Below are 288358 nucleotides of genomic sequence, written 5' to 3' on the forward strand. Positions count from 1 at the left end.
GCTTACTCAATGATGTATACTGCAAGGCAAAGTTGAGGACAATTAGAAGGCCTTTCAGGAGGCAAAGCCGAGGAAATGTCCTTGATGCCAGTAAAATACAAATGAGCTGCCAACAGCATGAGACCCTTCTGAAACATGTTTAGAGTATTTTCCCAGGACAAAAAAGGGATCTGGCTCAGCAAGACCAGCCTTTGTGTCCCTTCCTAGAGGTGAGCATGCAAAGGTAGAGGGACAAGCCAAGTATCCTGATCCAGGCCTTGGACATAAGCAGAACACCTACCAATCCCAAATAGTCCTCCATCCCAAACCTTGACCACCCTGTACCTACCCTGTGAGAAGCCTGATGTTTAGTATCAAGACCTCTTCAAGGGGCAGCGGGGGAGTGGAGGGAGGGGGGCTTACTGCATTTCTAAGTGCTCAAACGGAAAACACGTATTAACAGGAATCCATTTCTGAGGCTGCTTGTCAGCGGGTTCCCCTACAAGGTGGATGGTTAACTCTGCAGTTTTCATTTGAGGCTGGAATGTGGTTGGTTATCCGTGACGTGGTTGGCTTTATTTTATTAAAAAGTATTTATTTATTTCATAGAGAGCACATGAGAAATCACAAGCAGGGAGCACAGCAGAAGCAGAGGCAGAGGGAGAAGCAGGCTCTCTGCTGAGCATGGACCACAATGTGGGGCTGGATCCCAGGGGCCCAGGATCATGACCTGAGCTGAAGGCAGATGCTCAACAGACTAAGCCCCAAGGTGGGTCGAAAGCAGGCACCAGTGACAAAGGTGAAGAACCAGGGATGCCAGTAAAAAGAAACTAAGTACTGATGCATGCTACAACATGGCTGAATCCCAAAACATTCTGCTAAATCAAAAAAAGTTGGTCACAAAATCATACACACATTGTATGATTTCATTTATATGAAATGTCCAGAAGAGGCAAATCCATATTGGAAAAGTAGATTAGTGGTTGTCTACATCTGGGGGGGGGGGGGTGCAGGTGAGGAGGTGGGGTGATGGGATAACAGCAAAGATAAAACGTTTAAGAATGGACTGTGGTCGTTAGGTATGCACAAGTCTAAATGACCTAATAGCCACTGAACTGTATGGTTATATGAACTACAGCTAAGTCGTTAAAAAAATAAAGGCATTATTTAATATCACTTACTGAGAAAAAGTTGTTTAACACTGGTTTCTAAGATTTGTAGTTACGTCTGACATCTAAACAAATTTAAGCAAGGGGCAGACTTGTCTTGCTCAAGCTCGACATCTCCTTCCATAGAACTTCCAGGAGCCCTAAAGTTCAAATTTCCTATAATCAAGCAAACTAGGAGATAAGACTTGATCAAGGATTCTGTTATTATAGCAAGCCAACCTGCAGTAGCAGGCACTGGTGAGTGTTATGGCCTGTTATGGCATGGGGTGGCCTTGTGCCCAACAAGGTCAAATTCCACACCCTTCCTGGGACCTGTCTACACCAGTGCACTTCCTCACAAGTCCCACAGGGCATAGGAATGCTGGTTTCCCCTTGGACTAACACCAGGGTTTTAACTTTGTGCTATTTAACCAAACAACCAGGAATTTGTAAGTGTCTGTTCAGTACCAGCAACACGCTTGATAGTTTCTGAGGAGCAGAGAAATTACGATTCAAACCTGAGAGCCAACCTCAGCTCATATACAGGCTCTGTATTCAGACAGAAACAAAGAGTAAACAGAACAATACCATGTCCACTTATTAGGGAACAGGAGGTTACTGACTGTAAGCACAGAGAAGCTAAGCAGAGGAAGAGGTGGGACAGCTTCATGAAGATTTTGAAACCAGGATATGATATGATATGATTAACCTTAATATGAAAAGAATAGACCAAAAAAAAAAAAAAAAAAAAGAATAGACCAGGTATGAGAACCTATTATTGAACATGTTATTTCTCCCATAAGGAAATTAACAACTTCCCCCAACTTTTAATGGTTTTCTTTTTTGTTCTACTTTTTAACAACTATAGTCAACCCTTGAACACAGGTTTGAACTGTGTGATCTACTTACATGTAGATTTCTTACAGTACAGAACTGTAAATGTATTTTCTCATGATTTGGTAACATTTCTTCTCTAGCCTACTTTAAGAATATAATATAGAATACATACACAAAATATGTGTTGACTGTTACGTTACTGGTAAGGTTTCTCATCAATCAACAATGGGCTACTGGGCAACCTGAGTGGCTGAGCGGTTTGGCGCCGCCTTTAACGGGGGCCTGATCCTGGCTGGAGACCCAGGATCAAGTCCCACATCGGGGTCCCTATATGGAGCCTGCTTCTCCCTCTGCCTGTGTCTCTGCCCCCCCCACCCCCCGTGTCTCTGATGAATAAATAAATAAAATCTTTTAAAAAATAGGCTACTGATAATTAAGTTTTTGGGGAGTCAAAAGTTATACTTAAAAGAGTTTGGATGGCACAAGGGGTCAGTGACCCCAGCCTCCTTGTTCAAGGGTAAACTGCATTCAGCAAGTGAGCACGGGCATCTGTTGCTGTTGCTGAAGTCGTAGACGGCAGAGAGGTAGCAATTTCGCAGCACCCTTGAATGTGATGTTAAAACATAAAGCTGGTGTCAGTTATAGGAATGGATTTCATCCTGGTTGCTGGCTTTGAGAGCCACAGCAGTGGAGGATGAAGTAGGTATAGGAGGGATGACTGATGGTCCCAAGACAATTAGCCCTCCACCAGATTTTTATTCCTAGTCATCCACCAGCTCCAACAAATATCAAGTAGGAAAAGAAAAAACATACTCATTTGGTGGCCTAGGTATTTACTATTTTATTTCCACCTTAGAGAAATAACATGTTTCTAATATGAAGCACAAAGGAGCTTGTTTATTAACATTTATAATGTTGTGTGGCCACCCCTCTGCAATCCTGGAGGCTTGGCCAAGGCACTGATCATGGTGATGCGGCCCCACGTCGTCCAATGGGGATCATACCTGCCAGGTATCTGGAGGAAATCAATGGGGCACACGCCGAGGGTTTGGGCACAAAGGCCTTCCGATTACTAGGCCTAAATAATTATTTATGGTGCCAGTGTTAGAAAGGGCTACTTCAATTGTCCTATTAGATAGAAACATGCTATTTTATTTTTTGATTCAATTTAGACTTGAAAAAATAAAACCTTTTATCTTCCTTAAGGATCTATACTCTTGGCTTCAAGAACATGGTGATCAAGGGCTCACCTTGAACAAACATCCCCGTTACAGGAGATGGCAGGATATGGAGCCACTCTCTCTAGCCAAGGGTGGCACTGGGGATGGAGGTGTGCATCAAATAAGGAATCTTAAGGGAAGGAAACATTCTGAAGGATCAGAATATATTTGAAACTCATGCCACATAATAGAGGTGTCATTTTTATTTTATTTAAGGAGAAAGGGGGGAGGGGACAACAGTAATTTTCATAATACACAAAAGACAAGTTAAAGTTAGCACTGGGGGTTGGCGGGGGGAGGCCATGTATTTGCCACCAGTCTGCTTTGTAGCTCTAGGATTAGTAAATGTAATGCACTCTGTCATTTGTATTACTGTTTAGCAAATTTATAGTTGGCAAAATTAGGGATTATGAGTCACTGTAAATGGACTACCACTATGTTGAAAACCTAAATTACCCATAAAAAATCACTTTAAAAATAAACCATAAATATACGATGCACATTAGTGTCACAAAACCATTTTTGTAAACATTTTCTTCAACATAACATGTGCATGACGAAAAAAAACACTGCACTCAGTACAGTTACTCTGATTTAAATACAGAAAGGAATTACTTATTAAAGCTTTGACTACACCTACAGACATATCTGTATTTTGTTTTGAAGAGCAGTGCTAGATAGTCCAATGTTCCATATTTAATGGTATAATACTGTTTTCTTCTGTAATTTTGCCATTTTAGCACTTTTGTGAAGTCACTACCCTGTTAAAGGAAAAAAAAACCCCATCCCTTTTCTAGAAGAATGAAATTTCACCTGCTTATAATCTTTTCTGGAGAAACCTAACTGGGGACCTGTGTGAAGCTCCAGCAACAGAATCTGGTTTATGAGGTGCTGAGGCAAGAAGGCCACCCCACAAGGACAAATGGCTGTCTGACCTCAGTGACTTAAGCCCAGGGATGGATTTGATCACATTCAACGCAAACACCAAGAGTGGCTTCCTGGTGCTTCATGAGCAGGACAGGCACAATTCTGGCTTGAGCTCAGACCCCATCACCTCTGAGAGGAAATCCAGTTTTTGTCAAGTTCTAACTACTTAGTAATCCCAATGAAAAACCCTTTGAATTATCTGTGCACCTTGGCATAAAGACACTGAGCTCCAAGTCTGTGCATACGTAAAACCATGATGCCTGAGTCTTTTCTCTTTCTTCCTTATTGGTATCAGAAGCTTAAGCTTTTTTTCCAGACACCTGTTCAACTTTACCTCTCTGTGAAGTCATGGGAGAGGCTATAATCAACCCAGCCATCCAGTACATTCTCCTCTCGGTAGGCATACGTGTTCACCGTGGCACATTTCATCTTACTCCAAAAGCCGATAAATGCAGGAAATCACCAGCAGTGATCTGATTTTGACTGAAGTCCTGTGGTGATGGTGTCTGGCTCATCTCAAAAGTACCTTCCAAAGGTGGAATTAATTCTTCAATCTTCTCTATGTTAACTACAAGTTAGTAGGAAAGAACTAGTCCTTTCTGCTTTGGACATTAGCATCACTCCAAAGTCATAGAGATGGAAAATCCTTTTCCAATGCCTTGTCCTTTTCAAGAGGGCAAGGTTTTCTCAGCTTATCTTGTCTTTGTGTTAGGTACACCTGTGTCGTTTCTGCATCTGTGAGTTTATCTTTTTGCTAGGTTTTTGTAATTCCAGGACAGCCTTTAGCAAAGGTGCTGAATCAGGAGGAAGAGAATGAAAGGGGTCAAAGTGGATGCCAAATAGGATGAGAACACTGGGCAAAGCCTTGACAGGTAGGTGAAATGCCTATTACCTTTTGGGGAGAAAAATCTTCCTTTTTCATGTGTTAAAGAAACTTAACCACAAAGGAGGATTAAGCCTAGGAAACACCAAGTTCTGTTTGGCAAAGTTTAAAGCCACCATCACACATTATTCTCATTCAAAACTCAACAGGAGGAAAGTAAGCTGGCAGAGCCAGGACACCGAGCACTGCTCCTTTATCAGAGGAATTGAGTGACCATGAAGCCATAAAACAAATTATTACCCAAGACATTTATTACAAATGTCATGAACATATTCATAAAGTAAAATTGGTTTAAAAAACAGAGAGAGAACAAGAGAGCAAGTGAGAGGAGAAAAGCCAGGGCTTTGATATTACACCTAAAACACAGGAAGATGCCATCTTATGAATAAGCAGTATTAACTACATTCTTAAAATAGTTTTAGTGCATTGCATTTTTAGAAAAGGGAAACATCACCCCTCCCCCACCCCAAGAAAAAGTTCCTGCAACACTGAACAGTTTGTGTGACTATTCTAATATGACCACCCGTCTGCTACCAAACCCCAAATTGAGAACAATGAGGCCTCTTATGTTGTAGGCCATAGTTGCCCATCAACCACTAATGGTAAATCTGGTGAAAACGAAGCATTCTGCTCTCTGAACTTAGAAAACAGATTACATCTGTCAGCATGATGAAGCCATATGGCTATTTCCTATCTTCAGGGGTAATTTCTCTTGTGCCTACTGAGACCTGTGACAAAATAACAGTCAAACTTCAATCTGATAGTTTTGGTATTAAGATTAAATTAAACATTAATTTTTCCTCCAAAAACATATAAACTAAACCACCTCTTAATGCATTACAAACAATGAGGTAGGCAAAAAAATAAACATGTGGTTGAAAAAATTTCTTTTCCTCTGCAAGTGCAGACTGTGGGTAAAACTGTTGTCGCACTTCTAGGTTTAAACAAAAATTAAACCTTTAACTGAGGCAGTGCTAATACTGTCACACAACAAAGTTCTGGCCGTTATACAAACGCACACATTTTCTTTTTCCTTTTTTTTTTTTTTTTTAAAGAACCATTTGCACATGATTTAGGCAAAACCTGGTACACAGAAAAATGACTGAGTTTTTGGCCAAGCCAAAAAAAAAAAAAAAATCCAAATAAACAAAATGGGACCCCCCCTTAACCCACCCCACCCTGCCTCCCAAGCCCCACCCACAAAAAAAGTTATCCTAGTAACTGTGTCTTTCACATTTTATAAATATTAACTTCTTAAACCTGCACCTTCTTCTTTGACCACATATTGTCACATTACAAAAAAGAAATGTCAATTAAATACACTGTTAATGTTACTATATTAAATCTGCTCTCTGCTTCAGTAAGCTGCTCATTAGAGCACCATTTTACACCTCCGTGTGCCCATTTCCAGCAAAACCAATGGCATGTTCATGGTCTCCACTTTCGATACCCATAAGACAGAGTCACTCAGAGACAAGGAATTCTGGAGCTGAAGGAAAGGCATTTGCTTTCTGGTCTAATGCTCAATCCCAAACACTTATAGCACCTGATGGTAGAATGTGAACAGCACCAGCTGCATTGCAGCCTTGATTTATTTTTGAGTTGGGAAAAGAAAAGAAAAGAAGGGGGATAAACTGTAAGAGGTGCAGAAAGGAAACGAAACAAAACAAAACAAAACAAAACACCCCACACACGGTGTCTGCACACACAGCTGTCCTGGACTACATCGGTGCAGCTCTGAGCTCCAGTTGCAAGGAATTCCAAGTTCTCAGGATCTTGAAGACTCTGGGGGGCCAGCAAGCCTCATTCCACCACTTTTACCAGCTCAGAAGAGAAGTCCTGCCTAACGTCATGAAATAAACCTGGCTGCTGCCACCAGACCGAACAGAGGCAAAGAAGACCTGTGAAAACAAGAGAAAAAGAGAGAGAGATTTATTATGAAAATACAACCCAGTCTTCAGGGGCAATGCTTCCTATGGTTCCCAGGCTGATAACCTAGAGCCACTGATACCTCAATACTTCCAAATGTAGGAAGCTTAAAAGCCCAAAGTCCCTTTCCAAAAGAAGACTTGAGATGATATCAATTTATCATATATAATCAGTCATCATCTCTGTAGCCAATTTTTATTAGAACTAAGAAGGCTAACACTGCCATACTGAGTCTTTTCAAAAAGAAAAATAATGGCATTTCTGAAACTGAGCTATTTCTTTTTACCTCTACTGCTAATATCCTATAAAAGATAAATGTGTTTGGAAAATACAATAAGCAATGGAGGGGACTCCTGGGCAACCGGATTTTTCTCTTAAAAAATTAAGCTAAAACATATTATTTCATAGGACTCTATAGTCAAATGACTATGACAATTTACTTTTGGACCTTTTATTAATAAACTTTAAGTGATGCACATTATAAATAATATCTAAACGTCCCACATTCAAAGAATATTATAGTTATGGCTACATTAAATATACTCAGGAAAATATAAGCCAAAAAGCTGGCAAAATCCTAAACTGGGTCAGAGGTTGTATGGGTTTTCAAGGTAAACAATTTGGGAGATACTACTAGGAAAAAAATGTCAATCCCATTAGTAAATGAGCTACAGAGTACTGTAGGAAAGTGGGCTGGTGGTGATGCAGCTTATTTAATTTACATGTAGTTAGGCAGGAGAACTGGCTGCCAAGGGCAAATCTACAGCTCCTCTGACAAGTTGAATTTTTAAATTTAATCTGAGAAGTCAATCAGTGGGCCAGTGGCTAGTATTTTTAATATATTTCAATGTGAAGCAAGAAGTGGAAATGTTTGTAACAAATTCCTAAGGTTGCAAAAGGCTGCCTCAAGTGGTCAGAGGCTTTCCATCCAGGTGGAGGGAATGAGAAAGAAAATTGGGCTTGGTAAAGGTCAGGCCCACCAGGAGGCCCTTCTCAAAGCAAGTGGGATGGGTCAACACCCTGGGCCATCCAAAGTGCTCCACTCCAAGGCTGTAAGCCCAGGAAGAGATAAAGATGTGGCCAGTTTTGAAAAACAAGAGTTTTAAATGGGGCTTTGAGGCCTTAGGATCTCAGCTGCAGGAGGTCCTTATGCTTCTGCGTAAAATGAGGGATGCAGTTAGGTATTTCTGACATGTGAACTATGTAGTTATTTCATTACTTAGAAGCAGACAAGTGTTATCTTTCTGACGAATATCAAGAGAGAGGAAACTTTTACCCTATCCAAATTTGCAAGGTGGTTCCTTTCAAACACAAAAGACTCCTATTCATTTAAATTGGCAGCTCTAACCTTCCCTGTCCCTAAACTCAAACACAGCTCACACACATCACCTAACAAGTAAAAAAACCACCACCACAAACAGACCAACATATAATTACTTTGGCAGAGACAAGTTATCTCTTACCCCTTGTAAGCAAACACAAAATAAATATATCCCACCCCCCATATACAGGTCTAAAAAGTCAATTCTAAAATGTTGCTTGATGAATTTATTTCAGAATCTAAACACCAAGAAAAGGCTTCGCCAAACTCCATGGAAAATAAACCATTACTAAAACTAGTAGCAGCTAAAAGAAGTTGTAAGAAAACCATTACCTTGTCATTGCGTTCACATAGGAATTTTAGTCTTTGAGCCCTTTTGTGCATAAACACACCATCCAAATGACCAGTTTCCACAGATCGGATCTCTATGGCCTTTTCTCCCCAGCCCATCGTCTGGTTGGATCGAATATATGCTTTTTGAGGAGGGGGGGGGAAACATGTAATTGATAAAGATAAGGAAACATCCATGAAAAGATGCTGCTCATATACTACATACACACCTGAATGTCTAGTATTTAAGGATTGTTGTTGTTGTTGTTTTTAAAGATTTTATTTATTTGTTCCTGAGAGACACAGAGAGAGAGGGGGAGAGAGAGGCAGAGATACAGGCAGAGGGAGAAGCAGGCTCCATGCAGGGGACCTGATGTAGGACTTGATCCCGGGTCTCCAGGATCACGCCCTGGGCTGAAGGCTGTGCTAAACCGCTGAGCCACATGTGCTGCCCAAGGATTGTTGTTTTTAAGGAATTTTGCCTCTGCAACCTTTTAAAGTTAATCTTGGGAAGTGGACATTTGAATTTTTGAAATGGTTGATTGCTTATTGTGAGGAATGACCCACTGGATACAGAGTTTAGTGCTCATATTTTTATGAAAAGTCATAAAGAAGGCAGGAAAATGTGATAAAAAGAGATAGTGACTAATTGCAATAAAACCAGAACATGTCAGGGATATAAACTAAAAATTTCAGATAGCAGCCTTTCTGCCCCTTTTTTCTTGAACACACATCAGAAGATCGAGAGGCTGTGTTCATAGTTGTGGCTCTGCCACTCTAAGGAACAAGTCCCTTACCCATTTTTTCTGTCTCACCTTACTTTCCACAAATCAGTCAACATCTGTCCTATTCCCTGGATATCTTAAGGATTAAATGAAGGATTGTAAATGGTAGTCAATTTTTTTTTTAAGATTTTACTTATTTGAGAGAGTGAGAGAGATAGTGAGAGGTGAACACCAGTGAGGGCCGGGGTGGGGTGGGGGAGAAGAGCAGAGAGAGAGGGAGAAGCAAACTCCCTGCTGAGCAGGGAGCCTGATGCAGGGCTTGATCCCAGGACCCTGGGACCATGACCTGAGCTGAAGGCAAATGCTTAACCCAATGAGCCACTCAGGTGCTCCAACGACAGTTTTAGAAGTGTTCAATAATTACTTGGATTTTGTTTTAAAATAGATGATTGACCAGTCCTGTGGTCTACAGTCATCTCACTTTCCACTATCTATTGCCAACCATTCTGTTTTTTTTTCCCCTCAACCATTCTGCTAAATGACCAGAAGGTCTAAACAACACATAAAACTGGTGTGATAAATAATGCAGTTTTAGAGAAGGCTCCACTTTTACAAATGCTATCTCTTCCTGAGTGATACCTACCTACAGATGTTGGCATCTCTCCCCACTGCAGAACCACATCCTTGGTGATTCTTCCATAAGTATTCACATAAACCCCTTCATCTTCATAGCACACCAGAAGCTCCATGCCATCTGTGTTGGGGAGGATGATGATTGCATGGGGTTTGATGCTACACTGGATCTAGAGAAGAGGAACAAAGCATAGGGAAGTATGTTTGTGGTTATTTCTATCCCTGCAAAAGTGCTCAAAAAGGCTGTGTTGGTGAATGCACTGGTTAATATTCTTGGTGAATAAATACAGCAATTGAATAAAATTTTGGAAAACCCATGCAAAATATATCTCAAAAACTACCTTTTCCAAGTCACATACTCTACTAGTTCACATTTTCTGAGGCCCCTGGAACAAGTTTGGATTGTGGATTCCATTAAGAAATTTTGTTTCCCAAACCACCTCCAACCCAGCGATGTTCTGTACTGCCAGCAACTGCCCCCAAGTCCATCCCATGTTAGTCAAAGCCAAGGCTAAGAGGTTTTCAGGAGGGCTTCACAGAGCCAAGAGAATGGATTTCCATTTGTCTCAGAGCATGCAGCTATTGAAAATGGTACATTGTTTAAATACTCACCCCCATACCAAGGGGAAGTAAGGAATCCCTGCTTGTGTTAGTTCACTAAGCAGAGTAAAGAAAAAAGTCAAAACAAAATGAAGCCAGTCAACCAACCATAGAGTGTGGGTTCTTTCTTACATGTGTTGGTAGATAAATGTCATAGACTGATCCAGAATCCACATCAACAGCATGGAATCCAGCACAGGATCCATAGATCACTTTCAACCTCTGGCCTTCCTCCACAGTGAGATCCACCAGCAATGGCTTATGTACTAATTCCCCAAATGACTACAAAATAACAAAGAGAGAAACAGTAAGACAGAGTAGAACTTATTTCTGATAGATCAAATTAGAGAAACCAAACCCAAGGTACTTAGTTATTCATTTCACAGTTACCGAGCCAATCTGGCAACAACCAGAAGCAAAAATCCTCTAGAAAATAAGACTTTAATTTACTATGCTTTTGTCTGTCAATCAGCAGCTGGAAGACAACTCTTCCAGAAGCCATGCTGCAAATTCCGCCTACCTGACCCAAGAATTCCACTCTGCTGTTTGTCTTGGTGACAAATACATCTAAAGTGAAATAATCAGGACTTTCTGTAGCATATTATTCTACTATTCAAATGCATATAATGGAGAAAAAGGAGGTGTTGTAGGAGTCATATATTGAGAATGTTTAGCAAGGTTATCATAGTCACCATATATAGACTTCTACTTTCATTTCCTGACTAGGGTGATATGGTGATGAAAAGCTGTACTGGGATAGCCTAGATGACCCCATTTCTTCAATAGTATCAATACCTATAGCTCACAAGACAGATATAAACAATATATTTATAAAAGCAATTAGAATACACCTGGCACATGAAGAATATTAAGACCAGATCTCAGAAGATAACTGTAATTTTATAACCAATTACTTTTAGTCAATAATAAGTGGATTTATTTTTTAAACAAATATGGTAACCCCATTATCCAACTTTACTGGGGAATCAAACAACAAGCAGTCTAAATATGTCAAACACTTGAAGCTTACTCTTAATAATAAAATGTATCAAAAACTATTAAAAAAATAGAATCAGGGGATCCTTGGGTGGCTCAGCAGTTTAGTGCCTGCCCTTGGCCCAGGGCGTGATCCTGGAGACCTGGGATCCAGTCCCACATTGGGCTCCCTGCATGGAGCCTGCTTCTCCCTCTGCCTGTGTCTCTGCCTCTCTTTCTTTCTGTGTCATGAATAAATAAATAAAATCTTTAAAAAATAAAAATAGAACCATTTTGGATGAAAAATTCTTAATTGCTTGGTATGCACTAAGAGAGTCCCAGGGATATCCTTAAGATTTGGTGTCTCATATTAGAAATGATGTTATTAAATTATTTATAATATCTAATGTCATAGTAATATCATTTTAATTAACAATTTCCTAAGTTTGTATCTAATGTAAACTCTAGAATTATAAAAAATACTAAAAATATCCACAAAGAAAACTGCTAAGATTTTTCTAGTTTTTCCCTTAAACAAAAATGATGTATTACTCATGTTTTTAACTTCTATTTAAAGCATAATATATATTCCTCGTGTCATTAAGAATTTCTGTAGTTTAATTTTTAGTACTCTATTGAATAGATATACCTTCAAGCTGCCTATTGTTGGATACTTTTTTGCTATTTGAACATATCTAAATCTTTATATACATGCAAGACTTTAGGTAGAAGGTCAAGGTCTCCTTTTTAAATAGAGGCGGTGTTATTTTGTCCTTTCTTCTGTTACCATATTGACATATCAATCGAAGTGTCTGCCAAACATTTAGCTTTCTCCTTCTCATACTCTGAGGGCTCAGAAAGCAGACAGTAAGGCCTACTATTTTGGAAATGGCCTCTCTTATGATAAAGTTGTATACTGTGTTATTTCACAATTTTTAAAAATCATCAGTCTTAACTGTTCAGAGTTTCGAAATTTATTGCCTGGCTCTTGGTCACACATGCATGGCTGAGGCTACTTGCAAGTACACTTGATGCTGTTACCTTAAAGGCCATAAATTTGTGATATGGCTTGGGTGCCCACGCATAGACCTCCACAGAACTCTTCAAAGCAATTACCAGAAATTTGATTCTTTCATATTTTACTGAAAACAACAAACATAAAAACAAGAGAAGCACAGGTCAGAATAACATGGAAATCTAAATTCAGTTAGCTGTCTTTTGCAAACTTTTAAATAGGCCTTCTATTGAGTCATTCAGACCAATAGGAGAAAATTACTGAGTGATCAAATCTCAGAGTTTCCTTTCCTAATACTTTTATGTATGATTCAGGCTGTTCCCATCTTTCTTGATGATGTATAGAATTCAACTCTAATACTCTAATTACTATCAGTGAGTACTTTCACTAATGTTCCTAATCCTCTTAGATTGCAAGTATTTAATAATCAAGGACAATGCCAGCCATACAACTCTGAAGTCTTAGGGGCTTAGTATGACTTCAAAAGGATAATGATATGGTTAATCAGTTAAGTATCACTTCAAACCACTTCCTGATCTACAGAGGTAGTGACTACTTGAATTCTACCTAAAGTTGTGTATGAAAAGAGCAGTAGTAAAGGAAGTATAGTTGAAAATGCTTTTACAAAGCTATTTTGGTTCCCCTACAGCCAGGCACCTCTGCTTAGAAACAGATGCTCTCTGGGTGTTGTATGTAAGTGATGAATCACTGAATTCTACTCTAGAAACCAATACTGCACTATATGTTAACAAAATTTAGATAAATAAACAAACATGGTTACACCATTATAAACAAACAAACCCACCCAGATTCTCTGAGAGGCTGTGACTGCACATGCCACCCTACAGTTTCTTTATAAGCTATCTGATGTCATGCTACTACTACTTGATTCTTCCTTTGCACATGAGAGATGGCTTAACTTTATAAGCCTCCTTGTTAAATTCCATATACTGTCACTATTCAAATAAATCACTGCCACTAATATTAAGACACAAAGGATTATAAGAGGTTGTCCAAATTAATGCTGTTTAGAAGGATTTTCTGCAATGATGAAAAGGTTTTATATATGTACTGTTAATAAGATAGCCACTAGTTGTACGTGGCTTTCGGTACCTGGAATATACTACTGCCACTGAGGAACTACATTTTAAAGTTTATTTTGTATTAATTAAATACAAATTTAAGTTGCCCCTATTCTTGATGAAAACTATACTATACAGCACAGGTCTTGATAAATGGAATATAATTTCCTGGAAGTATAAAGATAATGAATGAATGGTACTGTACACTGTTATCTCAGAAAATGTTTGTGATTCATTCTGCAAGAATGACAGGTCTGAGGATTGTTGTTTTGTTCTGATGAAAAGCCCAGCAGCACAATCTAACATCTGCCTCTAGCTCCCCCTGTAGGATAATCTATTCATGTACATTTTATCTGTTTTGGTCTGTTTCATTAAGTTTAGATTTAGAGGATTGTAGTTACACCTCAACAATTCTTTCACATAAACACAACATAGAAAATTCTAATCCAAAAATTTAATCAAGGAGATAGTACTACTTTCTAGCAACACAGAATCATTCCAAGATTATTGGAATGACTGTGCTTGTAGTCATTATTAATCAATGAGCTGAGAGTTGTAGATAGATCATATAAATAAAGAGTAAAGGACCGTAATATCCTTGGAAGCAGAGGAATACAGTATATACTTTCATGAACTTAGAAAAAAAATTAGCAGAAATCAATATATAATAGGACACTTAGGGTTAGTCAGTCTTAGATTTCTAGAGACCATTTGTTGCTTTTCTCAAATTCCCATTTCAAATTCTATTACAGTATATCATCTCTCCCATAAAAGTTTAATTTGGCTAAACTCCATTATTTCCCCTTTATTTTCAACATTAGTACCAGTATTTTGATTTTTCTCATACATAAAAAATTTGTTTTACATTTTTTTCTTGTGAGTTATTTCATATGAACCACAGACTGTAAGCCAACAAGAAAAAAAGAAGACAGTTGCTATGAAACAATGGCTGACCAGCTAGATTCATTTAGTAGCTAAGAGCACAGTAGCTCTGCATAGTGCACTTCATTCAAAACGACAAGTTCTTTGGTCAAAGTCTCAAATGTTCTATCAGTAAGTAGCTGCCAAGGACCCAAAGTCCTCTAAATGGAGAATAGGCCTGAAGCACTAAGCAAGAATCCAAATTGGCTGGCTTTCCTTTGGCAAGGTTTCCTTAGAAAGCTTCTTGTGGCCACAGCTTACAGAGAAGAATGTGGACTGTAAAAGAGGAAGGTGAAAAGCCTCGCTTACAAGATGAACTGCGAGGATGAGACGGATGGAGGACAGAGTGAGCAGCAGGAATGAACAATGTTATGCTAAAATGTGCCCTGTGAGTCTAGATGACACTTCAGGATTAGAAGATGCCTTAGAAACATAATCGCAGAAATAAGCCAGAGGGATCAGAAACTAAACCGTGCAAAACAAAACCCTTATGACCCTCCAGGAGCTTACCAACTTTATAGTGTACACATCCTTCCAAATCTCCCACAGTTGTCCATCCCTGCTTCTTCTCAACTTCTGGATCATTGTGAAGTATTTTATTTCTTAACCAGGACAAATAGTAGACACGTAACTTATCCTTTTTGCCTAGTAAAACAAATATAAATATTTTATACACATATTCAAAGTAGATATCATTAGTAACAACAGTAGCTAAAGAAATGCCAACGAACAATAAATATTGTTCCAAGGGCACCAACTCTATGAGTTTTACTAGCATCTCAATTTAAGCTATTCAGATGGACTCTGAAACTCCTACAGAATCAATATCAGATATCAGGTATAGGCCTGAGTTAGAAGGAAAGACTTTGTTTATTAATTTATTTGAGAGAGAAAGAGAACAAGAGTGAGAGCAGAGGGGCAGAAGAGAGAGAACCTTAAATAGGCTCCACACTGAGCACAGAGCCTAACATGGGACTCGATCTCATAATCCTGAGACTGTGACAGGAGCTGAAATCAAGAGTAAGACGCTTAACCGAATGAGCTATTCACACACCCCAGAAGAAAAGATTTTAAAAGAATAAAGAACTTACACTTATATAAAGAGATAATATCCATAAACCACAAAGGAAGGGTGTTTCCACTTACCACTCCTAAAATGCTCTGTAATAGGACAAAGGAAATAAAAGGTATACAAACTGGGATAGAATAAATACAGCATTGTGTAGGTAGAAAATACCAAAGAACTGGTTACAAAACAAAACCTGTAACTAATAAGTGATTATAGTAAGGTTGCAAGTTACAAGGTTCATATATAGAAGTCAACTGCTTTCTTATATACTTGCAACAAACAATTGGAAATTTGAAATTAAAAACACAGCACCTCCTGTAGAAGCACTAAAAACTGGGGCGCCTGGGTGGATCAGTTGGTTGAGAGTCTAACTCTTGATTTTGGCTAAGGTCATGATCTCAGGGTCACAAGACTGAGTATCAGGCTCCATGTTCAGCAAGGAAACTGCTTGAGATTCTCTCCCTCTTCCCCGTCCCTCACTCTAAAAAACATATAAATCTTAAAAAAAAGGTACTAAAAACAAAAAAATATATAATTATAAAACTCTACTGCTAAAAAAAAAAAAACAACTCTACTGCTAAGACAGCAATTCTACTCAATTCCATCTATAGAATCAATGTAATCCCAATCAAAATCCTATCAAGTTATTTCATACATATTAATAAATTGATTCTATAAAGTTATAACAATCAATACAATGTGGGTTAGCAAAAAGGAAAAACAGACCCACACAAAGATAATGAACTAATCTTTGACAAAGGAACAAAGGCAACTGAGTGGAAAAAGGATGGTCTTTTCAACAATCATTGCTAAACTAACTGGATAACCACATACCAAAAAAATGATTTATAGACTTTGAACCTTTCACAAAGATCAACTCAAAATGGATCTTAGACCCACATATGAAATACAAAGTCATAAAGGTTCTAGAAGATAACATAGGAGAAAATCTAAGTACAATCTCCTTGGGTTTGGCAATGACTTTATCTAAAAAGTCATGATCCATGAAAGAAAAAATTGGAAAGTTAGACTTCATTAAAATTAAAAACATCTGTTCTGCAGAAGACACTGTTAAGAGAATGGGCTGACAAGCCACAAACTGGGGAAAAAAAATATCTGCAAAACTAAAGTACTTGCATCCAAAATATAAAGAACTCTTCAAACTCAAGAGTAGGAAAAACAAACAACCCAATTATTAAATAGACAAAAGACCTTAACAGATAGCTCACTAAAGATGACATATATAGGTGACAAATAAGCAGGTGAAAAGATACTCAACATCATGTCATCAGGGAATTAAAAATTAAAATAATGAAATACTACTACATGAATCCAAAACACCAACAATATCAAAGGCTGATGTGGATGTGGAGCAGAGGGACTCTTCATTTGTGGCCTGTAGGAATTCAAAATGATACAACCACTTTGGAAGACAGGCTATTTCTAACAGCTAAATGTAGTCTTCTTACCTTACATTCCAGCAGTCATGGTCCTAGGTGTTTAACTAAAAGCACATGAGCTGAAACCTGAGGTCTATACAAAAAGCTGTCCACAATATTTGTAGCAGCTTTATTCCTAACTGCTAAAAAATTGGAAGCAACCAAGAAGTCTTTCAATAAGTAAATGGACAAGCAAAATGGCACATCCACACAACAGATTAATCAGCAATAAAAAGAAATTAAAAAGACTATCAAGTCCAGAAAGACATGGAAGAAGTTTAAATACATATTGCTAATGTCAAGAAGCCAGTCTGAAAAGGCTACATACTATATGATTCCAACTATAACATTCTGGAGAAGGTCATATATAGAGCTATAAAAAAAATCAGTTGTTGCAAGGGACTTTAGGGGAGAGATGGATGAATAGGTGAAGCACAGGGGATTTTTAGGGCAGTGAAATTAGTCTGTAATGGTGGATAATTATGTATTCGTCAGAACCCACAGAACTGCACAACACAGAGAGTGAACCTCAATGTAAAACACTGACTGTAGTTAATAATGTGTTAATAATGGTTCACCAATTATAACAAATGTACTACACTAATGCAGATGATCATGAAAATTGGAGGTGGGGAGTGGGGGTAATATGGGAATTGTCTCTAATTTTTCGTTCAACTTTTCTGTAAATCTAAAGATGCTTTCAAAAAACACACAGCCAGATACAAAACAATGCCTTTTGTTTTACCATTTATATGAATTCAGTTCAATGAAAGTAAAACCAATTTAAAGTATTAAAGAACAGTGTTTCCCTCTGGAGACCAGGGCAGGCAGTGACTGGGAGACAGCAGAACAGGGACTGCAGGGGAGCTTCTGGGCTACTTGGGATTGCTGCATTTCTTCACCAGGGTAGGTGAATGAATTCTAGGTAGATGGATTCTAACTGTGACAATTCACTGAACTGTGTATTTATAATCTTTTATTGTATAGTTATAATCTATGCACTTTCTGTATTATATCATACTTCAATCTTTTTAAGTTTTGAAGACTTTACTGAATAATTTCCCACATTCAAAATGTTAAATGAAACAAAAACCATGTAGAGTTTTATGTATATAGTGTTCCACTGCCATATCGTGATAAATATGTATAGAAACGAGAAGGAAGAGAGGCATCTGGTGGCTCAGTCAGTTAAGCGTCTGCCTTTGGGGTCACATGATCCTGGGATTTTGAGATGGAACCCCACATGGGGCTCCCTGCTTGGTGAGGAGTCTGCTTCTCCCTCTCCCTCTGCTCTGCCTCCCCCCACCCCCGCCTCGTGTTTACTGTCTCATGCTCTCTGTCTCTCAAATAACTAAATAAAATCTTTTTTTTTTAATGAGGAAATATAAAAAAATGTCAACAAGAGTTGTCTCTGAGATAGGAAGAATAAAACAAAACGCTACCTTAAGTTTTTTTCTTAGGGTAAGAAAGCTTTTTGAAGCTTCCCACAATTAACATTATTACTTTCATGATTGTAAAAGCCATTAAAAACTATAAAAAGAGGAAAAGAATACAGAAAAGTAGACTGAAAAATTATTATTGGTGTCAACTGATTAGTGATTCCCATTAATCATCTTGTTCACTGGATCATAAAATGAAGTTTAAATCACTTTTAGCAGCAAATTTATTTTTCCTCCAATTTTAAAACCCGCTCCCCATCAATACTCAAGTTGCAAATAACTGTTTTCTCATTTAAAGTATGAGCTAGATGGCAAAATTTCTGCATTTCAACAAAGATCTTTTACTTACAACCAAAAACCTTTCTGAAAACTAAAATAACTCCAAGAAATGTTACATATAAAAAAATATAAGCTTGGGCTAGCAGATGATTAAATCAAAATTGCTGCTGGTTATTTTAAGGCCTATTTAAACTGTTTCAATTTTACATACTCTTGACACCAGCAATAAAACAAATTATTAGGATGTTATTATCTGTGCAACATGGATATGTATGCATAATGGTTAATTAAGCTACCAGACGTATGTGAAAAATGTTTGTGTGAGAGAGAAAAAAGGGATAAACTGAAAGACTTACAACAAAAGTAAATACATTTTAGAATATGTATCCAAAGAAACTCTATAGTCACATAAAATCAATGTCATGGAGGAATGTTTAATGGCACAGAAAGAGCAAGCTACATGATTTGGGCAAACAGAATGAATAGAATACACTCTCACTCCAGGACAGTGGTTACCATGGACAGCTGGACAGGGTGCTAACTGCACATACAAGAGTATATTTATACTTAACCTGTTAAAACTAGCTAATCAGTACATGGGTGTCATTATTATGTAATTATTCTCTATTATTTTCTGTATTTTTGAAATATAACCATTTTATGCAGATTCCTCCCTTTAGTGTGTATTGTGTGTATGCTTAAGATTAGAGTTAAAACTTGAAAAGTCAAACTTGAAAAGTGTCTCTGATTTTACATTTCATTTCTCTTACTTTTCTGCAGTATTTTATTTTCTACAACGAACACACATTACATAGTTTATATGAAAAAAATACTCCTTGCAGAAAGAAACATATTAGGTGTTAACTGATGTAAGAAAAAATATAATAAGGTACACTTTTACCATCATGGAAGGGCACAGTTCCTTCTGTGTGAAAGAGTCCTGTGGGTGGAAGTGGACACAAACCTCGAGTGCTCGAGAAGCCACATTAAACCCAACCAGCAATGAGGTGGAGAATCGTCATGTGGATCAGTGTCTACTAGAGAATGCATGTCCCTGTGCCTGTCAAAACTGCTCTTTAGAGGAGCCACAGGTTCAGTGCATACTTGTGGGTCACAGCTGAATACATTTTTTCTATCACCTTATTGTAAAACCATGCTATGGCTGTACCTCATTTAGCCATTACTTCAAAAAAATGAGCTAATGGAATTTAGTACTGGGAAGTAATCTTGCTTTACTAAATGAACACTTACCAGATATTGTCACCAAGACATTCAAGCCTTCAAGGACATCCATTTGCTGAAATCGTCTTCGGTTGATCAGGGGATATACCTTCCCTTGGCCACTTCTGTCCAGCAGCATCAGGCCACTCTCTGTACCCACTAGCAAATTCACTCCTGTTTTAAGGACACAGAAAGACCTGAATTTTATGCTTTCTGTGGCAAACAGTCTGGTTGTATGGAAAAGATAACACTATCTATCTGGAAAGTTTTCGTAACTCACCCACAAAAAGAAATGCTTGGAATAGTCAGAGGTTAAAGTGACCAATTACAACAAATCACCATAGAGGAGTGGCAATGAAATATTTCTATCTGAAAAAGGGTATGAGAGAAAACCACTTTTGGGATCTTGGGGAAGTTGGAAACCTGGAATTTACATAGGTGGTTATGGTACTGCCATTCAAACTTAAACAGGAACTTCACTAACAGAGTGCCAGGTTCACAACGATGAGTTACGAATTGCTAAAGCATTGAGGTTGGCCATTTTATAGTGACTACCTCCCTAACAATGTAGAACTATATTAGGACATTTTTCTTCATGTTTTCCCTCCATATCCCTAAGTGAGATTATTCTAATTAGCTTCACAGTTACTTGCAGCAGAAAAACAAGACATTAACTGATAGAGCTGCTGCCAGATAGAGTCCATTCTAAAAGTTCCATTTCAGGTAGTATTTCAGTTATCTTCCCAATCTTCAGTATAAAATGCAGCTGAAAAAAATCCATATTAAGAATCTGGTAATGGGGAACACCTGGGTGGCTCAGTGGTTGAGTGTCTGCCTTTGGCTCAGGATGTGATCCCAGAGTCCTGGGATCGAGTCCCACATGAGACTCCCCCACAGAGAGCCTGCTTCTCCCTCTGTCTATGTCTCTGTCTCTCTCCATGTGTCTCTCATGAATAAATAAATAAAATCTTAAAAAAAAAAAAAGCATCTGGTGATAACTACCCAAAGTGTGAGCCTTTGAAATCTTTCCATTATTTGTGGTTTCCAAAAATAAATAGCATCCAATTATCAGTCAAGATTTTACAGCAATGAATAAAGGAATAAAAGACAAAAAGCTGAAAAAGTCTTTTCATAAACACACAAAAAAGCATATATAGGCACTTACACTCTACCTTGTAATTCTCCATTATGTATTTCCAAGCACTGTGTAATTTTGTAAAGTACTATTAGTAGTCAAAGGAATATTGACAGTCACTGGAAAATAACCACCTTGAAATTATGGGCCTATGAAAAAATTAAGTTGCATGCTGCAATAACCTTTTATAAACATGATTTTTAAACCTTTTGACTGTTAAACATAATTAAACTTTAAATGCTAATTGCTCAAAGGTAAGCTGTACTAGGTACTGCAATTGTATTCATAGGAATCCAGTATTGGTTGATGGGAAAAATGGCTAAGAGCTCTATAACATGTGATTTAAAGTCTCCTTTAAATTCTATGATGATATTACAAGGCAAAGCTCTGTAGCAAACTGCAGACAGTTTACTATTAAGAATGGGAACAGGGGTACTGGCTCGATCAGTCAGTAGAGCATGTGACTCTTGATCTCAGGGTTGTAGGCTTGAGCACCATGCTGCGTGTAGACATTTTGTTTAAAAAAAAAAAAAGTGGAAATAATGATGTTCAAAATGTGTTAAAATAATCCTGGCTGCAAATGGAAAAGCTGTCTTAATACAAAAATATAATAAATATATAGCAACTTGCAAAACAAAAGTCATATAGTTATGTAACGTGATTAAAAAAGAATGCTTGAGGGCAGCCCGTGCGGCTCAGCAGTTAAGCACCACCGTCAGACCAGGGCATGATCCTGGAGACCCAGGATAGAGTCCCACGTCAGGCTCCCTGCATGGAGCTTGCTTCTCCCTCTGCCTGTGTCTCTGCCTCTCTCTCTCTTTCTGTGTCTCTCATGAATAAATAAAATCTTAAAAAAAAAAAAAAGAATGCTCGAGGCTAGCCTGTTCCAAGGAGGCACAAAAAACCCACTTAACCTATCTAACACTGATCAGCAGACCCTAAATGAGTTACCACTTAATAGTGCCCTCTGAATTTTCTCCCCTTGTCAGTTTAGCTCTTTCATAGTACATGTTTTAACTTTTCTGGGTCTAAGTCTTTAAAAGGCTCATTTTAAAACTTAACTTAAAAGGCTATTTTTTTATCTTACATTTTAGCTTAGCTATCAGAGGCAGTTTAAGGAAGCCCACCACCGATGTGCCCCAAGTCAAGGAACAACTCGAATATACCAATTTACAGAAACATTTCAATTTTAAGTCATCTGTTTATCCCTCCTTTCCACACACTGATAAAATAGAAAGTTCCACTGCAATTTTAAAAACACAAGCTCGAGATACTCTCTTTTCTCTGAGGTACTAAAGAGTTAATTAGGAAAAAAGAAGGATTTTAGTTACAAAATCAGTTAATGGCACAAAAATGGGTGTCCAGCACTTTGCAGGACAATAGAGGAATATAAAATCAGTGTAAGACTGCTACCAAGTGCAAACTTTCTGGATAAAAACTACTTTAGTAATTTTAAAATAACAACTTATTAACATAATTCCTACACTAAATATAATGTATGAATTTTGATGACATACAATCCCCCACAAAGGGCCTTCAGGAAGAAAAATGATGGAATTCAACCCTGTGATGAGATCACAACTGGCATTCACAGAGCAACACTTAACAGGACCATGGGTGACAATGCTGTGACAGCTGCCTTACAGGATTCCAGTAATCTCCTCAACGTGTCTACTATTACCTTTACCTATGGGGTTCGTACAAAAAAGGCTTTATGATCACTAAGGGACTTAAGATATTTGGTGGTGACAAGGACAGAAATCCAGGACTCAAAGAGTCAAAGAGAAAGTAGGCATGTCAGCAAAGGGGAGAAGACTCTCCTGAAATCCTTAAAAGAAGGCCGAACAGGAGCTTGGGAAAGGGGCAGGAGAGAAGTCAACAGACAGATAAAAGTGTAGGAGATGAACAAGGAGAACTTCTAACAAGTTACAGACCCCCTCTTTAACAACAGGAATGAGGAACATCGTGAAGTTCAGGAGGCAAGCAGCGAGGCCCTCAAGTCTTGGGTAAGGTTAGGGGGTGAGGGGTAGAGTGTGTGTGGACAGGAGGGTCGATTTGGTCACCCTGGAGGCCATCATGGACATTCCAACAAACCACACGCTGAGGCTGATGTGCAGTGCACTCAAACCAAAATGGATCACATGTCTTCTGTCCACTTACATTTGTGTTGTCAAGGAAGGAGCTGACCAGAAACAGGGTCCCTGCTAAAAACAGCTGATTTCGGGGTTTAGACAGGAGAAGAACAAGAACAAAGTGTGGGACTGGAAGACAAGGGAAGGCCAAGAGCAGGGTCTGTCTGCGGTAGTGGGGAAGGTGATGGCCCAGGAGCAACAGAGAGGCCAGCCTAAGAATGAGAGGGCAAGTCTTGCATGTGGCGGCCTCCCCAGGCACAATGTCTCATGGCATCTCAAGCTGTGAGAAGCTACATCAACACTGCGGAGATAGAACAGGGAAAGGCGGCACGGCACCACAGTGCCCTTCTGTACACTCTGGCCAGTGGCAAACTGCTTTTAAAAGCTTCATTTCCATGTTAGGCCCAAGTCATGAAGAGCAGGGAAAAAATGTCAAACTGAAGCATTTAAAAAGCAATCCAATAGGCTTCTTCATTTTCCCTATAAGTAAGGACCAAATCAAATGTCCTCATCTTTTCACTTTTTTTCTTTACATGAAGAAATAGGAGGGGAGTTTCCATTCCAATACCTGGTGGCTGAAAAGAGTGCAAGCACACACATATACCAGCATGATTCTGCAGGAGAAGGTAACAAGGGTTACGCATTACAGAAGTCTTCCAACTTATCTGTCAACAACTCTTTACAAAATCCCCCAACTGTCCAAAATACTATCTTCTCTAAAAGACCAGTCTACCCTAAGGAAAATTAAAAAATGCCATCACAGTGGCCGTTAGATACCTACCCCATAAGGCAGCACACAGAATCTCGGAGTTAAATCTCTTCTTATATTTACGAATCTCCGGGGTATCACTCTGTGGCCTAGTGTTGGTGGGATTCACATTGACCACTGAGCCCTTCCGGGTAGGATCTTGCCTTATGGCTTCTGGTCTCATTCCATCACAGGAAAATCCCACTAGAACAGAGTACAATTGAAATTATCTTCTGTACACACAAATGCTGCATCTGTCTCTCTCTCTCCCACCACATCTAAATATTCATATGCTATAATCAACTCTTTGTCAAGGAAAAGAAATTTGTAAGAAATGTATATGGAAAAGGGAAACTGACTATGCAGCTCATTGCAAGTAAGGCAATGCAAGCAAGATGGGTGTTTCTGTATCCGAGGTCTGTGCCTGCACACCACCACCACGCCATGCCTAAGCCATCAGAAAGAGCAACACAAAGTGACCGAGTCCTATTTGTCAGCTGCTTTCTTGTCGCTGGTTTACTTACCCACAGAAGTCACTGTTGTCCCACTAGATGGAGAAATCTGTAGTAATCTGGGGTCTATAAAAGGTGTAAAGGAGGAGGAAGATTTGTGTTTCTGGAGTGTGCTACTAGCGGACTGAGTCTGCAATGTAAATTTCAATTTTATTAATACAAATGACATTAAAAAGATGAACACAAAACATTTCAAGCCACTTGTCTACTGCACAGTTTCCCACTAGCAAGCCCTGTCCCTCCTGCATCATTCCCCCCAAAAGCTCTCTGGGGGAGGGGGGCTCTGCATGTGCACAATACACCCCACCAACAGGCTGTACAACCTGGAAGCACCAAAAGAGCTACATCTCTTTCCAGAAATACTGTTCATCTAAGACAGGAATGCTGCGAACTACCAACAAAATCTGTATTTCACGCTCCTAGGTTTTTTGTTTTTCTTTTTAAGTAAATAATTAAAATAAAAACTCCTAAAGGAGGTTTGAAATGTCTATCTTAATTCATCAATTTCTGAATTTACTCCTCTGTCTAAAAGAGGCCAATTAACCTATGTTGGAATATTGGCAAATCTTTACTTTGTATTATTTAACGTGAGCCTCTTGCCAGAAAGCTACAGAAGCTTTGGCTACCACCGTTTTAGGTGCATCATCAGTAAACCCATATTGAACAGGGGCTCATTAGTGAAAGGTGCAAACGACAATATATGGTACATACTTTAGCTCGTTTAGGAGCACTAGTGTTTTGGTTAATAGTGTAACTTAAGACAAAAAAAAAAAAACCACAAAGAAAGTGAAACAAATTGTTAAGTGGAAATGTAATGACAATTAAAAACAAAACAAACAGAAAAATAAACTTGCCAGTTTAGTGAGTTAAGTGTTATAGTAAATACTGTACATTAGAGCAAAATGGAGCCAAGTTTAAATATAAATATAAGGAGAAATGTTGAGTGTAGGTGGCATATATCACTGGAGAAAAAAAGAACACTTCCGATCAAGTGCTTTAGTCCTGAAATCTTTCGCCCTCCGTGGGCAGCTAGAAGTCACCGTGTGCTAGAGCCCAAGCCTGCCCAGGTTCCCAGGCTTTCTCCTTCCACTGGATATAGCCGCCTGCTGGCAAGCTTCCCACCCTGCCCTATGACCAATGGCTAGTCCATCCAATGGCCAGTCTTATGCAAGCCCACCTTACTTGCCCCTGGCTCCTCAGGGGGAAAGGATTATATTCTGATTCTTTCTAAAAAGGGAACCAACACAGGAGCAGGTAGATACAGGCTGGGAGTAAATGTTTACATTAACAAGACTGGCTGAAGCTACGTGCCACTTTCAACCTCGTTCAACTGTTAGACAAGTGCATTTCAACCAAACTTCCCAAGAAATCAAACTGCTTGTTTTAATTTAGTACAGGGTGCTCAAGGGGGACTCTCTCACTGCACTGGGGGCATAATCTTGTTCCAAAGAGCAAAGCATCACCCAACTAGTACCCAGACTGAGTGAGCACCACAGCCAAGCCTTCAAGCGAGCACACAGGATTTCCCACTCAAAATTTTATATTAAAAGCATGCTCAGATCTTTGCTCTTAACACCCTAATTTTCTAGATTTCCCTAAAAATCATTTGGCTTTTTCTTAAGCTCTGAGTGATTGCAAATTTCAAGGAAATAAGTCCTTTTTAACAGAGTGGGTGAAAACAAATGATTAACCAATCAACAATCTTCCCCCATCAAAAACAAAAAGCAACCCAGGCCTATTTGAAGGAGATTCCTATAGAGGATAACAAGCATGTCCAGATAGGTAAGGCCAAGTCAGCTTAATCAATTTTTTCTGTATTTTATTTTTCAGATAAAAAGAATCAAAAAAGCAGATTCCACAAAGGACTACAATAATTTCATGCCAAATAGATAATGGATCTGAGAACACAGCAATCATTTTATTTAGACTTTTATAAAATAAACTGAATAAAGAAGCCATGCAACTACACTTATCTAGAGAAAAGTAAACAGTGAACTGGCAAGTTGGAGGGACATTGATCTAGGGTTACGGGATTTGTATGCAGATCTGAGACATGTTACTTGGGGTTGGGGAGAAGGGTAGGTGACAGAAGAAAGCAGGTGGGGGGGGTGAGGGGCGTGGGAAAGGTCTCCTCTGCAAACTAACTACTAGGCAGTGCTGGTCAAACCCTAGGAAAGCAGCCAGCTGTGGTGCGAGACATACCTCATTAGTAGTGAGCTTGTCCTGGGGTGTCTGTGGGGACATGGTGGGTGTCGGCTGGCTGGAGGATGGGGAGGAGGAGGTGGAGGAAGTGGAGGAGGAATGGCTTTGCTGTAAGAGATCTGGCAAGAGGTGAATGCGACCGGCAAAGCCATTGCTCTCATGATGGCTGGCGCGCTTTTGGTCAACTGTACTCTGTAGAAAAAACAGGCACACTCGTCTCGCTCAAGCGCTGCTGAAATTCCCTATGACCCTACTGATAACTGACTTTAAGGTGCTGTGTGACTTTTCAAACTCTGTTATCAAGGAAAGACTGGAGAAAACTGGCCGGAATTGTTCACACTTCCTCGCCAAATGCCTTGCCTGAGCCAACAGAATTCAAAGTACCTCATCTGGTGGCCACGGGACTTGAGCAGTGACTGCCTAATCTGGTTTCTCTGCCGCACTAGCTATTGTTACCAAAACCACTCGCCTTTTTTTTTTCTTTAAAAATCTTCCTGTCTAAAACTCTAGAGAGTACCCTGTCGCTTCTTTGAATCCTGGTCTTTTCCACGTTCTTCTCACTGTCTCCGAATACATTGCCATTGCATGAAACACACTCAGGAAAAGTCCAAAACACTAGAAAGGCGCCTGTTTTATGTCACGGGAAGTGCATCAATTCTCCGTTTTCTAAGCTAAGAAATGAACAGACAGTTGTAAAGCTGAGTGATCTGAACCGAGCACATTGGGGTGGTACACATTTACTATTCAACGAGTGAGGAAACTAATGTTTTAGAACACGCAAGAGAGACCTCCCAACCCTTCTGTTCCACGAGGTCCTCCTGTGGCTGATGAGGCGCATCCACTCTTCAACTACTCCTGCCTAAGGGCTGCTCCTGCTGCAGCACTGCGGACACTCAGTGCTAGGAGCGCTTTGCAGAAGCTCTGTGGCTGCTCTGCTACAGACTGGGCCCTGCCTCCTCACTCTGCGAGCCTATGAAGGGACTCCCTGTGGCTTTTCTACTACTCAGACACAGACTGTGAGAATCAGCGTGGTGCTTGAATGAGGGCTGCCGCAAAACATGCAGAGGAGCAGCAATGTGGGGTGGAAGACTGCTAGCTACCTTCTTGGCATGCAGCACATACCTGCCTCCCTAGCCCCCAACACTACCCTCTGGGTCTTATTAACATGAAAACAGATGATGATGTAGAAACAGCATGAGTGAGTGAATGAGCAAGTGGGTTAATGACTACAGGAGAAGCTCTGCCTCTAACAACAAAGAGAAGACACAGGTACCTGGCGGACGATTAGAGTGCCCTCCTTGGATGGGGTCATGGCTGGTTCACTTTCTACATCGTCATGAACAATCATGGTTTTCACGGATTCTGTTTCACCATTGCTCAAATTCAGGGATGACCTATTGAGACAAAAATCAGAAATGAAGGGCTATCATCCCGCGAGTTGAGAATATCCTGTTTAGATCCTTCACATTCCCTAAGGCTTAAGACGAGATCAGGCTACAGATATAGTTTCCTCAAGGAAAACAAAAGCTTAGCTCTTCTCCTTCAACAAAGAACTTTCTCTCAGTATGATTTGTTTTTAAGCAAAAACATTTAGAATGAATTCTTATGGTTAATGTGGTTCAACCGAACTGAAACTTCCCTTTTGTCATATCCTCAAATTAAAAAGAAAACAATAAACTACCCACTAGGGTATTGGGGAACAGCACTAACACGCATGTGCACCCAAACAAGAAGGGAGAGGAACATAAAGGCTGCTGCTGCTGAATCCAGGAGAAGTAAATGTTAAGTGTTCACAGAGTCAGGAAAAGCTTGGGAAAAACTGGTTCTAAATGAAAAGTAAGCTCAGCAGAGACACTCTCAGCCTCTCTAAAATACACCAAGGACTGACGCTGCTCTGGTGTCCTCTGGTCCAGAGGTGGCTTCCTCAGCCCCTTCTTGTTCTACGTCATCGTCTTCCTCATCTGTTGTCCCGGACTCCTCACTGGATGAGGAGTAGTCTGTCACTTTGTGTGGTGGTCGTACATCTTCCACTGCTCGAAGCTCTTTGGCCAGTGCAGTCAAATCCTAATGCACAGGACAGAAATGAGAGTAAGGCAAAGGGGCGTGTGCAGGGTATAGTGGGAAGAAAACAACAAATTATGAGACATTCTTCATTTTAACGATTGATAAAATGGCCACAACATCCATTCTGTAAAACTATTTTGTATTTACTAGCATCACAGGAAAGTGAGCTCTTAAAGCTTTTGATAGGAAAGACCAAAAAATGTAAAAAGAGGGAAAAAAGAAAGCCAAAGATGTACACAGTTCAAATCTCCCAACAATAAAAAACATAATCTGCTTACAACAGGCCAACAGTGCTTTTTAAAAACTCTAACATAAAATTCTAGGGCAACAAATGTTGTGAAGGAAAATTCTTGGAGTTCTGCCTATGTAACATGGTCTTATTTCAAAGAAATTATCCAAAAAGCAAGATTATAGTTAAATGGAGCTGACTGAAAACTTTTCTTTAGTGAACCTATTTTTAACTCTACCTTTTAACAATTTCAAACCTACGAAAAGTGAAAAAGTGAGTATACTATTAATATCTTATTTCATGGAGTGTTAACAACTTGCCGCATTCCTAAGAATGTCCATGACACAGCAAGTGGGAAAGTGGAAGCAGCCTGTGCTGCTGTGGGCAGGGGATGAGGCCCTCCCCTGGCACCACCTGACCCACACTTTCCTGCAACACTGCCAACAACTATGAACATCACACAGAAAGGAAATCTACCTTAAAAGACATTATTCAAAAGGAGCTTCATTTCCCATTATTTTTCCATACTGAGACATTTTAATATTCAGTCAAGTATCCGCATATAATTTTCAAGTGTGATTATTATTTACACTTGACAATTTCATACAGAAGTCCAAAGTTTCTACTTGGGAATTATATTTGGAAGTAATGACTTTCTTGTTGTTGTTAGAAAAAGCAGGCTACATAGTCATTTTTCCTTTTTCTTTTTAGCAGTTCCAACTGAGTTTCCTTCACCACAGTTAAGAATATGTTGCCCTTCTCTGAGTTTGAGCCTCTGAAATAACAGTGTATTGGACCTTGAGTCTTACTGTCTCATGATTACAACTGTGGCTTTTTAAGAAGTTATTTTTAGAAGTTCTATTTAATAATAATAAATATATGCAGCAAATTCTGTGTTAAAAAGAGAAAGCAGAAGCTTAGCACTTTTGAATTCCAGAAAGAACAAAAAGGCAAGTTGAGGGAGGAAAGGAAATGTAGATGGACCGTAAGTTAAGTTTAAGAGGCAGTTGGAATGCTGCTCTGCTGCGGCATTTTTCAGAGATGGGGCTTACCACTTCGCCCTTCAGCGTAGGAGCAGTTGCATTGAGCCGGAGAAACCATCAGTGATGCAAAATGCACAGCACAAGGAAGCACGGGAGAAAGAAGGGGAGGAAGGGGAAGGACAGGAATCAATTCAAGCAAGAAATCAAAATTCCAAAAAGCTTATTACAATCCCAAAATGGGCAGAGTTACGTGGTCAGTTAATGCAACGAGAACTAAAGGCCAAGTATAAGGAAGTCACAACTGTCATTACCAGTACCAAAAGGCAGAATTTAAGTACAGTTGAAGAAGAAGGTGATATTAAAAAATTTACTCTAAAAGACAGTTTTGTAAATGCCCAGGTCATCAAAAATACATAAAGGTTATTGCTGAGCAAAGAGATAAAAATAAAAGGCTCTTCTTTCTTTTGTACTTAAAAAAAAATTACTACAGCAGTGAGGGGGGTATGTGTACAAATGTGTCTAAGGACATATTTCTTCTAATTCCTCCAATCTGTGAGAAGGGAGCCCACAGGAAGGACTGTAAGACTCTCAACTATATGTTTTTAATAGGAAGACCTCACTCAAGCTTAGAATAAGTAAAGTTGATTTTGTATAATTCTTACAGCAGGCTTGAGAGGTCTGAAAACTTCTTTCTTTTCTTCAGGTTTTTTCACTGCATTTTCTAGGCGCTGAGAAGGAGAGCCTTCAGATTTGGATGACGCTGTGAAATTCAAGACAGACAAGAAAGGAAGAAACAGATAAACACAGAGCACATATCTGACCCAGTCCACCTAGCCTTTGTCTCTCCCTCCCCTCCTGCCCACCTCTGTTAGCCCCACTCACAGCAGGTCACCACATGCAGACCCGACTCTGCCTAACCTGCATTTGCAATACCTTGTTACACTATGTCAATAATATAATAGAGGGATTTTTCATTAGCTTATTATTTCAAGGGTTGAAATAACAGTAACAATGACAGCATCAATGGAGTCTATAGTGAAAGAAGTGGGTTCAAATCCCAGCTCATCACCTTAGACAAGTTACTTAACCTCACTAAATTGTAGCTGCTTTAATCTATAAAATGGAGACAGTACATCTCTCTCTCTCTCTCTCTCTCTCATAGGTTTCTTCTAAGGATTAAATGAGATAGCGCATAAAGTACTCACTGTGCTAGGCATGTGTAAGCTCTCAAAAGTGAACTCTTTATTATTAAAATTATATCATCAATAACCTGCACCAAAACACTGTTCTGTGATATGCAGCTGTGAAAAACTCACAGGCCTTTTTACATGATTGAAAAGGATCTCCAATATATTGAGCCTATAGCCTGATATCATTAATGGGGAAAGGGATGAGCAAAGGTACCCTACATCTCACTCTGAAGCGCTCTCCAGAGCCACTCTGGGACCCAGGGTGGGACCCAGGCTGGGATCCGGAGTTGCTGGATCCGGAGGAGCTGCCACTGCCAGGCCTGGGCACCAGCTTCTCCACTCTCTCCCACAGCAGCCGGGGCTCAATACTGCTGTTAGGAAAAAGAGAGAACAGCTCCTGCATTATCCCAAGATGTAGTTATCAAATTATAAACATGTGCATGATGTGTCCATCAATGTCTCTGAAATGTAGGTATGATGAGAAAAAAAGGCCTATGAAAAGCATTTAACATTAAATTCATCAAAAGTTACAATGACATGATTCATGGATTTTATTGCATATCTTTTTTTCTTAAAAAAAGATTTTATTTACTTATTTGTGAGAGACACACAGAGAGGCAGAGACATAGGCAGAGGGAGAAGCAGGTTTCTTGTGGGGAGCCTGATGTGGGACTCAATCCCAGGACCTCAGGATCAAGCTACGAGCTGAATGCAGATGCTCAACCACTGAGCACCCCTGGAGTCCCTCAGATGTCCCCCCACCCTTTAAGATTTTATTTATTTATTCATGAGAGAGACACAGAGAGAGAAAGAGACATAGGCAGAGGGAGCAGCAGGCTCCATGTAGGGAGCCTGATGTGGGACTCAATCCTGGAACTCCAGGATCACGCCCTGAGCCAAAGACAGATGCTTAACTCCTGAGCCACCCAGGCATCCCTCCTTTTTAAAAAAATTGTAGTTGACACACAATGTTACGTTAGTTTTGGGTATATGAAATATCTCAGGTAAGTTTTTTTTTTTTAAGATTTTATTTATTCATGAGAGACAGAGAGACAGAGGGGGGGAGGGGTGCAGAGACACAGGCGGAGGGAGAAGCAAGCTCCACGCAGGGAGCCCGATGTGGGACTCGATCCCGGACCTCTAGGATCACACCCTGGGCTGAAGGCAGCACTAAACCACTGAGCCACCCAGGGATCCCCTCTCAGGTAAGTTTAAATAAAAAATGTTAAATGACAGGCTAGACACCAAATCTTTATCACTTCTGACAGGAAAAGTGTTACTATTCCTGTCACAGCTCCAAACTCAGTTTATTCTTATAAGAAATTCCACTTATACAATAATACACAAAATCATGCTGCTTCCAGGCTGCTGCTCTCACTTCTGTCAATGCCTTGAAGAGCCAACACTCACACAGCACACTGCTCTGTACGAGCTGTGTTAGAAATGCGACAGAGGGCAAGGGCTAGGACATTCCCCGGCCATGGATGTACCCAGAGCACAAGTTTGCTAGGTCACAATTAATACATAGGCTCTGTCACTGGAGAATCCCATAGTGCGCCATGCTCATTTAAGGACCAGAAAGGCTCTCCGTGGCTTTGGTCTGTCATCCATCTCAGTGTTCCACGTTCTTTCAGGGCTCCCCATGCAGAAGGCTAACTTCAGAGGTTCAGTGACAATCAAGTACAAAATGGCCAATATAGTGCTCTTTTCTTCCCCTAGGATGGCAAAGGCCAATGGAAGTCACTTGATAGGATGAAAATGTTCTAGAGCTGACTGGTGTAACATGGTAGCCATGGCTACATGTGGATATTAAGAAATGTGACTACTGTAGCTAAAGAAATTAAATTTAATTTTACTGAATTTTAATTAAGTAAAACTCAAATTTAAGTAGCTTCATGTAGCTAACAGCTACTGTAGTGTACACAGAACAGCACTACAACCTAAAAATATTATTTGGTTAATTCACTAGCTTACTACAGACTGTAAGCCAACCACTAACTTCCTTTAGTAGCCTATTTGTGAGTTCTATACCAATCCTAAGCACTTGGGACATCCTTTAGATGATAAGCCCCCTCAGATTCCAATTCTCATCTCTCTGCTGCCTTCCTTGCTATTCCTTCCACTTGCTCTTACAGAACTAAGGAGTTTTCCTTTTAAAAGTGCTGAAATACACAAACGGATTCAGACTTTTCACTAGAAACCAATGTGTTGTTATTCACAATAATGGATTTTTCTGGCAGTTTTTCTTTTATAAAGTGATCATCTCTTTACCTCAGATGTTCCATGATTACGAACATTTTCATGAAAATAAAGATGACACAATATGCTATGCAGTAAACCTATTCTTAAGCTTCCCTCTTCTCTTACCTAGTGGAGTTTCTTTGACCTGCTTGACTATTTTGCTGTCCACTGCCTTGCAGTGGGGAATCCCGACGGGACAGAACAGGGGAACGAGACGTTGTCCTCACAGGAACCTTTGGGTAGAAAAATATAGCAATTAAAGTATTGAAAATAGGAGGAGAAGAAAAAAATTTCCCTACCCAAATACATGTTTACAGCACTCCTACTTATGTGAGGATTAATCACTACCACCACCCACCACCCCACCCCATCCCTGATCCTTCTCTGCCCTCCACAGATACAATACATAGAGAAAATTTAGTCAAAGGCATCAAAGGAGCCAGGACAAACAGCTTTTCTATGTTTCTATAACATTCAAATGATGTTTGGACTAAAGCTTTGTGGCAGGGGACATACAAAGCATTTTGCTGAGATAATGTGAGGATCAGGAAAATCAGCTCAAAGAAACTAAACAATGGTCTACAAATGGATCAGCAGGAAACAAAGACTGGTAGGAAGCAAGAAAATATTCAGAGGAAGCAAATTCCAAGTGGAGGAAAAATAAACGAAATGAATATGTGCCTTTTGTTTGATTTCACCAGTAATTACTAAAACCAAACCAAAACAAAAAATTGAAAAACCAAAAATACCGCAATTTAAAAAGAAAAAAATCATTTTTAAAGAATTTTTATGTTAAATCTTTCTTAAAAGGCCTTTTCTGAAATTTTTGATATTCATTAATATTGCAAAATAATTTGATAAATGCTTTTGTCTAAGTACTTAAGACAACAGCTAGAATATATTTTGATTCTTTTTTGTTCTAGAAGGATAGTCTTTATCGACTTATTCATATATTATTCTGTTACTTTGTATTTAAGTATAGAGTTAGCAACAACCATTATAAGCTAACTGGCCACCGGCTGAATATAAGTGTGTTAACTACGGAACTTTCCCCACTGTAAAAAGTTCCTTTGAAGTTTCATTGCCCCTTCATTCTGGTGAAGTCACCATACCCTTAGTCAAAATAAATAATTAAAAGAAAAAATAACAAAAAGGAAAAAAGCAGCACACATCTGTCTTTCTGCTTCTTACCCTTGGAGGCACCTCGTCACTGTCTGATCTAGACCAAGCCTTTTGGGTGGGGTCAGGTACCTCCGACTTAGAGTCAGAACTCTGACTTAGCACCTCACTGCGGGAAGGTGGACATGGGTCCTGAGAGCGAAGATGGTGGTGTGCAAATTTGGGAGGAGAAGGGTCACTGAAGGAATGGGATCGCGAGACAGGGGAAACATTGTTCTTGAGAGATGCCAGGTGGGACCACTGTACCTTACAAGAAAACAAAACACAAAACATTCAATGCGTTCTGCATAAAACGCTTCTCTGGTCAATACCAAATCCAAACCAAGAAGTGAGGGAAGGCAAACTGGGGCAATACAGTCCTAGGGAAGCCAAGCAAAGGAACAGTTACACTTCTAAGTGATGAAGCAGTCTGGGGAATACGATATATAGAAAAAAGCAAATGTACATTTATAAAGAAAACTCTTTTAATATCTAGACTAACATTACAGATAGCAGTAAACATGAAGATTAATGAACAAAACTAAATCAAAACAACCCTCGTAGACCTCTGGTCCTGAAAGGGAGGACAACGTGCTTCATGCACATCCATGTCAAAGAGGAGGCAACAGGCAGAGAGAGAGAGAGGGAGGAAAGAAAAAAAAAAAATCACAAGACAGACACTGCCATACATGCAGACCTAGCGATCCATCCCCTCATGGCACCTGGCAGTGTCAGGTTTCAGACCCAATGACCACAGAACACATTTCATGAGCAAAGAGAAACCCCTTATGTGTTGGCAGACTGTTGTAATATAACTTAAAAATACCCGACTTTTCAAATACACCAACAACTTTGCTGCTTTCCTCTCCCAAGTCCTAAAACCTTCAAACCTCAGAGATCTCCATACATGTTCACAGTGGTTATGAAAAAAAGGAATTTGGTTTTCTTTAGGAATATTCAATACTATTGTTCCCTCCACTAACTGCTACAGGAGTATATATGCCTTCTACTTGACAACTGAAGAAGCAGGACAAATAATCTGTCACCTGAGTTAATCTGGTTGCTTTTAATTTGGTAGAACAATCTCTGATATAATCTGTATTTTCTTTATTGTATTTTATCATTTTAAAATAAGTGTTCAAGATTGTAATTTACATAATTCTAGCTACGCTATCCGTTATTCAATGCATTTAATGAAAACTAAATATACCACATCACAACCAGGTTAACCTGTCTGAATGCAAGATTCAGAGTAAGTCCCAAGTCATGATTTCTAGGACTTCTGGAAGAGTGACAAATTCCACTTATTGGTATAATCCCAGAGTGCTAAAATGTTTAAAACTTTCAGGGGGAAAAACACGAAACTGAAAGTATTATCTGTAACTATAATAAAAAATGCATTTTAAGACAGACTCCTATGTGAATAGTGTCTTCAAAGAATGTTTTAAGTATAGATTTCAGCCCAAAGCGACTTTAGGTAGAAGGAGGAAAAGGGAGACTATCTCTAGGCACTGCATTAGTTAATCATGAATATAAAAGTAGCCTACATAATTCAAGAACTCCTATTTTTTAAACTGTTAGTAGCCAAACAGATAAAAATTTTCTATTTGTGGTTAAGTTTAACTTTCGGAACAAAAATTTTAGTCCTGGACTCTTTATACAAGTGATGTCAAACCAACTCTACCAGTCTCTCTTCCCTTCTCTCTGTCCTGCTTTCCTCACTCTCTGGGCTTGTGGGTCAGTCAGCTCTTCTGTGACTCAAGGGACTGCTGACCCCATGTAAATATCTCCCTGCCTATAAAACCTCCCACCCCCACAAACATGCCCTTTGCTTAGGTCTGGTTCTTCTTTTTTCTTTCTTTTTCTTAAGAACTCCCTCCTCACTTGGATTTGTTTTTAAAAATACCGCAGCTATTTCTATTGCAAGAATATGAACTTTCATCCCCTAACACATGCAGCTTAAGAACTTGTTCCCAATATTCCAGATGACACGGCTTCAAGGAGCAAAATGTCTAAAGTCACTTATTTTCAGTAAGAGAATGGGGACCTGTGTTTCAAGGATCTTTCAGATCTCTGACATGGGTAATCCCTGTTGTTACCTTTCTTCTCTGGACAGTTCAGAGGGTTCTCTCTTAACCACATGGCCCCCAGTCCATGGGCTTCTCCTTCACCTAGACTATGCAGAATGGTATGGCCCGCCCAATGAGAGGTCATGACTTTCCCCCTGACCCACTACAGGGAAATGCATACTTAACGTTCTAGATCATACCTTCTTTTGGATCTTGAACTTTTTGAGAATCTAATAAAAGGCCCCTTTCCCAGAAAAATATGCACAGCTGGACAAACCAAGAAATTCTATATGCAATTTCAGGACAGACACTGGCTTTCTAAAGCCCACTCGTGGAACTGGCCAGGAGCCAAGGATCAAAGGTTAAGAAAAGGTTCTCCCTCTATATACTTTTGATACTAACTTTCCAAAACCTAAACTGAAAGTTTTTTGTATTAAGCACTTGTTTATGAACATTTGAGTTAGGGAAGACAGACTAAAAGAAGAAATCACTGAATCTAGATGTTCTTTAACAAGTACAATAAAAATCCTTTTAAAAAATCCTTCTTTTCTCTTTTCTGAGGGTATACTGCCTGTATGTTCATCTAAAATCACTCCTGCTAGTGTCTTTTCCTCGTAAGTATGGTAACAAACCAAACTGAAAACATTACAAGCAGGCCCATGGCTCAGTGAGCTACTGTATGAGTCTCCTCAGCCCACAGCCACCTGGCTGTTGCTACCTGTGGCTCAGCTGGTCTCTGCAGGGCAGGATGCACAGACTCGGAGTTGCCATTGGAAAAAGACTCTGATCTGGAAGGCACTGGTGGTTCCAATACTCTGCCTGTCTGCTTAGACTGGGCTTCAGGGGAGCTGTGGTTAGTTTTCCTAAATCTATCTTCCACCTGCATCAGAGAATTAGAAGACATAACTCAGTGTTAGTAGGGAAAAGCAGAGATGCTAAAGAAAGCCTGAAGGTGGAAGGGCCCTAGGGAGAAATTTCGTCTTTTCTCCAACTACGAGGAAAGAGAAAGGGGGGCTTTAAAAAAGAGGGAGCAAATAAAATAAGGTTAAAATGTGATTTGAGATAAAGAATACTTATGAAGATAAAAATTAAGCCTTTAAAATCTCCTGCTGGCAAGAATTTTTAGATTATTCATGATGATAAACTAGGGAAAAAAATTAATGTCACAACCAACTTAACCAACAGATTAAAAGATTATCATCAAGAATTCAAAACACATTTCATTCTACCAAGAACACTAGCATTCCAGAATAAGCAAAACACTTGTTCCTAGAATTTACTCTCTGGGAGGGTGAGACATGGTAGAAGGATGCCACCTATAGGCCAGGTTTAAATACATTCTAGAAGCCGCCCAGGTCCCCATATTCCTAATATCCTTAAACAGTTACTGCTTCCCCACATCCTTACAATAAGGCTCCGGGTAGTTCCGTAACAAATCATCTTTAAAAAGTTAGTAAACTGGGCTACAGGCACACTTTATTTTCATTGCAATTTTGGAGAAATAGCTAACCAAGCCACTATTCCCTTCATTTACATTAGAAGAAATGATTCTGCCATATAATCTTCTTTCTGTTTAGGTTAGTGTTCATCTGCAATTTGTTAACGGAGGCACTTTAATCATCCGTCTATGGATTTAAAAACCACTAACCAGGTAAGAGACCTTGGGCAAGTGTCCTTTCACTTCCCCCATCCACAATTTCTCAGCTAGGAAACCAAGAGAGTGGCTCATAACTGGTGCCCATTGTAGCCTTAATATTATACAGTTCCTAAGAGTCATTCTATTACTTTCCAGGGAATAATCAACACTGGATCAATGCTTAAGCAACAGAAGAAAGAAAATACCTCTCGAGCTCTGTCAGCAGGCTCATAGTGGGGCTTAGGCTCCGGAGCGTGATAGCTTGGCTTGCTCCTTTCCTGCTGCGGTGGCGGCTGCTGCTGCGGGTGCGGCCTCCTGTGGTCATGCTGTAGAGACAGGAGATATGCTTGTTCTTGTTGCAACTGCCTCTGGAGCCTCTCTGCCTGCCGGTGCTCCTCCATCTCCCGCCATCGGCACTCCTTGGAGAGGGAGAGGAGAACACTAAATCTATGGGACACTGCAGAGCTCGCCTCTTCTCTGGATTCATTCTCAACTTTTTAAAAAGACAATGAATGCCCTTCTCCCCCCTTGTTGGTAACAGAGCAAAATGACTGGGATTTTAAATAGCATATTACCTGTGGAAAAATCTGACAGCTTGTTGCTAACCATAATATCACTGGACAGAGAGAGAATTCAATTAAAAGCTGATTTCGGTGGTTTCAAAAGTAAGAAATACTTGACAAAAATCCTATGGCATGTGCTTTCAGCCCTTAACATTCTAGTTTGTTCACCGAATGCCAAGTTCTGTTCAAAACCTTGCTATCTACCAGAGAAAAGTTTAGCTTTTTCTTTAACAGGAAATTAAATAAATAAATAAATAAATAAATAAATAAATAAATACCACCTTGAAATGTGCCCAAAGTAGCATGACCACAGAGGACGTTTCCATTTGAGCCTGTCAGCCCACAGCACTAACCAAAATGGTCTGGTGATCACCACAGCTATGCCCAAAGCTCAGGGGAGGGATGGATCAGTGAGCCCTAATGCTACGGAACAAGACAGATACAGGGCGTTACCAGTAACATGGCCTGCTCCTGGAGCAGCTGCTGCTGAAGGATTTCCAAGTGCCGCTGCTCCTCTTCTAGCTGTCTCCTGATATACTCCTGTCACACAGAAATTACCCAGCAATCAATTTATCCAAAAGGAAAGTATCAGAACCACCTGAATGGAGCACCAAGAACCATTTGCCCCAATGGTCTTCAGTGGCAATACACTTAGTGAAGAATATATTATAAAGTGCATGCTGAAGGATTTTTCCTAAGATGTTCAAATTGGCCAAGACCTAAAGAGTCTAACAAATGATGATATACACTCCACTGATATATACAAAGGTATCTAAAAATTTTTGTTCAAACACAGCTGTTAAATACAAATGCAGGATTTCAAAGGACCATGATAATTCCTCTTAAGCATGGCAGACTCCAAAGAAACCAAGAGTTTAATTAGGTAAGAAACCAGAGGGGTTCACATTGCCCCAGAGGCTCTTATTAGTCATTATTTATAACTGGCATAGATTGCCAATTTTTTAAACCCCAGCCCAAAACCTGTTTAATATTAAAACAGAACAAACATGATTTGTGTTTTCTCTGATGATACAGAAGGTACCCAGAATGACTACATTCTGAAAGCCATGCTCTGTAGACACCAGACTCAGGTGATTTCTCACAAATAAACAGGTCCAGGCTCTTCATGATGAGACTGTGAGACAGTGTGTGTATTTCTAGGGCAGGTGAAGGGGTGGGGGTGGGGGGAGCCTATTTTTAAGGGGAGGAGAACAAGTCTCTGCAACAATGAAAACAGGCAAACACACTCAAAATATGTAAAGAGGAGAAATCCAGCCTTGAAGTTGCAAACATATTTAAGAGACTAGGAAATCAAGAGACCTGGACCCCTAGAAAGCCTTCTCATTTTCTCAGTCTCTTCATTTGACTCAAATGAGTATCAAGAATATTTTCTCAGAATTCTCAACATTTTTTTGTGAGGCTCAAATAGGCGATAGACATGAAACAACTTTGAAATACAAATGAAAGAAGTTTCCTTCCTTTTCAAAAGGGAAAAAAAAGCCAACTACTCCATAAGAGGAGTAGACTAAAGGCTATGAGGAGAAATTTTTTTCTGAAATTCAGATAATCGCTTTACCATGTCTAATGCTGACCACCCACTTGTACCATGGCACACACTTTAAAATAAAAATAGCCATATACCTGGGCTGGACAGAAGTTTTAGTTAACCAATAATTCTGGCAGAGTGAATGTTGGGTAACACAAATCATGACATATATATTTCCTTAGAAACCCTTATCTTACAAAATAAGTTTCCCCCCAAAAAGCCAATCTGATTCCAACCTGGACTCCAAGCCCCTCCATTGCACATGCTATGCCAAGCACTGCCCTTGCCTGCTATGTGGCGTTCCCCTGCAATAGCTGAGAAAGGAAATCTGAATTCCAACTCATCTCATTGAACTAGACAGAACCTGAATTGTAACTTAAAAGATCAAAGTGGCACAGTTGTTTGGTTTTTGCCTTCCAAAACACAAGAACAACCAGGAAATTCACATCTATCCAAATCATAAAGGTCCTAACAAATAGTGAGCACACAGAATTATACATGTACACAAACATGCACACACAATGCAGAAATGACACATTTCTCACAGCACTGTTAACACGGGGAATATTTTACAAATAAGGAAAGCAGAATGAAACTACTCTGATGCTATTATTTTTTTCAGGAAGAGGTAAAGAATACTTGCTGTACTCAAAAGCTAACGACTGCCATTAGAACATTAAAGATTAAGTATTACTCTCATACCCTCTTCTCACCATCTAATTACAAGATTTATTCCTAGGGTATTTAATTTTCAAAAGCTCACTTTTACTCCTCTTTGCAGTCCCCAAATAAAAATTAGAACGTGGAAAAAAAAACAAAAGAACTACGACAAAAACCCAAAATACATCACAGTCAATAATGTCAGTAAGGTAACAAATGAAAAGTATCACTTAAATTCCTAAGAACTGGAAAACATGGAGAGAAGCTTAAGCATATGATTAGTACTGAGGAAAACAGTGGAATAATCAACTTTGGAAATTAATACCGTTGTTGATAAGCATTTTAAGGATGAATTTCAAGTATTATTTAAATTGGCCCCATTCATATCTTTTTTCTTTTACTAAAACCTCATAACAAAGAATGATCAATTCAAAGACGGGAGAGGCTCTGAGGGGCTCACACTGACAGCACAGACACAAAAGTACAGTCAGGTTTTATTTGCATAGGTGGTTCAGGGAACAGAGACTTCTAAAGACAACTATAGCTGGCATCAATATACTTATTACCAAAACATGATGATCTTTTTTGGCTAAACAAAACCACAATGTTATTAGTTTTTTTGATCCACATCAGTATATACTGCATTATAAGCAACCATGTTTATCACAATATTCAGCCACTGGCTACTTCAAACATTTCTTGTGGTTGGTTTCTAATGTCATTAAAGAAAAGGCTAATCATCATCCAGATATCTGGGGTTCAAAGCATGTAAGCCAAAGCCCAGAAGACATATTCAAAAATTTTCTGGGTATCACACTGGAGACGACTCAACGGGTTTCAATGTTTGTAAATGTAAAGATTTAACCGCCCTTTTTTAAAGATGAGACTCAATGTATTGCTATGCTTCAAGTTGTGCTTCATCATTTTGAAACCTCTCAAGTCCTGAATGTGTTGTAAGTGCTCATACACATGCGTGTACTTTTTGCCCCAAATCCCTCAACTCTACTAAGCAGCAAACCTCACAAATTCATGGGTAGAACATTCTCTTGTGAACTAACCTGTTCTCTTTCAACTCTCCTCTTTTCTTCCTCTGCCCGCCTCCTCTCTTCTTCCTCTTTACGTCTTCTCTCCAGTTCCTCCAGACGCCTCTTCTCTTCTTGTTCTCTCCTTCGCTGTTCACGTTCTTGTTGCCTTCTAGCTTCCCGCTCTCTCCTTTGTTGCTAGGGGAGCAGAGATATGTAGTCAGTAGGAATCTTCCCCTTACAGCTTTCATGACAGTTTGCGGACCAGTTACAGGTAGGTGCTAATGAGGGGAGCTCACAGACCCTGGCTCTACTGCCCAGCTATTTCCACACTGCCCCTATGTACTAGCATCCTCATAAATACTGGTCAAAGGTGGTGTGTGTCTGCGAATCTTCACACAGTGTGGTTCCATTTTGGTGATAGACTATTCCCCATCCTTCACTGTATTATAGCAACCAAGGGACAGGAGATTCTTTATCCTTGCATATCACCAACAGAATTACTCAGGGCCCTTAAGTCAGAAGGAAAAGACGACAAAGGAATAAAAGAGAACAGAAGTAGAGCAAAGAAAGGTGAGGAATAACTTAAAAAGGAAAGGAAGCAAAAAACAAAAACAAAAAAGGAAAGGAAGCAAATATCATGAAAAAGAGAAACTGACATCAACAAGCATAAGAAATGCTGGTATTACTACTATGAATGTAAGAAACCACTCCTGCACACATGCTTACCACTAGTCTTGCATTGTGCCAAGTGTTTGACCTCCTTTATTCCATTTCTGTTATCTAATGTAATTCTCATAACATATCCAGGAAGTAGGTTATTTCACTCCTACTTTACAGATGAGAAAACATGTTCAGAAGAATTAAGTGAGGGACGTCTGGGTGGCTCAGTGGTTTGGTGCCTGCCTTCGGCCCAGGGTGTGATCCTGGAGTCCCAGGATCGAGTCCCACATCAGGCTCCCTGCGTGGAGCCTGCTTCTCCCTCTGCCTATGTCTCTGCCTCTTTCTCTGTGTGTCTCATGAATAAATACATAAATCTTTTAAAAAGTCTACAACATAAATATAGTTAAAAAAAAAAAAAGAAGAAGAGTTAAGGGACTTGCCCAGCGTCACCTAGCTAGCAAGCACCACCTGGAAGGGCCACTGCCTCTAACACCCTATAGTATTAAACAGACACAATTGTGCATCCCACCAATAGGGAGGTTGGTGCTACTAATCACCAGACTCACTCTGACAGCCTTTCCTAATCCAGGCTATCCCTTTTATTTTATAATGATTATTTATTTATTTATTCATGAGAGACACACAGTGAGGCAGGGACACAGGCAGAGGGAGAAGCAGGCTCCTAACAGGGAGCCCGATGTGGGACTCAATCTCCGCAATGGGATTAAGCCCTGAGCCAAAGGCAGATGCTCAACCACCGAGCCACCCAGGCATCCCTAATCCAGGTAATCCTATATAACCCCATAGAATAGAATATTGGCATACATTGGGCACCTGTCTGGACACTTGTCTCATTCAGCCCCAGACATCTGTCAATAAAGCACTTCCACAGTATGAAGTACAAAATTAAACCAATTCTTCCCATGAATATGAAAAATGTTAGCCTCTAGACTCTAGACTAGTACCATCCAACAGATTCTCTGGGATGATGAAAATGTTCTTTCTGTCTCAGCATTATTCTATGGAGTGGCCACTAGCCACATGTTGCTATTGAGTACCTGGAATGTGACTAGTAAAAATGAGGAACTTAGTCCTCAACTTTATTTCAATGAAGTTAATTTAAGTTTAAATAGCTACACGTGGCTAGTGGCTACTATGTTAGACTACACAGCTCTAAAGAATACACAGCCATGACATTTCTTAAGACACACACAAGAAGCTGATATTATTACCGCAAAGTCCAATGTAATACTGAGATTATTAAATAAGAAAGTTTGGCAACAAAAAAACAAACAAACAAAAAAAGTTTGGGATGAAGCTACTGGAGATATAAGATACAAATATTTATAATGGGTATAAAAGAAGGTATTTATTATAGTTTCAGTGTTCCTTCTGGGTTTCCCCCGACCCTGCCACTGCTGTAACAAGCATTCACTCTTGAAGGCAAACATTTAAAATAATTTCCTGAGAAATGTACAGAAATGTCTTACATGTGGAACCCCTGGATAGAGAGGATTACTTGGTACCTGGTCTCTCTCAGCTGAGTACTACATCACCACTATTCTCAATACAGTCCTGAGTCAGCTTTTTGGTTCACCTTCCTCTATTACATACATTTCATTTTTATTTCTTTTCCCTGCACTGCCTGCTCTTAGAATTCAATGCACAAAAATACAGGAGCTTCCCGTGGGTAGGGGTGGGGCCGTAAACAGAACTGAGTTCTTGTCTGTTTAGAAATTACAACTTTACTGGCCAAGGAATCTTTATTAAATTAGAACACCTATACTGCCCCGTACAATGCACTTGTTGCCTGTTATTTGCTAGCTTAATGCCTTTATACTTTTTTTTAAGATTAAAAAAAGAGAAAAAAAGAGGGCCCTATTCAAAATCAAATCTAGGGAGGACAACACAGAGTAACCACCTATGTGCCAAAGGACTCAGGAGCTAAGGCTTTCTGCACTGAGGCCTTTCTCTACTGCCATGGTGCTACTTGCTGTTCATGCCACCTGGCCCTGAGCATGGCCTTGCACCCCTGGGAGGGAGGTCTTTCTTTTTTAAAATTAGCTAACAGAAAATAAAACAAACAAAACCATTTCCTCCAGCCCCATGACTTCATGAGCAACATAACAGAAACTTGAGGTAAGAAATCTGAGAATCTCATCCAAGCAGTGTTACTAGAGCTTTCTACTTCAAAGGAAATTAAGTAAGATCTTTTATTGTGTATCTTTTGCCTTTTCTATTTAGAAGCAAAAAGAAGTGAGTGGTTTTTACTAGTATATCATTTACAACAAATATACAATAGCTAAGAACACAACCGTTTTTTAACACTGGTAACAAAAATCATTATATTTTGGCCAACTGGGAAACAGGTTTCTTTGCTTTAAATAGAAATTATTTAATTCCTTCAGTTATTCCTAGCTAGTCATGTTTTCCAAAGGAAAACATCCTCTGACTTTTCTATTGAATATAAAGACATTCAAAATAAAACAAAAAGCCTTCTGATAAACCTAAAACACAAAGAATCTCATTCAATCGGTTTTAAAAGCTTAAAATGGTATGTTTTCCTTCAAGAGGTGAACATGGAAGTTCTGTAGAACCTTCCATCTTGAGGAGTGAGAGTGGTTTTGTGTACTCTACTATTTTTACAGAGATACTCAGCACCGCTTAGTTCTGAAAACAGTCATGGGCAAGGTTGGCAACCATCAGGACACTTTCAGGTTTATAAAAAAGAAATGACTTGCTGGAATACATTGGGTTTAGCAAACACCTGGCAGGCCAGGTAAGAAGGGCCTCACCTCTGGATGAAATAAAAAGCCCACAATCACAAAAAATGTGGACAGAAAGCTATCCAATGAGGTATTATGTACATAATTTTCTTCCAAGTTAGATAAAAATGGGAGAACGAAGAAAAGGGAAACAAAAAGAAAGGGAAGCCATGTCTACACCCTTAAAATTCCCCCTCAGCTTCTGAGAATTTAGGTTCCAAGTAAATTAGATTAATATGAACAGGTCAAAAGTGGCAAAGAACCTTAAACTTCTATTTTACAACTTTTAGACAACAAAGAAGCCAAAATGGGTTCGAGGGATCCTTTGAGAAGTTATAATACACCACGGAAACCTAGAAAGACAAGTGAGATGACTCAAGGAATAGGGCTTGTGGTCCTGATTCTGCTTCCTGGGTCCAAACCACTTCCCCTCCCTGAGCCTGTTTCCTCACTTGTCAAAACAGAGGTGTGTGCAGTGGGGGTGGGAGGGAGGCAGTGTATATCACCAATTGTCATGGTGTGGAGTTTGCAATGGGGTGTTTTGTTTTGTTTTTTAAGTCAACAGTTGGTGAGAAAAAATTTTATAAAGATCTCGTAAGCAATTAACTGTAAGAGAATCATTCCTCTTCAAAAGATCTGGACTTTACCCTTCCTTGCCCACCACACTATCCTGGGGAGAGTGCCCTGGTATACCAAAATTAAAAGAGAGAAAGAGAGAAGTGAAGAACTAAGATGATAGGTCTCTACATCAGCATTCTCTAACAGTGAGCAAGATAATCAATGGAGGTCTAGGAAAAGAAAACAGTGAACTTTTATTTACTTGTATTTGTAGCTCACCCTTTTTAAGATAGCTCTTTTTGAATGTTTTATAATATACATACTTAGTGCAAGGGTATAGAAGTGGATCTATATCAGATTTACACCTTGGTTTTCTTTTATTGACAGGATGGATGCATGATTAAAAACCCTTACAGGCCATTGCATTGTTCTAAGCAATACCTCAGGACCACAGAGACACAGACCCACAACAGTCTTAGAGATGTGCTTACTGCCATTTCTTTATATACTATGCAGACTATTAAATATTCTTTGATTTTTAGATGATGTTGAAGGTCCCCATTTAAACCTGTGGGATCACAGTAGTAGAAAGAAAAGCCATGTGCTGCACTTGCTTTTTCCTCTCATTATTAAAAAAAAGTTTTTTCTTTAATTTGAAAGCAAAGCTGTCCCTATCTCTGCTGATGCTTTGGCTATTATCAGTAAGGGCTCCTCCAGAGAGCCAGGAAGGGAAATTACTTCAATAACAGTCCTAGATGGAAAGAAATGACAGGCCGCCTGCCACTCAACCACCACACAGCTGGCAGCCAGGTGCAGTCTAGCACCCAATTCATATCTGCCTCCAGATTCAAATTTCCTCTATGTCTTCAGAGAAGAAAAAGGGAAGGTGCGGAAGAGCAGCAGAGGAGTGAACCAGGATGAGAGCTGGCTTTCCACGTTAGCCCTCTCATCTGGATGCCTTCCCAATCCACTGAGCACAAGTGTAATCTTAGGCCGCCTACTCCCCAGACCCACTTCTCATCTCTCCTCTCCTGAGCTGTTGTCACTTAAAGCTTCAGAAAATGGCAGGACCTCAGGTCACATGGGGTCTAAGTGGAAGCACTCATTCTCCTCTGAGGCAGCAAAGTGGTAAGATAAGATGTGTACAATCCATTTTCTTGGTTGTTTCCAACTGCATTGAGGGCAGGGCTCCCAGTCCAGGAGGAAATCCTGACTACTTTCATCTAATTAAATGCTACTAAGAGACAAATTTTAAGTCATCTTACAAGTAGCTTTTTTCCACTTTATTTACATTTTGAAACTTTAAAAAAGGTTTACTTATTTGAGAGAGACAGAGACAGAGAGGGAAGGAACATGGGGGAGTGCAGAAGGAGAGGGAGAGAGAGAATCTCAAGCAGACTCCACATTCACTCAGGGCTTGATCTCACAATCCCGAGCCAAAATCAAGAGTCAAACACTTAACTGACTGAGCAACCTAAGCGTGCCTTGCATTTTAATTTTTTAATGTAAGTACTAAGCACTTTAAAAAGTCAAAAAGAATGTAAGAGGCTTATATCAAAAATAAGATGTCCCATTTCTCCTCACCCCCAATTCTTATTTCCAAGGTATAACCACTTCCAATGCTTTTAGCTTTACCCATAGTATTTACACAAGCTGATTTTTTTTCCTAAAGATTTTATTTATTTATTCATGAGAGACATATAGAGGGGGAGAAATAGGCAGAGGGAGAAGTGGGCTCCATGCAGTAAGCCCAATATGGGACTCGATCCCCAGACTCAGGATCACACCCTGAGCCAAAGGCTGAGCTACCCAGGCATCCCTAGAAGCTGGTTTTTAAATAACATGTTTGTAAGAGTTATTTAAAGTTTTTTTCCACTTTAGATACCATCTATTGATTTCTCCCAAAAAATATCCATGATACAAGCACCATCTTATGCTCCCAATCAAGTCCTGTGACAAGTTCTGGTTAAATGAAAACCATACTCAAGGCAAATTTGAGTTTTCTGAGGAGCTATTGATTGCTTTATTTTTGCTGTTTTTTTGTGTGTGTTTCACTGGCTTTCTGTGGGTCTATCATAGATCATATGTGAAGTCTCTTATACTACCACACACCTCCTTCCAGTGTGGTCAAAGTCAATCAGGTATTCTTTCTTTATTCTTAGAGATTGACTCTCATAGCCCTGTCCTCCCCCCATGCCAGCCAACACCACCTGCTCTTCAGATATTCCGCACTTGCCCACCAACTTACTAGGAGCCCTTCTGAGCTCTCTCCTATACAGGATTCCATTTCCTTGAGCCCTTGTTACCTTTTCTCTTCATTTGCTGAAACACATTCTCCAACAGCTTCTTGAGGAGGCTTGCAGACAAGGCAAAAGGTTTTAACAATTTTGCAGGCCAGGCCCCAGAATCTTTACCCTCACAATGTACATATAATTTTGACTGAGGGAAGGAATTTTTCCCTCTGATTTCCACAAGTATGCCTATGTCATTTTCTAGTTTCCAAAAGTGCTCTTGGAGAATCTCCAACCATTTAGACTCCTGATAGTACAAGACTCATGCACACCTCTCTAACCTGCTTCCCCCTGACTATGGCTTTCAGAATCATCTCTTCATCTTAGACATTTTTAAATATCAAAACAATGTATAGAACTCTGTCATCTACACTTCCTTCAAGGTCTTTTTTTCTATTTATATTGGAATCTCTTGTGTCAAAAACTTTTCTCAGTGCCCACAATCTTGGCTGTCCACTCACAGGTAAGACAGTAAAAAGTGAACCGTAAAGGCTGTGGAGAAGCACTTGGTAACTATTAAGCTTTAGAGTAAGGTGATGTAAGGCAGCCTAGTCATTTTATAGGGGTCTTATGTCCCTTGGGGATCCTCCCAATCCCCTCTCTGTGTTGGGCACCAAGTGGCATCTGTGATAAATGTGGCTGCCAGTACTATGGGAGCGGAAGTGCATGTGCTTGCAGGACCTCTCCTTCCATGTCCTCGTTGCACTGGGATTCTCCATGTTCTGAGGCTTTGCTGTTCACTGTTTCTAGAAGTCCGTATCTGCTCCTGCCAAGGACACCCAGCATAACAGCCTGGCTTTGGCTGCCTGGGGTGGGTGAGTCTGACTGTCCACATATACATGCTTCTAGCCCCACCTGTTGCTTCTCATTTCTTCCAGAATTTGCAGTACTAACTCTCTTACGGTCTTCCCTCTTCCATGCACTAATTTCCACAATTTGGTTTCCTTTCTTGTTCTCATTGTCCTTGTTGTTTATATTTCTGTTTGTTCAGTCACTTTACCAGGATTTCTCAATGAATGGAAGATAGGCATCATGCTTTTGTTCAACTGTTTTCCAAAGTCATTATAATGGTTATTATGTAATTATTTAACACAGTTAAAAATTATTATTAGTTTAATTCAAAATGTACACCATAAAATAACAGTAAGCAAACTTCTTACAAACAAGAACAGGCTATAACTGATGCTCTCAACTGTCAAATGAAAACCTCTGAGAGGCTCTTTCTTCTGTTTCCTATGAAAGTATTATACTCTTGGTTACTAGATGAACACACACACACACAAAACCACCACAAACTTCTTGAGAGCAGGAATCATGTTTTGCTCATCTTTTTCACTTTGTGGTAAATATCACAATACTTTGAGTTAAATTTAACCCTCACACTGAACACATGGCATCCGAGACAAAAATTACTGTGATTTTTATCTTCAACATTTAACATTTAAAGTAATAAAAGACTAAAGAATCTGTTCATATCTCTAGGTCCTAACAAGATCCAATCAAATCCTAAAGTCATCTTTTTGAGATCCCTTGGAAACCACATAATGGTTTAAACAATAATTATTACATTTGAATAGTGCCTCATACTTTATACAACACACCCTTTTACACTTCAAGATATTCTATAAGGTCCTTCAAAGTTCTTTCAGGTGTCTCTGAAACTCAAATTAGAGATCTCAAGCCTAAAGGTCCATTTAAGAATGGGCATACATTTCAAGAACAAGTCCTTTCTTTCCAGAGATGCACCTAGGACTACAGATGACTGATTCATCCACTAGAGAAATATTAAAACACCATAATGAGCACACAAAAATAAAGTAGACACAGCCCCTCCCCTTCAAGTCTCGTAAGTAACACAGCCACATGCTTTTTAAAAATCCACAAGACAATGTGAAAAGTGCTAAGTTTCCTAGGACTAGCCCACTAAGCAAGTTCTGGTTTGGTTTGCAAACCAACTGGTTGACAAGACTGATGGCTAAAGTGAAAAAACAAGGTAGTTACTGATTCCTCTTCCACATTATACTTTAACATTTGAAACTGTAAACTGGATCGAGAGCAACATTTTAAATTGTCAACCATAAAAACCACTACACTCAGAAGAGGCTCTCAATTTAAGGGAGGCGGGATACTTAAAAATAAAAAAAGCCCTTAGTAAACATATCTTAATAGATGATTAATGTGAAAAGCTGGCCTCTTACAATAGAACCTCAAAAGAAAGTAGCCAAAAATAAAACATATATGCCATCAACTAAGTAACATCAATTCATACTGGATTAACCTTATGCCTGTGATTTCAAATAACAAAACCTAGGAGACTCTAACAAACATGCCCTCTCAGGCTTTCCCCACTAAGAATGATTAACATGATATAATCCTGTGAAGCATTTGCAAACTGATGCCATCATTATTTTCTTAAATCACTCTTTGAAAACAAAATCAAACAAACTGAAAAACTGCATGATGCTGTAAAGTGACTTCCAAATCTTTAAAATTGTAAAGAGATTTCTTTATTTCTTAAAATTTCCCAAGCATGCCTGAGTAAATATGTACTTATCCAGCAATGCTTTAATTAGGTTCCCTTTCTAGTTTGGTATTTAAAAGTAATGCTTTCATCTCACAATTCTAAAAACTTTTCTAGGTCACACTGATAACAGTGAGGTCCATGTAAACACACTCTACTAGACTTACTGGCTTTAGTAGAAACTAACTGACTTTAATAAACCAGTCTGTTCTTCATGTTCAGCTAACTCCAAGCACTTCTGAGGTACTGCACAGACATATCAACAAACACTTAGGTTTTTTTCGTACAAGTTCTGATGAGGCCTTAGTAAAGAAAGTATTTGCTTCTTTCCAAAGACAACCCTTCCTCATCTTTAGGCAACAAGTTAACATTTGCTGAATTAAGCGAACTCTGACAAAATTTAAGTGTAAATATAACCAAACTCTAGACCAGGATGCCAAAAGAACACGTGAGAACTTATAAGGAGTTCAGAAAGACAAGACAGCTAGCTACCCGCTGTCAATAAATGGAGCCGCTGACTTCACAGAAAGCCAGGCCTGGGTTGGAGGGGTACTTGCACGCCCTAATGTATGTACCACAGCTGGAACTGTCAAAAAAAAAAAAAAAAAGATGCTAATATATACTCTTGATGTGAGACGATCATGTCTGCCCAAAGGCCTTTGTGTAGGCAGAGGGGTAAGGGAGTGGCTCCTGTTTCTTTGCAATACATGAAGACTCTGTTTGGAGGAAGGAGTCCACCACATCTTCCTTCCAAGATCTCACAGCTAACAAATCTATGGGGCAGTTTATTAATTTTTTTTTTCTTAGAAACTTTTATGTTTTCTGACTACTATAATTTAGATTCACTACTGATCTCGCTTCACACAGAGAAGTCATTTTTCTCTTGCTTTCCTTTGTTTTTAATTTTTTCCACTTCCACTCACCTCCCTAAAATTTTAATTGCTTTAGAATTTGTAGAAATGATAGAAATGAATATAAGCAAGCATGGGTACTCTTGATGAAAGAAAAAGCAAATAAACTGCTGGGGCTGATGCTAACTTTTACCCTGGACGTGGGGCAACCAAAATCACAAAGTAACAAATCCCAACTCTAGGGCTAAAAGAGATGACCATGTACCATGGTCATCTCCCCAAAGGGGAAAAGACTGGGAAGAGACAGAGAAATGGGGTATTTTAATTTTCTTTTTTTTATAAAGGAAAGGATAAATTCTAACCCTGAAATAAAAGTTTGGTTTTGACTCCTATATATACTAAAGAGATCATTTATACATGGTTTAAAAAAACCCAACCAGAATGTGCTATCATTATGACGGCACGAAAGGCCTTGCTCAAAACAACCCTTCCCTAAGAAATTTTCTTTTCTTGAAGTTTACTAAAGTAGCACACCAAACCACAGATAAACATATCTTGCTTTTAGTAATAATTTGGTAAACTTCCATGAGATCAAAATGAAGATGCATAAACCAGACAGGAAATTTAGTGAAATATGTAACAGGTTCAAAAATATAACCAAAGTATACCAACTAACATAGTAATCTTAACTTAGACTATTGAACAGGTTTGTTCTTAATATTTGTATTGAAACTGAACAAAGAATGAGAAAACATGCTAATCAAATATGTGGATGCCATGGGAGTAGGAAGAAATAGTTAACAGATATCAAATCAAGACTCAATGGAAAAAGAGCATAAACCATTAGGATAAAATGACAATACAATTAAGTATTCTTCATTTGTGCCTGCCTCTCAAAAAGGTAAAGAACGGAATGGGAGAAAAAGCTGGCCTGTGAACAACTTTTATGGGAAAAAAATTAGCTAGAGGCAACATTCTATTTGAGGCAGAGGTAGGACAATGCATCTAAATATGAAAGGTAATATTGTCATATTAACATTTTTGATGCAGGGGGTCATTACCACATGGGGTTCTGAATCTGGATGCAATACTTCGAGTAAGTGGAGAATACCCTAAACGGGTCCTAATGAGAAAACTGGGGAGCAGACGCAACCAATTGAGGAGCTGTGAGGTCCAGGAAAGGACTGGACTGAAGCTGCCAGTGTGAACTTGGCTGCCTGAGCTCAGCATTCTCCCCCTTTCAGGCTGGGACCATCCAAAAGCAAGAAGGAAAATGGAAAAAAGAAATAGAAACTTAATTTCCAGCAAAAGTGAGAGACAGCCTTGAAATTACCTGTGTTGACTTCTAAGACCTCCAGTTCAAACAGGAGCCAAGGAGGGGGAAATGGAGGAAAACAAAGGAGAGGGATCCTAGCAGCAGCACATCTCAAGGAGCAAAGAAGAGGGGAGTATAAAACACACATACTGATTTCTTAAATATACACCTCCATAGGTTAAGGACCTGTAATGGGCAAAACCACTCACCTGCAAAGAGGGTTGAGAATCAAGATGGTGGGGTGCCAAGGGTCCTTAGTCCCAATGAGCCTCATTTTGTGGCAGTTGCCAAGAAAGGAGAATTTGTACACAGTTTCCCTACAACCTCGACTTTTGGGCCATTTCTTTTTGCCAGTCACCGACAAATATTATTATCTTTCTTTTTTTTTTTTTTTAAGTAGTCTCTAAGCCGATGGTGGGGTTTGAATTCATGACTCTTTACATCAAGACTTGAGCTGAGATCAAGAATTGGACATTGAACCAACCAAGCCACTTAGGCACCCTTGTCCTTTCAGTTTTAATTGTCATCTATCTTATGACTGAGGCTGACTACCTCTACTTTGTTAATAACAAAGGGAATCTCTATTCCCCAAAGAGTTCTGATTGAAGCTTTAATGCCAATAAAGGGCTAAAAACCATTTATGGTTCAAATATCCCCAAATATTCCCAGAATTACCTTCTGGGACCTAGAGGGTAGACAATGCTTACTTACCCCGGGGTAGTAAAAAGGAGTGAGATCACCAAGAATCCAAATCAGTGGATTCTATTCATGCAAATGTTTTTTTTTTTTTTTTAAGATTTTATTTATTTATTCATGAGAGACACAGAGAGAAAGCAGGCACACAGTCAGAGGGAGAAGCAGACTCCATGTAGGGAGCCTGACGTGGGGCTCGATCCTGGGTCTCCAGGATCAGGCCCTGGGCTGAAGGTGGCGCTAAACCACTGAGCCACTCGGGCTGTCCTTGTTCCTGGTTTCACACCCAGCTCTGATCTTTCCTGGTTAAGAGGTGCCAAGAGGTGACTGTGAGTTTGAACTTTTACTGAGAAGCTGAAATTAAAGAGCTAATTGAAGCACGTAAAGTACAAAGTTCTCAGCATACATCCCTAATCCTCTAGTCTTTAACTAATAAAGCAAAAATGGCTGTCAAGCTTTAATCTCTCTCTCTGGCCAGTGCTGGCCTTTACTTTGCAATCCTCCTCTTCACAAGGCTGGATAGTGGACACTTGTCTCATTACCACTCGGCCTGAAAGTAACTTCCCTGGCATGTGTTACAAATGAGCTCAAGCTAAAGTTCTAACAACAAACTAACCTGTATCGTATCCTTAGTGAAAGTACAGCCCAAGATTTAAATGAACAGTGGAGAATATTGCATCAAGTACTATAAGTAGCCAGAGCCTCAATACTCAAGCATTCTCACATATGAAGTCCAAATGGTCAACATGCAACTTCAAAAACCCTGGACCCCTCCGGATTCCTGTTATGTTCAAAGAGGACCAAGAAGAGTCTTAAAAATACTACAGAAGAGTTTGCAGTTAAACTGCAAAAAGAGTTCTATAACCATCAATGTCCTTCCTACAGAGGCGGGTTAAGTCCTATGTTTTCTTCCACAAGCTTGTGCTGAATATTTCCAGTCTCCTTAGTTTGGACAGGCACTGGTTTTCTAAACTAGGAACAGAGTATAGTTTTCAGAATTCAGACTATAAGCAAATAAAACAAAGATTCCTCCAACCCCAAAATACTATACTATTAAATAATGGGTAAGATACCATGTGTTGTTATTTACATTAAAGTCCACTGTTTAGTATCAATACAAGGCTTTCTTGTTGTTTGGGTTCTTTTTCTGCCATAAGAAATAGGAGTCAACAAGGTGTATGAACTAAGGAGAAATGGAAACTACTATGAATGAGAAATTTGGAGCTGTGAAGTATGTACTAAAAAGAAAATAAAATCAAAAGTTTTTTTTGAGTCCCAAGTGAAAATAGAAATAACATTTCTATGAATTACAAATGAAAAAGCTGTGGGTAACCACAATACCAATGTTAACAGTATTAATGAATTAAATGAGCAGGTAGTACAAAAGGTATTTCCCCACTACAGGGTAGAACTAATCCCACTACATTAACAACTAGGTTACAGAACAGCAGGGTATATTACACCCAATGTAATTTTGTTCTCATCCCTTATATCTTTTTTTTTAAAGATTTTATTTTTAAATCATCTCTACAGCCAACATGGGGCTGGAACTTACAACCTGAGATTAAGAGTTGCAAGCTCTACCGACTGAGCCAGTCAGGTGCCCCTTTCATCCCTTACTCTTAAATGTACCTACAGGGGAGGTATTTATTTTAAAAAAACCTCCCAAAGTTAAGGCATTTATAGAAAAAAATGTTTTTCTTGTGAAGAAGTCTGAAGTTTCAGAAAAATATGTACACATGCACTTGGACCCAGAGGCCAAGAGAAGAAAAGAAATCAGGTCAAGCCTGAGCTCGCCAACTTAAACCACAAACAGAAACAGCCTTTGCAGAACTGGTATGATGCTGTCTCTGGGCCCCTGCTGTTCTGCATCTAAGCACGATATGATGATGAGTAACTGTGGGGCAGGGCCTGAAGCTTTTACAAGCAAGGAAAACATTTCAAAAACCACAAGGAAGGTGAGGCCTCCCAGTCCCAAAGCATAAGCTTTCCTTCTGAAGTGACCTGCGTAGTAAGGCCAGGGAAAGGTATCATGTCAGGAGGGCACAGAAAACATTCCTTCAAGTGTCTGGCTACAAATGTGAATAAAGGAGAAAACCAACTGGACAGTTCCCTTTTCCCAGTTTACCTCTTCTAGTCGCCGCCTCTGTTCTTTCTGCTGCTCGATGCGTTTCTGCCTCTCTGCCAGCAGCTGCCTTTTATACTCTTCCTGCTCCCGGAGCTGCTGCTCCTGCAGTAGCTGCTGCCTCCGAAGAGCCTCAGAACGTTCCTTGTTCTCCTGCTGCAGTCTCAAGAAATCCCGACGAAGTGTCGACTCACCAGGCACATTGACGATGGAGCTGGAGGAGGAGGCAGGACTTTCAGGGCTGTGCACAGATCACTCTGCCCCCCAGATGAGACCAGAGCCTCAGTGTGCTGCTCCACTTCTCATTCATCCTCTTGAATTCCTCCCACTCTGAGAATCAGCTAATAAACCCAGGGGACTAACTGTATCTACAAGTCTACAGTATGACATCTTTCATCTATTTCACAAATATCTCAAACTCCATTCTGGATGTTTATTCAACAAGACATCTCTACTTAGGATTCTCACATCAATCAGCTCAAACTCTGTAAAAAGAAAGTTGAAAATCCCTGTCTTTCACTTCCTCAGTTTCTCCTTGACCACCTTACTTTCCACCAGGTCTTTATCACGTATGCCCTCCCATTGCCTATTTCCAGAGTAAGCAGCTGAGCCCAAGAATGAGACACAGCACAGATGAACAGTACCACTGATAGCTGGGCTTGCAGCTGAGAGCCACTGCTCCACTTCTAATACCAAATAACATGGTACATCAATCTCCTTAAACTGCCTATTTCCTTGTATCATACTTCTATCCAAAACAATTACATTGCTCTTCAGTTCAAATTAAAGTATTTAATCTCAAATGGATTCAAATATTCTCCTATGTAAGAGAAAAAGGTATTATGGAGTTGTAGCAATAAATTTTCTTATCTCTTTCTATGCTCTCTTCAAACTCCCAATGCCTGTATATAGGTCCCCACAGGTCTTTGAACATATCCTATAGGTCTCCTTTTGTTCAGTGAGTCAAATTATGTATAGCTGAAATCATGAAGGACTGCCAGGTGAGACCATTATTAAAATTTTAAAATCCCCTATTCCCTGAATAATTTAGTTACTATAAGGTTCATACTACCAAACCTTCAACCTTCTGTTTCACTGTACCTTGGGAAGGCACAGATAACCAAAATATACACTATGAGTTGGATCAGGACAGAATACACACTAGTATAAGAAATGAAATGCTAGTAACCACACCTGTGGGGAGAGCAAAACAAAACAAAACATTTTGGGAAAGACTGCAGTGTTTTTCAATGGAGGTCCTACTCGCCCATGGGTAGGACAATTCTTTACTTGTAGGACTATTTTATACACTGTACAACATGTACCGTCCATGCCTCCTGGAGCAGAAAGTGCCAGTGGCAAGCTTCCTTCCCCCAGAATCAAACACAACCCTACACATCTCCCAAATAACTAGGGGAGGGGAAACAATGCAATCTTGGTAAAGCACCACGGGATAAGAGGAACCAGAGAGGGACAATGTTTATAAGAATCTTTCAAAGAATGAACAAGAATGAAGAAATTAAGGCACTTTCAAAGTACTTTAAAATTTCTTGAAATCCTGGCAAAAACATAGAACAATTTCTTCATAAAGCAGGGAGCTGAACAATGAGTGGCCTTGGCCACTCAATCATTACCTTGGCTCTCCTTCCTGTTCAGGCACTTCCTCCTCTTCTTCCTCACTCCCACTGTACTCATATTCGGTTTCATCTATAAAGAAAAGAGCATGATAAATGGGATAGTTACAAATCATGACACATGCAGGTACAGGCAAGCATCTCCAAGAGCATTACAGCAGAAAATAAACAGTATGTCCTTTAATGAAAAGGACAATGCACACAGAGAATCTGAGGGAAGGAAGGGTGTGACACCCAATTCCCACAGGCAATCCCCTGGGCTACCCTTCCTCCCAGGAGAAGAGTAGATTCCAAAGCATCAACACCGTCGCTGATGGGATGCACTGGTGAGGGGGTACAGGGCTGTGAGAGGGGCTTTCAAGCTCCTGACGTCTAAGAGAAGTCACCCCCCCAACGCATCAGCAAACTTGGAAAGTCCCACCAAAGCCAAAATGCAAAAGAGAGCTTCAACTGCCCAAACTAAGGCAACTAGGAGAAGTCCTAGTCCTAGAAGTCCTAGTCCTAGAAGTCGTTTGGTTATTGTTAGCACTCAGGGAGCTGCTTAGAGCACAGCAGAGGGAAGGGTCTGCAGGACTGGCAACAGGTGAAGCACAGGAGGTACTCAGGGCATAAAGACACAAAATCAAATGTTCCCACAAATTCATCTCACAAAGATGAAGCCAGGGAAAAACTGATGCAGTGACAATAGAGCAAAAGGAGACCAAAGTTGCTTCTCTTTCAGCAGATTAAGCACAAGTTTCAACACGAGCAACCTGTTTTCACTTCAACAGATTTTATGCTATTTTTCCCAAAAGTAACAGTCCATTTTATTGGACCTTGTATCTAATGTCAGCACTGCACTCCAGAGAGCAATTAAATCTAGAAAAGTTGAAGAGATTTATAAAACAAATCTATTCACAAGTAAAACTTATTTCCAGCTTTTTTCAGAGATACAGAAGTTGAAAATCAGTGTCCTGGTAAGAAAAACAAGTCTGAGAACTTAAAATGGGGTTCAGTCTATATTATATATAATTGTAGAAAAATATATCTACAAGTTCATCAGTCTCTATGACATTAGTTCTTTTCATTGCTAGACAATCCAAACTATGTAATTTTAAAGAACCTAAAAATAGGCTAGCTTCCAAAGGAAATTCCAACCTGAAGAATCTTTAGAATCCTTCAAATAGTACTCTGTTATGTTTAAAATTGTGTACTATGAACCATTCCTTACTGATGAGGGGCTGAGGGTATTTGAAAGGTAAATGAAGGCAAAGGAGGGGGGAAAAGGTCATTGTGACTTGGAAACTAAAAAATGAAGATAAGTGCTCCACTGTTCCCACCTGCAAATGTGCACAGGACTCCAGGCTGAGCACTTGGTAAATGCCTGGCACACAGCGAATGTTCTAGGACTTTGAGCTATTATTAAGAAAGTACATACTGGGAAAATAATCCAGTGTACAAATAACCTTTTCCCAAGGAAAAGCTTTGTTTTCAAACTTTAGTTCACTTGTTGCTAACTGCATAGCTTAACGTACAAAGCTTAATTACTTTTATAACTGAATATGCCAGAGGGCCTAAAAAGTTGCTGTGAGCATCACTGATGATTTAGCTCCGAAGACTGAAATGAACATGTAAAAATCTTGGTACAGACGTCCTAAGAGGACTGCGAACAACTCTTATCACCTTGAACTTAAACTTTTTAGTTTCTTCTTTGGCCTTGAAGTTTGAATATCAAGAAAAATTCTTTATCAAGATGCCAGTTATTCAAATGTTGTTCTGTCAAGTTATGGTAAGAATTCATAAAACAGAAAGATCAACGTGAGTGAGAGGCCTCAGGGAAGGCTGTGAAGACAGTGATGAAGCCTGACTGCACCTTGCTGGACAGAGGGAGACAGGGCACTCCAGAAAGGTGGACACAGAACATGGAAAGATATAAAACCAAGATACTGGGAATAGAAAGGAACCTTAAATAATTAGCATGAGGGCATGTTCATGCTGTGCCGTAAGGAGAAAAAAGTAGTCAGGCACATACGTGGCCCAGGTCTAACCACGCCACCTGCACAGAGTAAAGCAGTACGAAGTCCAGAAGGTTCTTGAGCAGGAGAGAAACAGGTGAACACACTGATGATGATGTTCACAGATGATGCTCAATAAACCCTGAGTGATGTATTCAGAACACAAATGCCCATAACGAAGTAAAAGGGGCAGCAAAGACATGCTCCTGTGGGGGAACAAGAGAAACATCCCTCTGTGATGACCAGACACAGTGCTGTCTGTCTGGGGTTTGCCTCGTGACCCACCATGCAGCTCCAGTCCACTCTACCCGAGCCACGGTGGACCTAGACTCATGATTGACCTGCAGAGCAGAGACCAGCAAATCCAGCACTGGCCAAGAGAGCATACACTCCTGGCTAGAAAAGGAGTGACCTATTCTAGTGGGCAAAACCCTAAAACATTATTTTTTAAAAATGAAAATAAAAACAAGTTAATACCTTTCTCTCCTCTCTTCTTTCTGGTCCGGTCTATATGGTCCTTAAGCTGGATTCTAACTTGCCTTTCGTTTGGCTGATCCCTTATAAAAGGATGTTTCAAAAGCTGCTCTGTGGAGGGTCGCTGCATGTAATTCTTCACCAGGCACCCTTCTATAAAACTAAAAAATTTCTTTGACCTATAAGAGGAAGTAAAAAAGGTCATCAAATTTCCACTACAAAGAGCAAAGCTCCAAAATATCAGTAAATGTTAGTCTGAAAACATACTAGAGCTACAGAATTCACCATGAACATTCTGCAAATGCACAGGAAAGTATTAGGAATTTGGGACCACTGTGGATAAAGAGCATCACTTAAGCACAGTTTAAGAATTACACATCACCGACAACATACCACAAACAGAGCTTTAAAGGAAGTCAGATTTTCATGAACTGGATTTAAATGTAATGTTGCTTATTAATCATTTAGTCACTGGAAAAGGCAAGGGGGTAATAGGGAGGTTTTTGTGAAAATAAAGGCAGGGGACAGCAGATGTCCGGAACCTGGAAGACAAGGACAGACATACAGATAAGGAGTCGGTAAGAGACCAAATGCTGGGGGCTCTTGAACCTGTTAATATGACAGTTCCATCAGAGTTTCCAACTGCTTTATCTGTCAATTCTCTATGCTTAATGTACAAAGGTAGAAATGCATAATAACTCTGAGGAGGGCAAGGACTCTGTAACCTCCATTTACCCTATCAGTCACTTTTACTTTTGCCTGTTTTTCCATGCCTGGCACATGTGACCCCCGATCCCAGGCTTGGCCGAGCCACTCACCCATCCTGGCTGTTGAGACTCAGGTAAGATTTTCCTGGCAACATTTCACTCCTACATCCCCAAAGTTAGGAGCCTTTCCTAACTTGTCTTGTTTGCATTTAATAGACTGTATACTTCATGTTTATGTTTCTGTCTCCTCTGCTGGGGTACAGGTCAGGAACCGTTACCTATTTTTCAATTTGTTGACAATGCCCAACACTGAGCGTGAGCAGACCACAAGAGGTATATAATAAATTTTTGTTGAATGAATGAGTTGTTCAGTCTTTAAAAATGTAATTTAGAAAATTAGTTCAGTTCTTTCCAATTATTTCACTGCTTTAAAGAATCATTTCCACTGTCTTGTATTTGCATTCAAACTTACCATTTTTTTTCAATTCAACAAATATTTATATATCAACAGTTTACATTTGTTTATGCTAGGCTAAGAAATACACATAGGAAATAAAGTGGGGGAAATCTATGTACACACAACAGTAGATGTGTAAATTAAACTTACAGAAGAAGAAAGATAAGAACTACTGCTATGGAAGGTTAGACATCAAGAAAAAGTAGGATAGTTAGTATTCTAGAGATGGGGGAGAGAAAGAGAACCCTCCATTCCAAAATGAACAAAGGCAGAAAAGTACCAGAGAATAAAGAATCATTTTCTGATGCTAGTATGAAAAATGGAAAAGAACAGAAAAACTGATCAGGGTCTGTTCAAGAGAAGGGCCCTCAAAATCACTCGGCAAAGTTGTGACTGTGGTTAATGAGAAACATGGAAGGTTCTACACAGTTGTAGTGCACCTTGTTCTAACATAGAGATTCCTAAATTCCACTGCCCACAATTTGAGGACTTTATCAAAAATACAAATACCTGGATCACTCCTCATACTTAACAAACCAGAAACACTTTGAGACTGGAAACCTAAATTAAAAGATTCCAAAGACTCCTAACTCTGGGAAATGAACAAGGGGTGGTGGAAAGGGAGGTGGGCAGGGGGTGGGGGTGACTAGGTGATGGGCACTGAGGGGGGCACTTGATGGGATGAGCACTGGGTGTTATATGTTGGCAAACTGAACTCCAATAAAAAAAAAAAAGATTCCAAGGGGATTCTAATGTAACATGTCTACAAATTAACATTTGGGAAATGATAGTCTATAATATATTCTTTAAAATCAATGGTCAAAGTTCTGCTGGAAGAGAGTTCACTGATCACTTCTCAAAGACCAGAAGGATAAATCTACATTGGTGGATAGGAAGACGGCAATCAGAAAAGAGGAAGAACAGTATGTTTGCAATCATCTCATTTTTTAGAATACTTGGGTAAAACAACAGCAGTGATATAAATGGATGAAAATTAATCTAATCAAGTTTAGAGAAAGTTTTGTGTAAGAACACAGGAAAAACTTGTCATCTAGATCTTCTCTTTACGTTGCTGTATTATACACAGAATGGTTAATCCCAAACTGCAAGTAACATATCAGAGTGGGGCTAGCTGACAAGACTTGTGAATTGGGAGATACCCTGAGACAGAGCATAAATTCCATTTTCTAAAAAAATAGCATTATTTCACTTAGCTGGATAGTGTTACCCCGGCTGCACAGCTTACTCCTTGATGACGCCCACTGTCCACATTTGGTTTCCTTAGGGTTGGCCACCATACATGTCCAGAGTTACCAAATTTCAATACAAAAGACCAACTGGGTCTAAAATCCTGGCAACTGTACAGTCTTGGAGAACTCTCTAAAAACTGGAAAGTACAACTAGGCAAGCTCAGCTATCTGGAGTTGAATATGGTTAAAGACAATACAAAAAGAATGAGAAAAATCCTGCCAGCAAATAAAGGGTAGGGAGAAACACTGAGGAACAGGAAGAAGTATGAAAGAAAGAGTAAAAATACGTGTGTGTGTGTGTGTGTGTGTGTGTGTGTGTGTAATGCCCACAGATGGGAAAAGAGAGCTACAGGACATCAGAAGATGAGCAACCAAGAAGAAAAGAGCTGACAGCAAGAGCTAAAAGACCAAATCCACAAGAAAAGAAGGCTTGATTGATATTGAAATCCTTTGCATATTTTACAACTAAAGTCAAGAACCCAAGAGGAGACACACTTACTGGAAAACCAGTGAGACTAGTTTCAGAAGGGGAAAAAAACCACCATGAGAGTAGGTGGGCACTAGGAAGATATGTACCCAGGAACACACAAACAGAAGAAGGGGAGAGGGCCCACATTCATGAAGAGCTTGAGTGGAGACAGAAGTGACAGGAAAGCACTCAGAAAAAAGTTCAAGAGGAAACAAGTGAGCAAACCTCTCAGGCAAAAACAAAACACTACCCTTTCCTCAAAGACTTTTAAAACTAAACCAAACTAACTATTGCCCACACCACTACAATTAAAGCTTTCACCAGGGAGGGTCACCATCATCTCCCTTCACTTTGATAAGGGATCTTTGTTGAGCAAACATGAGGGCTGCAGGGAGAAAGAAAGGTGGCAGCCCAAAGACAAGACAGGACCATTCCTTTCATTTCTGGAATGAAAAAAGATATACCTAATTGCAATGTTTTGCAACAATTACCATAAATGCCTTCATTAAAATTAAAATTCGAATCCTATTTCACCTGTGAAGCTGCAAAGTCAGTACAGCTTTCCTTTGGAATGTGAAAATGCTTATTAGCAAAGTAGTATACTTAAAAGTGGGCTTAAATGTTAAAATGAAACTTTTTCTTTAACCATGTTACAGTGTTTCCTATGGTCACTTGTTACTATTCTGTAATTAAAAGAGAATTTTTATCAAGGAAAAAACATTTTTAAAAATACACTTCTTTACTGGTGTTTCAGGGCACTGGCTCTTAGTCCTTTGGGAACTGGAATGGCTAGAATTTGGTCTTGGAGTGAAACTGAAAAGGAACAGTTTTTTGTGAAAAGGAAAGAGCAACAACAACAACAAACCATACATAGCTTACCATTTTTTTGACTTCAGCCTGGGAGGAGGGTTTCTGGGAATGAGAAACAGTGCTCTCATTGGATGCATGTCACAGAGAGCTGGGGAAAGGAGACGGTGGCGTCAGTATGGCACTTATTTTACTCATTCTTAATTTCTAGGCCTCACTCAAAATATCAAATGCGCTATCCCATCATCTGACTGACAATCTTTACATCAAGGCAGTCTAGACATCCAGCTATGAACCCTAGGGCATACCCTGAGTTCCCCCATTTAAACACAACAAAACATGAGGAGGTCAAGAGCAACAAGAATTTACAATTTCAAACTGACAGTGGAAAGTTTTTGTAAATCAAAAATAAATACAGATTCACAGTCTTAAAGGAATAAACAGCTTAAGTTTCTAAACCAAGTTTTTAAACTTTCTGTAAGATCGCAATGAAAATAATTATATTGTCACAGGGTCATTGTGAGGATTAAATCAGACCCTGTTTGTAAAGGCAGTCATACAGTGCCTAGACACAGTAAGCTCAATGAAGCCCTCCAGAAATGTTAACTGTTCATTTGCTGTAATATTAGGAAGGAGCAAAGATGAGAGAATACAACAAACTATTTCATTCCGTGCAAGTACTATTTGTGTTTCTATTACTTGCCCAATAAAGCTAAGTCAAGTGCACATGCACGCATTAACATGTTACAATAGGTAATGTGCATTTTCATATGTTTATTTACCTTCATGAGAATTTTACAAGGCAGCTGGGAAATGGGGGCCAAAGAAGACAATCTATTCCCACCGTGAGAGAAAACTGAAACAAAGGATCCAGGCAATTCGTCCCTGCCTCAATTCCTCACATGGAAACATGAGGAAACACATGGTAGTCAAGACTGACATCCATTTCTGTATTGCAAACTAATTTTTAGCTGTTGGAAATTTTTTTCATTCATTCAACAAATATTTATTCAGCAGAAACTCTGCAGCAGACAAGGATGCATCCTTTGTATACCCCTTTACCAGGGGGACCAGCAGATAATGCTGTTTTGTCTCTCTGTTCTCTACAATTCTACCTGTCTCTGCTCAAAATTCAAGTTTATGACACTGTCACTGATTTAATCCAAAGGAGAAACAAATTTCACAAGTAACCAAAAAGCAAAAAATAAAACAACCCCAGCCTTATTCTACAGATAAAAAATTATGCCTCTGTTTGTAAAGTCAAAACGTTAAGTATCACTAAAATTTCATGTGTTAGGATTTAGTTTCACTAAAGTTTAAATTGTAAAATGAAACACTATTGCCTATTATCTGATGTCAGCCAAACTTCAGGTTACACATCTGAATACAACTTAAATAAAAGATAAAATGTAACCCACAGACTTCAGGGATCTTTAAAAGGAATAGTGGGTGCCAAGAATCCTTTCACATCTCAAACTTCACTGTACTTATGCATCCTTCATCTGAATGTCCCACCAGGAACTGCTTTACTCCTGAAGCTGTTCTGTCTGAAAGCTTGAAACTAGGATTAAATCACATGTAACAACTGGGCTCAAAAGGAAAGAAGACTACTTACGGGGAGCACCTTCTGCCATTTCAATGGCTGTGATGCCACAAGACCAAAGATCACTCTGCAAAAATAAAACAGTGTGTTACAGGTACTGGATCAGATATGAAACCACTAATTTAACACTGCCGGCTACTCACACAAATGATATAAAGGCATTTTTCGGTATATAAACTGAAAAGAAGTTTGCCAAGAAATTAAAAGCAAACACATCTGTAACGAATACCTTCCAAATAAATGAATGAAAATATAAAGATAAAAACTGGTATGCTAATTAGAACCACTCACATCTAGGACTGAACTAGAGGTGGTCCATGGAAAAGCTTTTCTTTAACTGCCACCATGTGCTCTGTTCAGTATGTTTTCTCATTTCTTTACATTCAATACCTTAAGACTCTTGGCCCAGATTTATGTTTAATTTTGTATTTTATGTTACTATCTCAAATTTAATTAAGATGTTAAAGTTTTAAAGGCTAACTTAATGTAACACTGTATGTTAATTATACTTGAATTAATAAAATCTAGCATAGTTCAGTATTTTGAATCACACTGCTAAGCCTCTCCATTCTCCCCTCAAACTTACAATAAGGGGTGAGCAATAAGCTGCCTTTCTGTGCATGGAATCTCTTCCTTCTGAGTCCCCTGAAATATTCATCTTCAGATTGGAATTTTAACTGTATTCCCCACTCAGATACAAGTTCTGTGAGAGCAGGAACTTTTGTCTGTTTTATTCACCTTAGTATCCTCAGAATGGTGACTGGCATGTAGTAGGCACTCCATAAACATCGGCTGATGAATGAAGTTTTATCAGCCAATTTCTTAAAATCCAAACAAGATTTTTAAAAGCAAACAATGGGTAGTTATTGCCATTAACATTCTCTTGTTTATGTGCAATTCTAATGAAAGAATTACTTAAAGTTGCTTAGTTTAAGCGTTTTCTAAATAACCTATAATTATGTTACACAATTCAAACATGTTTGATTACAAGAAGGATAGGCCCAAAAATTTCTCCCTTATTTTTATGAGTTTTTTTCCTACTATAGCGCGCAAAGGAGGGGTTTCACCCAACTTGACCCAGTGACTAATCACTGGGTCGTGGGACATGCAGACATTCCATGCCACCTGGTGTGATGCAACACAAACCATACTCATTTCCTAAGGCAATTTTCCTTTCAGGTTTTTCTTGATACTAATTGAATTTCTCCAGTTTTTTTTTTTAATTTTTTAATTAATTAATTAATTAATTATTATTTATGATAGTCACACACAGAGAGAGAGAGAGAGAGGGGGGGGGGGGGCAGAGACACAGGCAGAGGGAGAAGCAGGCTCCATGCACCAGGAGCCCGATGCGGGACTCAATCCCGGGTCTCCAGGATCGCACCCTGGGCCAAAGGCAGGTGCCAAACTGCTGCGCCACCCAGGGATCCCGAATTTCTCCAGTTTATAAGAAACAAAGTAAATGCCTTATAAAGATTATAAAGTTAAAATTCAAAAATGGTAAAGCATATCTGAACTGTAGAATAGGCCTCTTCAACAAGTCAATGTCATGAAAAAAAGGAGAGGGAGTTGGTTAGCCTTGATTAAAAGATACTCTGTGGCCAAACTACCAAATACAATGTTTGTCCTATATTAAATACTCCTTCGGATAAATCAGATATAAACTAGTTGGGTCTAATTATAAATTCTGTATTAAGAAATTATTTTTCTTTAAAAAAAATTATTTATTCGAAAGAGCACAAGCGAAAGAAGGAGCAGAGAGAGAGGGATAAGCAGGCTCCCTCCTCGATGTGGGCTCAATCCCAGGATTCTGAGATCATGACCTGATGCTTAACCAACTGAGCCACCCAGGCACCCCAATAAATTATTTTAAATTTAATTTACTTAAGCATGACAATATTTTGGGTATACTAGAAGAGGTTTTCAAATTTTGGAGATAACAAAATGATGTATCCAAGAGAGGAAAGTCATACAGTCTATATAATCTATTTTAAAATACTCCAGCATGTGAAAACATAAAATAAAAATTCCTCCATACCATATGCTTAAAATGAGTTTCATTAATTGGGTATTTGTGTGAAAAAACAAACAAACAAACAAACAAAAAAACCTAAAATACACTGGAGAGTATAAAGATATGAACTCAACTTTGAATAACATTAACAGGTACATAAACACTCTGACTCATTTAATTATGGCAAAACAAATTTTTTTGTAATGATTTTTGTAAACATATTCAACCTGAATCTGATGATAAAACAAATATAGGTTTTACACTGGAATTGAAAAGTGTATTATTGATACAAGTCCCTAGAGGTCACTCTAATAATTTAAATATATTTGTGTACCAAATCAAGCTGTAAAGCTCTTTAACAATACTCTATAATTTCACATAGACGAAACTATTGCTATATATTCTGAAAATATTTTAGAACTATAATATCTGATTATAATATATTCTTCAAATTTAAAAGGACAACAAACAGGGCAAAGTATTTAATTTACTCATGACAAAAAGTTCTATGCACAAGACAGTGTCACGCTGCCATGAAAGCAGTGTACTCAGGAGAACCAAGGTGACAGAAAATGAACAACAATGAGACAGCATCTCAATACTGTGCTGGAAAATCTGCACCTGCAACAAGGTTCCTAAGTCATCCTCACTGCAACAGCAGGAAGGGATAAGGGGTGTGCAATTTGTAAGCAGAGCCCCTATCCCTCAGGAAGACTAGGGACCCAATGAGGCCAAGAAAGCAGGTGCCTCTTACTCTGTAATCATAGGTGGCATCTGGGTTCTCATCACAGGCAATAACCTCAGGAGCCATCCAGTAGGGGGTGCCTATGAACGTATTTCTCCTCCCAACGGTCCGGTCAAGCTGAGCACTCACGCCGAAATCAACTGTGGGAGGAAGAAGGGGTAGAACATAATTAACAAACCACAAGATGAAGAAATGTGAGGCGGAGGTATCTGCAGTATAAACTCAAGGAGTAATAAGACTTCATGGACGTGCAAACACCTTAAGGTCACCAGCATCAATAAGGAGAATGGTCTCTAGAGCAAAGCTGCCCAAATGACAAAATCTTCTACCAGTTTGCCAGCTCCTAGGAGGCCTGGATCCAGCCACTTCCCGGAGTTGCAATGACAGTGACCTCCAGAGGGACTTTTAGACTAATTAGGATATTCGGTGCTTGTAGGAAACATACCTGCCACAAATTAAGATCAAGTCATAGAAAGCTCCAAGTTCAGGAGAACTGACTAACACCCATGTGACTTGGCTTCTTAAGCAGCACTAACCACAAAAAGAGAAGAAACCCACAAAGGTTTTCTGGAAAGTACACAGTAATGAATTCAATAAAAAGAATCTAGCTAAATCACAAATATACTAAGACATTCTTCTCAAAGTACCTGGGACTTCTGATTTTTCAGAGTGACCCCCACATCCCACTCAGCTGAATGATGATGGTGGTCTAGAGGAAAGTTCAAGGATGGGAGACAGAGCTAGCAAGAAGATTATGGTCCCTAAAGGAATGTTTGCCCACGATATCACTATGCACACTGCTATTACCCGTAGGACTGCATGAGGGGAAGCTCCTGCCGAAGGGTCTATGGAGGGCTGAGATCACTCACAGGGGTTGGGTAACAGATTCAACTTCTGTAGGCAAAACATGCTCAGGAAACCACCTGACCAGGAGGTAGACTCACATGTTCTGACACAGACACACATGGGCCAGGCAGTACGTGCCATTTGTAGTAACTCAGACAGTAGTCACGAGTGATCACCAAGTGATTACGGAAGAATTATCACAGTCCTAGCACCAGGGGCCAGTGCAGGAAACACACACAGCTTACAGAGTCACCGAGAATGAGAACAATTCAAGTGCCTCCCATTTAAGCTTTGAGGGGATTTCCCAAATCAGTACACTCTTCCTCCACAGATGGCCAATAAATGGAGGTACTAGGCAAGAAGGCAATAATGAAGATTTTGTTTTTAAGGTTTAACTACTGCGCCTAGGATTTTTGAAAGATGGACTAGAGTCTCATAAGCGTAAAGAATTTTTTTTGTGTGATACCTTAGTGGAAGAAAACTTAAGGCTAATTGTTTAAAAATTTGACAGAAACATTATATAAAAGTGGGATTGAAAAAAGTTCAAATCCGGGTAAAGGAAACAGGAAATAGAGAAGATCCATTATAAAATCACCTCCAGGAAGATACCTTGGACTCCATCCATCTATGCATAAATTTACTGAGTATCTAAGTATATTTAAGGCACTAAGCTAGATGTCAGATAAGAATGCTCTTGTAAATAAAACATCATAAGTTGCTATACTTCCAGAACTTATATTCCAGTACGTAAGTCAGAAATATAAGTAAACAAATAGCTGTATAATTATAAACTGTGATCAGGATTAATGAGGAAACAAACAGCAGATCAGAGGGTCAGGGAAAGACTCTGAAAAGGAGGAAAAAATCGCAACTTCCAAACTGCCCCCCCAATGGGGAAATAGTATGTGCAAAGAACCGTGTGGGACATTGCAAGGAAATTAAAAAAAAAAAAAAATGAACTAGAGAAGAGAGAGGTGAGGATGGTCACAAAACAGAGCAAGAAAATAGTAGGGACTACGTCTTTTTATGGGCCATGGTAAAAAAAATGTATATTTTATTACAGTTGAAACAGGAAGCCACTAATGGTCTTTAAGGAAGAAAGTGCCGTGATCTGATTCAAACATTATTCAGTCTATTATATGGAGAGCAAAGCACGGGGAACAACCCTAGTAGAAAGGGAGGCTGGAGCCAGACAAAGCAATAAGCCTAATTCCCAGAACAGAAAGAGAAAATGTGGCATTTTAGCTAAATGCCAACAAGGTTGGGAGTGCTGCTGGTATGTACTAGGGGCAACTATTAGATCATGTGGCACATGCATCACATACCAAGCTTCACCTCTGCATTCTCGGTCAGCAACACATTCTGGCCCTTGATGTCTCGGTGAATCACGTGATGGATGTGAAGATGTGCCAGTCCCTGAAGAGGAGAGACAGATCTGAATTTTAGTTCCTTGTCGCAAATAAAGAGCCTAGAACACACTTTTGATAACAAAGTGGACATACAGAACTAAGGTTTAATGAACCCCATTTAGAACATACTACAATTCAATTTTAGTGCATTTTCAGGATGATATCACCGATAGTACCACACAGAAAGAAGTATCCACTCCCAGGTTCCAACAGGTTAGGTCCCCCGTGTGAGCAACATGACCAGTTTCTAGCCGCTCCTTGAAGACACACACTAGATTACCATCTGCAGTTTCTCTGCTGTAATTTGTGCTATTTGTGTACAGGGTGGTTCCTTTCCCACGCTACACGTCCATCTTTCAGTGGGTGACCCTGTGGGTATATGTGAACTAAACCCATCCCATGGGAAAAACAAAGAGCCAGAGTGGGGTTTCATTCAAGTCTGGCTCTTGAGCATTGCATAGTTTTCCCACCACATAGTGACAAATTGCTAACTGCTGATCAATCCCACCGCCACCCCAAGTGTAGAACAATTCTGCCATCGAAAGAGCTTTATGTTCAAATAAAATTTCTTTCTTTCCCAAGGAAATAAACCCTACTGGGCATACAGCACTTTCGGATGACCTTGTTTTGGGAAGAAGGCCCAAGAGCATGTCACTTATGAGAGGTGGTGGAAGAACAAAAACACATTTTGCATCCAACTATGAACTGAGACAAAAATGTGTCATTCTCACAACTCCTGTCCTTGTTCTGTCTTTAGTTAGAGGAGCCAAATGTATAGCTTGCCTCCTTAAGATACAAACAACCTATTTATTCTGAAATGTCTCAATTCAAAAAGGCTAGATCAGAAGTACAGGTTTATTTAATATTCCTGTTTGATTTTTTTGTGTGAGGTTTTATTGTTATCAATACTGTGTAGGATATGCATTAAATTTAACAGCTGCTCTAGAACACTAATTTTTCTAACACCGGGGGTATCTAAACAATAATTTACTAGTCTGCTTATAAAGCAGAATAGAGCTTACTTGATGGCTCTGTTTATTTTTCCACCACACAGGATGTGCCGTGTTACACCACAAAGCACCGACTAGGGGGAAAAAGCACTAAAAATATATGGTATGTTAGTGCTATAGTTAGGAAGAAAGTCTCTCCTTACAGCATGGCATAATTCTGAATAGCAAAGAATAAAGAACAACAAAAAAAAGTAGCTTTCCTAATTCTTTCATAATTCCTACTTTTACTACTTTAGTTCATTTTAACTCTCTTAACTTTCCCAAACTCCTTCTACACAGGACTGTCTTAGCAAACACTGTGGCCTGCATGCACTCTTGTTTCTCATGAGCAATAAATATAAGAAACATCATCCTGGTCCCATTGCTAAAGGGTTGCTATATCTCCAGGTGAAACCCCTCAAGGTGTGTCTAATAGCTTGTAGACAACACGAACTCGAGTTACAATTATTCTGAATGAGCTGTCTGAAAAGAAAGAATGTACATTCAACTACTCCCATGGCAAAAGTAAGCCACAATTATCCCTCCTTAGCAGAGACAGTCCAAATAGAAATACTACACTAAATACCAACCTAGAGCAAATGCATCAATGTTTCAAAGCTAAAAAACATTTTTCCTATAACTATCTCATTCATGGACATCCAGCAAAAGAATAGTCAAAAGCTGTCCCTCCAGTTCTGATTATGAAATACTGTAAGAACCCATACACACTATGAATATCAGTTTCTACTAAAATGCATCAAAAGCTGTATAGACTGTAAACATGGAAGCGGGTTGGAATGAATATGCACTGGCTTTGTTGGTAAACCTTTGGTCTCGGGGTTCCAGTGGGCAGGCCCAAGAGAACTTTCCTGCTTATGTCTGAGGCCTATAAGCTCATGACTCTCAGTCTTTTGAAGCTCTTAACATAATAACAACATGTGAATCTAACACCTACGAAAGAATGAGGACAAGTTTTGCCATTGCAAAAATAAGCTAACCCAGCAGTGTCTTTGAGAACCCAGGTTATCTGCTTGAGCTGGTTCCTTCTGTTCCCATGACAGCTCTTCTGTCTTCTTACCATACTGCTTTGTCTTTACCAAAGTGGATTCTCAGTGATTCCTGTGAAAAGCATTCACTAGCTTGTGACACACTGACTCTTCCAGAGGCTTGTTTTTAGTTCACTTAGACTTCTGTCATAGGAAAAACTCTCACTCTAGATGAAATGTAAATGAAGGAAATCTTTGTTTCAGGTGCCACCAAGGTGGAAAACATTTGATGTATCTCAAAACAATGTCCATGAAGCTATTATATATTCAGGTCAATCAGGGCCTCAAACAACCTGGGCATCTTTGAAATGATGCCTGAGATCAACGGAAGTAAAATAGCTAAATATACCTATTACATGATAGGTAAATAATGCCATATATATATATATATACATATATATATATATATACACACACACATACACACACACATACATGTAAAGTATCTTTGATGGCTGAAATACAGTTGATACTCGCCTAGGACATTTATACTAAAATCTAGTTCTCTGTTTGAGAAATCCCACACTGGAATTATATATAGAAAAGGTATGTGTAAATATGTGTTTAGAACAGGAAATAATGACAAAAATGAATATTTACTGACAATCAGTTATGTACTCAAATTTTACACTAAATGATTCATATACACCAACGCAATGAATTCTCGTAACAATGGTACTTCCCTCATAGGACTGGTATCAACATTTTATAGAAGAAGGTTAAGTCCTGAAAGAGAAGTAACTTCGCCAGGGGTGTGCAACAGGTAAGAAGCAAAGGCAGGACTCAAACCCATATCTGACTCACTCTATAGCCACTGTTCTCTCCCACCAACCATGCCAAGAGCTTTATTTGTGAACAAATACACCTGCCCACTTGCTGAGCTCCTTCATCCTAGTGCAAGGCAAGATGCTTAATTTTCCACTTTTAGACTCTGCCTCCTATAATAACCAAGAGAGATAGGACCCTCATGTTTTAATAATGAAATCTGAGAATGATTACAAAAAGAGGATTACATGCTCACCCCCCTACAACTAATTTTCTTCAGGGAATTGCTTATTTTTTCAAGGGCTTCATAAAATATCTAAATAAAAAGTAATTAAAACTCATCTCTGTGAATTCTAGCTGGCACTTTTTAGACCTACAGTCCTCTATGAAACTTAAATACAAAAGAAGGGTAAATTTGTCTCTAAGTAAAAAAGCAAAGTAACAGTTTTTTTTATTAGTGAGAGAAACATAAGAATTAGAATCCAGTTTAACTCCACAGTCTTTATTTTTTAAATGTGGTGGGTAAATAAAATCCAACCAAGTAATTTAAATGTGTAATTAAGGGGTAAAGCAGAGAGAAAAACTGGGACAGCTGGCCAGGGAAAAGAGGCCCAATGGTAACTCACTTTTCAAATGCAAAACATACAGACCCTTTGCCTGTAGTGTCAGCATAGTTCTACTACTAAAAGCAATCATTTAGAATCTGCTAAAATGGTAGTTTAGAAACTTTAACATAAACTGGCTTTCCAATTAGCTGTAAATAACATTAAACAGAACTTTTCCTTATAAATACTGCACCAGATTCCAATAGTTAACACCAAAGTCCACAAGATGATTTTGAAAGCCAGCGTTTGGCATCATTAATATGGATTCATAAGCTTACACAAAGAACTCCTGTAAAAACAATAGTTAGAGAATATTTCTCTTCACTCAGATTTTCTTTTTAACACCTGGAGGGTGAATTCAGGGAAATGCAGAAAACTATTTTTAAGTCTATTTTCTTTAGATACTTGTCACAATCAAAACAATGATGTAGCTTAAATAATCAAACCCAGCTAGTTACATAGAACTCTTGGCTGTCACGAAAAGAACAATCTGTACAGTTATAACTAATGCAAAGAAATACTTCAGGCTAGGAAAAGGAAAATGGAAACACAAAACCATGCGCAGGGTTATCATAGACATGCATTTCTCCTTACCCTCAGGATTTCTCTGGAGATGTAAGCTATCCAGTCTTCCTTGAGCGTGTTCCCTTTGGTGTTCTTCACAAGGTCTGTAATGGACCCAGCCCCACAGAACTCCATAACAAGCTACAGGGTAGACAAGACACATAGTGACTAGCACATCCCAGCAACCAGTGAGAGCACCACCAAGATTGGTACACACTGGAGATGAGTCGGGAAAGCAGAGTCCAACCCCTTCCACCTTTCTTAAAGATCTGGGTACATGATCATTTCAGAAGCATCCAAATGGCCGAGAGCTCATTTCACCATCCAATTTATTCACTGTGTAGGTTTGGTTCAGGAGATTAAGAGTTTCTGGTATTTTACAGTACATCCCTCAGTGCAGATTCTGAAGTATTCCTTCTCTCTCCTAAGCACATGGGTATGGGAGGACCATTTTGTCCTTAATCAGTGCCCAATTATCAGAAATCTGATAGAGATACTCTAGCATTTTTTCTCATTTGCAAGAGTCAAAGATATTCTATCATTTCACACATTATGATTCTCAAATTATTTTTATATTAAGAGAAATGCTATTTTAAGCAGTGACTAATTTTAAAAATACATTATTTACAATACCTAAATGTTTACACAATATCAGCACAAGTATGTTTTTTAAATACCTAGAAAATGAACTGAATTAAACTATCCTAAAATTTTAACTTTGACTGAATTTGGGAAATGAAGCTAAAGGTGAAAATTAAGACAAAATATTGCAAATTTTCTATAATGGCTTTAAAAAAATTATAAAAAGTATTTATCTTCCTGCTTTATTAGTCCAGTACCTTTGGCATAACTAATGTGGTAACCATAGCCCTGGCAGCATCTCAATGTCATCATCTTTAGTATAGATGTGGTTAATAAGAGGTAAGATTGAATGTATATCAATTCTAGAAGTTTCCCTAGAAATTTCTAGGCATTTACTGTTTTCAATGAACTGTGATCATTAATATTAATACTGACAGAACTCTGTTTTCTTGTGATTTGTCCCTTAATTTCAGGTGGCAAAGAAGATGCATTTATTTGAGCTTCCATATTAATTAATCTCCATAAACAAAGTTTTTATTGTATTGGGTTTTATTTTTCCAGGTCCTGATTTTCTTGCTATTGGTTACATTCCTTTTAAAACACACCATTTTATTCTTGAAACATAAAGTTAACTCATTTCCATGCAATGTGAAATTAATGTAAAAATAAATATTCAGTAGACCTTTAACCAAGAAGGCCAAGGAAGATAACAGGCACTACCCCCTTTGTCTTTGCTTTTCTCTCCCCTCCCTCTGGAAGGTCTTTCAAGTCCTTGTAGTACAACCAAAGAGGAAACCCCTCAAAATGCTTGGGAAACATTTGCCTACCCAGAGTTGGTCATCATGTCCTGGAGGGCTCTTTTTAATGAAAGCACCATAATATGTTGCAATATTTCTATGATGAGAATATTTCTTCAGCATATTTATCTCCAGTTTGATTTCTTCCTCTTCATCCTTAAGAAATAAAAAATAAAATGTGTGGCTTTTGAATGTCATGATTTTAACTTCCACAACCATGGGCAATAATACAAATTCCAAGTCCCTCTTGCATGGGAGGGAAAGACATTTGCTTTATCCTTGTGACAAGAATTGGGGACTTTGACAGGGCTCATCTTTCGAAATGTGGTCACAAGCTATGCAAGAAAGACAGAAGTATAAAAGTTACAGATATGTATAAGGAGTAGATGGAGTAGCTCTTCTACTAACTATGCCCTCTAAACTTCAATTTGCTTATCTGTAAAAATGGGAGGGAAAAAAGAGAACTTTTCGACTAATTACAAGGAAAGACTGTTTCTTTTCTAGAAAATGTTTGTGAATATAAATCATCTGGCACAGCTACAACAGAGAAGGTTCACCTGTAACAACCTTGCACACAAGTATTACCTTCTGCTGTGGCCACAGGCAAATTACAGAGTCCAGACCAGCCCTGCAGGCCCCGGATAGATGGCATGCTTAATGAGATCCTCTACCCCGAAAAGAGATTCAGGTGAGTCTGGCAAGTCACAGGAATAAAACATCATTCAATGACAGCAGGTTGTTTTAAACTTGGCTCATCCCCCAGCCTCTTGCTTTTATTTAAATAAGATGAGCAGGGGAAGAAATGCAGAGTTGTGTTGGAAGATCAGAAGGGAGATGAAGGAAACAGATGGTGACACAGGCCTGGAAAATAAAAATAAGTTGCCCTTGTGGATGGGGAGGGCTGCCAGTCTCTGCCTCTCTGTTTCCTACCCCCCTGGGGCAGAGCCTGCAACAGTATGGGCATTCCTCCCTTAACTGCAAACACAGAACAGACAGAGCTCTGCCCTACTACCTGCAGAGAGAATTACGATTTATGGATAGCATGAGAACGAAGGGGAAAGCAGAGTTAAAGTGAGAGAAAGTGGAGGAAAAGAGAAAACTAGCCCTGGCTAAAAAAGCCATGTTTGAGGGAAGATAAAGATCTTTACCAAAAATGTGATAATCAGATCTCTAGAATTCCCTTTACTACATATATTTCCAAAAGGAAATATACAATGTCCTCTATTCTCCGCACTGGTACACTCATGCCACTTCTAACTGATGTTCTCCTTTCTTCAGGGAAGACTCTGCACTCAAGGTGCATGCTTGTGTGTTCACACATGTAAGAGAAAAAGAGGAAGACCGTGCATGTGAAAATCAAGTGCATTGGTGTGGATACAAGGCTGAATAAACTTACTGTTGCAGTCTTGAATCTCTAAAAACCATTCATAAAGCCTCACAGACCTCAAGTTGTTAAAAGCTACAACACATCATTATTTACATATTAGTGATGAGACCAAATAAAAAAAGAAAATGTCTTCTTAAAATACAACTTTCAGCTGTGCACTATTGCTTTAGAAACCATATGTAACAAAACATGGAACCACCTTAGAAGAATGATTCATAAGATGGTGGCTACAAATATGGAGCAGTCACATGGCCAAATACAGTCTATATAACAGTCTGTGTACAAATTCTCATTCAAACCCTATATATATGAAAATATACCACATGTGTATCATTTCAATCTGATTTAAACATGGCCGTGTTTAAAGTAGCAATAAGGGCAGCCCGGGTGGCTCAGTGGTTTAGTGCCGCCTGCAACCCAGGGCATGATCCTGGAGACGGGGGATCGAGTCCCACATCGGGCTCTCTGCATGGTGCCTGCTTCTCCCTCTGCCTGTGTCTCTGCCTCTCTCTCTCTCTCTCTGAATTAAAAAAATAAATAAATAAGTAAATAAATAAAGTAGCAATGAAAACTGACATACGAATAACTAGGATAGCTATCTTAATCCTAAACAAAAGCAGAGTTCAACCTTGCCAGTATGAGAGAACACATTTTTCCCCCCAAAGATTTCATTCATTTATTCATGAGACACAGAGAGAGGCAGAGGCAGGCAGAGGGAGAAGCAGGCTCCATGCAGGGAGCCCGATGTGGGACTCGATCCTGGGACTCCAGGGTCACCCCCTGGATCGAAGACAGGCGCTAAACCCCTGAGCCACCCAGAGATCCCCAAGACTGATTGGTTCCTAACAAAAAGTAGCACATGACCATGGCCATAAATGTGCTCCTGGTAGGAAGCCAGGTGGTGTCACTCCTAGAAGAAGGCCTATGGTTAAACACGTTGGGCCCTGAAAAGTTAAACATCCCACTTTCCTTACACTGGACTAGAACTACATGATTAGAAAGTCATCTAAAGGTTTGATTTTTTTTTCCCCTTTTATCCAAAATTAGTCAATGTACAAAGATCTGGGGTATAAAGAATACAGAAAAGCAAAAAACACTGTTGAACTAAAATACAGGAAAATAAAATATTGCTTTTAATTTTGTATTTGCAGCCAATCATGCCATGCAGCATATGCATCTTATTGGGTTGCACGACTTTGCTTTATTGATTCACCCATAACTACTTCCCTCCACTCCCCATATTAGCTAAATTATTCTGAGGGTCATTATTCCGTATGATGCTCTGCCAGTACATTTCACTTCTTGACAGAAAGCAAATATTGCCTACAATTCTCCCACGAGAAGCTTCTTGAGCAATAATTAAGGATCACAATGTATTTTGATTAGTTTTGATTTTTTTTTCTTTAGCAACACAAACCAAAGTATTCTAGATCTGACTTGTTCACCACTCTTTTTACGGACAATTAAGAGCTTCCAGAGGACTCAATGTTTTCAGAGCCCATGGAGTTGAAAATCTTATGCATTATATACATTGAAAAATTCTCACAGGCTTCAATTCAGTGCTATCCATTGGTGTGAAAGACGCTAAATATGCATAATGGTAGATACTTTTGGCAGATTATCACAACACAATATATTTCCTTAAATCCAAGATGCCACTAGATAGTCACACTAAAGTATTTTATGTAATGAAACTATGATTCACCATCAACCATAAGCCATATACTGTAACATTTTTGAAATTAGGCCAAATAGTAGAAACATGAAATATGATATAAAAACAACTTAAATACAATCAAGTTTGGCAACAGCTTTTCCAATATGACTGAAACATCCAAGTATCATCCAGAAATAGGGTAATCAAATTAATACAACTTGCCAGAGTATTTCTGAGGTTCAAGTAGTCAAATCCTGGAAGCATATGAAATTGAACTACCAAAAATATTGAGAGGAAGGGAAACTGTCCTCTGAAATGAGTGTCTTAGGAAACAGTTTATACATACTTCGAACATTCCTTCTCTTCTAAGATTTTAAAAAAAGGCTATTATACATCTTACAAAATAAAAGGATGTCTCACACCACTCATTGTCATATACTAATTAAGAGTGCCCACCTTAGAGAAAAAGCTCCAGAAATGCAGAGTCTGCCAATGCCTATGAGCCAAAACTGGAATCCTAATTATGACTAACATATATAATACATGTTGTCTTTGGAGTAATAATGAACCAACCTCTGAATTCAAATTTCCTTTGTCATAAGTTAAAAACAAGTTCGGTGGTCTCATTCCAACATTTAAATATGTAACCAGGGCAGCATGCATGGCTCAGCAGTTTAGTGCGGGCTTCGGCCCAGGGTGTGATCCTGGAGTCCCACGTCAGGCTCCCTTCCCTGCATGGAGCCTGCTTCTCCCTCTGCCTGTGTCTCTGCCTGTGTGTGTGTGTCTCTCTCTCATGAATAAATAAACTATTTTATAAATAAGTAAGTAAGTAAGTAAGTAACCACCACTGCCGCCGCCACCACACACCCCATTTAGCCTGAGAAAATACAGTAGAAAACAGAGTCAGGACAGGCTAGAACTGAAATTTAACAATCACCACCCCATATATGAAAAAAGGTGGAATGGACAAACAACATGACCTAAGTTTACATATCCCATCTGTCTAGGCCAAATCCAAACAGCTTTGCCCTTCATTCTCCTCTTTAGGAGGCCACAATCATATACAGATCAAAACAAAACTAAACTAAAGGTAACTGGAGAGAGGAAAGAGGACGTTTTGGTGAGAACGGGAAGGCTCCCTCCTGGTTTTCTCCAATGATGAGGCAGCTGCTAGGCTCCACTCAGTGATTTAATGCAGCTGATGCCAATTAGCATTTTGGACTCCAACCAGGGGAGCCAACTCTCATAGAAAAGGTCTTTGTCTTCAACTGGAATAGGACTAGGCGAGTAGTTTCTGTTGCCTTTCCTTGGACGCTTAGAGGATGGAGGAGGGGAAAACATCTGAATAGTGGTAATTTTCAAAAGCAGCTATAAGTTTGTATATAAGACCTATGGCAAACCCTGCCCAATTCACCATGTGATCAGAGAGGAGTGCATATTATGAATGCATTTTTTAAAACTGACTCCTTAACATGCTTTTTAAGCCATTATCCAAATTCTCTTTCCTTCCACTGATGGCAATAACAATGTGAGGAGAGACAGGCAGACTTTGGATAAGTTAACTGGGAGGAACCCAGAGGATTGGGAAATATTCTGAGTAATCATCTTTCTTCCCAGCTTTACAAAATTAGATCTACCCATTAGCAGTTGGAACAAAAAAGGAAGGGCAATGCATTTATCACTCTATTTTTGCTAGTGGAGAGAGGGCTGATAAAACAAGATATGCAACTATCTGTCAAGTTTCATCATCAAAATGTATAAATGAATATATACTTAGAATGAAAATATCAATTTTTAAAGACCAGTTTAATCTATTTTTTGTCTTAGTAAACTCTTACCAAACCCTCCATTCTATGACTATGAACTAGCAGAAAATTGAGAACAGATTACTTTCTACCAGGCAAATTCCAATTACACCTGAGAGTATTACTCAGTACCACACTGGTTGAATTAATCAAGATTATTAATTTTTTAACTCAGACGCACAAAACGTTATACAGCTTAAATTCACTGATAATCCAACCAAACAAAAGTGAACAGGCTGATGTAGGAAAAATTCTGGAACAAATAAGATTACAGGATCTGGTTCTGTAGGTCAAGGGAAGGATTGGCATGTTCTTTAAAATTAATCAGCCCACTTTTCCCAAGGTCAATCCCAGAATAAAAATCCAACAGAAAACTTTCAAAATTAATATAACTTAAATGGAAACCAGACACTTGAGACATTTTACTCAAGAACGAACACTATTTAGGACCCATTTCAGACAAAAAGACATGCTCTCTAGTTTGCTACTGAATCAATTAACTTCTTCTGGGACTCCAAAGTCTAAGGGCAATGGCCCTGAGGCCCTTAACCTACTGTCTTCTATATCTACAGGTACCATTCAGAACTTTTACTAGACACAACAAAGTCCTCACAGAGCTCTCTAGCTCCTCTGTCTTCCATAGGCCACTTACTCACTATATTTCTATGAGATTCTATCACTCAACTGCAATCTAGAAAGTGTGTGGTAAAGAATGAAAGAATAGCACCATCTGCTTGGATGGACATGGGGAGGTGAGTGATGGGGGACAACTTGAGGTTGTAACAAGATGGTGCAGGATGGTATACACCTCATTCCATATTCCCTTCCCATCACACACTCATAAACAACCTTGGGAGACTGACGCTTCCATGACTGACACCAAGAACCACCAAGAGGCCAAAATACATCTCTGTGATAACTCCCTACCAAAAAGCTCAACGCAAAAACAAAAACAAAAACAAAAAACAAAAAACAAAAAAACCAAAAAAAAACAACAAAACAAAAACAAAAAGCTCAACGCAGCAAATGAACATGATGCTCTCAAACAATAAAGTCAAATAAGACAGATCACTATACCTCTAGGATCTAAATGAAACTATTACAACTTTCCAAAGTTTGCTGTCATCAATACAGAAGTCCTAACAGTTGGCATCAAGTCCCAATCTACAGTTTATAACAGTATGGGTACCAATGCCTTCAACAGTGTCACTTGAAACACCTCATGTTAGTACCCAATTTCAGAATCCATCCATTTTCTTCCTCCATGAGGGAATTAGCTATACACACACAGATAACACATACAACAGGAGTACCTGTTCTTGAGGATCCTAAAGTACAGCAACCTAAATCAAGACCTGAAACCTAGACGCTAACTGAAATGGAAAGCCAATCTGCCAGATAAGCCTCAGTTTGGCCAAAATAAAATCCCCTACCCAAACACCTGACTCTAACTGAAGGAAACCAGAATATGTCACCCCAAAATATGCTGTAACATAAGAGTTAAAGGCACTTGAAAAACAGCAGGTGTAAGAAGGGCATGCTAACCTCCCATTTTCTTCCTGGAAGCAAGAGATAAAACTCCCAAGTGAAAGATGTCTTTCCTATACCAAATGAGAAAAACATGCTTATCACCAAAGACAGGGAGTTGAGGCCAAGAGAATTCTGATATAAGCAAACTTTGTTAACATATCGTTTATCTTCCTTTGGCCTGCCCATATATTTTAGTTTTCCACTACTGCCTCTCTCTATTCAACCTAGTATAAAAGCATTTGGGTTTTGGCATTTCTTGAAGTCTTCATTTTTCTTGTGAAGCCCACTAATTTACATGAGATACACATTAATTAACTTCTGTTTTTCTCTAATTAATCTTTTGTTATAGGGGTCCTGGTCGAGAACCTGGAAAGCCAGAAGGAAAGATTTCTTCCTCCCCTATATAATCAAACTTGTGATTTTATTATGAGACCAAAAAGAGATCAGTAATCCCAAATGCTCAGGAGATAAAATATATTGTTTGTTTTTTTTTTAAGATTTTATTTATTTACTTGAGAGAGAGAGAGATAGAGACCGAGTCCGATGCAGGGCTTGATCCCAGGAGCCTGAGATCACGACCTGAGCCAAAGGCAGACACTTAACCAATTGAACTACCCAGGGGCCCTGATAAAATATATTCTTGGTATCAATATTTTGCCACTTACAAGTAAGTATATTCAGATAACTATATACATGTTTTAAGGAGCAGACACAAAGAAAAAAGAAATGTTATCAAAGATTATCTCTGGATTATAGATATTTTCTTCTTTAATTTACTTAATTTTCTATAACTGACATATACTGTTTTCCTAATTAGAAAAAGAAAATTTAAGAGAAGAGTTCAGGTTAAAGAAGACAGCTCCATAAGAATTCAAAATAAGTTTCTTTCTGGCAATTCACATGGTCTGGCTCCCTCTGTCTCCCTGAAATAAGTGTCTCGATCCCCACCATGCTGTTCTAGAGTCACTGCCAATCTCCCTGATTGGGTTGCTTCCACAATTATGATGGGAGCCTGAAGTACCAGAACCTTGCTAATTTGCCTTCTACTGGGTCAACTACAGCACAGAGGTCTGCCTTCACAGTCATTTCCTACTGTTTTCTATAACGGTACCAATCCTGACCCATAACTTCTTGAGATCAAGAATTTCCAAGCTTAAGTTTTTCCTAGAGCAAAGCAGAAGGTAAATGGAGTCCAGGGTCAACCATTATGCTATCTTCACCTTTCTGACCTGCCAGAGGGTCCCTTAAAGAAGACCTTGCCTCAGGCCATTCATACCCTTCCCTAAACTAGTGGTAAACTCCATGAAGCTTCCAACACTGCAAGCAAGAAAATACTGTGCACACTGAAGAAAGTCTTGCTTAAAACCCTATAAGAAAAAAAAGAAAAGAAAAAAAAACCCTAAAAGTATGCCCAATTAATGAAAGGCAACAAGGGGCGCAACTCTGAAGAAGGTATGGGTATGCTAAGTGGTACGTGTTTGTGCATTTCCTACTGGATCCATCCGTGTGTTCACAAGCACAAAGGCTCTTGCACCAAATCTGACATGATGAGTCAGATAAAGGCTGGGCTCTAAAAAATGTCTTCAGTTAAAAGGAATGATGGGCACTACTTCTCTTGGCCAAGATGGATTATCAAGGACCAGATTTACTCTCCCACCAGACAACTAGAATTAGACAAAACACAGAGAAAAAGTTTTAAGACACTGGACACCAGGGATTGCAGGGCAATTGACCCCTGGGAGATGGGAAACGCCAGAGAAGCTTTATAATTGCCCCAGCTTACTGCCTTGAGAGAGATTTCAAGCTCTCTCATAGGGAGAGGGAACCCAGTCAGAGCCCAGGCAATTCTCTTGAGTTGAGACACTAGGAAGATGAGGCAGCCGGAGTCAGGAGGACAAAGACCAGAGGAGAGCCAGCTAGCTGGCGGCACTGAGAGCACGATTAAGCTCTGGAGACTACCACAATAAGGAAATAAGCTTCAGTTTAAAGGTGTATCCATTTTGTTATTTACAAACAATTCATTTTGCTGTGGATAATCTGCATGTCTGGAAAGGGATTCATTCCCCTCTTTGTTCTGAAATGGTGGTTTATATCAAATACAACTGAGTGACTTCTGGCACACATTTCACATGCCTGGAGAAGTCTCTGGAAGATCCTTGTGGAAACCACGTATTTAGAACCATTCTCTTAGCTCTCAATATTCAAAGATGTTTGTCACAAAAGTGATTCAAGACGACGATGACTAAGTTTCACATATCTTCGGGCAAAACAGAAAATACAATCAAGATATTCTAATTGCTTACAGACATCCCCCCATTTAAGAGCTTTTAGGTGACAGAATTCAGGAAAGATCATTCATTTGGCAATATCGCACTGCATCTACTCCCATTCTGGGGATGATGGAACTTAACACATGCGGAGACCACTCCAACACTTCTCAAAACTTCTTAAAATCTGTGTGATCATTTCTCACTACTGTGGTGCAGAGGAAAGCTACAGAATGGCACCAGAAATAATGACTTCAATAGTTAAAACTCAAACCACCTATTTTTCAATTTCAACTAGGAAACCCACTTAAAATGGGTCTCCCTCAACTTTCCCTACTTTTTAGGAACACACCAAAATATGTGAAAAGAGAAAATGAGAATATGTAATCAGAAGCTTCAAAATTCCAAGTGAAAAATGACTATACTTGACCAGCTAGTGGGTATCTGATTCCACAGGGCCACCATCTGCACTAAATTAATATGCAAACTGACCCCACATCACTCAATAAAACCCAAAAGGGAAGTTCTGCTCTGAACCAAATACCAGTATACTCCGCACCAGCCACAGAAACTTATCAAAATATGTCCCCAAGCCTCCCAGCTGGAGAAAGCCCCTCTTCTCTAGAAGTTTCAGTCTAGTTATGCTCCATGCCAACTGCAAGTTTTAAGCTCCAGAAGAAACTAGAAAGGTAATGAAAACATTCAGTTACATAAAAATTACCGGCTCTGGAGACAGATTATTGCTTTTCACAGTACTCACTGCCCCACAATGATTAGTTTAAAAATGAATCTTCTCTATGAGAACATAAGCTCCAAAGACAGGGACTCTATCTTGTTCATCTCTGTACAGTGACAGTGCCTGTCACACTGAATGTGTAAGACAGATGACTTTTTTTTTAAATGAGAGAGAGAGAAAATCCTTGAGCCTCACCATCCTTATGTATAAGATGAAAAACTCTAATCCATTCCTGGCCAGTGAGTCACAAGACAGGATGTGTGAAAAAAGACTCTCATGGTGCCTAGCACATAGTAGGTACTTAAATACAATGTTTGGGAAATGAATTATAATTATCTTTTACTTTATAAACAGCATTTAATGCAATTCTGAACACACAGCATTCCTAAAGTAGCCTGTAAAAGAGGCAGTCCAGGTGAACTCAAACCGCATAAATCTCTGGCATCACCTGCCTTCTGGCAGCAGGTAGGTGGACAATTAATAGCACACACTTTGCCAGGTTTACCGACTCATTATTGTGACAGGCTAAGAAAGCCTAGGCAAGGATGCCAGCCATCAACTAACCCACTGGCCAGCCACCAAAACAGGTAACACCACTATAAACTATTTTCTTTCTGACTGCTATAGTTAGGTTAGGTCTAATGCTAAAGAATGGTTAGCAACAGGTGTCCTTAACTCTATACGCAGTTACCTCTGTTCATACAAGGACATAATATTAAACTGCAGGTGCTCCTCTTGGAAAAACACGAAAAGATATCAAAAACCCAGATTTCAAAGACTGAAGGGAACAGATAACCAATTATCTTCAATATGTGATTTGACTAGAAATAAGAAAACGTATTCTGTGATTGATGTTAATCAATGTACTCCCAAGCCTTAAGGAATGTTACAACTACTATGGGCAGTTGATTCTGCCTCAATTCCAAGTATTTTCATTCTGAGACATGTTCTAAACACAATGCATATTAGTGCTTATATTGAATACTATTTGTATTTTATCAGAAAATCTTTAGAGCAGCCCCAGTGGCTTAGCGGTTTAGCGCCGCCTTCAGCCCATGGCGTGATCCTGGAGATCCAGGATCAAGAATCATGACGGGTTCCCTGCATGGAGCCTGCTTCTCCCTCTGCCTGTGTCTCTGCCTCTCTCTCTCTCTCTCTCTCTCTCTCTGTCCCTCTCTGTCTCTAATAAATAAATAAAATCTTAGAAAAGAAAATCTTTCTTTAAATGTGATCTTAAAAGATGTAGATTATTATTTAAAATGTAAATTTTATTGCCTATAGGAATAAAACGTGTTTCCCATCAAATAAATCTTTTAGAGTGGAAGGCAATAATATGGGATTAAAGTAATCCAATTTAAACAGGCCAACCAAATGAAGTTTCCACAAATTCTGAAGCTATAAATTTATATCTTATCTTAACCTTGCTTCTTTTACCTCCTATGGTCCTCCATGCACCCCAACGAACAGTGAGCCAGCTGCACAGTAATTATTTAAAGCAAAGGGGGTTTGCCACCAGAACACAGGTGTTGTGAAAAACCACCGCTAAACCTAAACCAAAATGGGAAAGGAAAAGACTCACATCAACATTGTCGTCATTGGACATAGATTCAGGCAAGTCTACCACTACTGGCCATCTGATCTACAAAGGTGGTGGGATGGACAAAAGAACCATCAAACAATTTGAGAAAAAGGCTGCTGAAATGGGAAAGGGCTCCTTCAAGAATGCCTAGGTCTGGCTAAATTGAAAGCTGAACGTGAACATGATATCACCACTGATACCTCCCTGTGGAAATTCAAGACCAGTAAATATTATGTGACCATCATTGATGCCCCAGGACACAGAAACTTTATCAAAAACTGATTACAGGGGATCCCTGGGTGGCTCAGCGGTTTGGCGCCTGCCTTTGGCCCAGGGTGCGATCCAGGAGTCTCGGGATCGAGTCCCGCGCATCAGGCTCCTGGCATGGAGCCTGCTTCTCCCTCCTCCTGTGTCTCTGCCTCTCTCTCTATGTCTATCATAAATAATAAATAAATAAATATTTAAAAAACAAAACAAAACAAAAACAAAAACTGATTACAGGCACATACCAACCAGGCTGACTGTGCTCTGATTGTTGCTGCCTGTGTTGGTGAATTTGAAGCAGGTAGCTCCAAGAATGGACAGACCCATGAGCATGCCCTTCTGGCTTACACACTGGGTATAAAACAACTAATTGCTAGTATTACCAAAATGGATTCCAATGACCCACCCTAGAGCCAGAAGAGATTCGAGGAAATCGTTAAGGAAGTCAGCACCTACATTAAGAAAATTAGCTACAACCCTGGCACAGTAGCATCTGTGCCAGTTTTCTGGTTGGAAGGGTGACAACATGCTGGAGCCAAGTGCTAACATGCTTTGGTTCAAGGGATGGAGGAAAGTCACCCATAAAAATGGGAATGCCAGTGGAACCACACTGCCTGAAGCTCGGGATTGCATTCTGCCACCAACTCATCCAACTGATAAGCCCTTGTGTCTGCCTCTCCAGGATATCTACAAACTTGGTGTATGGGTACTGTGTCTGTGGGCCAAGTGGAGACTGATGTTTTTAAATCTGGCACGGTGGTCAACTTTGCTCCAGTCAATGCTACAACTGAAGTAAAGTCTGTTGAAATGCACCATGAAGCTTTGAGTGAGGCTCTTCTTGGGGACAGTATGGGCTTCAATGTCAAGAACATATCTGTCAAAGATGTTCATTGTAGCAACGTGGCTGGTGACAGCAAAAATGACCCACCAATGGCAGCAGCTGGCTTCATGGCTCAGGTGATTATCCTGAACCATCCAGGCTAAATCACTGGATATGCACCTGTGCCTGATTGTCACACAGCTCACATTACTTTTACTTTTGCTGAGCTAAAATATAAGATATATCATTGTTCTGGAAAAAAAGCTGGAAGATGGTCCCAAGTTCTTGAAATCTGGTGATGCGGCCATTGTTGATATGGTTCCTGGCAAGCCTACGTGTGTTGAGAGCTTCTCTGACTATCCTCCTCTGGGCCGTTTTGCTCTTCAGGACATGAGACAGACAGCTGCTTAGGGGTCATCAAAGCAGTGGACAAGAAGGCAGCTGGAGCTGGCAAGGTCACCCAGTCTGCCCACTGCCCAGAAAGCTAAATGAATATTATCCCCAATACCTGCCACCCCAGTCTTAATCAGTGGGGGAAGAACAGTCTCAGAACTGTTTGCGTCAATTGGCCGCTTAAGTTTAATAGTAAAAAACTGGTTAATGATAACAATGCATTGTAAAACCTTCAGAAGGAAAGGAGAATGTTTTGTGGATCATTTGTTTTGTGTGTGTATGGCAGTTTTAAGTACTAGTTTTTAAAATTAGTACTTTTTAATGCAAACATCTTCACAAAAATCTGTTACAGAATTTTGCCTGTTAAAGCAAAAGTTTAATGAGGAAAATAAATAAAGCAAAAGTATAGATTTCTTTTTTAGATTATCAGAAAGATAATGATTAGCAAACTTTTTGTTATTAATCACAATCACTTTATGTAGAACTTTAGAGTGGTCTACTATATGTATTTCACAAAATTGTAGTAAGTCATTTTGGTCTAAAAATAGCTCATTAACTTGAGATCATGTTCCTTAATCCATTTTCTTCCTTCTATACACACACTCACACACACAGTGAAAACTTAAACTGTAGGCTACAATCACTGGAAGAGAGATCTGAAAGGAAGGCCTGAGGACACTACAGATGCTCTCCGTCTGGTGAAAGTCAAACAGTGCCACTCCCTAAAGAATATGGTAGTCCTCACCCAGGGATCACTGGGTCCCTGTATTCTAAATGACATGGAAGCAAAATACATGAGGGCAGCCTCCCAAATCAGGCTGGCCAAGTCCGAGTAACTGTTTAAAACTAGAACTCTCACAGAGGGCAAGAAAAAAAGACCAGAAGTTATCCCATGCCTACCCCTGAGACTGGAGGTGTGGAGATTTCTGCACCAAAGAAAAGGAAAAAGGAACAAAAGAAAATAGATCATCGCCAGCAGAATACACAAAGTAAGCACCTCAAATGGCATCTCCTCTGAGGGGAAACCCTGGTTTACAGAGATCAAAATGCAAATCAGTAACATGTTCAAATAAATTTCTCCAGTGAAGACTCTGAAAGGCCGTTCACCAACCCAAACTCCTAAAAACAAAGAAAGATATTACCACGTTAGAACCTGCCCAACTCATCCACCCCAAACCAGCAATATAAACTGCTACATTTATCATCAACTGTAACATACACCGTTGTAGGCACTGGGAAGAGAGAGAGCAGGAAAAACCCCACAGTGGTACTATGCAATTTTGCCTCAACATCCTCACTAAAAATGTACAGGAGCTGAGAAATGCATCTCAGACACTGCAATCCTTGTGAGATGTGAATCAAACTAAATCACTCTGGCCAAAACCTGCACTGCTGGTTTTGTTACCTGTTACACCAAAATAGCCATTTCTTAAACTTAGGATGAAGAAAAGTAGCATGTATCCACGTGGCACTGGACCAAGTGATTTATAGGTACATACTCAGTAAGACAGTGATACTTTCAATTCACTGATATCTTCAAGTCTGCAGAGAAAGCCACCCTGGGCTCCTCTGGAGTCACTTGTGACTTCTATACCGAGTAAGGATACTTGGCATTATTCCATTATGCACCAAATAATTTTCATAGAGTTGCAGGAGAAGAGAACTACATTCTTAAACCAGATGTTTGGGGTGTTGGTGCTGCCAAGCACACATGGAAAGCCCACAGCTGTGTCCATCGATCACAGACATGAGGTCACAGTCCAGCTTAGAGACAGGCTGGCAGCCAGCTATCTTCCCTTCCATACAAATGAAACAACAGATGCTGAAGATATTCTGTAGACAAATACTGAGACTGAAATACCTCAATTAACCAGGTGATGGAAGATGTGAATCAGGTATCAGTAGAAATACACAGAATCTATCAAAGAAGTTTAAAATAGTATGTTAGTTTCAAACAGTCATCAGGCTTTTCCTAAGTCGTATACTGCTTCCTTTCCCTAACTCCAGTTTTCTTTATAAGCAGTAAGTTAAAATAATAAAGATAATGACAAATACCTTGTAACTTAAGGAGCAGCTGTCAAGGAAAACGTATGGAGATTAAGCAACCATGTTGTATAGTGGCAATTAGTGCCGCCTTTCAAGACCTTGTAGGCCAATGGAAAAAACAACTAAAAATAAAAAGTGCTTCCAGCCACACAGTATTACAAAGATACTGAAACTAGCCTATTCTGTAGTATTTTACAACCTAAAGGCCACACTGTACAAAGCATACAGACAGAAGTAAGCACTACATAAATATAAAAGGTATATACATACTATTAGCAAGCTTAAAGGTAGAAGTGAACTGTCAAGCAGTGACTTAAGTTTATGTTTGAGACTGACTAAGACTACAGCACTGAGCTAAACTGTTTAGGAGAAATCTTCTTAGAATAAATACAAGCTTATTTTTAAACTAAATGCAGCCATATAAATAAACACACATGTTCAGTGGGGAGTTCCTTGAGTGATTAACAGCAGTAAGAAATAGCTTTAATCCACAAGACTGGAAACACATCAAAAAGTCAACTATAGTTATCCTGTGGGGGTAGGCAGAGGGATGGGGGCAGGGGCAGTGTAAGGAAAAAGGTTTTCCATCTTTCAATTTTCTACACAGTATATTACTTTTAATGTTAGAAAAAGGGCTATTTTATCATTTAAAAAATGTGACATGAGGTCACAGTCCAGCTTAGAGACAGGCTGGCAGCCAGCTATCTTCCCTTCCATACAAATGAAACAACAGATGCTGAAGATATTCTGTAGACAAATACTGAGACTGAAATACCTCAATTAACCAGGTGATGGAAGATGTGAATCAGGTATCAGTAGAAATACACAGAATCTATCAAAGAAGTTTAAAATAGTATGTTAGTTTCAAACAGTCATCAGGCTTTTCCTAAGTCGTATACTGCTTCCTTTCCTTAACTCCAGTTTTCTTTATAAGCAGTAAGTTAAAATAATAAAGATAATGACAAATACCTTGTAACTTAAGGAGCAGTGTAAGGGGCAGGGGCAGGGGCAGTGTAAGGGGCAGGGGCAGTGTAAGGAAAAAGGTTTTCCATCTTTCAATTTTCTACACAGTATATTACTTTTAATGTTAGAAAAAGGGCTATTTTATCATTTTAAAAATGTGACATTTTTATTTATGTAAAAATAATTTTACACATAAAGGCACATGTATGTATCTAGAATATATGTGAAACTAGAAAAATATGCACTAACATGTTAACAATAAGTAAGCCAAGATGACAGAATTGTGAAATGCTTTTTCATCTTTTTATTTCTATTTTCTCTCTAGAATATCTACATTTCATAAACTAAACAAAAACAGTACTCTAGAAGGCACTTAAACTTTTTGTTCCTACTATTTGAGCTATGATTTGTATACCATAAACGTACTTAATTTATATATAATTTATAATAAATTTTAAAACTTGTAATAAGTTTTTAAGTAACTTGTAATAAATATAAACATATACCATTGTCATTATGCTAAACTTTTCTTAGAGGAAGGGAAGGATAAAATTTCATTTTCTTACCACTGAGAAGATAAGCATTACCAGCAAAACTAAAAGGCCCCAAAGACCTTGAACTTCTAAGTTAACATGACGAGAGCAGTTAAGAAAACATTCACCATCTGTGATGACCTCAACTCTACCTGAAGCAACATCAGCTATAAATTTTGCTGTATTCAAACCACAAGTGGGGCTATAGCCACTGGCTCCATGGTTTAAGAGGAAGATGCAGAGTCCTTGCATCTGTCTACACGAAGCCAATAACCCTCTTCATGAGCTGCCAAGCCACAACCCCTACACACACTGCACCCACACCAGACAGCATTCATCTGCTGACCAGCAGGCAGGAGAAATGGGCTTGTACTCTCCATCCTCCTAGTGGGGAAAATAAAAACACACAGAGAAGAACTAGAACAACGGTTGCTAGTACAGCAGTAGGGCTTATCTTGAAAATAACAACTCACTTTGCTGGACTTCACTATGACAATCCATTTTCCATTACAAATATGACCACAATCCTTTTGGTCTCTGGACTGACTAAAGGATAATGGCAGTTGCCCTACACACACACAAACTATGAACCAGAGTATCATTACAAAGCACTTATACAAATATAGCAGGACTCAATGTTAGTCAACTTACTCAAACTATCATATAAGAAGTCCCCTGTTAGTTTAAAGAAGGTGAAGAGAAAAGATAAGAAAGGGCTGCTTGAATTGTGAGCAGTATCACTCCAAATGTACCAAGTCACACAGGGCAACTGGATCCAGTCACACCAGGGCTCTCACAAAGACCCAGAGGCTGCTGCTTTACCCGGCAGTTCCAAATGTTAATCTCTTCTATCTTAACAGCCTTTTTTCCTTTCCCCTTTTGAACAAAAACATCTGTGTAGTCATTTTCTTCTTCTTTCTAAACAACTTAGGGAAGAGCAAACAACCAGGGAATCTTCTTTAGTCCTAGCTGCAGGGGGGTAAAAAAAATCCTGCAACTTCAGTAAGTGAACAAAGTGAGAGAAGACTAGCTATAGCCAGGCACATTAAGAGTGAAACAGTGACAAAGAAAGTGTCTGTCCACTCTTTTCTTCAAAGAACATCTCCTCTCACTCACAAGAGAAGTGATAACCAAGGGGGCTCTTGGGAAGGTGATTCACCACCAGGAAATACCACATAATGACACATTCCCACATCCTAACAGTTATTACAGTTACTGCTGCTCTCTTAGTTATGACAGAATGTCACACCAAAGACTTTGTTTTAAACATCCTTGTTCTTTAGAAATAAGAAGAAGTAGAGCCTGAGATATTTCTCACCTGAAAATCTGTGAGGAACTGAGGGAGAGAGGGAGCTGGTCAGAAGTCGGGTGGGGCAAGAACACAGGCTTGCTTGGAATTTTATATTTGGTTTCATCTCCCCATCTTTATTTCACCCCAAACTTCCACCACCTTAAGGGAGGCGGGGAGGACATGCTCCACATGAAGCAAGGTCAGCAGAAAAGCCAACCAGCCTCACAAACAGGAGGAAAATTGGACGGCAGCGTGACATCACTGCTAAGACCCAAGCCAAAGAAGAATCCCCCAAGGGTGTGGTATAAAAAAAACTCCAGTGAAGACGGGAGTTCTGAAAAAGTTCCTAAGTAATACTTTATTTACAGTCATCAAAAGTTAGCAACATTACCCACTCTTTCTCATGACTCTTGTAGTTAAGCAAATAATATTAAATCAGTAAAGAGGTTAAATATTTCATCATGCCCAAACATGAGAAATAAAGAAGTGAAGGTTTCCCTATAACATGCACCTCAGCATCTCTTTATCTAATAAAGGAGAAGTTCCTACACTGGATAAATTTCCTTCTATTTCTACAGCAAGTCAATTCAGTACCTACTGTGTCCAAGATGGTGGTGCTAGGCTGCATGACTAGCTCTACACCCAACTGGAGAGAGATATTCACTTGGAAACTAGTGAGACACAACAGAATACTAGAAGAAATGAAAATAAGGGGCACCTGCAAGGTTCAGTGGTTGAGCGTCTGCCTTTGGCTCAGGTTGTGATCCGGGGGTCCTGGGATCAAGTTCTGCATCAGGCTCCCTAGAGGGAGCCTGCTTCTTCCTCTGCCTAGGTCTCTGACTCTCTCTGTGTCTCTTATGAATAAATAAATAAAATCTTTAAAAAATGAAATGATGGGGATCCCTGGGTGGCTCAGCGGTTTAGTGCCTGCCTTCGGCCCAGGGCATGATCCTGGAGTCCTGGGATACAGTCCCATGTCGGGCTCCCTGCATGGGGCCTGCTTCTCCCTCTGCCTGTGTCTCTGCCTCTCTCTCTCTCTCTCTCTCTCTGTCTCTGTCTCTCATGAATAAATAAATAAAATCTTAAAAAAACAAGAAATGAAAATAAACAATTTCTATGTGCAGCAACATGAATGGATCTCACAAACATAATGTTAAACAAAAGAAGCCAGACATAATAGTACCATATGGTTCCATTTATATCAAATACAAACATAAGCAAAAATAATCTTTCATGTTAGGAGTCAGGATACTGGTTATTCTTGGGGGCAGGGAGGAATTACTGACCGAAACAGGGCACCAGGGGCACTCTTAGGAGGCTAGCAATGTCCTGTTTCTTGATCTAGTTGCTGGTTCTTGAGTAGATGTGTTCACTTTTTTGAAATTTGTTAATTCTAATGTATGCCTTTCTCTGTATTCATGTTATACTTCACATACAAAGGCAAGTAGACACAGTTACCCTTGAGAAGTAGGTTCTTTAAAATCTTTCCAAACCTGAAAACACACTGCTACAACACAGGTATATTAAGGAGAAAGAATAAAGGTATCTGAGAATGTCCAGACATAAAAGAAACAAGATAAACTGGCACAAGGTTCTCAGGCCTTGTGAAAACTCTGCTGGACTTCAGAGCCCCCAGACACCGTGACAACCATGAATCACAGATCACAGTAGCAGTCCAGGCCTAGAGGCAGGTTTCCACCTCCTCAGGGCTTGCACTCTGTCGGAGTGGACGACAAATTAGCAGCAGTGAGTACTACTAAGAGGAGCCAGCAGATCAATTTCTTTCACCTCACCATGGCTTTGAATAGAAGCTGACAATTATAATGATCCGAAAGATCATTGAAAACCTCTAACACATACTGAATAAATACAATGCCCAAGGTTCAAAGGGACATATTTGAATCTGTAAAAAAAAATTAAAACAAAACAAGCTTTGGGGCAGGATTACAGTTATAATATAATCTAGGCTTTGTTAAACCACATCAGCATGTAGAGTTATAAATCTAGGAGAGTTGCATCTGTGGCACAGCCTAGCTGTTATGGGGACTAGGCAGAGAGGCTGTTCTCTCAGAGTCTGCTCTTTTGCCAAAGGACAGCTTGTTGGGGTAGCTTCCTGCACTGCTTAAGGGCCATGTGTGGATTAGCACTGCACCCACAATACTGCCAATGTGGAAGCTAAAAACTTAGCCAACCAACCAGTTATTTCTCTAATCTTGCTTTAGATCATTCCCACTAAAGTCAACACCCTTTTCTATAGGTAAGTACAGAAGTCAGAATAATTAGAAGATATGGATTCTGTCACTAGAGATTTCTCATTTTCCTTCTCTCAGAGTATGATTCTGAGGGGAGGAGAGGCAGTAAGGTTTCTCCAAACAAACAAGTAAAGCTTTTATCCTAAAAGCTCTTTCATTGTCATAGTAACTATACGTTCTCACTGTGGATTATCACTGGACATTGACAGAGTAAGAAAACAAGCAATTTCAGTAAGTTTTATTATATGGGCAGTTTAGTTTAGGCTATGAATTTATACTCAGTACCTATAAAAAGAATTTAAACTGGAAAGCAGCTATTGGAATTAACTTTAGAAAATCAGGTCTGGTGGGGTTAAGGAGGTCCTCTTAAAAAAGGGTTACCATTTTAAAAGGTAAAGCATTTCAATGGAATAGGCATGGGGTATTTGAAACCTGTTCTTTCCAATCGTACTGCTTCACCATTTTACTACATCTCAAAGGGTATCTCAGGATACATAATTAAAAGATTAATAAAAGTTTAATTTTCAAATAGTTTCATAAACAAAAGCACACATGTTCACACACACACTCATACAAAACCATTAACCAACTACATATAACTTCTTTGGGCTTTGGATTCTTCACATAAAAAAAGAAAAAAGACGAACTCTAGTAGATTTCTAGTATGTGTCACAAGACTGACCATTCATTCAACTATCATTCATGAAATGCCTTCTATATATGCCAGGCACTGAATTTGGTACTTGGGATGATGCATCACTGAAAACAATTAACAAAGATCCCTGTTACCATGGAGCTTATATTCCAGGGTGAGAAGGGATGAAATGGAGCAATGGTAGAGGAAAGTGATATACACTAAGTATAATAGGCCAGTTATACACTGTGTGATGGAATTGGAAAACATACAACAAGGTATGGGCATTAGGGGTTGGTTAGAAAGTGCCACTGGGCATGAAGGTGAAGGACTGGGCCATAAGGTCATGAAAGGGGATGAGGGGAACAATAGTAAATGGGAGTAGGAGCTCCCTGGCAGGAGAAAGAATGAGCAAGCCTGTGTAGTTGGGGGCGGGGGGGGGGGGGGGGAGTAGGAGAGGAGGTATGAGACAGAACAGGGCAGGAGGCAATCTGATGAGTACTGTCAACTACTCTAAGAGCCTGGGATTTTTTTTTTTTTTTTTTTTTAATGATAGTCACACACAGAAAGAGAGAGGGGCAGAGACACAGGCAGAGAGAGAAGCAGGCTCCATGCACCGGGAGCCCGACGTGGGATTCAATCCCGGGTCTCCAGGATCGTGCCTTGGGCCAAAGGCAGGCGCCAAACCGCTGCGCCACCCAGGGATCCCCAAGAGCCTGGGATTTTACTGTGAGCTCAGTAAGGAATCAGTGATAGATTCCGATCAGACTTTGTTTCTAAAGAATCACTAGGCTGCTATACTGAGAAAAGAGGGGTGGACAGGGTGGTGGTGGGGGGGGCAGTAGTAGTAGAGGCTGTAGTGGGAAGGGACAGATCCGTATGTGTGATAGTTTCTTACAGACTGCTAAAATTTGTTAGGAGTTTCAAATATACAAAAGTAGAGAAAACAGTATAATAGACTCTCCTGCACCTATAATCCACATTCCATAGTTATTAATTTGTGGCTTACTGCCTCCCACTGGCCACCAAGGGCAAAGATTATTTTGACACAAACTGGGTATTGTTCAAAGGAAGGGAACACTAACAGGATTTCCTAACGAATGAGATGAGTGTTATATATATTAGGCAGAGTAGTCCCTAGACTCCTAGGCTTTTTTGGTTTTTTGGCCTGAGCAAACAGAAGGTTGGGGATGCCACCAATTGAGAAAGGTCAAGGCTGAAGGAGGAACACGTCTATGGAGGAAAGACAAGGAACTCATATGACATACATTGAGTTTGGGCCATTAGACACCCAATTAGAGATGCTGAAAAGGCAAGTGATAAGTGAATGTAGAGTTCAGAAGAGTCTGGTCCCAGGACCTGAGAATACTATCACTAAAAGTCCTGCTTGTAAGGGTCTAAGATGTCAGGAAGGTTTCCACCACTCCCAGAATTGATAAGAGTGGCTCACCATTTCTAGATGGTTTGAACAATGTGGTCTATTGTTGAACCCCTGCTTTCCAGCCAGGAGTCTGAAATTTTTGGTACATATCAGCAGATGTGCTTATGTGACCAGCTCCAAATAAAAAATCTGGGGTACGGAGTCTCTAATGAGCTTTCCTGCCAGACAACAACACTTCACATGTATTTTGACAACTTATTACTGGAGGAATTAGGCATATTCTATACGACTCTAGTGGGATAGGACTCCTAATAGGTTGTGTCTGGTTTCCTTTGCACTTTATCCCATGTGCCTTTTTCCTTTGCTAATTTTGCTTTGTGTTCTTCCATCGTACTGTACAAATCATGGTTGAGGGTACTATATGTTGAATCCTGTGTACTCCCAGTGAATCATCAAACCTGAGGATGGTCTTGAGAACCTCCAACACACAGCTTTTTCAAAAAATTTGCTGGGAATAGAAACAGGAAGGGAGATGTCAAGATGAAAAACAAAATTTTGCACTTATAGCCCAACAATTGGAAAAAAAAAAAAGCTGGTGGGGAAAGAAGATGAGATTTTTAAAAGAACAGGGCCCATATTTTGAAACTAGCAATTTAGGTTATGCAGATTTTGCTGTGACTTTTTTATTCAACTACTTACTTAGAAAAATGTCTTTGATTCATGTAGCAACAGAACTTACAGAAGTGGCCTGGAGAGTGCTCATTAACAATTACAAAGAGCATCCATTCAAAGCAAGTTTTGTTTTACCAAGAGATCAAGAATAGCTCCTTCTAGAGCATAATTAATTTTCTATTCTACCCCGGATCTGAGGATAGTAGGTATTATTAAAAAGACTAGGTGTTCAGTAATGGTTTTAATGAATGAATTAAGGCAACTTCATGAACAGTATTAAAACAAAACAAAACACCCCTGCAAATCATGGTTGATATTTGCCATTTCCAGTCCCAAATGAATCAAAACTGCATCTGACCAAAGCAATTAGTACTCTGTCATACTTTTGGTAAGAATAAATGAAATTTTTCTCTATTTCTTTTTAATATTTAAAATTATCCCACAAAGTAACAGAAAAAACATATGATTATAGAGTACAATAATACAATAAAAATATACTAGGACATATCTATTAAGAACTGCATCTAATTTATTAAAGGTATATATATTTTATGTCAATGCCCAAAACACTTCTGTAAATTCTGCTTTAAAACTGCCAGGACAGGGGTGCCTGGGTAGCTCAGTCAGTAAGCAACTCCCTTCAGCTAGGGTCATGATCCCAGAGTTTCAGGATGTGAGTCCTGCATTCAACTCCCTCCCTCCCTGCTCAGTGGAGAGTCTGTTTCTCCTTCTCCCTCTACTACCCACCCCTCTTATGCTCGCTCTCTCTCGCTCTCTCTCTCTTGAATAAACAGAATCGGAAGGAAGGAAGGAAGGAAGGAAGGAAGGAAGGAAGGGAGGGAGGGAGGGAGGAAGAAGGAAGGGAGGAAGGGAGGGAGGGAGGGAGGGAGGAAGGAAGGGAGGAAGGGAGGAAGGAAGGAAGGAAGGAAGGAAGGAAAACTGCTAGGACATTCTTTCGAAAACAGCAAAGCTAAGCATTATCCATGGGAAGGGCTCTGTCCTAAGCCTAGAAGGTCTATGAGAACCCTAAGAGTTACCCCTTAACAAAGAGTTTCTAATCTAGTACAAACTCCCTACAGTTTCTAGTCTAGTACAGAATAATAGAACAATAAAAATGTGCGGAAACTGTTCTCTAGGTGGTTGTTAGAACAGCACTAGAAAATTACTCATAGGGCCAGACAAAAGTAATTGCCAACGAGATACAGTGATGCCTATAACCAGGGGACAAAGAAGCCACCTGATGCAGAAGCCTTCAGGAATGAAAAAGAAGAAGGCCACCTGGGAGAGGCCAAGAGTATCTAAAAAGGAGAGTAAAAAAAGTCTAGGAGTAACAAAAGTCTTCAGCAAAAATGAAGAAGGAAACAACAACAAAAACCCTCATTTACTGTGTAAAAAATTAATATGCTAGACACTTTACATCTATTCTATAATTCTGACAAAAGCCTGGAATTTTTATTCCACTTTACAGATGAGGAAACTGAACTTTCATTAAACATAATTCTAGGCCCTAGTCCAACAAAGGGTGTTACTACTGTCTTGGGTAAAAGCCAGCACAGGACTATTGAATAAAGAGGCTGACTTTCTATAAGGTTCATAAACTATAAATTCATCTTGAAAAATATTTATAGGCCTCAAATTTATAAGAAAATATTTCATAAGAAAGAGTAGAAAAAAGATAAATCATTTTTATTAGTTCAGTGACAATTCTAAAAACAAAACCCAAAAATGTACTGTCTCTTTCTAATCACTAATAATTTTAAAGGACTCTTATTTTCTTTCCTTAGAGGGATGAAATTCAAGTGTGAAGAGATCAATTCTTATGGCTAATGTATAACATCTATGATTATTCTTAGTATTCTTATTACAAAGACTGAGAATGCTAACAGGATCACAACTTCAAAGTCCTCTATGGCAACAATATATTACTATAACTTTCCTGGACAATGAAAACAATAATGCACATCTATTACAAGCTTCTCCAAGCATCCACCAAAATTAGATCACCTGTACAATTCATCAAAGATCTGAGTACCGGGACACTTGAGTGCTCAGTCAGTTAAGTGTCTCCCTTCAGCTCAGATCATGATCCCCAAGTCCTGGGCTGGAGCCCCACATCACACATTGGGCAACCTGCTCAGCAAGGAGTCTGTTTCTCCCTCTGCCCCTCATCCCATCCATGCTTTCTCTCACTCTTGCTCGATTTCTCAAATAAAATAAAATCTTAAAAAAAAAAAAAAAAGATACCAGTACCTACAACTTACAAGGTATTGCAACTTATTTGCTGCATTAGAACCTAACTACAGACCACCACTATACGATGTTTCTAATGTGAACTAGGATATATCATGATTGCAATGAATGGAAGACTGGGATGCTATTTTGGCAATAAGTGAAACTTCAAGCAGATCACTTTTCTGAATATCAACTGTTGTTATCCATCAATAAAATGAAGGCTTTTCAACATGAAAAACAACATGAGGTATATAGCTGACCTAGTTTAAATCATCCTTTGCTTGTAAAAATCAGTTGCATTCTTAAAATGAATTAATCCAAAATAGAAACATATTCTCTGTCAATAAAAGAAAAAACCCTAATCCTTAAAAAAAATTTTACTATCATATCACCAGCATTTAAAACACTTCAACAGGGATCCCTGGGTGGCGCAGCGGTTTGGCGCCTGCCTTTGGCCCAGGGCGCAATCCTGGAGACCCAGGATTGAATCCCACGTTGGGCTCCCGGTACATGGAGCCTGCTTCTCTCTCTGCCTGTGTCTCTGCCCCTCTCTCTTTCTGTGTGTGACTATCATAAATAAATAAAAATTAAAAAAAAATAAAAAATAAAACACTTCAACAAGTACCCATTTGTTGAGAAGTTCACATCACCCTTCCTATCACTTTGGGAAAAGAGGATTGATGGATTCAAAGAGGAGTAGGCTTCACAATCAGGAAGGCTTGGAAACGAGTCCTAGCCTTCGCTCTTTCATTCTAAAAAGAGAGGACGATGCTATCTGTCTCCAAAGTCTACTGTGTGTAATTCAAGCAAGTGCCTGTATCATACCTTACGTGATAGCTGGCACAAGTCTTCTAAAAAGGGCAGCCCGGTGGGGGCTCAGCAGTTTAGCGCCGCTGTCAGCCCAGGGCCTAATCCTGGGGACCTGGGATGGAGTCCCATGTCAGGTCCCCTGCATGGAGTCTGCTTCTCCCTCTGCCTATGTCTCTGCCTCTCTGTGTATGTATGTGTGTGTGTGTGTGTGTGTGTGTGTGTGTGTGTGTCTCATGAATAAATAAAATCTTTTAAAAAAAAAAAAAACCCAAGTCTTCTAAAAAATGTTAGTTCCCTTAATGCATTCTATACTTTTCCCAGGCAATCTTCTTTATCACCTTAGATGAATTCTAATCTCTAGTACATTTTTTTATAAAAAGAAAGTATTAGCAATAGCATAATGCTTACCCTGGCTCATTTGTATAAGGTTGTTGTATGTTTACTTTATTCTATACCAGGTTGATATCAATGGAGATATCAATTAGAGTGATATCATCCCCCTCCCAAAGAGCAATGAAAAGTGGGTTTTGGAGGTAGAAGAAAAACTTAACATTCTTATGTACAGAGCATAAAGATATCCATACAGCAGAGAAACAGATACATAGGTATTTTAAAATTTCACAAAGGGTGATTAGGAAAAATATCTTAAAAGGCTTCTTAGGGAGGTGATAATGAAAATAAGGCTGAGAAATACTGCTGTACTTTTTGAGGATACAGTGGAATTATTGGTTCTCAAAAATCAGTCATACTTTTTAATTAAAATAAATCAAAATTTAATCAAGAGTTTTTCTTCAATAACTTATACCATTAATAATAATAAAAAAGAGGTATGACTTGTGATCTTTATCTACAGAAAAGCTGACTAAGGAAAACAATCCTAATTAGGAATTGCAATCTAAGATCAAGATCATTTAAATTAAATTAGAAGCTATCAAAAGTAAGAAAATGCCAATAAGGAAATTTGGCATACCGTAAACCTGGCACATCAGTTTCTCTCTCAGTGGCAGAGAAAGACAAGGTAGCTTGTTAAGAAAGGAACAAAACAAACAAAGAAAGAAAGAAAGAAAGAAAGAAAGAAAGAAAGAAAGAAAGAAAGGAAGGTAAAAAACAGAAGACAAGGAAAGCAAAGTCTATTGGGGGCAGGGGTGGGGGAGGTGGAGGAGGGCACCCAGCTGATGACAGAGCTGACACTAGAGCTGACACCATCTCACTTGATACTTGACCAGCCTTTCCCTGACAGCCCCCGGCCATGATATGATGAGTGGGCCAGAGCCAGGGGAAGGCTAGGGAGAAAGTGCCACCAGTTGCCTGAATGGAAGAAGCCAGAACCAAGCTGTTAAGGCCTGCAGCATTTAACTAGACTCTGAGGAACAACGGGATGGAACAAAAGGATGGAACAACAGGTCACAGAGTCCACAGAGATCTCTCCCTCCCTTTCTTTTGTTCTTATTTTCAGTCTAGACAAGAACAGCACATTTGTGATATTGTGCTCCCCTCCAACTGAAAAGAGAGAAAACTGTTCAGCCTGGTTTAACTTGCTTAACTGTTAAGCAAGCCTGGCCTTGCTTTGTCACTGGAGTAAGTCTGTTTTGCTCTCTCGTCAGAGCATGAAGTCCATAAGAGCAAGCAATGTGTCCCCCTGCTCTTCCATGGACCTAGCTCAGACGGTGCTCAAACACTGTTCCGTCAGATATGATCTTCACTTGCTTAGCACTGGTGGGCTGCTTCTGGGGCTCCTACCTCTCCAATTTGATGATAGGCAGAGGCTAGGGTTTTGCTGGCTGTTCCAGGCAAGGCCATGTTTTCACAAAGCTTTTATGCTTTAAATCCCTAGGAACACATTGCAAGGAATATGGAGGGTACGCAATAAAATCTGCCAGCTGGCTTCCTGCACCCCAATGACCATCAGGCCCAGCATCTTCCTTTCCTCCAAGGAATATGCCACAATTACCAACCACAAAGTTTTGGTCCTAGGATTAAAAAAAGTATACTCTGGCTGATCTGATAAAAACAAACTTTAGAAAGGAGAAAAATGATCAAGACTCTTCCAGTCTTTAAGGTCCAGATCAAATCAGTTCTACTTAGAACCTAATGTTTCAAACTATTACTACTTTCAAAGGCTCATTAAATTGAGAATCAGAGATCTGGATTCTAACCCCTGTAATCTAACTAGCAATGTATTCCTGAGCACGAGGTGCCAGTGTCTCTGAGCTAGAATTCTCCACCTGTAGATATGAGCGGCCAGCTTCTTTCCTAAGGTTCCATTAAAGTATGGGCTTTCAAACTTGAGTGTACAGCAGAATCGCCAAGGAGGGCTTGTTATGACCAGATTGCTGGGTCCTAGCCCCAATCTAGAATTTCTAATGCAGTAGTCTGGGTGGAAAGTGAGACAGCGCATTTCTAACAAGTCCCCAGGTATTGGTGCAGGTCCAGAAACTGTAATTTGCTAATCTACTACTTTAACCCCATTTCATGCCAAAATGGCCAAGTGGAGGAAAGACTATGGGACTGGCCAGGAGACTGAAGTGGATGCAACACTCCCAGTCCATGGAGATGTACTGCAGTGAAACAGCACTCCACAGAGCACCATTTCATCTCAGTTTGACATGAAATACCACATATTAAGTTTGCCTCTGTTCTCTCTGCATCACCCCAAGAAATGTTTTGTCCTACTACCTTGCCCAAACAAATGACAAAAACAAATAAGGGCATTGTAACTATATGGCAATACAAGGGGTTGAGGTGGTCTATCACCCAGATGATCTAGAGTAAGCTTTTTAAAAACTATCAAAATGCATACCTTTCTATATGATTTTGACTTGTGACCAATGTAAATGATTTACACATTTAAAAATTAATCTGGAGAAAAAGCAAGCCCTATAAATGACTCAACAGAAACTGAACTGAGCTGAATAACAAATTTATGAGCCATACAGAGAAAGGAAATATTTCAAGTAACTTCTGAGCATAGCCTTCTGACTACAAATCCTTAAGAAGTATATTCCAAGGACCAAAAACTTCAGAGAAGAAGCATTCAGATACTGGTTTCTAAAGATACTTCCCACTAAAAGGAACAACAGCTCTTGAGACAAAGAGATTCCAAATCCTAGCCAGTGAGCTTCAAATACCTACTTGTGTCAGAAAATACAGAAGTACTTAGAGCTAAAGGAGTCATGACAAAGGGCATGGATTAACTCCCATAGCCAGATGAGGTACAATTTGATTAAATAAGCAGTAATAGCTTTAATTGATAAACACATTGAATAAATAGAATTGCCAATGTCTATAGCAATATCCAGAAAAAGAAAGACAAAGAAGGGTGGGAGTAGCTAAGGAAACTCTTCTTTATAGACTGATGCTAAATAACATAGAAGACAGAATCTAAAAGTCATCATTTCACTGTAATAACTAAATCAGGAAAGAATCACCAAATGAATGCCAAAACAATTAGTTAAAAAGCTGTTGATGAACAGAATATTCACACAGTGCCCAAGTATTGCCCTGGAGATTATTAACAAAGTTTGAAGCTAGCAGTACATCCTAAGAGGGGAGAGCTCTGGTTAACTCCCTCTCCAATCAAAGATCAAACTTGGCTTCACTAATAGGGAGACAACTAGAGGGCTGTGACTCCTAACGTGATACAACAGGAAGGATCTAATACCATGAATGAGGTATTCTTGCCTACACACACACATATATACACACACACATCATCTAATCGAGAGTCTTAAGCTTCCCAACCTAATTTCCAGTTTCCAGGAAATGTAAGAGGGAGGGACCAGTTAAAGCACAACACAAGGAAACAGGCAAATCCAGAATGTGGGATATTTTACAAACTGGCTGGATTCTTCCAAAAGCCAATTTCTTAGAAAAGAAATAAAATGAAATGAAATGAAACGAAACAGGAGGGGCCAGGAGGATATGGAGGAGCTACCAGACAAAAAGTGAGTCAAAAGATAACCAGATGTAATGCACAAACCTTGGCTGCACTAGGATTTGAAAAATGTCTGTAAAAACATTCTTGGCACATTTGAGGATATCTGAATAGACTGAACATCAAGTGAAATTCTGTAAGCATTAATTAATTCTTTCAGGTGGTGTTATGATTATATGGAAGATTGTATTTTAAGAGAAGCACACTCAAGTATGTACAAGAGTCATGGTGGTGCCACAACAATACACATACAACACACATACAAAATGTTAACAACTTCAGAGTTGTTCATTTAGGCATTGGCCTAGGGGCGGTCTAAGAGCAGAGTGACTCAGAGTGTTCATTTCTTCTACAATTCTGTAATTATGAGCATTTTCATAGTAAAAAGTTCAGGGGAAATTATTAAAATGAAAACATATTCTCAGAGATAAATCTTCCTTTATGAGTTTATGGACCCCAAATTGAGTTACTGATCTAACGGATTTATCTTCTTACCTTCCAGAGCATTAATTCAAAGTAATAGAATATCCCAGAAACTATCATTCCCCATGTTAAGATACGAGGACTGAAAGGAAGGAGTTTAACAAGAATCCAACAACCACTTCAATCAAGTTTCCCTGAAAACAACTCAAAAACATACATACACACAAGTGCATGTCCAAGTGGGGAAATCTGAACAAGCTCTGTGGACTGTATCAGGCCCAATTATCAGTGGCCTGCACTGTTTTGAAGCCATGTATAACAGTACAGGCTTGTTTGCTATAATCGAACACTGGAGTATGAGTTGAGTCCTTAACTTGTAAGAGCAACTATTTGCCTTGCTTGATTTTGCATAAGGAACTCAGTTACAAAGATGCTACTACCACAGCAGAAAACTGGGTACAGGGTACATGAGACTCCCCTATATAATCTTCTGCAAATTCATCGAATCTGTAATTATTCCAAAAACAAAAACCACATTATAGATCTCATGTTCTGGTCTTCTCCAGTTTGAACATATCCTTAACATGACTTCTTAAACCCTTCCCACAACCACTCTGATAAATGACAAGCTTTCTTTAAAAAGAGCCTTTCAAAATCCTAAAGATAGTCAATTCTTAAAATTGTGAAAGTCTGAGAAGAAATCCAAAAAGATTGCTACATCAGCTGCAAATTCCCCCTCATTCCAGCCTGCTCCCTCCTGCTCTCAGACCGCCCCTAGGCCAATGTCTAAAACTTTACAAGCTGGAAGGCCCTTGATGTGAGGGGCAAGGATATGTCTTCCAGGGTACCAGCTGTACAACATCCTCTATCCATAATCAACACTCACTGTGAGCCCTGACTGTGCCCCAAGCTATAGCACAGAGGTCACTCTGTATAGAGGTCACTAAATAAAAACAGCACACAAGAAACATTACTGAAAGGCCAATATGGTAAATGGCTGATTTGGTTTGTATTTGTTCTGAAGACTCACCATCTGGTTTTCATTTTACCTGAACACATGGGTTTTGCTTAATTATTTTTAAAGGAGTCCTGAAAATGCATTTGTCCAACATTGCCTGATTCTGCAGGCAAGGAAATACCTTTTGTATACAACTCAACAAAAGTGGAATACAAAAGGCATCCATCACACACATAGATATGTATTTCATAGCTATGCTCACAGAAAGATGATTAAAAGAAACCAAAGCACCAACAATAGCTATTATTAAAGTAGCAGTATTTACTTTAAAAAAAAAAAAAAGCAGTGACCATATTATTGAGAAAAATGCAATTCTCGGGGCACCTGGGTGGCTCAGCTGGTTAAGCGTCTGACTTGATTTGGGATCAGGTCTTGGTCTCAGGGTCGTGGTACTGAGCTCTGCGGTGGCTCTACGTTCAGCAGGGAGTCTGCTTAAGACTCTTTCTCCCTCCACACACCACCACCTCTCACATGTGCACATGCTTGCAAGCTCTCTCTCTCTCTCTCTCTCTCTCTCTCAATAAATAAAATCATATATGTATATGGAAAGAAAAAAAAAGAAATGCAACTCTCAGAACTTCCAACTGCTTTGTAAAATTCCAAAAGCTTACGTTCAAAATGGTGTCTCATCTGCTAGTAAGTAAGTCAGGAAGTGTGTTAATAAATGCCAAAGAACAGAGGCTCCAGCTAGACCATTTCCCAATGCAGCACCAGCATCATGCACAGTGGCAGGAATGGAGGCTTGACAGGAAGGTGCCAACCATCATTCCATTCACAGAGGGCACTTCAGAAATAACTTAACTGCTGTATTTAAATTACAGTTAGGTTAGAAATTCTGCTCCTTCACTACTCTTTAAAATAATCTTAAAAATAATATTTAACTGGAAAGCATCCAAGATAGTGTCACTATAAGGCAACAGAACAGTCCATTATCATAGTATGTTACAAGATTCCTTAGGCCATTCAACCAAGCAATGGGTCCTTTTAATTTTTTTTATAAAAAAGATTTTGTTCATTTATTCATGAGAGACACAGAGAGAGAGAGAGAGGCAGAGACACAGGCAGAGGGAGGAGCAGGATACCCGCAGAGACCCAGACACAGGACTTGATCCCAGGACCATGCGACCACAACCCGAGCAAAGGCAGACGCTCAACCACTGAGCTACCCAGGTGCCTGCAATGGGTCCCTTTTCATTATAAAGTCTCTAGTATTCTCTGTGGCAGAAAAATGAGAGCAGCCATTTCATAAAATGTCACATCTTCAAATATTTGTATAAAGTTCTATCAGTTGTCTCATAGTCCACAGGCAACAGTGTTTTCTAATTCGTACTAACAGTGCTCGCTTCGGCAGTACATATAATTCGTACTAACAAATATGCATATTGGAGATGAGCATGTTTTGGGAGACCAAGGGTAGAACAGGACCATGGAGGAAATCTCTCTAGAATACTCAACTGTACATCTGAGATCAGTTCAGTCATTATCTCCCTAGATCAACCCCAGATTTGGGGAATATTATTGTCTGATTTAAAGATACCCAATTAAGGACGCCCGGGTGGCTCAGCTGGTTAAGTGTCCAACCATTCATTTTGGCTCAGGTCATGATCTCTGGGTCATGAGATAGAGCCCCTGCTTGAGATTCCTGCCCTCTCCCTCTGCCCACCACCCTCTTCTCGAAAGAAAGAAAGAAAGAAAGAAAGAAAGAAAGAAAGAAAGAAAGAAAGAAAGAAAGAAAGAAAAGAAAAAAATTTTTAAACGATATCCCAGATCCCCACGGCTGCTAGCTAACTCTAGAATCTATGATAATGATGGTAAATCTTATTTATAATTAGGCAAGTTAGAAGCAACCATGAGAATGAAAAGTAAAATTTCAGATAAAAATAATTTAAAGTAAGATGGATTTGGTTCACTGCAGTCTATGGTTATCTTCAAAAAGTTAAATATGGACTTGTGCATGTATGTACATGCACAGGGACATATACACTTACTTTTGTGTGAGTTAATTTCTCCTCTTTCCCATCTAAAGCTACAGAGTAAATCCTCATGTGACCGTTTCAAGAACTATTTTTTGCTACTAAATTTTGCCAACAATCTGCTCAGCATTCTAGCAGATGTTTCTGTTTTCAAACCTCTGGGAACTTGGCTGGATCTGTTTTCTTTCCCCATGTTAAAAATAAAAGAAATGGCCCAAATGTGGCCTAATACCCTAGAGAAGTCTTTCCCCACCCCACACCCCCTCGATCTCCCTATCCATGTGACCTCCATGAGCCCTTCTCAAATCTTTACTTTTCCATTAGAGATGTTTCCAATTATGGTCCATTAAGTTGCCAAGGATGACATCACTCCGTTTTTTTTTTTTGGTTTTTGTTTTTTGTTTTTTTTTAAGAAAATGCTACTGATTCCTAGTTACTTGGGGGACCATCTGCAACAATTTAAGCCAACTAGTCTGCTGGACCTTATGAACCCACAATGTCACAGGGGGGCAATTTGTTCAAGATCGATTCTACAAACAGAGTAATACTATTACATTGGGGGTTAGAGGGATGGAGGATCTTATTTTTTATATAATGATTTCTTTAAAACTATTTGTGACCCAACCATACCTCAGTGACATCCATAACTTTGATGGCCGCCAGCTGACCTGTTTTAACATGTCGACCCTGAAAAACAGAGAAAAGAAAGATAATTGGCACCACGTTTTTGCAGGATCATTAGAACACAATGGTTGCAGTTTCAATAAATCATCTCTTTTGTACTTTTCCCCAAAAGTGATGATGAAATAGTCTCGTGCTCTCCAGCAGAATATGGGTTATAACATCAATGAACCACACTTAATAAACAAAACAAGTAGTAGAGACAGTAAGTTTTGATAAAGTATCAATTTCTTTCTTTCTTGGGTTCAATTTACATATCATTACCTCTCAACCTAAGCAACTTAAATAATATTTTCTTCTATACATCCGGTTGGCCAAGTTTTCTTTCTTAACATTCTGCATAAATAAAATGACCCAAAAAAGCCTCTAGATATTTACTGTTAAAAATGAATAGCAGTCACTTTTCCCTGGTGTACTCCCAAGACCCATTACTTGATTTTATGAAAGTTATATCAAGCTTCTTATTTGAAGCTTTTCTACAGTCCCAAAGTGAGGTTGAGAATAATTACTCAAAATAAGGCAGTGCACAAAGAGATCGGGATGATGCAGAAGGAGAGAGTCTTCTTACAGCTACAGTATCATTTCTGACCTAGGACCTAAAACTCATTTTTTTTTTATGATAGTCAGAGAGAGAGAGAGAGAGAGAGAGAGAGGCAGAGACACAGGCAGAGGGAGAAGCAGGCTCCATGTACGGGGAGCCCGATGTGGGATTCGATCCCGGGTCTCCAGGATCGCGCCCTGGGCCAAAGGCAGGCGCCGAACCGCTGCGCCACCCAGGGATCCCTAAAACTCATTATTTCTATCCCTGAGCATTTCAAACCAATGTGAGGTCATTCTCTCACCCAGGTGCACAGGACTAGATTTAATTCCTGTCAGCCCTGACCTTTCCATCCACTCTTTGCAGTGCCCTGATGGCCATTTCTCCGGCGAGTAACACAGAGCTACCCAGATCTCCTGAGCTTGATTTACTTCAGGACTTTGTGGACAATGGTTCTTCTTCAACAAATGTAAAACAGAAAGAATGTTCCCGTATCTCCTAAGAGCCTGCCTCTCTTGTGGTCTCATGATGAACAGTTATGAACTTTAGAACTTGAAACCTGAGGAAATCTCTCCAGTTAGTCTGGAAAGCTTATCAAGGAACTCAAGTTGCATCTAGGACAAAACACCACCATGAAAATGACACTGTATTACAAATACATCTCAACTGTATGTGGTCACGGTGGTGTGGAGTCCTGCAATGGCCCAGCAGTTCATGAGCAGGAGTTACACAACTCTACAGGTAACCAGGACAAATAAAATCCACAGGCCAAGAACCTTATCCCAACTCTCACCGACCTGCAGATGCCACCACCTCCCTCTAAACTGAACTACCTTCCTGGTCTTCAAAAGTGCCACCATAAAAAGGGGGGCACCATTCCAAAAACAAACACACACTTGCAGTTCAAGCAGTCTTAAGTTCTGCTTCTGAGGGGAGCAGGCTGGTCCCACATCGGTCCACAGCCCAAGGAACCCTGTCAGCTATTCCCCAGCTACCATTCCACAAGCATGCTTTTCTAGTGTGGCCAGCCTTGGCAAACATAAACTGTCCCCTCAACTGTGCCTTCAGTACTCCATCATCACATCTTCCCCAACATCCTCAGACAACCCTCCCAGACAGTCTGGCACTCCCTCCTGCATTCACGGCTGAGTAACCCACAATCCTGAAAGAAAATGCTGCCCTGCATACAGGTTACCATACAGCACACAAAATGATCTAAGAAGCCACTCGACATCTACAGAAATTCCATCTCACAGATACACAGAGTGGAATACAATTGTGTGTCAGAAAGTAGTAATTTATGAATATTATATGGGCTCCCACACTTCTGATTCTATTGCCATTTTTTCCTACCTGTCTGTCCAAGATTCAGTATCTTTTGATAATGCCCATCCCTGAATTACTCATTTAAAATGTCTGCGTAGGGACGCCTGGGTGGCTCAGCGGTTGAGCGTTTGCCTTAGCTCAGGGCATGATCCTGGGGTCCCAAGGAGTTCCGCATCGGGCTCCATGCATGGAGCCTGCTTCTCCCTCTGCCTAGGTCTCTGCCTCTCTCTATGTAGCTCTCAGGAATAAATAAAATAAAATCTTTTAAAAATTTTTAAAAATCCCATGATTATGACTGGTTAACACAACCATGAAGCCAAACTGTGATTTTCTCAAATCCAAAAGCAAAGAGGAAAACTTCAGACAACAGTATTGAGTAATCTTATAGTACTTTCTGTATAAGGAACACAAAGATCATCTATCTCCTGAGCACCCAGGCAGTCCTCATAACTGGAAACACATACCTGGTTACTCTTCCTGTAGCGAGGTTATTTCCAAATTACTAAAGCAAATTTCTTGCTGACAGAACCAAATGATGAGAGAAAATGTCAGAAGAAAATTGCCCCCAGATCTGCTCTTTTTAAGAGGTAAATAGCACTACCCTGGGAATGTGTTAGGTGATATGTGGGGGAGGGGAAGGTCTTCTCAGAATCTGATATGATAACATAAGATCCTTACAGATGAAGAAAATCCATGGGCCGTGGAAAAAAACCACTCCAGAAGTTTATGTAATATAGCAGTATTTCCCTCTATGCCTGAACTCAAGACCACAGAGTATTCTCAAGACTTAGCAATTTGACAGCATAAAAGCTTAGAGGTGTGAATTCACTCAGTGTTTGCTTTCACGGAATGTGAGCTTCCCTTACTAGGGGATTAGAGAGAATCAGTACCTAACAACTAATCAATTATTTTTGTGTTAGAGGATGGACCACACAAAGGCATTAGTCTTCATTAATGTATATCAGGTCTTCCAAAAATTACGTCCATTTTAAAGTTAAATTTAAATTAGGAAATTGTCTAAGAATTCTGTCCCTCTCCTTTCTAAGAAACAAGCCAACATACTGAAAGAAATGAAATTTGAGATCCTGGCAGTGTTTGGCTTTCATTTCTCTGACACCACTTCATTACTGTATTTCCTTGGGAAAGCTGCTTAACTTTCACAAGCTTCCTAGGATCACTGTAGGATCCCAATGCCCTTTTTAGAATAAGCAGGCCATAAATAAAGAACCTAAAGTATATAATGCCCTAGTCATCATATCTGGCATATAATGGGCTCTAAGATGAGAGTCCTCCTCTCTCCACTCCCACCAGAGGTCCATGCTAATAACCCTTTCTCCTTAATTCACCTTGTAACTACCGTAACCCTAGTCTATTTAGGCCCATTTTTTTTTCTCTTTCTTTTTAAAGATTTTATTTATTTATTTATTTATTTATTTATTTATTCATCACACACGCACGCGCGCGTGCACAGGCAGAGACAGAGGCAGAGGCAGAGGCAGAGGCAGAGGGAGAAGCAGGCTCCACGCAGGGAGCCTAATGTGGGACCCGATCCCAGGACCCCAGGATCACGCCCTGAGCCAAAGGCAAATGCTCAACCACTGAGCCACCCAGGCATCCCCATTTCTCATATTTTCAAAAGGCATGGCCAACAGGGGAAAGGCATTGGGGTGCTAAAGTAATGTACTACCCTGATTATTTTTTAAAAAGAAACCAACAAACTAAGAGAAAACCTCTAAATTTGAAACAGAAATAATAATCTATCTACTCAGATGGGTCATCTTTGCAAAAAAGAACCAAAATGGTGAGCAAACAGCCCAAGGAGAAAAACTACAGCTGGGACTGAAATGTACCAAACATCTTTACACCTATAATTGCACATGGAGGTCATATGAAGAGTTGTTTGAAAGGATAAAAATCTGTCTGTGATTTACGCAATTACTACCCCAGAGAGAATATATTAAAGGTTCCTCTCAGGGTTGGTTACAAACTTAGATCCACAAAAGCCAGGTGCCCCCACCCATCAGGAAGGCCCTACCCATGCCCCTTTGGCATCACTTTAGAGGTGTAACAAATGGCCTTCAGTAGTACTTGAAGAGAAAATACACATAATCATAACCAACTGTATTGTGCTAGGGGTCAAAGATATAAGAAAAGACATTATTTCACTGAAGTCTGAGGCTACACATCTACTATATCATTTCACTCTGACCTTTATACCACCTCTTAAAGGCTGCTTCATGCAGTCTGCTCCCTATGATGACCAATATGATCACTTTCCTTTATCTGAGACTGCATCCAGCATGCTGTGTCACTTAAATGCCTCGCCTGCACATGGAGAGGTTTGGAACTTAATAGAACCTTTCTTTCTATTGTATCATCCACTTTTAGAACACCTCAGTATATGACTTGGTCAGTATTAAATATACATACCTAACATCCATTATGAACCTGTTTCTCTTGGCCTATTGCCTGCATTTCTTGGACATGGTGTCCCATCCAGCGTTATAAAATGCCAGAAGGAAGAGACTAAAGGCCCCTGGTTTTATTTATAAGGCACCAGGTGAACATTAATGCACTTAACAAGGCATCCAATGAGGAAAAGCCCCCCCAAATACTATTCACAGCTATTTTCTTAGTAGTGCCTGAAAAATCTTATAAAGGCCAGCAAAACAGGCCATTATCCTATTCTATAGATGAAGAACTCTAAAGTGAGTGTTATCTGCCCATGGTACTATGGTAGTGGGATTCTCTTTCCATAATGATTATATAAAATGCAAGGGATTCACTCCTACCATATCTACCAGCTGGTCAAGTTCCTGCTATTGAGGGCCTTTTTGTTTTTAAAGAAACAGCTTAAATACTTCCCCTCAGTGTCTTCAAAGGGTTACCATGATTTGAAATTAAAATTGTTACTGCAATAAATATTATTTCACACAAAGTCAAATTGGCTCACACTAGCCAGAATTGTCCCCTTTAGTAGAGTAAACTTTGTGGCATCTGATTCATTTTTGGTCTTTAAAGGGGGAAAAGGAATGTTTCCTTTTTTTAAAGGAAAACTCAAACTTTCTTGGCAGACATTCAAGCTAAGGAAAATGCCCTAATTTCTAACTCATCTTCGTGTTTCTAACAGAGTCAAAATTGCCACCTTGCATCTGCAAATATGCATTACATTTGTGATATATGTTCCAAGAAAAAAAAACACAACACACATATACTTCATGGTTTTAAAATGCAGGGCATGGTGGCAGCCTGTCCTCTAATGAAGCCTGTCCTAACCCACAAAGAGAAGCTAAGTGGTAGAAGGAACAGCATTCTAGGGAAGCTTTTAAATCCCAAGAGGAAAAAGATGTAATATCACCAACTGACCAACTGCTAGGAACTAACTCATGTTACCTAGACCTCAGGTAACTCCATTAGACTACAATCTGATGAACATGTATGCTCACTGAAAGGCAAAATCTGATGGTCTCATTTACAAGAAGAAACTCAGGGGGTGAAAATGATTTGAAGAAATGAAAGACAAAGTCCTTAACTCAGGACTCATCTCCTTGGGGATGGTCATGCTGCTGTTCAACATCAATCATCCTTTGTCATTGTATGGCATCACCATCTCATATCTTAACAAGGGTATGCACTACAACTTAGCAGCTCTATTTCTGCACACAGAACTTCCTACTTAATTCTGACCTTTCTTTACAGAATCATAAAGGTTTTGCACTCACTCAGCCTTCGAGAGTAGATATATTATTGGAGAAGAAAATTCTATTAAATTTATGACACTCTTCAGGGTAAGTAAACATAATTCAGGAACAACAAATATTTTCTTCTCTCAACAACCCAGAGGGGTGCACACTTTTTAGCCTGAACTCCAGCAAGCAAGACCCTTGTGACACCTGGGAAGCATGCCAGTACTAAAGACAGGACTGTAAGAACAGGATACAAGGCACCAGGATGTCCCCACTCTTGGAGCATGTAGTGAACAAAGCACTTTCTATGCACTTTCATTTACTCCTGATACAACCCAACATATGTACCAATGTCCTCATTTCACGGACAGAGAAACTAAAGCTTTGAGAGGGTTAAGTGGTTAAGTTAATCAGCTCAAGATTCACACCCAGACTTGTTCCCTATACAAAGCTGTAAACTTTAGAATACAAATGATCACAATCATCTCATTAAACCAACTTACATAGAGGAGCTGCCAAGTATACCATTCTATAACATAGATATTTTAAGTGATTATAATCAAACATGGCAATATAGTAACCAATAATAAAAACCTACTCTGAATCCCTGGATTTTCCTCTCCTATGATAAATCAGAAAAGGTCAATGAAAGAACATCCCAAAGGAATTATTTAGGAAATCTGAAGGCATATGTGAATACATTCAGAGCCTCGATCCTTGGCTTTCTGCGACAGGTAACAAACAGGCTTGTTTGTGCCTTCCTTTATCTCACCATAAATGTTCTTTCAATACATATTGGAGATCAGAATGCTTTTTCTTTTTGATGAGTCTAACCTGAAACAAAAACTCCAGAGATTGGACAGCCCGGGTGGCTCAGCGGTTTAGCACAGCCTTCGGCCCAGAGCATGGTCCTGGGGGCCCGGGATCAAGTCCCACGTTGGGCTCCCTGCATGGAGTCTGCTGTTCCCTCTGCCTGTCTCTCTCTCTCTCTCTCTCTCGAATAAATAAAATCTTAAAAAAAAAAAAAAACCAGAGATTAACTTCCTGATACTGGTTTTCTCTCTGCTTAAAAGAAAAACCTATCAATGCCAAAACTCTGTAAGCTGAAGGCTGACTATACTTAACCAGTGCCCAGGACATGCTCTGTGCTGCCAGAGGAGATAAAACACTGCATCTTCCATCAAGAAGTTTACAATTTAGAGGGGTAAAAAAAGTCCTCAAGGAGCACTAACATGGTGACAGAGAAACACTGTACACTCTGTAGCAGAAACACTTAAGAAACAGTTCAACGTGACACCAATTGCTTTGGCATGAAGTACAAAAGGTGTTGTTAAAGGGCCATCACTGTGTCATAAAACTATATCAACTCTCTCCCAACTTGGAAGAAAAAAGGAGCTTTTCATACTCTGCACCAAACCAAGAAAAAGCCAATCTCTCCCCAAGTCAGAAGAAGGCTTTCCAACATGGTGATGTGTGTGCCTGCCACAGAAGGGGCAACAACTAGCTGCCCCTCACTCCCATCCAACCTGGGAGTTGTTATTTGATCTTAATCATTTTTTAGCAGTGGTTCGCTGGTTTGCAGATGTAATATTTTAGATACAAGAGGCTTACCATGAGAGAGGGATGTCAAGTGTTTCTATTAAGCAGGTCAGATTCAATTACAAAAATCACTCACTTTTACCCATGATGTACAGATTTCCAGGCGCCATCCCAGACCCATATATGAGAATTCCATAAGCAGGGTATAGGAACCCATGACTTTTTAAGACAGTCTCTAGTGATTTTTATGCATTCCGAAGTTTGGTAATCACTTTTCCAAGCTTGTATTAAAAAGCCCAAATTCAAGCTCTCCTATCCTTTTTGGACCATACAATATTTACTTACAGTAACATATGCACTCATTGTCTTAGCTGGGGTTTTTGATGTGTGACGGTTAGATTCATAACACAACACATAAATTCCAAGAAATGTCAAATATGTTTATAATAAAAACAAAGAATTTATGTTCTGAAGTGTTCAGGAGCTGAAAGGGATAGGCAAGCCTAGTTGAACAAAACAGCTGATTTTACAGACAAGAAAATATACCCAGAGAGCAGGAAGGACACACACCAGTGAGGCTATGCCCTGATGTGTCTATTTTCTCCCCAGGATATCTTTTCACATCACACAGAGTTCAACTTAAAAATTCCAACAGAAGGAAGGAAAGTGAACAGGCGGAGCACAGAGGATTTTATTGAAGTTAACCTACTCTCTACTACACCATACTGATGAATGCAGGTCATTATACACTTGTCCAAACCCACAGAATGTACACCATCAGAGCAATCTTGATGAAAACTATGGACTCTGAGTGATGATGATGAACCAATGTAGGCTGATCAACTATACAAAATGTGCCACTCTGGTGGAGGATGTCATAATGGAGGAGGTTATGCACATGTGAAAGCAAGAGGTACGTAGAAATCTCAGTACCTTCCTCTCAATTTTGCTATGAACCTAAAACTGCTGTAATAAATAAAGATTAAAACATTTTTTAAAATTCTAATCTGCTCCACCTTATATTTCCTTATTTTAAAGAACATAAATGAACCTAACCTACATGACCATGTGGTAAATGGTATGAGCTCAGCCACTGACCACTCTTTCTAAGGTTCCATATCCATCCACCACAAAGGCAAAGACAAGCTTCACCAGGTCTTCACTCTAAACCCAAAACCACAGTGTCCCCATTCCAGAGTGCTCTCTTCTAGGAAGTGTCTGTGAAAATTCCAAAACTCAACCAAAGAAGAGAGGCATATTACCCAGACAGCACTCCATAAGCCATTTAAGATAAGGAACCATAAAAAAAAAAAAAAAAGATAAGGAACCATATAATTAACTTGAGAGAGCTCAGAGTACTTCAGGAAACACTGCAGTCTTGTAGCATCTCCTTACAACAGAGCAGGAATAATGCATGGCCCCATCACACGCCTGCTTTTCCCTTCACACTCCTCCACAGCCCAACTAAATGTGAGGTAAGCAGATTCATATTTTTGCACATTTCATCCTTGTAACTAGTATTTCTCTTTAGAGTCAACATCTTCCTCCCTTCTGTGATTAGGGCTGTGGATGAGCAGGCAGGCAGTGAAAGCACAGGAATATGTGTTATGAGATTAGCCCAGATTTGCAATTTAATAAGAAGACAGTACTTCTATTCCCTCAAGAATTTAAAATTAAAGACCTCAATATAGAATTATGCCTTTCTTAGGTTGGAGCTATCTTATCTGGAACAACATTCCCTTTAAGGACAATTGTGCCTCAGTAGCAGAGAATGTACAGATTTAACTTACTACAAAGAAGCATAATCAAAATAAACAGCACGTAAAACTTTAGTCTCCACTCCCCAATTATTGAGTCGTTTTGATGCACACATCTTTTTTTTTCTTTAAAAGCCCAATCTGGATGGAAATCTTTCCAAACCCTGATCTTGAGTATATTAAAGTTGCTTTTATTAATGGCCCAGGGAAATCATTATGAACATCAATTACTATCCTGTCCTTGCAATTAAGTGACAGCCTCAGGGAACATTACAGAAGGTGGTAATATTCTGACTCCTACAAAGAAACGGCCTGGTCATCTGGGTTCTGCATGCTTGTTTTGTCATTTTCGGCTGTGTTCTAGAACAGATTGAGGGGCGGGGGGCAAGTTCCAGTTAGGTGAGCTAGCACTGTAGCAAAAAGTACCTTCATGTTGAGAAATGAAGATAATTTGGATGGACACATATACAAAAGGGACAAGAAAAGAAATACTGCCATGAGAGTTTATATGTAATTCCTTCAAAGACAGGGAGGGATTTGGCTAGGCAGCGGGTCAGGTGGGAAGAAAGGGCAGCTGATTTTTAAAGACACCTGGTGAAGCTTCCTAAGAAAGGACAGTGACCCTTTCAAAGGAGGCAGTAGCCCCCACATGTGAGCCAATGGCTAGACTACAGTATCAAGTATAAAGAGTCATGTTTTAAGAGGGAGACGAGAGAATTTTAAAAACACCAAAAAATACAAAAACAAAAAAATCAGCCAATCTATTCTTACATCAATAGAAAATGAAAAAGAAAAGGCACTGGAAAGTCTTCAAATCAAAGTATAAATAAAAATAAAACAACAGAAAAAAAAACAAAAATAAATAAAACAACGGAGATTTGGGATTCTGTAAACAAGCTATCACTAACATTTAATATACGTTTGCAACTGTCTTTTCCCATAATTATCTGAAAAACTTAACTGACTTCAGATTCAACAATTTTAGTTTAAAATAACAAAAGAATGTCTAATAGCATAACAAACTCCAGATCCTTAACTATAGGCAAACATATGTATAAAGTTATTAGCCACTATCAGATAGTATACTACATTCAACAACTTAAGTAGTCAATGTGGTAATGCTAGATCTGAAATTTATTTGCATGACTTTGTCAAGATACATTAAAATATTATATTCCTGGGGTGCCTGGGTGGCTCAGTCAGTTAAGCGTCTGCCTTCTGCTCAGGTCATGATCCCAGGGTCCTGGGATGGAGTCCCAGGTCAGGCTCCTTGCTCAGCGGGGAGTCTGCTTCTCCCTTTCCCTGTCCCCACCCTGGCTTGTGCTCTTTCTCTCACTCTCATTCATTCATTCATACATACATACATAAAATCGTAAATTTAAAAAAAAAAAACCTATACTCCTGAAGGTAACTGAACTCAGCACTGGACAAAGAAAACTGACCAATGGAGATACATACACAACTCCTTTTTTTTTTTTTTTAATTTTATTTATTTATTTATGATAGTCACACAGAGAGAGAGAGAGAGAGAGGCAGAGACACAGGCAGAGGGAGAAGCAGGCTCCATACTCCGGGAGCCCGACAAGGGATTCGATCCCGGGTCTCCAGGATCACGCCCTGGGCCAAAGACAGGCGCTAAACCGCTGCGCCACCCAGGGATCCCCATACACAACTCCTAAACACACATTCTCTACTTAAGTGCTCTCACAGCAAGAACTGTACATAACACATTATTTTCATATTTACTGACTGTCTCAAGCTATGAAAAATGGTGAGTTTACCTTTCTTTCTCTACTTTTCTATATTACTGATATTGTTATGATAAAAATTCTATTAATATTTCTAAGGAAAAAGGTAAGAAATTTTAAAAATCAGTTCCTTTTATTTCACATATAAGGCATTTAAATACTGCAGAAGAATGGTACTGAAAGCAGGCACTGAAGCTGGGAGCCCTAGATTGGAAGCCCAACACCACCACTAGGAGGGAGACCTCAGGCCATTACTTAACCTCTTCTGGACAGCATTTTCTTCCTCTGTAAAATGGTGATAATCCCAGCCCTCCACATAGCACACACTGAGATAGCAGCCCTAGTCCCAGCAGACAGTCTTCTGACTGGGTGTGCTGGCAGTGCAGCAGTGGCATCAGCATCAGTAGAAAGAAACTAGCACAACTGACCACAGTATCTGAGAGATGAACTTCCAAAGCAGAGGGCAGGTCCTTTAAGGTCAAACCTTGCAAATTTCAAAACTACCATGGTCATCCTAGAGGTTTCCCTCCAATGTGAGATATCTTTGGGCAGAGGGAGAGATAAACCTAGTTATACAAATCTATCACAAAGTAATTTATGTCTATTCACTCAGATTTCAAACAAAATATACAACCAGAATTTTTCTCTTGAGATCCCATATAAATTAACAGTACCTTTAACTACTATGAGACACTGAAATATATTCTTACTTAAAACCACATCATATACTACACTTCCTTTTCAAATTATCGCAATATGAATGATTTCCATGTTTATCTTTAATATAATCCTCAATATGAACACTTCTTTCTTTAATATAATCCTCAATATGAACACTTCTTTCTTTGGCCTTCCCTTGGCATTATGTAAGGTGACCACAGGTCCCTAACCCAAAGCAGGGAATTCTGTCTTTATTTTTTTAAATATAGTTTTAACTTTTTAGTTTCCCAAATGAGGAGATAAGAAAGACAGAGAAGGGAGCTACAGCCTTGTGACTGACCAGCGGGGAAGCCCAGTGTTACACCACAGCATAATAACCAAAAGGACCTAAACTACACCAACCACGGTAAAGCCAGAGCAGAGACAGTGCTGGATGTGGCAGGAACCCAAGAGTTCTAGGATTCCCGTGATTCCTGTAGGACTCTAGAAGACATCACACACAGAACAGTGAATTTTAATGAAAAGATTAATTGCAATGCCTAACCATTTACCCACAACAAAAGATGAAACACAGAATTCTGTGGGTTCCCCTCCTTTTCCTCCAATCACTAACCCCCTACTCTACCAAGAAGCTTCCCTATGTTTCTCCCCATAACCCATAGGACACTCAACTTTCAGCATTTATCCATAGCACAATTTTAATATTGCAATATCATTTCGCACATCATTAAAGTATTATTATTAGTAGTAATATTATTAAAGAGTTCAAACCGAACTCTTCTTGTTGGTCTAGATAGAGAAAAAAGTTGAAAGTTTCAGATACAAATCAAAAGAAAGAGATTAGGAGCACCTGCCTGGTTCAGTTGGTAAAACATGAGACTTTAAATCTTGGAGTCTTGAGTTCAAGCCCCACGTTGGGTGCAGAGATTGCTTTAAAAAAAGATTAAACGGGCAAGAAATTAAACAAGGGATTTGGATTCCATTCTGGGCTCCTGATCCACCCATGGTCCCTTCATACTTATCACCAACCCAACCTTCAATTAAGGTTTTCAAATTATTCCTTACCTTTTCTCAGCACTTCAAGACGCTGACACTAAGAGTGCCCTTGAACTAAGACATATTCACAGTATTTATATGAAGCTCCCCTCTAAGCAGCTTTGTGTCTCCCTGAACGATTTCTAAATACAAATATAACCTAGTTTCTGAACCTTAAACTACTTCTGCTTCTGTGTCCTCAGCACTGATACAGTATAAAGGGCATATTCTTCCCTCCAAGATGGTCTCTGATAAACTTGTTCTCCTTCTGGTTTTTTTTTTTTTAATTTTTTTTTTTTATTTATTTATGATAGTCACAGGGAGAGAGAGAGGCAGAGACATAGGCAGAGGAAGAAGCAGGCTCCATGCACCGGGAGCCCGACGTGGGATTCGATCCCGGGTCTCCAGGATCGCGCCCTGGGCCAAAGGCAGGCGCCAAACTGCTGCACCACCCAGGGATCCCCTCCTTCTGATTTTAAAAGTCTGTATCTAACTCTTAATATGCTTGTGCTGAAAATTCATAAGCATATTAGTGATTTTCATTCATTCCTCATAATTCCCCTATTCTTCCTTTAAAAAAAAAAAAAAGAGGTAAGTGAAAATCCACCCTAGGATTTTTCCCTTTGAGGTCTATTTGATAGTGTCTTAGTACAAATGATGCATTCACACCAACAACTCAAGTTTTCAAAGTTTGCATTTCATGCAAACTCATACCATGTCAATCTAAAATTTAACTTGATCAAAATGAATAAAGATAATTGATAGCTTAAAAGATATTTCCATAGAAAATAGGAAGAACTCTTTACCTTAGCATTTGAAAAAGAAAATCCTCTCCTAAAAGCATCTTTTCTTAAAAATCATGATCTTTGTACTACAAAGAACCGTATTATAAAAACAGATGTTTTCCTGTTATATAACCACTTCTTTTTGAGTTGTGCACACCTTATAGCTTTCTCAGAATACAAATCACAATCAAAGACTTTGTGAACAAGTAAATAAAATAACAGAACAGTTTTAGAAGTTTAGTAGGGCTTACATAAACCAAGTGGACAAAGGCAGTGTTCTGACCACCTTCCCTGACCACACTGTAAGACAAGGCCATGCAATGATCCCAGTACATAACTCAATGAAAAGGCAATGTGAAATTGTGCTGAAATTAATGCTTCCCTTTCTTCTTCTGTCTCTTCCTTTCTTCCTACCAACAAATAACTCTCCTCTCCCACCCCACAAAAGAAAGGATGATAAATAAGCACACATTGTGTGTTTATTCTTTCAAAAGTATTTTCAATAATACAGATTTTTTGTGCCTGGCACATTAAAAAGTTTACAAATATTTTAATATAAACCACAAGAAGTCCTTGCGACAACCTTACAAAGAAAACCATCACTATTTTAACAGAAAGGAAGTAGAGGTCCATGAGATTCGAAAACTAGATCATACAGCTAGAAAGAGGGTAAAATGGCTTCAAAGCTTTAGGTACCTGAATCAGTGATTTGGATCAGCATATTTCCTCACAGGCCATAGCAATTTAAAGCTAAAGGTCTGCATTCCAGAACCTGCTCCATTTCAATAACTGACAACAGTCAGCAGCAGAACTCAGCAAGTGAAACGTGGTTAAGAAACATCTGTGGTCAGTCAGGGTCCGCTGGCATGTGCCTCCAGACAAGTTTATTTGCTCCCCTGCCTGCCCCCGCAGGCAGAGAGAAGCTTCCAGGAGGCTGTTTTATGAAAGCCTTCTCCTCTCAACTCTTCTTAATCCTTTTCAGTCAACCCCTTACTCAGTCCACAGCCTCAGGTGTTGTCACAACCACAGCACCTTGAGAAACCTGACAGTTGCCAAGGAACCACCCTAAAGTTCTGCTGCTACCCCCACAAGACACCTCCGAGCCAGTGCCTACCCTCCAGAATTCTAAGAATATTACTAGGGTCTACAAAAAGCCTGGGACTTACCACTACCAGTACGAAACAGCAGGATTCTGAAAAATGATACAAAGGAGAAAGCTAACACAGTGTGCTGGCCAAACAAATCCGGGACAAGTGAACGTGTGCACTCACAAATCTACGTAATTGCCTAATTAACTCCGTCCTTCAACACACTTCACTTGAGATGGCAGGAGAAATGCCCAGCGCCACTCTTTCCTCCCTGTGGTTCAGTCCTTCCCTCTCAACAAGTCCTCAGAAAACAAAGTCTCACAGACTCTAAGTAAGCAATGGATGTGCTGCTCCAGGGAAGTCATTCTCTTCAACCTACAGGCACAGGTATCCAAAATTACCCTACAGAACTGTAGTTAGAACACTAAATTGAAACTTTTCAAGCCACAAATACACCAAAATTTGCTTTCCAAGAGAAACCCAAGATACCAGAAGTAAAAATTCTGATCATCTAAGTCAACTGCTCACTCTGCCACTAGACAGATTTATGACCTTGAATGAGCCACTTAACTTCTCAGAAGTGTGGTCATCTCACTATAAAATGTTCGTGGCTCTGAGGCCCACACTCCAGGGATACAAGAGTGAACAAAGCAGATAGTCTGTGTTCTTTGTTTTAAGAGGGGACACAAGCAATAAACAAGTGAATACTTTTGCTGCTGTTGTGAATATGTTCTGATGCAAAACAACAACAACAAAAGCTGCAGGGAAAACCTAGCAGAGCGAAGAGGGGAGGGAGTGCTGGGGTGGGGCGGTTGCTATTTTATACTGGTGGTCAGGGAGGCAGGCCTATCTGATACCCTGTCATTTGGGCAGAGAGCCGAAGAAGGTGATGAATGGCTTGTCTTGCAGGACTTTCTGAGCCAGAATTAATCTACACAGAAAAATTCACAGGCGCCACAGGGTGTGCCACAAGAGTCCTACTGCCTTAGTCAGGACATCACCCTCTGCCATGTTGTAGGTAACATGGGGACTCTATTCAAGCTCCAGTAACGGCAATGTGTTCCACTCCTTCCTGTCACCAGCAGACCCAGTACCCCAAGATCTCTTGTGAAAACAGGCAGTGCTCGGCATACATCTAGAGCAGAACCCATTCTGTGAGCAAGCTAAGCCATTCTCAACAGCGGACTACTTCCTCCTGCAAAGCTCAGGCTTGGGTTAGAGACAGGGCTGTGAGAGGCTCTGGACCCAAAAAAGCTGTAAGATTTCTCCATTTTTTGAGTGACTGGACAGCTTCTTTTCAGCAAAACCCATCCTGAAGGTTGTGTATGAGGCCTCTGTTGGCAGAGCTTGGTTATCACTTTCTAACCTAGCACTGAAAAGCAAAGACTCCCTTCTTACTATAAGGACAATACACAGAGGAAGGGGGGGGGGTCAACATGACACATTTCTAATTAAAAATAAATCCCTCAGTTTATGGTGCACATCACTGCATATTAACATTTGGTATGAGACGACTTGGGCTGAGGTCACAAAAGTTGATTGCTGAATAATAACAAAAGCCTATTACCAGAGCCATATTCATAGCTTCAGTGTGTTCTTGTTGCAGTTGTGCTTCTACCATTTCACAATATCTTGGCATCTTATAAAGGCAATTCTTTTGAGTTCTAAGATCTGAAACTACTCTCTAGATGCAAATATACACTGCAAAGTTCTCCCTGGTAATTCACTGGCTAAACTGGACATTACATTTCTTATAGTGGTGGTGGTGATGTAGGGTGCTTTTTTTTTTTTTTTAAGATTTATTCATTTGTTCATGAGAGACACAGAGAAAGGCAGAGACATAGGCAGAGGGAGAAGCAAGCTCCCCACAGGGAGCCGGATGCGGAACTCAATCCTGGATCCTGGGATCACACCCTGAGCAAAAGGCAGATACTCAACTGCTGAGCCATCCAGGCAACCAGTATAGGGTGCTTTTTGTCCATTTTTCAAAATTGAAAATTCAAAAAATGAAGAGGCTGCACATTTCTAAAACCTAGATTTTTAAGTTTTACATTTCTCTTAAAAAATATAAAGGTGGGTCCCTAGACCCATGGAAACAAGGTATAGAGCTGAACTGAACAGAGGCTGCCCTGGGGGGCCAGCAGGAGCTCTCCAAGAATCCCCACAGCCCTCACTCCTCAGATTACTCACATATGTACATACTGGCATGGGCCAAGTGTCCTTAATCAGAGACTAGAGCAGTGGTTCTTCAATCCTAGCTGACAATAAGTCACCATTTTTGTTGTTGCTGGGTGTTTTTGTTTTGTTTGTAATTATACATCTTAGGCCTCACCCAGATCAAAATCCCTAGGATCGGGGCCTGAGCATCTATATCTTGTAATCTCTAAATAATTCAGAAAAACTGCAAATATGGTCCCATGAGGAATAATGTCAGAAAGACTCCAGTATGTACCAATAAAGGTCACATTCTCAATAAAAAATTTTAAAAAACCCCAAACACCATCACCCTGGATTCCATGTTGTAACAAGTTAAGCATCATGCATGGTTATCTCTTGGGCATGTAAAACAAACAGGTGCAGCCCCAACAGCATGGGAGAAGCCCAAACAACATACTCCATCAAAAACACCAACTAGCAGATGACCAAACAAGTGCCCTCCCCTCCTTTCCCCCTTCACTGGAGTGATCATATTAATTTATCAGCTAAACAGGAGACTGGAGAATGAACAAGGCACTAGTCATAAGTATGCTAGGACAGCAAGTATAAACCAGAACTGCCCTGGGCAAATAGAGGTATGATCACCCTCCCTTCACCACACCATGGTTCAAAAACTTTTATTTTAAAGGAACAAAACATGCATCCCCATCCCCCCAAAAAGCCCGCTACCAACAAAAACAACAAACATCCAGGTGGTGATTCTCTATTAGATTCTAAGTTAGAGGCAGAAAAAGTAACACCCCTAGGGGGATCCCTGGATGGCTCAGCGGTTCAGCGCCTGCCTTTGACTCCAGGATCCAGTTCCGCATCAGGCTCCCTGCATGGAGCCTGCTTCTCCCTCTGCCTGGGTCTCTGCCTCTATGTCTATCATAAATAAATAAATCTTTTTTTTTTTTAAGTAACACCCCTCCACACAGTGCGTGTACATAGCAGGCCCTCAAAAAATGGTTTTTCAATGAATAATCAGGAGGCCAATGAAGACTAAGTTGTGAGTGGTAGATGGCAAGATGAATCTTATTTGATGATTTGTAAACACAACCTTTAAGCAATCTCAAAGAAAAGGTATAGCCTTCAGATCTCTCAGGTGATCTTTCCCCAGGAGCTTCCTGGCAAGTCTACCACAGCAGTCCCTACACTTTCACAGACTAGACAGGAATCAATGTGGTGAGATACAAATTCTTCACAGGAAACATTATGAAAAGGAGGATGCCAAATAGCACCCAACAGATGACTTCTGAGGTGCAAACTCTTCCCTGCCTGCCTCTGGGGTAGACAGAGTTCTCCCCTTTCCAGGGCTAGGTACCCCTTGTTTTTCCTTATGGATAGAGGCCATTGCCCTCAGGACTTCCCCCCCGCCCCCCACTGGCCCTGGAAAGCTGCTCAACAATAGGCAGGAAGCCTGAAGGGTTAAGGCTGACAGGGAAGTCCTGAAATACAAAACCCGAGAATGCCTTACACCATCTTCATCCAGACCTTTTTAAGAAAGAGGAAAACTCCAGTTCATTAGAAGTGTGATAAAATGTGAACAATGAGACCTAGAATGGACACACACAATCACAGACTCCTAGGGAGAGGCATCCAGCCTACCTGAGAGCACACGCCAGGCTTCCTGGGAAGAACTGGGGGCTGCCCATACTCTGCCATCCCCGGGCCCCCCAAGTCCCTTTCTGGCTTCTACCAAAGAGCCCTGCCTAGGAAGAACGCAAGTCTCTTGGGCACCAAGGCATTCCTCCCAAATCTGAGCTGAAAGGAATATCACCAAGGGAGCTTCCAGGGGCAAGGGAACTGTTCTGTTTTCTGACTGTGGTTAAATCTATACATGTGTTAAAGTTCAAAAGAAAACAAAGTCATAAAGTAAATTTATGACAATTTTTAAAATAAAATTTAAATATTGAAGGGAAGCAGTAATGATTCAAAACCCAGGACTCCTCTGGGACCTTCAATCTCTTTTCCTGTTTGTGCAGTGAGGGGCCCCTTGGACAGACATATCCACTTAGGGATTTTGCTTTGTTGGCACTATTTTACCTCCCTCCCTGCTCCCAGTCTTTACTTTTCCTATTCTTATGACATTGTCATGCAACAAAATCACAATTCAGCTCTCCAGTTAAGAAGGTATCAGGGAAAATATCAAAGCCAAGAGTGGTATAATTCTTACCCCAGATGCTATGTCAGGAAGAAAGCTCTGGCCCACCAAGGGCCCAGCAGGGAACAAAACAGCATGGGAAAGGAGATGACCAATTAATTCCACAGCATTTACAAGGCACTATCCTATACCTATGTGAAGGTGTACACACTTTCTGAAAACCTAATGCAAAGAAAATGAACCTGGCCAACCGAGATAAAAGCAAAGCAGAGTAATTAAATAAAGCAGAGAGCACCATTTCCAACTTCAGGAGCCCAGTCCCCTTGTTGACACCTATGTCTCAGAGTGAAGCCAAGGACAAATGTAGGGATATGTGTGGAAAGCCCAGCACAGTGCCCAAGGCGTGCTAAAAAAAAAGAAGCATTAAACAGCATAATTGCGCAAGCAATTCATCACAGTTTATGAAACTGACGAAACTCTCTGCATCACAAATGCCAGGTAGGACTTCATTCACTAAGTTGTGTTTTATGCACTACTTTTTCCCATGTAGCACTGAAAGTGAAGCATGCTATTATTCCAGACTAGGGCTATAACTAAGAAAATTCAGTAGCAGCCTTCCCTTCTCATCCTTTCTTGGATGGAAACACACAAAAATTTCATCTGGCTCTTTGGAAAGGGAGTCACAACAGCCCACAATTTAAAAGGAACAAAATTCGCTAACATACAAATATTTCTAGAGCTGTGTTCTCAATCAGTAGATGTGTTCCTAAAGCTGGTATTTAGATCAAAGAGGTTTTTGAAAGTCACTACAGTTCATCAAGTTTGAAGAAATTTTATTGGGTGTCCTTTTTCATGCATGTCAACTACAACTTCCAATACAGGATTTGTTTAAAATGAAAGACAGCGAACTGTAAGCCCTAGGGAGACAATTTGCCCTTTCAGGGTGTAAGAAACAAAGACTTTGTTTCTGAATGATCTGCAGGTGGTTGAGATGCTAAGTCTAAATCTGTGGGCCTCTTCCCCAGTCCTCTCCATCAGGGAGGGGGGTTCAATTCAGTAGAGGCCAAAGGCTACAATTTTATTTGGGCAATACTCTTTCAACACACTTAGCCAACAGAATTTTGAACCCTAGCAGAGCAATCACGTGGCAGAGGAACAGCAGGTCTTGCCTGATGCCTGGCTTCTGCTATGCTAAGAGAGACTTGAGAGGCCCAAAAAGAAGCCCTGCTGATCCACTACGAACCGCAGTTCAGGACCACCATCAATTAATTTCCAAACCATCAATCACAAGGCATCAAACTATTGTGTTTCAGTCTTAGGATTCTAGTAAATTAAGAAGGGATTTTGCTTCTATTTAAAGAATGACAGTGAATGGGGTTAATCGGGCATCTTCTCATTATAGTTTCAAATTCTTCAAATGATCACATCCACCCTGGAGCACTGTGCATTTCATCATGTGAATGAGGGAACAGCAATGGTGAATATCTGGCCTCATTAAATGGAGCCACAGTACAACTAAAACTACTTGACTGCCATCTGCACAGCCTCTGTGCAGTTAAAAATATAGTGGTAGGAATGAAATTCAACCACAGAGAAGGCTAGGGACAGTATTAGGTTGAAAATGCTCCCTTGTTCTTTCTAGCAGGCTCCTAAATCTCAGTGAGTTTGAGCAGCTGGCACAGAAAGATACATGAATGAAGAATGGGCCTGCGTAACTGGATGGGACAACGGGGGATATAGGATGGCATGCTTAAAGAAGACCTGGGCCTAAGTGGTACAGCAAAGGGGATGTAACTTAAAATAGCCATCCCATCTTCTCATCTCACTGTAGAGGCAGGAGATCTAGAAAAAGTTCTCCCCACCAAGGTAATCATGACCATTATGACCCCAGGAAAGTACAAGGTTTGCTTTTGCTCCTTCTGCTTTGCTACTCACACTCAGTTAAGTACAAGCATCTCCTCCCTATGAGGGAGCGTGGAGAGAGAGGAGAGAAGGCGCCCTATGCGCAATCCACATCTATCTTGGATCCTACCACAATGTGGCACGTGGCGACAGTTGTCTGCTCCTGCCTAAATACCCACCTAAATTCTGGTTCCTTGGCTGGTTGGCTGCCATACAAGAGAGCAGCAGTAATTCTACGGTTCCCAGGTTAGACTTCTTAGTCCAATGCCAAGAGATAAGGACAAACTATTAGGACCTGAAGACCCATCCTCTATTTAAGAAATGAGAACAGATAAAAAGAAAAGCTACTGCTAATCACATTAAACTGAAGTTGCATGATTACAGAGTGTAACAGTGTAATATTTTTATCCTACAAAAATCAGAGTGAGGGTAGCCCGGGGGGGCTCAGCGGTTTAGCACCGCCTTCAGCCCAGGGCCTGATCCTGGAGACCCGGGATCGAGTCCCACATCAGGCTCCCTGCATGGAGCCTGCTTCTCCCTCTGCCTATGTCTCTGCCTCTCTCTCTCTCTCTCTCTCTCTCTGTGTGACTATCATAAATAAATAAAAATTTAAAAAAATAAAAATAAAAATAAAATAATCAAGCAGTTAATTTCCCATTTTATGTATATATATTTTTAAAAAGCCAACTCACATAATACCACTTAAGATTTAGTGAACTGTGATTTTTTCCAAGAAGGTATATATCAAACACCTGCAAAAGATTTCGGCAAAAGCAAAAGGCAAAGATCTCCTTTTTCATCTATAATTACAAAATTAGCACATAATAAAATTCCAGACTTTTACAGATTCTTCTTTCAGTTTTATAACCAAACACCCCTATGGTTTAAGTTAGAAGGGTCTGAACAGGCTTATACCAACTGTGGCCACTGACATCCAATACCTGTAACTGACATTCTCACAATAGAGCAAACAAAAGGCATTTCTGCTTTCTGCTAAAAAGAAGCAACAGGGTACCTAGGTGACTAAGTTGGTTAAGCATCCAACTTCTGATTTCTGCTCAGGTCATGATCTCAGAGTTGTTGGGCTCCACGCTCAGTAAGGAATCTGCTTATTCCTTGCCCTCTGCTCCTACCTCTATCCTGCTCTCTGATATAAATCAATAAATAAAAACCTTTTTTTTCCAGTTAAAAAAAAGCAGCAGCAGCAGCAACACTGAAAGGGCAGAGGAGGGTGCTTTCTTACCAGACACTTAACTATGTCCTAAAACTCTTAGACTGCCCAAGAAATACTAACACCAATGATGTTGGCTAGAAATAAATACTCTTTGCTGTGGAAAAAAAATCTATCTGCCCATCCATCTAACCCTTTGCCCACATACCCTGTCACTAGCAGAGGAAAAAGGTACACAGTGCTATACTATTATTGAGGAGTAGGAAAGTCAGATGTTACCAGAGATCTCAAGGTGTACCCCGAAAAAAGTGGACTATGTAGTTTGTGCAGACACTAACATGAAGGAAAAACAAGCAAAATCTGAAATGTCAGGACTACAGTCCCAAAAGCATACAATCAATACTGAAGCCAAAACCTGGACACTGAAGACCCCACTGTAAATTTCAAAATTCAATTAAGTACTTTATGCTCCTTGAGAAGCTAACTTTGCCTTTTCTAATCCAACACTTAATTCTTTGGTAAAAGCAGTTATGCTATTAAAAGAAAAGCAGGGATCCCTGGGTGGCGCAGCGGTTTGGCGCCTGCCTTTGGCCCAGGGCGCGATCCTGGAGACCCGGGATCGAATCCCACATCGGGCTCCTGGTGCATGGAGCCTGCTTCTCCCTCCGCCTGTGTCTACCTCTCTCTCTCTCTCTCTCTCTCTCTCTCTCTGTGACTATCATAAATAAATTAAAAAAATAATAAAAAAAAAGAAAAGCAGTATATATTAAATACAGTAACGTTCTCTATCTCCCAAGCCCACTAGTCAATTATAGAAGAAATAGATCACAATCTTTCTGAAAAGCACAAATACCTCCTCACTGGATGTGGAAATGCAAAACTTGATGCCCCTATGCCCCCAACTCATTATGATATTAAAATATTACTATGATTATGATGCAAGATAATCATAGAGAGGCAGCTTAAGTAATTGCAGTAATAAGCCACCTGTAAAAATGAAGCACCCAGATAAGTAATGACTAAGAAAACAAAATCTGTGTTTCTCTTACTTTCTCCAAATCTTTTATTTGAGTAGTATTGCTTTACAATAAGCCTCCAAATCCAAAAGGCAGTTGTATTTACAGGAAAGTAAGAAAAAGGGAAAAAAAACAAAAAAACAAAAAAACAAAAACAAAAACCAGGTCTGAGTACAAACTATAGAATATTACAGCTTGTTCTAACCCAGTTATTAGCAAGCCAAACTATTACAGCAATTATTAAAGCAAATTTCCTGTCTAATTAAAGGTTAAGTCAACTTGCCATATATACACAAACAGTGCCACTTAGAACACATCACTGTCTGGGAGACCAGTCTGGAGGCCTCTGCCCAGTGAAGACTCTGATTTGGATAAAAACTGAGGCAGAAGCATCTCCAAAGGTGAGATGTTTGTTTACACCAAATGCATATCATCAGTGTACTTTCCTGAGGTCTGAAAGTCAAAGGTCAAGGCCATTCTGAATACAAGAGGTTACAGCAAGATCAAAGGCCAAAGATACGCCAAAGCAAACTGGCACAAGGGGAACTTTTGTATTCAAAGAGCAGCTTACCTGTCTCTGAATTCTGAACCGAAGAGTTTCTGAAAAACCGTACTTGTGGGGGAAGAGACAAATTCTTTACAGTTCTGAATTTTGAAACATTCCTAGTAAAAACCAAGTTAAATTCTAGGACCTCTCTGCCCAACTTCCAATGACATAATATGTTTGCAAAGTACTGTGGCTGTTGGTTTGCTCTTCCTAAAAGGTAATATCCCAATTTTGTGTCTGCGGCTTTTCTCACCAGATTGGGCCACCTACCCATTGCTCCACTTAGCCATCCCCTGTTTACTGTCAACAAATCTCTCTGGTGCAAAGCTGCCTCAACCTATGCAACCAGATAGAGTCTGAAAGAATTATTTCCTAGTACAGGAAGCATAAAGGGAAATGAGCTTAGCTATCCTGAAGCCAAAAACAAGTTAGGGAAAAATACGCAATATTTAACGGTCTTTTAAAGAAAACTTAAGCAAATATGGCTGGAAATTAAAAGCTTAAGGTTACTGTCCTTCAAAACTACCCAATCAATTCAAATTGCATCTGTATTTATACACAGAAGTAACTTCAGAGAGGCCTGGGCCACACCCCAAAGACTGTGAGCCAGGGGCTACCCCAAACCTCCAGCACCCTTCCACAGTCCAACTGTAAGACATTTACAATTATGCTTATCCTAACACAAAAAAACAAATCAATTTATCTGGCTTCTAAACCCCACATATAACTTCCTTTCCAGTAGGCCCATGTGACTGCCACAAGCTCCCTCTCTGGTCCACTACCCTACTCACTCAAAAAAGAGAAAGCAAAATCACTCCAATGACTGCATTCTTCTGTAACTTCACAGAGGGCAGGTGCTCACAGTAGCTTAATTCATTAGGTGAGGGAGAAGGTCTCCCCAGAAGCAGTAGAGGACAAGGAAGGTCCATTACTCTGAGAAAGACACAGCTGGGCCTATGAGAAAGCCATAAAGCCAGTGCCAAGCCTGCCAAGAACATTTCCATGCACCTTCTCAACCACCCATGCCAACGAGCAGGGTGTGCAGTCTCTTATTATTAGAGATTCAATAAGCAAGCTGAAAAGAGGCAGACATTGGCATGGCCCAAAAAATAAAACAAAACAAAACTTTAGAAATCATGTGGGCATGATTTCTAAAAATCATTTAGAAATCATTTTAAAATATAACCTGCAGAGTTATTGCCTCAAAAATGGAAATAGTATTTTTCTACTCTTTTTTTTTTTTTTAATTTTTTTAACTAATTTATTTATTTATTTATGATAGTCACAGGGAGAGAGAGAGACAGAGACACACAGGCAGAGGGAGAAGCAGGCTCCATGCACCGGAAGCCCGATGTGGGATTCGATCCCGGGTCTCCAGGATCGCGCGCCCTGGGCCAAAGGCAGGCACCAAACCACTGCGCCACCCAGGGATCCCCGTATTTTTCTACTCTTAATTGTAAAGTTTCTAGACATACAGAAAAAAGGAAGTGATGCTCCTAAATATAATGAGTATCTAATACCTAGAGTCAACATCTGTTAACATGTGACATATTTATCTATTTCTCTTAATAAGATAGATTTCCCCCAGAACCATTTCAAAGTAAGTTACAGACATTAATTTAAAAAACACAAAAAACAAAAACAAAAAAACACCTTCTTTCTAAATACAGGTAAGAGTATTTTCTTGCCATTATCACACACCAGTATTACAACTAAGGAAAATAGTATCAGTTCCTAATCTCCCTTCCCCATTTTTTTTTTTTTTTTAGCTTGTTCCTACAACAATCCCTCCCAACATTCCTTTGATAGCCATATGGCACTGACTTTTTCAAGAAATGAGGCCAGCTGCTTTATAGAAGGGCTCACATTTTGGATTTATCTGATTATTCGATGATATTATTTTGTTGTTAACTTGTTCTTCCATCTCCAATTTTACCTCAGATTCTGATTAACACTTTGGGGGACAATATTTCATAGATAACACTTTGTATTTCTATAGCACTACAAGGGATAATATTATGTCAGGCTGTCCAGTTATTAGTGATCCTATATTTGTTTTTGTTTTTTTTTTTAATTCTTATTTATTTATTTATGATAGTCACAAACAGAGAGAGAGAGAGGCAGAGACACAGGCCGAGGGAGAAGCAGGCTCCATGCACCGGGAGCCTGACGTGGGACTCGATCCCGGGTCTTCAGGATCGCGCCCTGGGCCAAAGGCAGGCGCTAAACTGCTGCGCCACCCAGGGATCCCGTGATCCTATATTTGATCACTTGTGTACTGAGATAAATGTTTTAATCTGAAGTGATTTCACTTAAAACCATTTAGAATCTCTACAGATGTTTATAAATGAGTAAAGGACAGGAAAAAAGAAAAAGAATAATTGACAAAAATCAGGGAAACAGATGAGACAAAATGTGGAATTAGGTCTTGGTTTATTTCAAGTGAATTAGCCTAACTTAGGAAAGACAAATGCGACCAGAAAATGAGGGGTTTGTAGTATTCGTGTATAAAATCTCCTTTAGAAAAATCTAAGAGCTTTGAGGCAGACACAATTAGTTGGTAATTAATAATACTGGAAAACTATATACACGGGTAGTTCCTCAGGTATGATTAAAATACATTTGAAAATGCAGTAAGGGTGGAACACCATCATCCAAATCATTAAATACATTTCAAACATACCTTTCCATATGTGTGTGTGTGTGTACACACACTCCCACAGTGGATCATCACAACAACCCCAGGGAAGTAAACCCCAGGGAAGAAAGGCAAGAATGTTCACATTCTCATTTTACCAACGGGAATTTGAGCTCAAAGGCAATGATTCAGCCAAGATCACAGTTAGTGTCAAAACCAAGGTTAAATTCCAAGTCATCTGACACTCAGTATAATGACCTTTCTAATAAAATGAGTTATGATTTAACAGTAAGGTTCAATTTGGCTACAATTTTTCAGAAACACCATTACGTGTGATACTGCAGTGTAACGCTATACAAACAAGACATTCATATTTTATACACATAAATATAGTTTCCTGCATACTCTTATCTATGTACTACATCTAGTTCTTTCCATCATAATGTTCCTCTATTTCAGTAAACAGTATTTATATTTAACAATATTTATGTTAGATAAATTCTCTTTAAGCAACATCTCCTACAACAGACTTCCCACATAAAGTTGTCACTACAGCCACACATGACAAAGAATAAAAGATATGACAGCACTGATGAAAATCAATCCCTGTTTCTAAGGCAAAACAGCATTTTTTTTTAAAGATTTTATTTATTTATTCATGAGAGACACAGAGAGAGAGAGAGGCAGAGACACAGGCAGAGGGAGAAGTAGGCTCCATGCAGGGAGCCCGACGTGGGACTCGATACCAGGACTCCAGGATCACACCCCAGGCTGCAGGCAGCGCTAAACCGCTGAGTCACCCAGAGTGCCCACAAAATAGCATTTAGATAAAGCCACACTGTGCGCAGCCTGGCCTCTGTGGGTCTAGTTCTCTCTAGCCTCTCCCCATCCACAATCTTGTGCTGGCACACTGACTGGCACTGAATTTCCTTAAGTCAGAATACATTTTAAATGCACTAAGGAGTGCTTTTTAAGTAAAAGACATTTCCAAAATCAGAATTAACACTATTTTACAGAAGTATCAGAATTCTATGCTTCCCATAGAAATTCTGAGAGTCCATTTTTCAAGTTCGTTCATCTCCCTAACTGCTAAGTGGTCTAGGGTCTATGAACCCTAACTAACACCTTCTTTCTCAGAACTGCCAGTGGATTTAAAATCTTCTGAAAATTGTTACTTTAACTAGAAGATGCAAAGAGGATTTGCGTACATTTTTGCACCTTGTCATAACAACTCTGGTCATTCTCCCATCAGAGAGAAATTAACTGAAAATTTATTTTATAAGCCCACCAACATGGGTTACCTCATAAAGAGGTAGTAATACCAATAAATGTGTTGTGCTCTATACTCTGCATAGTGGTTATGCTGTGACCTAACTGCTATCCAACTGTACAGCAGCCCTGAGAACAGAGCCTTTATCCACTGGTGACACAGCAGGTGAGAATAACAGTTCCGGAAATTCTGCTGCCTAAGTCCCTCAGTATACAGGATTCTTCCCGGAGTTCTGCAGTAACTGAAAGTAGACTCACTGCTCCCTAATTGCCTAGGCAGCTCACCCTGGGTCACACAACTAGTAGGTAGTAGTAGAGCAGGGCCCCAACAGCTATCTCTGGCTACAGAGCCTGAGCCCCTAGCCATGACACTATTCGGCTTCACACCCCCATCAAACTACCATCAATTGTTAATCAGGTGCCACATTCCCACAAATGATAGCCACTCAAATTCTCCACAACATCCAGCCCCCACTAGCCCAAAACAGCTGCTGGAAACTAGCGTAAAGCAGACTACTGCTTTTCATACCCCTTTCTTCTCCCAGTTCCAATTATACCCACACAGGGAGAACTGAGCACTGTAAAGTTAGGGAGGAGGGGATTTTATCAAGTCAGAGGGAGAGCCTCACAGCCCTCTGCTAGCCCCCAGTAAGACAACAGTAAAGCTTTGTGAGACACATGCTTGGGAGGTTTCCTCACCAGCAATTTAGAATGAGGAAATTCCATTTACTGCAGACTTTTGTTAAAGAGCTCCCATTTAGATGGCCATGCCCTTAATAATCTTCCCCTGTGCCATTTTAGCCATTTCACCTCCACGAGAGCCGACAACTCAGCAGACGGTATCAAAAGTACTTCTGTACTCAGGCCTGAATGAGAGTATAAGGGCCTGGGCTGGACAGAGGTCCTATTCAGAAGGACTTCCTTTGAAAACTCCTCTGGCATTCTAAACCCCAGAAATTCAAATCACTGCAAGGGAAAAAACCTTCACTGCCCAGAGGGGGCTGGGGGCAGGGCACATGACCAGCTGTGCTACCTGTGCCAGCCACAGATTCACCACCCCAGAGAAGTCAGAGTAAACTTAGCATCTTATCAAGACATGGCAATCTGCCACACTCCATATTCCCTCAGAGAGAATTTCTCCCAGACACTGAAAATGGGGTACCTCTGAAGGTAGGATGCACAATTCCTGGTGTCAAAGGTCATCACCTGACTCTTAACAACACAGGTTACTGAATGCTTAACTGAAAGTTCACTTTCCATACACCTTCTAATCCTAAAAACAACCTGGCCTGGCAGGGGGTCCTCCAAGGCCCTGTTTTTTTCAGAGAAGGAAACAAATTGAGAGGGATTAATGAATTTGCCCAAGCTTACAGACCTAGTAGCCCACTGACCTGAGAGTCAACCCAGGTCTCCCAAATCACAGTTCATCTAGCCCACACTTCTCCAACCATGTTTCCTCCTTGTCACTTATTAACCAGAAGGTGATGTGCAGAGGCCCTGGTTCTGTACAGATGGGGGCATGCAAGTCCAGTGACAGAGGGGGGCAGTTACAGGAGAAGCAAAGATTAACGTGTCCTTTCTCCCCAGAACTCCCACTCTCATTGTAATTTAATTACCTGCCTACAAAGTAAGAGGATCTAGAGGGTAACGTTTGACCCTATCACTCATTTCTACATCCCAGGACCCAGCACGATGCCAGACATACAAAGCACACTGGGTCAATGTTTACTGGCCAACTGGGCCCAAGAAAAACCTCAGAAAAGTCACCGGAAAAGGTCAAACAACACTGTCTCCATGATCTACACAATCATAAAAGAAAAATCTGTCTAATAATAGTAAACCCCCAATCTTATTTTACATAACCTTAAAAAGGAAGTACTTCGTTTATACCAAAGTGAAAAGAAAACCACACTGCTATAACAGTACCTTTAGCTCCCTACAGTTCACAAAACACAAACATTTTCACTTTAAAACTGGAGTTATTATGACTTAAATATGTTCCCAACGGACTTAGGATTCCAAAGGTAAGATGGTTCTTTGGATTCAATCTAGTCTTTATTGTCTAACTGCCATCAAGTTAAAAGAATCTGTTTTGAGGGGGGAAAAAAAGCCACAAAAATTGTATTTCTCTAACAGCATTTTACCTCTGCTTCTCCACCACTTCGATTTTTTTTCAGGAAAAGAACATCTTCTCTAGTTTCTATTTAGATGTCTCAGAATGCCTGAGAGCCAGCTTAAGAACCCAGATAGTATGAAAATCCACAAATATTTTAAAGGCTTAAGTGAAATAAGAGTCTGAATTTCTTTTTTAAAAGGAATTAGAGAAAAGGCTCAGTTAATTTTCACTTATATCACTGCTCCCCTTCATAAACAAACCCCTTCCTCTTAGACAGTTTGAGAGAATAAACTCAGATGAAATGCCAAGGAGATGCTGTCATGCAAGACTCCCTCAAGGAAAGGAAAATAGGTAAGACCTCTTTCTAGGAGAAAAATGCCCAAGGAAACCCAAGGAAGCAAACTTCATTCAAAGAGAGAGAAGTCTAATCTAATCTAATGAGCCTTTACAGTCTAATGAAAACTAAAACAAAAACTCTAAAATATCTAAAGTTAAAATGGCTGTTCTGCTTTACAGTGTCAAACGTCAGGAGACCAATTTAACCCTGAGAGAACATGTTGCCAGAGGTGGAAGTGTGATTAATTCCAATGTCTATATTTCTGACCTCTGCCAGATTGCTTTCCTTTCTTCAAAGCACGTTTCTTCCTAAAAGGATGAGCATCTAAAGAAAACCTATGGAATCAGTCAAGGTTAAAAATTATCAAGGGAAAAAAAAAAATTATCAAGGGAGAGAAGCTGAAAAACCTAAATCCTAGCAGAATTTCAGTAAATATAGAACATTATTGCCCTTCATCAATAGCCTAATCTGAAGCATAAACAAATGAGGAGTAAGATGTCTCTGACAATGTTTGATGTGTCCTTAAAACTCCATCTGCAGCATCCCTCTTCAAATAAAAGATATGAAATAGCTAGTGTTTACCACAGTTTTGACACACTGACATCCCTAATTTATCATCTTCCAAGAATAGAGGGTCCCGTGCCTATATCTGTTACTATAAAAACTATTTTAAAGTTTTGTTTTTCCTGCTATCTGTATTATAAGACCTATCACTACCACTATATGTCTGATTTGAGAAAAAAAAAAAAACATTTTACACTGGGTTCTAGTCTTGATTTTTCCATTTGCAAGGCACAGATTATTTTTCTGTACATCCAATCTATTTGCTTACTAGTTATTATTCACTCATTACTTACCAGGAAGGTGTTCTCAAATTCTATAGAAAGAGAGGCGAAAACGAAGAGTTTTTATATACATAGTACAGTAATCTGTACAAAGTATTCCGACGTTATGAAGAGAGGATAATCTAAAATAATAAATATATCATTATCTCAAAAAACATTTGTCAAACTAATTATTTCAATGAGTTTCTAATGGCACTATAATTGTATAAAACAAAGTCCCAAGGTTCTTAATGCCCTAAGCTTTCCCTGGGAAAGAAGTATCCTTCTTGCATATTCCTGACCCCAAAGGGATACACAGATACTTCTGAGATCTCAAGAGTTGAATGAGATTGTAAAAGTCCAACAAACTCTGTACCACTGACTGACTGCACTCTGCATGAAGTAAAATGGAAGAATAAATAGCACCGGTGTTAAGGATCTTACCCAAATACAACCCACCAAGTAAATACGTAGGTAAACCTTTTGCAGAGCAGAACACAATAACTTCTAAGTAATGCTGGACATTCAACAATAAAACACACCAGCCGTACAGGCAAACTGGAATCCAAAATACAACGGTTAGTTAGGAGTCCAGTCTGGTCACTAACAACCTCCTCATCTCTCACTTTCAACAATATTTCTACAGTATTTTTCAACTGCTAGGAGACAGGTGCCAATAGTCCCAGCTGCAAAATACGAACAGGGTGAACTAGATGGCATCTACTCAGCTTCTAGATTCCCTCTTAATTAGATTTTTACTAAGGCTCATATTGAAATCTTACAGGAGGTCTAAGCAGGAGCATTGGGATCCCATGGGTTCATTAAAATCAAGGTGTCTTTTTAACTTCCTGAAATGCAGCTGACCCATAAACAGGTAGAGGTGGTGTACATTATTCTGCTTATAACTAGACTGAAAGAGAACATAACTTTCTCTCAAAATTATTTACTTTTGTGAGCTTACTTTAAACCTCATCAGCAAAATGAAACTACCTCTCCAGAGCAGAGCACATCCCAACCAAAACTAAACAAGCACTCCAAGGCAAGCAAAACCCAGGAAATTACTTTTATGTGCCCAGAAAGCCTAAGCACATAACCCAGTTCGAGCACAGTAAAAAGACAGATCTCCAGCCACACACCCACTCACCCTCTCACCATGTGGTAAACCAAGCATTGAAACCAAGAAGGCCAACTACTCAATCCATTTCAGGGGGAAGCAAAGAGAAAAATACTACTAGTGAAATTGCTTCATGACTACCTCAGTCAACCAACTAAGGTAAAGTGCCAAGAATTGTTACTTTAATGCATGAGCTTATGGTTTAAAGCTCCGGAGTGTTCGTAGGGGCAAATATTTTTCCTTCCAACAAAATATGCTGAGTGGTATTTTACTACCTCTTTCCTACTATAGAAAATGGGCCTAAAAATTTACTGCAATCAAATCCTTCTCCTAAAAGCTATGTGAATGTGGTCCCTTTCTCTCCCTCCCTCTTAAAATATCTCAAAGTATCATTTTCTGGAGTTTCTGTTCCTTTAACAGTTGTCACAGGCCAGGACACCTACAAAGTAAAAGTTTTCTTTGAGTTTCTCTTGAGGACAGCCATAACTGAAGAGATGTAGGGCAGGGCATGGGATGGGGAATATGAAAGACGTGCCCAGGGCTGCGGAATAAACAAGTATGAAAGGAACAAGAAGATGGGCCTGCCTTTCGCTCTGCCGCATCCCCAGCAGTGGTCACGTGAATTCAGAGTGTACATAACACACAAAGGGCCTTTACTAAGAAGTCCACAAGAAAACCTTTAAGAACTTTAGACTAGAATATCAGAATTTTTCACCCTGCTTTAAAAAAAAAGAAAGAAAGAAAGAAAGAAAGAAAAAAGACATCAAAACAAAGTAAATTTTAATAGCCATGACAAATCTTATCACTCTTAGTTATTAGTGATTTCCGAATCTAGCAATAAGGTCAATTTCTCATTAAGATTTCTCAGCTGATTTAACATAAAGGAAATGGCTGCTCATGTCCTTAGTTGTGCCACTACCTCAATAGGTTTACTTGGATAGTAAATAGTCACCTTAAATTCTTCCTGGAATAAGGCATAAAAAATCAACAACAAATACGTGGAACCACACCATGTTAGCTCATTAATATTGGGACTGCACACAAGTCATTAGGGTTTTGCAGTCATTACAAACAATACCCTGGGTCCTTCCCCTTCATCCTTTCAACCTCCCCTCCTTCTTTCTACCTCCATACCTTTCTTTCCCTCATAAAAATTCAAAATCAAAAAAGTCATCAGGCTTTCCTTTTCCAACACAGAGCTGTTGAACACTGAGAAGTTCTTGCTGCTTTTAGCTTCAGCCAATATGCCACCTACACTCTCTTCTGGGGCTTTGTTTTAATTCACTCTGCTTAGTGAAAAGTTCATCGATAATGTTTTCCCCCAAAGCAGAGTCTCCAATATACTGTAGAACTACGTCATAACCCGTACTTGAAAGTCATTTCCCAAAGAATCTGGCAGCAACCAATTCCTGAATCCAGTGAGAAACATGGAAACCAATTCCTGAATCCAGTGAGAAACATGGAAACATGGAAACCTAAACATATAATGGAAACCTAAACATATAACCTTTAGTGTTATAAAATGCCCTGCAGATTGTCTCTCCCTTTGGACATGCTGCATGTCACATAAACTGAAGATGGCAAAAGATTTAAACCAATTCATTCTTTGAGCTTTTTCAATTAATAGAAATAATGTGCCAGACACGCTTGGCTGGTCAATCAGCCCCTCCTCTTCATTTCACTGCAAATAGTAACTAATAATAAAGACCCCCTAGGAGTTGTCCACCCTTCTAGGGGCTGTACCTCAGTGATTCCTGCAAGGCCCATAGAGAAATCGCCAAGCAGCAGGAGTTAAAATGCCCACAAGAAACTTCTACCTCAATTTATTGTGGTTTAAAGAGTTGATCCACCTTGATATGAATGGCCCTTAACTCTTTAAGCCACAAAGGGCTGAGGTAACTATCTAAGAGGTGCCTACCTGATTAAATCCAAAGCAATCACCAAAATCCTTTAATGTGCTGGCAATTTCTGAAATCGGTATTGTCCGAAACAATTGGATTGCCTTTTAGACTGGAGCTAGGAAACGTTTTCACTGAGTATCCTATAATCATGTATTCAGATTGAACAACATTCAGCATATACTTGCAGACTAAAAAGTCTGGAAGAATAATACATTCAAATGCTAGAAGTGGTACACATACTTGTTAAAAACCACATCCCTGTTTAATATATCAGAGCTAGATAACTTAGAATGCTACTGACTTGATTTCTCAACAAAAAAGGGACCTCAACAAAAAAGATGAGTATCTACAATATTTTGCTAAGTCCTCCAGGGAATGCATTGCAGGGTCCCCTGTAAGCAGCACAATGAGAATGTTTATATTCCAAATGCCAAAGGCACATTTCAAAAACTTCTATTTCAAACAAAGATTTTCTTTGAAAAGCATGTTGGGGTGGGGTGAGTGCACTCAAGAAAGTGATTTAACTATTTTAATCAAAGGCAAAGTTGGGAAGGTGTTGCAGCTTAACAAGGAAGTCAAATCATAGCTCTTGCCACTTACTAGCTCTATACAATCTCAGGCAAGTTGCAAAACTGTCTCTAAACTTCAATTTCATCATCTAAAAAATGGAGATAATAACAATGCTTGCCTCGTAGCATTCATCTGAAGGATTAAATGAGATAGTGTGTTGTAGAAGTGCACCCCACTCCTGGAGCTAAGTAATTCCTGGCATGCATAAAACATGCAATAAATGCTGGCTATTGTTGCGATCATCACTTACCCTGCAAGAGGCACAGAACTGGCATTGTCCTATGGTCTACTGCTGGCCTCTGATGCCATGACTCCCTGCAGTTGGAGCCTGGCACCAGTTGGGACTGGACTGGGTCTCCTGAGACTGACCCAGTCTCACAAGCAGACACAGGGCAGTGGCTGGCAGTAAGAATGAGGTGGACATGGTGAGAACATTTTGGTGCAGTTAGTGCAATGATGAGTGTGAATTCCAATTCAGCACCTTCAAGCTCTATGATCACAGACAGGGAATTTAACTTTGCTAGCCTCTTCTAGGCTTCTCTTCAACTCAATGGGAATATTACATTACCTAAATTAATCCTTGCAGGTGTAAAACTAACACAGTGCCTGGCTCAGCGCACCACAAATATCACCCTTTCTTTTCCTTCTCTTCTAGCCTTTAAGTTCCTAATCTAAGTGCCTTGGGGCATAAGGCGTGAGCTTGTCAACCGTGATAATCAGAAAATGGGCTGGGTGTTAAATGAATAAAGACATGAGAAAATGTAGGTTGATACAGGGAGTGGCATTCTCTCCAGAGCCAAGAATGAGCCAACAACACAGAGTTGGCCTACAGAGATAATGCTACCTTTCAGATAAAAGCGTGAATCACTGAGAAACTAACTGTTCAATAAAAACAAGCCGGTGCACTCTGAACATAACCTATGAAACTGATACCTGAGTGGCCATGGAATACCTATGTTATTTTGTTTTTATTGACTTTCGGGTAATCTTTCATTTACAGACCAGGTTTTCAATACCTTGGGGTAAAACTTCATTTATCCTTGGGCATGCCAAAAAATTCCCAATTTCAATATAAAATAATTTTAATCCACTTTACAATCCTGGAAGGGCAGTTCAGAAGAAAAAGATAAAAAAAATAGGGCAGTGAACACCATAAAGTTTGGAAAATGCTGTTCTCCAGCATCTTCAGGGAATATTCACATGGCTCACTTTCCAGACCCTAAGGTCACCTGACTGATGAAGATAACTAATCTATAAAGCACTGATAAGGAAACAAAGGCATAACAGCTGACACTACCCCCAGGCTGGCTCCTTTGGGACCAAACTGAGGTAGAATCCAGTACAAATGAAAGCTCAATGTGTAAGAATGAATGTGATGTCCAGACTGTAGTCAAGATTCATACATCTGAGGGGGTTAAAGGTTCAAAAAATGCAGTGTATGACAAGTAATTTAAGGGTACTTTTTGAATCAGTTATAAATATGCCATTCCTCCATCCCCACCCCATGCTATCTCCTCAATGTCCAGATTTCACCCTACTCCCTCCTACCTATTTTGGGGAAGCTAGGTAATAAAGAACATTTTTTTTTTTTAATGCTGGGCAAAGAGAAAGAGAGAAATGAGTTGCCTATTCTATTAACCATTTCTCTTGCATTCTGCAAGTAGGGACACGAGAAAGAAAGGAATGTGCTTTAAGAACTGCTCCTCCAGGAAGTACCAGGTCAGGAGTCTGGTGCTCAGAGGATAAGAGTCATAACAACAGATACTTTTGTCAGTCAGAAGAACAGACACCTCTGGTGATGTCCTCACTACAGTCCACTGAAGCCTCACAAACCCTGCCGAACCATGGGTGGTTACTCCTCAGAAATATGCTTTGAATTTGTGCTATTTAAAGTAAAGACTTAAAAGCAAGAGCACATAATAAACACAACCCAGACATATATCATTGCTGATATTGTTAGGCCCAGAACCAGCAGGGTATCCTTTTGTAACAATGAAGGGAATTACTAGACTACTACTTCCAAAGACCCTAGGACAGTGAAGAAAGAGACTGGGCAAAGACAGCAATGATCATTTTTACATATCAATGATGCTTCTCTGTTGTGTCCTCTGGTCAATTTTCTGAAAGGCACACAGGTCAAAGGTTTTCATCTTCATTGTGTCCAGTGTAAAAACTGAGACTTAAGAGGTTGTTGTTTACCCACACTCCTAACATGAGCACCTGGCCTGCAGATGCCTAGCCCTGTCCTCTCTCACTGGTGGGGACTTCCCACAGGCTACCAGCAGGGCCCACCACCCATTCAGACACTTCATATAAAACTGTCTGCAGACTTGTGACAAGGAAACCCTTTTACCCATGTGGATTTCTATTTCTGTAGACTGCAACATTTTCACTCCAAAGCAAATTTCAACACAAGTATGTCAACTTTTATGGCCTCCAGACAATTTTCTCTGTCTAGACCTATCCTTGAAGCTATGAATATCTTCTTCCCTAGGTTGTAGATCAAGCCTCAAATCAACAGCAGCAAAAATCTACCCGAGATAGTCCATCAGCTAAAACCTAACTGGCCTATCTATCACAAAAAGAGGAACCTTCAAAAGTGACCTGGATGGAAGTTACTGACTCAACTAGGACTGAACAACCTTGAGAATCCCAGCAGCACCTCCGATTTTAACAGTAGGTTGCACAGATTTTTCAGATGCACGCAAATCCCAGGCGTCTAACCAGGACAGTTACACACACATTAACAGGGTAATGGTGCTCATCAAAGCTTCCACACTGTGCTTCTAAAGTCAGCTCTGTCTGCAGCTGCCTATAGTTGGGCCCCCAACTAAGGCCAATTCACCTACCTCTTTAAGTAGAAGCCAGCACCAGTTTTAGTTTCAGCAACTCCTAACAGTACCTCAACCTACAGGTCACATCAGCATTGATTCAGGAGTGGCCTGCTTCATGCCTGTGCTCCACAGCACCCTATCTGTTCCATTCCTTTCCTTAGATTTGAACACCTGGAGCCGCAGCGCCTCACACTCAGTAGGTACCCAATAAACATTTGCTGAGGGATCTCAGGCTATCACCTACTCTGATCTTTTCTCTGAGCCCCATTCTGCAGATAAGACATATTAGACTCTAGGGGTTAAACTATTTGACCCATCAAAGCTGGGACAAGGAAGCAGCCCTGAGAACATGGAGAATCAAAGCATCCAAGCATTCCACTTCTCAGCTGTATTTAAAAAAGGGGGGAAAGAAAACATTTCCACCAAGTTGGTATCCTTTTTAATATATTCTACTGAAAGTTTACCAATTCTGAATTGTTTTCTCCTTTCCTTTTTAGTTGACTTCATGCTTCTTCATCTGATAAGAATATATGTATGTTCAACTGTAGAACACAGAATCCCTTGCAAAAATACTAATTCACGGGGTGCTTGGGTGGCTCCGGTTGGTTAAAGCGTCTGCCTTCAGCTCAGGTCATGATCCCAGGGTCCTGGGATCAGAGCCCTGCATTGGGCTCCCTTGCTCAGCCAGAAGAAGCCGCTTCCCCCTCTCCCTCTGCCCCTCCTCCAATCATGCTCTCTCTCTAAAATAAACAAATAAAACATTTAAAAATAAATAAAAATAAAGTTTAAAATAATAAATAAATAATTTTAAAAAGAAATGCTAATTCACAACTGAAAAGCTCTTATTATAAACCCTGTCATACTCTCCAACACACCAACAGGGAGGAGGAAGTGGCACACAAAACACGAATGGCTACCTCCCTCCCTGCAGCAGAGGTATCAATGCAAGCCCACAGATGCAAGCTTCTTCCAAGCTGTGGGCCAGGAGGAAGTCAAATGAAAAGATAAAAGGATAGACAGCTTACAGCAGAAGATAACATTATCTGGATCCCTTCCCATTTGTGAGATCATCCTGCTGACCATAGGCATGTCTCTTCATTCCTTATTTCAAAAAGTAGTCTTGTGCATTTCAAGTTCAGAGTCAAGAAATGGTAAATAGAAATTAAGTGGACACATGAAAGCTCTTCAACAAAATTCATCATCTGATAGTAAACAATTTGAGTTTCAATCCCAAAGCAAAACAGTAGGAACTATTTTTTTGCTATTTTGCGTATGTTTTTAAAAGGCAAATACCAGAAGCATTTGTTACTTCCATATACACACACAGACAGACACACACCCCTACACACACACACACACGTTTTTTTAAGGCGTTCAAATGGAAATCCATTTCCAAAGCTTCCTTGCTTTGAAAAGCTTCACTTAGTAAACTCTAGACTCTTCTTCAAAAACCAAAAAGCAAGGTATATTACTGACAGACTGTATCCACCAACTTTCTCTGGAAATCTCATAAATACTAAAATGCTCTGTTTTACACTGAAGACTCAGGCTGCAGCTGCTCCTTTGAACTGCACAATCTAGAAAACACACTAATATATTCAACATATCAATGTGCTAAAAAGACATTAAAAGCTCTTCTGTTTCTCAGAAGGAAATAACCCTATCATTCCCTTTGGTAGTGCTATTAATCACAACTTTTTCTCAAGTGCTTCCCAAGCGAATCCTAGGATGTCCACAAGAATCCTAGGATGAAATGCCTCAAGTCAAAGTTTCACCGTCTTACATTTTTCAATCATTTTCAAAGCCTGCTGCAAAGACTTACCGAGCTCACTTCTTGTACCAAATTGGGCACAACTAGTATTGAAATGAAACCCTGAGACTTTTTTGTTTGTTTTCTAGTTTGTTCATTTTCTCAGACAACTTTCCTAATCCCTTTTTGAAGACTTGGGGGGGAAAAAACTTAAAGGAGAGAAGAAATATCTAAGATTGTTGTAACAGCATCTAATCTTCTATCCCAACTGAGCTGTTTTAATTCGTGGTCACCTGTGGTGCAGAGGTTTTCTCTAATTAGAAGGTGGGAATATCTGTTCTTTAAAGAAGTCTTTAATTATTCCACCCTTCAAATGCCTACCTCTGCGATGGATACAAATTCATCACTCTCCCCCCTCACCAAATCCAGCAGAAACACACAACAGTCTTGACGCACAAGCAGCCCTAGGACAAACCTTAAAATTTCTCTCCTGGTCTCATCCTAAACTCTCACAGTTACTTCCATCTGTGGATATCAACCTCAAAATGTGTTTGAAAGAAAAAAGGTGGAGACATAGACATACATTTTGCTTACCTGTCAGTTGCTAATAATACTTTGAGTCTATTATCTACATTTCGACAATAACCCCCATGCTAGAAATTTCAGGTTTCTATAAAGAACTTGGGAAAGAAAAAAACAAAATAAAAGATGGGATGGATCTAAAAATCAAAATTACCTAAGAGAAAGGGGAGAAGGAGGGGAACTTCAGGAAACAAGTCCGTATTTGGCATAAAAAACGTTTTCACAAAGGTCTGTAGCCTTCACAAAAATGAAATGTAACTTAGTTTTAATATGAGTTTTAATGTCTTTAAATAGCTGTTTATAGTTAAAGGCATAGTCCAAAGTGCACAAGGTCCACAAAACAGAATTTTTATAGCAAGCTCTCATCTTGCAATGAGAAAAGTAATCCCACAAAATTAAAATTCCAAAAGAGAGGATGTGGAAGTCAGGTGCCTGCCTGTGATTCAGTTGTGAGAAGTGGTCGATTCTCCTGATTATAATAATATACATTACAGTGGTATATCAACAAAGTAAGCCACAAACAAAGCCACTTCTGAAACTTAGAAAATATGAAATAAGTTTCTCACAACTGCTCTAAAACAATGAAAATTGCATTCATTCATCACACCAACAATAAAAATACCAGCATACAATTTTATTTAAAAAAATTTTTTTAAAAATCAAAGGATATGTGAATAGAAGACCTCAAAAAATTTGGTATATGTAGATGACTGGCAGCAACAACAGCAGAGAATCCAAGTAGGAGCCAATAAAAGAGCCTGAGCAATAGACCTAGCTATAATGGAGAAAGTAAGCAATGAAACAAAAGCACGTAGAGGGTTTATTTACACTCTAGGGCTCTGTTTCCCAAGCGAATGACTCCAAAAATAAATTTGGCAGCTCACAACCAGAAAGGAGGTTTTAACTACATTTGCACACACAGAGGTGGTCAGCTGGGCACTTAATGGCTGTGGATGGCCACATGTGTGTGCACACGTTCAATATTCATAACTGGAAGATGCTTAAGATCCAAAGCTCAAAAGTCTCCCAGTAAAGTAGAAGAGGAAGTGGAAGCAGGAGGCACATTGGAAGGATTCATATACAATGAGGAAAAGCTCAAATTCCTGGCCCAAAGGTAGCTAGATAATATAGGAGAGATTCAGGATTCAGAGTCAGAAGATGTAGGTTTTATTACTTTTGTTTTTTACCTGGGGCAAATGATACTCTGCTAGGTATTGTGTGAGAAACTACCACAGAACAGCCACTCCAACTGAAGTGATAAGGTTTGTGAGAGAGGGAGGGAGTAATATGGGGAAAGGGGTGGAGATTATTTTCACTTTTTTCCATTGTCTTTTAGTATCTCTCTGATTCAACCAATTTTATAATATTAAATGTAATTATAGAAGAAATCTTGCGATACGTAATCCAGAATTGCATGTATTTACAGGCTACATGTACTGTATTTCATCTATGTCTAACTCCTGGTTTCACATGACTTACATCTGCATATTAGCTACTCATACAGTGAGACAGAATATTAAAAATGTAGTATTGCACTATCAATAAAGTGAAATGAAAATTTTCTAACCCATTAGAGATGAAAGAAGTACCTAGAACTCACCACAAAAGTTACTAAGTGCGAACCTGACTACTCAAGACTAACTCATTTCCTGCCTCTTTCAAGTAACAGGTCTCAGAGATTCAGAACCATATATGCTAACTCTAGTGGCCAACCACCTTTGTTCTTAGGAAGGGATCAGCAAAGAGCAGATGGCCCGAAATTGCTGTCTGCACCACTGAATCCTCAAGTGCGGCAAGAGACGGCAGGCCTCTGTGAGGGGCGGTGAAGCCCACCTGGCCAAGGGCACCAGCGCGGCTGCTCCTGCACTCGCAGGCCAGAGTAAGGCCACAGACCAGCTCAGGCCTCATCTCCTCACAGAAAGCTCTGGTATGTGAACCCTTTGGTGCTGGTCAAAGGGTAGCCTCTGCAAATCCAACATTTACAATTTAGTAAGTAGAAAAACAGAAAACTATACTAAGTTTCAGTAAGTGATAAAAAAGATCAAATTCGCTAAATTTGCTCTCTCCAATTTCAGGAGTCACCTCAAGACTTCCTTATTCTTCTGTTTTAACATGCTAAGACAAATTCCATTGACAAATTTTATACTGGCTTTAACAGCCAGATGCCTCACAGTTCTTAGCAGAGTGGCAACGAAAACAGTGCTAGAAATACCTTAAGAAAAACAGACTATCCCTTTCCCTCACCTCAGTTTTCTTCTTTCCAGTTTCTGAGACTGGTTTAAAATGTGGGGTATTTTTATTCCCAGTAAAAACAGTTAATCATGTCAGAGTGGGAGGTGGGTAGAGTAGAAATAAAGGGTAATACCATCTTGCCAGGGAAATACAAGTCCCCGTGGAGAGCTCAATGGGTAGTCAGTCCTGTCACATGGGTAGAGAACAGAAACACATTTACTGAAAAGGATCGCTGTTGTTGAGAGTTGGGGCCTTAATAACACTTGATCCAAAAATGACCCAATCAACGCCATCCCTTGTTACAAGTCATTTACTGAGACAAGGTCCACAGTTCTCCCATCAACAACTCTTTGTTTCATTACTTTCACCATGTTAGGAATACTGCTGACCAAACAAAAACCCTAAAAAAGCCTCTCACATCAGTATATATATTTTAGAAGCATCTGACCTTATAGTCCTAAAAATTAAGACAGGCTCCCCTTTACAACTGTCTCCAAGATGTGTTAAGAGAGATCACTCTCACACACCCCTCAGGTTCTTCTAATTTCAGAAAGTTTACCTTGTTCTAGTCTCACCAGCCCCTTCAAGCACAAAACTTGAGGCCAAGTTAGAACTGGATGTAGACAGATTTCTATTTTTAAGAATATAAGTAAAACTTGTTTTAAAAGGGGGGGGTGTGTGTGCTGGGCTGGATGCAATCCTCTTATTTCACTTTAGATTTAAAAACTGGAGAAAAGTGGGTTTGTTCTTTCAGGCTTCTAAAATATAACATACATACCATAGGAGTAAAGGTGGAAGCTAGTTCTCACCATCCCATTCCAAGATAATAATAGTTCATAAGCATTCCCACACTCATTTCATAAAATATAGTTAGGAGTGATATGTCTGTATGTCCTAAATACTTAGTAAGTGTTCCCTCTCTTTTACTTGACTAGCCCTGAATATCTATCACTGCAGGAGAAATTTAGTAAGCAAGGCTTCTGAGCACTCCCAGTGCCAGCTGCTGAAAAACAACCCGAGGTGGGACATTTTCTGTAAGGGCAGCCCCAGTGGCACAGCAGTTTAGTGCTGCCTGCAGCCCGGGGCGTAATCCTGGAGACCCGGGATCGAATCCCACATCGGGCTCCCTGCATGGAGCCTGCTTCTCCCTTTGCCCCTCTCTCTCTCTCTCTCTCTCTCTCTCTCTGTGTGTGTGTGTGTGTGTGTGTGTCTCTATGAATAAATAAATAAATCTTTAAAAAAAAAAAGAAGGTAGGGCTAAGAAAGAAGTACTATATAAATAGCTCTTCTCATTTTATTCAGGCCATAGCACTAAATTAAAGGGGGCTTCACTCTCTTTGACACACATTTATCTATCATAAACTTCTTGGCGGGGAACAGGGACAGTGGGGGAGAGAAGAGGGAAGGAAAGGGAGAGAACCGGGGGGGGGGGGGGTGGCACAAAGGAGATGGAAGGCTGGCACAGGAAGCCAAAAACTAGGAAAGAAGTAACTTAAAGGTTTAAGGAAAACAGCACCAGTCCGAAGAGGTCATTGAAGAGAAGCGGCACCCCCTAGGTTATCTATCAGCTTTAGGTCCATCGCTCTGCTGCCCTGGACTGTGACCTCTTCAGTCTGCCCAAACTAATCAAGGCCAGAACCTGCTGGTACCTGCCTGGGAAGCCTTCAAGCAAGATCCCAGGAGCCCGGAAGTTAGGGCTCAGATTTGCTGCTGGGCACCACAGCCCCTCTAGAATTACGATGAGCCCAACCCAAGAGTGCAGGACTTTGAAAGGTCCTTTACCATCTTCCTACTGCCCAGATGACAGACCCACTGAGGCATGTGAAACCTCTCATGCGACACTCCTATGCCTTTGACAATAATCTCTTCCAAGCCAAAGATCAATATAAAGAGCATGCCGTTAAGAGCACTCACTGTACCACCTACAAACACGCATTTATTCATCTGTTTACATGTCTGTCTCCCTAAAAATAACTGTAAACTCCTTGAAGACTGGCAGACAGACACTCATCTGGTGCATCCCCGCCATCAGCACATCAGTAACAATACTTACTGAGTGCCCGACCCTATAAGACAAACACTTGGCATTTAAGCCTCGAAACTCTCTAGGTTACTATTATTGGCCCATTTTTCAACTAAAGACATTGAGATTCAGAAAAATAACTTTCACAATGGCCCTTAATAAATGCTACAACAGGGACAGCTGATCCCAAAGTCTACACTTTAAACCACCAGGCCAGTAGTTCTCAAATCTTTTAGTCTTGGGATCTCTTTATATTCATTTTTTTTAAGATTTATTTATTTATTTATTTATTCATTCATTCATGACAGACACACACAGAGAGAGAGAAGCAGTGACACAGGCAGAGGGAGAAGCGGGCTCCATGCCGGGAGCCTAACGTGGAACTCGATCCCGGGACTCCAGGATCCTGTCCAGGGCCAAAGGCAGGCACTAAACCGCTAAGCCACCCAGGGATCCCCGGGATCTTTTTATATTCGTAAAAATTTAAAAACCCAAGGAGATTTGTTTAGAAGAGTTATATCAATACTTACTACATTAGAAATTAAAACTGAGTAATTAAAGGAGGGGAGGAGAGAGAGAAAAAAAGTAAAACTCCTTTGATCTGACTTGGCAAATGGACAGGGCATCCCTCTCATTAACATGGAATCTGCAATATGCTCAAGGGAGAAAAGGATCAGTCGTCCTCCGTATTTCCCTGCATAACATGGATAGTCAAAACTACAAAGTTGGATCACAAAGTTGGATTTAATTATCAGGTTCCTTTTTTTAAAAAAACTCTTCACAGTCTTAGGTGGGAGAAATAACCTTTACAGCCCTGGTCTCATCTATAGCTAGAGATATAACAATTAAGGAGGTATTTTCAGGGTAGAAAACTCAATACAGTGTCCAACTCATAAACACTCAAATGCTGACTGTCATTACTATTATTATTAGCTATAGAAAAGAAGAGAAGGACCAAGGAGAGAATTTTCCACTTCCACAAAACTTTAGCAAGGTTTTCTGAACAGACATGTTTCCTTCCCGTACTCTAAAAATAAGCAAATAAAGGAAGGGGCTTGCTTATGCTGACAGGGCAAACTGAGAAGACGAGAACCTATCTTCAAATATTTATTTTCCCGTTTGGACGTCAACATTCCTTTCTGTCTTCACAGCAAGCTAGAAAAGAACAGCTACTGTTTTCGACCTTATATCAAGGTCAAAGAGCACCGTTTCAAATCTTGATTCTGCCAGAGATAGTACATGACCTTAACTGTGTGGGACTCCAATTTATATAATAAATTAGAAGCATAAGACAATAAAGTAGACTTTAGAATATGATGGTTAGGGGAAAATAAATCAAGGGGATATAAAATAACCTCTAAAGCCAAAGGCATGGGCAGATGTTCTATTGAAGGTTCAATAGTTACTTCCATCCCCCAGGATATTCAATGTCCACTGCCTGTGGCCCATAATCCACATATAACACAGGAAGAGCGAGAGACTAAAATATAAGTAGCCTGCTAAAAAAAGGTTTCCAGAGCCCTCTTCATTTACAGGGTAAGAGACAGAAGCCATTCTGATAATCCCAACGCTGGTTTCCTCAATATTTCTACAGGTGACTTCTCAAAAAAAGCTGGGCAACAAGAAACTGATTACAATCCTAATCTATCGGAATGAATTCTGAATTCATTTCTGGAGTTTAATTTAGAGATTCCCTAAAAATTCCCTCATCTGCCATGTTGTCAAAAAAAAAAAAAAAAAACAAGTTTTCAGAGTCAGGTTTTTTTTTTTTAAACCTTTAGACAACAGAGTTTATGCAAAGTAAGTCCATTTAATAAACCTTAATCCAATAAGGCACAGAGTGCTCAGACTGAAAAAGCAGCTGGCAACCTCCAAAGAACTTAAATTACAACCACCAAGAATAACCCAAAGCACTGCACCAACAATTGCAGAAGTATCTTCTGCTTTATATTTCTTAAGTTGTACTGAGTTATTAGAAAAGTAAAAACAAACAAAATATCATTAGAACTAAATAATATTTCAGAGGGGGAAAAAACCCACTTGAGAACTCCTAACAATGTAAAAGACAAATGTCATTTACATCCTTATAACATGTCTTCATAAGTGTTTCTCCTTTTGGGTCATCCATACTGTAGAGTGGAGGCAAAGGAAATAACACCTTCCCACTGGAACCAATGGTACTGAGAACCACAAGGTAGGACCTAGGGGCTGGACCTCATGTGCAGCAGGATTTGGTGCCACACAGAAATCTGTATCCCTCATGGATACTTTTAAAACCGAACTACTATCCTGATTTAATGTGTCTATTTACTGAACATCAACCATGTGCAAGGAAGGAAAGCACTGTGCTGAATGCCAGCTTTGTTCGAGCAGTCAATGCAGGGACTACAGTCAACTACCATGCAACTACCAGAGTGGCTTCACCACCTGCCTATGAGTCTACCAAGCAGTACCATCTCTAAGCCATGAATTCTGCCTTCCAGGAACTATCATGTAACAGGACACAACCATGATTTAAAAAATAAGGCAAATGTCCTGCCAGAAGTACCAAGGAATAGAATGGCCAACAATCACACTTACATGTGTCACTTTATGAATACAATCTCATTTAGTCAGGAGATTCTCTCCTTGAATAACTTCTGGCCAGGCTCCTCTGAAACTCTCTTCTCAACTAGACCTTAACCTAAGGACTTGAACAAGCTCAAACAGCTTCTAACCGCTCAAGGCCACATCCTTAGGATGACTAGTCCCCCTCCCATTAAGGTACCAGGATGACTGCCCCCCCCCCTTTAAAGTACAAGCCTGAGAAAACTCAAACTGCCAGAAGAAGGGACAGTTCCAGCCAATACCTGAAGACAGGGTCCCCGTGGGAAGGGAGGAGCCTAACTTCACTAAGGGCTAGCTAGCAAACCCAGATGGGTATCTCAGTGACGAACTTTCCACTTCCCTGACACTACAGAGGTTCTGCTCACCCCTCTTCCCAATTCTCTCATTCTCCCTTTAAAACAGCCAGTCATCTTTGTATAGACTTGAGGTTGAGTTCAGTTCATGCTGGACTCTTTTCCCTACTGCAAAAGTTTTTACAGATAAAATCTGTTTTTACCATTTTAGTGTCCAGCTCTGTTCATCTTTGACAGTCCTCACCATCACCTCATGAAATAGGCATTATTGAGATTCACCATAATTCACAGATGAAAAAATGGGTTCTTAGTTGTTTAGTCACCGTCCCAAGGTCCCCTCCTATCTGGTGGCAGCCCAGGCAGACAGTAAACTTTCCCCACTGGTACTTCCTGTAAACTACACTGACACAAGAATAGGAGAACCCGCAAAGCAAGGCAGAGCCACCGGGGCCAAAGAAAAGAAAAGAAGGTCATTAGATGCTGCAGAAAGCACCAGCGTCTAAGTCCCTAGGATACTCAGAAAGTGAAAGGGAACGGTGGGGGAGTAAGACAGATTCAAGAGGTCTAGAAAAAAAAAAAATCACTGAACTGAAAAAACCTTCTGCAGATCATTATCCTATTTCTTTCACTCTACAAATCTCAAAGCACTAAATCGCCTCCCAGGGGCAACTACTATCAATTTTGCTCAACTGAAACTGACTTTAATTGCCCAGTATAAAGAAAAAAAAAATCCTATTGCTTTTAAAGAAAGAAAAAAATCTGCATATAAGTTACTCCTAGTACTGACTGCAAGCATTTCTTCCTTAGTATACTGTGCCTAATATGCTTTAATCCCTCAGGTTGGCCCCTGTGTTCATTAAGATTCCAAGGCAGTTTCTAGTCAGGAGCTGTTTTTCTAATTTCTTTTGTTCAACGGATTAGGAGAGGATTCAAGGTTTATGTAGATACTCCTTGGTGTTTGAAGTATCCCAGTCTCTGGGAATGTATTGTAGTGATTTCAGAAAAGTAAAAAGGAGCTGTCTCCATTTTTAAAATTTTTTTTGCAAGGGCAGGGCAGGCAGTTGTCACTGCTGACTCTGAAGCACATGTCCCATAGCAGTGATAAAGCAGTGGAGGCACCATTGTCCAGAAGTGAGCTCTGAGTCAAACCCTGGTCCAGACCCAGTTCTCACTACCACCTACAAGCTAAGTACATCGACGTGTTAGGTAACCTCTCTGAATTTCATCATGTCTCCAGAGCCTGCCACAGAGCAAGAGATCAACAAATTTTAACTCACAGCCTCCCTTTCCGCTTCCACTTCCTCCTAACAAACTTTTTAAAAAGTCAGAAGAGACACGAATCTAAATGAAGGAGCAAGAGAGGACAGAGTAGGAATAAAAGCATAATTTCAGCCTGAATGATAGTGAGTAACCAGAAAATAACAGCTTTTTTCCTTTTCAAACTTTCTTTCATCTGAGTCACCTGTTCCAGACATAGGCTCCTGGCCTTGAGCAATTTCAAAAGGAGTGGCAGAGAAAGGAAAAGGAACGCCCATCATCTTTAATGTGTGCATTCATCAGCATGTTTAATAAAACACTAAGCAGCCCTACCTCCAGACTACTCCAGGCCTGTCTCTTTTCCAGATATTATTACTGAATATTTCCCAATCTCAAATCCATCAGAGACAACAATTAGTAATAGGAAAAAGAAAAAAAAAAAAAAAAGCACCTTACATCAGATAACTCCTAATTAACTTAAGTAATTTGGAGCAATAATGTACATTCATAAATTCTTTTGAACCATGTAACCGACTCAGTCTAATCCAAGAACTAAAAGGGGGATATAGCCCTCATTCCCCATATAAGGGTGGCAGCTTACTACCACTACCACAGCCCTGACCCCACTTGCACGTCTCCCAGAAACCATACATCATTCAAAATGTCTGACCAACAGAAACCCACATACCCCAACTGACAGAGAATGCACAAATGGCAGAATGGCAGCTCTTCCAGGTGACAAATAATTGCGCAAGCTTTATTAGCAGCTTTATTATCCATGTTTCACAGATTTGTCATCATGACTAACTTCTCATAATCAAAACTCCAAATTACCCAATAGCCTCTTTTTCCTGTGTATGGACAGCTCATGATAATACAGCAAGCAATAATACTGAGATAGTAAATATGATTTGTCAAGACACAGGAAGGAAATGAGGGAGGAAGGAGGAAAAGAGGGAGAAGGAGGGAAGGACTGATTACCTTTTTTGATGCCAAAGCTTTCATTACTTTTATTTTAATGGATACCTTTCTAAAGTGGACTTTCAGTCAACAAACCTTTATTAAGAACATACTAGGTTTAAAAAAAAAAAAAAAACCATACCAGGTGCCGGCAGCCCCGGTGGCTGAGCGGTTTAGCATCGACTTCAGCCCAGGGCATGATCCTAGAGACTCAGGATCAAGTCTCACATCAGGCTCCTTGCAGGGAACCGGCTTCTCCCTCTGCCTGTGTCTCTGCCTCTCTTGCCTCTCTTTCTCTCTCTCTCTCATGAATAAATAAATAAAATATTTTTAAAAAAAAAACAAAAAAACAGAACACAGCAAGTGCCAAGTATCTTAAGTGTCGCAAATAGCAATTCTGTGGTCTTCATAAAGCTGACATCCTAGCAGTATAAAACAAGGAGTGTTATGGAGTTCGAACAAGGACTGAGGGACACATGCAATGGAGTTTATCTGGTGTTGGGCAATCAGAAAAAAAACATACCGATACAATTTTCCTTGAGTAATGGAAAATCTGCAACAGAATGAGTTACTGAAATGTACTAGGGCTGAATTCAAGACACATAAGGAGCAGTTATGCACCAGGCCACTCTGATCCACAAAGGGGCACACAGTGGTGACCCCTCTCTAACACTAATCAAATTATTACACAAAGGTAAAAACACAACTGTGCCATGAGTTATGTCAGTCAGTAAGAGACAGTACTAAAAGTGCCTGTATTTGTGACCAGGACCCAGCTGAGGACATCCAGGAGGCACCTGCAAAAATCTTAGATGCTTGGCTGGCAAGGCTCAAGTAAGAAGCAGAGGCTGACAGAAGACAAATGTGATAGCAGCACAAGGAAGAAAGGGGACCATGGCACCAGGTTGGGGCCTGGACTTAGTCAGATGCTGGACCAGACTGGGCATAGAGTCATATTAAAGAGTTTGGACTCTATCCTTTGAGCAGTTGGCAATCGCCGAAGGAGGGAGACCTGGCAGGCTCTTGTTCTGAACCTGAGCTTTAAGGAGGGCAGTCAGGTTAGGATGAAGGCTACTTCCAGGGACTGTATTAAAACAAGTAGGAAGGAATTCACATCTCAGCTGCAGCAGTACCCCCAGAAGTTTTAAACTTTGAAAGTATCTAGTATTCACTTACTCTGGGTGGAATAAAACACCTATAAATGTGGACTTCTGTAAAGTATAACAAACAGGAGGAAAAGCATTAGAAAACAGAAGGTTTGGGGCAGCTCGGGTGGCTCAGCAGTTTAGCACTGCCTTTGGTCCAGGGCATGATCCTGGAGACCTGGGATCGAGTCCCACATTGGGCTCCCTGCATGGAACATGCTTCTCCATCTGTCTGTGTCTCTGCCTCTCTCTCTCTCTCTCTCTTTCATGAGTAAATAAAATGTTTAAAAAAAAAAAACAAAAAAACAGAAGGTTGGAGAAGTGGGTTTCTCCCCTGCAGAAAAAGCACCACCCGTCCCAAGAGCATGTGTCAGCAACCAATCCAAGTTCTGAGGCTTCAGTGTCACAATCATACTTTAAACTATCAGCCATCATATTCATGCCACTCCTGAATTTACACCCTTATTTCTAGCTCCATTTCTAGGTCTTGTTCCAACAGCATCCAAGCAGTTCTTCTTGCTTTCAGCCACACTCTGCCCCATGCCACTTTCTCTGCTGTGGAAGAGCTCTCTCCAAGTTCACACCTGACACTCCCTCAACCCCCCCTCAACCCCCACCCCACCCCATCCCCACTTCAAAGCCTTCATCTGCAGCTTCAGGATGAAACCTGAATTCCTTTGGCTAGCTGCAAAGAGCCTCCTATGAGGCCCCTGCCTTGGCCCTGCCCCATACCCAAATACTGACTGAGAAGAGTGACTTAAGGGTATTATGGGAAGCATTTACTCCAAAACCTACAGATTTTTCATTTGATCTCTGCAGGAAACCCTACTACAAAAATAAAACAGATGGTGCCTAGCTGGTGCCCTGGCCAAGCTGTTCAAAAAGCCTTCCATTCAGACACTGTCCAAGAAATAGAAGACCTTTGCCCTCTGACAACTTCCACCTGTCTAATACAGAGATGAAAATAAACAGGGCTGGCCTTTGCAAAAATGTTAGTCTGGAAGTTTGCCAAGGAGAACCCCATTTGTCAATGGAAGACTCCCCTGTCATCCCTTCCATGCTCCCCTTCCACCCTCTACAACTTTCCTGCTTTCCAACCTAAAACTTATGGCCATCTTAACAGGCATCTCATTTATACAGCACGTAAAACTCAGCCACTCACCATAAATGTGCATACACAGTCTTTACCGCACATAAAGGGAAAACGGAAGGCTTTAGGGCTGCACAGAGCAATTTTAAGTTCTGGCCAGTGAGAAGGGAGGTGGTATAATCTTCATCTGATGCCTCCTCTTTCTCTGAACAGCACCTTGCCCACAGACACAAGTCAGAACGTAAGCTTATTCCCATCCCCTATTCCTCCAGGACCACCGACACATAGGAACTCTGAGCCTATTTTGTCAGGAGCCTTCTCTCCACAACATCCTAGGTTTCGATAGTAGCCAGACCACAGAGTGATGCTCATACTGCTCCCTGGACAACACGACCAGCATACAGACCCAGAACCTCTCTCCCTGCAAAGGACCAGAAAGCAAGCAGGGAAGAAGGGTTGGTTGCATAGTCCAAGCAGCCAATCCTCAGCATGTGAGGCCACAGGAGGGGAAGGCAGGCCAGTTCTCAGAGAGCAACATGCAGTGCCTTGAGCTTGCCAATGTGTACATGAATCAATGGGTAACAACCCATTGTTCATCTAGCAAATGGGTGCATGATTATAGGTACAAAAGAATGGAAATGGGAAAAGGTACATATATATATATATATATATATATATATATAAAATTATGGCTTGCTGTGTAATAAGGGCAATTTCAGTCTTTTAAGTCAACTACCTCATATTAGTAATAAATTACCATTCATATGGATAATTATGTGCTTCAGATTTATATTGTGAGTTTGCGGGTTTTTTTTTTTTAAATAATAAACTCTGTACATGTAACAATCAGCTGTTATAACATAAAAGAAAAAATAAGGGGCTATGGGATGGGTATAATATTTTACCGGGTGATTGTTTTCTTTATTTATATTTTCTGTGATATTTGATTCTACACAGATCTTAAAACTTCAATCTTCTCTATTATTAAAGAAACTATGATTCCCTATATAATGGATAATGTATCAACTCACTCATAGGATCTCTTTTCTATCAACAGTCTTAATAATAACAGAAGAGGGCAGCCCAGGTGGCTCAGCAGTTTAGTGCCACCTTTGGCCCAGGGCCTGATCCTGGGGTCCCGGGATTGAGTTCCCTGTATGGAGCCTGCTTCTCCCTCTGCCTGTGTCTCTGCCTCTCTCTCTCTCTCTCTCTCTCTGTCTCATAAATAAATAAAAATAACATCTTTAAAAAACAAAACAAAACAAAATAATAACAGAAGAAAAAAGATAAATTCTTACCAGACACTCTCAGGGAGGGGGGAGGCTCTGTTAATTTCATGAACCGCCACCCCGGGCCACACACTGCTAGATCTACCCTTAGCCCTCCAACCCTCTTGAGGTCAGTGTTGCTATTCCCACGCTACAGTGCAGGAACAAAGGCTCCAGGAGGCTAAGTGACTTTTTTCAAGGTCACACAGCCAGTTTGTGATAAAAATGCAACTGGCTCAGAAACATCATTTCAGATCTTTGTTTATTCTATAGCAGAGCCTGTCATCTGTCTAGAAGAATGGCTGCTCTGGAGCTGGTACCCCCTTAGAAGACAACTACGTGCTGAGCACCTACCCCGGGCTAGCACTGTACAAGACCACCTGAACAAAGAGCATCTCTTCTTCAAGTTGAAGCTTAAATGGGGGGGTGGGGGGGGAGGAGATTATCTCTATTTTTCAGGTCAGAAAAATTAAAGTTCAAAAAGAATGTAATTTGTCCAAGGGTTCCAAGATACTAAATGGTGGGAAAGATATTTAAAATCTCGGTCTGCCTGGCTCTAAATCCCTGTTCTCACTGCCTTAAACACTCTGTACATTTTGCCTTTTGGTCTGACAAGCTGAGACCCACAGGAGGTTGGCAAGCCAACCACCTACAACTTCCTGACTCCTCCCTTCTCCCTCAACACTAGCGCTGTTGCTGCTCCCACATCAATTGCCCTGCCTTAATGCCCAGTGTTCATTTCTCCAGTGCCAGCTTTCAGAGACCCAAGTTTTAATTCTAGAACCTGACCTGATACCAACCTGCTGGGTGACTTCATGAAAGCAGTTTAACCTCTGTGGGCCCCATGGTTAATGGACCAGATGACCATGAAGGTCTTGTACAGGCCTTCTACTCAGTGGTTTCCAGACATCAGTTCATCCTTTCCCTGAGGAGTCAGGCCTCTCCTGACCATCACCAGCAACAGTCACTTCCTTCCTCAATCACATAGGGTCAGGTACAACCTCCAGGTCTGGGCCAGGGGCATTCCAAAAGCCTTTGAGTGACAGGCTGGCTTTAGATCACTGCAGCTCACTGAGTGGGAAACTCCCCAAGTAACCCATTAGTTCCAATCCACAGTTCTGGAAGTCACCCAGAATGCCTCTCTGGGATGCTGTAATACTGGCTCAGAGGTCAACTGACACGGGGTCCTGGGCCAGGAGGACTGACAGCTGCAAGATCCTAAATACACAAAGGATAAAGGAGGATAAAGGCTCCAAGAGACTACACTTTTGTCTTTCCAAGCTTACCAGCACTTCAATGGGGAAGGGAAAGGGAAAGGGAAAGGGAAGGGGAAAGGGAAGGGGAAGGGGAAGGGGAAGGGGAAGGGAAGGAGGAACAGCTAACTGAAACCACTTGCAAGACCTGAGGAGGAGAGACTGCTTTCCATACTGTCAAAATAGCTAGAGAAGAGGGGAAACAGTTGTACCGGGCAGAAAGGGGACAGGAGACCTAACAGAGGAAAAAACTCCCCTGGATTTTATGACAACCCATTTTCTGAGTAGCCAAACTTTTAAACATTACTCATCTCAAGATGGTAAAATCACTTGTTCTGAGATGGGTGCCTGCTGTTTTCCCTTTAGCCTCATTCCACAAAAGCCCATTTGATTACACTACTGAGGGGCAATCAGCTCTCAAAGGAATAAAATCAATATAAAATAAATAAATTCTGGCAAGTTTATGAAGGGTGTGTGGGTCATTCCAGCCCCAGGGCCATAGTAAATTACGCACCAGCTACTCTTGTGGGCTTTCTGAGCCTATTTCATCTCCCACTGAGTTTTAAATTAATAATAAATTTTATTAAAATCTACACCTACTCCTTTGATGGTTTTACTATACATGTCACACAGAAACTTGCAGAACCAGCTTCCCTTTCCAATTCTGAAGAATAATTTAAAATTAAGGGAATGATTCACTATATTGGTACGTCTACAGAAGATTACGGGACTCTTAATGATTTTCCTAATCATTTCTGGAGGAAGGGAAGAATGGTAAAATCCACCAACAGGCACCAAAACTTAGTCCATTTAAAAGGAATCTCAGAAAAAAAAAATAATAATAAAATAAAATAAAAATAAAAGGAATCTCAGGGATAGGGTGTAATCAGGTTCAGGCTCAAAATCTTTTCCTTTCCCCCAGCCTTCATACATCATTTCATTTGTAAAAGAGGATTTTTTTAGGGCAGTGAAAATACTCTGGTACTCTAATAACAGATATGTGTCCAAACCCATTGATGTAAAAGACCAAGAGTGAACTAATATGAATTATGACTGGGTGATGACAATGTATCAATGTAGTTTCCTCAATTATAACAAATGTACCATTGTGGTGGGATATTGATAAAAGGAGAGGCTAGGAGGTAAATGGAAATCTCTGTACCTTCTTTTAATGTTGCCACAAACTTGAAACTACTCTACAAAAATAAAGTCTTAAAAATAGGAATGGACTATTAGATAATTATGCAAGAAAGTAAATATAATAAAATTTTAATTATAAAATCTAAGCGATATTACCTTGAAATGTGATCCCTACACCAACATCTTCTACTGTGCCCACTAACTTCTTAGAAATACAGGTTCTCAGCACGACTCTAGATCTACTGGACTTTAAACTGTGAGGTGGGGCCCAGCAATCTAACAAGTGCCCCAGGGAAGGAAAAGCACTGCTCATGACCCTGCTAATGTGCTGCAGAGAAATATGCTATGACAGTCTGTATGTCTGAATCAAAGTCCCAACAATGCTCTAGGCTGGGAAATCAGGAGATTATATGGGCTGTACTCTTAAAGTTACCAATTCTGGGTGTTTTCTCATTATTTTGTGAGAGCAGGCTGAACTTGATGAAGTTCTAGCTTTTTTGTTCTACGTGTTTCCTATATTGAGTCCTAAATGTGCTCAGCACAATCTTTTTGTTTTTATAATTTCTGACACAAGAGCTAACTGCCAAGTTAATAGTTAAATGTCTATTTCTTTTTCATTTTATATTCATCTGTACTTGCAAAAATATATGAAGAGTCTAAAACACAGGCCATTTATTTGGTAAGTTATGTCCAAGAAAAATAGTTTTCATTTCAGGTAAAATGAATAAATAAAATTGGCTTTAAGGAGTTCTGCAATTACAGTCATAAGACAACCTCACTGACTACAGGAAGTTTTTTGATACTTCCACGTGTTTTGAGGTAATAGTATTTGCTGAAATATTTTTTGTAAACTCTCTCAAGACACTGGAAATACACTCTACTGAGCTTACAAGAAATACATTCCTTTTCTTTTTGAAAATGGTAGCTGCATGAGAAACTGTTAAATGTTCTTCTGTGTTTCTACGGATCACCTGCAAACTATTCAAACACAAAGCATTAGAAAGTTATGTAGAACTGAGGTCCTATTCTATCTCATTTATAAAACAATCAGGTGAAACAGATCACATTTGCTCTTTCCTATGTAGTTTAAGGAACATGTTTTGTTTGTTTGTTTGTTTTTTAAGATTTTATTTATTCATGACAGAGAGACAGAGACATAGGCAGATGGAGAAGCAGGCTCTCTGCAGGGAGCCCAATGCAGGACTAGATCCCAGTGCTCTACCACTGAGCCATCCAGGTGCCCCAAGGAACATGTTCTATAATCCCGTCCACTAAGGCCCTTTCACTCCAAAATAAAGTTAATTATGTTCTAAGTAAAACTTGAAGCCTTCATGATGGCATGTGACAGTATAAGCTAGGCCAACTGCAAAATAAAAAACCGAAAAGATGACTTTTTAGTAACAACCATTAAAAAAGAGCTCATCATTAACTTCAAGATGATTAGCTAACGTTATCTGGCATTCAGCTAAAACTGAGTGGCGTTTAGTCAACAATAAAATCAAAATTAAAATACTAAAAAGGGATCCCTGGGTGGCGCAGCGGTTTAGCGCCTGCCTTTGGCCCAGGGCTCGATCCTGGAGACCCAGGATCGAATCCCACATCGGGCTCCCGGTGCATGGAGCCTGCTTCTCCCTCTGCCTGTGTCTCTGCCTCTCTCTCTCTCTGTGTATGACTATCATAAAAAAAAAAAAAATACTAAAAAGGAAAGGCTCATAAATTAGCTAATTACTGGTTCTCTGTGGCATAGCATCCGTATCTACCTACCTACCCACTGCAAACCACATAACCTAGGATAGTAATTGGACACTAACTCAAAAGCAGTTTTCACAATCTCTCCAAATTTCTTGAACCACCACCACCAAAAAAAAAAAAAAAAAAAAAAAAGGCAAGCAGGCAAGCCCCAAAGACCCTTTATAATTCTGAATCCTCAAAGGTAAGAAAGCCAGTTTCAAGTATTAAATATGCAGCTCCCTAGCATATAAATCAGTTTGGTTTGTCCTCATAGTCACAATATAAGAGATGGCACAGCTGAATATGTTCTCCCCAGCAAGAGTCCAAGTTCCCTCCAGCAGCCACACCCAAACCCAAGGAGGCTGTGAAACTAAAATCAATAGGTCAAGGATTCCCTATACAGATCACCATTCAGTGGTCTCATCTACACAGTTAGCTATGATCCAGACTTCCACCAATAGAAATGAGGTGGTCACAGAGAAACAGCTCATAAGGACAAGAAAAGACAGAGAGGAAATCCAGGATATAAACTACCCGGGTAAGTCCTGCAGAATTATGAATGCCATACGTGAATACCACATGACAAGAGGTGTCGTGGCTCCTCCCCAATTATCGGCCACAAATGCCACCCACCAGAGTTTTCCTTTCACACCCAACAGTGTTGAGATGCTGATTTTGGCATAGGACATGATGAGAGAATGTCTCTTTTCATGTTATCTTGTAGACTTGAAGCCAAAATGATGATGAGCAGGTTGTTTTGTTTTTTAAAGCCATTGTTACATCAGTTAACACACCCAGCCGCTCTAGTGTGCTTGCACAGAGGCTGGAAGAAAGGTTTGATTATCCAAGGGATCCAATTTAAGTAAGTCTCTCAGATAAGGCAGGCACCATGCTCATCTCACCGTTTACCTTTTGTGACTACAGAATGAACACAATGGGCAAGAGTAAATGGTTTCAAAACACAGAACTTTTTTTGCTTACTTTTTCAGTCTGCAAAACTTGAAACATACACAAAAATAGAGTAGTAGAACAAAGCCCCATGTATCCATCACCAGCATTAATAATAATCAACCCATGGCCAATCTTGTTTCATCTTTACTCCCATCTCCCTGTGCTGGGTAATTTTGAAGTAAAATCCCAGCCATGTATTTCATCTGCAAACACTTCACTATTTCTAAGAAACAAATGCTTTGGAAACTGGTATTTCCCAAGGCTGGCTGTATAGTCACTTGCAGTGCTTTGGAAACTAGTACTTCCCATAGTTGGCTGTACAGTCACTTGAAGAGCCTTTAAAAAAAAAAAAAAAAAGGGCAGATTTCTAAGCCTCAGCAGTAGGTGTAAATAAGGTATTAGAATCAGTTTTGTAATCCTTCAGGGTAAATCTCCCACAAGTGGGACAGAACTATTCCTTAAGTTTTAGATCCAAAGCTGATTTTTGTGTCACTCTCTCAAAAAACAGAATATTCTGAATTTACATGGCAAAAATTATCAAACCAAAAAACCAATTTAGACCTAAAACACTGTCTGGGGATATAGCCTGTGAGTGGAACCAGGTGCCCTATAAATCATCACTTTCTAATGAATTCTTGCACTAGAGGTTTCAAAAAGGGCTGCTTTGAAAGCACTCAAAATTTTAGCAGTAAGTGGGCCCACACCTGTTCACCCCTTCCTTCTGTAGAAAAGAAATCTAAGGCCCAAGGAAATTTAATGACCAGCTCAATATAACCAATTCACTGAAGGGCATCCCTCCTGGTCCCTTAAGGCTCTGTTGCTCCCTGACCTCATGGCTTCACCCGTTATTGTGGTACCCACAGGACTGGTTCCAGGGTCCACAGCCTGGCCAGCAAGTGTAACATTACACTGCACACTGGCTGGATGGCACAAACACTGCATCCATTCCTAAGCACCATCAACTCTAAACAGGTCACGATCAAAGTGGAACACATCCACAGTTATTACGCCAAACACAAAGACATGCATCAAACATAAAAACACAGAGAGGACTAAAGAGTTCAGTCTAAAGCTAAGAAGCCTTCAGGAGACATGAGTGAGGTCTCCATTTATCTGGCTAGTTAACTCACTAGGGCAAAAGTTACAGGGAAGAAAAGTTCAGCTGACATTTGTAACTGCAACTGCCATGTAAATAATGGTGGCCAGGAGCTCCTGTCCCTAGCCTAGGAGTTTGCAAGGGACAAGGACAAAGAACTGGCCAGAGATGCTGTGCTGTAGGAGGGCTTCTTGAATGTGGACAGGAAGAAGCACAGACTAGTTAACCTATAAACTTCTCCATTTCCTTGATGAAGAGCTCACTTCACTAGGCCAGTTTATGGTTTCTTCTCAATCTCTCTGTGAATAGAGTTGAGAGAGCAAAAGAAGGCTGGTAACAAAGAATTTAAAAATAAGTAGTTAATGTTTTGAGCCTTCAAAAGATCATATCTAAGTTTCTTAATGTGAAATGTACAGCCTCTATTCACCGGATTTCTGGCCCAGGATCTCAACTACATGAGGCATGCAAGCTACACAAGGTAAGAGGCTTTCAGCCTAACCTTACAGAACAAACAGTGATTCTAGAGGTTGTGCAAAAAATAAAGTATAATCTGCTTTATTCAAGTTCAGTGCTTATCCAAAGCCTATCTTTCTTATCTTTACTATGTAAATATTTTCAGCAATTCTGTCCTATATTTACTACAAGTATTGACAAGAAAATGTTACTAGTGTACTGGTTTACACAAGATGTCTGTATCATAGGCAAAAAAAAATAGGGGAAACATCCTCAGATATGATTGTACACTTCTATATAGTATCTGTTTGATATATGCAAGATCAATTCCCTTATGCATCATTCTGCAGAACACAAAGAACATGGGTAAGAAACAGATGATTCTCAAACCCTGTTAGTCCTTAGCCTCAATAGTCTCTTCCTCCAAAAACAGTACAGGTATCCCCTAGAAAATGTCCTCTAATGAAGTTACAAATCATATCTAAGAGAAGAAATCTTTACAAACCATGAAAATTAACAATGAACTCCTAAAGGAAGAACCTCCAACATAGTTGAAAACTTTAAAGCCAGTCAGAAAATCAATAATAATTCATGACATTTCATTCAGGTAGGAGATAAAAAGAAAAAAATAGCAAGCATATTCTGATTTACCTTTCTCTCTCAAATACAAAACTAGCTATTCCAATTGGAATTGTGGAGCAATTTCCACAGCCAACTGAATCTGTGTCCTCCAAATCTGAGTTACTATATGAAGGAGGTAGAAGGGGGTACCTGGGTGACTCAGTTGTTGGGCATCCGACTCTTGGTTTAAGCTCAGGTCATGATCTCATGGATCATAGGATCAAGTTTCATGTTGGGCTATGTGCTCAGTGCAGAGTCTGCTTTAAGGCCCTCTCCCTCTACCCCTCCCCCTACTCATACACTCATATGCTCTCAAATTTTTTTTTAAATGAGGTAGAAGGAGCAAAAGTAAGAAGAAAGGATGCAAAGAACTTCCACATTCAACCCCTAGCAGAGTCACAGGGCAGAAACTTATTTATCAATTCCAGACAAGCACTGACCAAGCAGTTTATAAGTGTGAATTAGAACTTCACACTTACACATTAGAACCACCTACAGAGCTTTTTAAAATCCCATCAGGCAGGTGACACCCCCAAGACAATCAATTCTGTCTCCAGGATTTCAGCACAGTTTCCTCTTTTTTTCCAGCTCCCCAAATGACTGCGATGTGCAGGCAAGGCTAGGACTCACTGGTTTAGGTGAGGCATACAAGCTCCCCAGAGATTCCAAAGTATGTAAGGGTAGAGAACCTCTTGCCCATGGCTGCAGACTTCTCACTATTACTATCTGCTTCTCTGCTATAAACTGGAGTCAGGAGCTTCAAGGCCACAAGAAAGTGCTCAGGACATCTGTTTAGGGGTACAGTGAGAGCTCAGAAATAAAACTAGCAGAGAAGTTGCTATCAGCTGAAAGCAAGCCTACTGTCTTGCTGACTTTTACTGGTTAAGGGAAGAGGAGATGATGAGAGGAACTCTGCCTGCCAGGCATTTGTTAGGGAACCGAAGGAAGGTAGTGCTACAGCTTTAGGACAACTCTTATATTCCATAGGAATTACCATAAAAACAAGCAAACACTCTAAAAGCAACATACCAGCCCATCCTTAACACCACTAAACACATTTCCCATACAGATGACCTCTTGGGGCCTTTCTTCCCCACCCATCAGCTATTCCCTAAGTTCACAGTCTGAGCCACCTCCTCTCTCAAAATGGCCTTGTAACAAAAGTCTAGAGGAAAACAATACACCTCTTCAAAGTCATTCAGAAGTGGATTTCAGATTCTCCAGGCTATTTTAGGAGATAACCTTTACACAATGTCTCCCATGAAATACTGACAATTTCTAGTTTGTTTGTTTTTTTAACCTCAGAGCCTAATGACATATGCTACGGTGCAAACTAAATTTCAAAGACATATTTGTAAAATGAGAATGTTACTTCTGTACTTTTTAAATGACTGAGATCTGAATTCATGCTGGGAAAGCTACGAGTACTGCTAAAAGCAATTCAGCTAGTCTACAGTCTTTTAAAGGACATATTATAAAATGTGGGTTTTATTAATGTAACAAAGAAAAATCTGGTATTAAAAATGTTCTCTAAAGACCAGCCTGATGCAACTGACACAACAAACTGCAAAATATAATACCAATTCTGCCAAAACCAGTTTCAGCAAAAACTTCATCTGCTTTCCAAACTGAAGCCTAAGACAGACAATTGTAGTAAGTATTCCTACATCAAGAGAACAGAAGCAAAAGATTACTGAATTAATCAGCCCTAATATCTGAATTTTCAGAAAGCATAAGCTAAATGTCAAAGGAAAATGATAAAAAGAAAAATATTTATTACAGTGCCTATACATAACAGGCATGCAGTAAAAGTGTATTTTTAAAAAATAAGATGAGACAAAGCCAGAGTATCAACAAGTCATTTCAGGGAAAAATGCAAAGTCCATTTGGCAGCTGATAAGCCATTTGCTCCCTCCACCTCTTTGGGTCCTTGAGGTTGAATTAGAGGCTCTCTGAAATTCTTTTCAGAACTCAGTCTGATTCTAAGACCTCAACAGAAAAACCACTGACCTTACCCACTGTACCCTCACAAGATACAAACTTAAGTACCACTGTGACATACACATCTCTACCCAGAGTTTTTTCTTGCTTGTTTCTCAGCAGTAGTTCTTCAAGTTCTTCCTCCCTTCCATCCACCAGTCCCCCTTTTAAGAACTTCTTTACTTTCACAATCTGGCTTTTGAATTTCCTATCCCAACAATGACAATTTCTACTGCCTATTTTCCCAGACACAATAAACAGCATATAATCACGAACCAAACAGTATGCCTAAAAGTCTTTCCCGAGTTATCCACTTGATTATATTTACACCTGCCCATTTTTCCTCTCTTGACTCAAAACACAGCTGTCATCTGAAAGGCCTGCCTCTGTTTGGGTCTGCAACCTTCTCTGCAACACCACAGCGGGGTCATCTATTTTCACTAGAAACTTGCCACCACGGCTCAATTAACCACCCTCAGCCTCCGACCCAGAAACCTTGGCTCATTCCTTTACTCATTCATTCATTCACTCTTGAGACACTTACTGTTGTGCCAGGAAATGTACTACCAACTGGAATAGATGGAATAGGACAATCATAACCAGTTTCTTATTCCGACTTCTGTCATGTCACTAAACCACTAAATCTAAACAGGGTAGGAGGGGTAGCACTTCACTGCACTGCCTTCCAGGCAGAAAGAAAGCACTTGAGGGTGAGAGCAGAAGAGATCCCAGACCTCTGTGACCCTAGCTCTGGTCAGGCCAAAAGTCCCTCACTATTCATCTATAACCTAAGAGGTCAGGCCACATATTCACTAAAAGCCTTCCTGACATAAACATCCTGTGATTCTCAGAAAGCCTACAATCCCAACTGAAAAGTTAGAGCCTGTTCACAAAATCACCAATTTTGAACACAAGACAGACACAACACACTGATAAGACATAATCCTACTTCTAATAAGCCACTCTTATGGCTGTATTCCAATGAAATGTCTAAATCAGGTGCTAACTACCAACACTTCCTGCTTTAACTGGTTTTGTTTGTTTGTTTGTTTTGCCTAGGTCCTTAGCATTTGAAGAGTGAAATTACTTGGGCACCACCTGGGAGCATATTAGAAATGCATACTCTCAGGCCCCATTCCAGACCTGGTGAATCACAACCTTCACTTTAACAAGCTCCCCAGCAGACTCAAGTGAGCATTCAAGTTTGAGAAGCACTGAACTAGGCACAGAAAAATGAGGAGATAAAAAGGAAAACTTCAGGAGTGGCAACTTGTGCCCTCCTTTGCTGCTGGACTTGCCCCTAACTCCTCCTCCCATCCTCTTCCCACTGTTATCCAGGGCCCCCAACCCTCCTACCTTCCCTCTGCCTACAAACATCCTGCCCATCAACTCAGCCTGTCAATACCCTGGGAAACAGTCTGGCAAATGGGTCAGTGCTAAATTTACAAGTCAAGACTTGAAAGGCCTTAAAATCAGGTTTCTCCACTACCTACTAGCCAAGTGATTATAGGCAAAATCGCCTAACTTCTCTATGCAGACATAAAATACAGCTAAAAATGAGGAAATGTATGAAAAGACTTGAGTCAGAACTTGCAATAACTTATTATTTTTTTTAAAACAATGTCAAGGTGTCCCCTCTCTTCACTTACTCAATTGTAACAGGGGTTCCAAAGCTCCCACAAATCAGACCAACCTCCAATATCAGCATATTTTCTATTCTGAATCTGCACCTCTCCACTTTCATGAATCTACATAGTAACATTACCAAAAGCTAAATGAGTCCTCACTGAGCATAGCACATCTTGGCTCTTTTCTAAACCCACCAAAATCACTGTTTGTGGAAACACCCTCAACTCTTAAACAAAAGGCCTGGGCACTGCCTATGGCATACCCCAGGCATTCAACCTCCATTTGGCCAACCAACTGAAACTTAAAAAATGACTGCATAATGGAGCCTATGCCAACTTTTCCTATAATCAAGAAAGCTATGAATTTTGGAAGTAACCAATAATTCATACCAAGAGTTTGTTCTTTTCCCTGCACATAAGAAAATTAAGAGTTAACATCTGAGAGACATAACTTTCAGTCACCTCAACTTCAATCCCACTATTTCATTTATTCTTCCTGAGAACTCATCTTCAAATTCCATCTTCTGACAGATAAACAGCAGATACAATCTGGTTAGTTTACCTGTAGACAAATCTCATTTCCTCTTCAAAATCAACATTTTGGGGAAGGAAATAAACTTCACTTGCTCTCCTAACCACCAATGAGAAGCTCACAAACTGCAAGCTGGCTATGCATGACTTCCTCTGGTCCAAGCCCTACTCTATTTCCTGTTGAGCTAAGAAAAGCAGGTCTAGCACTGCCATACAGGAATCGAGGCATTTGAGCACCTAAAGCCAAAGCAAACTCTGACTTACCTATCATTTTGCTACTGTCATCCTAGCCAAGTAAAAGGATGAAAATTTCTAACTCCTAATTGTAAAATAGGATATATGGTAACACTGCAATTAATGGTGCACTTTTTTGTAAAATGAAGATATTTTAGGGGTGCTTGGAGGGCTCAGTAGGTAAAGCATGCAACTCTTGATCTCAGGGTTGTTAAATTCGAGCCCCATGTTGGGTGGAGAGATTCCTTAAAATCTTTAAAAAATAATAAAAATAGGGACGCCTGGGTGGCTCATCAGTTGAGGGTGTGTCTTCGGATCAGGCCAAGATCCTGGTCTGGGGATTGAGTCCCACATCAGGCTCCCTGCAAAGAGCCTGCTTCTCTCTCTGCCCATGTCTCTGCCTCTCTGTGTCTCATGAATAAATAAATAAAATCTTTAAATAATATTAATAATAGATAAATAAAGATATTTTAAAAGGTCAGCCTTTTATCTCCATCTCAAGACCCCAAAATGGAATCTCGAAATATCCAAAACATTTTTAATACTCCTTATTAAAGAGTGAAAAGAAGAGACAGAACTGAGACATGACAGAGAAAACAGTGATCAAAGAAAACAACAGGATGCTTATAATGTTTGCCAGGCCCTATCTTCCAGTGAGTAACTCCCGGTGAGCTAACAGGTGACTGCAGCTGCCTGAGGGGCCCTATGAGAGACCGGCCAAAGAATACCATGCAGAGCCTGGCCCCAGTCCAAACTGCTGACCCACAGAATCATGAGCAAATAAAATGATGGTTGTTTTAAACCATTATGTTTTGGGGGTGGTTTGTTACCTAGCAAAGGCCAACTGAAAAAGGCATTTATCATCACCTGGTACATTTTCTGTCTTCTTAAACTCCATGAAAACACAGACGGTCTTTTTTTTTTTTTTTTCCCATCTATATACCTCCATCATCTAGAATAGAGTTGTAGTGTTTCTGAGTTGAATATGCTATACATATATCTGAGAATACCATGTGCAATTTTAGTTTTTAAAAATTAAAAGTCTTAATAGTTAATAAAACATTACTATTTTAAGATTTTATTTGAGAGAGAGATTGAGAGTGAGAGCACATGCACACAAGCCAGAGAAAAGGCAGAGCAGAGGAAGAGGGAGAAGCAGACTCCTAACTGAGCAGGAACCCCATGTGGGACTGGATCCCAGAGCTCCAGGATCATGACCTGAGCCAAAGGCAGGGGCTTAACCAACAGCCACCCAGGTGCCCCAAATGTTACTACCTTGTATCATTTATTTTTTGTGTCTTTACTGTGAAAAAAACACATTGTGGAATTGTCGTAAACTGAATTGTTTCATCCCAGCCCCGCCCCCAAAGTTTTGTATGTTGAAGCTCTAGCCCCCCTACCCCATACCTCAGAATGTGATTCTATTTAGAGACCAGACCTTTCAAGAGGTGATGAGGTTAAAATGAGGCTTTTAAGAGTCAAATGGTGGCCTTATTAAGAAGGCAAGAAAGAAGAAATTTGGACATGAGACACTAGGGATGCACATCCATAGAGGAGAGACGACTATGTGAGGACACAACAAAATGGTAACCACCTAGGAGAAAAGACTCAGGGGAAACCAAACCTACGGACAACTTGATCTTGGACTTCTTGCCACTAAAACTGTGGAAAAAACACATCTATTGATTAGGCCACCCAATGGGTCGTATTTTGTTTGCTATGGCTGCTCAAGCATACAGATATGGAGTACACATACAACTGTTCTTATAAGTTCTTATGGTCTCCTATTTTTATCGTATTCTCTGAAAAATCAAAAATTACTGAGGAATTCATGGAAGAAAATGTTAGGTGGCACGCAATTTTTTAATTTATTTTTAATGAAGAGGAGTTAGTTTTAGTCGCATTTCTGTGACTGATGATGAGCCCTGTGACTTCTACAGCCTCGTTAGAATAAATCTTAGATCCATTCTCTTACCAAAGTTTGGACTAGATAACTTCAAACCTCCCCCAGCCCTGACAGTCAATGAGCACATATGAAAGCAATTATCAGAACATTCAGATGAATTCTGCAAATGATCTGAAAAGGAGTTTTAATTCCCATTTTTATTAGGGCTTGTTTGATATCAGGGCTGAACATCAGAGAAGGATAGTTTTTCCATAGTTTGCTGATGAAAGCAAAGATGAGCTCTTATGACTAATTATATAAGATAGCTGTGGGCCATATTATATATTTTTAGGGGAGAGGGGGCTTTCTTGCTGCTTTCTTCCAAGAACCTCTTTTGAAATGAAAGATAATGATGTTTCTTAAGTATAAATATGTTGCGGGATCCCTGGGTGGCACAGCGGTTTGGCACCTGCCTTTGGCCCAGGGCGCGATCCTGGAGACCCGGGATCGAATCCCACATCAGGCTTCCGGTGCATGGAGCCTGCTTCTCCCTCTGCCTGTGTCTCTGCCTCTCTCTCTCTCTCTCTCTCTCTCTCTCTCTCTCTCTCTCTGTGACTATCATAAATAAATTTAAAAAAATTTTTTAAAAAAAGTATAAATATGTTGCATAGAGATGGCATAATTTTCTTAAAGTTAAATATCATTTCTCAACAAAGCTTTCTTCACAAGCAGAGGAAGTGTATTTTAGCAAAATCTTCCTTCCCTGTAATTTAGTCTGAACAGGTTGCCCGGAAGAAATCTGTGTTCTGGGTAGTTCCTCTTTTGCTAATATTTATAAACAAGCAGTTGAAAAAGTTAAATGAAAACCATGTTTTGAAAGTATAATAATAATAACATTGAATTAACACCTGACAAAACTTGATACCTTAGCATTTATATATAGCACCATCAGATTTTCAAAGTGCCTTAAAGTCACCACGGTTTCATGAAGCAATGCTCTGGCTTGGATTTGAGACTTATCTGTACTGTATGACGGGGGTTCTTAAACAAAGATATTAATCAACTTGCTCTTATCACAAGGTCAGTTGAGTTTCAGGACTACAACTGAAATGGAAAGCTCCTTGGGTATTTGTTACTTTTGGTGGGTCAGGGTGATGGGAGATTAGGAACTTTTTCATTTATCATTGTCATACTGAAATATCTGGTTAGCAAAGTACATTTTCCCTCTTAGATGAAATATTTTAAGCATAATAGAGATTTTGATTACAAAGAAATTTCTGATTAATCAATCACTGAAGTTCAAGGCAAACTATTTCTTAGTGGTTTAGGGCCAGAGTCTTTGATCCTCCTTTAAGAAACATTATTTCCCTATACTTTCCTGATAATAATAGGCACACTACCTAGATATATAACTTGTACATATGCTGGAGTAAACTTTGTATAGTAAAATTTTTGTAAGAAATGATAAAATAATCTCAGCAGATTTATTTTATATCTACATATCTTAGCTTGGTTCCTTAGATTTTTTATTTTTCCTTTTTTTTGTGCTATATGGTATTTAATTTATAGGGTCACTAAGATTCTGGAAGAATCATCATCGGATTATTGCTTAATGCCATTTGCAGGAGTAAGAGGACTCAGGAGTATCTCTAGATGCTCTTTTACAAATATGTGTTTTCAGAGTAGTGAATCCTACTACTACCTCAATGATAATAGATAGACGTACGAACAGAAATTAGTCTGCAAAACAGTAAAGCTTTTAATCATTAAGAGGAATAAGTTCCAATTCACAAAATGTTTGGCAAGCAGGAAAAAAAGCTTCTTCCTTCCAAGTATGTGCTAAGGATCAGTCATTAGTAAAAAAAAAAAAAGATTAGCAAAATCAATAGATTCTTCTGAAGAACAAAGTTGGAGGACTTATTTCCCAATTTCAAAACTTACTACAAAGCTATAGTAATCAAGACAGTATGATACTAATACAGAATAAACAAAGAGATTAATAAAGAGTCCAGAAATTTCAAAAAGTTCAGAAACCCCACGACTCAAGGTCAACTGGTTTCCAACAAGTGTACCAAAACAAATGAATGGGAAAAGACTAGTCCTTTCAACAAAAGGTGCTGGGATAACTGAATATTCATATGCAAATGAATGAAACTGTATCCCTGCTTCTCATGAGGTACAAAAATCAATTTAAAACCGATCAAAGGGGGGATCCCTGGGTGGCACAGCGGTTTAGCACCTGCCTTTGACCCAGGGCACGATCCTGGAGACTCAGGATCGAATCCCACGTCGGGCTCCCAGGGCATGGAGCCTGCTTCTCCCTCTGCCTATGTCTCTGCCTCTCTCTCGCGCTCTCTCTCTCTCTCTGTGACTATCATAAATAAATAAAAATTAAAAAAAAAAACGATCAAAGAACTAAAATATAAAAGCTAAAACTATAAAGCTTAAAAGAAAACACAGAAGTAAATCTTTATAACCTTGGCCTAAACAGTGGTTTCTTAGATATGCTATCAAAAGCACAAGCAACAAAATAGACAAATTGGACTTACTCAAAATTAAAAACTATTGTGCTTCAAAGTAGAACATCAAAAAAGGAAAAAGTCAACCCAAAGAATGGGAGAAAAATTCTGCAAGCCTGTATCTGGCAAAGGACTTGTATCTAGATACATAAAAAAAAAAAAAAAGCTCTTACAACTCAAATATTAAAATAATAATAACACAATTTTAAAATGTACAAAGGATCTGAATAACCATTTCTCCAAAGAAATTCAAATAGCGAACAAGCACAAGCAAAGATCAATATTCTTAGTCATCAGAGAAATGCAAATTAAAACCACCAACATGAGATATCACCAGGATGGCTACAATTAAAAACACAAATATTACAAGTATTGGAAAGGAAGTGAAGAAACTGAAACCTTCATACACCGCTGGTGGGAATGTAAAATATTATAGTTGCTTTGGAAAATAGTCTAGCAGGTCCTCTTAAAGGTTAGGACCAAGACTCTGCTTGGGTTTCATAGGACCAAGCAATTCCTCTCCCAAATATATATATACCCAAGAAAAATAAAGAGTCTAAACAAAATATTGTACAAAAACGTTCATAGTAGCATTATTCCTAAAAGCCCCAAAGTAAAAACAACCCACATACCCATCAACTGATTAACAAATAAAACATGGTGTATCTATACAATACTGTATTACTCTGCAATAAAAAGTACCAATGCATACAACATGGATGAACTTTGAAAACATGCTATGTGAATTAAGCTAGTCACAAAACACATACTGTTTTCTTTCCTTTTATATGAAATGCCCAGAATAACTAAATCCATAAAGACAAAAAAAAAAAAAAAAAAACCTATTAGTGGTAGCCTAGGACTGAGGTGAGGGAAGTGAAAGAGACAGTCACAGAAAGATTGGGGTAATGGGCTTTCTTTTTAAAGTGATGAAGCTGTTCTAAAATATGGCTATTATTGTACAACTCTGTGAATAAACTAAAAGCTACTGAACTGTACACTTTAAATAAGTGAATAATATGGTATTTGAATTGTATCTCAATGAACTTTTTTTTTAAATGAGATATTCAACATCCAATGTTCAATGTTGTTCCCCTCCTATGCTCCACTACTCCCATCAGAAAAGGGGGAAGACATGTTTTCACAGTTTGCCATGTTGTTGATGTCTCATAATGAATGAATAGTGAATAGAGAGACAGACTAGACTTATCATTGGAATTCTACTTCTGGCAAGATGGAATTAACAGGGGCTGGAATTACCTTTTTATTTAAAAATAAACAATCAAAACAAGCCCATGCAAAATTTATGAAAATTTTGGTTTTCAAGAAAGGAGACATGAAATAATGAAGGAGAGTGATCCCTGAGAGAAAACAAATGAGGTAAGCCATAGAAGTGCCTGGACTTAATCCCTTTACACAAGGTTTTAGGGCATGGCACAAGAAAAGGAAACCCAAGCAGAGTCTAGCAGACTCCCTCCCTAAGTTGAGGAGAAGTAGCTTGGAACCTAAGTAGACTAAGGTACCTAGAGTTCCAGGTGAAAGTACCAGAGATGAGAGCTGCACAAAGAAAAAAGAATTCCCAAACCCTACAGAGAGATCCCTACATATTCAGCCAGGTTATGATCAACTTAGCTGATCTTAAGAAAACTATCCAGGGCTGGCAGGAAAAAGAACTACTAAAAAGGATTAGAAAGAACACTGCAGATGCTCACACAGGGATGGGAAAAGTACCTGGTTCCACCAAACAAATGGACAAACTCATAAATCATGGGGAATTAATCAGAGTATCAGAAAGGTCCTGCCTAAGCAGTGGGCCACAATTAGGACTAGACTAACCGCTGCTCCAGAACACCTTAACAAAAATCATAAAGCATGACACAAGGGGACTAAATCATTTCCATGTAATTTAAATGAACCTCCAGGAAAGAAGAGCTCAAGGATACTTTATAGGAATACAAAACTACCAGCACCCAACAAGGTAAAATTCATAATGTCTGGCATCCACTCAAAGATTACCAGACAGAAACACTTAGCCAAAATAAGAAAAATCTGTTGAAACTAACTCAGTACTGACCAGATATTAGAATTATAAATAAGGACATTAAAATAGGTATTAAAACTGTTATTTCATATGTTTGGAAAGTTAAGTAGAGACCTAGGAAATATTTAGGACGCAAATCTTCTAAAAGTGAAAAACACAATGTCTGAAATGAAAAACATACTGGATGGGTTAATGGCAGAATCAACACTGAAGAAGAAAAGTTAACAACACAGAAGAAACTAACCAAAATGAAGCCCAAAAAGGAAAAAAGAAAATGTATCAGTGAGCTGTGAGACAACTTCAAGTGGCCTTATAAACATGTAATGGGAGTTCCCAAGCCTAAGAAGGGAGAAGGGAGGTGGAAAACAAAACAAAACAAAACAAAACAAAACTGAAGAATACTAGCCAAAGATTTTCCAAATTTAATGAAACCTCCAAACCCACTGATCCGAGAAATTCACAAACCACAACCACAAGAAACATGAAGTACACCAAGACACATCACAATCAAACTGCTCAAAACCAGGAGTAAAGGGGATCCCTGGGTGGCGCAGCGGTTTAGCGCCTGCCTTTGGCCCAGGGCACGATCCTGGAAACCGGGGATCGCGTCGGGCTCCCGGTGCATGGAGCCTGCTTCTCCCTCTGCCTGTGTCTCTGCCTCTCTCTCTCTCTCTCTCTCTCTCTATCGTAAATTTAAAAAAAATAAAATAAAATAAATAAAAATAAAAATAAAAAACCAGGAGTAAAGGGAAAATCTTAATAGTCAGAAAAAATGACATACACACACACACACACACAGGAACACAATAAGGACAGCAGATCTCTCAACAGAAACAATGCAAGTGAAAAGACTGTGGAGTAAACACTGAAATAAAAAAACAAAAAAACCAGCAACCTAGAATTCTACACAGAGCAAAAAATCTTCCAAAAATGAAGGCTGCAAAAAAAGTTTTCAGACATACAAACCTGAAAGAATTCCTCACCAGCAGACTTGTACTATTTAAAATAAATAAAGTCCTTCAGATAGAAGGAAAATGATACATGGTACCAGAAAGAAATATGGATGTAAACAAGGAGTGAAGAGTAACAGAAATGATAACCACATGGGTACATGCAAAAGTGTTTTATTCTTACTATCTATACTTCTTTTAAAAAGTGTTGACTGTTTAAACAAGAAATAGTGTTGACATATTATTTTAAGACTTATATATAAAAGTAAAATGTATAACAAAAATACTATAAGGCCAGGAAGGAGAACGAAAATTATACTACTATAATGTTGTTATATTACACATGAAGTACATACCGTTTGAAGGTAAACTATAATAGGTTAAAAACGTGTATTATAAATCTTAAAGCAACCTATTAAACAATACAAATAGAAGTTATAGCTAATCAACCAGAAAATGGAATCATAAAAACACTGCATAATTCCAAAAGAAAGCAGCAAAAAGGAAAAAAGACAAGCTACCAAGGAGATTAAGTCCTCAGTACTGAGAGCCAGAAAGAAATGAAACAAAATTAAAGGTCAAGAAAAAAAAAAAAAAATCACACATGCAATTTAGGATTTTAAATCACTTTTATCACATAAGTGAAAAAGGGAATATATACTTTCAGCTAACTGAATAACAAACTAATAAAGTGTCCAATTCAGTTTTGGGGTTGAGGACTAACAAAGGCCTTGCTTAAATAAAATAAAAAGAATTTCACACCTTGACAGCATTAGTAATTAAAAAGGCCTTTTTTTCCCCAATAGGATTAGAGAAAAGTTAGAAATATTTCACTTGATATTAAATTATTTTCAAAAAAAAAAAAAACAGCCCACAAAATCATTTTACTCAGTAGGCTATGGAAAAGAAAATTATCTTTTATCTATATTATCAAAAAGCAAATACATAACACCTGAAAAGAAATGCAAAGTTCATCTTTTAAATCATTTCCTTGTATACCTCAACTCCAGAAACTAGCTTAAAACTACCTGAATATCACAATGCTGCAAACCATTGTTCCTATTTTACAGAAACTGCTTCCAGACCTGAGATTCAAGGAGACCAGCAGCTGAATAAAGTAGTCTCTCCTATGTCTATAGTATAGGGCATAATGTAGCCTACTTGGGGACAGCCATTCACCAAATATCCCAGATATTATTCCAGATACTGCTCACAGGATACTCTGAGAGGTTCAATGAGAGGTCCTTCTCCACCCTGCCTCTCTTACGGGGATGTTGAGGGTGCTACATGGATAAGCTAGTAACTCCTGACTGATACAGGAGATGCAAAACAATAATGAAAACCAAAACAGCAGCAGATGTAGGATGCAAGGACCTCCCAAGAGGCAGAGGGCTCCAGGCAAACTAAAAGGCCAGCAATTACCATAATCAATGTAACACACCCTTTCCTATCTTTATTCAAAGTTCTATTAACCAAGATGATGAGTCATCGGCTCCATGGTAAAACAAGCCCACTGTTCTTTGCTCCTCACTCATCTATGCCTCACCCAGAGAATCTGAATGTAAACCATAAAGCTTCCTTATATACATAACCATACCCACTTTATCAGATCCAGCTTAGCCATACACTCCCATAGACCCTGCTCTTCCCCATCTGCAATATCTTCTTAAAACTGCTTGCTATGTGCTCCGCAGGAGCTGACTGGCTGCTCTCCTGGTTCATTGTCACCAATGAGCAAGCCTCATGTGGTGCCTGGCACCTATCATCCATGCATTAAGTACTTGAGCAATAAATGATAGAAAGAAATCATGCCTAGCAGAGCAGGCTCAAAATTATCTATAGGCAATGAAACACAAAACAGATACTGAGCCCTCAAATCACTGAAGGGTAATAAGTAAACATCCACAGGTTTTCCCTGTGAGTTAAGGGAAGGAGCAACAAGAATGGATGAAAGATTCTATGTACATAAAGAAAACAGAAATGCTCTAATATCCGAAGTTCAAAAAGGAAAGACCCTGGAATTAAGACATGCCCTACCAGGTGAATAAATACATCCAATGAATTGTGCGTCATTTGAATGCATATCCTTAACATCAGGCAATAATACTCAGTGCCTATCCTGGGATCCCTAAAAATAAATTTTATGTCCCTGAGATGTACAGCCCTAAGTCAGATAATATTCTGAGTCTTTGATCTGAGATCTCAAAACAGAATAACCATAAAACTACACAACAATTACATACAGAGCATCTTAGGGAAACCTGATGGGGGGCAGTTCTGGTAGTCAGCAGTAGTCTGTCACCACCGTTAAGTAGGTAAGAATGAAAGTTCTAAGCACAAGAATTTCCAAAACGTATATACTATTAAATTTGTTAATGCAATAAATCCCTAATAGACATCCTAAAAGTCTTTAGAATTAAAAATGAGAAAAATACTCTGAAAGGTATACTTGAAGCAAATCAAATGATTACTCATATTCCCCCATATGACAAATCACTTAAACTTGGTATATATGTCCTCTGGCCAAAGACAATAGATCCTGTTGTTTGTTTTTTTTTAAATCATGGCAAGTCAATAGCTTCTGCTTAAGATAAATGAACACTCCTGTCTTTTAGCATCACGTGGTAAATAGGCTGGCTATTACACATTGGAATCCCCCCAAAAAATAGTGTGAAGGAAAAACTGGTTTAGCCTGGTTCTTGTTACCAACGACCTCATTGATAGCGAACAGTTGTCTTTACTGAGATAAGAAACTGTACTCATGTTTAAAGAAATGACTTAAACCCAGAGATGACTAATAATGAGAGTGGGAAGGTATGGGCTTCAGGGAAGCAGACAGACACACACAGGGTCACCAGAACTAGATGTCTGATTATACTACTGAGAAACGGGAAGACCCAGGCAGATCCCCACCCCATGCTACATAAGGCTCCAAGTGCAATCCCATTGCATAGCTCTTCTGAACACATCCAGGGTACCAAGCCAAAACATCTGCTGAATGCATTACTCAGGACAGCCAGAAACTAGAAACCACAACAATGTCAGTCAACTGATGAACAGATAGACAAAATGCAACATTATCCATACAGTGGAAAACTACTCAGCAATAAAAAGGAATACATTCTTAGCAGTGTGAATGAACCTCAAAAGCATTATGCAAAGTAAAAGAAAACAGACGCCAGAGACTACACACTGTATGATTCCATTTATATGAAATGTCCAAAAAAGGCAAATTTATAGACACAGAAAATAGAGAAGTAGCTGTCTGGAGCTCTGGGCTCACAGAGGGATTAACTGTAAATACATTATGAGGGGTCCTGCTAGAGTAGGAGAGTATCCTAATACTGACCTGTGTGGTGAGGTTGCACCACCAGGTAAATTTCCTAAAAATCACTGAGATGTAAGGCTGAAATGGGTGAATTTCATGATACATAAAATATACCTCAAAAAAGCTGTCAAAAAACCCCAAACAAATCCACTGAAAAATTTCTGTATCTTCAAGGCTTATTCAAAGCAGCAGCAAGCAGCAAGTCTCATGACACATAACATTGCACTGCTCTGTACTGTGCCTCACTTTCCCTCCTCCTTATCCTCATCTCCCTGGGCTTGCATTTCCCAAATTAAGTATCAGTCCAGAGGTCATGTACTAAGGGACTGTTTTCAATATTGTTGCTGCTCATGTTTTATTGTCATTCTGACCAAAAAGGAGCAACTACAGAAGTAAAATGTAGGTTTAAAATCAAAGTTAAGTTTAAAAATCAAAGATACAATGACTAGTTAACTTTTTTTTTTTTTAAGATTTATTTATTTATTTATGATAGACAGAGAGAGAGAGAGAGAGAGAGGCAGAGACACAGGAGGAGGGAGAAACAGGCTCCATTCCGGGAGCCCGACGCAGGAGGATCGTGCCTGGGGCCAAAGGCAGGCGCTAAACCGCTGAGATCCAGGGATCCCCGACTAGTTAACTTCTAATAGTGGACTGATCACATGAGTTATGAGGGTTAATTCACATGAAATAACTACAAGGTAAACAGAAAAAGAAAAGATAAAGGGGGAAGAGACAACAGCAGAAATCATTTCTATCAGGTTTTAACAGCTAAAAACTGGACTGAGAGGCAATTCACTTAGTAAAGAGGAAAATGTTACAACCTAAGTACCTGTTGAGAAGGATACAAGTGAGGCGATATGCCCCCATAGAACCCTGAGAGGAGATCGTCATTTGGAAGCAATGATACCATGAAGTATAAAGTGTATAGCTAGGGACGCCTGGGTGGCTCAGCGGTTGAGTGTCTGCATTTGGCTCAGGGCGTGATCCCGGAGTTCCTGGACTGAATCCCACATGGGGCTCCCTACGAGAAGCCTGCTTCTCCCTCTACCTAGGTCTCTGCCTTCTCTCTGTGTATCTCATGAATGAATAAATAAAATGTTTTAAAAAATAAAAAAGTGTATAGCTAAAATCCACAGCACCGGTATTTAGTGACTGAATGCCCCAAAACCTTTCTCAGAATCTCACAGTCTGGTGACTATTTCATATTTCACATCACACCATACCTATTAAAAGCCAGAGGTTTAGGGATCCCTGGGTGGCGCAGCGGTTAGGCGCCTGCCTTTGGCCCAGGGCGCGATCCTGAAGACTCGGGATCGAATCCCACGTCAGGCTCCCGGTGCATGGAGCCTGCTTCTCCCTCTGCCTATGTCTCTGCCTCTCTCTCTCTTTCACTGTGTGCCTATCATAAATAAATAAAATTAAATTAAAAAAAAAAAAAAAAGGCAGAGGTTTAGTCTCTGGAGAAATTGAAGGACAATTGCTCCAGATGAGAGGACATGAGACAAAGTACTGGGCACAGGTTTGAAAAGTTAAGCTATTAGGCTGCAGGAGCTCTAGCCTCATTCCTCCACCCTGAATTCCAGAACTCCAATGAACAGATGGATAGCCCCTAGGCAGGAAAGGCCTCGGAGTATTCTTAGAGAAACTGACCCCAAAGAAAAGATCTACAGGTATTAATAAGTGGGACTCTCCACCCACGAGAACATACTGATCCCCATGCTCTCCCTACACTGAAGTACCACCAATCAATAGCCCCCTGCTCATTGACACTGACCTTCCAATCACTTCCAGTACCTTACTTTTAAATACCAGCAGAGTGACTAATCTTCAGGCACTTAAAGAAAATCTTTAGCATTAAACAGAGGCTAAAATAAACAAATAGGAAAAATAAAATCTGGGGAAAAAACAAAAACAGGGAAAAAATGCAGAAGCACAAGAAAACAAAATCAACCTAGCAACAAAAAACCTATACTCAATACTTTCAGATAGATGACATATCCACAAAAGATTACATGCAGTTAAAAACAAAGTAGGAAAAAGGGTTGCTCATATAAATTTAAAATGATAAAGTTAAAAGTATTAACAGAAATATTGAAATGTGTAAGTCAAAGACATCTCATAATAGAGCAAAAAGACCCCCCCCCCAAAAACAGTAGAGAAGATAAAAAAATAAATTGAAGAGATGACTAATAGAACTTCCAAAAAAAGAAAACAGAGAAGTTGGAGAGAAGAACAAAAATATTTCCCAGGGAAAAAAAGAATATCTCCAGATAAAAAGAACTAAGTACTCAAAACAGTGAATGACAATGAAAGATACTCATAAAAAACTAAGAATATCAAGAATAAGCAGAATATCCTAAAAACTTCTCTAAAGAAGTTTGAAACAGGTCACACTCAAACAAAAGAGCAACGTCTTAAAATTTCAAGGGAAAAAAAGAGGGTTCAACCTAGAATACGTTGTACGAGAATTACGTAAAAATCCAATGCAAAAGAAAAAGACATTTTCAGCCCTCCAAGGACTTCAAACCTTTACATGCCATATGCCATGCACCTTTCTTATAAAGCTACTAGAGAGGATCCCTGGGTGGCTCAGCGGTTTGGCGCCTGCCTTCCTTCGGCCCAGGGCGTGATCCTGGAGTCCCCAGATAGAATTCCACGTCAGGCTCCTTGCATGGAGCCTGCTCCTCCCTCTGCCTCTCTCTCTCTGTGTCTCTCATGAATAAATAAATGAAATCTTTACAAATAAATAAATAAAGCTACCAGAAGGTGTGCTTCAGGAAAATAAAGTAGCAAATCCAGAAAGAAGACTAGTGTATCCAGGAAACAGTTATGCACCAGGTCTAAGGGGCAACCATACCTGGGCAGCTCTGAGGTACCTCCTAGGAGAAAAAAAAAGTGGAATAGGTTATCTGAAACAAAAAAATTATCTGACGGATTTAAGTGTTTGGAAAAACTGTTGATAATAACCTAACTTTGCTGGGCATCTGATGTATCTTTTATAGGGTATTTCAGGGAGAAAGTAATCAATGGTATACAGAAAACTAAGCAAATCAAAAAATGTCAATGTGAGGGATAACTGATGTTTTAAAAAGGAAATATAATCATATTAGACTGCATGGTTCAGAAATAAATGGTTTTTACATAGTCACAATAATATAATATAAACAATTATCATCTTAACCCAAAATTATGATATACGTACTCATTTAGAGGAGGAGGTATATTTAAGAGCTAATCTTTGACTACTGCAGAAATTCAAAAACTGTAGTCCAAAACCATAACTACTGTTACAAAAAGTCAACAAACGCATAAAACTGATAAATGATGAAATAGCCACATGAACATAAAATTTAAAAATAATGGCAGTAAATTCCAGAGATGGCAACTAAAAACTGAAAATAGACACATCTTGGGAAGAGGAAAATCTCAAGATGTGATAAGAGAACTTCAGTATCGTTTGGCTGCAAACACATGCATTCATAACTGATGGTTAATAAGGCCCTATTTATCATATAAAAATAAAGTGTTGCTTTTTTTTAAAGATTTATTTATTTATTTATTTGAGAGAGAGAGAGAGAGAGAGAGAGAGAGGGAGAGGGGCAGAGACACAGGAAGAAGCAGGCTCCATGCCAGGAGCCCGACGCGGGACTTGATCCCGGGACTCCAGGATCGCATCCCGGGCCAAAGGCAGGCGCCAAACCACTGAGCCACCCAAGGATCCCCGAAAATAAAGTTTTTAAGTCATAATGTAAAAGTATGGGTTTTTCTCAAACTATTTAAATTTAACAGGATAAGTTGTCAGCAATGGGCCCTATCTGAGATAGTTACAATGCCCCAGGCTCAAAGGCAAATTAAGCACAAAGCTGTGGTCAGCCTGTGCTTCAGGCTCCCTACTTCTCCAGGGTGGGGGAACACCTGCCAGGTTTGGACAATGGCCATTCTCCAGCTTGCTGAGGCAACAAATCAACCCTGGAGCTCAAGAAGAGCCCAGAATCAATCAATCACTGCTCCTCAAAGTGTGGTGGGCTGACTAGGGTACACAAGGAGAGAATTTCAGAAACTGAGAATAACTGCAAAAACTTTTATAGCAATTTAACAATATAACATTAGGTCTTTTCATCCTAATAATAAAAAGACTTAAGCTGGTATTTTGTATGCCTACTTTTTCATTTCGCTTTTCTAGTCATTTGTTTGTAACAAGCCCTCTGATGCTGAAGAAGTGCACTTGAAGTCTGAGCCAGTTCCATGCACTAGTGAATGCAAATATGCTGGGTGGAGGACCTACAGAGACAGAGACACTACTGGATTTACAGTGGATATAACATACTTGGCATTTTGGGTCCATCCCCATCCTTTCTGAGCTCCTTGAGGGTAAGGAAACTGCCTGCTTCCTTCACCCCTGTATGTATACCCAACATGCAGAATAGTGCCCAGGGCCCAACCTGGGCAAGAGCACAGTGAGAACTGTTAGTGGCATGAAACCAGCCCTGTATGATTAATCGTTTTGCTTTTGTCTCCCCAACTTAGTTCTAAGTTTCTCCTCATGCCACACAGATGTCAGGGTTTCCAAAAGTTCTAAAACTTCTCGTTCTCTGTCCTTTCTTTTGAAATTCTGATAGAGGGATCCCTGGGTGGCGCAGCAGTTTGGCGCCTGCCTTTGGCTCAGGGCGCAATCCTGGAGACCCGGGATCGAATCCCACATCGGGCTCCCAGTGCATGGAGCCTGCTTCTCCCTCTGCCTGTGTCTCTGCCTGTCTCTCTCTCTCTCTCTGTATGACTATCATAAATAAAAAAAATTAAAAAAAAAAAAAAACATTTTGAAATTCTGATAGAAAAAAAACTGCTAAAAACTGCTTCCCAACACGGTGCCTCCCATCACTTCTGTGAATAATACCAGCAGACTTTTATTACTGAACCAGCCTCCTAACAGAGAGAGTATCATATTCTGTCCAGTGAATAGTCATATAGCATTATAAAACCTAAGAGCACATGGTTCCCACACTGGTCACTGACAGTCTATCACTTGGCCTTCTCCATTCTCCTCCTAGCCATCCCTCCATGTGTCCAAAATATTTATCTTGATTCAACTCTGGTTTTATCATGTTATGACAACAAAATAACTGCCAACCAAGTCTTCAAAAAGCTAAATCAGCAGTTGGAATTCTCTACCCCTGATCATAAAGTAATTGGTCCCAAATTAAATATATTCTAATACCTTAACACAGGTGATCCACAGTAGTATTAAAAGAAACCAATTTGAATTCACAAAAAATCTGTTTGTAGTAAATATTCAAAGCAATTGCATGCAAGTACAATCACTATCTGTGAATGTTTCTGAAGCACTGACTTCAAAAGGTAAGACGGTGGACTAAAATTGTTTGAACTCTTAAAATTATCAGAAATTTGGGCAGCCCCAGTGGCGCAGCGGTTTAGCGCCGCCTGCAGCCCGGGGTGTGATCCTGGAGACCCGGGATCGAGTCCCACATCGGGCTCCCTGCATGGAGCCTGCTTCTCTCTCAGCCTGTGTCTCTGCCTCTCTTTCGCTCTCTCTGAATAAATAAATAGATAAATCTTTAAAAAAAAAAAAAAACTATCAGAAATTCCAAATACGTACTGTTTGATTTTAAGAACTTACTGTGGAATAAGCCCTTGCCTCAAATATAGTCAACTGTCATGGGGTCTGCCCTTGCGTGCAATCCATCATAGACCCATATTATAAGAGGCGGAGAGAGCCTTCCAGTTATCACATATTAGTGCTGCCCTCTGGTCAACAGTTGTGCTTCAGTGTCTGGACAAACTGGGTCTGAAACAGTACACTTGTGCAGTTATTTAAATATTCTATTGCTGTCTACCAATCTTTAGAAATGAATGTAGAAAAATGAAAGCACTAATATACTAATGATAGGCAGCACAGGCATCATAAACTTAAAACAACTCAAGAGATGGAAAACATCTGATGCCCTAAAAGTAGGCAATCTCTCAGCTTAAGCAGCTAGCTGTTCACAACCAGATGACCAAGTATTTATTTACTAATAGAGAAAAAAAAAAAAAAACATGGATGAAATTCATGTGTCAAAGCATCAATCTCCAGTTTATAATATTTTCAGTTCCTTGGGAATGAAATCCCTTAAATGATTATTCCTTGGCTTACTAGCACACTTGTTAAGGATGTATTATTTCAAAAGTAGCACATATTACTTCAAAATCTTTGCCCTGCTAGTATCAGTCCACCAAATCTACACACACACTGCACCAGAAGTAACCCCAGATAATGCTTTTGGATTAGCTCAATATGTAGAGATATACATATATCTAAAATTGGTTAAGAAAAAAGGGCAAAAATACAAGTTTGCAGCTATGCAAATGAATTATTAGAAAGTTTCAGACAGTAAGAAATTTTAAAAACCATCATGAGTAAGATTTTATCTGGCAGTTGGATTTTCTATAAAGCTTTTATTTTGTGATTTTGTTTAATTGACGAAGTTTTGGAAATTTGGAGTTGATATTTTTTAAGGGAGCTACACACCAACATGTGTTCAGTGGGGTTGGCTTCCTCCCACCTTACCCAAGCCCAGAATTCTTCTAGCATGAAGGAGCCCTATGTCTCAGAACAAGCCTGTACATGCCACTCCGTGGCAGTTGAATCCTTCTCGTAATGAAATCACTTAGTTCCTCAAAATTCATTTTGCCCCACTGGATGTCTTATCTCCAGTTGAGAAAAAGAGAGGCTACACTTAAGGAATAACATTTAGAGAAACCCCTCACAAAAGTTTAAGTATTTGAGCCAAAATATTAGGCTAATGATTTTTTAAAGCCACACAATTTATACAGCACTTTACTGCTGAGCAATCGAAAGTAATTTTAGCACTTTCACAGATCCCAAGGTTCCTCCTAATCCAGTGGGCAAACAATGTACCCATTTAAAGGGCCACACCAAAGCCTCCAAGAAAATGACTGAATTTAGCAGGCAGACCTCAACAAGGAAGAATGCCCAAGAGTCCAGCCCAACACCCTTCCTCTCCATCATCACTGTTACTACCTTGGCCCGGCCTTTACCTCCTCTCTTCTAGACCATTGTCCTTGGCCAACCATCTCACCTGCTCCTTCCCCAAACATCAAGTGATCATGTTTCTTATTTCCAGGGATCCCTAATCCCAACAAAGTTTTCAATGACTCTTCAGTATTCATAGAATGACATCCCTCCTTAACTTTTTTTTTAATTTTTATTTTTTATTGGAGTTCAATTTGCCAACATATAGCATAACACCCAGTGCTCATCCCATCAAGTGCCCCCCTCAGTGCCCGTCACCCAGTCACCTCCATCCCCCGCCCACCTCCCTTTCCACCACCCCTCATCCCTCAACTAGCAAGCAAATCATCTCTCTCCAGATACCCACTCCTTCCTAAACTTCCTGTCATTCCCAAAGCAGTCACCCTCAGCCATTCTGTGACACACCCCCTCCCCCACTTCTTCAGTAAATGAAGGGGGACAGCCTTAGCACCATGCCTTATCGGGTGGCAAACTCCCAGTTTTGCTTCTGCTTACCATCTTTGGGCCCAGAGTACTCCCTCCTCAACTTCCAAAGTTTACAGCCTACCCTTCCTCTCCAAGGACAGGGATCAGACAGGGTCAAGATGCTCAATCCTCCACAAGAGTGGCATCCTTCCTGTGAGCAAGCCCTAACCCCAGACATTGCACCTGCCGGATTCTAAACTCCCCAACCTCCCCTCTCACTACACCTTTCCAGATGCAAGATTTTCCTTCTCCCAGTCAAGACATTTGGAACACCAGTCATTGTATGCTCACAAAATACAAAATAACAGGGTAACAGTAACCCCAAGGAAACAACAAAAATGGCCAAATAAATGTTAAAAATAATAAAACCTAATATAACACAAAAACAAAACTTATTTTTTCTCATTTTGTTTTTTAAGCACTGTTCCCCTTTGATGAAAATAATTAAAATTCACTAGATTTACTCAACATGCACAAGATCATCTTATAAATACTTCTTTTACAAATAGATGGTACTCTGAAGGAAACCTAAAGTGAAATTCACAATGTTTTTCTTGTTTTAATTTGTAAGTATCCTTCTCTGTGATCCCTCAGAAACCTAATGCAAAAAATAAATTTCTCTAAATAGAATATGGTGTTTCAACTCTTATTCCTTAACACAGTTATATACTGTTCAACATACTCAAATTATTTACAAATTTGTTAGAGAAAATTTAAAAACCCTCAAAAAAAAGCCACTTTCATAAAACCTATCAAAACCCAGAAAACTCCCTTTTTACTCATTCGCCTCATGTTAATATAATCTTCTCAAAATAAGCAACCACAATCACTAAAAAAATTAAAAGTTCATGGAAAAAAACAGAAACTAGAAAATATAACAATGAAACAAATTAGGGCTACAGGTTGTTTAGCTTAAAGGTATTTTACCTGAAGTTATGTTAAGAAAAAAGCTTCTTTATAAACAAGTTATCACAGATATTTTCACAACTTAGATGCTATTCACAGTAGTTCTTTAGTAATAAAAACAAATGCTAGTATTATTAATCCAATCCCAAACCACCACATGCAAATCACCTCAACAAATCCTAAATAAATGACTCTGCATAATGTAAACCATTTGACACTGAAAGGGAGAAGCAAATGGAGATATTAACTGCTTCTCCTATTTTTACCATCTACCAAGACTGAACTTCCCAGTATCCGTTCATAAATATTCTGATAGTAAGAAAAAATGTATGAAAAAAATCAGGAAAACCTTAACACTGAATATGTGATACTAAGGAATTAACTTTTTAGGTGTGAGAAGGGCATTGCGATTATCTGAAAAACAAAAACGATACAGACTGAAATATTTATGGGTGAAATGGTATTTTAGGCTTTACCTTAAAATACTAATGGAGGAAGACTATAGATGAAAGCAGATCAGTCAAGTACTGATTAACTGTTAAACTGAGTGATCTACTCTCTCTCCTTGTGTATGCTTGCAATTTTCCAGAATAAAAAAAAGAACTGCTGGTGAGCAAAATCTCAGGCACTATTCTGTGTGTGTATGCCACTCTTGCACAGATTTCTTAATTCGTTAGGTTTGCATAATTTGAGAATTTCTTCTCAACTGTACAGACTTTGTAGTCAGAGAGCTGTGTCACTGCCAGTATTCCAAATGCTTCCCAACTGCACCACTCAGCAAATCTATTTCAAATGCTTGGGGGAAGGAGGAGACAGAACCAAAGGAAATGAAGAGGGGAAAAAGCTGAACAATGAACCTGCCCAAACTGTTACCATAAAGAACTCCCACCTCTTAAAGCCACTTAATTCATAGTCAGGTTTCACTCTTTCTTTCTTCTTATGGTTTAAAAGCAAGACTGTAGGCTTCTAGTTTACTTCATTGCCCTTCACATCCATCCATGCTGCCTGAGGAAGATACAAACAATCCAACTACTGTGTAACCAGGTCAAAAACAAGCTTTGGCTAACTTACTTGGAAGAGTACACTCACCACTTAGATTTGGCCAGAAAAACCGGGTTAGAAAAAACCAACTGGGGCTTAAACAAACACTGGGGCTGGGGAGAATGTCTTAGAGCCAGTTACCAGGCCACTCAGTGAGTTGCAACACACTCTTTTCCAAAATTTTCCAAAGGCTTCCAAATTCAGTTGAGCCCAGCAGCCTGAGTTAACAGGGCTTCTTTTCAAATTCAAAAATCTGGCCGCAGCCCCAACAGTTAACCAACAAAACACATGCTAATTCACTTGAGATCACCTAAGAATACTGACTCAAGTTCAGACCACTGGCTGGTACACAGCCTGGTACAGAAGCTCAGGCCAGGGGAAGTCGGGGCTGGGGAGAGACGTTCAAGCGACAGATAAACCCTATTCATAAAGCGTAAGAGAGACAATAGGATCCACACTTAATTTGGCCTAAGAAAATGTCTACAGTCAGCTTCCAACCCCCCTCCCTCCATCTTCAATGAGACAATGACAGTTCTTCATGGTGAACCACAAAGCCTTGCTTCAGAAGATATTTTCCTCCAGCCGGACCTTGTATCCACTCAAACAGCTAGAAAACACCCCCAGTGCAGATTACTTTTAGCAAACCTTTAGTAATAAGAAATAAATCAGGACAGGGGAAATCTAACATTCCGTTTCAAATTTTCAAGGCCTGTGCCTCCATTACCTACAGCTCTTTCAAGAAGCTCTACAATGTGCACTGAACAAAAAGAACCGCACTGTTAGTCACATCAGGTGTCAGCTACTCAGAGCAGACTCACAGTCTCCAGATTTGTTAGTTTCACTTGGGGGGTGGGGGGGGGGGGGAGTCGGGGTTAAACGAGAAAAAAAGAGAGAGAGAGAGAGGCCTGGGGTGGGTGTGAAATCTGGGCATCCTCTTGACTCCTCACTCTCCCTCATCTCTGTTTCAATTACACACCTGTCAAACAGGTTATTCCTGGAATTCAGATTTTATAATCCTCATACTGTAATCCTTCCTGCTCCTGGTGCCCAAACACACACCCCTCTCTGCTTCCCCAAAATATGTATGTATGCATCCGCAGAACGTACGGGAGAGAGTTAAGAAGCAAGCAGTCCCAGGTAACACCGAACTCCTCACCTTGAGCACTTGGCAAACATCAAAACGAGGCAACATGATGACAATTTTCAAGAAGGCCAAGGCAGTGGTTTAAGATAATCATAGGCCAGGCCTGCCTATACTGAATTTTAATTAACACACACAAACTCAAGAGGGCCGGAATTGGGGAAAACGAAAAGAATTAAAGTTGCCTTGACGGGGAGAGGAAAAAAAAAAAAAATGTTTTCCCATTTTACTGGAGAAAAGTGCATGCCTAAGAGTGTAGCTTATTTCCTTATCTCAAAGCCAGGAAATGAGTGAGGTCCTTTCAGGCCAGCCTGAATATAAACTCTTGTTTAAAAACAAGAGGGACTGCAGGGCGAAACCCCTTTCCCAACTTCGGCCAAGCGGCGTGGCCTGCAGTCGGCGGCGTGTTTACCAGCCGTCTGCTCGTTCCCCCAACCAGAAGTTTCAACGTGCCACGGGAAACAAAGACGGAGGCTCGCACCGACCTTATAGACTTGTCCGTAGGTGCCATTTCCAACCACTTCCACCAGCTCAAAAATCCCAGCAGGATCCTGGTGAAGAGGAGGGGAGGGGTGAGAATGTTAAAAGCAGCACAACGATGAATAAATAAAGCGGGGCGGCGGGAGAGAACGGGCGACGGCACACCCGGCGGGCTTCGCCCCGCGCGGTCCCCCAGCGCCCGAGGGCCGCGCCCGGGGCGCGGGGGGCGCGGGGGCCGCGGGGGGTCGCGGAGGGTCGCGCCCCGCCGCCCCGCACTCGCCGACGCAGGCAGACAAAGGGGCCGCCGCGCCCGCGGCTGTGCCGGCCGCTGCGCCCGAGCGCCCGAGCGCCCGGCGGGCAGGGCGCGGCCCCGGCTCCCCGCTCCCGGCGCGCCCGCGGGGGGCTCGTCGCGGCCACTCACCCGCAGGGAGGAGAGGTCGATGTCCACCAGACTTTTTGCAGGGGAGTCGTTCGCCATTTTCCCTTTCTGCCACCCCACGGAACAGTACCAATAGATCTCTCCGCCTGCCTATCTCTTTCCGCCGCAGGCCAGGCCGCCGACGGCGCCTCCTCGCACGGGAGCGGGCGGCCGGACTCCGCCCGGCGGGGCCGCGGGCAGCGGCGGCGGCGGCGGCGGCGGGCTGGCGGCTGTCGGCCGGCCCGGGCCGCGCGCGGAGGGCGGACGGAGCGTGCGCGGGGCGGCGGCGGCGCTCACACCATGGCGCGGGGCGGCCGTCAGGCCCCCGGGCGTCGCCCGCGCCTCAGGCCCCGCGCCCGCGCCCCGCGCCGCGCGCCTGGAGGACGGGCCCGGAGCGTGGGGCCGCGGCGCCGCCGAGAGTTGAGCGAGTGAGCGCGAGGCAGCGAGACAAAGATAACCCGGGGGGCGGGGGCGGAGGCGGGGAGGGAGGCGGGGAGGGAGGGGGCGGCGGCGGCGGCGGCGGCGGCGGCGCGGGAGGAGGAGAAACGGGACACCGAAAATATATTCTGAGGAGAGAGCACACGGCTCCCCCGCGCCCGCCCCGGCAGGAAAAGCGAGCGGAAACGCTCCCAGCCCGAGCCCCGCCGGGGAGGGCGCGGGGCGAGCCGCCCGCGCGGCGTGAATATTCAGCAGGGGTGCGGCCCGAACAATGGCCGGCCGGCGGGCGGCGCGCTCCGCGGCCCGGGCGGGGAGGAGGCGCCCCGGGACTCCCCCCGAGGTGCCGGCGCCGAGGAAACGCCCCATCTCGCGCTAACAATACACGGAGCCGCAGGGACGCGGCCCCCGGCCGCAGACGCGCTGAGGCGCACCGGCCCCGGCGTCGCGGGGACGCGAAGGGGGGTCGCCCCGGGCCCCCCGCCGGCGCGGGGCCCCCTGCCCTGCCCTGCCCCTGCCCCTGCCCCTGCCCCTGCCCCTCCCCCACCCCCGGATGGGTTCTCTACCTCCCCCCCCCGACCCTCATTTCCGGTTTCCTCACACGGTTCTCGTTTCCTATCTTGCAGGCGACATTTGTGACAGGCGTGTAGGTGCGGCGTCCCTCGAGCATCACCTGGCCGCGGGTCCCGAGGCTCTCCGTGGAAACCGAGCCCAGAACAGCCCCTGTGAGCGCCTGGCACTGTCTTCCTTACCGCACTCGGGAGGTGAGCCCTGTGGGGGGGGGCCCAAGTGCTAACCCCCGTTTTGTGCCTACAGACCATTAAGGATCAATATAAACAGGCTTCTGCCAGCAACCTCGGAAGCTCGTCGGTAGTTGGGCAGTTTGATCCTGTTGAATAGGGATGAATACATTGTCTGTGCACCACCGATCATTTTTATCACATCGCTCCACTGTACAAAAACTTTGAATGGCTCCCTGTTGCCTGGCGGCAGGTTCTTTCTCCAACCTGCGTGCGTCAGAATCACCGGGAGGGATTGTAAAAGAGCGGAAGGCTGACCCCCCACCTCCAGAGTCCAGCAGGTCTGGGAGAGTAGGCCCGAGAGTATGCATTTCTTACAAGCTGTCAGATGATGCCAATATTGCTGTTACAGGGATCACACTTGGAGAACAAGGGCCCTCCTTACAGGATGAAAATCTAAGGCCCTTCACAACTGGGCTTCACAGACACCAGCGTCGTCATCACTTAGCGGTTCTTGCTTAATGTACAGCACCCAATTTAACCTGTCTTGTACCCCTTGTGTATTAGTATCCACATTTTAAGGATGAGGAAACCAAAGCACTGAAACATAAGGAATGTGCCTAAATTCCTTAAAAGCACAGCCTGGAAGTGGAACAGGGATTATCACTGGGTCAGCCTACTCCAAAAATCCAAGACTCCCATTCATCCGAGTTAATCTTTTACCCAGGAAACGTTTAGCACTCTCCTGCCTCTCAACGGTTTGGTTTCCAAAATTTTCAACTATGAGAATCCCTTGTAAGGGACTCCTGGAATTCTTTGATTAGGAAAATCATAGTAACCAAAGTGTTGTTGCGAATTTAGTAGTACTTTTAAATGATTTTGTTTTTTTAATGTATTCACAGCAATGGCGTTATCTGTGGGGGTAAATCATTTACTCAGATTGGCGAGCATGTGAAATTTCAGGCCATGTTACTACTAATAGTATTTTAGTAGTATTTATTTTTTTAAAAGATTGTATTTATTTATTCATGAGAGACGCAGAGAAAGAGGCAGAGACACAGGCAGAGGGAGAAGCAGGATCCATGCAGGGAGCCCAATGTGGGACTCAATCCCAGGACCCCAGGATCACGACCTGGGCTGAAGGCAGACGCTTAACTGCTGAGCCACTCAGGTGTCCCAAATATTTATAATTAATAATAGATAACACATATTAGGCCCAGACAATGTGCTAAGTCCTTTATACACATTATTTCATTATTATTCATTAACCCCAAATGATAAGTACTCTTATTTTTCCCACTTTACACATTGAGAAACCAATGTATAAAGAAGATAATTGGAACACCTGGATGGCTCAGCGGTTGAGCATCTGCCTTGGGCTCAGGTCATGATCCTGGGGTCCTGGGATTGAGTCGCACATCGGGCTTCTCCCTCTGCCTGTGTCTCTCATGAGTAAATAAATAAAAAATTAAAATAAAATAAAGAAGATAATTGACTTGTTTGTGCATAGCTGAACCCAATGCAGAAACTCAGTACCGCCCCCGCCCCCCCCCCCCCCCCCCCCCCCCGCATGTAAGCCAACCTCCCTCCAGAGGTTCACTCATGGTTTTGAAGCCCACCTCAGACCACCCCCTTCTTCTTTGCCCAGCCAGATTCTCCATCATCTCAAGCTCAACTCAGAAACCAACTGTTCCTTCTCTTAAAAGCTTTCTCTGAATCGCTCTCTCCTAAACTGCTATTGTCAATGTCACCATTGTGACAGTTACTTCTCATTTTTAATTCAGGACCTTTCCTTGAAGTGCCTTACCCATCACGCGGCACTGGCTTAGCCATTGCCTGAGATATAAGGAAAATGAAGCCAGCTACTCTCAAAGAGCTTACAATTTGATAATGGGTATTAGACAGTCTCATAAATATCTATAGTTAAAAGCAGATCATTATAAATTTTAGTTGTATAGGAAGAACATTAAACAGGTCTAGTGGACCTGGGTGACTCAGTCAATTAACTCCCCCTCTGCCACTCCCCATCCCCACACTCATATTCTCTCTCTCTCTAAAATAAATAAAATCTTTAAAAATCATTTGGAAAGTATGCCAAATCTGAGGCAAAACTGCACTAGGTTTGAACCTAGTTCTATCAATTGTGCAACCTTCAACATGTTGCTTAAATTCTGAGCCTCCATTTCCTCTTCTGTCTATGAGATGAAGACTAGAGGTTAGAAGAGCCAGGAAGAGGAGGTCTCAGGAGCACAGCCCAGAGTAATAAGACCTGAAGAAAGGAGATACAAACTTTCGGCCTGTAGACTCTTAAAACTCAGCTTCTGATGGGATGCCAGTCAGTATAGACAAGAGGGTAAAAGATTTGCTTGTGGCTTAGAGCTTTGTTCACACTTGGGAGGAACAGAGGAAAAGATACAAGTTGTTGAGTGGTGGTGACAAAGGAAGGTTTGGTTTTGGACAGCGTGGAAAGTTAACTTTTTAGGCACAAGCAGTGACACCCACCCAGTTTGTGACTCTGCTTGAGATCTGAAGGTAGGGGCCATTTTCTCAATCAACAGCGCCATGTTAGTTCAGGCTATTATAACAAAATACTGTAGACTAGGGGGCTTAAATAACAGATTTATTTTCTCATAATTCTGGAGCATAGAAATCCAAGATCAATGTTCCAGTTGATTTGGTTTCCCATGAGAACTATCTCCCTGCCTTGCAAATGGCCACCTTTTCACTATTGTCCTCACATGGGTTTTCCTCAGTGCTACTATACAGAGAGGAAAAAACAAACAAAAAACATCTGGTATCTCATCTTATAAGGACAACTACCCTGTTATTTTCTATCAGGGTCCCACCTTTATGACCTTATAAATTTAACCTTAATTATTTATTATTTCCTTAGAGGCCCTATCTCCAAATGCAGGCACACTGGGACTTAGGGTTTCAACACATGGGGGACACAAACATTCAGTCCATAACAAGCCATGTGCAATAATAGTATCAGGAAGTAGACTTACATCATAGCCCTTGTCCTTAAGAATCTATTTGAGAACACAACATAAACCCACCCCAAAAGATAGGCAAGATAATAATTTGGAAAATAAATGCTAATTGTGGTATTTTAGGCTGGAGGGAAAGATAGCTTGCTAAGACAAAGAATGTGAAGTTGAAAAAGTAAAGAAACTGGGCCAGAGAATTCAATTCAGAGAACCCCGTGACATAAAGCTAGACAGGTTAGGTGGGACCAGAAGACCAAGCTAAGGCATAGGTGATGTGCAGGTTACAAAGAGAAGCCAGATTATCAGTCAGGTCAAAGGAGAAACATCCTAGCCTTGACCTTCAAGAGCTCCCATGGCAGGTTAGATGCTTGTGCGTTCAGCAGGCCATGGGATATAAGTCTGCATCTTCCCAGGGTACAGTGGGCCAGTCGGCTATCATCTCACCCAGTCACAAAATCCTAAGGGAAGCTCAGTTATGCAATAAATCATCAGTGACAACCCCCATACACCCCTTTACTTATTTCCTAGTTTTTTCTTTGTTGCAAAAATATTGGTGGAAATTTTTAACCTCAGGAGGCAGGGCAAGAAGGGTAGCAAATCTGTGAAACTGGACTGAATGAATATAACTTAAGGGCTCAGAGTCAGTGAGGACTTAGGTCAACTGGAAATAATGATGGGAATAGTGGTGAGTAGGAGGAATTGAGTCAAAGGAAGCAATGGTGGAATGCATTTAGGAAAAATCTCAGGAAGGGGAAAGCCTAGGTTAGGGGTCAGAGATCTGAGTTCCCCTTCTCTGATGGACAAGGTGTTAAGCAAATGCTTACACTCTGCCCCTCAGTTTTCTAACACGTCAGGTTAGGGGGTTGATAGAAATGATTCAAAGATCCCCTTAGGACCTTAGAGACTCTCATTTATATAACCCTGGCCTCAGCTGTTTATACCTCTTAGCCAGAATGGAAACGGATTGATATGAGCAACGGAAGCTAATGGAACACGTGGATGCCATAGATTTGGCAGCAAAGCTCAGCCCTTTAAAAAGCCATCTTTTGAGCACTGGTAGAGAGGGTAAGAATCTTTTTTGACTGGCGTATCAGTTGAATTAAAAGGAAGTAAGTACTCTGGTGCACAACAGGATGGAAGGCGTGGGATGCTGAAGCAGATCAAATGGCAACAAAAGAAGAAGCTGACTAGAGGCGAGACAGACATCTTACCCTAGCAACCAGGGATGTTGATCCTGTCACTTCTGTGATAAGGGCGTTAGCTTAGCTCAGACCTCCCAAAAAGAGATCCTGACACAAAGATTTGGTGCAGGTACTTTATTTAAGAGATGATTGCAGGAAGCCCAAGTGAAGGAGAAAGAACAGTGAAACATGGAGATGAGCCACTGAGGAGTGTGTTAATGAGCAGGTTTTCACTCTGGGCAACTGGGCTAGCTTTAGCTAGTAAAAAGAAAATGAAAAAAAAATTTAAAAAATTTAAAAAAAAAGAAAAAGAAAATGTAGGTTCCTCTTAGTTTATGTGTTCATGGAAAAGTTTTCTGTAAACATATTTTAAAAAAACAACAGTATTTTAAACTCAGAGGAACTTACTCTTTTTTTTTTATAAAGTCTTTTTTTTTAATTTATTATTATCATTATTATTTATTTATGATAGTCACAGAGAGAGAGAGAGAGAGAGGCAGAGACACAGGCAGAGGGAGAAGCAGGCTCCATGCACCGGGAGCCCGACGTGGGATTCGATCCGGGGTCTCCAGGATCGCGCCCTGGGCCAAGGGCAGGTGCCGAACCGCTGCGCCACCCAGGGATCCTGAACTTACTCTTTATAGAAAACTTATTTGAAATGTTTTACGAAGGGGATTACTGTCTCTTAACTTATCCCTTTTGTAAATTTGTATTTTGCATACATGGATTGCTTCATTGAGTTCCACTGTGAAAAGTTCTTTACCTGAAAAATCCCTAAGGGTCTCAAAAAGGAAGTCAGAGATAGCCCTAGCTTTAGAAATAAAGATGTGAGCCATAGAAAGTGGTTCTGAGAAGCTGGATGGGGATGGTGAATAGTTGTCAAGTATGTCTGATTTCAATAGATGTTTGGGTGAATGGAATCAGGTTCTGCCAATGGAAGGCCAAGGTAGGCCTAGACTTTCCTGCTACCTGACGAGATAACAGGCTTTTATTTATATTTAATCACATATTTGTGTCCTAAATCTGTATAGCAAAATCTCAGGAAGTGACTAGACCAATGGACCTCTCTTATGCTCAGCCATCTAATATGTCACAACTGAAACAGGGTCATGAGTTTGAATATGATGCATCAGATCCTGGCCAATATGCATCAGAACCTCCATTGAAGAGGAGCTCAACTGTAATCAAGTTTATCCCTTTAAAAATGAATGAATTACAAGTCTCCATCGGTGATATGCAAGTTGGCCAGTCCTATTGATTTGCAGTTCTCAGTTGACTATAGTGATTCCACTCTCAAAAATCTTCTAAAATATGCTCTATAATAATAGATTAAGTGGTGATCTACCAATGATAAACTATGAACTAACTGCAAATGCCATATTTATGAATTACAAAATTTGAGGCCTTTCCTATTCTTTTGAATAATTAATTGTCATCTTTATCTTCTTGTCTATATATATTCTATATTTAGTGGCCAACTAATTTAGAAAATATCATCAGAACCAGATCAAGAGACTGGCCATGAGTGACATGGATCACCTGGATTTGTCCTAATTCTTGGCTATAGACAGCTCCATGAGGTTAGTTGGGAGTGGAGACCCTGGTGTTGAGGAAAGGAAGTGCTGGACAAAGGTATATCTGGATCAGCATAAAGTCTTTATAGCTCCCAGAAGTGCAGCTCAGAGTCACAAAAAGGAAAGACCACTTATTATCACAGAATTGCATCTCTTATTGTATTAGAACTTATCATTATTAGCTGCCTTCATGTATTCAGATTTATAATAGTACTTGTGGGGAAGTGCTATACAAAAATGATCTTTAGAATTCACAACTTAGCTTTTCAGTTATATAGAAAGGAGAAAATGCAGAGGAAGTGGGGCACCAATAGATCGCAAGAGGAATTAAAGAAGGAATGCTCTTGTATACAGCCGCAACATAAGCCAACTTATAAATGTCGCCACCCATTTTGAAATTTCCAGGAACTGGGAACAAGATAAACATTCAGAAGAGAGAACTAGGCCTAGGAAAAATTGAAAAGCTGTTTTTCATAACTTAATTCTTTTCACACATCAGACCTTAAGAAGGATGTTCTTTCTGCATAGCCATTTTACTCACAGAGTAGATGAAGAACTAGACTATGTGTTCTCTTTTACAAGAAGTGTTCCTTTGAGCCCTAGTGTTTTGAGGCAGTTCAGGGGCTGCCTGGATCCCCATTGAGGTCTAGGGAGTTACTAATAGGACAACTGAACTTGTTGCCTGCCCTCCCTGCCGTTATGGTTTGTAAATGGAGAATATGAGTAACACTTTATGAAGATAAGATTTCCATGGCTGAGAAAAGTTTGCAAATAACAAGCCAAGGTATACTTAGAACTAAGATTTCTAAAAAAAAATTAAAAAAAAAAAAAAAAAAAAAAGAACTAAGATTTCTATGATCACATAACACAGGTATCTTAGATAGATTTATGCTGAGTTCAAAACTAAACAGCACTTAAGGCATTTTTAAATCATGGCCATGAACTGAGTGGAAATGATATAGGAGTGGCAATCAGGAAACCAGATTCTGATTCTACCAGACTCTATACTGTCACAGCCCGGTGTCATGAGACCAAGTAGTCACTAACTGGTTCACTAATTATCAAATGCTTCACTTTCATACTGCCTGTTATACATAGATCTGAGAATTCTTGTCTACAAGTGTGGCCATGGGCTATTAGGGTCTATTTCATGGCCTGTTTTTTACTAAATAACCTACCTCCTATTTCTCACACAGCACAATGTGGAGAATTAATGAGCTTATCATTTTTAATTTCTCAGGGTCAGATCCAAAAGGATGACTGAAAAAATGAAAACATAGGTAGCCCGGGGGGCGGGGCTCAGCAGTTTAGCGCCACCTTCGGCCCAGGGCCTGATCCTGGAGACCCGTGTCAGGCTCCCTGCATGGAGCCTGCTTCTCTCTCTCTTTCTCTCTCTGTGTCTTTCATGAATAAATAAATAAAATCTTAAAAAGAAAAAAAAAGAAAACAGTAGAATAATAAAATAGAGTTGCCCAACAATAATCTAGGCAACATTGCTCATGTTGACAAATTTCAAGGATGTTTTCCAAAAGCTTATAACAATATAGAAATGTATATTGTCATGCTAATTGGAAATATCACTATAAATAGTTAAGAGATTATAGTTATAGCTGTACAAATGCTAAAAACTATTCAAAGGAAAAATTGGGAGGAAATACATCAAATTTTAGTCCTTTTTGGCTGATGAAACAATGATATTTTTTCCTTCCTCTGAGACATGTGGTTCTACAAATTCCCTCTACAAGCGTGTCTTATTTTATGAATTAAAAAATATAAACTTACATTGTAAAAGAAAATGAAATAAAGTGATTGTATTAGTTTCCTAGGGCTACCCTAACAAAGTTTTAAGCTACTCAGTGGTTTAACAGAAATGTATTGTCTCACAATCTAGAAGCCAGAAGTCTGAAATCAAAGTGTTGGTAGACAACACCCCCTCTGAAACCTGTAGGAGAGTAAGTCCTTCCCTGCCTCTTCCTGACTTCTGGTAGTTTGCTGGCAATTTATGATGTTCCTTGGCTCATAGCTGCAGAGCTCCAGTCACGTGGCATTCTCCTTATCTGTGTCTTCACATGGCCATCTTCTCATAAGGACTCTAGTCATATTGGATTTAGAGTCCACCGTACTGCAGTATGACTATATTTTATCTAACTATATCTTCAACAACGCTGTTTCCATGTAAGGACACATTCTGAGGTACTGAGGTTTAGGGATTCAGCATGTTTTTCCTTGAGAGGACACAATTCAACCTATAACAGTAACTTAACAATTCTGATGCTTCTTATAGAAGTTGAAGACCATTATTCTTTCTGACCCTAATGTAGTGGTTTTATTTTAGCACATGGATAATGTAGAAAAGTGGTGGATTTGATAGTTTTTGCTATGACTTCTTCACTTCTCTTGCCATCCCTCTCCATATCTAACATGTATTTGTTATGCACACAGTGAGTTTGTAGCACTGTGTAAAATCCATCAAAATGTTTAAATCACACAAAACTTTCTTCTAACCATTAGCTACAAGCTGCTTTCATTTACACTGTAATTTTCAGATAGACTGACTTTATAATGAATGACTTCAGTTTGCAGAGCACCATAAAGAATTATCCTTGGGATCCCTGGGTGGCTCAGCAGTTTAGCACCTGCCTGTGGCCCAGGGCATGATCCTGGAGTCTCGAGATCAAGTCCCACATCGGGCTCCCTGCATGGGACCTGCTTCTCCCTCTGCCTGTGTCTCTGCCTCTCTCTCTCTGTGTCTCTCACAAATAAATAAATAAAAATCTTTTTAAAAAATTATCCTTACGTTAGACTATAAACAAATTTCTTAAAACCTTTTTACAAATACATAACAGATGATAGGTGAAAAAAGACAGAAGAAAACGAAAGAGGAAATAGAAGGTCCAAATAGAAATTAATTTTGCCTGTTACAAAGCCAGAAGGAGTATTTTTCAGCATAGAGTAATCTCCAGTTTGGTTGGGATATTTGTAAATAAGCTAAATGTTTTTAAATAGTGTCTTACTGGCTTCGAACTCCTCTTTGTGACTTTTTTCCCTACTGTGTTGCTAGAAATAGCTTTTTTTTTTTTTTATTGAAATTTAAGCATGTTTATTTAATTTTTTTGAAAGGATACTGGCTTGAAATGCCTGGGTGACTCAGTGGTTGAGCATCTGCCTTTGGCTTAGGTCATGATCCCAGAGTCCTGGGATCAAGTCCTGCATCAGGCTTTCCTCAAGGAGCCTGCTTCTCCTATGTCTCTGCCTCTCTGTGTCTCTCATGAATAAATAAGTATAATCTTTTTTTTTTTTAAAGAAAGGATACAGGCTTTTGCTAAGTTTGAGAGAATTCCTGGAAATAATAATGTAAATAAGGGAATATAGTGTGGCATAGATAGACAATAGAAAAAGAATGACTTTCTTTATATTTTCCAAATATGATTATATTGCTGCTACATGTTTTTGGAAGCAAAAATATTTATTTCCTTTGTTACATCCATGCATTTATTTTAATGAGTATTTATGAGACTCAATGACATATCCAAATCAGCATGTGTATTCCATTGTGCAGTTATTCCCTTTTATTTCCAATTTATTGTTAAGAATGCTTGTTTGTGTCTAAAAAGCTAAGGAAATTAAATGCAAGGCTCTGTCAATACAATGAAACTTTACTACGTACAAGTCAGGAAATTAGAATATGTCGTTCCTCCAGCAGCTTTTATTAGGCTGCTCTGAACATCATATGTCAGAAAAGTTAAAGTGTGGCCGTTTCTTCTCATGAGGATTTTATCAGGATACAGAAGACTATCGCTTCTCCCTACTCGGTGCACAGGACTCATGGCAGGGCTGACCCAACCAGATGGAAAGAAGATACCTACAGCTCTGGCCCCTGGGTCCTCAACCTTTTCCACTCCCAACGTCTCTTCTGTACTCTACAAGAAGGCAGCCGCCAATCAGACTGACACATTGCCTGTGCTGATGTCATAGGGGTAGAGTGCAGTAGCTCTCCCACCACTGCTACTAGTGGCCGCTACTTAGTGGGTATTCACCATGTGCCTGGCACTGTACTCAGCACTTTATCTGTGTTCTTTAAGCGAGTCTAGCGAGCAGTTTTCTTGTGCCATATCATAGATGAGAAAACCAAAATATAGAAACATTAAGTAATTTTCTGATAGCACCTTTAGAAAGTAGCAAATCCAGGATTACAAACCAGATTCACATGGACAACTCATGCTTTTGACCAGTAAATTTTAGGTGACTTTTGCATTTTTACCAAGTTTTGGAAGATCTAATGCTCTAATGCAAAAGAGGGGGTTAAAAAATTACATTCTTCTGATTCTAAACATAATACATATATTCTTAGAAGAAAATACAGAGAAATATAAAATACAAATTCACCTATAATCCTTACCAACAATCATTAACACTTAATATATTTACTTTGTCTGTTGTCATAGGCCTGTGTGTGGGTGTGTGCAGGTAGGGAGGGGTATGTTTAATATAATCTGAACTGTGCTGTTTGGTGACCTGTTTCTTTTCACCTCATATGTTATGCACATTTCAATGTCATTAAATATTGCAATCTAATTTTTAATGGCTATATTGACTATAACATGATTTTTTAAACCAGTCTTGTGGTGGTGAGTAGTTATGTTATTTCTAACCAGTCACACATGCTAGTATTTCCTTAAGATAAATTCCTAGGAGTGGAATTGCAAAATCAAAGATTATGAACATTTGTAAAGTTCTTGGTATATTTTGTCAAACTCTCTCCAAAAAGGCTTTGCCAAATTATGAGATAGGAAGGTCTGAAGGTGGCTTTTTCAAGTTCTGGTAACAGGCTCTAGTACAGGAGATATCGTGGGGAAATGTAAATCATCCATCACTTCTCAAGAACATACCTATGGGTAGCCTCTTGATGTCTCCTAGTCCAAGAAGGACCTTCGAACTACCAGAGAAGGGCTGGAACAGAGGAGGTACACTGCCTGTTCAGGGCTGTGAGTTCAGTGGTTCCTGAGAAGCATGAAACTATTGCTTCTCAGTAAATAAAGCAATTGCAAAGATTGCAGGACATTTACTAGTTAAAAACATGTGTTCCAGCTCACTATTTCCTCTGATCTTTGTCACAGCCTTGGAATGATACAACTTTATGACCATTGGCATTTTTCAGAGAATGGTGGTCAGATTTATTTATTTTTTTAAAGATGTATTTATTTATTCAAGAGAGACACAGAAAGAGAATGGCAGAGACACAAGCAGAGGGAGAAGCAGGCCCCATGCAGGGAGCCCGTTGTGGGACCTGATTCCGGGTCTCCTGGATCAGGCCCTGGGCTGAAGGTGGCACTAAACCGCTGAGTCACTCGAGCTGCCCTGGTGGTCAGATTTAATATTTGGGATTGCTTACATACAAGCTCCAAGTTTGTTTGTTTGTTTAAGATTTTATTTGTTTATGAGAGACACACAGAGAGAGACAGAGGCAGAGGGAGAAACAGGCTCCACGCAGGAAGCCCGACGCAGGACTTGATCCCAAGTCTCCAGGATCATACCCTGGGCCGAAGGCGGCGCTAAACCGCTGAGCCACCCTGGCTGCCCTGGTGGTCAAATTTAGGTGAGGGTACTGACTTACTCAAGGTCACACCACTTTATGCAGAGAAGCCTAGATGATGTCTAGCTTGTCCTACATCAGGTTGCCTTTCCTTGAGAGAAGAGCCTCTATGTAAAAGATTTTGTCTCTCAACAAGTAGAAATACTTCGTAGTATATTAAGGAACCCCTGAATTTGCTCTACAAGTAATTATCTTTATTTTTCTACCTTTGCTGAATTCCAGCCACATAAGAGATGCTGTCCTAAACACAGATAGTACTGAACTTTTAGGCTAGCAATCTTGAGAAACTAACAAGTCTGGCAAATGTGAGAAATGAGGGGAATGCACTTAGTTAACATGGGGTCTGAAAAAGGGCACTTCGGGTAATTACATGTCTGGTTACATATTCTTGACAACTATTTAGAGCTCTGGATAACTGTGCAAAGACAATGCCCAATTTGTTGGTTTGAACAAAGGCAAACAGGCTCAACCCCGAGTGTGAGTCTGTGTATCATTTTGGAATGTCAAAACCAGAAAGCCAAGGATCATCATGTGTGATGTGCACTAAAATTCACTAAAAATGAAGAAAAACAAAACCTAGAGATAGTCCCAGGTTTGCCTGTTTATTTCAGATGTATTTAATGTTACACACACACACACATACACAATTTAAACTTTACCAAATACTTCTCTTACACTTCTATTAAACTGAGGCAAGAATAGGAAGCATGAGACAATTTGTAAAAGAAGTAAGTTGTAGGGATGCCCCAGTGGCTCAGCAGTTGAGCACCTGCCTTTGGCCCAGGGTGTGATCCTAGAGTCCTGGGATAGAATCCCACATCATGCTCCCTGCATGGAGCCTGTTTCTCTCTCTGCCTGTATCTCTACCTCTCTCTCTGTGTGTGTCTCTCATGAATAAAAAATAAAAATCTTAAAAAGAAAAAAAAAGTAAGTTGTAGTTGTAGGTCTTCAGGGACTTGGCTACTATGTGGGTTTAGGTGCCTCTGTGAATCTGAAGTAACCGTGGTAGACACCCAGGAGAAGATAGAGATTACTAGCATGTTGAACCCTGAAACTGACTCTCAGGGGGAGGATGAATAATAAAGTGTGGTTAACACAGAGGCTTTAATATTTTATGTTTTAATTTGCATATTAAAACATGTTTAACATTAAAAATAAATTTTTCGTGGTGTTCCTACATAGATGCCTCTGGAAAGAGCATGCAAAGGCAGCAATATTATAGTAAATAGTTATCCTGACTTTTCTAATTCTAAACTGTGATAGGATTGTGCAACTTTCTCTCATTTTATATCATGTGACACTATCATGGTATATTCACTCATTCTAAATTTAATAATAATAAAACCATTAGGTTAGCTGGTCATGACTAGCATTCCATAACTTGATCTGGCTGGTGAGTTGTATACAAATGTAAAAATTCATCATAGTGTACACTTTATTGTGTGTGTTATACTTCAATTTAAAACAGAAAAACACTGCTGTGTTTAATAGGAATCATGGTGAAGTAGTAAGAACCTCAGGTTAGGGAGGAAAGATCAGAGTACTCTAGTCTAAGCTTACCAAAGCAATTAAATGAAAATCAAGGGAGATGTCAAAAACCCCAAAATGCCAGGAAAGGCATGGAATCTAGACAAGACATTAAGGTCCTTGCCACCCAATGCAAGGGGGATCCAATTATTGGGGGCAGTTGTCAGAAATAATGAACCTGTTTCATGTGCATTTCCAGTGAATTGATGCTGCTCTATAGATTGACCACTTCACTGTGGATTAATCCTCTAAGCCACAGGGGTGCATAGTGGTGTTATCTCCTTCCTGGAAACTTCTTTTTAGAAAAAGGAGAGAAATCACAAAGCAGGGAGGGGAGCTTTCAGAAATTCTTGCTGTCTTTACACCATTTCTATAGAAAAATCAGAAGACATTGAAGTTAAAATGAAATCCCTCCCTGGCATACTCATCCATCATACTGTCCACTTTTCCAAAGGTGCCCATTTACAACTACCCAACGAGCCACCCCCAGCAAATATCCAGGAGACTTCACTGACTTTTGCTCAAAATAGTAATAATAAACATTATTACTATCTTTTTCTATAAGGGACTAAAAAAAATAAATAACTGTCAACAGTTCACATTGCACACTTCAACAGAGCTGCTGAGGGATCCCATTTGTAGAAGGCAGGGCTATCTTTATGAATAGGTAAAGTGGCACTGGTCTGAAAATTATTTTCAAAAGCTGCGCCTCTGAAATATCTGATGTGCAACCATTACCTATTTATCCCTGTCTTAGCATAGGTTGCTGTAACCAAATACCATTCACTGCATAGCTTATTAACCACAGAAATTTATTTCTCACAGTTCTGGAGTCTGGAAGTCAGAGCAGAGCACCAGCATGGTCAGGTCTGATAAGGACCTCATCTAGGTTGCAGACCACTGATTTCTCATTGTATTCTCAAGGCAGAAGTGCAGAGAGAGCAGAAGCAAGCTCTCCTGCCTTTTTGTAAAGGTACTAATCCCATTTGTGAGAGCTTTACCCTCAAGACCTAATAGCCTTACAAAGGCCCCACCTCCTAATACCATCACATTGGGCATTAGGATTTCAACCTAAGAATTTTAGAGGGCATATTCCGGCCACAGCAACCCCTTAGGGTAAGTACCGTAAGCATTGCTTGCTATCATTCATCATTTTCAAAGTACACATGTTACTGATAGGAAAAATATATTAAATTCCTAACATTTTAATGATTTTATTAATTTTTAGAGAGAGGGAGCATATGTGAGTAGGGGGAGGAGCAAAGTGAGGGGGACAAGCAGACACTGTGCACAGAGCCTGTTGTGGGGCTCAATCCCACAGTACTGAGATCATGACCTGAGCCCAAATCAAAAGTCCAATGCTTAACCCACTGAGCCACCCAGCCACCCCTGATTTCCTAACATTTTAATGCAAACCAATGTCTTAGATTATTTTCTATATAGGAGAAAATAGACTACTTAACAACTCTGAATATTGAAGTTAAGTGAAAAGTGGGTTGAGGGAGAAAAGCAAGTAAAAACATCAAACTAAAAGAATATACCAAGAAACAAAAAATAGTTAGTTGATTTGGCCAGCTCCTATGGGTGTGTATTCTGAGACTGATCATAAAGGTCCCTCACTTAAGCCTGTTGGAAGTGGCTGTAAGGAAGCATTTTATACACAAATGTAATCCTCTTTCCCTTTCCTTACTTACTTTGTTTAAGACACCAAAAATATATATTTTTAAAATGAAATACTGAATCAAATTGGCTAACTGAAGAGCTGAAGGTAGGATTTATCTCTCCCTCCATTGAAGAAATAACTAAAACAGAACAATAGCAGTGCAAAAAACACAAGAAAGAAATTTTCATACTCCAGAAATTTTAGGAATTCCTAGAAGACAAAGGGTGAATAGGACTGCATTGGTGGCAAAACAAGAAAAGGAAAATCCTGTTTAAAATTCAGGGCCACAAAAGCTATTCTAACATTTCTCAATTCTCAGCATAAGTGATTACAAAGAACAGGCCTGGACTTTGAAACAATTGTGAGGGAAGTAAGTTAAATAACTATATTTGGAGCAGTCTTTCCCTTCCCCTTCTCTTACTGTGCACATCGAGTGGCAACAGCACCATACGTCCCCAGGTTAGAACCCTTAGAACTGCTTTCAAAAGAGAAATATTCATTATTATTATTATTCAGTAATAATTATTCAATATTATTATGTTGGGGTTAAAGAAGGCTACTTTGAACTCTTAAGGGCCTCCAGACCTTCGTAGGGACAGTGGAGGACAAAAGAAAGAGGTGGGAAGAGCTGACTCCATGTTTGCTTCCAAAGTACAAGAATGCTTCTCCTTTTTTTTTTTTTTTTAAGATTTTATTTATTTATTCATGAGAGACAGAGAGAGAGAGAGAGAGAGAGAGAGAGGCAGAGACACCGGCAGAGGGAGAAGCAGGCTCCATGCAGGGAGCCCGACATGGGACTCAATCCCAGGTCCCCAGGATCAGTCCCTGGGCTGAAGGCAGCGCTAAACCACTGAGCCACCAGGGCTGCCCAAGAATGCTTCTCCTAAGTGGGAAATTTGGCACAGGAGACCAACACACTAGGTAGTGGGGTTAGGGCTCCAGAGAACAAATTAACTCTTAGAGAGAGGGAGAGACATCCAGAAGACAAACTTCTCATGCCAACCCAATCCCAAAACCTAATTCTTTATAATCAGAAGGAGGCAGACTATTCCAACAAAAACATTCAATGACAGATGAGGAGAGAATTTCAAATATAATTGCAAAAAGCCAAGATTAACCTAGTTACTTGTGGAAAAGCAACAAAGCTTCAAGAGTACATTGGTGGGGGAAAAAAATGAATAAATAGCCATGACATAGGAAAGGGAAAAAAATACTTTATAAATTATATCCTCAGAGAAACGTTAAAGATTTTCATGTCCGTAAGTCAAGATGATAAGAGTACATTTATACCTATCAATTATCCCAATAAATGTAGGTGGGTTAAAATTTGTTTATTAAAAGACAAAGACTCCAATTAGGTTAAAGAAAAAATACCATTTACTAGTAATGTAGTAGTTAATAGCTCAGCCTCTGGATTTGAATCCTGATTTTAATACCTAGTAACAATTTATGGAATAAAAACTGAAAAATTGGGCTAAATAAAAGAATAGATTCAGCTGAAAGTATAAGATCAACCAAGAAATTCTCCCTCAATATAATTCTAGAGGATAAAATAACGATAATTGTCAATCATGAAATAGAAAGTATAAGGCATGGAAGAGAATTGCACATTTTTCCTACAGGAGTTTTAAAGGTAACACAAACAAAAGGAAGAAATATTCAAATAAATAATTGAAGACAATTTCCCAGAACTCATAGAAAATATGAATTTTCAGATTTAAGAGTCAACTTTATGTTGAGCAAGAAAAGAAAATAATCCCTGTGTCATACTAAAATTTTAAAGCTTCAAGAATAAAGAGAAATTCCTAAAACTTCTAAAATTAAAGCAGATTATCTAGAAAGGAATGAAACTCAGGTGAGCATTAGAAACAATAGACATGGGGTGGGGGTAGGGTAAAAAACTAAAAACTAGCTTCAAAATTCCTAATGAAAATTATTTTAAGCTTTAAATTTTATACCAGGCAAACTAATGTTCAAGTGGAAGGTCAAAATAAAAACATTTTTAGGCATTCAAAGATGAAGAAAGTTTACATCCCACAGGACCTCTTAGAAAGATAATACTGAAGAATGTACTTTAGCAAAAAAAGTTTTTATGGATTTAGAAGATAAAAGATGCTGTATCAAACAGTTTAAAAATTTCAGTAGCTTATGACAGTAAACATTCATTTCCAGCTCACATTATATGATGGCATTGCTTGAGTATGTTTCTATTTCAGGCTATGGGTCTGTTCCATGGTTTTTCTCATTGTAGAACCTGGAATGAAGGAGCAGCTTTACCTGAGACATATCTGTGTTCATGGTAGAGGGAAAAGGAGAGAGAGGCCACCTATATTCAATTAGCTAAAACAGAGGACATATGTAAACCCAACAACAGAGTTGGAAAAGAGAGTGAATTTTTGCAAATAATATTATTTTTGTAATCATATAATTATTTACCACAGATAGTAAGAATATATTTCATTCATATTAATTATCCTAATATATGATGGCTTGAAATTACCCTATTAAAGGACAAAGACACTAACAGATTAAAGAAATCTAGGTTCCATTATTAGTAGTGATATACTACTATACATTACTGTAGTAACATACATTACATTACTGTAATGTAGTGTACATTACTGTACTAGTGATTAGTATGGTAGTACAGGCTCTGGATTTCCATCTTGGGCACATTATTTACTAGGTATATGTAAAGTGATCATAAGATAATGTGTACTACCTACTTCATAGTGTTGTTATGAGTATTAAATGAGATAATGGATGTGTAGTAACTGTACCTCAAAACATATATATGTAGAGTACCTAACAAATAGTATACTCAAAAATGTTAGCTCTTATTATTACTATTTGATACACCTGAAACAAAATAGTTGGAAAATATAGGAACAGTCCAAGATAGGGCAAATAAATACTAGTGAAAATAAATAGGGAGCATTGAGTTAAATATGATGGATTGAAGATGCTGCCACTCCCACCCAAAAACCCACTAAAGATAGAGTAAAGGGAATCTTTTTAATGTATAGACATGACCCATAAGGACAAAGACATGAAACAACATCTTGGGAAAAGGAAAGCAGTTAGACAGCTAATTGATAAATGATTCTTTTTAAAGCTCATGTCTGTTTGGCAGTAGGGGAGAAACATAGAAGTAAGCAATTTTGTGCCAGAAAGGTTCAAGAGTAGGAGGTACCACTCTGAGTAGGGAAGGTGGAGTGTGTGTGAGGCAAAAAACGGGATCATTGATCAAAGTTCATCTGTGATGTAGTTAGATCTCCAACTATCCTTCTCAACTCCACAGAAGTCTAGAGAGAGAATGAACTAGAGTAAGCCTGACTCAGTAAGCTTAAAGGAAATACTACTATAAAGTATAAGCCCCTGGTCTCCTTCCTCCATTTGACTCCAAGAATGAGGGTAGTTTGCACTATTACTGCAGGCATTAGAGATGATTTCTTAGGAATTTAACTAGTCTAAGAGAAAAAGACCTTCAAATATTGGTGGTGAGGGTCCTCCAACTACACTGCCGAGACAGAGCTCCTTATGGTGTATCCACTAGGAAACAAGCCACACCCACACATAGGGAGCTTCCAATAAACTGTCAAGTTACTCACTCCTGACTGTGAAAGATCATCTAAGGATTGCCAGATATTCAAATAAAGCTTCCACGTACAAGCAGAAAACAAAATAAAAATCAACAAAAGAGAAAAATGAAACTTGGGGGAGACAGAAACAATGTATAAGTACGAGAAACCTAGAAGCAAAACAGCCATGTTTCTGGACAAGTAAAAAGAAAGATAATTGAATCTATGGGAAAAAAAAGACCAATAGACTAACAACAAAGGAACATTCAAAAGTTGCCTTGGAAGTTAAAAATAATAGCACATATGAAAAACGCAATGAAAGGATAAGAAGATAAATCAAAAGTCTCCCAGGAAGTAGAAGGAATAATGAGCGTGAGTAAGAAAGAGGATAAAAATGGCTAGAAATGATAGAGGATCAATGCATCAGCTTAGCAGTCTCATTATCCTGAGAAATTGGAGTTTCCAAGAGAAAATGTAGGAGAAGAAATTATCAAGTTATCAACTCAAAAGAGATCTCCCTAAAATAAATGAAGTTTCCACAAGTTTCTAAATGGAAAGTACCAACTAACACCCAGCACTGTGGATGAAAAGAGGTCCATACCAAGGCAACTCTGTGAAATTTCAGAGTACTCAGAACAAAAGAAAGATTCTTAAAGATTCCAGGAAACAAAAAGGAGTGGGAATCACACTGGCATCACATGTCTCAACAGCAAGACCAGAAACTTTTGAAGCAGTGTCTTCAAAATCCTGAGGAAAAATGATTTACTCCCCAAACTATCAATCTAATATAAGAGTGGAATAAAGACATCTTCTGACAGGCTACCCTTATGTATCATGTCCTAAGAAGTTTTGGATACAGTCCACCAAAACAAGAGGAAGAAAAGAAAAAGAAAAGAGAGGAGAGGAGAGGAGAGGAGAGGAGAGGAGAGGAGAGGAAGGAAGGATTAACTAGGGAATAAACACACAGGAGAATGGTCAAGGGAATGTTCTGGATGAGAACACAGAGAATTCTGTATGTTGGTAAATTGAACACCAATAAAAATTTATTTAAAAAAAAAAAAGAGAGAACCCAGAGAAGTCCAAGGACAACAATTCAGGAGGTCTTGAGATCAACCATTGGCACAAGAGGTTAGAGAAAAGACTGTGTAATATGGAGGGGGGGTTGAACATTCCTTTTTTTTTTTTTTTTTTTATGATAGCCACAGAGAGAGAGAGAGAGAGAGGCAGAGACACAGGCAGAGGGAGAAGCAGGCTCCATGCACCGGGAGACCGATGTGGGATTCGATCCTGGGTCTCCAGGATCGCGCCCTGGGCCAAAGGCAGGCGCCAAACCGCTGCGCCACCCAGGGATCCCGGGGTTGAACATTCCTGATGAAAAGTTGGGAATTAATTAGTGATAGGAACTTAGTCGAGCAAAGGGGAAAATTTATTAACTCCAAGGAAAATGGGAAGTTACACCTAGAAGGATATATTATTATAATATTCTAAGTAACTTTCATAGCCATCATAATGAATACTGAATATTGACCTAAACAAAAATTATAACTATGTTAGGAGGATGTAGGGAATGGAAATGGGAATGTGATGGAGTCATGTAAGGGAGCTAAATAATAATGTTCCACAACAGGAAATAGATAAAACTGAAAAATCAGAGATAGCCATGGAAAAGTTATTACTTAGAAATGTGGAAGCAATTATCAGAAGAAACAATGAAAGAGTAATAAGTGATTGTCTTTAAGGAGAGAAAATCTAGTGGGAGAGGTGAGGTGTCAATAAAATGACAATAAAAGTCATTTTATTCTAGGTCTTGTAAAATTATTTTAAAAACCATATGCTCATTTAAATTAAAAGCTGTATCCTAACTCTGGGAAACAAGCAAAAGGTTGCAGAAGGGGAGGTAGGTGGGGGGATGGGATACCTGCGTGACGCGCACTGAGGAGGGCACTTGATGGGATGAGCACTGGGTGTTATAGTCTATGTTGGCAAATCGAATTTAAATAAAAACAAATGTAAAAATTAATTAAAAGCTATAGAGATTAAAAATAATTTAAAGACAATAAGTTTGGCAATATTAATACTAGACAAAATAGTATTTAAGTTTAAAGTATTAGATAGAATGAGAAAAGGTATTTCATAATGGTAAAGGTGCTATCTGCCAAGAAAACAAATTGTCATAAATCTTTGCCCTTTTAATAAGACAACTTTAATATATATGCAAATATTGAAAAAAATTGAAACTCAAATAGTGGGACATTTTAAGATACTTTTCTCAGAAATTGAAATATTAAACAGACAAAAGATTAATTCTGTATGTATGTGGGAGATTTGAATAATAGAATTAACTACTAACATAGACACTCATATATTTACACATACATACATATGTATATATTCACATGCATTCTTTTCTATTAACTTCAGAACACCACTGTGAATCAGACTACATAGAAAAAATTCAATACAGTTTAAAATGTACAAATTGGGACGCCTGGGTGGCACCTGCCTTTGGCCTAGGGCGTGATCCTGGAGACTGGGGATCGAGTCCCATGTCAGGCTCCCTGCATGGAGCCTGCTTCTCTCTGTGTGTCTCTGATGAACAAATAACATCCTTAAAAAAATTTTAGAAATTAGGCAGCCCGGGTGGCTCAGTGGTTTAAGGCTGCCTTCAGCCCAGGGCCTGATCCTGGAGACCCATGTCGGGCTCCCTGCATGGAACGTGCTTCTCCCTCTGCCTGTGTCTCTGCCTTTCTCTCTGTGTGTCTCTCATGAATAAATAAATAAAATCTTTAAAAATTTAAAATTAAAAAATTAAAAAAATTAAATGTACAAATCATATGTACAGGATACGTTCACTGGCTGTAAGGCAGTAAAATTAGAAATAACAAAAAATCAATTTGTTATAAGTTGTTTAAAATGTTTACTAGAATAAAAAAATAAATTTTTGCTAAAATTGTTAGTTATTTTGAAATAAAGGGCAGTAGAGGGACTACACAACAAAAACAGAAGCTAAAAGAGACAATGAAATAACTCTTAAAAACAAAACATAAAGATAATAGAAAGAATCGGGATGCCTGGGTGGCTCAGCGGTTGAGTGTCTGCCTTTGGCTCAGGGCGTGATCCTGGGGTCTAGGATCGAGTTTCACGTCGGGAAACAGTCCCAGCTTGTTTCTCTCTCTGCCTATGTCTATCCCTCTCTCTGTGTCTGTCTCTCATGAATAAATAAATAAAATCTTTAAAAAAAAAGATAGTAGGAAGAATTAATTGAAAAGGGAAAAAAAAAAACCAACATATTTCATCAATGAAATCAAAAGCTATTTCTTGGGAGGAAGAGGAGAGAAAAGCAATAAAATAAGTTTTTGTCAAGTCTGAACAATAGAAAAGGAAAGACATAAGATTAAGGAAAAGACAAAACTAAAAATTCATACCAACAAATATAATGATCTAGAGAAAGAGAAGATATTCTAGGAAAATATAAATTACCCCAAATGATCCTTTTTTAAACAAAAAGCACTTTATGTGGGTTAAAAAACTGTATTGTGATAAAATATAGATAACATAAAATATATCATTTTAACCATTTTAAGCATATAATTCAGAGGCATTAATTATATTCATAATGTTGTACAATGCTATCACTGTTTCCAAATCTTTCCATTACCCCAAACAGAAATTCCGTAATAATTAAGTAAAAACTTCCCATTACCCTTCTCTTCTCGTCTCTAGTAACTTCTAACCTGCTTTCTGTCTCTGACTTTGCCTATTCTGGATATTTCATAAAAGTAGAATTAGGGACACTTGTGTGACTCAGTTGGTTGAGTGACCAGATCTTGATTTCAGCTCAGGTCATGATCTCAGGGTCCTGAGCGGAGCCCCACATAGAGCCAGTGTTCCACGCTGAAGGCAGAGTCTGCTGGAGATTCTCTCCCTCTCCCTGTATTCCCCTCCCCTTAAGCTTGCTCTCTCAAATAAATAGGTGGAATCTTAAAAAAAAAAAAAAAAAAATCAGACACTTTGTTTCTTATTAACTGACTTACTTCATTTAGTATCTTTGCAAGGTTCATCCATGTTGTAGCATCTATCACAACTCCATTTTTTAAAAAATGGGTGACTATCTCATTGCAGGTAAATACCACCGTTTATCTGTTGATGGAGAGTTGGGTTGTTTCCACATTTCTGTTATTATGAATAATGTTGCAATGAACATCAGATCTAGTGACTTTTAAAGAGATAGAAAACAGATTAGTCACTATACAAGAAATTAAAATTAGTAAGATTTATCTTTAAAAAGCAATTTGTCTCAGTTGCAGTCCCAGACCTTTACGGCATTTAAAGCTTCCAGAGACTAGAAAAAGAGAAAGTTTCCCAAATCACCTACAAAGCTAGTATAAACCTGACTGGGCAAAGGTCAAATAATAAATAATAAACAAATTGTAAAGGAATATCATTTAAAACTATAGATGTAAAAATCCTGAAACAAGAGTACAAACAAAATACTAATAAATGAAACCTACCAGGATAGTTAAAGGTTAATTCTAAAGTATTTGGCTAAGTAGAGTTTATCCCAGAAATATAAGGCTAGTTCAATATTAAGAAATCTGTTATTAGGGATGCCTGGGTGGCTCAGCGGTTGAGCGTCTGCCTTTGGCTCAGGGCGTGATCCTGGGGTCCGGGGATCAAGTCTCACATCCAGCTCCCTGCATGGAGCCTGCTTCTTCCCTCTGTCTGTGTCTCTGCCTCTCTCTCTCTCTCTCTCTCTGTGTGTGTCTCATGTATAAATATATAAAATCTTATAAAAAAGAAATCTATTATTATAATTCAGCATTTACAATTTAAAGAAAAAAAACATTTGTTTCATATGTAAAACAATATTTGGTTTAAAGTTCAACACCCTTTTGAGCAAATTAGAGAAAGAAATTACCTTTAATAAACATTATTCATAATGGTGAGATAATAATATTCCCTTTAAAAAGTCAGGAAGATACAGGTATACTAGTTGTCACCACTACTATTCAACATCATGCTGGATATTCCAATAAATGAAGCCAAGAAGAGAAGAAAGCGATAAAGATACCAGGAACAAACGAGGAAAACCTGTCTTGGTTTGTAGGTCTTATGATAGTCTATCTAGAAAATCCCAGAGGATCAGCAGCAAAACTATTAAAACAGAAAAACGGTTCAGTAAGAGAGCAATACACAAAAATCCATGGTTTCCTGTATGTGAATATTAAGCAATTTAAAACTCCATGGGGGGTAGCCCAGGTGGCTCAGCGATTTAGCGCCGCTTTCAGCCCAGGGTGTGATCTTGGATCCAGTCCCACGTCTGGCTTCCTGCATGGAGCCTGCTTCTCCCTCTGCCTGTGTCTCTGCCTCTCTCTCTCTCTCTCTCTCTCTCTCTCTCTCTCTCAGTGTGTCTCTCTCATTAATAAATAAATAAGATCTTTAAACATAAAAAAAAAGAAAACAAGCATAGAACTTTATAAAAAGTAAAAAATAAACACCTAAATAAATGGAACAGCAGATCTCTTTCTTAAATCAAGAGACTCAATATTTAAGATGTCAGTTTTCTCATTTTTCTACATTCAAAATAATTCCCCCAAATTTTCAAGCTGAATATTTAGGTGAAATTTGGCAAACTGATTCTGAAGTGCACAAGGAAGAGGAAACAACAAGAAAAAACAAAATATTGAAAAATCAGGATAATGAAAGGGAAATTTCCCTGTTTGATGGTTAAATAGACTGCAAAACTGTAACATTTAAGGCAGGATGACAGTCATGTAGGGCTAAGTAGAAGAACATCTGTTTGTACTTAGGAATTTATTGTAAGACCAAAGTGGCATTTCAAAATGGGGAGAGGGGCAATGATAAAGACATTTGCTATCTGTGGGGGAAAAATAAGCTTAGCTCACTGTCTCACATGGTATACAAAAATAAATTTCAGATGAGTTAAAGTTTTAAAGTAAGAACTTTGAGTGTATTAGGAGAAAATAATAAGGAATGTTTTTATCATCTAACTACAAGGACAGACTGCCTAAGCAAATCCAAAAACCAGACGTGTTCCTTGAGGGCAGGGGCAGCTCCTGGTAGAGCCAAGACTAGCACTGGGGGCTGACCTGGAGGGATCTCCCTGACTTTGTTCTCCCTGACTCTGGCCCTGACTGAGACAGTGGGAGTATTCCAGGATGCCCACTCACCCAAGTGTGTTCACTTTAGTCACTTCAAAGCCGTTTCCCCAGCCTGGAACTTCCCCCAAGGGACCTATACTATTTACCCCAGGCCCTCTGGGGGAAAGGTAAAACCAGATTGAATAAAAAAGAGTTCAGGGATCCCTGGGTGTGGCAGCGGTTTAGTGCCTGCCTTTGGCCCAGGGCACGATCCTGGAGACCCGGGATGGAGTCCCACGTCGGGCTCCCGGTGCATGGAGCCTGCTTCTCCCTCTGCCTGTGTCTCTGCCTCTCTCTGTCTCTCTCTGTGTGTGACTGTCATAAATAAATAAAAAAATTAAAATTAAAAAAAAAGAAGAGTTCAGTGAATCGTAAAAATTAGTGGTACACAGCATATTAGTACAGCAACCACTCTCCAGTAGAACACTCTGTCATGATAGAATTATTCTGTACCTTCACTATCCAGTTCCATCACCATTAGCCACAGGTCGCTGGTAAACACTTGAAATGCAGTTAGTATAACAGAGGAACTGAATGTTTTATTTTATTTAAGTTTAAATATAAATAGCCACATGTGACTAGTGGTTAAGTAAGTTCTAACCTGCATCAATTTCAGCCTAAGCTTGCTGGGACTTCACTATGGGCCAACAGAGAGAGAGATGAGTGTACGCCAGGCTTTTTGGAGCTGGAACCAGGAGAGCCGTCAAAGAGGCTGTATTAGCTTCCAGAACAAATTACCACAAATTCAGTAGCTTAAAACAACATAAATTTATTTTCTTACAGTTCTGGAGGTCAAAAGTCCAAATCAGTCTTAATAGGCTACAGTTAAGTATAGGCAGGATTGGGTCCTTCTGGAGAATCTAGGGGATAGTCCATTCCTTTCCTTTTCCAGCTTCTAGAGGCTGGCACATAACTTTGGTTCATGGTCCTTTCCCTCCATCATCAAAGCCAACAGTTTAGCATCTTCAAAATTTATTTTTCTCTCTGACTTCTGCTTCTGTCATCACAACATCTTCTCTGACTCTGATCTTCCTGCCTCCCTCTTCTAAGGGTTTGTGATTACATTGGGTCGATTGAGCTAATCCAGAATAAAATCCTCATCTCCAATTCCTTAATTTGATCACATTTGCAAAGTCTCTTTTGCCATGTGAGGTTACATATTCACAGGTTGCAGGAATTAGGATAAGGACATCTTTGGGGGGCGGGGGGCACCACTGAGGGTGACCAACATTTACTATCATGTAAGATCTAGACTATGATATCACCCCTGGAAGCTGACCTGGGGGTGGGCTCTGCCACAGAAGCCTCTCTGTGTTAGGGCACCTTCATGTTGGCCATGGCATCTTGGATTCAGCTTATGGGGGAGAAGGCTGTTAGGCCCAGCAGAGAGAATCAGAGTGTCCACCAGAGGTACTGAGATAGGGGCAGAGCTCCAGTTCTTGGAGGTGATTGCCTGCCTGCAGCCTGGAGAGATGGGAAGATTCACATTGAGAGAGTGGTATGGGGAGGTGGGGGGTGTCAGTGAGTGGAAGCTTGCACATTATCTTCTGGACATTGGAGAGGTATTGACTGTTTTTTGAGCCAGGAAGTTATATAAACAGAGTAATGTTTAAAGAAGATTAAGCTGGAAGTTGTATGCAAGTGGGGCTAGGGGGAGGGGGTGGGAAACTGGCAAATAAATAGAGGCATGTAATGATTAGTTTCAGAGGGAGCAGTGGGAATGGAGAGAGAAAAAAATATGTGCAAGAAACATTCTGTCAAACAGAAAAATGCACTAAAAATACCACTGCTGAGCTAAATCAAAAATGGCAGCAACATCTTAAATCATTTTTTAAAAAAATGTTTCAGTTTTTATTGGTTTATACTTTCAAAGAATTTGTTGAATTGTAGGCTCTGTTAAATGGTTTTATTAATGCCTACAGCTGCCATCATACAATATACTTTTAGCAGGTATACAAAGAAATCTTACTATATTCAATAAGTGTTTTTTAAATTATTAAAAAATCACTCAGGTACTTGAAAGAGTGTAATGTCACAGATATTTAAATTAGCACATATGAGACATGTGGCTCAGGATTGCTCCTTCAGTCATAGCAACAGATCGATGTATTTTCACCATAGGAAGTTTTGACATTTACTACCTTTCACCTTTAAAAAAAATGAGCCCTGCTTTAACTTACCAGATGGCCCCTCTCTCTATGGCTTGCTTGCCATCTGGAATTTGTTTTGATAAATCCAAACATTAGGGATATGTTATCTTCCCAGCTAAATATAACATTTAGTTCATTCGCCTGGCAACCTATGCATTTCTTTCACATGCTAAAAAAGATAGTACTGTAGCTATAGCATGCATTCTGGTCACTGGGTATAAACTGCCAAAGAGAAGTCAGTCTGCCTTTAGTGACCTGTAGAACAACCTTGAAGAAGGAACCAGAGATAGGTGAAAGTCCTTGAGTAAGCATAGATGCCACTCTGGGGACTTGTGGGTGGCTGTGTCCGGTGGGATCAGGGCTTTTTTTAATATGCGTCACATCTTGTATTACTCAGTACGTATGCTCATGTCTCTGGATACCAAAGATTTCCAGAAGCCTATACCTTTTTTCTTTTCTTTAGGAAATTTTCATTTTTAAGGTTATACACATACATTAGAAAGTGAAATCAGGATCCCTGGGTGGCGCAGCGGTTTGGCGCCTGCCTTTGGCCCAGGGCGCGATCCTGGAGACCCGGGATCGAATCCCACATCAGGCTCCCGGTGCATGGAGCTTGCTTCTCCCTCCGCCTGTGTCTCTGCCTCTCTCTCTCTCTCTCTCTGTGACTATCATAAATAAATTTTAAAAAAATTAAAAAAAAAAAAGAAAGTGAAATCATTTTATAAGCTTGTAACAAAAGCAGGAGCCCTGATGCCAGCCTCCCCACCCTTGATTATCACTTCAAGAGGTTCCCAGTTCCAATTAATTTAGTTGTTTATTTTTGCCTCCATATTTTTAGTTTTATTTTATTTTATTTTTTTTGCCTCCATATTTTTTAAATAACTTGCAAATGCTACTATTTCTTTATTTTTCTGCTTTGATTTTATCTTTTGTCTCTCTGCTCTGGAAGAGAAGAATTAGCTCACATACATTACACTTTCCCTCCCCATATAAATATATTCTGCTTTTGTATGCAGTACAAATCAGTATCCAGTATTTATATTACTATGACTTTGGAAATACTACTGAAAGCTTAGCCATGTTATGTATGATAATTCTTTCTTGTTCAATATTTTTTTTTTTGCTTTCTTAAGAGAAGAACAGCCTTAATTTTTCTATTTAGATTTTTATGTGCCAATCACTAATTAATCTCCCAAAATGTAAATTAGCTCTCAGTGTGTTTAAATATGATGAATAATTTATCAATTTCATTTTTCCCCCTGGGGCCACCCCTCCTGTAACCCTCTGTCCTCCTGTTTCAACTTGAACTAGTAGCACGCCAGGCCTGCTTCTCTAAAGTCATGATAGGATATCCCCAACGGGGATCCCTGGGTGGCGCAGCGGTTTAGCGCCTGCCTTTGGCCCAAGGTGTGATCCTGGAGACCCGGGATCGAATCCCACACATCGGGTTCCCTGCATGGAGCCTGCTTCTCCCTCTGCCTGTGTCTCTGCCTCTCTCTCTCTTTGTGTGTCTCTCATGAATAAATAAATAAAATCTTTAAAAAAAAAAAAAAAGGATATCCCCAACCATCAGCATGGGGACAGACACCCTTCTCTCTCAGCTGCATTGGAGTACCTTTACCTGGCCCCATCCTTGCCTCTGTTTGTATCACTCTCTCGTTCTAATAGAGCACAGCATTCTTTAACAAACAAACAAACAACAACACCAAAAAAACCATGGGAGGTGAAAAGTAAGACTAAAGTTTTAGAAAGTTGATTCTACCCTTACACTCCACTGATATTTGGTAGAATTTTGATTTTGAAATAATTTCTCATAGAATTTTGAAGGTGTATTATCATTGTCACTTATGAAGCATCTGAGCTTCTCTGATTCCTTGTCTATTCCTAAGGTTTTGACTGTGTCTTTTTTTTTTTTTTTTTTTTTTGTCATTGGAAGCCTTTAAGATATTCTGTTGTCCTTGCTGTTCTGAAATTTCATGTGGCCTATGCACTGCTGTTCCTCCATTGCTATGGGCACTTGGTGAACCCTCCCCATCTATATGCACATCCTTCCATTCCAGGAAACTGTTTCATGTGACTGGTTTATTTCCTTTCTTTGCTTTCTCTGTTTGTTCATTCTCAAATTCTCTTCCGGATATCAGACCATCTTGGTTTATTCACTAATATTTAATATTTTTTCCAACTTTTAAATTTTTCTCTCTCTTCTATGACTGTATTACCTGACATTATTTTCTAACCCTTTTAAAATTGAATTTTACATATTGCTCTCATATCTTTAACTCCTAAGAACTCCCTTCTTAAAAATTTCTTTTATAAGTTCTTGTTCTCATCTCTTGGAGACAATATCTTTATTTATCTCTGTAAGGATATTAATTATATATGTTTTCTTCTGTTCTTTACCTATTTTTCCTTACCTTCCACCTAAGCTCCTTTTGTTTTGACCCTTGTAGTTAATGTTAGAAAACTTTCTCAAATGTCTGGTGACCCATTTACAATTAAAAGTGGAAATTCTGTGTAGGGATGTGATTCTTACTGATTGGTGGACCTCATTGTTGGGTGATAGGACTGAGATGTTTTATTGAGAAGTCTCCAAATGTAAATAGTAGGAGGAAGTCCTGCTTCTCCTAGGAGGCACGAGCCTGGCTTTCTGTGTCCTTGGAGTCAATCTCCACCATTCCTACTTGTCCTTACAGCCAGAGTCTCTCTAGCCCCTCCACCCCAGAGAGTGAACCCTATCCCAGCTTGGGTTGGGACAGTTGCCTGGTTGCTTAAGATAAAGGGAAAAAGCAAGTGTAACTGGTTCTGAAAGTGACTTTATTTTTTTTTTTTATTTTTTTTTTGAAAGTGACTTTAAACCATATATACTTGTTCTTAGTCTCCCTTGGACTCCTACTTTGAAAGGCACTAGTGCCTCTAATTGAGTGTTGAATCTTTCCAGCTTTCTGCTGGAAGTTAGTCTATCTCTGAATTTCTTCCTCTGCTAGTTTAGATTTTAGCTTTCTCAAGGTTGCAAAATGTGTCAGCACAAGCCCATATGATTTCCAGGCTCCAAAATTCTGTTGCTGTCATGTCTTCTCTTGTTCTGTGTCCTTATAGGTTGGTTGGTTTTCTTTCCTTTCCTTTTTCTTTCTTTCTTTTCTTTAAAACTCATGTCTGCTATTTTGTTGAAGGTTTTGGAGAGAGTAGAGGCAAATGACTCAGGCTACCATACTTAGAGGTAGTATGGTAGATATTCTTCTAGAGGCCTTCCAAAATGGAGCAGAAATTTTGGTAATGAGAAAGGTCTTCAAACTTGGATGTCAAATGACAAGAAAAGCCATCTTGGATGTGAGTGAATGAGGAGTAGTATCATGGTCACATCACAAAGGTGGTCAGTCTTCAGCACTCACAATCTGTAGGGTGCCATGCAGTTGAATTGGGGGTTTGCAGAGAGAATGCTGAAGTGGTATATAGAAAGAATTCCAATTCTGGGTCAAATTTCTTCTTGTTACTAATTAGTTTATTAACCTCATTGGCTACAAATCTGTTGTAAATGGAGGAAGGGGAAAGAAATGTCGCTTCCATTTTCTTTTTTACTTCTTTCATTCTTAACAGCATGGGATAATAGATGGGTGGATGGGGCATCTTCGTGTGTGTATTAAGGAAATTGTTACTACTACATTGCTGAGGAAGACACAGAATAGATAAAATATGGGGCAGCTAAAAACTTCCATGAATTGTGAACTATAAAACCTTATTTCCATAACTTCTTACAAATAATTTTATCCAAGTTCATCAAAATTCTTTATAAACAGGGGCTCCTGGGTGGTGCAGTCAGTTGAACGTCTGACTATTGGTTTCAGCTCAGGTTACGATCTCAGGGTCATGCATGAGTCAAGCCCTGTGTCAGGCTGTGCACTCAATGTGGAGTCTGCTTGGGATTGTCTCCCCCTCTCCCTTTGCCCCTCCCCTCACCTCTCTCCCTACTCATGTGTGCAGTCCCTCCCTTCCTCTCTCTCTCTCTCTCTCTCTCCCTCAAATAAATAAATAAACTATAGTTTGTTTGTTTTTTCAAGATTTTATTTACTTATTCATGAGAGACACACAGAGGCAGAGCACAGGCAGAGAGAGGCAGAGACATAGAGGGAGAAGCAGGCTCCATTCAGGGAGCCTGATGTGGGACTCGATCCCAGGACTCCAGGATCATGCCCCGGGCTGAAGGCAGGTGCTAAACCGCTGAGCCACCCAGGGATCCCTAAACTATAGTTTTTTTTTAAAAAGCTATAAACAAAATAAAATACACATATTGACTTTCTTTTTTGGTATGGTTAGATCTGAACATGAAAGCTTTTGTGTGTGTGATTACTCTCACAGGAAAGGGGCTTAATCCAGGTCTTTCAGTCAGGCAGGATGTCATCAGAAGTCTCACAAAATAAAGGAGAGAAAGAGAAGAAACTAGAAGACGGGTTTTAAATGATGTTGGGGTAACAACCATGTTCATAGCAGTTTCATTCATAGTAGCCCCAAACTGAAAAAAACCAGATATCTGCCAGAAAAGAATAATGAATAAACACATTTTAAAAAACAAACAATAAACAATGGAATATTTATTACTGAGAACTAAAAAAAAAATGAACAATTAATATGGGCAATAGCAAGAACTGATCTCATGATGCAGCACAAAAGAAGAAGCAAAAAAACCCCACACAGGATACAATTCTTTTCATGTGAAGTTTTAATCGATGGATATAGATCAAAACAGTGGTTGCCTGTGGTGGGGTGAGGGGGGAGAGTAGAGATTGAGAAGGGCCTGAAGGAAGTTTCTGGGGTAACATATATGTTCTATACTTGAATTAGAGTGATGACACATGTATATATTTATCAAAATCACTGAACTTCTACTTAAGATCTGTGCATTTCACTGTATGTAAATTTTGCCTCTATACTTTTTTTAACTAAAAGAAGTAGCAAGTCTTTCAAAATGTCTCCAGAATGCTCATGCTGCTTCTCCCCAGACCTCAGAAGTACCAAGATTACAGGCCTTTCTCTGGAACAGAAAGTTTACTGTGGGAAGTCTTTTCTGCTAGAATATATGTAACCCTGCCTGTTTCCAGCTAATTTTTACTCATTCCTCCAAGACCAATTCAGGAATGAACTGCATCACTCCCTCTCTGCCTGAGGTAACACTCCCCAAGTACAAGCCACCAGGCCCTCTTTTCATGCATTTAATTATCTCTTTATTGCCTTGTAGTGATGTCATTTCTCTTCTTGTGTGAATCTGTTTGCTGTTCTAGATTTTAAGCTCTCTGATGTTTAGAAGTACATTTTTTGCTTTCTTGAATTCCTCCACAACAGTTCTGACTGTTTAGAGTGAATGCTGGTTGGCTTAAAGAAACAATGGTGGGGGCAGCCCAGGTGGCTCAGTTGTTTAGCGCTGCCTTCAGCCCAGGACCTGATCCTAGAGACCCGGGATTGAGTCCCACATCAGGCTCCCTGCCTGGAGCCTGCTTCTCTCTCTGCCTCTCTCTCTCTCTCTGTGTGTGTCTCTGATGAATAAATAAAATCTTTAAGAAAAAAAAAAAAGAGAGACAATGGTGGTATGAGATGGAGGAAAGTACTTGGGTCCTAGAATTAGAAAAGCAAGCATGAAAATCCTGGATATGTAAACTCAGCCAAGTTAACCTTACTGAGTTTCTGGTGTTTTTCATGTTCAAAAATCAGATATTACAAAAGGTAGTTGGTGAGAGAGAGACACACACAGAGACACAGAGAAGCAGTATCTGTCATTATTGCCACAGTGCTTGGCTCTTAGTAGCAATTAATAAATGTTATTATTTTTATTTATGAGTAATTTTGAAGGGAGACGTTCCTGAAATTGGGTCAGTGACCCCTAAGACTCAATACTACCCTACTAGAATGTTTCCAGCTTGGTGTCCCTGCCACCTCGTTTCCAGGGTTTCTGACATTTGTTAGGGGAGAAGGGGAGTGCCCTTGGAGACAGCAAGGGATGCAGGAGGCTTCCAACTGTGGCCTGTATCTCTGGACATCCGCATAATAGCAACTTGGAGACACTAGTGCTCTGCCTGGGGCTACTGCATTCTCTTTCATCCTGCCTAAGGTAATGATTCATGTCTCCAAGCTTATCACTTGAATTTGTTTCTTTCTTTATTTCTCGTCTAGATCTTTAAGTCATGTTATAAAAATAGGGCTTCTTTAAATCACTTCTGTAATAAGGCCTGGCTGGATGAAATTACTGAGTCAGCTAATAAAGATTATCTTTAAAAAGAGTCCCAAGACACATAATAAGCATTAGTCAAATATAATGATCTTGTCTTCTTATCTGTCACCTGTAGGTCTTAGGAAGAAACCACTCCTTCCCAGGTCGTATACACAAGACTTAGTAAGTGTTGAGGTTAAAACACTGCCTGGTGAATTGACTCAGCTAATGCTACCTGAGAATAAATATTTTCCTATGGCATGCTCAACACCCTAGAGACATGCATCCTCATCTGCTTTGAGATCCTACGTTAATGGGACTTCCTGCTGCCTTGGCATACTTGCTCTCTTTGCCAAACTTAGGAAGTGGTGTCTTGAACTAAATATGACACTGTTAGGTTCAGTGCAGAAATAATTATTTTGATTGCTGACTTAAGTTTAACTTTTGATTGATTTAATGATTTTGCTACAGAGACTATTCAGAGATTCGGCTCTTGCAGTTGCTTCTTTGCTTCTCTGCCATCACTGTGTCCTGGAGCACCAAGTACTAGTTGTAATGCCATTGAATGGGCTCTGAACCAGGCATAACTGAGTTTAAACCTTGGCTTTGCCACTTACCAGCTGTATGGCCTCAGGCAAATTACTTAACTTTCCTGAACATCAGTTTACTCATCTACAAATACCTCTGTAACCGGGTCATTGTGCAGATTGGAGGTTATATACATACTAGCACAGCACAGAACACATGGGAGGCCCTGAATACATAATAGACATAATGATATAACAAAATAATAATTTCCACCATTTTAATGGGGATGACAACAAATCAATTGTTAGTTGCTTATTTGCACATCCTATGCCCAGGGAAGCTGTATAAAGTACAGAATTGCTTTACCATGACATGAGGACTCCACTGTATAGTAGTGTAGTACTGTATGGTACTGTATAGAGGTAGGTAATGTAGAAACTAACATTGTTATCCTCGAACCTAGCTTGATACAGCATAAGATGTATGTCTGTGTCCTGTTGGTTTTGGCTTGCTTCTGGTGTAAAAGTCTCTCTCTCTCTCTCTCTCTCTCTCTCTCTCTTTGTGTGTGTGTGTGTGTGTGTGTGTGTGTGTGTGTGTGTGTGTGTAAGAGTGTCTTAACTCTCCTCTGGGAGGTTAAAATCCTTTCCTGGTAGGACTCTCTACAACCCTTTAGAATTAGGTGAGATCTGCCTTCTGCGCAACCCCAAACTCCAGTTCAGGCAATGCTTGCACCTTTCACTCTTTGATGGAGTTCCCTTCACTAGGCCCTTTGAGTTTGCTCCAAATCCTATGACCTCAGGTAAGTTATCTCCTCTTCCCTGGTCTGTCTCCTCATCCTTAAGCGCCATGGTTGGGCCAGCCAGATGATCCCAAGGTGAGCAATCTGAGAAGCAACGTGAACTCCAGCACTCATGACCCTGGTGCTTGGTTTCCTGTAGGAGGAGATACATTTACATAAAGAAGAACCTGCTTAATGGTGTTCTCTCTTTCCTCTGAAATACTCTTACTGCTCCCAGTTGCTCTCTCCATTCTCAGATGAAATCAGATCACCCTTTTTTCCTATTCTCATTTTGTCAGCAAGCTCTTTCCCCTACTTTACTGGGCCCTGATCCATAATTGGCCTTTTTCACCCATAATACATTTTCTCTTTTCTTTTGCCTGCCAGCCCAATCTTGGACCATCAGGAATTTTAATACCGGAAATTCTATTCCTAACATACACTTGTTAGCTTCTTGCCTTTCCCAAAACTCTTTTGTATTTATCATCTTATTTGATCCTTGCAACAACACTACACAGTAAGATGCTTTCCTACAATTGCCAGATGTAGAAAATTGGGTTTGGGAAGAGTGGGTGGTGGATGTAAAGCTCAGTAGCCAATAGGTGATATAATCTAGATTAAAACCCTCATTCTGACACTAGCCACTTTTAAGACCTTCAACACCCACATTTCTATATTCTGTCAATATGCTTAGGGCTTAGGATAGTTTTCTTCCCCTTGTGTAATAATATGCTTATGGCTTAGGCTATTTTTTTCCATACATATAGTTTGACAATTGTAATAAAAATACCTGATCAAATAAGGGTGAAGAGGTATAAGAGTTTGCCTTCTCAAAATGCTGACTTAAGTTTGTGGACATTGAGAGCAGGGAGGGATCTTGGAAATGAGCACATCCAACCCTGCACATTATACAGATGAGTCAGTAAGCATCTGTAGGAAGTGTGTCTTGCCCTTTGTCACAGATCAAGTTCAACCGCTACCAGTAAGGCTTTTTGGGAAATGGGGGAAAGGTAAATAAACCTCTTGGATCAGTGCAAATTTGACTGGCCCACTGGCCCTCCACTGAAGTATTTGGTCTGTGGCAGATGCACAATGTGTTCTGCTTGAAATGAAGTGATTTCACTGAGTCATCCCCAGTGGAGTATCACCCTTCCAGGAAAGTAGATTAGCATGATCCTTCTATATCTTTCTTATGTTTGTCCTCCTGAAGCTTCCAAATGGCTGACAGCGATGCAGCTGAATAAAAGAAAACTGAGTTCATAGCATTTCTGCCCTGGAAACAGAGCTCTTGCTTCTTTTCTGGTCACAAGTGCTGCTATCTCTGTCCAGCTTCATGGATTTTGGACTCTTTTCCTATAGATCTCTTATGTCTTGGAGCTGCTTGCCTACCTCTCCACCTGCCATGTACACCCACTCTTCTCCTCCGTGTTTTTTTTTAAATTTTTATTTATTCATGAGACACACACACACACAGAGGCACAGACACAGGCAGAGGGAGAAGCAGGCACCATTCCATGCAGGGAGCCTGACATGGGACTCGATCCCAGGTCTCCAGAACCACACCCGGGACCAAGGGTGGCGCTAAGCCACTGAGCCACCCGGGCTGCCCTCCTCTGTGTTTTTTTTAAAGATTTTATTTATTTATTCATGAGAGACACACAAAGAGAGAGAGAGGCAGAGACACAGGCAGAGGGAGAAGCAGGCCCCATGCAGGGAGCCTGATGCAGGACTCGATCCCAGGACTCCAGGATCACGCCGTGGGCCAAAGGCAGGTGCTAAACCGCTGAGCCACCCAGGGATTCTTCTCCTCTGTATTTTATCATAACTCCCAGCTTCTGTGCACTCTCTTGCTCCTCACTGTGGGCCTGTGTACACTTCTAGCTCATTGGTGGGACAGATCCACTTCCAGCCTCTACCTGGGCTCTCCTATGCTCTGTGTATCTGTTCTGTGTTTACTGAGACCTCTGCTTCTTTATTTGTGGAAAGAAGCTAATAAAACCTATTTTGCAGGATTGTAGAGTATGATTGAAACTACTGGCACAGCATCTGATTCAGAAGAGGATCTAAATCATGGTAGCTATTAATATGATTTGCAACAACATCTTTTCTCCCAAACTGCAGATACCAAGAAGTTAAGGAGAAGGTCATTCATCTTTGTATCCCCTGTGCCTGGGGCATATTGACTGCTTAATAAATATCTATAGAACAGATTGGAAGAGAACCATCCTGGCTAACTGTGTCTTTGAACATCTGTTGCCCACAGTCTCAGTGGTTCCCAAAATGTTTGCTAGAATGTTTTACTTAATCAAAGCCACCAGTTGCATGGTGGCCCCTCTTGGTTATCAGGACTCAGCCCTAGTCCCAGAGGAAGGGGTGACCTTCATGTAAGCTTTCTTTAAACTATAATGAGAACAAAGAAAGAAAAAAATAAGCATCTTTATCGAGCGATATTCTAAAATGTTGAAATAAGGATTTAGGAGGAAATAGTTAGAATTGCTGTTTCACAGAGGAGTGTTTTGCTCAAGGGCCTCGTTCCATGAAGCACAGCACAGATTGGCTCTACATACCCACCACACTGACTGTGTCAGGCCACTGTGAGCATAAGCTACTTCCCCTTGTACAGAAGGTGGAACATGGGTTGCACACAAACATGACTTTTGACACAATTCAGAGATCAGGTTTGTCCAGAGATTTCCAGATACCAGAAAAATCTATCTAAAAGCTCTTTTTTTATGGGGTGAGGGCTGGTAACTTTGAACCAGCACTGCTGAAACTCAGCCAGAGCTCCCAAAGCCCACCCTGGGGTCATGCTCCTGTCAGGAGGGAAGGTGGTAGACCACTAGTGGGCACCAAGTTCACCTGCTTTCCTTTTGGTTAAACAACAACAAAGGAGTGGTGTGTGGCAAGAGGGTCAGTTTAGTCATTAGAAATAAAAACAGCAGTAAACTTCGGCACTTGCTTAAACTGCTATAACATTTCTCGATTCATTTCTACATTTGGAAAGTGATGTTTACTTTTCCAAATCCCACCACTTCACAACTCAGGGCTAGTGCCCCCATTCACAAATCTCTAGCCCTCCTCTTGCCTGTTACATTCCCCAGGACATGCGCTCTGAGGCCCCAGAATCCTTTATCTGGTTTATCCCTTTGGGCACTTGCCATTCTCCCTTGCATTATTATTCTTTATACAAATCTCTTGTGTTTCCCGTCATACTGCAAACACCCCAAGGTCAGAATAAGAAATCCCTCCATTGCACCATAGCACACGGTACAGTGCCTTAGTTGTGGGATTCATTACAGAAACTTCTTGAATAAACAAAGAAAAAAGTGAGGCTAAGTATATCCTGGGACTTTAAAAGCTAAAAAAGTTTTTAATTACTACTTACAGCTGGAACTTCAGGCGAGTTTTAATTTTTGCTATTGCAAACTATGCTTCAGTGAAATTTTTGCACATACATCTTCATCAACACATGTGAGTATTTCTCCAGTTACTCTTAGACATGGGATTTATGACTCCAATGGTATGAACACTTAACATTTTGGTAGATACTGTCTCATTTCCCTCCAAAAAGTTTATTCTGATTTATATCCCCAACAGGAAATGAGAAGGCCTGTTGGGCATACCTACTTTTAAGTCTTTCTTGGGTATATGTTGGGAAACTTGAACCAACATGATTTTAAAATAATACTTTAGGTCTGTAAAGTACCCTATACTTTTCTAGGTATTTTTACATAGAATATGTATTCTCCTTTGACCTTCATGATAGTCTAGGATATAAGTAGGGAAAACTTTATTCCTGTTTTAGAATCTCAGCCAAAAAAGCTTGCTCCAGGTTTCACTGTGAGTCAGTAGCAGTGCCAGAAGCAGAGCCCTTGAACTGTTTTTCTGAATTTCTCTTTCCACAAGCTGGAAGCACAAGGCTTCAGAGGCAAAAAGGGCATGGCCATGTGGTGAAGAGCCTCCCAAGGGTTCTGCATGTCTTGAATTTATACCAACGTGGAAAGAATGACCTGATTGGGGTGTTTAGTTTCTTTATCTGAAATAAGCCCTCTTTTCTGGCTAAGCCACGTAGGGGAAGGAGGAGACAGGTGGCCTAGTATGTTGGTGTTGGGCTCATCATGAAGCCCTGGACAATGGGAGGTGGGAACTTAAACACAGTGAGCAGTGTTGCCATGAGCTCTCCTTCCATTTTGTTCCCAGAGGTACTCAATGTAGAGACAGGGGAGAGAATGGACCCAGGGAATTCTTACCACTTTCTTGCTGAGGTTCTCTAAGATCCAATGCTATGAATTCACTTGCAAACTACCTTACTGCTTCCATTACATAGGGCTTTAATATTTTTTGAAGTAGTTTACTGATCTTTGACAAAGAAAGAATATAATGTGACTAGTGCTGTTGTTAAATAGAAATTTTCATGGGCCATTGGAAGAGGGGCTGCTTTGTTAGTCCAGAGCTACTTTACTTCTTACATAGTAGTTTAGGCAGGAAAATTGCTTTATATTGAGGTTAGAATGGAAAGTTCCATAGCCTAGCATAGGCCAGCAGACAAGGAGGAATACTTTGGAAAGGGCAGTTCTTTGCTCCATGAACATCTTCATGGACAAGGACTACACTGTCTAATACTATGGCTAGCCATATGGAGCTGTTAGATGCTTAAAATGTGCCTAGTATGACTGAAGAACTGAATTTTTAAATTTAATTTTATTTAATTTTTAAAAAGGATTTTATTTATTTGAGAGAGAGCACACATGAGTGGGGGCGGAAGGGGGTTGGTGTTAGGCAGAGGGAAAGGGTGTTGTTTGCTTGACAGGTGCAGCAGCCTATATGTTATCTACTAAGGTTAGCTATTTTTAAATGTTTTGTTCAAACTTGAGGACCCTTAATTTTCTTAAAACCATTGGTCTGCTTTTTCTGTCAAGTTCTGAGAGATATGTTTTAATATCTCCTGCTATGATAGTAGATTTGTCAGTTACCTCTTGTAAATCCATCAATTTTAATGTTGTATGTTTTAAGATTATATTACTACTAAGTAGGTATGATTTCATGATTTTTATATCTTCTTTGTGTTTTGGTTTCTTTTTTTTTTAAGATTTTATTTATTTATTCATGAGAGACACAGAGAGAGAGAGAGGCAGAAACATAGACAGAGGGAGAAGTAGGCTCCATGCAGGGAGCCCGATGTGGGACTCAATCCTGGGTCTCCAGGATCAGGCCCTGGGCTGAAGGCGGTGCTAAACCACTGAGCCACCAGAGCTGCCATGTGTTTTGGTTTCTTAACTTACATTAAAAATGTTTACCTTAATCCTGTCATATTTGATATTAGTATTACTAGAGAAGCCCTCCTTCCATTAGTATTTACATGATGTATCTTTTTCTGTTTTCCACCTGTCATTAACTTTTGCTTGAGCTATGTCTCCTTTATTTTTTTTTTCAAATTTTTTATTTTATTATTTATGATAGTCACAGAGAGAGAGAGAGAGAGAGAGAGAGAGAAGCAGAGACATAGGCAGAGGGAGAGGGAGAAGCAGGCTCCATGCACCGGGAGCCCGACGTGGGATTCGATCCCGGGTCTCCAGGATCGCGCCCTGGGCCAAAGGCAGGCGCTAAACCACTGCGCCACCTTATTATTATTATTGTTTTAAGTAGGCTCCATGCCCAACGTGGGGCTTGAACTCAGACCCTGAGATTAAGAGTCACATGCTCTACTGACTGAGCCAGCCAGGTGCCCCTAAAATACATTTTAAAAAAGCTAAGACAGTGCATCCAAGATTCACTACTCTGATATAACCACTAAAAACATTTTGGTGAATATCTTTGGAAAGTAAATCTTCCTTTTTTATTTATTTATTGTTTTAAAAAGATTGTATTTATTTATTTCAGAGAGAGCACGTACACAAAAGTTGGGGGAGGAACAGAGAGATTGGGATAAGCAGACTCTGTGCTGAGCCCAGATCCTGATGTGAGGCTCAATCTCAAGATCCTGAAATCATGACCTGAGCCAAAATCAAGAGTCAGATGTTCAGCTGACCAAGTCACCCAGGTATATCTTCCTTTTTACAAAACATATTTTCTCAAATGTCTATGGGTAAAATATAACACACACATTGATTTAAATGCAAAAATATAAGAGTGGGCATCTTCCAGAGGAGACTGTTTGTGTCTGATGAAAATGTGATGGTGAAGATATGAATGGATGAGTGTGTTTTATCTTCAGCATCACTTGGGAGGACTATTCATCTCTTTCTCTAACAAGTGTGTTCCAAGGTCAGCTGGTGGTAGTTCTGAGCTACTAGGGAAATTTTGGGCTTGAAAATGTGAATATAAAAAAAATGTGAATGTAATAAACAGATAGACTTTTAAAAATATGTGTATATATATATATATATATATATATATATATATATATATATATAAATGAATGGGATCCTAGGGGCACCTGGGTGGCTCAATATTTGAGCATCTGCCTTTGGCTTATGTTGTGATCCCGGGGTCCTGGGATGGAGTTCCCTGTCAGGCTCCCCGGGGGAAGCCTTGTTCTCTTTTTGTTGACCATATGTCCCCCTCTCTAAAACCTCCCTCAGTTTTTACTCTGCATCACTGGTTCTTGGGCAGGAAAGGGCTAGAAGAGAACCATTTGCATTTGGGCCCAACAGAAGCTCTGAAAGAAGCTGTCTCCCTTAGTGCCAGTGAGAAGAAAAGAAATAGTGGGAGACTAAGAAATACAGCTTCCTCCCTTACCCTCTGAGAGCCTAGCCTGGGGGGTGGGGGAGGTGGGATTTGAGGTGGAGACAGAGGTTAATACAAAACCAAACAACAGGGCAAATGTGGGGGAGCTGGATGGCCTCCCTTCAATCAAAGATCCCCTCAGTTAGCTCTCATTTGGAAGGAAGGAAGGCAAGCCAACAGAGTTGAATCTACCAATTCATAAGTCAAGTGTGACTGACAAATACATATTTCCTGAATGGTCCCCAAACTAATACTGCTTTGAAAAGGGTTGGTATCACTCCAAAGAATCCGTAATTGGCTGAGTATTCAGAAATTTAAGGTAATATATTTGGTCATTGCATCTTTCTGGGCTAACCCTGTATTTCAAAACTTCCTGCTCAGTCACATAAACAATATGAGCTGAACATGGAAACAAAGGAGGTGCCTCAAGGAAAATGAAGATGAAAAAGATCTATATTTCTCAAAGGGCTCATTGTCTAGTGTGAATATAGAAGAAATGCACAAATACCATCCACACAAAGCACAAGACAGTCACAGACTCTGAGCCAGACTGTTAGGTTTGAACCCTGGTCCACCACCATGCAAGTGACCTTATATAACACAGCCAGGCCCTCTAAGTACCTCAGGGCATAATGATAGAACCTGCCTCTGGGAGTATGGGAGGTTTAAAGGGTAAAAGCTCATAAGCCCTTGGCAAGAAGCAGTGTGCAGTTAAGTGCTTACCACAGTTCCTGTACATGTGGGGCTAACCAGAAAGAAGAGACCAGACCAAGAAAACACTTCTTGAAAGAGGTAGGTCTTGATCTTTGGAAAGGTTCTGATGGCACAGATGGAAAGGGTAGGATTTCAGAAACACAAGGCTTGGAGTTCAAGCCATACGGAGAAGAGTCTGAGGAGAGTGACTAGAACATTTGCCTCAAGCTTTGTGTCAGACAGGTGTGAGTAGGAGTCGAGTCAGGAAATCAGGGCCTAATATGCTGGCCTGAAGAGGCTGTGCCCAGTTTGGTAGGAAATGAGGAAATACCAAAGGCTTTGAGCAGAGGATACCAGGTGCAGATGTTGTTGAGTAGGAGTTACTGGGCAGATGGGGTTGGATGGGGGAAGTGAGATGGATGTGGGGTCACAAGAGGCCAGTGTGGAAATCCAGGGCATTAATAGGGGTGGAGTGCAGGGTGATGTGGGAAGGATAATGGAGGGGCAGGGTCAGCTTCAAGGGCATGCAACCTTCACAGTCACATAGGACCATGCTCCAAGGGTCCTGTGCTTGGTTTAAAGCTCTGCAGTCACTGTCTCGAAATTCTTGATAGATTTTGAACAAAGAGCTCTACAGATTTTGAATTTAGTCTCAAAAGTTATGTAACCAGTCTTGAGGGAGGGACATATAGGATGGACAGAATGCTTGCATATGGGGTGAAGCAGAGAAGAGAAGTCATTGAAAGAGTTTTGGGGAATTTTGTGAACATATGAGGGGTAAGGAGTGAGAGTGGCATTGTGGAGAGAACGCTGTGTGATGTACCAGCCATCACGGAGAGATGTCTGAAAACTTGGTAGAAATTTGGTCTCAGAGCTCAGCAAACAACTTTGAGATATAGTTATTTACTTGTAAATCATATCCTCTTATTAACCTTTTCTACAGACACTAGAGGATTGTTCCACTTTATTTTAATGAGATACATATTTTAATTAAAAAATGAAATTGATAGACGTATTCACTGAATAATGATATATGAAGTGTTAGAAATGTGTGTAGGGTTAAAAAAAGGTCAAGAATCCCGATAGACCAGAAGCAGGGACCTTGGTTCTCTTTTCCATCTTGCAAGATGGCGGGCGAAAAAGCTGAGAAGCCAGATACTAAGGAGAAGAAACCTGAAGCCAAGGAAGTTGATGCTGGTGGCAAGACCAAAAAGGGTAACCTCAAGGCTAAAACACCAAACAAGGGGAAGCCCCACTGCAGCTGAAACCCTGTCCTAGTCAGAGGAATTGGCAGATATTCCTGATCAGCTATGTATTCCAGAAAAGCCATGCACAAGAGGAAGTATTTGGCAGCTAACTCCAGGGTTGAAAAGAAAAAGAAGGAGAAGGTTCTTGCTACTGTTACAAAACCAGTTGGTGGTGACAAGGATGGTGGCACCTGAGTGGTTAAACTTTGCAAAAATGTCTAGGTATTATCCTACCGAAGATGTGCCTTGAAAGCTGTTGAGCCATGGCAAAAAACCTTTCAGTCAGCATGTGAGAAAGCTGCAAGCTACCATCACTCCTGGGACCATTTTGATTATCCTCCCTGGGCGTTACAGAGGCAAGAGGGTAGTTTTCCTGAAGCAACTGAGCAGTGGCTTGCTACTTGTGACTGGACCACGGGCTCTCAACTGAGTTCCTCTGCGTAGAACACACCAGAAATTTGTCATTACCACTTCCACGAAAATTGATATCAGCAGTGTGAAAATCCCCATACATTTCACTGACGCTTATTTCAAGAAGAAGAAGCTGCCGAAACCCAAACACCAGGAAGGGGAGATCTTTGACACAGAGAAGGAGAAATATGAGATTACAGAGCAACGCAAGTTTAATCAGAAAGCTGTGGACTTGCAAATTCTGCCAAAAATCAAAGTTGTTCCTCAGCTTCAGGGCTACCTCCACTCTGTGTTTTCTCTCACAAATAGAGTTTACCCTCACAAATTGGTGTTCTAAATTTCTTAAACAACTGATCCAAAAAAAAAAAAAAAAAGGTCAAGAACCTTATCTGGAAGACTATTGTTATGGGCTAAATTGTGTTCCTCTCCAACATGTATGTGTTGAAGTCCTGATCCCCCAGTACCTCAGAATGTACTGAAGTCAGGGCCTTTACAGAGGCAACTGAGTTAAAATGAGGTCAACAGGGTGGGACCTAATCCAGTAACACTGGTGTCCTCCTAAGAAGATATTTGGACGCAGAAAAACAGAGAGAAGGAAACATGTAAGAACAAGGGAGAAGATGACCATGTCTAAGCCAAGGAAAGAAGGAGGCCTGAGGAGAACTATTACTGCCAATATCTCATTCTCAGACCCCATCCTCCAAGGCTGTGAGAAAATAAATTTCTCTTGTTTTAGCCACATAGTCTGTAGTACCTTGTTACAGCAGCCCTGGCAAACATAGCCATCTTCCTTGAGAAGAACAAGAAGAGGTATTTATATCCTTGGAGACGAGCAAGAAGTGGCCAGGGAGGTGATGGGAGCAGGGAGCAGTCACAAAAGCAAAGGGTATCTCAGGGATGAGGAGTGGTTGCTAGTTGTCAATGAGGATGCAGGTCTTACAGAAAGGTGCTGGATTTTAGTGTAAGGAAGTCACTAATGCCTTTGAGGGAACAATACCATTTGTGTAGCAGGGGAAAACCAGGTATAGTGGGGTTGAGGGAGTGTGACATGATAGTCTACAGGTAGAGTATCCTTTTTTTTCCAAGAAGTTTCAGTATGAAAGGCAGGAGATGAGATAGGACAGTAGGTTGAAGGGAAAACAGAATCAAAGGAAGGATTTATTCAGGGTGAGAGTTAGGGAGCCCTGGGCAAGCATGGCTATAGAAACCCCAGAAAGAAAAAAAAAGAAACCCCAGAAAGAAGGACCCAGTAGAGCATATTGTGCCCAATTTACAACTGTTAAATGAGTTGGAAGGAAACTCACAAGGACCAGGGGAAGGGCACACAAACCCCAGTTGAACAGTTAACCCATAACACCGGTTTGGTACAATATCTGTAGGAGGGAGAAGGAAGGGACCTTTATGCCACCCCTAATACTGGCAGCCCCTGGTTTATGCCTCCCTGTTTAGCTCTACCAGGTTCCTGTAAAAAGCCTGAGGCCTATTTCCCCTCACTTCTGTCCCTTTAGAATTCCCCTTGCAGAGTTACAGGGACAGGGACTGTCCATCCAGAGGACTAGCACACAGGTACATGAGAATCTGTTCCTCCAGGACTTTCCCAACAGCAAAGCAGAGAGGGGCCTGTTGTGAAGTAGGCAGTGGGACTGACCTGGAGACCTTTGGGAACCTTAATGTGTAGAGGGGACACAGAGCTATTTCCTGCTCTTCCCTGTTCCTTACAAAACTTGGAAATGTTCTTCCCAGATCCCTCATTCTTCCATTGCCTTCCTGGGCCCAGTCCCTAACAGTTGCCTTACTTTCTTGGGAACTGAGTGCTGAATCTCTGGGCAGCCTCAGTCTCAGGATTCTTCTTCCCCTTGGCCAGTAGTTTTCAAACATTTAAAGAAATGGCTAGACCCATTTTTCAAACATCTTAGAGAAATCCCTAAGATATCAAGGGGCTAATGGTATATTTCATTAGTATGCATAACTTCAAACTTAACTATACTCACACATTGTGAAGCCAGCCAATGGAATTATAGGTTGTTTTAATAACTGGAAAAAATAGAAATTGTGGTTATGGGGGCGCCTGGCTGGCTCAGTCGGTGGAGTGTGCAACTCTTGGTCTTGGGGTTGTAAGCTCCAGTCCCACGTTGGATATACAGATTAGTTAAAAATAAAAATCTAAAGAAAAAAAAAAAGAAGAAAAGAAAGGAAGAAAGGAAGAAAGAAAGAAGAAAGAAAGAAAGAAAGAAAAGAAAGAAAGAGGAAAGAAAGAAGGAAAGAAAGAAATAAATTTTGGTTATGGGAAACGATTGCAGTCTGATACCAGCCTCAGGCTTTAGTTTATTTCTGCCATTTGCTTTGGTCACATTGTAATTAATAAGAAATTCCTAATTCACATAGATAAATGGCTATAAACTGTAACAGTTTTAAAAATAACCAGCCTTATAACCTTGGAATTTAAGGGACCAGCAAATGACGGAAGATTTATTCAGTCTTTACAAAAATGATTTCACTTTGCAACATACTTAGTCTATTGATCTGCAGTGTCACATGTTTGTAAATAACATATTTGAATCTTATGCTGAAGTCTGAAAAATAATTTAACACTTTTAAAAATGAAATTTGAATCAAATATTTGTGGAAGCCTAAATGGAGCTTTCTATGGGATATAGATGGAAGTCTAGTACTCTAAGAACCACCTTGAAGCCCAACCCCATCACCAGCCAACAAATATTTACTAAATGCCTACTTTATGACATGTTCTGTACTGAGCAAGAGATATAGAAAAAAACGTATTGTACCTACCCACAAGTACATTGGGCTGGAAGAGGAGGTAGACTTGGAGAAATTCCATTAAGTGTAGGATGTTCAGGGAATCAGGAAACAGGCACTCGTTGGACCTGGGGAAGTGTATAAAATGGAGTGCAGGGCACGGATGCAGAGCAGGTTTCTAGAAGCCATATACACTGCAGAATAATCAGGAATAGGGTGAAGAGGAGTGGGGAGAAGTCCTTCCAAAGTAATGTCAGGAGGCATCATGTGAAGAAGTGAACTAGCATAGTGTATGTGCTGGTCTCAAACTGTGTGAGATAGCTGTCTCAGATGGGGGAGCTGAGGAGACAAGAATGGGAAGGCAGCAGAGCCAGGTCCGTGCAGAGCTTCAGGGTAGTAAGGAGATACCTCACCTCTGACCTACCAGTAACAGACGGCCATTGAGGATTTTAAGCAGGATTTTATGCTGTTGTCAAATCTGCATTTTTAAGAGCACTTATATGGATTGACCCCATATTTGGAGGCAGGGAGTCCACTTCAGAGACTATTATGAGGCTAAAGGTGATGGAGGCTGAGCCAGGATGTGATAGCAGAGAATAGAGAGAAGCAGGTAGAGCTGAGTAATATTTAAGAGACAGACCTGACAAGAGTTAGTGATTGATTGGCTGGGGGAGCAAAGGTGGGTTAGGGGCACAGATGGAGAATGGGGGAGAAGTCAAGGAATCCCGTCCCCAGAAGTGTCTGGCTGACTCTAGAGCAAGAATGTGAACCCAGGTCCTGTTTCCACAGCCCTTCAGACAGATACTATGAGAGCAAGGGTGATCAAATCAAACTTTTAGTTGAGAATCATCATCAAGAACATGAATTCAAAGGGAAGGCCTAAAGCCAGGCTGAGCCCAGGTGAGAAGGTCAGTCATTCTTAGAAGTTTTGCTTACTATTTGCTGAGAATGAATGAGCAGAGTAATCAGTGTGAAATTAATTGGTTGATGAGATTAGTCAGCCCCACCAAAGGTCAGATTTCTACAAAGAATGTCACTGCAGAATCTAGTTTTCTTTTTAAACTACAAAATCCACATAACAATCACAACAATGCAAAGGCAAACTTGGTTCCCTCTGGGTTCTGGTCATGGGGCAATAATATATCTTCCAGATAGATCACTACTGCAATCAGCCACATTGGGGAAGATACTGAATGTATGGTCTTAAAAACAAGGAAAAATAACAAAAGTGAATATTACTGTGCATTTCTTAGAGCTTGGTAATATTTGATGTTAAAGTGGCAATAGCAGTGGAAAAATAAAAGTACTACATAATTAGATTGCTAAAGGGTTGGAAGGGGAACGGGTGGGAGAGTTTATGTGGTTTTTAAAATAGGAAGTTCTACCCTAAAATGAAGGAAGTTCTGAATAGGCTATTAGAAGAGCCTGTATAATAGCAATTTGATGTTTTCAAAATACTATATTTTATGACAATAAAACATGGCTTTTCATCAAATCATACAGTGTTATTTGGATACAAAGTGACTAAAGTTGGCTGCTCTGGGATTTTATGAAGCTAAAGAGAAACTATTGTATAGTATTGTGAAAGACATGAGTGGTTGCATATCAGTTTTTTTTTTTTTTCATTTAAAATGCAGGATTTCAGGGGCATCTGGGTGGCTCAGTTGGTTAAGTGTCAGACTTGATTTCACTCAGGTCATGATCTTGGGGCTGTGAGTTCAAGCCCCATGTCAAGCTCCACACTGGGCATGGAGCCTGCTTAAGATTCTCTCTCTCTCCATCTCCCTCTGCTCCTCTGGCCTGCTTACACATCTACACCAGACACTTCTGCGGCCTGTGTTATTTGGGTGTTATATGCAACTGATGAAGTATTGAAAACTACATCTGAAACTTTTGATGTACTATATGTTGGTGATTTGAATTTAAATTAAAAAAACAAAATGCATGTTTTCAAACTTTTAAAGAGACTTTGCAATTGTGAGGGCAATGGCAACAAAGAAATGTTGGTTATCAACATTACAGGGAAGGAAGCATGGTTTGAATGATGATGAGGGACAGATTGTTAAGAAGAGGAACTCTTTTGGGCAGCCCGGGTGGCTCAGGGGTTTAGTGCTCACCTTCGGCCTGGGGCGTGATCCTGGAGACCCAGGATCAAGTCCCACATCGGGCTCCCTGGATGGAGCCTGCTTCTCCCTCTGCCTGTGTCTCTGCCTCTCTCTCTCTCTGTGTCTCTCATGAATAAATAGATAAAAATATTTAAGAAAAAAAAAAGAAGAGGAACTCTTAAGGTCATACAAAATCATTGAGATACTCTCTACTTAGACCATCTTCCTACTCAGGTCATAACTGAAGCAGGCCCAAATTAGACCCTGGTCAAGAAGCTCAGCTGATGTGCAAAGGTGCCCAGCACTAAGGTCTGCAGCAGTGCATGCTGGCCAAGCTGATTTCACCATGAATGGCTCCAGTGTACCCTAGCTCTGGTGTTCTTGCCACTATTCGGGAGGGAGGGGAAGGCCTGAATGGCCCAGTGTCCATATGTATGGATCTTGATCTCAGAAGCCTCTTTGAAGCATCCTAGAGCTTGTGAACTCCCTCTGAAGATGACAAAGCAATTCTTTGGGGAGACTGGGGGAGGGGGGCTGTCAAGATTGCATCATTATCTTAACCAAATGCCTAAGAGGGTACTGGCCCATACCTTATGTTTGCATTTAGAACTAATGTTTTTGTTACTAAAGTTGATATTTGGCTATTGCAAATTATCTGATATTGTATCAGTCCTTTCAAAAGAGGAGGCTACAAAAAGGGAGGGAGGAAAAAAAGAGTGAGGGAGGGTGTTACTGTATGTGGTAATAAAGACCACAGACTCTGGGTTTGAATCCTGAGACTCACTGGCTATGTGACTTGGGTGGGTCATTTACCCTCTGTGTGCCTTGGAGTAATGGATAGGGTCCTTGTGAGGCCTGAGTGAGTCAGCATTTGTAAAGGTTGTGAAGGCTGTGCAGTAGATCACTTAGAAAGCCTGGGTATCTAGTTCACACATATCTGCATCTCAGGCGCTGGCTGACAAGGCTGGAAATGACCCTCCCAGGGTCTTGGGAGGCTTGGAAGCCAAAGAAGGCTACCCACACCTTAACATACTCTTCCATCTTCAGCCACTGTGACCTGGTTGTCCTTTTCCACCCCCTCTGGTTCCTTTTCAAGCTCAACCCTTCAGCTCTCCACTTGAAGCACTCCTCAAGGCTAGCTCAAGGCCCCCTCCTGTGTCCCTCTTCTGTTCTTATCAGGCTATCTCATCCACAAGCACTGTGTCCTTTGCCAGCCACCCAGAGGCAGTTCACAAACTTATATATCCAGCTCAGACCTCTCTGCTGAGCTCCAGACCCAGGTATCATCTGCACACTTGGTAAGACCTCCTGAATGCCTCAAAGGCACCACAAACTTAGTGAGAAGCCTACTCATACCTTTTATATGCACAACTGGCCCTCTTCTGGGGCAGTCCAGTTCAGTGATTGGCACGATCATCCATGCAGATCTAGAAGGGGTCTTCACTTTCCCTATCCAGTTTACTTACAAACCCTGCCAGTTCTGCCTTTTAAACAGCTCTTAAGTAAATCTGCTCACTTCTTTCTATCCCCACCAGGATGACCCTGTGCCAGTTCTCTTGCTCAGCTCTTGCCTCCTATCATTGAACATAAAATGTGGTTGGGGAAATGGTTAACATACATGCTAACAAATTCTGTAGTTTCTTATAATGTTAAGTGCTGTGAAGAAAAACATACTAGGGAAATTGGCTAGAGAGTGACCCAAGAGGCTGGTTGAGGAGGGCCTTTCTGAGGAGGTGACATTTGAAGATCTTGAGGCTGAGGATCCCAGGCTTGCCTCAGATTTGCAGGTGGGTTGGAGGTGAACATAAGCTGGAGGTAAGAGGGAGAATGGGGGGATGAAATGGGAAGGTCTGAACAGGCCAGCCCCTGTGTGGCTTTGGAGACCATGGGCAGGAATTCAAATTTGATTCCCAATGCAGTGGGAAGCCATAGATGACTTTTAAGCAGATTCATCAGCTCTTAGGGGGAATTGGTCACTCATATCAATTACCCCAGCCTCACCCAATTCTGCCTCTGATAGAGTACGGGCACATATCACACTCTTACTGAAATACGAAATAGTTAAGGACTCTTGAAATCCAGTTAGCTATTCTCTGAAATCAAGGGTGACTTCCAGGGCTGATTGGTACAGTGATTGTGCCACCATCCATGTAGATCCACAGACCAGGAACCTAGGGGCATCTTCACTTTCCTCTTCCCCAGTAGCTTGTCACCAACTCTTGTTTGCTCTACCTCCTAATTGTCTCTTAAATCTAGGAAGTAACTAGCTAATCCCTGTCCCCCCACATCCTGCTTTAGCAGCACTGCTATCTGTGACCCCTCAATCCAGGGTCTAGTTATTCAGAACCTGAGAGATGGCCAAATCTGCCTGTATCAGAGATTGATGTTCATCCTGGAAGGTGTGGGAACCTGGACCTATGGCTTATAGTTCTGCATCCGTTGACCAATCATCTATTATTTCTGTGTTTGCTTGAGCTTGTTTGTAAAGTAGATTTAATGATATTCACTTTTTCTCTTTCCAACTGGGATAAAATAAGTAGCTTTGAGGACACATATAACATCCATGGTTCAGGGTGAAGGCAGGATTCCAACAGGGGCTTCAGGGCCACGCCTGGGTGGGCCACCAGCTGAGCTGCAGTGGTTTTCCTGCTTGCTCCAGAGCACTTGCTCTTTCTCTACTGCAGCCTCTCATAAGGCTGGGGCTGTTGCCCTGCTGGTGAAGGTTGGTGAGGCATCTCCAGGCCTGGTGGAAACCTGCCTGCACACAGCTGGACTGCAGTGGTGATGCTTTAGGCACCGGGACCTCAAAGCATCATTTTGTTGCCTGCCATTTATTTCCAAAGATAACCTTGTATTTTGCCCTGAAATCCAAACTTGACATCACCACCAGCAGTAGAAATGAAACTGTCTCAGAGCCACCAATGTAGGGCCTACACAGAGAATTCGGGGAAGGGGAAGCCTGAAGCCATCCTAAATGCTGGGACCTCGGGTCTCTTGGACAACCTAGCCAAGTTGTCAAATGCCTAAGATTGATGGGTTTGTCTGGATAGGCGAGAATATTGTAATATACAAACAACCATAGAAGCTTTTCTCTTAGTAACCAGGGTTGGATATGCCCAGAGTGAGGCCAAGCAGAATAAAAGGGCAAACTGCTCCATGTACTGCCCTCTCCTGCCCTTAATCCTGCCTCTCAGCTCTCATCCATTCTCTTGGGAGCACCCTGACCTCCTCTACTCACTCTTCTCCACACTGACAGTGATACAGTCTTCTCACTTGTTTTCTTCTGCATTTTCAATAAGAACAAGCAGTCTATCTTCTGACTTTCCTCCAATTCACATTCTAGCCCATTTAAACAAATGAGCTCTCAGCAATGCATTCTAGATCTTTTGTGTAAACCATGGCACTTGGGGGCCGAGAGGGAACAGATCTGTTCAGTGTTGCCAGGACTTTCACCTACAGTCTCCTTGAGCCTCACAGCCTGGCAAGGGTGTGGCAATCCTGCCCTCCTTACAGAGAAGCAGAAGTGTATAGAGAGTTTGTTCAGCATCCCCAGGGCAACCCAGAGTCAAAATGCAAACCCTGCTTTCTCAGGGAAGAGTTAAGCTAGTGATTTTGTTTACGAAGAATCTTGGCTTTTTGCCCTTGTTTTAAACTCATACCCCATTGCGATGAGATGGTTCAGTTATGCTTTCTTGGCAGTATTTCACCTCTCAGCTTATACTATCTCCTACTTCTCTGGGCATGCCCTATTCCTTGCTCAAGAATTGTTAGCCTGGATCCTGTTTCAATAAGATAAGTTACCTTATTATCTCTGATCCAAATTCCCTGTGGCCAGCTGCTCAGCTCTCTGTGATAATGCAAACAATACTTACTTCTGTTCTCAGTTGCTGATCTTTTTTTAAAAACTTTTTTCATGAAAACAAGAAATCCGTTTTCGCAGGTGGAGAGCTGTGGCCTTTCTCTTCTAAGGTCTGCATCTGCCAGCTGAAGGACAAGACTGACAATGGTGTTGGGAGATCAGGGGCCAGTGCTGTTCCAAAGACCTCCATGAAGCATTCACTCAAATGAGGAGGAGTCCTGGGCACTGTGTAAAAACTCATGCAGCTGGCTTTTTATAATAGCCCCAGATTGGAAGCTACCCAAATGTCCATCAACTGTAGAATGGATAAATAAATTGTGGTGTATTCACACAATGGAATACCCGCCAACAAAGAGAATGAACCATCTATAACTACATGCAGCAATATGGATGAATCTCACAGACATGACATGGCATGAAAGAAGCCAGACACAAAAGAGAACATACTGTATGATTCCTTTATAGAAAGTACAAAACCAGGCAAAACTAATCAATGATGTTAAAATCAGGATTCTAGTTACCCCTGGAGTGAGAGAATGGGGCTTCTGGGGCCAGCTCATATTCTGTTTTGTTTGTTTTTTTAACCTAAGCACCAGTAAAACAGGTATGTTCAGTTTGTGAAAATTCACTCAGCTGGACACCTGTGATATGGGCATTTTTCTGTATGGATATTATCTCCAATGAAAAAAAAATTAAGTGCAACTGAGGAAGCCGGCATTGTCCAGATGCATTCTGATGCCTCTGTTTCTTAGCTATATTTAACCTGTGACAATGCATAGACATTTCTTCTGAGACAGAGTGATCCCTGGAGAAATAACAGCCATGTATGACTTATTTATCTTTTAAAAAAATTTTAGAATGTTAGACTCACAATAGTAATCATACTTTAATTATCCTAAGAATGTGACCTGACAGTCTTATTCTTTAATTGAAGTCACCTCAGGAGCTCAAAAGAGCATTATAGTTTTTTGCCTGGTTGCTGGCTCAAGGTCTATCTTAGGTTCTTTTTTCTTATGGCTAGAATTTTAATTATAGAAATCCATGTTTAGCTGGGGAAAATGAGAGGGAAAAAAAGATGGAGATCCTGCACTAAAGTCTTCTTCAAATATTCATAATAATTCTTTTTATTTTTTAAAGATTTTATTTATTTATTCATGAGAGACACACAGAGAGAGGCAGGGACACAGGCAGAGGGAGAAGCAGGCTCCATGCAGGGAGCCCGATGTGGGACTCGATCCCAGGACTCCAGGATCACCCCCTGGGCCAAACTGCTGAGCCACCCAGGGATGCCCCCTCCATGAATCTTTTTAATTCTTCTCTAATTTCCTGGTTGACTTTTTTTTTTTTTTTAGATTTTATTTATTTATTCATGAGAGACACAGAGAGAGAGAGAGAGAGGCAGAGACACGGGCAGAGGGAAAAGCAGGCTTCCTGCAGGGGGCCTGATGCAGGATTCGATCCCGGGATTCCGGGATCACGCCCTGAGCCAAAGGCAGATGCTCAACTGCTAAGCCACCTAGGTGTCCCATACTCATAATAATTCTTGATAAAATGTGTTAATTCTTTTAAAAACAGAAAAGGATCTTTTGGTATCCCCAAGGAGTAGCTTATTGGCAACAGCTTTGAGTGAAGAACATCAGAAGATCATTAAAACCCTTTCCCTACCCTAACCTACTCCAATACCATATTCAGTCTCTGAAATGCAAGTTCATTATTCCTGGATAGTGTTGTAGTCCTTTTTAGGTGACTGGATGAAAAGTCAAACCTTCAGTTTTGTAGTTTTAAAATAAGGTTTTGGGAGCAGCCCGGGTGGCTCAGCGGTTTAGCGCCACCTTTAGTCCAGGGCGTGATTCTGGAGACCTGGATCGAGTCCCACGTCGGGCTCCCTGCATGGAGCCTGCTTCTCCCTCTGCTTGTGTCTCTGCCTCTCTCTCTCTCTGTGTCTCTCATGAGTAAATAAATAATAAGAAAGTGTAATAAAATAAAGTTTTGGGGCACCTTAGTTGCTCAGTCAATTGACTCTTGGTTTCAGCTCAGGGTTGTGAGATGGAGCCCCACATAGGCCTCTGAGCTCAGCAGGCAGTTTGCTTGAGATTCTCTCCTTCTACCCGTCCCCTCACTTGCATGATCTCTCTCTCTTTCTCTCTCAATCAGATAAATCAATCAATCAATCTTTTAAAAAATAGTTTTACTGAAATATAAATTTAATTTAAGACAAACAGGATAAGTCACTGCAATTATTGCTAGCAAGAAATTTGAATGCCATTTTAGATCTAGTATTGATGTTATTATATTTAATTGATATATATTCTAATGTGCCTACATAATTTTTCCCAATACAGCTCAAATTCACAGTAAGGAGACATTTTCTTTTCAGAATGCATCCTCTAAGATTGCAGAGACACAGCTTACCTTTACAGAAGGGTAGTTTCAAATGGCTCTTGTAATAGCCAAATTCATTTAAAGCCAAATGTCTTTTATTGCTTCCACATCTCCAAGCTCATGGGCCTGAGTTAAGACCTGCCTTTAAAATAAATTCCATCTCTTCCTTTGGTGCAATGTTAACCTCTTGAAACGTACTCCTGTCAAAGCTATAACACACTTAACCTTAAAAAGTCCACATCTTTGGCCTCTGTCAAGCTCTCCTGTCAATTACAGGCTATCTTTCAGAGGCATGTATTTGATAAGGTGGCTGCTCAAGTGTTCATCATTAACTGCAGAGCTTTTTGATGAAAAAAAAAACAAAAACAAAGACTACAAGCTTAGATCACCACATGCCTCAGTAAAACTTCTGGAGCCATTGACCAACTTGGAAATCTGATTATCAGCATGGGGTCTAGAAGGGAAGAGAACTTCATAGAGCAGCAGCCTAGGCATGACGGGTTACGTCCAGAGACATGTCTCAGCTCCTTTCAGTCCTTTATAACAAGCAATGCAGACTTGGGCCCAAACTCTGGGAGGCCTCCATATTGTCTACATCTTATTTCAAGGTTTGCCTTCCCTTAGAAAGAGCAATATAAATTTCTAGGTAAGTCTCAGTGCCTTACCAGAGGCACTCAGATCTCCCACAAGTTTGAGAGGAAGCAGTGAGTATTTGGGAAAAGATATGTGGAGAAAAGCCTCTAAAAGGAAAGGTAAAACCCTTTAAAATGAGCCTACAAGTTGCTGTGTCTCAACCTCACTGAGGACAGGACTGGGAAAGATGTAGTTTCTGTCTTCCTATGTTACTCTATTAGGAATAGATATATTGCTGATCACTGTGAAACATGGGCCCATGGGAAATATTGGCTGTGTGTGAACACAGGGATGGCATATGTGACATAGGGGAACTTTTCCACACTCAGGGTTTATCCCGTGGTGATTGCCACAAGCGGCCCGTGAACTATAGGTGAGGCCTGCCCATACATACCACAGGATCTGGACCTAGATGAGAGTAGGGCTGCTGGGACTGTTCCATGAGGGAGCAATTGGCTAGAGATGAAAGGTACAGTTTGGAGTCCTGAAATATAGGCAGGAGCTCTTGCACTAGTTTGGGGAGACGAAGTATAATTACGCAGGCAAAGGGCCACAAAATGAGAGGCTGTTTCTTCACCCTGGCTGCACATTAGAGTCAACTGGTATTCAGGTTAATAATGCTGCATAATAAATCTACTCAAACTTAGTGGTATAAAACAACCACCATTTGTTACATCCATGAAGTCTGTGGATCGGAATCTGCATAGAGCTTAGCTGGTAGTTCTTTGGCTCCTGTGACAGTTCCTCAGTGTATTCAGGTGGTGGTTGTGTTGGTTTTAAGGCCCCAAGATGCGGAGTAGTGGGGATGACTGGGCCTATTGACCTGAATGCCTACACATGGCTTCCCTAGCACAGTAGTCCCAGGGTTGCTAGACTGCATCAAAATCCCATGCAAAGCTGAGAGAAATGCATAGCTTTTATGATCTAGCCTAGAAGTCACACATACCCTTAGCTTTGTCACACTTTATTAATTGAAGCACACATGCCCAATCAGACAAAAGGGGAGGGAAATTAGACTCTATTTTGTTTTTCCTTTTTAGATTTTATTAAGTTTTTTAGTTTAATTCCTTTTTAAATATTTTTTTTATTTTTAAATTTTATCTTAAATTCATAGTGTTTTTATTTTTTAATTTTATTTTTGCCTTTTTTCCTCTTGTTTTATTTTTTATTTTTACTTATTTATTTTTAATTTCTTAAAATTATTGAAATTCGATTTGCCAACATAGAGTATAACACCCAGTGCTCATCCCATCAAGTGCCCTCCTCAGTGCCCATCCAATATAGTTATCATACAGTGTTTTATCAGTTTTAGGCATACAACATAGTGATTCAACAATTTTTTTAAAGATTTTATTTATTTATTCATGAGAGATAGAGAGAGAGAGAGATAGGCAGAGGGAGAAGCAGGCTCCCTGCAGGGAGCCGGATGTGGGACTTGATTCTGGAACTCCAGAATCACACCCGGAGCTGGAGGCAGATGCTTAACTGCTGAGACACCCAGGTGTCCCGTGATTCAACAATTCTCTACATCACCCAGTACTCATCATGACAAGTGCCCTCCTTAATCCCCATCACCTATTTCGCCCATCCTCCCACTCACATCCCTCTGGTAACCATTGGTTAGTTCTCTATAGTTAAGAGTCTGTTTCTTGGTTTGTCTTTCTGTCTCTGTTTTCCTTTGCTCGTTTGTTTTGTTTCTTAAATTCCACATCTGAATGAAATCACATGGTATTTGTCTTTCTCTGACTGACTTATTTCACTTAGCATTATATTCTCTAGCTCCATCCATGTTTTTGCAAATGACAAGATTTCATTCTTTTTTTTTATTTCATTCTTTTTTATGGCTGAATAATATTTCGTGTGTGTGTGTGTGTGTGTGTGTGTAACATCTTTATCCCTTCATTGATCAATGGACACTTGGGCTGCTTCCATAATTTGGCTATTGTAAATAATGCTGTTATAAACATAGGAATATATATATATATATATATATATATATATATATATATATATATCCTTTCCAATTAGTGTTTTTGTATTCTTTGGGTGCATACTCAGTAATGTGATTATGGGATCATAGGGTAGTTCTATTTTTAACTTTGTGAGGAACCTCCATACTGTTTTCTACAGTGGGTACACCAGCTTGTATTCCTACCAACAGTGCACAAGGGTTCCTTTTTCTCCACATCCTCACTAACACCTATTGTTTCTTGTGTTGTTGATTTTGGCCATTCTGACAGGTGTGAGGTGATATCTCATTATAGTTTTGATTTTGCATTTCCCTGATGATGAGTGATGTTAAGCATCTTTTATTGGTCTATTGTCCATCTGGATGTCTTCTGTACAGAAACATCTGTTCATGTCTTCTGCTCATTTTTAAATTGGATTATTTTTTGGGGGGGTGCTGAGTTATATAAGTTCTTTAAATATTTTGAATACCGACTCTATCAGATATGTCATTTGTAAATATCTTCTCCCATTCAGTAAGTTGCCTTTTAGTTTTGTTGATTGTTTCCTTCTCTGTGCAGAGGCTTTTTATTTTGTTTTGTTTTGTTTTGTTTTGTTTGGCTTTTTATTTTGATGTGGTCCCAATAGTTTAATTTTGCTTTTATTTCCCTTGCCATAAGAGACATATCTTTAAAAAATGTTGCTATGGCTGATGTCAGAGAAATTACTGCCTGTGCTCTTTTCTAGGACTTGTACAGTTTCAGGTCTCAAATTTAGGTCCTTAATCCGTTTTGAGTTTATTTTTGTGTATGGCATAAGAAAGTGGTTCAGTTTCACTTTTCTGTATGTAGTTGTCCAGTTATACTAGCACCATTTGTTGAAGGATTGTCTTCTTCCCATTACATATTCTTGCCTCTTTTGTCAAAGATTAATTGGCCATATAATTGTGGGTTTGTTTCTGGGCTTTCTCCCCTGTTCTATTGATCTATGTGTCTTTTTTTGTGCGTGCCATACTGTTGTTGATTACTACAGCTTTGTAGTATAACTCAAAATTTGGAATTGTGATACCGTCAGTTTTGTTTTTCTTTTTCAAGATTGTTTTGGCTATTGGGGTTCTTTTGTGGTTCCATACAAGTTTTAGGATTATTTGATCTAGTTCTGTGAAAAATGCTGTTGGTATTTTGATAAAGATTGCATTAAATCTATACATTGCTTTGGGTAGTATGGACATTTTAACAATATTTGTTTTCTAATCCATGAGCATGGAATATATTTCTATTTGTGTCATCTTCAATTTCTTTCATCAATGTTTTATAGTTTTCAGAGGACAGGTCTTCCACCTCTTTGGTTAAGTTTATTCCTAGGTACTTTGTTATTTTTGGTGCAATTGTCATTGGAATTGTTTTCTTAATTTGTCTTTCTGCTGCTGTATAGAGTATCATGTTATGATTTTATAGTGACAGTTTTACTTCTTCCTTACCAATGTGGGTTCCTTTTATTCCTTATTCTTGTCTGATTGCTAGGACTTCCAGTTTTATGTTGAATAAAAGTGGTAAGAGAGGACATCTTTGTCTTGTTCCTGATCTTAGGGGGAAAACTCTTAGTTTTTCACCATTGAATATGAAGTTATAGACTATATCTTTAATGGAGTGCATTGTCAATGACACCTTGTGGAAGAGCATGAGGGTTAGGGGATACTGTTGCACCATCTTTATAAATACAGTCAGTTATAACTGGGAAGCTTATTCAATGGTGTCCAGATTCATTCTGTCTCATGTGGTCTAGGGCAATGATTCCCTACTTGGTAGGATACTAGATTACCTGGAAGCTTTTAAAAATACCTGTGCCTAGGTCACACCTCTGAATAAGCAAATTAGGGTCTCTAGGAATGTGGTTTAGCCATCTGTAGGCCAGCCAGCCAAGTTCTAAAACCACTGGAGAGTAAGGCTCAGGAAACGCATCAAGCACACACACACCCATGCACCCCCCCGCCCCCCCGCCCACACACACACAGCTCTCTAGGTGCTTCCAACATGCATACAGGATTGAGAACAATTGGGATAGAGCTTATGAATCTGGTCCATGAGTATCTATGCAGTAAGACTGGATGTAGTTCTCTCTAAACTTGGATTTAAAAAAAAAAAAACTTGGATGTTTTTATGCTTCTTTTATTTGTTCTTATATTTGCTTCTTAGTGTATCTTACTAGTTAGTGTTGAAGTGATATTTTTAGAGTTTGGCTGTGTCAGTAATCCCAGGGCCACAAAGAAAAAGGACTGTCTTGACACGAGAGCTAGAGGCACGACTGGGCTCAGGCACAGTGGACAGTGAGAACAGAGTGAGGGCCCCAGGGCAGATCTGAGCAGTCCTGGTCAGCTGCTTCTCTGTGTCTGAGAGGCTCCTCCCTGCACTCTCTAGAAAGACTGGACAGGAGTTGGTTTAGTTTTGAAAACAGGAGGCTGTCTTGCTTACTCTGTTTTGCTCTAGGGTAAACTAGCAACATGTGTGAATATGTGTGTTAAAGAACCTAATAGAAACCTAAAGTATCATGAGCCCTGAAGGCAGGTACAAGACTCATAATATCTGTCTGCAGTTTGATGAACTAGCTGTAAATTTCTAATCCTGAATATTCCTGGAGAAGGCCCTTTCAGAAAGTGGTAGGGCATCTACTGCAACTTTTAATATGAATTCTGGTGGTTCAATTACTTATGGCCACCAGGGATCCTTAAGTTAAATGGTATGGCTTTTGACTATGGATTCCCTTATTAGTTACTCCAGGAAACGTGTGTTTTCAATTGCTATGTGAAATAAATACTCATCTTTGCTGCAAAACCCGAGATCTTTCACATAGTAGATGCTAAATAAATATCTGCCTGATAAGCAAATAGGGAATTAAAGTAGTAAATAATTCTACTTTCTTCCTGATAGCTTTTTAAGCATACAATGAAATCAATTTTTTAAAGGGATAAGAAAAGTTGAAAACTTAAAAAAACTAAATTATTTGTTCTTCCCCAGAGGGAAGATAGGAGCCATTACAGGGGCCTACCTGGCTTAACTAACTGATGCATTGACCAAAGCAGTTGGATGGATTGGAGTTGGAAAGGGTTCAAGGATAACACTGGCTTTGTTGTTGTGCTTGTTTCTAATGCATGGCCATAACGTTTGCTCTTGACATCTCAAGTGCCGGGATGTGAATCTGGGATTCTCTCCCAGCCACTCTTGGCTTCTTGTGAGTAATACCCTCACATCTCATTAGATGCACCTGCTACCATCTGGACCCGATCGACCTTGATTCAGAGCAGGCAGGAGGGGGTAGGTGAGCAGAGGTAGGTGTACGATGACACTCTACAAAGAAGCAGTACTGCTTGTCCCCCAAGAGCAAAGCGGTTAAGAACTTTGGCTTAAGTTACAAGTGGCCTGGATTCAGGTCCCAGCTCTACTATTTACTGTGTCATTCTTGATAAGTTACTCAACCTCTCTGTACCCCAATTTCCTCATTAATTAAATGGGGGTCTAAAACTTTTTCAAGGGTTACCCTGGGGGTTAAATGGGGCAAGGGATACAAGCACTTAGCCTGTACTTAGAACACAGTAAGGCCTCAGTAAATGTTAAGTAAAAAAACCCCCAAAACCTCAGTGCTGTCCACTGTGCTCCCTCTGGTCTGCACTTTCTTTGCTGCTTCAGGGTTTGCTAATGTGGAAACAAGTAGTTTGGGAATCATAGGAGCTTGAGGTTGTGAGGAGGTCTTTGGGATCAACCCAACTCACCTGACTTACCCCCTTTTCTGCATCCCTTCCCCACTAGAGCTCACCGAGGAAAGGGAAGATCACCACTTTGTGAAGTACCCCTTTTGTTGTCCTCATTTCTAGTAGGGGTTTTCCTTGTATTGAGCTGAAATCTGCCTCTTTTATGACTTCTGTGTATAATTTTGAGCTTCATCCTCTTTCCATCCCATTCCATTCTCTTTTCTACATGACAGTCCTACAAATTTTTGACACAGTGCTTTTCCCTTTTTTATTAATTTGTCATTTAAGCACTTTGTATAAGCCAGCCAGTTTTGAGCATCTTTTATAAACCAGACTAATGTAATACTAGGTTAATGTTTTATGTGTTTACTTGTTTTCTTCCTGGCACCTCTCTGAAGAACCAACTCTCCATATTGTTAGTGGCTTGGATGGGGTCAACTTCCCCCACCTCATTTCTCAGTCCCAGAGGTGGGCATGTGGCCCAGAGTACTCTACCATCCTGGCTACAATGATTTGTTTAGAAATTAGCAGATGACCCAAGCTGGACTCTTCAAGGCTTTTGCCTAGAATTTTGTTGTAACTCCTCCTCCTCCTCCTCCTTTTACTCCTCCACACTTGATTTGGGGCTTCAACTCATGACCCTGAGATCAGGAGTCAAAGTTTCTACCAACTGAACCATCCAAGCACCCCAAGGGACCTGGTTTTCTTAATTTTTATTTTATAGAGGGAAAAAATTTTAAAGCATGGAATGAAAATGTAACAAAGTTTCTATAAGAATCTCTATAAACACATAGTGTTGGTTCTCAGAAGATCCAACTCTTCAAACTCTTAGTGGCTTAGATGGGACCAGCTGTGATCCAACACTCACTATATTAGTGTGCTAGGGCTGTCATGACAAAGAACCACAGACTGGGTGGCTTAAACAACAATCTATTTCCTCATCATTCTTGAGGCCAGAACTCTAAAGCAAGGTGTCATAAGGGTTGATTTCTTCTGAGGCCAGCCCCCTTGGCTTGTAGATGATCACCACTCTGTCTGAAATGTCTGTTTCCTAATCTCTTTTTCTTATGAGGACCCCAATTATATTGGAATGGGGCCCACCCCACTGGCTTCATTTAACCTTAATTGTCTCTTTAAAGACTCTGTCTCTAAATACAGTCACATTCTGAGGTACTAGGGGCTAGGACTTCAATATATGAATTTTGGAGAACACTATTCAGCCCACAACACTCACCAACAGTAATTTCTGGATGCTCCAGGCATCAACAGTGCAATATTTAGGAAATTCAGAATGCTTGATCACTCCTATGTGGTTTTTTTAAAAAGATTTTATTTATTTAAAAAAAAAAGATTTTATTTATTCATGAGAGACATACAGAGAGAGAGAGGCAGAGAGACACAGGCAGAGGGAGAAGCAGGCTCTATGCAAGGGAGCCTGACGTGGGACTCGATCCTGGTCTCCAGGATCACACCCTGGGCTGAAGGTGGCGCTAAACTGCTGAGCCACCCAGGCTGCCCACTCCTATGTGTTTTAAGAAATGAAATGAACAGGCTATCTTTGCCAATCATGCAGAACATCACTGCTTCATTAGAACAGATCTAAAGCAAAGAATGATAGTAAAGACCTTGCTGCAAAAGCAGCTCCAAGTGTATCTGCTGAGAGAAAGAGGGAGCCAATTTTCCTGTAAAAGATTCTCACCCTGGCTGAGAATCCAACAGAAGCCAAGACCTCATCCTGTCCCAGTTGGCACTCCTGCACCTCAGGGACCAGAGTGGACAAGGGATTCTGATGAGAACACGAGGTTCACCTAGATCACTTTCCTTAATACATGTCCCTTTCCAGGGAGCCTGTTATAGGAGTTCACTTCTAGGCATATTTGTATTTGAAAAACTCTAGAGGTAGAAGAATGAGGAAAGAAAAGGCATGGATCCTGTCTTTGATTTTTGCAACAACTTGCAGATTTGACAAATTGCCCGGATTAAAAATATATAATTAAATAAGATACAACACTAGTATACATTGTGTATAACACAATAGATTATTTTTGCTTGAAAAATTACAATTTAAAATGGAACTGAATTCATATTTTAAATGTGTCATAGGAGGTGCCATTTAAAGTAATCTTATATTGGATCTTTATTTTTTTTTAAGATTTTATTTATTTATTCATGAGAGACACAGAAAGAGAGACAGAGACACAGGCAGAGGCAGGAGAAGCAGGCTCCATGCAAGGAGCCCGATGTGGGACTCGATTCCCAGAATCCGGGATCATGCCTTGAGCCAAAGGCAGACACTCAAGCGCTGAGCCACCCATGCGTCCCTGGATCTTTATTTTTCAAGTCAACTAATTGTCACTATTTTGTTGACTAAAGACATTTTAATTTTCATGTTAAAAAGAGCATCATTTAGCAGAGCAAGAGGAAAAGAAATAACTGAACTGTGTTGGGTCGAAACTGGTTCTTGTCTGTCTCTCTTCTTTCCCTCATTCAATGCCCAGCAGATCTTCGTTTTTGTCCTTCCAATGCCCAGAGTTCATTTCTGCCCTAAGGACTTTGCACTTTTGGTACCTTCTGCTTCGTCATATCTTCTGGTGGTTTACTTGTTTCTTTATTCAGGTCTCAGCTCAACTGCCACACATCCTGAGAGAGGCTTTCCCACTCCCCACTCCAATCCCAGTTACTCCCTACCTCAGTGATTCTCCAAGCACAGTCCCAGACCAGCAATATCAGCCTCACCTGGGAGCTTGTTAGGAATTCAAATTCCTGGGCCCTACTCCAGACCTGCTGGATAAGGAACTCTGAGAATGTGGCCCAGCAATTTGTGATTCAACAAGCCCCCCAGGTGAGCTCATGCACACTCAAGTTTGAAGACCACTGCTCTATTCCTTGAAATGTTTTCTCCACAGCCCCTATTTTAGAAAGGGGCTTCATCATTGCTATCTATACTGAACAAGGCATGGCATATAGTGAGGGCTCAATAAATACTGGTTGGACAAATGAATGAATGATTAGATAGACAAAATGAGTCGATACTCTGGAGTTGGACAGTCTGGGTTGAACTCTTATTCTGCTACTTGCCAGTTGTGTGGCCAAGTCACTTGTGCTTCCTAAGACTATTTCGTTTTCTGTAAAATGGGGGTAGAAATAGGATCTATCTCAAGGTTGCTGGAAGATAAAATGAGATAATCTATGTTAAGTGCTTCATAGGTGCATAATAAACGTCTATCATTATTATTATTAGCTAGTCCCCTCTTTTGTTAAGGTAATGAGAACGAAGGGGGTTTCCAGGGAATGAGAGTTTCTAGAAGAAATTGGAAGGTGGAGAGGGGAAGTTGGACAGATGGGTCAAAGGAAGCTATTTGTAGGCAGTGAGAAAGGGCAGGCCATGTTCTTGGGAGCTCCAGGACCAGTGGGTCCAAAGAAGCAGAATATTTGGTAAATAAAGCCTGATGAACATGGAGAGAGAACCAGCTCTCAGAAGCCTATAGCTCTGCAGATCAGAAACAATCCTGAGCATGAAAGGGAAGCCCTGGAAAGTTCTGGTGGGTGCACTGCTCCAGGACTGCTTGCTGTCTCCCACATGAATGTCTCTTCTGAATAAACACAAGGTTCACGCGTGTGTTCCTCAGATTACTTGCTGTTTAGAGCAGCAAAGAGACTTGTTTCCCACCCCCTTAGTGTTCTTCCTCACTCAAGAAGTGAAGTAAAGTTTAGGCTTAGGGCTGGCTTTATTTAAAGGTGCCTTTAAATCTGTTGTTCTCCATGGCAACTAGAGGAATAGATGAGTGAAGAGCTTCTCCTGAATCCCCAGGTTTTTCCACATCTTCAAATTTGTTTCAATTACGGAAGAAAGGTGGTATGGCACAAACAACTCATTTTTCTTTCTAAATTACAAGGCCTGATGCAATATGTTTTTAGCAAGTACTGTGGTAATGTGTTCTAATTTAATAAAACTCTGCGGAACACAAAATGTGGACATCTGAAAAAGAGAATTTAAGGAGTGACTGCTTACAGTATTGAAGATTTCTTTCTTTCTTTCTAAAAGGATTTGGGCAGTATGCCTTTAAGTAGTTAGATTTTCCTGGCCTGTGCATTTAAAAATGCATTTTACAAAAACAACTTACTCAGGATTATTGGGAATATGTTGCCTCCAAAGCAAGGCCACCCAGTAGGAGTTTCAGTAGGAATTGCTTTAATCCCAGGCTTGGTTGGTGGAAGGAGTCCCCACGTCCCCATGGCAACAGAAGGAGGGGCTCTCTGCTCTTTGTTGAGATCCTCTCTGATCCCAGCTCTCCCTAGGGTTGGGGCTTTTTGGTGATGAGGTCAGTCAAGACCAGAATCCCTGAATCCTGTGAGATTTGTTTTAGGGAGAGCTCTATTAATATACAGAATAAAAAATATATGTGCATAGAATAAACTCTTCCTTTGATCATTGAAGTTTCTCTGGATGCTGCTTACCTCTGTGGATTAATAGTATCATTTAATGTAAGGGCACAGCCTATTCCAGAATGCCAAGCAGATTATCCAGAGAAGGTCCACGTAGCTTGCTACAAGGCCAGAGATGGACTAGACTCTGCCCTTTCAGCTCCAACCGGCTCAATCTGTGATAGCCGCCTTTACCTGCCTTCTGTATTCCAGCTTCTAACCCTGTGCTCACATCACACTCCTGTGCTAGGCGCTGAGTGGCACAGCAGCCAGAACAGGGCTCTTTCTGTCGTGAAGCATTCTTGGCTTGTTGCCTGGGGCCCATGACCTTTCAAGGACCCACGGCAACATTTCAGACCTGGAAAAAAAAATGTATTGGCTCCTAAACATGAGGATAAAATATTGAAATTGAAATAAATATTTAATTAAGAGTCTGCAAAATGTAACATGATATCAATGAGTCACCTGCTACTCAACTCAAGCCCTATAAGATTACATAAAAATGTAAGTTTGAATCATGAGAAAACACTTATAAGTTATAAGAAAACTCCAAATTGGAGTATATAAATTATACAGCAAAAACTTATATGTCTGTGGCCCTAGAAGTCCTAGAAGTCTTATATGTCTGAAGTCCTAGACTTGGGCCTGGCACTATGACTTAGTAACTTGGTGATCTTAGGCAATCAATAAAACTCAAAGAACAATGCCCATTTGCAAGATGAATTTAAACGAGATCAAGATCATTAAGATAATTTGTAGATTTAGTAGTGCCAATGAAATGTTGTGTTGTTTTTATTTGTGAAGAATCCAAGGCAAATATGTAGGAGTAAAAGGAAAGATTTTCTCACATGACGACAACCTTAACTACCTAAATTTGATTTTCTTTAAGTGATAGGCAGGTAGGTGGGTCTTCTCTCACACACTTTAAGGAAGTTCTGATGGGCCTGGGGTCTTACGAAGGGTAATGAAGAGTTTTTTTTTTGTAACATGTGTTGAAAGTAGTATCTATACGTTCCTTATGTTCCTCTCATTCACTTAAAAGAAAGGTGATAATAAGATCAAAGAGCAAACAGGATAGGAGATATAATCCAGATAGTAGAGCTCAACCTTCCTAATCCATTCAGTCTAGTTTGCAAAGACATTCTATCATTAACCCAAACCTGGTGGCATATATTTTCTAGGCTCCCCCCAAAAGAGACCACATAGAAATCCACCCTCTGTCCGCCTCAAGAAATATTCCTTTTGGATGTTTTTTTTTAAGATTTTATTTTTACTTATTTATTCATGAGAGACACAGAGAGAGAGAGAGGCAGAGACACAGGCAGAGGGAGAAGCAGGCTCCATGCAGGGAACCTGACACGGGACTCCATCCTCAGTCTCCAGGATCACACCCTGGGCTGAAGGCGGTGCTAAAGTGCCAAGCCACTGGGGCTGCCCTTCCTTTTGGATGGTTAGTGCCTCTTTCTTGACAGGAGCCTGCACATGGCAGGACTGTTTGTACCACAACTAGGAGAATCTTGGGGAGGAGCTTGTGGTTAGCATGGATGGGCATCATTTAGATCTCAGGCTAGGCCCTGATTGATGACAACAACCCAGATGGCCTGTTGCAAAAGAAATGCAGTGAAATCTCTGTATACTGATACTTATTTATTTACAACAGTTGCAAATTCAGAGCAGTTCCAACCTTGCAGTTAATTGTGTACCATATTATTCAATAGAATCAAAAAATTCTAAGTCCGATTAATTTTTTTCTCTGTCTTTTTAAAAAAAGATTATTTATTTATTTATTTATTTTTATTATTATTATTATTTTTTATGAGAGACACACAGAGCAAGGCAGAGACACAGGCAGAGGGAGAAGCAGGCTCCCCACAAGGAGCCTGATGAGAGACTCGATCCCAGGACCTCAGGATCACGCCCTGAGCTGAAGGCAGACACTCAACCACTACGCCACTTAGGCTTCCCTCTCCAAATGTCTTGTACTCAGAAGTATTCTTGTTTTCTGGATTGACTTAAGAAGAACTTGAGTTGCTAGGGTAGCTATTTATATTGGGAGTTTGATATTCTTGCCTCTTGATCCCTGATTATTTTACCTGCAGCCTGTGTTCTGGTAAGTTTGGTTTAAAGATCAACTTCTAAGGACACCCTATGCATTGGAGTCTCTAGGCCTATGCACATACTCTTTCCCACCATGGTCACCCTCTTGATCATCCCCAGTGTTACAGGTTTTGTTCTTCCTTTACAGTCTAGCTAGGGGCTACTCCTTTCAGAAGACTTCCCTGGGCTACCTCAGACTTCAGGGGGCTCTCTTCTAACTTTTATGACTCTCAGTATTGACTCCACTTATTTAAGACTTACATTTTTCTTTGGATCCAATTCAGCATTTCCTATGATCTCATGTGTGTCAGATTCTGGAGAAGACATATTGACAAGTCAAAGTTCCTGCCCTTGAGGACATGTAGGGACATGTTAGGAGTTAGGAGAAGCCCATGAAAGATGAGGCTATAGAGGAGGAAGGGAGAAATTCACCCTCTGGTGGTGGCCATGGAAGGCTGCACTGAAGTGGCAGCCTTCTTGATGGATTTGTAGGGAAGACAACAGGGAGAAATCCAAAGCTACAGAGACATGAAAGGGTTTGGACTTGTCAGGGAACAAAAAAGATAGCTGTGGGTCAGTTGTAGTTGTGGAGAGCAGATGCTCTGGAGCCAGATCTGGAATTCTGGCCCTACTGCCTATAAGCTTTTGTGAACATGAACAAGTTACTTAACCTCTCTGAGCTCGTTACCTCACCTGAACAGTGTGGATAATAATGGTACCAACCTCTTAAAGTCATTGTAAGAATAAATAAAGTGCATAGAACTGTGCCTGTCATATGGTCACAGGATCAGTGAAAATGAGCTACTCTGGGGAAAAGCAGACCAATGGGAGATGCCACTTGCAAGGGGCCAAACTGGGGTGGAGCTTGTATGCTGTGTGTAGGGGTGAGTTGGGGCATTATCCCTCGGGCAGTGGAATCTTGAGCTATAAGTTAAACATTCATGAGTGTGTGTCTTATCTTACTTAAAACTAAAGAGAATTGTCTTACAATTTCTTGTTTTCTCTATGCCATGTAGAATGGTTCCTGATATTCAATAAATACATGAATGAATAAATGAATGAATGCTAGGCTAAAAGATCCTTGTTTCTGTGCACAGGGTATCAATATACTACATTTTACTGCAGTGTTTACTGAAGCTCTCCTTCTGTGTCTAATACCCTTTATTTCTTCCAGACTCTCATGTCTATGAACTTACCCTTCTCCCTCACCATGATCTTTGGTCTTTTGGCTTTCTATTCTCCTAGGGGCATTTGACTAATTGAATTTATGTCTGCCTGAATGTCTGCTTCAGGGACTGCAATTTCAAGGATATGTGATTTCCTCTCCCCACCCTGCCCTGCCAGCCTTCTAGAGTCTTGACAAACCAGTCCCGATCCTGGGTCATTGCCATACTCCTTCTCTGCATCTCTCATTCCTAGGCTCCTATACACGGCAAAAGTTGCTACATATAGGACTTACTAAAATGTGGTGCTATCTACTGGGTCCCCTGTGCTGTCAGGCAGTCATCTGTTCTTTTAACCCTTTACATTTTTTTAAAAAGATTTATTTATTTATTTATTTATTTGAGAGACAGCATGCGCAAGAGCAGGGTGTGGTGAGGGACTGAGGGAGAGAGAATCCTGAAGTAGACTCCTCACTAAGTGTGGAACTGGGTCTGGGGCTCCATCCTACAACTCTGAGATCAGGACCTGAGCCAAAACCAAGAGTCAGATGCTCAACCAACTGAGCCACCCAGGCACCCCTCCTTTAGGCCTTTAAAGATGAAATATTACAGACATTTATGAAAAAATATACAGCTCAATGAATTCTCAGAATTAACCTCTAAGTGATGACCACTTGGGTCAAAAACTAGAATGTTTCAACACCCTGAAGTCCTCATCACAACCCATCTTGATCACTGGTACTTTGTCTTTTTCTAAAGTAAGCACTATCCTAAAAGTCATAGTAATAATTTCCTAGCCTTTTTTTATACTTTTACCACTTAAACATGTACTGTTAAACACTATAATTTCATTTTGCTCATTTTCTGAACTTCATATAAATGGAATTATAGAGTGTACATATATTGTGTGTTTGTGGCTTCTTTGACTTATTATTATGTTATGAAATTCATGCCATTGCAAGAAGCTACAGTGCATTCATTTTCAATGTTGTATATTATTTCATTATATAACTATACCATAATTTTATTATTTTTTATTAAGGTATCATTGACTAATTTGCATATAACATTGTATTAGTTTCAGATATACAACATACTGATTTGATATTTGAATACATTGTGAAATTATCACCACATGTCTAGTTAACATTCATCATCATACACAGCTACAAACATTCTTTTTCTTTTTTTTTTTCTGATGAGGACTTTTAAGATTTGCTCTCTTGGCAACTTTCAAATGTGCAATACAGTATTATTATAGTTAGCATGCTGTACATTACATCCCCATGACTTATTATTTATTTATTTATTTATTTATTTATTTAAAAGATTTCTTTATTTTAGAGAGAGAGAACATGGGGAGGGTGGTGGGAGAGACAGAGGGAGAGTGAGCTAGAAAGCAGCCTCCCTGCTGAGCATAGAGCCTGATGCAGGGCTCCATCTCATGACCCTGAGATCATAACCTAAGCCAAAATCAAGAGTTAGACGTTTAACTGATGGAGCCACCTAGATGCCCCAATTTACTTATTTTATAACTGAAAGTTTATATCTTATGATTCCCTTTACTCATTGTGCCCCACTCTGCCTACATAATTTCTTTATCCCTTCTGCAATTGTTGGCTACTTGGGTTGCTTCCAGTGTGGAGTTAGTTTGAGCAGTGCTGCTGTGGACATTCTTGTGCATATCTTTTGGTGCCCATGTGCCAGTATTTTTTTTTTTAGATTTTATTTTTTATTTATTCAGAGAGAGAGAGAGGCAGAGTCACAGGCAGAGGGAGAAGCAGGCTCCATGCAGGGAGCCTGATGTGGGACTCGATCCCAGGTCTCCAGGATCACACCCCGGGCTGCAGGCGGTGCTAAACCGCTGCGCCACCGGGGCTGCCCATGTGCTGGTATTTTTGTTAGGAATTCCACCTCGGAGTGAATTCTGAATCATGGAATGATTAGCGAGAAATATGAGCGAGAAATCCAGCTAGCTCCCGATTTTGTGATTGGAATTTACACACATCCCCCATCCCCAGGAGTCAACAAGGGTTCCAGTGTTTCACATCCACACTTACATTTAGTGTTGTCAGTGTAATGATATCTCATTGTAGTTTTAATTTTCATTTCTCTAATTACTAATGAGGTAGGCCCCATTTCCTATGTTTTGGGACCATGGATATTTTCTTTCATTGAATACTTATTCTTGTTTATTTTCTCATTTGTTCATTGAGTTGTCTATTTTTCATTTTGGAGTTTGAAGAATTCTTTTGGGTACAAACTGGTTGAAGAGCATTTTTTGATAAATAGAAGTTCTTACTTTAATGTAGCCCTGTGTATCAATCTTTTCCTTTGGTTAGTGGTTTTTATAGCTGTGTAAGAAATATTCCCCTATCTTGAGGTCATAAAGGTATTTTCCTATTTTTCTTATAGTTTAAAAATTATTATTAAAATAATTTTTGACTATTGTTTGCTTTTCACATTTCAATCTGTAGTTTATCTGAAATTGGTTTTTATATGGAGTGAAATGGGGACCAAGTTTCTTTTTTTTTATCACACGGATATCCAGTTTCCTCAGCACAATCTATTTTTAATAGTATGGTTCACCCACTCTCTGCAGTGACAAACTTTTCATGTTTGTCTGTTCTGGGACTCTATCCTGTTCCATTCTTCTCTGTTTATGCCAGTGCCATACTATTTTAATTGTTTTACCTTTATAATCAGTCTGGATATTTGATAGAACAAGTCTTCTTCCTTGTTTTTCTCCTTCAAAGTGTCTTGGCTCTTAATTTTTCATTTCCATATAAATGTTAAAAATAAGGTTGTCAGTTTCCTATACAAATAACGACAAAAAACTTGTAAGAATTTTTATTATAATTGTCTTGAATCTACTCATCAGTTTTGGGTAAGAATTGACATCTTCACAATATTGAGTCTATGATTTCATAAACTTGTATATCCATTTTTTAAGATCTCTTCAATTTTTCACAATGTCTTACAGTTTTTTGCACATTTTGTTACATTTATTGCTAAGTATTTAATATTTTTATGTTTTTGTTAATGGTATTTTTAAAGTTTCTTTTTCTTATATAATTATATTAGAAATAAATTATATTAATAACTATACATATAATTATATCATTATATAAATGATATAAGTATCATTGATTTTTGTATGTTGACTTTGTATCTGGTAATCTTGCTAATTACATATGTTCTAATAATGAATAGATCATTTGGACTTTTATAATGTACATTATCATTACTATCTGTGAATAATGAAAATTTCCTTTCTTTCTTCCCAATCCATATGTCCTTTTTTTCTTATCATATTACAGTGACTAGTACAGTATGGCATGGAAGGGGCGATAGCATGCATTTGTGTCTTGTTCTTGATCTCAAAGGGGAAAACTTTCAGCATTAACCATTAAATATGATGTTTACCATAGATATATTTTGTAAGTACTTGTATCAGTCTGCAACCAGTCATTCCCGATGAGAAACTATACAAATAATTTAAACAGAGAAAGTTCAATATAAAGAATTATTAAACCATGATAGGACAATAACTATGAAGATGTAGAGATAATGTTAAAGGACACCAAGAGCTGAAGGACAGTATCCAAGAAAGTACAAACTTGGAAATGGAGTTCCCTTTCCAAGGCTGCGGCTCAGCCCTCCTTGTAAATCATGTGGTTGCAACATGGAATTTGAAAAGCTGCCAAACCTTAGACAATAAATAAAATAAATGTTATTTATTTATTTGAGAGTGAGAGAGAGAGAGAGAGAGAACACAAGCAGGAGGTAGGGGGAAGGGAGGGAGAGAAGCAGACTCCCCACTGAGCAGGGAGCCCAATATGGGACTTGATCCCTGGACCCTGGGATCATGACCCGAGCCAAAGACAGATGCTTAACCAATTGAGCCACCAAGATGCCCCCAATTCAGTATCATTAATTATACATACACCATCAGTACTATCTGGTTCCAATTTTTTTCATCGCCCCAAACAGAAACTCTGTACGCACTAAGAAATAACTCCCCATTCCACCTCCATCCAGCGTATGACAATCTCTGATCTATTTTCTATGAATTTGCCTAATCTAGATATCTCATATAAGAAGAATCATATATAGTATTAGTCCTTTTATATCTGCTTATTTTACTTAGCCTAATATTTTCATGTTTCACTTATGTTATATGACTTTTTTTTGAGAAACAAAAACCAAGTTTTTAATTTATTCATTTTTTGTATTGGAAGTATTCCTTGATAACATCCTTGGCCTGAGACTCTGCCATAGACGATAACTACCACACAACTGCAACCAACAATTTTGTGGGGTTTTAACTCTGTCAGTTTTACAGGCCTACTCATTCTTCTAGTTTCTTGTTGTCATCAACCTTAATTAGGTTGATTTGGTGTTCAGCACAAAGGGCCTCCACCAACCTGACATACATAGGCTCATCACATATGATGCAAACACACAAAGATGGGCTTGGTGCTTGTCTAAGGCTTTGGCAGCTTTTTGAATTCCACATGCTAGGCCATGGTGGATGAGGGTGTTCTTCAGTGCCTCTTGTTTTGTTTTTTTTTTTTTTTAATACTTTTTTATTTTTATTTTTATTTTTATTTATTTATTTATGATAGTCAGAGAGAGAGAGAGAGAGAGAGAGGCAGAGACACAGACAGAGGGAGAAGCAGGCTCCATGCACTGGGAGCCCCATGTGGGATTTGATCCCAGGTTTCCAGGATTGCTCCCTGGGCCAAAGGCAGGCGCTAAACCGCTGCGCCACCCAGGGATCCCCTTCAGTGCCTCTTGTAAAGCAGTATTAAACACCCATTACACCCTAAGTAGCAATGCTTTCCTTGGCCATGGCAGTGGGTTATGGGTGGAGCTGAATCTTGGTGCACCTGGGCCTCTACATGGCACATGTAGAGGTGCATGTGACTCCACAATGGCAGGGAAAGAACAGAACTTCATTACTTTTTTGTGGCTAAATAATATCCATTGCATGTATACATTATATTTTGTTTACTTATTGTAATGGTTAGTTATATGTATCAATTTGACTGTGCCATGGATGCCCAGGTATCTCATTGTATCTGGGTGTGTCTGTAAAGGTGTTTCTTGAGTAGGTTAACATTTAGATTAATGGACTGAATAAAACAGATGGCCCTCCCCAGTGTAGGTGGGCATCATCCAATCTGTTGAGAGCCATTGTAGAACAGAAGGCCAATGGAAGGAATTTGCTTAACTGATTAAGTTGGGATATTGGTCTCCTTCCCTTAGCACTCCTAGTTCTTAGGCCTTCAGACTTGAACTGAAATCTATACCACTGGCTCTCTAGCTCTTAAATCTTTCAGCTATACCACCAGCTTTCCTGGGTGTTTAGCTTTACAGATAGTAGACCATGGGACTTCTCAGCCTCCATAATCATGTAAGCCAATATCTTATAATAAATCCCTTTATATTTATGTATCTCTGTATCCATCTATCTGTCATCTATCTATCATCTCCTATTGTTTCTCTAGAGAACCCTGAATATAAAACATCCATCCATTTGTTGAAGGACACTTGTTTTTTTTTCCACTTTTTGGCTAATATCAATAATGCTACTATGAACATTAATGAACAAGTACCTGAGTCCCTGTTTTCAATTCTTTGAGATATATATGAGTGGAATTATATAACGTAATTCTATGTTTAACTTTTTAAGGAACCACCAAACTGTCTTCCAAAGCTGCTGCACCATTTTATATTCCTACCAGTAAAGTACAAGGGTTACAATCCTGCCACATCTTTGTCAACACTTGTTATTTTCTGATTTTGTTTGTTTTTATTATAGCCATAGGTATCTGAGGTGGTATCTCATTGTGGGTTTGATTTGCATTTCCCTAATGAATAATGATGTTGAACATATTTTCATGTGTTCATTGGTTATTTGAGTATCTTTTTTGCCCATTTTATTATTTTTAAAGATTTTATTTATTTATTTGAGAGAGAGATTGGAGAGGAGATGGTGCAAGCAGAGAGAGAAAGGGGAGAAGCAGAAGGAGAGGGACAAGCAGACTCTGCGCTAGGTGTGGAGCCCAACTTGGGGTTCCATCTGCTGACCCTGAGATCATAAACTGAGCCAAAATCAAGAGTTAGATGCTTAACTGATTGAGCCACCCAGGTGCCCCTTTTTTGCCCATTTCAAAAATGGGTTGATTGGTTTTTTTTTTTTTTTAGTTGTAGGAGTTATTTATATATTCTGGATATTGAATTCTCGTCACATATATACTTTGTAAATATTTACTATCATTCCATTGCTTTTTTCTTGTCTTTTTTCATTATTAATAGTGTTCTTTGATGCACAAAAGTTTTTAATTTTCATGATGTCCAATTTATCTGATTTTTTTCTTTTGTTGCCCGTGCTTTTGGTTTTTTGTTTTTATTTTAAGTAGCTCCACACCCAAGGTGGGACTTAAATTCATGATCAAGAATCACATACTCTACTAGCTGAGCCAGCCAAGCACCCTTGCCTGTTACTTTGGTGTCATACTTAAGAAACCATTGCCAAATCCAAGGAAGATTTATTCCTAGTTTAAGAGTTTGATGGTTTAATAGGTCTTTGATCCATTCTGAGTTAATTTTTTAAAAGATTTTATTTACTTATTTGACAGACAGAGGGCACAAGCAGTAGAGGGAGAGGGAGAATCAAGCTCTTCACTGAGTAGGGAGCCTTGATCCCAGGATTCTGGGATCATGACCTGAGCTGAAGGCAGGTGCTTAACCAACTGAGCCACCCAGGTGCCCCACTGAATTAGTTTTTGTATATAGTCTAAAGGAAGGTTCCAACTGATTCTTTTGCATGTGGATAGTCAATCTTCCTGGCACCATTTGTTGAAAAAACTACATTTTCCTCCACTGAATGGTCCTTGTTGAATATCAAAGGACCAAAATAAAAGGTATTTCTATATTTTCAATTCTATTCATTTGATCTAGGTGTATCCTTATGCCAATACCAATTACACAGTTTTGATAATCATAGCTTTGTAGTACATTTTGACTTTAGGAAGCATTAAGTTTTCCAACTTTGTTCTCTTTCAAGTTGTTTTGGCTACTCAGAGCTCTTGAAATTCCATATGAATTTAGAACCAACTTTTCCATTTCTGCAAAAAATAAGTAAATATATACACACAGACACACTATTGGGGTTATGATAGAGATTGCACTGAATTTTGGGTAGTGCCACCCATATTAAGACTTAGTTAATACTAAGTCTTCTAATTCATGGACAAGAAATGTCTTTCCTTTTATTTAGATCTCTTTTAATTTATTTCAGCTATGTTCCATAGTTTTCAATGTACAAGTCTTTCACCTCCTTGGTTAAACTAGTTCCTAGTGTCTTATTCTTTTTTTTGTGTTATTGTAAATGGAATTGTTTTTAAGTTTTCTGTCATAATTATTTATTACCAGCAAAAGGAAATAAAACTGACTTTCGAGTGTTGATGATATGTCCTGCAATTTTGCTGAATTTGTTTCTTTGCACTTAAAGTTTTCTGTATCTTTAGAGTTTTCTACATTTAAGATCATGTCATCTTAGAACAAAGATAATTTTACTTCTTTTCTAATTTGAATATCTTTTATTTCTTTGTCTTGCCTAATTATTCTGGCTAGTAGGGCTTGCTGTATGATACTGAATGATAGTGATGAAAGTGAGCATCCTTGTTTTGTTTCTGATCTTAGGGGAAATGCTTTCACTATTTTACCATTGGGTATGATGGGTTGTGGGGTTTTCCCATATGGCCTTTAGCATGTTGAGGTGCAGAGTTAAGCCATTGATTTGAGACCTTTCTCTCTCTCTCTTTTTTAAATATAGGCATTTACTGCTATAAATTTCCTTCTGAGCACTCTTTTTGCTGCATCCCATAAGTTTTGACATGCTTTATTTTCATTTTCTTGTTTCTAACCTCACTGGGACTCCATTCCCTCATGAATACACTGGGCCAGGGGAAGTCCCCTCCTTTGAGGGCTCTCATGGGGGTCAAATGAGACAATGCCATCTAAGGGCCTGGCGTGACATTCAGTAAACATTTGCTTTCGTACATTTCTCACCTTATTTTCTCATTTCCCTTGTGATTTCTTCTTTGACCCACTGGTTGTTTAAGAATGTTGTTTAGTTTCCACATATTTATGAATTTTCATTTTACTTCTGTTGCCAATTTCTTTTTTTTTTTTTTTTAACATTTTATTTATTTATTCATAGAGACACAGAGAGAGAGAGAGAAAGGCAGAGACGCAGGCAGAGGGAGAAGCTGGCTCCACACAGGGAGCCCGACGTGGGACTGGATTCCGGGGTCTCTGGGATCACGCCGTGGGTTGGAGGCGGCGCCAAACCTGCTGAGCCACCAAGGCTGGCCCTGTTGCCAATTTCTATCCTCATCCCATAATGGCTGGAGAAGATACTTTATATGATACCTATCTTTTTAAATCTATCGAGGCTTGTTTTGTAGACTAACATATGGTTTATCCTAGAGAATGTCTCGTGTTCTTGAGAAGAATATGTATTCTGCTGTTGTTCCATGGAATATTCTATATATCTGTTAGGTCTAGGTGGTTTATTGTGTTATACGAGTCCCCTATATCCTTACTTATCTTCTGTATGGTTTTTCAATCCATTATTTAAAGTAGAACATTCAAGTCTATAAGTATTATTGTAAAAGTTTCTATTTCTCCCTTAAATTCTTTCAATTTTTGCTGCATATGTTTTGAAAATCTCTTGGGTATGTAAATGTTTATCATTGTTATATTCTCCTGCTGTATTAAACATTTTATTAATATATAATGTCTTTTTCTTTTGCAATCTTTTGGATTTAAAATCTATTTTGTTTGTTCTTAGTATAGCTACCTTAGTTCTCTTTTGGTTAATATTTGTTGGGAATATCTTTTTCAGTCCTTTTACTTTCAACCTATTTCAACCTGTCTTTGGATCTAAAGTGAATCTTTTATAGATAGTACATAGTTGAATCATTTTTTAAAAATCTATTCTGCCAATATTTATCTTTTGATTGAAGAGTTTCCTCCATTTAATTTAAAGTAATTACTGATAAGGAAGGACTCTCTTAGTTTTGTCATTCTATTTGTTTTCTATATACCTGATACCTTTGTTTGTTCCTCACTTTTTCTATTCTGTCTTCTTTTGTGTTTAGTTGATTTTTGTAGTGAGTTCCCTTATTTCCTTATGTGTGTATTCTATAACTCTTTTCTTTGTGATTACCATAGGGAGTTATCCATAGGGGTAACATGTGATTACCATGTTACATTTAACATTCTAAGGTTATAACACTCTAATTTGAGTTTATAAGAATTTATATTCAATAGCACACAAAACTTAATGTAGGTCCCTTCCCTCTTTCTGTTATTAGAATTCAAAGATTACATCTTTACATTTACATGGTCAATAATGTTTTTTTTTTTTATGAATTTGTCCTTTAAACCATGGTTTTAAAAAGTGGAGTTACAGGGCAGCCCAGGTGGCTCAGCGGTTTAGCGCCACCTTCAGCTCAGGGCCTGATCCTGGAGACCCAGATCTAGTCCCATGTCAGGTTCCCTGCATGGAGCCTGCTTCTCCCTCTGCCTGTGTCTCTGCCTCTCTCTCTTTCTCTGTGTGTCTCTCATGAATTAATAAATAAAATCTTTTTTAAAAAGTGGAATTACATACCATAATTATAATAATATTAGGCTTTATAATTATCCATGTATTTATCTTCACTAGAAATCTTTATTCCTTCTTACAGCTTCAAGTAACTGTCTAGTTTCTTTTTAATTCAACCAGAAGAACACCCTATAGAATTTCTTGCAAGATGAGTCTAGGCGGCAATAAACTCTCATAAATTTTGATTATCTGAGAATGTCTTAATTTCTCCCTATTTTTTTTGATTTATACATTTCTTTGCATTTCTAAATTTTTGTTGTAGTAAAATACACTAACAAAAAATTTGCTACCTTAACATTTTTAAGTGTACAGTCAGTGGTATCAGTGCATTCATATTGTTGTGCAACCATTGCCACCATCCATTTCCAGACCTCTTTCCATTTTGAAAAACTGCAACTCTATACCCATTAAACAACAACTCTCTATTTCTCACCTCTTATCAGCTCCTGGCAACCACTATTCCACTTTCTGCCTCCATGAATTTGACTACTCCATGTACCTCATGTAAGTAGAATCATATAGTATTTTTCTTTTTGTGATTGGTTTAGTTTACTTATTGTAATGTTCTCAGACTCATCCATGTCATAGCATATGTCAGAATTTCCTTCCTTTTTAAGGCTAAATAATATTCCAAAATAGTAAACATTTTGTTTAACCATTAATTATGATGGATACTCGGTATGTCTGGTTATTGTAGTAGTGTGCTAGACATAATATTTGAGTACTTGTTTGTGGAAAAATTTTGAGGTCTATAATTACATTATTTTTTCTCATAGAATTTCTATGTTTACTGGGCAGCCTGGGTGGCTCGGTGGTTTAGTGCCGCCTTCCACTCAGGGTGTGATTCTGGAGACCTGGGATTGAGTCCTGTGTTGGGCTCCCTGCAGGTGTCTCTGCCTCTCTCTCTCTCTGTCTCTCATGAATAAATAAGTAAAATCTTTTAAAAAAAAGAATTTCTATGTTTGCTGCCAGCAGGTTCCTAGGAAGATTTTGTAATCCAGGATCACATCATACACTTTTAGGAATTGATATGGTTTGAAGCTAGGCTGCAATTTTTGCTGGTCTTCATTTGGTTCTAGTTTTCCCAGGTTATGGTCCTATGGAGACTCCACTTATAACACTGGAAATTCGTTAGGGATTCTCTCCCTCCTAATATTCATGGGCTTGGGATCTCATGTTTATCCTTCTAATTCTTTAAGGCTGCCAAAAACACTGCTCAGATGCCTATGCAGGAATTAGCAAACACTCACAGGGGAAAAGGAATTCAAATATCAAGCTTACATCTCAGATTATCTTCTGAGTCTAGCAGGGTAATTCTTACTGTTTTTTATCACCATCAAGTAGTTGCTTTTTATATTTTGTTTGCTTTTCTAATTGTATTCATTGTGAAGTCTGGTCTAAATTATCTGGTGGTTTTTTATTACACTCTTTTTGTTCCACTCTCAAGTTCCACATAGAAGCCATTAGTTCTCTGCCACAATCTTCAAACTTCTGAGCCAATTTCAGCTCTTCAGTCCCAACAAACAGTTTGGCTTTTTGTTCAATTGAGGAAGCAAATCTTTCTCAGTGCCCTCCTCTCTACTTCAATACTGTTTTTTGAATTATTTGTTTCTGTATCTTTCTATATTTTTGTCTATTTCCTTCCTTTCTCAAAATAAAGTCAGTCAACTCTTGTCAACCTAGCTTCAGTTTTCTACCTCCTATCTCCCCCAATTTCCTTCTCTCCTTGCTTTATTAACTAGAGACAAAGCTGTCTTCAATCTCTCCTATCGTCTGCTTATAACCATTCCCAAGTATTCTTCACCTAAATAAAACCTCACCCCCCACTCTCCTACTGTCTTAAGCTGTCATGTCTTTTCTCTTCTTTACATGGATAGCCTTTCCTGAAGAGAAAACTCTTGTGGTTTCTATTCTACTCCCATATGATTCTTTTGAAACTCCTGTACAGATGGTCATCAATGACATTTAGGTTGGCAATGACTTTTGTCATTTTCTTCTATCTTGGTTTCTTAGGAGCACATGAAACTATGGCCTACTTCTCCCTTAAACTTTTTCCTTTGGCCTAAATTCTAATTCTATTTTCCTTATTCTTTCACATTTCTGACCACTATGCCTCTGCCACTGTAGCTGGCTACTTTTCTCACACTGCTTATAAGACAAATATAATTTCAGTTTCTGCAAGGTCTTTGGGGACAGATAAATGGTTCTATTGTTAGAAAGCCAAGCTTTTCATAGGTGGGCCTTAGGCATGTCCTAGAGTAGGAGAGTAAAAATGGGAAAAAGTTGTTTTGCTTAGGAATGTAAAAAGCTATTTCAGTGATAAACTGGAGAAATTTTTGCAGGTTATATTGCCTTTAGGAAAATATTTGTCTTCCTTAATGTGTCATTAGACTACATTGGCTCTGAGAATTATTATTTGTCCTTGAAAAAGGCATGTGAAGTTGTGCTTTCATGTTATCCATAGGAAATTTAGAAGGCTATCCTCACCTCCCACCATGAAGATGCTTGAACAGGGACTGAACTTGGAGTGGGAAAGCCTTCTGTGGACTGTTCTGAAGTTACCTGTGCTGTGATCCTAAATTGACTAGCTCACACTCCGGGAAATGTAATAGCTTCCTGTGTTCCCTGGGTTGTGTGACATTATGGAACAAGGAGACAGTCCAGTGGTAGAGAATTTCACATCTCTATTCTGGGCCAAGTGGATTCTCAGAAGGAAAAAAAGTAAAGTGTGCTCTTATTTAAGGAGAGAAATAGAAGGATAGGTTTCAAGTTATGAAAATAAGACTAAGAAGTCAGTGTACCCTATGAAAGGTGTAACATTTTTCCCTTTCTCTAGGATTCTGGGTTATAATAATCTATTTAGCATACAGATGTAAGTTTTCTTCTTTCCTTCATTACTATTTCCTGTAGTTATTCCCAAAACTTTAATAAAGTTTCCAGTGTGCCCCAGAGCCTTGTTTGAGTGGTTTTATGGATAAATAAAGGATACCTCAGAAAGGAGACATGCTGACATCTCTGCACCATCACCACATCCAGGTGTAATTATTTAGGAAGAACAGGACACATAGAACTCTAAGAGATGAAGAGCAGTATGAGTACCCAAGGTAGTACTGAGAGGGGTTGTGGGGAGAATATAATAATGAAGGGCCAACTACACTGCACATACTCCCTTCCCCAAACATATGAGAGGAAATCACACTTGGAAGGGGAGACACTTCCCAATGTTCTGCTTTGAACTCTCTTTTCTGTTCTTGTCTCACTCCCCTCCACACTCCTCTCCTTTCTTGACTGCATTGTCTCCCTCCATAGGATTCTGTGAGCCTGTGGGATCACCCTCCCCCTCACTCCTGAGTTACAATCACGGGCCCATGACTTGTGCCCTGACCATAGTTTCATATTTCCTACCAGGTGACTATGGACATATTATTCACACTATAAATTCCGTGTGATTAAGGTTAAACTTAGTGTTTTTACTTCCCTTCTCCATTCCTTCTATCCACACCAGCATTTCCCTATCTTTACTATTTTTTTGGTTGCACAGTCAGTTTTCATCACTCAGGCTTAGAATGGGGTCATCTTCAAGTTCATCTCTCTTGCCATTTTCATCCATTTACTTGAACACATCCTGTTAATTCTTTTTTAGCGGCTATTCCTTTGAACCCCACTTTTCTATTCCCACTGCCACAATCTTAACTTGGCCCTCTTGCTTCATGCTCTGATTCTTGTGATACCCTCCTGGTTTCTAGTTTCTTGTTTTTGCCTCTTCTAGGAATCTGCACATCACCACCAGATTAATACCTTCCTAAAATTCTTTATATCACTTCTCTGTTAGAGCTTTTAGTGGTTCCTTGTTACCTCCCCAGCCGGTATTAAAAATGCTCCAGTCTGGCTCTTCTAATCTTTCCAGTTTGATATCTCTCTACTCCCTTAAATGGTCCTTGCTTTCAACAAAACTGGTCATGCTTTCTATTTTCCCCTTTCTGTCTCATAGCTTTCTCATTTTCTGGCATATTCTTTGTCTTCTTTTATCTCAGACACATCCTTTCACAGCCTCTACCTCAAATACCACCCAGGAATTGAGACCAGAATTTCTCTTTCCTAGCCTTAAATGTCCATTTCACTGACTGTAATCATTATGTGTTTTAGGGATGTATGTACATGTCCTATTTCTTCAACTAAATTGAACATCTTGTGAGAGTAAAGATGTGTTTCCTGTATTCTATTTCCTCCACAGATCCTATCAGAATGATAGGCACATTGTACTCTGCAATGTTGGAAGGAATAGGTAACTGAAAGAATATTCAAAAAGAAAATGTGAAAGAGCGATTTTACAATTTGGAGGAGGTTTTCCCTGTTCTCATTGAGAATTCTGAACAGAAGGTAATTTTTAAAGCTGATCAAAGCTATATGCACAAATTTACCTTTGGCTTCTTGCAGTCCTTTGAGTTGGACCACATTAGGCTTGAGCATGTAGAAAAAGCCATTTGGCTTTTTTTTTTTTAATTTTTATTTATTTATGATAGTCACAGAGAGATAGAGAGAGAGGCAGAGACACAGGCAGAGGGAGAAGCAGGCTCCATGCACCGGGAGCCCGACGTGGGATTCGATCCCGGGTCTCCAGGATCGCGCCCTGGGCCAAAGGCAGGCGCCAAACCGCTGCGCCACCCAGGGATCCCCATTTGGCTTTTTTTTTAACAAAATTTCTTTTTCTTGACATGGCTATGTAGGAATATAAGATATGAACACAAAGTAGGCCTAATTTTCCAATCAAAGATAGGTCTTTTACAAATATTATTAAACTTGTTATTTCTTAGCCATTTGCAAATCTGGCTTAAGAACTACTAGAAAAACATCATTTTAATATAATTAGATTCCTTCTTCCAGAGTAATGTAAATGGAATTTTCTAAATATAAGAGTAGAAGAAAATGACATCATGGAAGCAGGGGCAAGTTCTTAGTCCTTTAATTCTACAGCAATGATATATATTTATATATATATATATATTTATATATATTTATATAATTTATAATTTATAATTATATTTATAATTTATATATATTTATATATATTTATATATATATTTTTCAGAAATGATATTGTTATTTTGGTCTGCTCAAATGGTTCTGTAGTGTGGAACCAACACACCAAGAGAAGAACAAAATGGCAAGTTTTAATCTATTGAAATAATTAAATTTTGTTTGCTTTGGTTGATAGCAAGTAATTTTTAGTCCCAGAAAGCAATGTTTTTTTTTTATTTAGTGCTAATCTTGAGGGTGTTTTGATGTAAGTGAGTATTTGGTTAGTTGTGTTGCAATTTTGCCAAATAACTTACAGTCTGATGGAAAAAAATCCATGAAATAGATTTTATATTAATGATATAAGTGAACTTGGCTGCATTATCTATGCTTTTTCACTTTAATCAGAAGACGGTGAGTACTGAAATAGTCACATTCAAAGCTTGGCTAGAGCAAATTCTCAATAGACCTGTTGTTTGTCTCTCTCTCACACATCCGTATACTTCTATTGTACCCTATATTTTTTGGAGAACAAATCTTGGGCTGTAGCATGGAAATGAGTGTTTATCAGGTGATATGAACTTTCTGAGATTGAATAAAGCAAGGATTCTCAAGACTTCCTAATGGACTTCTTAATGCGGATATCCAGACTGTAAAATTGAACAGCTAGGGTCGCTTACTTCCTGAGATCTGTAGCCTCTTCTATCATGGTGAGAACTGACATGGTAAGAAAAGAAGAGGGATATGGCTCTTTCAGGTAAAATCATCAGTTCAATGAAGCAAAAGTATGAGCAGCTGTGATGGTCATCCATTCCAGATTGCCAATGACAGCAGTTAGTTGGGGGTGGTGTGTGTGTGTGTGTGTGTGTGTGTAAGTGTAATGATCAGGGACCCAGCTGCTCCACTCTAAATTTCATTGTCATTTGCATCAAGACCATGCCTCCCATGGGCTGCTTTCAGTGACTGAGGTGGGCACAATATCAAGGCAGGTCTGTTCCTGGGAGCCATGGGATTCTGCTGGCTTTATCCAACCTTCCTCATACTGCATGACAATCCAGCAGACTTTCACCCAGCCTTTCCTCCTGCTCTCCTTCACTCAGAGTCAGACTGGCATCATGGTCTCATGGCTCTCTCAACCCTTTTTAGCTTCTTTCCTATTTTCTTTCACACAAGCATTTTCCCTAATATATCCTTACACGTTTAATCCCATCTGTTTCTCCGGTGACCTGGATTAACGGTATCTACTGGGTGCAAAGTATTCTGCGACACAATCAATAAACTTCTGTCAGTAGGAATGGAAGAACAACTTGCCTCCATTTCCTTGTTCCTTGCTTGCAGAGCTGAGCTGTGGGTGCTTGGAGATGGGGTGAGTGGGTATACTTTTTCTGATACTTAGCATGAGCTCAATGAATATTTGTTGGCATCATTCATTTATTCAATCAGTTGTCCCTTTAGCCAGGAAATGGCATTCACATCCTAAGAACCTTGATAGCGTAAGAGCATCTTTAAGCAGTGGTTTATTTGGCTGATGAATACAATTTAACTGCACATTTTTCAAGAACAACTACCACATAACAAAAATGGGGCTAGGCACAATAGGGATTATTTCATGTTTAACATGAAATTTACATTTTGACCTCTACTCTGAAAGAATATTTAATCTAATTAGAAAGGCAAGATTTATGATCACGAAGTCATACTCAAAATATAAGTATGTAATTCAGTAGGTAATATATAATTTATAGGACTTCATAATTTATATAAAGAATATAGAGATGAGAAAATTTTTTTATGTTTATGGGGTCATACCTCAAATTCTCATCCAGAAAAAAATATTCTATGTGTATTCTGTTTGCAAAGACTCCTGTCTTCTCAGACATTTTTATTTCTCTTTTAACTAGTATACATAAAGATGAACTCCGTCTGGCTGGCATACTCTGGAGGAAGTGAGATTTTTACCTTTGTGTAGTTTCAAGAGAGCTGACTTACACGGTAAAATATTGCAGTAGTCTTTTCCCACCTCTCTGCCAAGAGAAGCAAAACCCTATCCTCATCCTGGAGGCAGGCTCCAGAAAGGTGCCAGTAATATAAAATAGAGGTAGGACGGTGCCTGGTCAAATTTCCTTATTTTGTAAGTGAAGAAATGGAAACAAAATGAAGGTAAATGACTTGTGAGAAGTTTTTTATTAGAAGCAGCAACCAATTCAGTTACTTCAAACAAACAGACAAATAAATAGAGTTTATTCAGGGGTATTGCATGAAATCCCTGGTCGGGAAATAAGGCTGTAAAAAGCCATGGAGAACTCAGGAATTTTCTCTTTGCTGCGCTTCTTGGTGTCTGCTTGGTGTTCTTGGCCCTGGCTCTCTGCTACTCAGAGAGTGTTCACATTCACATTCTAATTCCTGTTGTATAAAGAAACCAGCCTGCTCTCTTCAACCTAATCCAGGTTTCTAGAGGAAAGAAGCTGATTGGTCAACTGTGGGTCAGTTGTCCAATTTAGCTGAATTAGCTGTTGTGTTGGGCAGGGGTCTAACAAATAGAAATAGAAACCACCACCCCCTGCATGTGGGGATGGGAGATAGGAGCAAATAGTACACTGTGTGAGCTGTGCTGGCACACCAAAGACATCTGCTATAAAGGTTGTATACTGAGTACATGGCAGAGATAGGGAAGGGCTAAGTTTCCTCACTCTTAAACTTCTTTGATTAACCAGAACTTTGGGCCTAGGGCAGTGTAAAATATACATCCATAATGCACACATGCATGAAGACACACAATAAAGATGCACACACGTATATGTTGTACATATGGCCACGTGTGAACAAGGCACACATACATACTTATATACATACAGGGTGTTTGTCATGTGATGTTGGGGGCAGGAGGTCATATAATGTAATCCTCCATGTTTTTTTCTTTGATTTTAAAAAACATTTTATTTTAATTCCAGTGCAGTTAATCTTTGATTTTTTTAATCTTGAAAAATAATTTGCAATTTCATTACTTTGAAGATAAAAAACTAGAATAATCAATTTATATTTCATGATTCATCTAGCTGATTCCATGATGTTCTAATGGGTCTCCTATATTTCCAAAAGTCTCAAAAAAATTTTCCCCAGGTTATTGAGGCACTTTGACCCTCCCTTAGTTTCCTATGTTTAGGACTATTAAATAAGATGAAATCATCTGAAAATTTAACATACCCACTTTCATTTATCCTATGGCACTCCTATGAAACAGCAGCAATAGCAGCATTGAACAGCCTTTGAGAGACTAGTATGCTTGGCCCATTGAATCTGTTTTTCCATTAAATCCTTAGAAGAGCCCTGCTAAATACCCACATTTCCTATTGAACACCCTGGGATTCAGAGTGGAAGTGTTTTGCTGAAGATCATCACTGAACAGCAGACATGGCTTTTGAACTCTGGGCTGCCTACCTCTCCTGACTTTGTAGCTTTCAGACACAGTAAATTCCACAGACAATCCAAAAGCATTTCTTATGATCAGAAATGCTCATTTGGCTTGAGTACATGTGAAGAACTCATGTGGAGTACTTGAAGCCATCTCCCCTTGCAATCCCCTCCATTGAACTAACGACTCAGGGCACCCGGGTGAGTGGTGGGAGGAGAAGGACTGGGGTTACTGTTACAATCATCCATGGCTGTATAACAAGCCATCCCTAAGGTTTGTGGCTAAAAATAACCATTAATCATTTCTCACAATTCTGTAGCTTGATCAAGCAGTATTGCTTCACATGGCATCTGCTGGGATGCCTGGAAGGTCCAAAATGACCTCTGTCATGTGGATACTAGTTAGCTGCTGGAAGCTCAGTGGATTCATCAGTGCTCTATGTGGGGTTCTCCTTAAAGTTACTTGGACTTCTTTACCACATGGAAACTAGATTTCAAGAAGGAGGTGCAGGATGGAAATAGCTTAAGGCCTTGGCTTAGAAGGTACCTAGAATAACTTTCACCACATTTTCAGTCAAAATGGGTCATGGGGCCACCCATATTCAGGATAAGAGGAAATAGACCCTAACTCTTGATGAAGGGACAGTGAAGTCTCATTGCAAAGGTAAGTCTTAAAGAACTGGAAAAGAAGAACAATATACCAATGGAAGAAACAAATTTATAAAAATAACTATGGAGATAAATGAAACAGAGACTAGAAAAATGACTGATAATAAAGTAAAAAGTAAGTTCTTTCAAAAGGTCAACAAAATTAGCAAGCCTTTAGCTAAACTAAGAAAAAAAAGAAAGAAGACATGACTAAAATCAGAAGTGAGGGTGAGGACATTACTACTGATCCTGTAGAATTTGAAAAGATAAAAGAATACTATGTATAATTGTATGCCGACAAATTAGAAAATACCTAGAAACCCACAAATTGCCAAAGCTATCAAATAGGAATAGGAACTTGAAACAGACTTACAACAAGTAGGGAAATTGAATCAATAATCAAAAACCTTCCAACAAAACCCCCCGCAGAACCACATACCTTCATTAGTGAATTCTACCAAACTTTTTTTAATGAATTAAATTTTTAAAATTCTAATGTAGTTAAATACAGTGTTATATTAGTTTCAGGTGTACAATATAATGATTCAGCAATTCTATAATACTCAGTGCTTTTCAACATAAGGGTATTCTTAATCCTTTCACCTATTTCACCCATCCCTTTACCTACCTCCCTTATGAAAAGTAACGGTTTGTTTTTTATATGTAAGACTCTGTTTTTTTCCATTTGTCTCTTTTTTGTTGTTCTTTTGTTTCTTAAATTCCACATACGAGTGAAATCATATGATATTTGTCTTCCTCTAATTGACACACTTTGCTTAGCATTATACTCTCTGGTCTCATCCACGTCATTGTAAATGGCAAGATTTCATTCTTTTTTATGGCAGTAATATTCTAATATAAAACCTCTTCTTAATCCTTTCATCCATCGGTGGACACTTGAGCTGCTTCCATAATTTTGCTATTGTGAATAATGCTGTTATAAACATAGGGACGCAAGTATCCTTTTGAATCTGTGTTTTTGTATTTTAGGGGTAAATACTCAGTAGTGCAAATACTGGATCATAGGACAGTTCTGTTTTTAACCTTTTGGGGAACCTCCATACTGTTTTCCTCAGTGCTAAAACAGTTTGCGTTCCTACCAACAGTGCACAAGGGCTTTTTTTTCTCTACATCCTCACCAACATTTGCTCTTTCTTGTGTTTTTGATTTTAGCCATTCTGACAGGTATGAGGCAATAGATATCTCATTGTAGTTTTGATTTGCATTTCCCTGACAATGAATGAGTGATGCTGAGCATCTTTTCAGGTGTCTGTTGGCCATGTGGATGTCTTCGTTAGAGAAATGTCTGTTCGCGTCTTCTGCCCACTTTTAAATTGGATTATTTGCGTGGAGGGAGTGTTGAGTTTTAGTTCTTCATATATTTTGGATACTGACCCTTTATTGGATATGTCATTTGTAAACATCTTTTCCCATTCAGTAGGTTGCCTTTCAGTTTTGTTGATTGTTTCCTTCGCTGTGCAGAAGCTTTCTGTTTTGATGTCATCCCAATAGTGTATTGTTGCTTTTGTTTCCCTTGCCTCGGGAGACCTCTCTGGAAAAATGCTGCTGTGGCCAGTGTCAGAGAAATCACTGCCTGTGCTCTCTTCTAGGATCTTTATGGTTTCAGGCCTCACAGTTAGGTCCTTAATACACTTTGAGCTTATTTTTGTGTATATGATATAAGAAAGAGGTCCAGTTTCATTCTTTTGCATGAAGCTGTCTGGTTTTCCCAACACCATTTGTTGAGGAGACTGTCTTTCCCATTGCATTATTCTTGCATCCTTTGTCAAAGATTAATTGACCACATTAATCGTGGCCTTATTCTTGGGCTCTCTATTCTATTGATTGAGAGATCATTGATCCTTGCATCTGTTTTTGTGCCAGCACCATACCGTTTTGATTATTACAGCTTTGTAGTGTATCTTGATGTCAGGGATTGTGCTGGTTCCAGTTTTGTTTTTCTTTCTCAAGATTGCTTTGGCTATTTGGGGTCTTTTGTGGTTTCATACAGATTTTAGGATTATTTGTCCCAGTTCTGTGAAAAATGCTGGTGGTATTTTGATAGGGATTGCATTAAATCTGTAGATTGCTTTGGGTAGTGTGAACATTTTAACAGTATTTACTTTCCCAGTCCATGACCACAGAATATCTTTCGATTTAGTTGTGTTGTATTCAATTTCTTTTGTCGGTGTTTTATAGATCTCAGAGGTCTTTTATTTACCTCCTTGGTTAAGTTTATTCCCCTAGGTACTTTGTTATTTTGGGGGTGCAGTTGTAAATGGGATTGTTTTCTTAATTTGTCCTCCTGCTGCTTCATTATTGTATATAGATGTGCAACAGATTCCTGTACATTGCTTTTGTATCCTGCGACTTTAGTGAATTCATTTATTAGTTCTCATAGTTTTTTGGTGGACTCTGTAGAATTTTCTCTATGTAGTATCATGTCACCTGCAAGTAGTGAAAGTTTTACTTCTCCCTTGCCTATTTGGATGCCTTTTATTTCCTTTTTTGTCTGATTGCTGCGGCTGGGCCTTCCAGTACCATGTTAAATAAAAGTGGTGAGAGTGGACCTCCTTGTCTTGTTCCTGGCCTTAGGGGAAAAGCTGTCAGTTTTTCCCATTGAGTGTGAGGTTCACTGTGGGTTTTTCTTATATGGCCTTTATGATGGTGAGGTATGTTCCCCCTAGACCCACTTTGTTGAGGTATTTTTTTTTAATCATGAATAGATATTGTACTTTCTCAAATGCCTTTTCTGCTGTATCTATTGAAATGATCATATGGTTCTTATCCTTTCTCTTATTGATATGACGTATCTCACTGGTTGATCTGCAAATATTGAACCACCTTCGCATCCTGAGAATAAATCCCACTTCATCATGGTAAATGATTTTTTGCATGTATTGTTGGATACAGTTTGCTAGTATTTTGTTGAGGAATTTTGCATCATCTGTGTTCTCAGAAATAATGGCCTGTAGTTCTCTCTCTCTCTCTCTCTTCGTGTGTGTGTGTGTGTGTGTGTGTGTGTGTGTGATGTCTTTATCAGGTTTTGGCATAAAGGTAATGCTGGCTTCATGGAATGAATTTGGAAGTTTTCCTTCCCCTTCTATTTTTAGGAATAGTTTAAGAAGAATAGGTTTTAACTCCTCTTTAAATGTTCGGGAGAATTCCCCTGTGAAACCATCTGGTCCTGGACCTTTGTTGGGAGTTTTTTGATTACTGATTCAATTTCATTGCTGGTAATTGGTCTGTTCAAATTTTCTATTTCTTCCTGTTTCAGTTCTGGTAGGTTAAATGTTTCTAAAAATTTACCCATTTCTTTTATGTTGTCCAATTTGTTGTCACATACTTTTTTATAGTCTTCTCTTATAATTGTTTGCATTTCTGTGGTGTTGGTTATTTCTCTTTTCTTATCTGTGATTTTGTTTATTTGAGTCGTTTGTTTTGTTTTTTCTTTTCTTTTCTTTTTTTTCTTGATGTGCCTGGCTAGAAGTTTATTAATTTGTTGATTTTTTTCAAAGAACCAGTTCTTCATTTCATTGTTGTTCCTCTTTTTTTTTTTGAGTCAATATTATTTATTTGTGCTCTAATCTTTATTATTTCCTTCTTCTGGTTTTGGATTTTGTTTTTCTTTTTTTTTAAATGAATATTTATTTATTTATTTATTTATGAGAGATAGAAAGAGAGAGACAGAGAGAGGCAGAGACACAGGCAGAGGGAGAAGCAGGCTCCATGCAGGGAGCCCGATGTGGGACTCGATCCTGGGTCCCCAGGATCAGGCCCTGGGCTGAAGGCAGTGCAAAACCGCTGAGCCACAGGGCTGCTTTTTTTGTTGTTGTTGTTGTTGTTGTTGTTTTCTACTTCCTTTAGGTATAAAGCTAGGCTGTTTATTTGAGATTTTTCTTGCTTCTTGAGGTAGGCCTACATTGTTATAAAACTTCCCTCTTAGAATTGCTTTTGTTGCATCCCAAGGATTTTTTACTTTTATTTTCATTATTAGTACATTCACTATCTTAAATCTTACCATGTACCATTGCTCTGAGTGAGAAAGATTAGAGATAAAAAAAACAAAGAACAAGATGAAACCTCCTTTAATAACGAATCAATTTCCCACACACCTGGAAGCCCCTGACTATACATACTTTTGTGAACTGTGAAGTAGCCCTGTGTGAACTATGCTAGAGTGAGATAGCAAGATTAATAACAATCTCCGTGTCGTAACTTTACTTTTTCAACCACTCTCCCCCTAGCCCCCCCACAACTGCCATAACACAATTTTTCTCTCTTGAGAATCCCTTTAAAAGAGAGAAAGCAGTCTAAGAAATACTAATTATTAAGAAGAACTTAATTTCATATGTACATATAAGCTCCTCTTTCTACTTTTTATCTATTTTCATCCCTAGGATATGACATTATCTGGGAAAGAAATGTGTGTTCAAATAGCCAGAGAAGTAGAAGTCAGTGTTAATGATTATTTTAAATATAACTAAAATGTTTTCTGAGAGTACCAGAGTTTTCCGTGATTCATTGACTAAAACCCACAGCAAAATTATTATGTAATTTCTATTAAATTTGGTAAAAACTTTTTATTATGAAATAATAATTCAAATTACATGAGTCTTCAGCTTTATTTTATAAAATTATGTGCTCACTTTGGCAGCACATATACTAAAATATAAAATTATGATCTTTTTAACCTCCTAATAGCAAAAAAAGAAATAATATGCTAGCTGTTGGCATTGTTTAACCTTTCATTAAATGCATAAAAAATGTTTGATCATGATGTAGCTAAATTAGAGATTTACTTCCAATAAATTCCCTGTTTTATATTTCATTATGTATTGGAATTGATAATATATTTATGTTGTCTTGATCAATCATCTTCTTTTTTTTTTTGATCAATCATCTTCTAAAATAATAATTATAATGCAAATTCAATCTGTAAGAAAAATTAATGCATACAGTATTATGATTACATTGAAATATAAAATTTCCGTTTCCATGCATTTATTTTGTATGAAGGCATAACCAAAAAGACACTTCCAGGGATCCCTGGGTGGCGCAGCGGTTTGGTGCCTGCCTTTGGCCGAGGGCGCGATCCTGGAGACCAGGGATTGAGTCCCACGTCGGGCTCCCGGCATGGAGCCTGCTTCTGCCTCTCTCTCTCTCTATCTCTCTCTCTCTCTGTGACTATCATAAATAAATAAAAATTAAAAAAAAAAAGACACTTCCAAGCATAACAAAATAGTCTGAGGATGAAACGGTGTGGAGAAAGTGAATTGGAAATACAGGTTTCAAGAAAAAAAAAACTACCTTCCTTCATTTTTTTTTCCTTCCTTCATTTTCTTAATGGATGTTGGTAAATATCAAAGTGTTATAGTTTTGCAATTCCATCATATACTTTTTAAAGATGGATACATTTTATTTTTGATGTTCAATAGTTGTATTAATGCAACTACTTAAATTTACCTGAAATTTTTAAATGTCAACCTAAATATGTAATGAACAGTTTTAAAATTCTTTTAGGAGATATGTGACAAAAATTTTTCTAACCTATTACCCATAAGTAGTTCTGTTACCAAGGCCTCACAGGAAAAGATATATTGATTAAATAAATTTGAGGGATATTTCAAGTCCCCATTTTGAAAGCTTACAACACATATTGAATATTCTGAGAAATCTTA

The 288358-nt window shown here is 39.8% G+C and overlaps 1 protein-coding gene, 1 long non-coding RNA gene and 2 pseudogenes across 51 annotated transcripts; 2 read left to right on the top strand and 2 right to left on the bottom strand.

Annotated features, from left to right (window-relative positions):
- Positions 1-5227: 5227 nt before the first annotated feature.
- On the bottom strand, positions 5228-194908 carry MAP4K4 (mitogen-activated protein kinase kinase kinase kinase 4). Of its 50 annotated transcripts, none has more exons than XM_041755967.1 (33): positions 194637-194908; positions 194221-194286; positions 108832-108888; positions 75632-75757; positions 74253-74363; positions 70170-70260; positions 68008-68138; positions 65252-65306; positions 63709-63787; positions 59950-60125; positions 57479-57551; positions 55848-56058; positions 42099-42260; positions 39288-39374; positions 38478-38597; positions 37354-37515; positions 34600-34833; positions 33535-33641; positions 31387-31538; positions 30640-30737; positions 30047-30055; positions 28590-28765; positions 27975-28095; positions 26702-26893; positions 24512-24629; positions 24021-24191; positions 20003-20146; positions 15036-15170; positions 12549-12649; positions 10641-10814; positions 9943-10102; positions 8578-8717; positions 5228-6895 (listed from the first exon to the last, which is right to left on the bottom strand). In XM_041755967.1, the coding sequence occupies exons 1-33, from the start codon at positions 194691-194693 to the stop codon at positions 6812-6814; spliced, it is 4080 nt and encodes a 1359-aa protein (XP_041611901.1). In that variant the 5' UTR covers positions 194694-194908; the 3' UTR covers positions 5228-6811. The 50 variants fall into 50 exon arrangements, with proteins under 50 accessions (XP_041611901.1, XP_041611897.1, XP_041611896.1 ...); XM_041755963.1 differs by having other exon boundaries at positions 31387-31535; positions 38478-38690; XM_041755962.1 differs by having other exon boundaries at positions 38478-38690.
- Positions 194909-195067: 159 nt separating this feature from the next.
- Positions 195068-206170, top strand: LOC121491266. The gene is made up of 3 exons (XR_005987918.1): positions 195068-195411; positions 195695-195832; positions 205324-206170. It is a non-coding gene; the product is annotated as an uncharacterized LOC121491266 (long non-coding RNA).
- A 32106-nt stretch (positions 206171-238276) lies between these two features.
- On the top strand, positions 238277-239144 carry LOC121492087 (annotated as a pseudogene).
- A 28998-nt stretch (positions 239145-268142) lies between these two features.
- LOC121490692 lies at positions 268143-268775 on the bottom strand (annotated as a pseudogene).
- Positions 268776-288358: the final 19583 nt, after the last annotated feature.

The sequence above is a fragment of the Vulpes lagopus genome, chromosome 5, assembly GCF_018345385.1.
Source record: "Vulpes lagopus strain Blue_001 chromosome 5, ASM1834538v1, whole genome shotgun sequence".
In the NCBI taxonomy this organism is placed as follows: Eukaryota; Metazoa; Chordata; class Mammalia; order Carnivora; family Canidae; genus Vulpes; species Vulpes lagopus.

What these genes read in the sequence shown, in the direction of transcription:
- MAP4K4 (XM_041755962.1), bottom strand. Translation starts at nt 194,693, where the DNA reads ATGGCGAACGACTCCCCTGCAAAAAGTCTGGTGGACATCGACCTCTCC. An exon ending in TCGACCTCTCCTCCCTGCGG is followed by an intron (nt 194,287 to 194,636) that starts GTGAGTGGCCGC and finishes CCTCTTCACCAG; the next exon opens with GATCCTGCTGGGATTTTTGA. An exon ending in GTGACGAGGTGCCTCCAAGG is followed by an intron (nt 33,642 to 34,599) that starts GTAAGAAGCAGA and finishes TTCTACCCAAAG; the next exon opens with GTTCCTGTGAGGACAACGTC.